We start from the raw sequence: 288,358 nt of genomic DNA, 5'->3' as shown, positions 1-288,358 counted from the left end.
TCTGTTGCAGTACTACACAACAGAGCCAATTTCTTACAAGCCATTTCCAGTTCCGTGTTGCAGGAGATTTTTATGCTGTCAACTTAATAATGCAATAAAAGGCAGAGGAGAGCTTTAGTTATAAGTATCAAAATATAAAATTCTACCACAGATAGTGCTGGGAAGATAAAGTCTCTTCTCACAGACTAGAAGTGACAGCTTTGCATTAGAAAGCAGCAGTAGATATTCAAAAGCTCCAGGAAAACCTGTAGTAAAGGCACCAAAAATCAAAGTGCAGCTGCTCTTTTTACTGTTTAAATCATTATATATTAGCAACAAATCTTGTTGTTGGCCAACACTCAGAAATGGCATATGGCCAATAAAAGGTTCAGTGGAGTTTTCCATCTGTCACTGGAATCAGCTATGGCTCCAGCTCATACATAGTAAGTTTAGTGTCATAATTATTTGTGTACTAGATGTCAACCACTCAGTCTAACATAATCATTTGACTACACAGTTTGCTAAATATACTGCCCAAGCAAAACATGCCATAACCACAGAACTGCAGCCCAAGAGAGGCATTTACAGGGTGTAAGACCAGCACTAACCAGAGATAAACCTGCATGCAGAGGGGGCTGGCTTGCCACAATGGGCTATGCAAATCCAAACCAATGGATGCTCTTGCTGTGCATCAGAGACAGTAAGAGGCACCATTCTCTTGCTAAAATCAAAAAGATACCAAATCATTGAGTGGATGAGTGAAAGTGGACACAACATGGTTTTTTGTAGCTCTGCTTGCTCCTTACAGATTCTAAGCATATGGATTTACTTTGCTCTTTTCACAGTCCTGCCAGCACAAGAAGGCTGACAGACTAAGCTTTAAACTATTTTGTTTCAGTGTAGGTTCAGGAAATACCTTAGTAAGAGTATTGTCTGAGGTTTCTTAAATTCCTTCTACAGCATTTTCCATTCGTTTTTAACAGAAATGGAATGACATTTTTGCTCCCTCCCCTCATAGCACTCCAATGCTATGGATCCTGCACTGATAGGTCTTTAGGGCTGTATTTAGATCTGGATTTTCCAGACACTGGGATTTGTATTTCCAGCAGCCAAGAGTCACAGTCTGCTTGGTCCCAGATCTGGGTGCAGGCACAGGCAGATTTGGTTTTTTAGTTCAGACAGAAAAATCTGTAGTACTCCCAAATGCAGACTTTAACAAAGTGGGGGACGTGGGAGCAGGGAGAGAGGGGGAAGTGTTCTAAGTTGTGCTGGAAGACAAATGCAAGAACATTTTTGTTTGTGCAAGTTTGCAACTGTACTCTCTTCCCTAAGCTCTACATCTGCTGCAAGAGGACTGCCAAAGTACTTTAGAGCTACTGGATCTGACCTGTGGCTGGCTTTTAACATTTAGAACCTAGGAAGCAGGGAGCATGGTAAAGAGGGATGTAGGAATTCACTGAAACCTTTTAGAATATTTAATAATCCCTTTGTGGTTTGGTCAGAACTGGCACAGCTTCACAGCAGTAAGCTGATTTGCACAGAAATGGCCTCATGGCTCTAACAGATGCTAACAGCTCACAAGAACAATTTTCTGCTGCAAACAAAGTCCTATCCATAGTGTTGTTTTGCTCCAAACAGGGTTAAGAGTAGAAACAGATTATTAAATAAATATCAAAACACCTCAAATAATGAGAATAACTTAAATGTTCAACTCAGTTGCTGAAACATTGGTTATCTTCATCAGAATTGGAACCTTAGAGTAACCAAGACATTCTGTGAGGCTAGCAGCCATAGCAGGACCTATTTCAGAGCAGCAGGGGGAAAGCTGAGGATACTCTTGAGCATCCAAAGGTCAAATATGCACAATTATGGAACCAGACTGGGGTTTATAACATTTTAAAATTCTTGGACAGCAGAAAATCCCATTAGGCAGATTCAGTATTCAATATCTCAGGGATTAATAAATTGAATATTTTTAAAGTCTGTTCATGTTTGTATCATTTACTTTATTGCTTCAACATTGAAAGAATATTTAAATTAGAAAGCACTTGGAAAAAACCTGTTTTCAGTAAGAGATTTTAAAAGCCTTAAGCCCTCTATTGCCAATTGCTTGTCCTGTCTTAAAGTTTATAGATTGTGCTAGGTATCTTACCAAGAGCATCAGCTGATTAGACAGGACATAAATACACCTCTCTGCCAGAGAATCATACAGAATTTGGAAGAAAAAAAAAAAATCAGTTTCCTCTAACTAGAAAATGACCAGTTCTGGTTCCAAAACCAGTTCACAGGAAAATCCAAGAACCCCTCTAGAGCCATTCCTTGTCCCAAGTGATTTTGACTTGGCTTCAGTGCGCATAAACACCAGAAAAGTACAATGAGAGGCTTCACACAGTCTTAACCCAGCCCAAGTTCATCAACACTAAAAAACTCAAGATGTATTTCCAGTCAAAAGTGACGAGGCAGTTCACAAAGCTGAAGCTCTCATGACTGCTCCTCTTCAAAGAAATGGAAAAAAAATGGGGAAAAAGGGTGAAGAACAAACAGTCCATTTAACTACATATTTATCCATTTAACTACATATTTCTCAGCATGACAGGTGACATCCAGTAGCAACAGACTTAAGAAAGCAAAATCATAGCTCAACATTAACAAAAACCTCTGAGCCAGCTGTTCTCATTGAAATTGAGGGTGAAGAGGGTCAAAGGTGGGCATAATGGATAAGAGCCAAAGCATCTGAAAGTTGGTCCACTGGATTCACCATTCTGCAGTTGTTACTAACAGAGTAACCACAGAGTATTCAATTTCTGGGTGATTTGCTTATATCCCCACTATTTTTTAATCCCAGCTGGTGGCTTCCAGCCTGTTATGCTGAATCAGCTATTCATTCAGGTAAACTCTAGCTGAGAAATCTTTGGCAATGGATGGCAACATCCAAAAGTGATCCAGGAAAAGGTAAGTCATAGTTGTTTGTAAGAATTTACTATGAGTAAACTAGTCAGGACTGAAACAGCTTTCTTGGATAGCAGAAAGAGAACACCAGCAGGAGACCTGGCTGCCATTTCCATCCCCTGCTTACAAGAAAAATGGCCCATGAAAGAAGTTATATAAACTTGCATATACTGTGCACATTGTTTCCATGGCCATTGATTATGCTTATCAGTGACAAATTACTACAATGAAATGATGTTTCTAGTGGCCAGGGAACAGATGCATAAGCTAGAAGCTTTTAGATTTCATGATATGTGAGAATATGAGATTTCTGCTTTAGCAACAGAAGGATATAATAATTTTTGTATCCTGAGGGAAAAAGTTTCAGCTCTATCACATCAGTTCTTCTGTCAGCAGAACATGATTCTTGAGAAAGATACAGTATTATCTATATATTCTGTGCTAGCAGTTAAGGCATCAATATGTTCATTTTTTAAGTCTGATAGAAACTTAAAAGTTGCCTTACAATATTGAAAACATTATGTTCCAGCATATACAGCAATGACAGAATTACTATTAAATGCATGAAGTTTTAAATATTCTCCATTTCACAGTGGAGCTTTTTAAAGCTAGCATTGTGAAGGAATCAGTAGTAACTCCACAGAAGTTTATGTCAGCTTTGGAGACGCTCAGTCCTTTGACAAAACACAAACTGCATTTCTGGTGATATCTCATGAGGAAGCAGAGGGGGGCTGCACCAAAGCTCTCTAAAGAGACACACTCTCAAAGATTGCAGTAATTCTATCTTTTAGTTGTCTGCACTGCTCAGTTTGAGCAGTAATAGCTCTGTCATCTCCTCTGCAGAAGCACAGAATTGATTTTGTTCCTTTGTCCTCATGTAAAGATTACAGGAATTCCAAAGGAAAGGCAGGCATCTGCACATATGCAGAACTTGTATATTAGTTGGGATATAATTTGCATGAACTCTACCCAAAATATAAACTGAGAGAACTGATTTACCAAGAAGTTCCAGCTGAATTTCAGCCAGTTTTCCTAAACTCCAGGTTCACAGAGCTATCTATCTAGACCACCTTTTTGGCATACAGCTGCTCATTTATGCTTTACCAGAAGGTTCTCTTCAGTTTGGTGCCCCAAACACCCCCCCCTTCACTGCAGAACAGGCTCCACTGTCCAGCCAGGTTGCAACAAAGGCCTCTGCCCTGAGAAAACTCTGCACTCTTATTTTCTGCTCCTCAGCAAAAGCACATCCAAAAATCAACCAAGCTGGTTTTTTTTGCCTGTCAGCCTCACCCCTAAGGCTACACAGGAGTGAAGGGAGGAAGAAAGAATTTACATGAACATCTCACAACACGCACAAAGTAACAAAGGTTTAGCACCACAGTAACTGCACCAAAAACTGAAGGTGCTTTAAAATCAAAGTCTCCTCTAGACTGATGCACAGTAATATAACCCAACACATGCAAGTAGAATTTCACAACACACTGCATTGTAGCAATCCATTTCTGAAACAGAGAAACATCCTCAAATCAACATCTATTACATTGTAAATAATGTTAGTACATGCTGATGTTACCTGGTGAAATAACTTGGTAGCCTATAAGATAGAATTGAATGTATCCCTTTCCTAGTATGTCAATAATAATTATTTTTCTAATGCTTGTTCAGTTATAGGAATACATGAAAAGATGCAATTGCATTGCAGAAAACATGATTTGATGTTGTTTACACAGACACTTATGTACTGAGAGTTTATTTTATCTCCTGAGATATCACTGAGATTACAGAACTTGCAGGCAATAACCATAAGAATAATATTTTTAATCATAAGAATAATAATTTCAATTTTATATATGTAGAATATAAATTCCTAAGTACTTGCAAATTCAAGGTCAGCTGAAAGTTGCCAGAGCAGCTGGATTGTTTCATTAGAAATGCAATGAAACCATCAAAACTTCAACAAACCCAGCAGATGCACTGAGACCACAGAGGCTGTGAGACACAGCCTTCAACACACATCTTGCTCTCCAAAATGCTTCAAGAGATTTGCACTGGAAGGACTGCAGGTAGCCAAGCTAGATGAAGCCACAGGTAGCCAAGCAAGATGAAGCCAAGCCAGAGCAAGAACTGAAGTAAAACGTTTCAGAGCAAACATAGGCTTCAAAGAGAAAAAAACAGACTTATGCTCCAGTGTATGTACAAGCACAACAATTGAAGCATTTGTGTCAACAGAAAGCAAGTAAAAGCAAAAGTCACTGAGAAACCAGAACTCCTTGGTGCACAAAACTGGCAGAAAACAGGAGCTTAGAGTTTGCAGGCAAGGAAGGAGTTTTCTGCTCTGTTTCTCTTTAGTCCACAAAAAAAGACTTTGAATAGTTGAGGGAGAGGAGGAAAGCACAACACCACTCAAGAAAACGGCACCCAAAGTGTTGGCAAAGTCCATGACTCACTCATTGCCAGTACCTACTCCCATTTGTGTGTTGTGGTGTATTTACCTGAGCCCCTGGCATAACAGTGTACAAATAGAAGTGAATGTGTATTTGGGCTATTCAGAAACCCCTGAAGGATGGAACAGAGCAACCTGAAGTGATCATGGTGCAATATTACTGTTATCCATAGGATGGCCCTCACAAGCCTCATCATTTTGCTCTGTTCTTTGGCCATCCTGCATTCAAACACCTGACTTAGGTGCTTGAAGCAGGCTGACTCTATTGAAATCTTTCTAAACTGTGTACAATCTTCTGAGCTTCACAGCCTTAAGATGTTCTAAAGGCACCATTGAGACACAAAACAAGAGCTATATAAAGAAGCTTCTCTACAGCATTATTACTGGCTAGCAATAGTCCTACTCTCTTGGTATACGTAGGTATTTATATGTAAGTGTAGCAAGCCTTTGTGGCAAGATTTTCTGTTGTGATCAATCTAGTTAACCATCATCAATCATGATGAAACCATCCCGTTTCATGATACCACAAACACTGACATTCACAAGATTTCAATTGTCTTAATGAGAACTTGTAACCAAAGGAAAGCAGTTAACATGGAGGAGCACTCAACACTGGAGATGTTCTAACTTAAATCTCAAAAACATTTAATCTGAGACATGTTTCATTTTCAGTTTGAGAGATTCCTTCCATGTCCTAAATGGATGAACCAACCACCTGGTAAGCAAGTTAAGACCATGAGAACTGCTGTAGAACTTCACCACATAGGCAGCAGATGAAGTGATGGAGGTCTTTGGGCCTCAAGATGGAAGGTGCAATTTTGTACACTTGAATTGCTGGGAAAACAGAAATCCCCAGGCACCAAAATGAACAGATTCAATTTTCTTCAACTAAAAATAGTACACCCTCCTTTAAGCAGGCATTCCCTTGAACTTGAATTCACTTGAGAACCACAAAGAAAAACATTCTGCTAAGGAGTTTTTAGCTTTTTTGACATTGTGGGTACCCATAAGATACACCTTAATCTGGCTGTGAGCCACACTGTCACAGGTGATGCCTCTACTCCACAGCATACACAAAAAATATTCCACAACTGCAATCCCCACAGAAGAGCAGTCTCAACAGCTCCCCACCCTCACCTAGCTCCCCTTGATTATGTCATCTGAATGCTTCCATGGGCCACATGCCAAAAATATCCATGTTGCTCACATTCTTCTGAAAGCAGGCAGACAGCACTGCTGAAAAGCTGGAAGCTCCCTGCATTTAGCTCACATTTAATTAACACAGTAGTCTAATTATGGACCACCTAAAAACATACAGTGTTCACAACTTCACAGCTTCGAGTCAACAAAAACTATCTGTCACATGTGTAAGGTCAGAACACAAAGGCAAGGAGGCCTAGAATAATTTTGACTCACATCAGCCTGCACCAGCTACCACAAAACATTCCTTAGCTCAGCAGCTTTCCTGGCTGTCACCAGGGATTGCAGCTGAGTTGTACCTTCCAGTGCTCTTCAGAGATTTTCCCAGCAAGAGCATTTGGATCTTGGAGCTAAGGGTCAGAAATCAAATCCTTCCCTTTGACATTGTTCTAAAACCATGAATGAACCTATCACCCCTTTCTTAAGTCATGAGATTAGCTTGAAAATAGGATTGTCATGTGCTTATTTGCCTCCAGCATTAGATGCTCAGATTCCCCTTTTCAAGCTTTCCTTACAACTATGTATTTGAAAAGAAGAGAAAGCAAGCTCTGATTCTTGTGTGGCTAATGTACATCAAGCTGATGCTTCAAGAAAAACAGCAGCCATCATGAGAGTTGGCAACTCTCAAATTGGTGGTTATGAAGGAAAGAATATTAAACAGCTATCATCAATCTATCTAGAGCCAGGAAGTGAGCCATGAAATGCTGACAAAGGGGAATATCTGATCTGACAATGACGGTATATTTATCTTTTAAATGAAGAATAATGGAGTTACACTGGAGAGACTCATTTTAACTTTGCAACAGTATTTATCTCATCACCTTAGGGTGGTCTCTGAGCACCTCAGGGTAAGAGAATTTGTTCTATCAGCTCTTTTAAAGGCTACCATTTTACACTCCAGAGATGCCACAGGAGCTACACAAGCAGAAGAAAGGAGTGTGGAAACTGACCTTGTGAACAGCCCTCGTGCAGCCTCCCACGGCAGCAGTAGGCCAGGAAGTCAGTGCCCTGCTCAGCCTCAACTTTTTTTCTGCCAAACAGGGATACCACCAGGTTCTCACAACAATACTGGGGTTTGGGGTATGTTTCACTTATTTTGTTTCCCAGCACATTAGGCCTTGTGACTGGGAGCATAAGTGGTGTGTACATGCACAGGCTGTCACACAAGAAAAGCACAGCTGTGTACAGGCTCTACATCCAGAACACTGAGGGACAGCTAACACCAAGCCACACTCATATCAGCCCTGAGGCTGTCTAAACACCCTCATCTAAACTCAGACCAAAATATTTTTTTACAGACCTCTACCAAAAACAAAACCTCAAACAAATCCCCAAAACCAAAACCACAAGGCAAGGATGATGCAGACACTGATCTGTTTTAATCACTGTGATTAAAACAGCTTGAGTTAAAAGAAAGATTGGAAGTGTGTTTATAAATAAGGAAGGTAGAGAAACTCAGGATTCCTACACAGGTGTGATCACCTATACCTAAGTTAACCACAGATTCCTTACAAGGATCTATACCACTCTTTCCTTCCCCCAAAAAGACTGGACCCCACACCACACAATAATATTCTTTGTTGTTATTTTAAGCTAGTCATGAATTCATCATGCCATCCCCATATCTCTTTTATCTAAGGACTGATCCTACCAACAAGGACTAATGCTTCAGTTAAGTTCTGATAAATACACCTCTTTTTTCCCCTCACTATCCATGATCTGTCTGCTCAAATGGTGAAAAAAGTAGAAGAAAAAAACTTTCAAACAATCCTAAGCAAACGCCCTGCTTATAGAAAACCTCCTTGGTCTTGTACTGAAGTCCCACTCTCCTCACAAGAAAATGAGTACTTGTTCTGTGAAGATCCAACAGCTGATCCCAATTATCATTTTCTCTCCCACCTGTGCCCTAAATTGCACCATAAGAATAACATTTGTGACTCAGCTGGAGTCCCACCTCTAGACAGCCCAACCTCCTTTTGCTTTGTTGGGCAGCAAACCAACTCCCTGTCCTGAGCTGTGAGGGACATTCAGATGCATTTTAGCCAGTTCACACCAGATTATGATCACTGCAAAGGAGCTGCAGCTGCTGTAGTTTGATGCTCCCTTACCCTTTCTGAGGCCTGTGCTCAGGCAGCCATAGCAGCCTTCAGCACATCCCTGGTGGAGCATTTGTGTTAGCAATCTGACTAACAGCCGCCCATCTCTCTCCTTCAGGAGCTCAGAAAAATTTATTTATTCATTATTTTTACTAGCAGAGAGTAGAAATTTACTTTAACACAGCCAAAAAATGCAGAAGCACACATCAAATGTGCACTGATGTTTGCCTGACCTCAGCTTCACAGAATGCTCTCCACACTGCAGCAGCCCAGACCTGGCAGGCAGCAATGCTGAGGCCAACGCCTGCCCTGGCTGCCCGTGTTTCTGTGCTGGGTCAAGCACACAGAACAGGCTCACATGGTTCCTCATGCTGGCACACTGAGGGGGGGTTGTTCTGTTTGTTGCTCTCTCCAGGGGTGTTCTTGGCAAGGAGGGTGCAAGTGCAGCACCCTCACTCAATAACTTCTCAGCAAACTAAGTGGACATAAGCCTTCAGTAAAATCAAAGCTCTGGCTTGGCTTCAGCTATGCATGGAGAGGGGGTGCCTATAGAAAGGAATTAGAGCTTGAACACAGAGTAAAAGCAGAGCAGAGCAAAACCTTCAAATCCTGAAATCACATGACTGAGCTTTCCTAACCATGCAGCGAACATGTTGCTGTACCAGAGAGCTCGTTCCCATCAGAAAGGCAGGCTTGTGAGTACTTTAAAGCAATTAAAGAAAAAACACACCAGCAAAAAACAACTACTTTGAAATGAAGCAGCTGATATTTAAAAACTGTACTGGAGTTTTAAGAGTAAGCCAATGATATGTTTCAAGGAAGAGAAGCGGTGGCAAGGAAGCCACTTACCTTGATAGCAAGGCTTGTGTAAGGAAAGAGCCACCAGTAATTTAGACAGGGAATTTTGTACTGGTTTCTCTGGTGGAAAGTAGGATTCAGAAGAAAATCCTTAAATCTTTCCAGACCAAAATTATCTATTTTTTTCTGTAAAGCGGTACAAGCAGCATCTTCTCTGCAGCAGTCTGATTTTCAGAAAGCACACAGAATCATTTGTGAAAGTTTGTTGACACCCCTAAAAATCTTGACTATTAAAATCATTCTTGCTCTAGTAAAAAGCATTCTGGAACACAGAGGGATCAGAAATGGGCAACAGCAATTGCTGCAGAATTTGTTGTTCCAGGCAATTTTTTTCATTCTTCATTCTGTAATAGTGGCTGTATGTATGTTTGATTCAATATAAAAGGAAAATACCCACTTTGTCACCTTATTTCCTGTATTGTAGAGTGGGGTTGATCCCATATTAGCCCAACACCATGGATGCAAGGAACCTGAGGAGTTTAGAGGGATTAGATGAAATGAAGCAAAACAATCTGTTCCTGCTTGCACTTCTTGCTCACAAATGTAATAAACAAGTAATAAAACAGACACCCCAAAACTCCATTTGGCATCACGGGGTTGCAAATATTTCTGGAGACATGCCTGCAAGTGATGCAAGGGAAACAACTCCCTTCCTGAGAAACCAGTGACTGCAGAAGGGGCAGGGATGATGACTTTACAAAGCTTAAAGACTGCATTTTACTCTTTAATCTTCGGTTATACACATGACTTCATTGTGAGAAGGTCACCAGACAAAGGAATTCAGTGAACTGGGTCTGAAGGGAGGAACTGTGAGTGGGTCTCAGCTCTGCTCTAGCAAACCATTCACGTAACTGGCATGGCCGTCTGCCCAGTGAGGGGCGAGCCCGGTGCTCACACAGCCCGGCACAGAAATCCTGGGAATCGGTGGGAATAAACAGGAATTGCAGAAAAAAAGGTATTGAGGAATAAGCTTAAATTCACCTTCTGCATCCCGAGACATTACACAGCACCTGGGTATCGCGGTCAGCACCTTGCACCAAGGCCGAACACGCCATGGCCAAAATCTTCGCTCTCCCCCAAACACGAGGCAGGACGGGACGAGGACCGGAGCGCGGCTCCCTGTGGGCCGCGGCTCGGGCCCCTCGCTGCCGGCGGCGAGCGGCGGAGCGCTGAGAGGGGCGGTGGGACCGCTGCGGGACGGGGCGAGCCGCTGAGGGGCGGTGGAATCTGGGGAGGCGGCGGTGGGACCGCTGCGGGACGGGGCGAGCCGCTGAGGGGCGGTGGAATCTGGGGAGGCGGCGGTGGGACCGCTGCGGGACGGGGCGAGCCGCTGAGGGGCGGTGGAATCTGGGGAGGCGGCGGTGGGACCCCTGCGGGACGGGGCGAGCCGCTGAAGGGCGGTGGAATCTGGGGAGGCGGCGGTGGGACCCCTGCGGGACGGGGCGAGCCGCTGAGGGGCGGTGGAATCGGGGGAGGCGGCGGTGGGACCGCTGCGGGACGGGGCGAGCCGCTGAGGGGCGGGGGGGGGGGGGGGGGGGGGGGGGGGGCGGCCCCACGTGACGCTCGCGCCCGGGCCGCAGCTCGCGCTGTTGCCGCTCGCGCCCTCGCCGCGCGCGCAGTCCGGGCGATGCGGGCGGGCGCGCGGCGGCGCGCGGCGCTGGTGCTGCTGGCGGCGCTCGCGGCCTGGGGCGCGCGGGCCCAGCGCCCCGGGGACCCCGCGGGTACGGCGGGACCGGGAGGGCACCGGGAGGGCACCGGGAGGGCACCGGGGCCGCTCGAGCGCTGCACAGCCCGTCCCGCGGCGCCTCTGCCCCGCCGCAGGTGTGCGGAGCTCGGGCGGCATCGCTGCGGCGGTCCTTGCTGCGCTCGAATCCCCAGACGTCCCGGGGCCTGAGGAATGGGAAGGTTCCATGCAGGGTGTGTAACACTTCTGCGCTCAATTTTCAGAAAACGGGACGCGTTGCATCCTCTCGTCTTCATCGGAGTTTCCTGAAGGATTTTTCACCCCGCAGGAGAGGAAGGATGGAGGAATCGTTATCTACTTCATAATTATACTGTACATGTTTTTGGCCGTGTCCATTGTGTGCGATGATTACTTCCTACCTTCCCTAGAGATCATCAGTGAATGTAAGTGACATCCTGACTGTTTTCCTGTAAAACTGAGAAGCTTGGCATTAAACTTTCTTTTTTAAAAAGCGTCAAAGTTAGAGTGCTCTGAAAGAAAACTGAACAAGTTTCACTTTCCATGCACAGATGTGTCCATACAATATATAATTTGATACGCAGGATCAATATTTTATTGAAAAAAACCTAGTGATTACACTGAACATGTATTCATTTAATATTTGCTTTCTTTCTGTCTGGAGGAAAATCTTAAGATTCCTCAGTATTAACTAAACTGACAATTTCACTTTGAGTTGCACAGTACTATGTCCAGGTAACTACTTGTAAAAGAAAAAAATTAGGAGGGATGGTGATTGGTGAAACCAAAACTCTTTCTAGGGTTTGTTTTTCTTTAAAAGTAGTGATGAGCTACTGCTAACATATTAAAGGTATGACACAGGAGGGACAGGAATTCTATGGTTACCACGGTTCTAAGAAATCTAATCAACCTGCAACAATTCCCCTGGCTCCAGCAGACCACTGAAGAGATGGTCTTGGCAGGGAGTTCAGATTTTCGCTGCCAAGAATTAACAAAATTCCCTAGGGAAACTCATCCCTGAACTGGAAAACCCCCTCCAAATCAGAACACTTACAGCAAATGTAAGCTTATACACTGCCATAAGAGCTGGTGTTTTGTTTATTGATAATAAATAAGCATTTGTCAGACTTTTGCCATGGTCAGCCATACGTCCCTGTACTTGGTGTGCAGGACTTGATCCACAGAGTGAGTTACATTCCAGAAAGTCAATTTGCCAGAACAAAAATCTCATTTCTCTTAAGTAACACACAGGCTCTTACACTGTCCATACAAAATGAAAATTTGATTTTAAGATTACAGCACTGGTTTGAATTTAACTAATGCTTCTGGTATGTGAAGACACAGTAGTACAGATTTCCCTGGAAGATGGATAGAATTGATATGGATCATACAGCAGTATCACACTACAGTCCATGGAATTTCCCCATAATTATTACCAATAGGAAACACAGTTTAATCCTGCATACAAATGCTGATTTTACAAGATTTAAACTAATTTCTGTAATGAAGTTAGGAATAAACTAGCCCAACAGATCAGGCTAATTTTCAATATATTGCTTTATGACTCTCATATAAATGCATCGACTGTATGAAAATAAACTTTAATCTACTAAACTGTTTCAGTAGCAGCTAACATTATGTACTAGTGAGAGTAAAGGGTACAGGCTACTGCAATATCATTTTTTTTTAAGCAATTCTTTTTGTTCTGTCCTCAGGCCTTGGCCTCTCACAGGATGTAGCTGGAGCCACTTTCATGGCTGCTGGAAGCTCTGCTCCAGAGCTTGTCACTGCTTTTCTGGGTAAGAGATGTGTTTTATAATTCCTTATAAGTTAGAGCTCTTTTCCTTGCACGCCAAACTGAACCAAACCAGAGAGTCATTTTCCTTACAGGAGCTTTTGTGACAAAGGGAGATATCGGTGTCAGCACCATCCTTGGATCAGCAATATATAATCTTCTCGGTATTTCTGCAGCTTGCGGGCTGTTTTCCAGTGTGGTATGTATAACTTTGATAGTTCTGCTCCTAAGGACCAAATAGTTATCCTTTCTCATTTGCCAACAAAAGCCAAGAGAGACTTACTATGACAACTGCCAAGTTTATTATTTAGTAGCAAAACCAGCATGTAATCAGTTTTAAGATAACTTGCTATGAAAGTTTTTAAAAACACTAACTTGTTAAATATCATACTTAAGTCATTCCTAAGAATCTTTAATTTTTACATAATATAGAAACATATTGATGCAGCATTTACAGCACTTAGTGAAAGTATTACAGAGAGGTTTAAGAAAAGTACATGACTGATCTGCAGGTTTCGAGGCTGTCCTGTTGGCCGCTGTTCAGAGACTGCCTGGCATATACCATCAGTGCAGCGGCGGTGCTTGCGATGATATCTGACAGCAGAATTTACTGGTAAGAGCACAAGTAGTGTTGAATTCCTGTTGACTGGAGATTTGTGAGACAGCATTTTGAAAAACAAATGAAAATCCCCAAGCCCCAAACTTCAAGTAGCCTGAACTGCTGTTCACTAACAGAAATAAACATCCTGTTGGCTTTAAAAAAAAGTCACAATGCTTGTAAAGATTATTACCTAAACATTCAAACTCTGCATATTTGAAGTTTGACCTGCATAGGCTTGTCTGTACAGACTTCACAATTTCTATCACAACTGTTCTGACATGGCAATTAGTGTTCAGCATTTACTCGTTTTAAGCCTTTCCTTTCATACCAGCATTGTTCAGAAAAACATTTGTCTGCCAGAAGGAGATCATGAGTTTCTGATGTTTTAACTCCTCCATCAACACTGAAACTCCTGTTAACTCAACAAGACAGTCAGGTCCAGCAATAAGTCTCTTGAAGTTTATAATTTAAGCATCACATGAAGACTCATTTTTGCAAATATCAGGAAAATGTTCAATCAGTAAGATCCCCTGAAAAAACATGCAGCTATACAATACACAAACAAGATTCTGCAGAGGAGGGGAGTTAATCAAACTGCTGAAAGACATGGGGATACTCACAAACTTATGTATGACATTAGCCATACAATTGCAAATAGATGCTTTTGTGTGTTCTCCTGCTATTCATGCAAATCTTCTTTCTCTTCTTATGCCAACAATTGAGTTCTTTTATACTACACGTTATATAAAACTTGTTTTTCATTCTAGGTATGAAAGTGCATCCCTATTATTGATATATGGGTGTTATATTCTGGTACTATGTTTTGACATTAAAATCAACCAATACCTCATGAAGAAGTTCAGTCCCTGCTGCACGTGTTTTACCAAAGCCATGGAAGAGAGCGCGGAGCAGCAGCCACTGGTTGGATGGAGGGACGAGAGTGGACCTCTAATTCGTCAACAGTCAAGAACAGACAGTGGAATTTTTCAAGATGAGCTGGACTACTCTCAACTTTCAACAAGCTTACACGGGCTCGATGAAATCTCTGAAGGTACAGGTTTGTTACAGCTGTCTCTAAGCACTCTGCATGCCTGTCTGCATCAATTCTTATCAACAGCTGATTCTCAGACAGTATTAAGATTTTGTTCACAAAAGAACTCCAGCCTAGTATTTCAGTAAATCATTATTCTAACTTGGAATATAACATTGAGCAAAATCAGAGTGATGGTTTTCATACGAAGTCAATTGCTAGAGGAATGCAAGGATAGTTGCTCATTTGTGTAGTAGTAGAACTTCTGCCTTTGTTGTGTGTACTTGAAATTTCCCAGCAACATTGCTTGTAAAATGCACTATCAGCTGAAAGCCACACAGGTACTGTAGTAATATACACTCTTTCCATATGACAGTGGCAGGTTGGTAGCCCAAAATATGCATAATATCAAAAGTAAAGGGATAGCTGTGATGTGGCCACAGGTCATGTTTCCACTCAGGCAAAAAAGAGCAGTTGGTACTTACTCTTGGTAAATGCTATGGGCAAACCCTTATAAAGAAATTAATTTCTCATCCACCTTAGTTCACCCCTGGTGATGTAATAAAAAACATTTTAATCATAGAATATTAGGCTGGAAAGAGATCTCAAGGATCATCTGGTCCAACCTTTCCTGGCAAAAGCATGGTCCCAGATGGGCCAGCACCTGTTCAGCTGAATCTCAGAATTGTCCAACACTGGGGAATCACCACTTCATGGGGAGATTATTTTACTGGTGATTATTCTCATTGTGAAAAAATGTTTTTCTTGTGTGCAAACAGAATCTCCCCAGAAATAACTTGATTTCAGAATTTTGTCCAGATAGACGTAAGTACTGGCTAATACTACAGCTGAAACTTGAGGAAGAAGTATGTTTCACCTTTTTTCAGTATTCTCACAAGTAGAGGACAGTAACATACTGTATGCTATGGATTCAAACCTAATGTCACAATTTAAAAGTTGCTTTTTCCTCAACAGATCATCCAAATGTCTTTACCATGCCTGAAGCAGATATGAAGAGAATTTTGTGGGTGTTATCCCTTCCTATTATCACACTACTCTATTTAACTATACCAGATTGCAGAAGACAGTTTTGGAGGAACTGGTTCATGGTGACATTTTTAATTTCAGCAGCATGGATTTCTGCAATAACTTATGTTCTTGTATGGATGGTAACAATAGCAGGTAGGTACCTAAAGTGGTGTTGCTATACCAGTCAAGAATCACTGAAAAAGTTGTGTGGTTTCCCTGTGAGGTTTCCCTTTAAAAGTCAGTTTAGCAACTCAGACTGTGCTGTAAAAAAAATACAACAAAAAAAAAACCAACAGAAACTTATGTTTGACTGCTTAGTTTGCCACCCTCTTCTATCCAATGATGGAACATTTTATAGAGTTTAGCTGCTTCACACTGCTTACCATCATATGAAGGAGAACTTGATGTAGCTACAAAAAACCCAATCTATTTTTAAAAACAGTTTCACTAAACTGCTTCATTAAGCAAAGCAATTAGACACACAGCAATAAACTTGTCATGCTGAAGGCTGACAAACATGAAATCTCCCAAGACTGGAATTAGAGGTCAAAGTTTTCTGAAAAAACCCATAATTTCTATACCTGTGTTTTTCACAAATGTTACAGTAAGAGATTTGGCATTAAATTCACTGCCAAAAAATTTCTCAAATGTTTATAAACATTCTTGGAGTGTGTATATGTGGACCTCTTACAAATCTGCATCATAAAGTGGGGCAGTAAAAGGATTGCACTTAAGTGAGAGAAGGGGTATGGACTTATATGTAAAAACCATCTCCTAAAAGGACTTTGAGGTATTAAAGGTCTCCTCATTTCATTGTTTCTCCAGTCAGCTTGAAAGACATCCAGTTTTTATATTTAAGAACAAGCAGAAAATGAAACTGAAACTCTACAGAAATGTTTCAAAGCTTGCCATTTTCACATTATAACTCACTAATCCTACTCAAGCTTTCTACTAGTTCAGATATGAATAACTCCTTGTTCAGTGCAGAAGCAGACCTACACATTCAGTAAACCTTTGAGAAATTACTAGTAGATCACTGGATATTATACCCACCATGTTAACTCCTTGGTTAAATAATTTTCCACTTGTACCCAAAGAGCAAGGGTTCACTGTCTGGATGCTAGAAGCCTTTGAAACACGATTCAAGTCAACATTATTGCTGTTCTACAAGACAAAGCATTAATTCAAATGAAAGTAGGTATGGTGGAGATTCAGAGAGTGTATTAGTTCACTTTCCAGAGTCATCACAGGTAGTACTGGGGTCTTTGGCCCACTACTTCTAGGTAAATTATATTCTATGTACATGTTAAAACACTTCAAGTTAAACACACAATATATTCAAGTCCAGGCTCTCATGAAGGTTGAGAACTCAAAGGTTCTACCATTGCATAATCAGTCTATCAGAATGTCACAAAAGTATCATAGCTGGGCACTAAACTGATGGTCAAGAACAAACCTAATTTAGTACATCTTTCTGTTGCTGGCAAAGAAAATTCGACTACTTATAGCAACACATTGCTACTAATACACAAAATTAACAAAAGCCTAGAAAAATAAGACTTTTCTGTCTTAATGGTCAGTTGCTAGAAAATAAACATTACACATTAAATAGAAGATAAATCTATCTAATAAAATAAAAAATTAACTTCTCCTGAGTTTATATTCTGTCTTATAACCTTCAGAGGGCTAGAAACTAATGTTGGGTACATAAGGCTGGTTCATTCATATTTCACCTTGGTTTGAACCATTATTTTCCAGCCTGGATGATTTATAAAAGCTGATTTGTTGGTCCCTCACCCTACAAATCTATTAGAAGTGATGGAAGGACAAAAAGAGTACAAATTCTGCAACAGGATCATGTTAGTACCTCTGAAATCAACAGTTTCAAATATAAATTTACTGGGCTGCTCTAGACTAAGCTGGTAAGTAATAGACAAGCATTGCTGACCTAGCTTAGTGTACTGCCTCTTATTTAAATAAAACTGCTCTTATTAAATATGTCAAAATATTTCATGTAAGAACTCAGATTTCAACACTAAAAAATACTAAGATACTTTTTAGTGAACAAAAATGTTTAAGAAAAATTAATTACTTTGTAGCTTGACTAGAGATATCAAATACTTCAGCATATTGATGCATCTGAATGGTACAACTGCTGAAACAGTTTTGAAGAATCCCTGTATTTTAAGTTAGAAATTAATATGTTTACAGGACATTTGGGGCTAAGAAAAATAGGGATTAGGGAAAAATAAGCCGCCCTTCTAATAACAGTTTAAAACTTTTCTTTAAATTTAAACGAGTATTTCCCTAAAGGAACTCACACTTCTAAGGGGTTACTTGTACTTACAAGTCATATAAAAATTCTGCACTCTGATTCTTCCAAATCACTTTCTAATTGGAATGAAATGGTAAAGGCATGTAGTTGAGACAGTATTCTCCTAATATCTTAATGCCTGTCCTCCCCAAGATAATGCATGTGCTTATTCCCCTCCCCCTGAGGGGATTAAAAAGAATTATTATAAGAGTTATTGCTTCATGAGACTTTTGAACACTAACAAGGCGGTGCCCAAAACTGTAAGAGACTATAGTATTTTCTAGAAGTTGAGGGAGAAAAAAAAGGAATAGTAATTTGTTAGATACTTAAACTTTTACTTTATCTGCAAGAAAAAAAAATCATAATTGCTACTGTCTTGACCACTGCAGACTTGAAGAACAAGGAAAGGATATCTGTTGTTACTCTTTGTTTTAACTGCTTTGTGGTTCAGTCACCTCACATGTAGTTAAGTTAGCTGATACATTCCATATGAAATTACTGTATGATTGATTCTTTCTCCAGCAAACAAAGTCCAAAGCACTTTCAGTGGATGAGCCCTAACTAAAACCACACTTGCATTTTCTACCCTTATTTCTCAACTGCAGGTGAAACGCTGGGAATCCCAGAGTCAGTCATGGGTCTCACATTACTGGCAGCAGGAACAAGTGTACCAGATACAGTTGCAAGTGTGCTGGTGGCTCGAAAAGGTAAAGATTTTAGTATTTAGGCTCATGCCAATAGATGTGTTTAAAAAGGTACTACAAAAAGAAAGAATTCTAGTCAACATTTTGATAAATTCAAGGAGTAACCTCAAAATCCAAGCTTCAAATTCTAGAGTTTAAGTTTACTAAAAATAAATAAATAGCTTACCTGAAAAAGCTGTGGCTCAGACATTTAAAAACTTCTCAGAGTATCTCAGAGAAGTATTCTAGATTGGTTTATTTGTTGTTGATTACGTATTACAGTTTTACTGCAGAACACAACTGTAGGTCTCGGTATTTTAAGCATAAATGGATTTTATAATAGGCTGTCTAGCTTAATTTTAAGTGCAGCTGTGCAGATGCTGGTGATTTAGGGAGACTTTTTGTGGTTGTGGTAACCATGTTCTGTAGAATCATGACTATAGTTCTTCCAATGCAAAATCTGAAAAGGGTGCTCTGTGAGAAACTGAGGGCTGGCAGTCTGTTCCTCCAAAACAGTTTGGCAATTTCATGCAATACAATTAAGCCAACTTATTTGTATTTCTTCTTTTACAGGAAATGGAGATATGGCTATGTCTAACATCGTAGGATCCAATGTATTTGATATGCTCTGTTTGGGAATACCCTGGTTTATAAAAACTGCCTTCGTAAATACATCAGGACCCATAGAAGTGAACAGCAGTGGTCTGACATACACAGCCATTTCTCTTATCTGTTCTGTTGGTTTCATTTTTCTGGCAGTTCACCTGAATGGCTGGAAAATAGATAAAAAATTGGGGACAATTTGTCTTGTCCTATACTTAGTATTTACTGTATTATCAATTTTATATGAACTTGGCATCATAGGAAACAATCCTACAAGGGTCTGTGGTAACTAGTTTTAATCAGTGATTATGCTGATGAAAAAAATAAAAGCAGGAGAAAAAGATCAGTTTCTTCATTTAGTCAAAATAAAATTTAAAAAAACAACTCCAAACTCCCATTGGGCTCTAAATCTTATATACAGAACTAAGTCATGTCATTAAAGTAATATTAAGTAGAACATAAACATCACAGCCTAATTGGAGCCCTTTCTTTTAGAGTCAAGAATTACAGTATGACTACAACACACATATAAAACCAAAATTCTGAAAAAGACATCTACTTCTTACATTACAATGTTGATACACACATTTGGCGGGGAAAAAAAAGATCAGAAAACACTAAATAAATCCCACTATGCATTCTGGAGATTAACAGAGAAAATGGCTTATTTTATTAAAAACAGTATAACCATTCATTTAAACTGAATGACTAGAGACACTTGGCCTAATTTTCCAAAGGCACTGAGCATCCAAAGCATCCCCGGTCTATAGGGACCAGCAGGTGCTCAGTGCCTCTAAAAAAACAACAAAAATCAGGCGAATTGTCTTTAAAAACCAAACATAGTAAGATTCAGTTAACAAGTATCACAGTATATTAAACACTATACTGTTAAAGGCTGGTGGGATTTAAAAGTTCCTTTTTACAGCTTTTGTAAGCATACAATGTTACTAAAAATGACTTACTAAGACAGAGAAGCTAAACAGACATAGGAATGTTCCTGAACACACAGTTTTAAATTATGCATTGCGATCCAAGCGGACATCAATTTCTCTGCCACTGATTTTTATGCCGTTCATTATCCTACAGGCCTTTTCAGCAGATTCTGGTGAGTCAAATCTGACTGTTCCACAGCCCTTTGATTTTCCATTCTCCATTTTTATTTCTGCAAACATTACATGACCTGAATAAATAAGTTAAACAGCAGTTATTTCAAGTCCTCAGTGTACTAACAACTTAACTCAGAGGTAATAAAAAAAATTTTTAAGTATTATCTAGGGGAACATATGAAATTGGCACTTTCAGACTGATGGTACATAGACTCATTCAGGCAAGGTGACATGAGACAAAACAGCAGGAAAGAATCCAAATCCAGATCCAGATCTGCTATCTCAAATCTTTCCTGAAGTGTGCCTGTATTTGACCTCAAGTTTGAAACCAAGTGCCCTGTAAGACTCAGGGAAAGATTTGTGTTTCATACTGACAAAAGTGTGAGTATTGATAGGCATTAACTGAACTGTAGCTTAATCCAGTCCACCCTGTTCATGACAAAAACATACCAAGCAATAGTCACAACCAAGCATTTTTGGTAAGAAGCTGCAGAGCACAATTAAAGCCTTTAAAACAATAAAGTTACCAGGCTGGGAGTGGTGGAAAAGTAGCATGCACTATCCAATTCCTGCTGAGCTTCCTTGAGGTTGGACACTCAACTTACAAGGAAATATTTTTATGAAGATGTACCTCTGAGAACGTTCAGTTCCCTGGAGCTAATGAGTTTTTGGTTATGGTATGTTGTAGCACACCCCTCATGAGCCCCTGAACGTCACTAGGAAGAAAAAACTTTTCCCTGAAATACAAAGCCTTTTATTTTTAAATATCATGTAAGACTGTCTTTTCACTGAAAGAAATGGTACACTGGGAAAACAGTCTTTGTATTTTTTATGATACTGACATGAACACAATCTGTTGCTTATAATTCTTAAAAGCAACTGAACATAATTACTACATCTATTAGCTGACAGAGATACTGAAAAAAACATTCTGAACTATCTGAAAGTTGCTCAGGAGGTTAAGACTTAAAAAAAAAAGAACCTGTTGTGCTATATCCTCCATCTACAAAGAAAACATCAACACCTTGTAATTTTTCATAATTTAACTGCAAGGTCTAATTTATAGCAAATCTCTAAACAGCTGTATGATGACTGTCCTAGGCATCAGTAGTATGTTTTAGATTATTTATCCTTTCTGTCTATCCAAAATAAGAAGTCATCCTGTAATTCAGTTAAAGCTCTCCATTCTGAAAATGTGTTTTCAAAGCATGTAATGTATTCTGACACTCAAGCTTTATTTTTCACTTATTTCTGTGAAAAGACCAACTTTTCTGAATTAGATAAAACAAATTATTGAATATTTGTAGCAAACCTTTATTTCTCATGATAAAGGGAAACACAGCCTGCAAATATGCTAATCAGGATCATCCATATGTATGAAACCTGTAATGCTACACTGGCAAAATTACTAACTCTGATTTGATGCAGCCCCATTTCTAAAGTAATGCATGACCTGGACAGATCCAGGCTCCTGCACATATTTAACTCAAAGGAAACAGTACATTATATACTTTTACTGGCCAGGGAATACATCAAAAAAAAGAAAAAAAATCAAAGAGTAATTTTATTAAAGGAATAAGTTAAAGTTTATAGCAAGTGAGCACTCAGAGCCAACACAGCACATACTGTACCTTGGTCTTGTGTTCTGTCATGCCTAAAGATTATTTATATAACTATATAACTCAAGCAAGCTGGGTGAAACAAGAAAAATTAAGCTAGCCAGACTCTTCTTCAGAGTCAGACAACAGTCTTCCTGTTGTTATCTAATAAACAGCACATAACACATGAAGTCCATAGAGATGAACAGAGGTAAGGTTCATATACATACCACATTGACTGAATTTCTCCTTTAGCTTCTGCCAGGTCAAGTCAAAAGGAAGCTAAAATAAAAAAGTATTATTGGTAACAAAATATTACAATGAGAATAAGAGCATGTAATCAAACATACCCATAAAATAAGCTTGTGGTTCCTATCTATTTCATTGCTTACATTTCTCACAAATATCTGGTTGCCTTTAGAGCCTAATCTCTCTCTCATGCCACCTCCCATCGGGCCAGGCACAAATCCTCGATCCATGTCCATGTTCCTGTCCAGGCCTCCACCCATGGCAGGTCCCATCCGATCAAAACCGGCGCCCATCCGATCCATTCCCATTCCTCCAGCCATATTGTTCATACCACCCATTCCACCACCTACACAGAGAGAGAAATGCAGGATAAAATGAAATCTCCTTTTAGTAATAAACACACAAGTATTTGGGACAAAAAAAAGTTCTTGTGTCAGGAGAAGAATAACTTTATTAAAAGTGCTGTAATATAAACCATAACTTTTATACATGCACAGTGATTTATCGAGGAGCATGGCTAGTATTTTTAGAAAAGTATTATACAAGATATAGAGTGTCAGTTCTAAAATAGTAAAACCAAACTGCATCAAGCTATTAGTCATACCATCTAATGTAGCAAAATGCTGAACACAAGAATTCAAAGTCTGTCTTGTTTAATTAAAAAAAAAATATGATACCTTTACCAAAAAGATCAAATAAATAATTGTGGCAATACACAGATACAGATAATTGGACCAGATATACAATTGTTTATTTGGCTTCCTTCATTTATATCCAGCTTAACTTAATGTAGCTATGCCCACACTTAATTGCAAAATCTTCTAGAGAAGGTTTTTTTTTTTTGCCAAGAACAGAAGTTACTGCAAGTACTGTAAAGAGCATGAACTTTCCTATGTGTCACAGTTTAAACCCCGATAAAAGTACAACCATGGAATAAAATGTATTAATTCATTTATATAAGTAACTAAGAGCAATAGCATTCAAATACTATAATATTTCTGGATTCATAATTAAAAATTAATGTACAGTAAAACTATCAAGAACATTCATGAGGGACCCTGTCTTTAAGCCTTATGCCTTCTAAGATTGGCACTAGCAAGATTTTAGTTTCTCATCTGCTCTAGACTGAGGAACTCAGAGAGTTGCTGCAATACAAACTCAGTATTGGAGCTTTGCACAAAATTAAACTGGGGGATAATCTGAAATTCAAGGTTGATTTTTTATTTCAATGATGACGTTACTGAGGTTCAGCTTTCATGAACTTTACTCAAGTAACTCTGCCTGTCTTTTTTTCTGAAACACGAGTTTACTTTAATCACTTTTCCCTCCAAACTAGAAGTTGAAACCATTCCAAATCTAAGATTTAGGGAAAGACTGTATTAACTAGTTTTCCTCTGAACTTTTACCTCAACAAAACAGCTTTGAAAACTGTTAGACTTGTCACATGCAACAGAGTTCTACTTCCCTCAACAGCAAGACACTACACTACACCAAGTTCCTCTGATACAAGTGGGTGTACACGGTATTGTTACATTGCCTATGCATTTAGGTTCTATTGAAACAAGTTAACCTACTCATTCCAGATCTTATTGGGCCCATGCTAGGTGCTCCCATTCCTCCCGCAAAAACACCAATCATTGCACCACCTAAACAGAGAAAAATAATGAAGTGACATACACTGAAACCACCAGTTAGTGAAAAAAACAAAGCACACGCTAATGAAGTGCACTGCTCTCAGTGCCACCTGGCAATATCCTTCTATAAGGGCACTTGAGCGTGTGCCTTTACTATACAAACTAAATAGGAACACCTTGTAAGTAAAGTTACTTTCTCTTTTTCTACTACAGGATTTAAGCTACTCTGATTTCCTTCTAGCTTTTCTCCCCTCTGACAGCCTGCCAGCAGCACAAACATGGTAAAACCAAATGGGCCATTTCCCACATTGGGAAAAACAACTCCAAAATTCAAGGCTTCATCTTATATGAACTTGATCGTATAAAAAGTCAACAATTCTGTTGCAAATCAAACATCCTCAATTCCATTCTGATACTACAGCCCAATCAAAGACACCTTCCTTGATTTCAAGGTTACTAAAACCAAGTGCCTTCACAGAATTTCTTTCTAAGATACCAATAACCTAAATACTGTAACAAGAGTACATCAGGGCCTTCCCTGATCAAACACAGTATCTATTAAAAGTCCCTACAATTTCCTTCCATTATTTAAGGTGAAGCTGGGAATCTCTAATCTTGGTTCTCAGGACACTATTCAAATGGGCAGATCACTGACAGTTTGTACACTGAAGCTTGCTGGATCTACTGAATGAAAGACACCCCCATCAGTTTCTCGCAGTGGCCATGTTCATGAATTTTTAAACCAACGTGTCACCTGAAGACTCAGAAGCCTACTGCTTGCAGAAACATTTATAACTTAAGTGACCTTGCATTTTCACACAGGAAACAGATGTTTATGCAAGTAGCCAGAGTGAAAGCATACATTTGATTTCTAAGACATTCATTCCAAGGCATTAAGACTAGCTTAAAGGACAAGCTTATTATGTTCTTACCACTTCTACACAATTATCAGTATTGAAGAGAAGCACACAACAGTTACCCTTTTCTATGACTTGTCTCAACTAATAAAATTAGAAAAAAACCCTCAACTTTTAGACCAGATGAACCTTATGCTCTTAGGAGTTCTTCTCTTTCAAGGTGGTGAATTAAGGGAATGGAAAAGTACAAGAAACAGGGAACAGGAAGAATAGCTGTCTCCTATAATGCATTTTGTGTTCAGTTTCAGGCCCCTTACAAGAAGAAAGACATAGAGGTGCTGGAGTGTGTCCAGAAAAGGGCAACACAGCTGCTCAAGGCTCTGGAGCACAAGCCTTGTGAAGAATGGCTGAGGGAGCTGGGGTGCTCAGCCTGGAGAGAAGGAGACTCAGGGAGGACCTTTCTGCTCTCTGTAACTATCTGAAAGGAAGTTGGGGTCAGTCTCTTCTACCAAGTAACAAGTGGTGGACTTGTCAGTGGTGGGTTAAAGGCTGGACTCGGTGATCTTTTCCAACCTAAGGGATTCTGTGATTCATCCAGGTAACAGCATAGTAACAAAGGGCAAGAAGGCTCTGCTGTTGAGCTCTTCCACGCCTCTGAAGATGGAAGAGTAACTCATTTGAGGGAACCCCACTGCCAACAAGACATCATCTATAAACAAAATAATCCTGGCTCAGATACAGAAGAGGCCAATAAATACCATTCTGAGTTACAGGAGCTCAGAAGGCAGGACAAAAACTGAGGGCACCAAAATCCAACACTCCTGTCCAATGCTACCTGATCTGCAGTAGAACCAGTACTACACCATGCATTTGCAAAATAGGCTCGTGGATGGTACAAAGGCTGTACATGGACACCATGTTCAGCATTATCAGAAGCATATACTTCAACACCCCACAGATTTAATACCCCACAAAATATACAGTATGAAGGTAAATGCTTTCCTCAAAGAGCTATTCCATTTATATTTTACAGAGGGAAAAAAACCCTCCACACCTGAACCCCTGTCTTAAGAAAGAGGTGACTGTAAAGAACATTCAGATTCCATCCTTACAGTAATGACTGGGGGAGAAGAGACAGAAAATGACCAAATGAAACCAGGTCTCCTTCTAGCAAAATTCTTCCAATACTATGTTACAGAAAATTTAACAGTTACCATACCCATCCGTCCAAAAGACTCTCCAAAACCACGGTTCAATGCCATGTCACCACGACCAAATTCTCTTTCCATGTTTGCTCCCATTCCACCACGGAACATTTCTGGAAAGAACAAAGCAAAAAAACAGGAATATTCTGTTATTTACATCTGAGTTGATGCTCCTCCTTGTTTAAATAGAAGAGAGTCTAATGCACAAGTCAGAGGCACCTATTACATGCTCAAATCCACCGCCAGCTCCTAGGCCTCCACTCACGTTCAACTCCTTTGAACTGATCTATATCACCCACCCCTAAATGGAGAGTTTTTAATAAATAAATATTAGCAAACTAGTAGGTGTACAGGAACGGTGTTCAACTACCTCCCATTCGGTTGACTCCAAATCCTCCCATGTTAGGCATTCCTTCCATCCCACGAAATCCAGGAAGTCCTGCAAAATAAGGTAAAGTGTTTTCTATACAGTCTTAAAGAAATATTTAATGCAAAAAACTTCATTGCACGTACCGCCTCCCATTCTACTCATTCCACCAAATCCTGGGCCGTCTATTCCCATACCTTTAAACCAAAAAGATAAACAACACTTAGTACACCCTAATGGATTTTTAAAAAGTCAGACAGTTAAAATATCAAAAGCATACTAGACAAGGCTTGCTTTGTCAAAAGTCTGTCATTTTTGCAACACAGAAATGACAATTTTAAACTTTAAAATCCTTAAACTAGCTCTGTATAACTTAAAAATGAAGAATATGGATTTACCTCCCGGACCCATGCTCCCCATTCCACCACCCATGCTCAGCTGTGTTGCACTGATGGGCTGTCCACCTGGTCCAAGTCCCATACCAATGCCACCAAGACCACCTCAAAAACAAAAAAAATTAAGTATGATCAGAAGAGAGACCTTCCTCTGTATCACAGAGACCACAGTAAGCAAAAGTGTTGCTAACTGTGTGAAAACACAGATCACCATATACTAAGTGCAAGGGGTAGAAAACAGAGCAGGCACTCACGAGGTAATTGTGAGCTTTTGCTGTCCACAACACGGAAGTCTTCATGAGGAACTGATTTGTCATCCTGACAAAAAACAAGCATGTTATGCTATGATCCTTTCAATGTTTTGGCAGAGACATATAAAGTAGAAAGAAATGAAAGCAACTTACCATTTTTACATGCATGGGTCTATCAAACAGGAACTGTCCATTGAACATAGCTGAAGAAATGCAAGTCAAGGAGTCTAAAGAAGGCAATTTAACTGCTTCTGAAGAATCAATGTAATAACTTATTATATTTCTGTACAATTGCTATGAGTCTTATCTTTCCCTACCTTAGTTTTAGAAACCCAATTCAAGGGCCAGAAGATGCAATACAAGCTGTTAGGTACACTGAAGTTAATTTCACAATTGTCACACTGCCAGGTATTTTAATTTTGTTCATCATGAGGAACTTATAGAATTTAGTAGTAAATTCAGGCATTACAAATGCAATCTGCACAGTATTACACTCTAGTCCCTATATCATAGCTACAAGGCAAATAGGCACCATTTGTAAAACTACGCTGCCAGAACCATTAAAGACTAATCAATATATAATCAATTATTTTCCAAAACCAAGGATACATATTGCTTGAACAGCTTCAATTGCTTGCTCAAAGGTAACTGTCCCCATTCCTCGACTCTTGCCATCTTTATCTTCTTTGATGTCTGCACGCTTCACAGTTCCAGCAATGCTGAATACCTCCTTCAGTTTCTTCCAGCCAACTTTGAAGTCAAGCTTAAACACAGAAATACACCAGTGATTTCAGTGCACATCTCTGTTCTGCTATTACATTTGGAAGAGATTTTCTGCATTGCTGTTAACTCTTCATTGACAAAATGGTTGAAAATTGTAAATAGTTGAGATTTAGCAATACACACACGGTGTCAAAGTCCAAAAAATCACCATTTGAACACGTATGTACAATATGTACATGTATTTTACTTTAATTAACATATTACCATTGGGTAGGTTCTGGAGAAGAGCAGCTGTAATTCCACAAAACCTCATCTAAATACAGTAGTCTTTTGTGCTAATAAAGAACTTGAACCATTGCATTTGTTGGAACTTTATTGTGTTAGTCTAGAGTAACTAGCAAGATAAACTTAAGTAAGCTGACATATATATTTAATAAAAAACAAATGCAATTGTAAATAGTGAAAAGATGTATAAAATATTTTTGAATCAACAGATAATTAGAAGTGCATGTCAGTCTCAAGAGTTTAATGTATCTTTCCATGTCCAAAATCTAAAGACACACCCAACATTTTCAATTCAATATACTAACTGTGAACTCTTTTCAACCTCCTCTTTATATTAAATCCGAATTACACAGGTATAAAGTGTCTTACAAAGATCAAACATTGAAGTTATAAAATACAGTTTTAAGCTTACATTGGCAACAAAAATCGTGGATCCAAGCCTGCCTGCTTGCAAATTACTGATAACCTCAGGAGGAATGTTTGGATTATTGAGGATGGAAGGTGGTAAATTCATCATTCCAGGTGCTGCATCAGGTCCATGTCCTCCTGGAAACTGCCCTCCTCCCCGCTGCAGTGCCCTACGAGCATGTTCCCCTTCAGGATCCTGAAACGTGGACACAAACAAAGCCACTTAACCATCAACAACTGGACAGGCAACAAACAAAATGGTACTATTTCAAACTCTGCATAAACCCATCAAAATTATCAACTAATAAATACACTTGTCCATGTCAGAGGGATCATGAACTGAATTAGCATGGAGCCCTAATTCCCTCACCTCTAGAGGTGGGTCCTTTCAGATGAGGGTTGAGGCATATTGGCAAAGCACTTGTTGAGGAAGCGTGCACTGCCACTTCACATGCTGTACCTAGCCTATGGACAAGTAGAAAAGATTTCAAGCTAAAGGACTGTCAGTCTAGCACTTTCTTCCAAGAACTGAATTAATTTAAGTAGGTGGTGGTTTTGTATTATTTATTAATACCATTATTAAAATTGTAACAGGACAGGAAGAACTGCATCAGATACCATCATATTACAGCACTACAATAGAAATGTTGATATTATTTCACTTTCCAGACAACACAACTTCTCTATTTCCAGCCCCATTTTTGCACATATGTAATGGTCTAATAATTAGCTCGTTCTGTGTCATATTTTGAAGCAGGTATGCAATGTAAACATAGATTACCTAAGTTGGAAAAACCCTAAGGTAAGAATATGAAGAAAAGCTATTTTAACAAAAAACAGCATTAATTCTTTTGACTTTAGGACATGCTTTTTGTCAGTTTACTCAGCATAGTATCCAACCTTCTGCAAGCCAACAGGCAGTTCAGCCCATCAATAAAAATTCACAAAAAAAATGAAACTGGAAATTGCACATCTAAGATTCTCAAAACCCTGTATGGTCATCTCAGTAGCTTTAGCATCTTCATTATTTCAAATTCAAAACAGTAGCAATAAACATACCTCTTTAATATTCAGGGGTCTTCCACTAAGATCATATTTGTTCATAGTGTCTAATGCCTTCTTAACAAATTCTTCATCTTTGAATTCAACCACACTTAGAAAGAGATCAAAACATTTAGAGTATTAAAATAAAGTTGACCATGCCAAATCTAATAGAATGTTTGGATAGCAGTGTGCTTCTACACACATAAAAAAAGAAACTTACCCACAACCCTATATCCACGAGATTTGTCATCATACGTAAAGAGAAAACAAGCAAGAAAAAAAAGAAGTCAGTCAGCACATATGGCAGAACAATGAAGCTTCCAGTTAAAGATCCCAGCTCACTGTTAAGTAACTATACAAGTTATTTTCAGCTTCAAAATCCATAATATATGCTCTTTAGTGGTAGCCAATCTGAATTTCTCCTACTTTCTCAGCATACATACCATTCAAATGCAAGAGAATACATTGTCTCTTATGCTCTTTGAGTCAAATCAGAATTGGAAAAATGCCACACAGATCCATGTAAGGACAACTGGGAAGAGGAGGTGGGAGGGAAAGGGTGGAAAGAAAATAATCCCAAAACAACCAAAAACCAATCAAGACACTCATCACGTCATTAAAAGTTGTCCACTAACTACAAAATTAAAATCTACCTACATCAAGTACACCACTACAATGAAAAAGCAGTCTGCATACCTCTTCAGTACTACAACATAATTGAGAAATTACCTTATAAGAAAATAACCTTATTGACAGCACCAGCATCCTTCTAATCAAGCAAAGAGTTGAGGATTTCTTAAAGCATAGCAAAGCTGACAGCATGTTTTAGTTTTAACAAGTATTAAAGAAAGTAATTTACAACAATTGATACAACCTCAGTTAAAACTCAAACCTGCATTTCTCATGTTCTTCACTGCAGGTTTGGAGCTGCTATTGGCCAAACTTTTGACTATTATTAAGAAGACAAAGGAACTTTAACAATCTTCACTATTAGTGCCTCATTGCTGGCACTCTGTTGGCTACCAACAATCTCCATCCATTTAGTTTTAAGAAAGTAAATACATCAAGCCAGTGTTTAAAAGTACCAATCCTGCAAAGCTGTGAAATCAGGCACTTCACCCAGTATATTCTTAGCTAACATTTTATACTTATTGGCCCCAAGAAGAGCATACTACACTAACAGAATTTAATAGAATGATTGGTTTATTGAACATCCTTTATATGAAACAGATTTGTACCAAGACAAAGGTGTTGGCTAAAAAGAAGGATTAAGTAAAAGCCATTTGTTAACATTTACAGAAGTACTTTGTCCCTTACAACCAACTAGTGTGAGTTGCATGAAGGTGTCAGACTACTTCTAATACAGAATCCTCAAGGCTACCTTAATGAAAATCAGTGTAAAAATGAAACTTACTTTCCAATAACTGGTACAGGTATTATACAAAAATAAAACTGCTGAGGAACTTTTAAACCTCTAGCAGATTGTTGCCCACGGCACTTACCCTTGATTTTCCTTCAGCATCCTTAAACAGCTCCACGTATGTAACCTCACCAACTACATAAGACATACAAAGGGAAAATACCAAGAGACAATGCATTTAAACACCAGTATCTTTCTTTACTGTGCCCCTGTGCACAAGTCTACAGAGAATCACCTATTATTCACCAACAATCAAAACCAGACCAACCATACCTCCTGTCAATGGCTATATAATTTAGCTAGTTTTCAGAAATATGCAACAGCCACATTCTCAAAAGCTAAAAACAAACAACTATATTTAACCTAATTCATACTACAGTTCATATTTTGGCCAGTATGATATAGTTGGTGAACAAATTCAGATATACACAGTCCCTTAACCTAACAAATGAAACGTCAACGTTCACTGAAAAGTGTTACATTTTTCATCCTACTCACAAACACCTGTTTTAAGGTGACTTTCTACCTGAATATCTTCAGTCAAAAGTTTTCCTTCAATAATAACCAAATTTACACATCAAATATTTCACAGCAAGCGACTCACTTTCTAAAGTAGGAAGTTTAAGTAAATAAACCAATCAAATAGTCACGTCACCTTACAACAGATAAGCCAGCAGTTACAGAAGGGGGGTCTGGCATTTTTCACAGCCTAAAAGCCAAGTGTGCTTTGCATTACTTTTGAAGAATCAATTTTTCAAGGAAAACACAGAACTAACTTTTTACAAAATCCATGTTATCATTATTTCACCCCAAATTTAAAATAAAATTTTTGGGGTAGTCAGGTTTCTCTATCAGAACTGCAACAATAGGAACAAGCTTTTAATACAAAGCTCCAGACAAACAGTCATGGCAGTAGTGACAATGCAGACAAAGTTAATGCCACAGCCAGATTCCACCAAAGAAATACAAAACAACTTTTGAAAGACATCCCTTATTATTCAGGTTAACACACTTCATGTGTTGCTTAAATACAAAAGCCCTTAGAGAAAAAAAAATCTACAAGAACTACAACTAGACAAAACACAATCTCTTTAAGAACTCATGAGGTCATGCATATACTCTCTACTATCACACCAGAATGGCAGAAGATTGTGAGCACTTCATTTACCCAGCCTACCCTGCAATGCAATTGTCTCGGATGAAAGAGGGGGAAGGGAGATAGATGTACCAAGTACAGCCCAAAACAAAAGAAGTCAAATCAAATCTGTGTGGCTCAAAGGACACATAGGTTGCATTTAAGCCCCACTGGTTTCTGTGTGAAGTGTATTACAAGCAGTAAGTTACCTTTCTCTCTCATCAGGTCTTTAATAGCTTGCCATTTCATGTCATAGGGGATGTTGCTAATAAAAACTCGATTGCGATTAACAGCCTTCTTGTCTCCAGAGCCTGCATTCTTCTCCTTTGCATAGGGGTGGAATTTATTCTTGTTTCCAAGAGAAGGGATTGCCTTTGCTTTTGCAACAAACTTTTCTTTCACAGGTGCTTTCCCTTCTTTTGCTGTCTCATCATTATCCCTACATTAAAAAACAAAAATCCAAACAAAAACACTGTTAGTCTTATGTTGGACCATTAGACTATCCTACTTCCTACTTATATAACTGAGTATTTCCTATGCTATTGGAATTCCCAGGATGTCAAATGCTGCTTTTCAAATTAGGAAAAATAAATTCATGCTATCAGAGTAATTCCCTGCTTTACCAAGAACAAAAAAAATGTTCCAATGCTAAGTAAAGAAAGTACATCTTACTAATTCACTTTCATTCCATTTCACAGAATCATAGAATCCTAGAATGGTTTGAGTTGGAAGGGACCTTAAAGACCATTTAATTCCAAGGCCCCTGCCACGGGCAAGGACACCTTGCACTAGATCACCTTACTCAGGGCTCCAGGCAACTTTTAACACTTCCAGGGTTGGGGCATCCACAATTCTGGGCAACCTGTGCCAGCACATCCTGTCTGTCAAGACTCAGAAAGATTGAACTGTGAAACTACTACAAAGACCAAAACAGAAAGAGTGAAAAATGACCTAAAATACCCATGCCTTGGTGCTTTGGTAATTTTCACACCTCGCTTGGACAAGTTACAGGATACTCACCACAGATGGGTGAGAGTAGAAACAGTCTAAGCTTGAGAGTTGAAACAGCTCAAGATGCTTAATTCAATGGAATAATAATATATCAACTCCAATAGGTTTTATATCAAATTATATATGGGTTTTATCTACCCCATAAAGGATTTTTATTCACAATTTGTGCCAGACTACTGTTAGAAATTAAAATCCAACTAAGAACAACAAATGTTTTTTCAGTTTCACTGCCTAACACTACTAGAATTTGAAAACTTGTTAAATGCATAGGAAACAGCTGCATTAAGCCATGCTATGAAACTAAGACTAATTAAGTAACTAGGTATTATCCACTAAAAACAACAAAGCAGACATCTGGCCCTTGGTCTTTCAAAACTTCACCAGCAGCACCGAAATCCTCCTTTTAAAATATTTTTATTTTTTAGATGAAAATACAAGAAAATTGGCTGCTTTTTTTTACAGCAGTCAACTTCAGTTAGACCATACATTTTCAACAGAATTAGAAGTATCTGTAAGTCTTCAGCATTCCTGATATTGTTATTATCACAAGGTCATTTAGCATGCCAACAGAGGCTCAAGGAGCCTGAATTGTTACTTTTAAAAAGGAGAACTGCTGAACTGAAAGAATCCACTGAATAAAGCCACACAAATGTGATACACTAAACAGATGCTACTTAGCATCTTTAACTACACATCACTGCCTATTTAAAGAGAAACTTTAAAAGTACTTTTACAGAAACATGTATTTTAAAAAGCCAGAATTAGCATCTTGCTTTAGAACAATTAGGAGGAGGTGTCCTACAGGACTGACAGAAGTGAATGATTGTGAACCCTCCTTCTTAAATTACATCACTATCTCTACTATATTTCTCACATCTCACAAGGCTTAGTTTTTATCTCATTGAGACACTTTGGAAGGTTTCAGGCATTTCAGTTTTACAACCACAACATATGGCAAAACCAGTGATTTTGGTTAACTGACAAGTTTTCAGCTCTCTGCATAGTTAACAAAACAGTGAGTAAGTGGCAGTCCTGCACTCAAAAGCACATGCTAGGAGCTTCTACTCAAGCCTGTGCATTTTTCAGGGAGGAGTACATTCAAATACATCCATATTTCTCCCCTGACTTTTTCCCCAATTTTGAAATAGTCACATGGTATTAACTTCACAGTCCTTGTGTTTAGATGTGGATTAAGAGTGGATTAGCAACTGGGAAATGCATGGATACTCCCCTGGGGCAAGTATTTGTAAAATTTAAAACATCTCAAGTCAACAACATGTTATCTGGTTCAAGCTTTCTCCAAGTCCTTCTGCATCATCCCTCCTCCACACCATCCTGTCTGTGACAACACCATTTTTTTGTGGCTGTGTAGTGAAGTGAAATGAAGGGAACAATGCAGGAACTGGAAGGATTGAAGGGAGGAGGCAAAGAGCAGAGTATCAGGTCTTCAGTCAGATCAGTTCCTTCCAATCCAACACCATTTGCAAATGCAAAACTCCTGCCCAACCAGACTCCTAGAAAAAAACTGAGTTCTTCCTTAAGTTTTAGGATTAGAGCAATGGATTCTCTTCAGCCTTTTAAGCTCTATCCTGCTTAAAGGATTATGAAACAGCCCCTTGGTGCTCAATGTAGTGCACAGGATGAGACAGGTCCCCAAACAGGGAATCCAGAGACTCTGCAAGACCTGGCTGTACAAATCAGTAGAGAGCACAGAAGATACAAGCCTGGCATAAACTCCTAAATCTGGGAAACAAAGCCACACTGCACTTGGTCTGGGAATCACAGCCAGGCTGCTGAAAATAGAGGATTAATTAAAGAAACAATCCTTGCAAAACTCATCTGCCAAAACCAACACAGGCCAGGCTGAAGGCAGAAATCCTTTCACAACTCCTACCCTCCTCCTTGAATATTAACAATAATTTCAATCATAAATACATTCAAAGCAACGTCACATTACTCACCTACAGACCACAGAAAAGACAGACTCTGAAATTCTAAACTGACATTTTCATGGGGGGAAAACAATGATAATTTCTAATCTTTACTTTTTGTAGGAGCTACAAATTTCATACATTAAATCAATATTTATATTTGCCTGTGAAATCACAGACCACCACCATTCTTAGGACTGGAAAAAAGATGTCTACAATTAGTTCTCAAAAAAATGTGCATATGCTCATTGATTTGAAAGACCAATTATACCTTTTGAAAAAAAAAAAAAAAAGCTTTTGAACTTTCCATGAAGTTCTGAAGAAAAAAACCAAGCTTTCCACATGCAAAACTAGAAGCCTATAAATAATAAGCACAAGATACATCAACATGAAAGCCCTAAAACTTGATTTAAAAAAAAAAACTTCTACTCCTCCTCACAAGTGTCCATAATAAGATAAGCAGACAGAAATGGAAGAAGTTCACAACATGTGATTTCAAAACACATGGATCACTTCAGCTTTGCTGTGCTGAATGGTTCCATTGCCCAATACAAAAAACTTAGAGAAGTGTGCAAACCGAGTCAGGATTCCTCTCCAGTTTAATGAATGCTAAGCAAACCAGGTTAATAAAATCATTTTTTAAGTAATACATTTCACCCACAGACTAACAGTTTAATCCTTTGTAAACCGGTTTGGGGGAAGACTAGAAACTGTATGTGAAAGAATAAGATTTGAATCTCTGTTACCAAGAGCCTGCCATTACTTTCAAACTTCAAGTTGTGACTTCTACCAGGCAGAATGAGGGATTTTTCATTTGCTTGTGAGGTTTTGGAGGCAAAAGAAGATACTGTTGACAGGAGGGATACAGAGAAAATATCTCATTTCAACAGTAGCAACCTCAAATGGCAATAAAATTAACATGCCTAAAAAGGACAAAAAGGGTGACAATCATCCTGTGAAATTCAATTCTAATCAGTGAAGTTTGGAAGCTGAGGGCCAGACTAGGGAAAAAGAAAACATATCCACAAATTCCATTTTACAATAAAGTGGAATTTATAGCTTGTAAACTAAACTAAATTTTACAGGGAGTCAAGTAAAGGCATGAAGTACATATTTATTCCTCCAGCTTTATATTGAAGACGATCCCATATGCATTTTTTAAAACACAACAGTATCAGAGCAGGGCTGCTTAGAACATGTCAAAACTTCACAGACGTCAGCAGCTTTGATGTACTGTAGCAGTAAGTCTACTGTAAATGTATTTTCCCTCCAAGATCTGAATGAGATTGGAAGAGATATTGAAATTCCAACGATCTGAGGCCAAAATCTAGCTCATGTAAAGAGTGACAACCTTCCAAGCCTGACATCAAGAACAACCACGCACACAAAGTTATTCATGGTATTGTTCCAAAGAGCCGGTATTTCCAGCTCCCTTATTCTAAGTTCCTTTTAGACATACTATACAAGGCACAATTTTACATACTCCGTGTATGAAAATGTTACAGCTTCCAAGAAAACTCCATGTATGCATGTGCGGGGTTTGTTTTTAGAAAGTAAATTACTATAGGGCTGTCTTACCATTCTCACGTAAACAAAGACTGGTTCAACAGCTTTAAATAAAATCGTTTCGGCAAGAAGTGGAAACGTAACCGATTCAGCAGCGATGCGGAACACTCCTGGACGGGTATCCCGTGGGAACCGGCGCGCCAGGTACCATAGCCGGGGCTCGGAGCCCAGCCCAGCCCTGCCCTGCGGGGCGGCCTCGCACGCCCAGCCCTCAGCGGCCGCTGCCCCAGAGCCGCCCCCTGCCCCGTGCCCAGGCCGCGGCCTCCCCGAGGGCCCCCCCAGGCCCCGGCCCCGGCCCCGCGGAGGAGGAGCCATGGGGGCGGGGGGGTCCGGCCACCTCCTCCCGCCGCCCCCCGGCCGCGCTGCCCCCGCCGCCCTCCCGGCCCTGCTCTCACACACATTTTGACGCCATTTGCGCTGCCCGCGCCGCTACCGGCTGCTGCCGCCGCCGCCTCCTCATCCTGCGGCGGCTGTTGCGGCGTCTGTTGTTGCGGTGCCGGCTGCTGCTGCTGCTGCGGGGGCGGCTGTGGCGCCTGGCCGGCCGCCTCCTCGGCTCGGCGCGGCGCGGCCGCCTCCGCCCTGTCGCTCTCCGCCATCTCGTGCCGGGCCGCGGCCCAGCGACCGCCGGTTTGAAACGGGCCCCGAGCGCCTCGGCCTCGCCGCGCCGCTCCAAGTCTCGCGAGAGCGCCGCTCGCGGCCGGGGGAGGGCACGCGCGCCGAGGCTTTGTGCGTTGCCATGGCGACGCGGGGTCGGGCATGGCCGGCCCTGCCCCTCACAGCAGCGCTGAGGCACTGAATCACAAAATCGCAGAAACAACTCGGTGGAGAAAGACCGAGATCTTCAAGTGCACCCTTTAATACAGCACTGCTAAGTACGCCACTAAGCCAAGTCCCCAAGTGGGGGATCCTTCCTGCAATTGTGACTCCACCACTTCCCCGTGCAGCCTGTGCCAGTGATGGACAACCCGTTCCATGAAGAAATTTTTCCTAATATCCAACCTAAACCTCCTCTGCTGCAAGTTCAGGCCATTTCCTATCACCCTATCACTTGTTTCATGGAAGAAGAAACCAAGTCCCACCTGGCTACATCCTCCTTTCAGGCAGTCGGAAGCGATAATGTCTCTCCTGAGGCTCCTTTTCTCCAGGCTGAACACTCCCTCAGATGCTCCTTACAAGACTTAGGCTCCAGATGTGGCTGCAGTTCTCTCCACAGAGAGCAGCAGGCACAATTTTCCCAGGCATTGTTCTGTGGAAGGCTCTGAGAAGATCAGAGAAAAGAATGATAAACAATTCTTATCTTCACTTGCTGTACCTGTTGTTGTGAACATGTGGAATGTGTTATGGAGATTTGTTTACCAAAGGGTGATTTATTAATTGGCCACTGGTGATGGTGTTTGGATTCAATTGACCAATCTGCTCTGTCTGTATCAGACTGTCTGTAGGGGGATGAGTTTCTTAGTATAGTATAATAAAGCAATTGATCAGCCTTCTGGAACCATGGGGTCAATGCTAATTATTACCTGGTGGGGACCCATGCTATGATACTCCAGGCCCTTGATCAGCTGCCCTTCTCTGGATTTACTTCCACACCTCAATGTCCTTCTTGCTGTGAAGGGTCCAAAACTGAACACAGGATTCATTATACAACCTCACCAGCATGAGTAGAGGGGGATGATTGCTCTAGTCTGCTGGCCACACCATTTCTGATTAAAAATATCTTGTATGGTCTTTTTCCAAACATTTCAATACCCTTCTACATTAATAAGATCCCCATATTCATCGTGAGCTGAAGGCTCCCGAATTCTGAAAGATTTGGACACAAAATCAACCCTTAACCTGTGTTGAGACAGCTCAGACCAAATATAGAATCACAGAATATGCTGAGTGGGAAGGGACTTATCAGAATCATCCAGTCCAACTCCTGGCCCTGCACAAAACACCCCAAGAGTCACACCATGTGCCCAAGAGCATTGTCCAAACACCTCTGGAACTCTCTCAGGCTTGGTGCTGTGACCACTTCCCCAGGGAGGCTGTTCCAGTGCTCAACCACCTCGGAGGGAAGAACCTTCTCCTGATCTAACCTAAACCTCTCCTGACTCAGCTTTGTGTTGTTTCCTCAGGTCCTGTCACTGCTCACCAGAGAGAAGAGGATCAGCAGCTGTACTTTTGCTTGCCCTTGTGACAATGTCAAAGATCCCAGTGAGGTCTCCCCTCTGTCTCCTCCAGGCTCACCAAGTGACCTCAGTCACTCCTCATGAGGCCTCCAGACACTCCACCATCTTTGCTGCCTCCTTTGGACACTCTCTAATAAGCAATATTTTTAAAAGAAGAAAAAAAGCATTTATCATTTGGACTAAGTTTAATCATTTTACTAACCACAAGTACAAAAGCATTTCTAAAGGGGTAACCAAACATTATATAAATATCTATTATATAAGGAAAGCCATTCACTCCTCTGCAATGAATTTAGATTGGTGGCTTTTGGAAGTAGACTCCTTATGAGCTGCTGGGACTCTCTTGTCTGTCCTCACGACTGTCATAGCAGCTGTTGGTAACATGTGAGATTTTGGAGAAAGCACTCAAAGCTGCTGCAAAACACCCAGTTACCTCCATTCCAGATGAAGGCAGAAAGGCATGTCCAGAGGTCTGATAAGAGATGTAATTCTGTTCACATATTAACCATAATTAGATAAATATCTTGGTATTTGCGATAATGATCACTGCTGGAATAGTTAATGTTTACTTGATATTGCTGTCATTACATTTTACAGCTCTTGCTTCTTTGGGATGAAGGGGAGTAATTCCCATGTTCAGGTTACCAGACCCTCTGTTTGATTGTGCTTTGCACAGAGCATCTCAAGTGTTGGAATCCTCCACTCCCTAAAGCAGCATTATGGCACCAAGCAGCTGACACTGAATTCCTGTGCTGATGGGCCTGTGGATATAACAGGAGTTCCTCAGTTTCTAACACACAGTTTGCCCACTTGTTCTGAATAATCTACTGCTGTTTCAATTGCTGCCTCCCCATATTTGTATGCCTTTTGGGCCCGTGGGTCTGGCTGAGGTGAAGTCAGGTTTCCCCAGAGCAGCCCTCAGTGCTGTGCTCTGGAAAGGAGTTGATAACACGTTGGTTTGCTGGGACAGTATCACAGCTGTGTCTCCAACATTCCCCTCTCACCAGTGGGCTGAGGGTGGGCAAGATCTTTGGACAGGACATAGCCAGGACAGCTGACCCTAACTATCCAAAGGGATATTCCACACCGTATGACATCTGCACAGCAACAAAAGCCAAGAAAAAGGAGATGAAATGGTGGGGACAGAGGGCATTTGTTATGACATTTGTCCTGCAGAGCAACTGCTGTGTGTACTGCTTCCCAGGAAGTGGCTGGACCTTGCCTGCTAAAGGGAAACAGAGAGTAAATCTCTTTTCCTTGGTTTCCATGGGCAGTCTTTGCTTTATTCAACTGCCTTTATGTTGATCCATGAGTTTTTTCCATCTTGTTTTCTCCCACCCCATCCTGCTGAAGAGTGCTAGAGAAACTTGGTGGGCACCTGTTGGCCAGCCAAGATTGACCCAGCACAGCCCAGTGTGCACGGTTTTGTACCAGGAAACTGCTGTCACACAATGGGTTTTGCAGTAAATACTGAGAACTGCACAATCCATACACATCCCAAGATGAAGAGGTGTTCTGTATTAAGGCTGCACTGGGGCAAAGTGTGGCTAAAAGCCTGGAAGAGTTATGGTGGCTTTGCCCTGTCTCCCTCACACCACAACTCCAATTTAGAGCATTCTGCTCAGCTCAGTTGCCTGTGTCAGGATTTTTATGGGAGTCTTGCCTCCTATTCTACAAGTCTCACACACAATCACTCAGTATTTCTGTGATTTTGTCTTCAAAGAACAATCTTAAAAATGGGAGAGTAATGCCACAAAGAGCTGTTAGGAACCTGACAGGGGTGAACTGGAATTAAAATTTTGTAGACCAGAATTTCTTTGGTCTACAAAACTGTGTTGAAAAATATTTAAGTTTCCCTAGGAAAACTCGAGTATAAAATGATTGAAATAATTATTATTTTTTTAAATCTACTTACCATAGTTAAGTGAAAAAAAGGAAACCATTGTCTTTCCATGCCATTTCCTGTGCTGAGAAAGTCTCCTTTGTTAGACACTACTGGTCCCTCCTGAGAATATTTTTAAATTATCATTTGATATACCGGCTTCTAACATCTCTTCTGCCTCTGTTCATGTTCTTAGAGAAGACAGACAAGATTTCTGAGAGATGTTCCTATTAAAAGGGTATCCTTCATTTAGTATAACACTGTAACAAGTGTTCTTAATCTCCTGTCCTAACAAATTCCTCTTATCATTCCCTAACATAAATAGTGTTTCACAGTTATAGGTAGGGTGTATGGCATAATGGCTGCACAGTCTTGGCAAGCACAGAGTTGACAACACTAATTTACACACAAAGTTGAGGAAAATGGAATATTGTTCATGTTCTTGCATATATATGTAAATATAAGCAACTGTAACTGAACTACTATTGTGTCTTTTACAAGTAGTTACTGAGGTAAAATAATTATGTGTATTTTAAGTATCAGCATTCTTTTCAAAACAGTAACTCTCCACTAAATTCAAGTCTCAAGTCCTCAGTAACAAACAAGGCATAGCATCCAACATGCTAATGAACAAATATGTATAATATGTATCATCATCCTTTTAGAAAGGACCACTTTAATTCATCTTTTGTTTATCTCATTTTTTTTAAATTTTGTTTCTAAATTTTCTGGATTTTGTTTCTGGATAAATCATGATCAAAAGCAGTTCATCAATACTTTTATCAGGTGGAACTTGTGAAAATCTCTATGTTCCTGAAAGTCAGTTTGTACAGAACTTCATAAAATGGGAACTTTGAGCCTCATAGCTTTTAAATCCATTTGACTTTTTTCTTGTAAATTACTGTTTTCAGTTCTCACCTATATGAGAGACAGCAGAGCAACCTGCATGGTGGATATGTCACACATAATTTTTCTTCTTTTGTTTGCCATGGTACCTAAATGCGCCTAGCATTTTTTAGACCCTGTCCCTTCTCCAGGAAGCCCCAAGTACAGCTGGAGAAGGGTTCCTTTAGCAATATATTTGCTTTGTAAATATTTTTTACTTTCATACCTTATCTAAAGATTCCTCTTTGCACAGACACAAGTATTTCCAGACCAGTCTGCACTGCCTAAGGCTGCACCCAACCTACACTGCTTTACTTTGTGCTAAAAAAAATAAAATTAATCCTACTCTGCAACTGGCACCCTCTTTTACATACTTATAGTGGACCTAGAGTAAAGCAAATACTATTTTCCCCAAAGGCTCTCTTTGCATTTAAGCATTAACTTTCTGGGCTGAGAAACAACATCAGTCACACAGGAGACCTGCCCTACTTGATCTGCAGGGACCTAACTTCTTTGTCCCCCATGGCAGGCTTACATCTCCCTAAGTCTCATAAAAAAATTTTTCAGGGTTGTGCAACCCTTGACCACAGCTTGAGTCTGAATCTTAATCACCCATTTTTTATCCCTAAAAGGCTGCATAAGACCAGATTTTGGTAGCACTTTTACTGTTCCTACATGGAAACAATTCACATTACCCCTCTTCCCCCAGACATTACTCTAGCTGCCGAATTATGAAAGAAAAAACGGAGCAACCTGCATTTTTGTTGGTCCTTCTTCCACTGCCAGGCTGAGTGCCCCGAACATACCCACCACCTCTGCCTTTCAAGGGAGGCAGCAAACACCTCCCTGCTGCAGGTCTGAAGGGAACTCACCCTTCCCTTTGCCCTGTCCCAGCTGGCTCGCCCCAGGGCCGGGCTGGAAGAGCTGGAGATGCACCGGGGGCCATTCGCCGCCTCATGGACGAACTCTCCCGTCCCACCCACACAAGGTGGCACTGTTGGTTTGCACTGTATTCGTGCACTCTTCCACCCTCCCCAACACTAGCACTGATTGGACTCAAATGGGGTGATTTTCAACCTTCTTCCGAATCCCTACACTTTTCCTAATTGAAGAGTGGACCTAGTCAGACGTTTAACATGGGGAGACTGCTCTGTAGGACTTGTTTTTCAGCCCCATTCTCAGCAGTCACCAAAGCAGTGCCCTACAGACCCACAGGGCTGCAGACTCTATGCTGCTGGTAAAGTCAGAGTCTAGTAAAAGCACAGCCTTTGAACAAGTAAAGATAGAGATTCAGATGCTTTAAGACTATGTAAAAAACAATGGTAGAATAGATATTTATTCTTTTAAAAATGCTAAATACCTTGAATTAAATTACATTAAATAATTCCAAGTTGCAACTGTGATCAATACATTAATATATAATCCACCTGCTTTTGCTGTGCTTTTGCTGTGCGCCTATTACTGCTTTTATCTCCCCTATATACTATTGCTTCCTGATTATGCATATTCTCAAAAAACTTGCTTAAATTTGCTTGGAAGAGGAGTTTCAGCTTGATCTGTTTCTTCTGTGCACAATATTCTTCCCTGACTCTACCCACTTCAGCCCATTTAAAATTTCTAGCAATTGAAGGGAGAGTTTGCTTGCAAAGGAACATGCAAAGAGCTGTTTAAAGCTAACCTGAAAAGCAAGTTACAAGGGAGTCAGTCATCCCTCAAAACAGTTACATTTTCTTGACACCTACACCACTCAAGTGATCCTTAAACTTTAAAAGTATTGACCACTAATAGCTCTAAGACTTCCACGTTGCCTTTCACTCAGTGGCACCCACTCGGCTTTAAGTGTCTTGCCCAACCTCAAATTAGGCCAGTTGAATTTGCCAAGTCAACATAACAAATTACTAGATCATTATAAAATCTCTATTTGTGATCAAGGGCTCTCCTTTGAGGAAACACAGCACTCCCTAAATAAGGATCAAATCAACAGCAAATATTATTGAAGTCAGATGAAAGTGATAGTAACTGTCAGTTGAACAAAAAAAGATGGAGCCTGATAAAGAAATTGAAAGCAAAGTGTAGGGAACGCTCCCTTTATCCATATATCCAGAATGATTCACATACACTGCTACCATTTGCCTTACCAAAAAATCACTTCTCCCATGCAAAAGAAAAACTTGCGAATTTCAAGTGAAAAAGAAATTAAATGTAGAAAAAGATTGTTATTCCATCACTTTTCCATTTTAAAATATACCATCTTGAACAGAAAAACAGTGCTACTTGTCTGCTGACAACTGGTAGATGAAGGAGACTCATTCCCTATTGCTGGCTGCCAGTTTGTTTTCCAGTTTCAATTCCAGAGTGGATCTTCAGTATATAAAGTCAGAAGTCTTCAGAATAGAACATGAGTGTCAGATTCCTAGAAATAAACACACAATTTCAGCAACTTCTGCCAAGCCAGAGTACAAGAGGGACAATTATTTCAGTGTTTAAAAAAAAAAATTCTTTACGTTCAATCCTCTAAGAATAACAAGACAACAGGATAATGTATCTATAAGGAGTAATATCCCACAAGTAAGCCTTTTCCAGGAAAATGATAGTGAAAGGCCCAGCATCCATGCCTAAATTCTGGCAGAAGAGGCAAGAAGCACCCCCTCAGAATGTGTTTCTATTGTCAATGCTGTCCCTCACTCCCAGCCACAGCAGTCAGAGTGGTCCTGGCTACTCCCCAAGTCATTTCTCCAGTAAGGTTCTCGAAATATAGCAAAGCTCAGCAATTATTAGGAATCCCTGGATTTCTGTCACTCTCCCTAAATTATGCTAGGTTGAGGAGGCACTCTGAAATTCTGAGATCTTCTATTTGCTCCTCCCAAAATTTCAAACTACAGCTTTCAGTATAGTGAGAGACCTTCATGGGGCCCCCAAGCAAATCAGGGACATGGCTAAAAAAGAAAACTAGAGCTCCTTAGGAACAGTAGGGGCTCTATATACATATTCTGAAAGCACAATCTTATACTATTTAAAACTATCTATTTATAAAGTCTTCATGGATCTTTAAATATGAGAGGCACTTCAAAAATTAGCTTGATTTACAGACATTGTTTATCACATGACTAATCATGCAGCATTAGAAAATCAAACCAATAACCATTAGCAAGTACATAGTTAACTATCAGTTTAACCATTAGTTTTAACAGCAGGAGAAAGCTGTATTTTGACTCAGTGCTTGGAAGTTCACTGCAGCCACAGCAGAGGAATTGGGCATTAAAATGGCAGGCAAGGCAAAACCCTTTTTTTCCCCAGATCATTTCAAGAAGAAGGCTTAACCTATCACAGTGTTATTGCATGTAGCAACATGAGGAGTTTTAAAATTATTTTCCATAGAACAAAATCTGTTAGTAGGTCTACAGCAGTCCCATAAGTCTCATGATGCATGACAGTGTGATACAGTCCTGTTCCACTGACCCACGTGCATCCCTGCAGGGGCGTATTCACCCTGGTGATTTACACATATGGCATCACTATCATTTGAAACAGATTTGTGATTTATTAATGCAATATATACCGATCCAGCTTTGGGAAAAATGACTCTTCTTTCCTAATCCAACTTAAACACCTGCTGTTGTGGTAAATAGAAACCTCTCTAATATACAACCATCGTCAGCTAAGCGCGGCTAATGAAAGGATATAAGCGAGCTCTATGCTTTAATCGTTATTACTATTAGAGCTGCTGGGAGGACCCGAGGCCACACTGCGGGCACAGCCGAAGAGGCTTTCGGCTCAGCACGCCGCACTCAGACGAGCGTGTGAAACCCTGCCCACTGTTCCACGGCGAGCAGCGGCCCCGCCGCGCCCAGCGCGGCTCCACAGGTCCCGCTCGGCGCTGGCGGCGGGGCTGCGCCTCTCGGCGGTACCGGGGCCCGGGAGGGATGCAGCCCCTCCTGCGGGTACCGCAGCCCCGTTCTCCATCACTGCACAGACCACCCGGCCTTCGAGGCCCCGGTGCCCGGCCTGGGCAGCGGTAACGGAGCGGCGGAGGGAGGGCTGCTCCCGCCGCGCTCCGCAGCGGCCCCGGCCCGGCCCTTACCGATGCACCGCACGTAGTGTTTTGCAGGAAGTTTCCACGCTCCTGGGTTTAATCCGTGAAAAGCGGGGCTGGAGAGGAGCGCGGCTGAATAGCGATGGAAAGGGGCGGGCGAAGAGGTGGAGGAGGAGGCGGTAGCAGCAGCGGCCGTGTTTAATTTTTTAATTAGGGCGGTTTGAGCATCTCCCGGCGGGGTCGCATCGCCGGGCGGCGAGGGGAGCCCGGGCGAGCTGCCCCCGCCGCCCGGGACTCCAGCCTGGACTTTGCAGGGCCGGCGCGGCGGGCCGGAGGCGCGGACGGCTCCGCGCTCCGCCACCATGGGCAGCGCGGGCGCGCAGGACAAGGGTTCGTAGCGCGGGCGGCGCGGCGGGGCCGGCGGGCGGGGCGCGGGGCTGACCTTGCGGTGCCGCCCGGCCCGGCCGCACTCCGGCGGGGCAGGGAGGGACGGAGGGAGGCGGCGGGGGGAGCAGGGCAGGGTAAGCGCCGAAATCCGCCTTCCTCGGGGCAGCGGGGCCGGTGAAAGCTAAGACTGGGCGCGCCATCCATCGTACAGCAACAATTGCTTTGCAGGTGCTCGGTCTGTCTCAGCCTCCATCCCCTGGGAAGCAGGCAACACTTTTCCACATTCCCAAGTTAAGGATGATGCTAGTAAACGTTTCATTTTCCTGCATCTCTATATTACTCAAATCTAGACCACGTATATGAATTCACAGCACAGAAGCTCTCATCCAATGAAGACTCCAGGCTCATATATTTGCTACAGATAAAATCTTATTTTGGCAATTCATTCCCTGTCAGAAGGCTGGAAGTGTCACAGCTCGGCTGCTGCTTCTTTGCAGGGGAATGCTGTTTATGTGGAAAAGTGTTGCTTGCACCCAGACATGCTGCAAAAACACTGTGTGGGGCTCTCTTTGCAGAGCTGTAAGCCATGCCTTCATTTGCTGAGCATCCATGTCCTGGCCTTCCTACCTTCACCTCCCTGAATGTCTCAGAACCCATACCCTGAAGATACAGTGCTCTCCCCTACAATTTAGAGAATACAGGCATGCAGTGAGCACATGAGTACGACAAGTCAGCTGTGTGGTCACAGTGCTCCTTTTGCAGCATTTCTGGACACGTGTTATTAACTCAGGTAGCTCAGACTCTTCAGAGAATTCTATATTCATGCTGATTTCTATTTCTAGTCTATTTTATAGAACTTCTCCATTGTTAATATTTTCTTCTTACCACCTTCTATGACAAATTTCTGTAAAAGCATTACTGGAACATAGTTTTGTTTCCCTGAATAGATAGTTAAGGGCAAATGAGGTGCTTCCAAAGCTCCCAGAGAATGCCTGTTTATATGTCCCTTTCCAAGTTAGGTTTGCTGTTATTCAAGCACAAGCTCAGGACTGAAGCTATTCAAAGTACTTTCAGAATAACCACATCCATGAACCAGCAGTTGGGCTGTAGACATCCAAGAAGAGAACAGATGGCCACTAATGTGGTCAATTTTGTTCCAAACTGTCATTTAGGAAGTGAGTTTTTAGGCACCTGAGTCATGCCAAGAGGATGAACGCTCCCAGCTTAAGATCCTGTAAAGATACCAGTTTCCTGACTACTGAGCCACTAGAAAAAAATCCTGTAAGGGGTTTTGTGAGAGAAGGACTGAAACCCAGAAACCAGGAAGATTATCCTGGTTATTTTCTGGATCTTCTTAAGTCTCTCTGTAAACCTGAGAGCAAAGGCTAGGTCCAAAAAAAATGACACCCTGTCACCCCAAACCACCAAATAGCTGGGGCTGGGATCTCCCCACCAAACACTGGCAGAGTTGGGCTGGTGATTCTGCTAGAGAATAAGAATTTCATCATCTTCCTTCCAGCTGCCTCACAATACCTAGTGCCCATGGTGTTCCCTTTCATGCCCCCATAGGTGCAGCCAGCAGCCCCAGCTCATACCTCTGTTTTTCTTAGCTCACTATTAAGCTGTTTTCCTTATTCCTATTTTCTTGAGGATTCTGATTGTTTCTTCTGGCCTCAGAAGGACTTCCAGCGGCCTCTTATTTCACAGCAGGATGTTGAGGAGCCTTTCTTTTTGCCAGTGTCTATATGGGTAATGAATCAAAGGAGGAGAAGAATCCTCACCTGTAAAAAAAAGATCAAGCTCTGTCTAGGGCTAGCCCCCACAAAATGGCTCTGCAGATTATAAATGATACAATGCCTGTCCCCATGATGCTGTCCTAAAGGCTATCTTGGAGGATTTTGGGATCCAGGCCAGGTTAGTTAGCATTCAGAGTCTTCTGACTCAGGACTTTGACAGATACACTGCAGCAAATGAAAAGGTATCTGACTAACTGGGAGAGGACATCTAACCTGTGTGCAGCACTGAAATGTGAAAGCAATAAAAGGTACTCAAGGTACCACGGGTTTGGGGATAAATAATTTGAACAAAATTTCCTGTGAACTTTAGGGCTTCAATTACAGTTCTGAAATGCAGGACAAGGAACAGAAGAACACAAAGCTGCACATTAGAGTTTCCCAGAACCAATCCCCCCCAGGCAAAATACACAGTTTTCTCATGCAGCTTTTTCAGGCAAACTATTGTTAAATAAGACTAAGATATCAATTTCTCCCCATTTCAGCATCAATCAAGCTTTGCACAGAGATTTGTCCCATAATGTCTCCTGACAAGCACATAATGTACAAACAAATCTCATCTAATTCCAGTGTGTGAGCTGCAAAATTACTAGGACTGGAAGTCATATTCTTGGAAAATTACTTTGTGGTGAAGAAATGTTATGTCAAACACAAACCTATTTGTCTGGACTCAGCTCAAATTCAGGGTTCTCCATGGCCAGCCTACCCCTGATGTTCTTCTCAACATCTTTCAAGACAGCAACTGGGATTTTTGGGTCTGGCTTTTCCAGCTAGTGACTAGGTATAATTTTCCTGTATAAGCCTTGCTCTTAATTTTTATAACCCAATATCCTAGAACTTCTGGAAAGTAATTTTTTTCCTTGACTGGCTTTTGCTCAAATCAACTGACTTCTAACATAAATTTGTGATATTGAACTTTCTGTAATTTTTTTTTCCTGCTGAAGGTCAAACTTAATAGAAAAATTGGAAGTATGCCCAATGGAAATCCATATAACAGTGGGCTTTACCTATGATGTATTTTCAGAAAATAAATATTGGTTGTTGACATTATTTCTAATTCCTATAGGCTGTATCTGGATCTTTCTTCCAGCTTAACAGGAATTAAAACAGTATAACTCAAAGAACAGAATAAATTCAAAACAAGGAAAGATCGCATACAAAGGGCTTTAGAATAAACAGAACATTGGTTGTTATGCTCTGGTAAATGTGTAAAGACTAACAGGAAACATTTAGTATCTACTATACTGAGCTTTATTGCAAAAAAAAGACACACTTGTGTTTTGCCCTTTTGCTCTTTGTTCTAATTTTTTTTTTTCTTTAGGATAACAGTCAAAAACCCACAAATTTTGAACTGAGAAAGGAGACATCAAACAAGATAAAAGTTCTGTCCATTTCTGTCTGCTCAGGAATACCAAAAGTTATTTTTACTTTTTCTGTTGTTTTCACTTGTAGGCTGACTCAGAGTATGGCTCCTCTCAGCCATGGCTGCAGTACAGAGCACAGATACTGGAACTCCCTTTAACCTGGCTGAGCAGTGCAGGTACCTGAAGCAGTGTAGCCATGGCAGCACAGAGCTCTGAGTGGCCTAATTACTCTGCCAAGAAATAAATGGATACTGGCAATTCCCTGGGGAAAAAGAGGTTGAATTGTTAATAAAAAGAGTTTCCCCTGAGGCACATTCGTTAAATAGGTGTTTGCAAGAGCCAGAAAACCTCAAGTTCTAACCTTAGAATAAAAATGTCTTTGTCCTTTGGCACTTTTGATGTCCCAGCCTTCCAATTCTCCCACTGTCTATAGATACAAAAGAAAGATGTGATTGCAATATCTGATGGAAAACCTGAAATAAAGCAAATGATCCCCACCCCCAACTAAAATCTATAGGTAAAATCACCTTAAAAAGACAAATAGAGGAAGTTTCTCCTTTCTGGAAACTTGCAGAGCTCTCCTGGTAGCAGCAGTGGGGTGGAGTTGCTTGAGCATCCTGCTTCCCGAGGACACATCTCAGGGTCAGCCCCCGAGGAGCACGGGCACACCTCCTGTTTACTGTGCCTGGGAAAATGGCAGGGTATCTATGGGGAAGACCAAGGAGAAGAAACAAATGAGAGCAGGATTTAGGGGAAGGGAATTTAATTCTGTTATCTCTTCTTCCACCAGTCTTTGCTCATACACAAGAATGGACGTGTATAGAGAAAGGTGAAGGGATTTTAGCAATCTGCTCACTTTCTTACAAGCTCAAAATACACCCAGCATTTTTTTTTCTGAAACTGGAGCCCAAGACTTCAGTAAAATTGCACACACAGTCTTTTATTTCACAAGTTGGATCTATTTACATAGACTCTGAGCTAAATCAAATGAGTAAAACCCACATTATTTAGCTGAAATTGCCTTTGAGGTCAATGCAAGTTTAACTAGTTTAAGCACAGAGATGTAAAGCCATTTCAGGAAACATACCAGGTTTCTGCATGTGGAGACCTTAGAGAGTATTGCCAAATCACAATCTGTAGAATTGTGCCCAGTCTGATAAAATGCTGTTTGCAACAACTGAAATTTCTGTTTTGAGGAGACAGAAAGCAGGAAATTGTGAGTCTGCTGTCTCAAAACAGAGGCCAGTAAGTGAATAGTGTGTAGAGGCTAAAAGTTGCAATTTTATCACATTAATTTAAACATAAAAAAAACCAACAGGACACTTCTAAAATCCAAGCTGGTTTTCATTTTCAAATGTTCATATGTTACAGCTCAGATATATGCACCCCATTTAGAGCTAACCACACTGATTTGATGTTTCTATGCAGGCAAAGAAGCAATAGAGGTGAAAATCCCACAGAGCCACCAGGATGTGATGGCCAAGGATGAGCAGTAATTACTGCAGCAACACTTCAGCCAGTATGAGTGCCAACGAAATGTCTGCCTTCCCTCTGACTTTAGAACAAAAAACTGGCTTTGCCTTTGTGGGGATTTTGTGTGTTTTCTTGGGACTTCTAATTATCAGATGCTTCAAAATCTTGCTAGACCCCTACAGCAGTATGCCTTCTTCCACATGGGAAGATGAAGTTGAGGGGTTGGAAAAAGGAACATTTGAATATGCTCTTGCATGAAAACTCACAGAATATCCTGCCTTAAATTTGATGTTGATTTCATTTTGGAAACCAACTGCTGTTACATTTGTTATACATACCTGCATTTTGGAGATAGGTTGGTGGCATCCATTTTGTTAAATAAATATTTGTTGCAAACTCAAAAGGTACTTCATGTTGCTTTTATTTGATGAACAGTGGAATCGTAGATAAAAAATGTCTAACAGCAAACAAATAGACAAAAAATCACTAGAAAGTTACCATGGGCAGTATTTTAAGTATCAGATGATATCTGGCTCTTCAGAGGAGGATCTCATGTCTACTGTGTCTCATGACAGCTGAAGAAAAAGACAGGCTCATGAATGGTGAATGTTTAAGTGGTAGCACCCTGCCCTCCTCATCCAACACAACTTCTGAAACTCAGTGTCTGTACTTGTAAACACTGAGGATATAAAAGTGAAGGACAACAAATGGTTGTGGCTTAGATGAGGTGTGTGTCCATATTTTTATTCCACTTGGTTACAGAAGACGATTCACTTTAAAGTGGAACTTAAACTGTCTGGTTAACAGCCCCCAGCAGTAATTACAGCAGCCTGGCAAGGCCAAAGCAGACACAAATATGCTGCTTACCCATTTTTACCCAGCCCTCAAGGAAGGATGGGTTCCAGAGCTCTGTACAGTCCAGCACTCTCCACAGCTGGTCGTTCTGTTTGTGCTCCAGCAGTTGTGCCCAGTGTATGATCTGGACTGTCACTGATGAACTGGTCGTGGGAGATCCTATCAAAGCAGAAGTGGAAGAGCAAAAGCAGAGATTCAAATCTGGATATTCAAGGTCACCCTCATACACACAGCTGTTTAGCAAGTGTGACAGTACTTGACAGAAATTCAATTCCGTTTTTAAGAAGGCTGGCATTAGAATTTTAGGCACTGTCACTTTTGCTAAACAGATCTGTTTGCAATGAGGAGCTAAGACAAGGAGATCAGTTACAGCAGTTGTTTTCTTTTTCCAGTATTCTGAAAAATACATGTTATTCCTTTTGCCCTATATACTAGGCAGAGGCAGACAGTGGAACAGCAGAACTCAAGTGCCATTTGGAACATAAAATACTCGATTGTACAGAGAAGGACATTAATATCCTGTCTAAAAAATACAGGAGATGAACAGCCAATATTAATCTACACTGGTCCATTTAAATTACAAAACATAAACAATTTTTTGAATGTAAGGGCTTTCAACTGCTTCAGATTATACACAAGAAAAAATTCCAGACCATCAGAGATTCAGTATATTGCATTTATCCTAGTTAATTTAGCCATAAAATCCAAGGCAGATATCAGTACAATGATTCATGTGATCTGTTATTGCTGGATAGGATCATCCACTGCAGAGACCTGACACTGCCATTCTTTTTATGTACATCTAATCAGCACAGCTGAGCTCTGGGCTGTCAGGTTAGAATGCTGAAGGTACTTAAGCTATCTGGGTTAAATATAGTTCAGTTATCTCTAAACTACACAGCAAACACTGCAAACATATCCAAAGAACCCCAATATTGTCTTATTATTTTTGTTCTTGACCCAATCTATTGCTGGAAGCAACTTATCTAATTCCCTTCTAATCACAAAGCCTCATAATTTCCTGCCTGCTCTTTTCTTCATTCCAAAAAGACTAGGAAGTTAGCCTTCCCATAAACAATACAGAGAACAGAATTTTTCAAAGGCTTATTAAACATACAGAGTGAAACTTTAAATAGGGTCAGGAGTAAATGGTTTAAAACCGCATGTAGGACAAGAGGACCCCCTCAAAGAATGATCCCACTGACTTCACTGAATCTTCTGCATAAGCACTGAGCAGATCCTGTCCTGAACTCCTGTTATCTGTATGACTATATATGCAGAACTGAAAGATAGACAGAGTATGATCTGTGCAGAATCAGGCAGAGCGGGGAGGGAAATGGAGATAACAAAAGTATTTTCAGGCCCCCTCAGAAATTTCGCAATGCCATAAACCCAGTAATTGTAATGGATAGGTACATTTGCTGGTTAAAAGTTAACAAGCTAGAATGCCTTTCTAAATCACCATCTAGAAATGTTTTGAAAGAGAGGGATTGGATGCCCTACTCAGTATATTAAACAGGAGAAAAATCTGGCCAATAAGGCAGAGTCTGTAATGCCTCAAAGAGAGGGTCACACTATATGCATGAATAAAAGAGGCAGATTGTCCTTCCCTAAAAACACAGGACTGAATGGTAAGTTAAATTACCCTGAATAAGGTAGACTTGATTATATATGCATAATGCTGGAAAACTAAACACAAAGTTAATGGCAAATAACAATTCAGAGATCTCTGGAAATACATTGTGAAAAGCTAAGTATTATTTTCAAGAACAGCAGAAAGGTAAGAGATTTTACTTTTCCTAGCAAAACAATAATATGGAAATAAGACAATGAAATGACAGAATCATTTTACTTTGTAGCAAACGTTTCATTGTCATCAGAGAATCAGGATTTCATTCAGTCTCAGAGATGGAAACAAACATAGTTTCACTGACCTCAATGACAGAAGATTTGTCTTTGTTCCTTCATGCCTGAAGATGAAACACTTCCTTGCAACTTTAAAAGGCTGAAGGAAGCAGAATACTATGATCATAAATGTGTAATAATAATAATAACAATAATAATACAAAACCAGTAGAAGTAAAATAAACTAAATAAATGTAATAGGTTGCTGTGAGGCTTATACACCATTAAGCAGGAAAACTAACATAAATATGAGTAGTGACAAAGTAGTGTCTTAGCAAAAAGGTGACAGCAGAATTATATTATTGATGGAAGAAATAAGAAAATATGCTTTAGCTGTAACTCATACTGAAGATAGAAGATATCTGATTATCAGCTCTTCAAATTATAATTTGGATATGTGATTTTAGAGAAAATGTATGGTGCTAAGCTATAAATATTGATTTGTATTTTATCTTTCTGTGCCAAAGGGCCAAGTCATTGAGAAATTTAAATTGAAAAATTCTTAGGGGTTCATCTAGTCCAGCCTCTTGCAAAAATATGGAACTTTAAAAAAAATGTCCATAATGGGCTTATTTATCCAGATTTTCAGGTCATATATTTGTTTATAAGATACATTTTTTTTTCTGAAACTTTCTGCTTTTACAAATGCTTTCAAAGTTTCAATGTCCAAGTATGCTCTGGTTTTGTACAAGCTGGGTTCCTCCTGAATTATACAGGTCTATACAACCACACTCCCTAATCTTCTTAGACATATGTTTCAAGACAAATGATTGCCATCATTTCAATAGCTCATTTCAGGGCTTTCTAAGCCATACTTTAAATTGTTGCAAAGGTACTTAACCCACTAAAGGCCTTAAATATACATACCCCTTCTTCTCTTGGAGTTTTTGTTTGCTTGTGTGTTTTCTTTGAGGAGAACTGTGTGGGAAAGGGGAGGTAAGAAGCAGATTATACAGCTGTGTGTTCAACTCTCCATGGGCTGCCACTCAGGGGGACCTAGACAGGCCAGAGGAATGGGCCAGCAGGAATCTCATGACATTCAACAAGGACAAATGCAAATCCTGTACCTCAAAAAGATTTTAACATCTGCACCATACAGGGAGCAACCCCCCCAGAAGGGACTGGGGGAGCAGGCTACAGAGGAGTGAGCCCCATGCTATTCCATGTGTTAATAGCATGATCATGTTCCAAGCTTGTGTACATGGATGCTCACCATGTCACCCTGCTCTTTCATGGGTTTTCATAAAACAAATTGAAACTAGAGGTGTTCTTGGCCCATTTACAGCTCAGGCCTTTACCTCCTCTGGAGCTTGTACCAAAATACTGCTGGTTTGGTAAGAGGGTCAAGTGCATCCATCACAGATGGAGCATCTCCACAAGCTCTGTCTTGGCTTCAGTGTTTTCACTCAACAAGTGATAGGGTGACAGTCTCATGGATACATAGTGAGGCAGGGGAGAGGGGAGAGCTTGTGGTGGAAAACTTATCTAACCACACAAGATAATAGAAACAGTTTATTTGTATCTTTTATAGCAGTAAACCTGCAGCCAACATCAGGAAGACTGCTTAGAGATTCAAGAGAAAATTCTCAGCCCTTCATTATTTGAGAAGCAAAGGTCTGATATGCAACAGCACTAAACCTTTGCTGTATCTGCAACTGTGTGGCTGCAGCCACAGAAGAGTGCAAGGATCAGTGACCTAAGTCTGTGGCACCCCTGAAGATGTCAATGAACAATGCACCAAACGTATTCTTGGATCCAAACGCAAATCGCTTTCAAGTTAACATCATTAATGAAGACCATGACAACAATGAAACGACCCAAGAGGATGTGGGCTCTGACCCACCTCATTATGAAGAAACATCTTTTACTGATGAAACACACAACAGACTAAGAATCAGTTACAGACCAGGAAAAAGAGAATTATATGACAATTTCCGTCAAAATGGGGAGAAAACAGAAGCTAGCTTACACCCCTATGATACTCACAGTAAAATGTATTATCTACAAACTTTTGGCCATAACACAATGGACCCAGTTCCCAAAATTGATTACTATAGAAACACTGGCAGCGTCAGTGGGAATAAGCTCAACAGACCAAGCTTATTAGAGATTCATGAACAACTGGCAAAGGTAAGCGAAAAGGAAAGATATAATTTTTCTTTATTCCATTTCCAGACTGTTAATTCTGTTTATTAATAAGAGAAAGTCCTTAAATTCATGGACCTTGCTGAAGAGAAGTGCAAGTAACTACTTACCATATTTCCTTTGCTAGCTGCAATTTGTTCTCTGCTCTGCATCCTGCTCAAAGAAAAGATTTTTATTAAAAGGTATTTGTAATGTACTTGATAAGCAGAAACACATAGCTTAATCTTGTCTAAAAGTATGGATCTACCAAATCTCTTCTGTTTCACATAAGAGTTAGGATGGCAGATGGTGAATGTCAATTCATACTTTAACCAAGCTACACAATTCACACTTATTCTAAACTTGAATTTTACATCAATGCATACTAATTTTGACAGATTACTCCATTTTACTGATTAACCAATATAAGCATTTTAAAAAAAATTGTGTGAAACAAATGCAATTTCAGTGAATCAGATATCCAGAGCACTACCTGCTTGTTGCTGTGACAAATCCAAACAGCAAGAAGGAATAAAGAACAAGAGTGTTGAGGGATAGCAGACACTTCTCAGGTGCTGATTCAGTGAAAAAAAATTGAGGTTAATATGCACTTAACAGGGCAGGGCTGGAAAGAGAAACATCATTGCTATAGTTAAACTGAGACTAAAAGTGTCAATATACAGCAAAACCTCCTGCTCTTTTTTTGAGTTAGACAATTGTGAAATGAGAAAACTTGAGCAAAAACAAGCTCTCATCCCCATTCTGCTCAGTTCTTCATACTTCTGAGGTCTGAATAATTTGGACAAGCTTCTGTTTTTTGAATGCTTGTCCAGATCTTGTTCAGATTTCTGTTCACTGGCAATTCCTCTTTCCTATGGAGGTTAATATAAAGTAATGAAATCAAGAAAAAATACAGCCATTTTAGGACCTGATTCTTTAGGATCTTATTAGGGCAGTTTACTAGTTATGGCCTGACTTACTCAAATTAAGCTGTCCATAGACCTATGTAAAATGGCTAAAACGACAAACATTTCCAAAGATGAAAACAAAGCAGATACAAAAAGGAAAACATACCAATTTAGTATCCCTACTCATTTGCAGATGTACAAACTGCTACTGAAAGGACTAAACATGCTCAAGAAGAAATATTCTCTTATAGAAATAATTTACTTCAGTAGTGGTCAGATAAGAGTAAAACTTTATATTTGCTTTGAAAATAAGGCTGAATGAACACATACTGAACATCAGCACATTAAAGGATTTTCAGTTTTGATGGTAACCAGAAAATTCTGGGGTTTTTACTGTTGTATCTCGCAATGGTTTGTCTATTTTAAACAAAAGATAATTTTTTTAGTTTTTTTTTTTTTAAGGCTTTCACTTAAAAATTATTAAAAAGAAGGCAGATTACATCACAGAGTAAAATGAAGAGAAAATTGTTTCATGTGTTGGGACTGTTAGAAAAAAGAGAAAGAAGCATAATCTAACTAAGAGATTTCCAGACTTTTTCCTGTATCCAGTATCCATCTTACAGAAAGAGAATCTTATGCCTTTCAAAACAGGAAGGTGAATGTCATAGGTAATGGGATTTTTGTTACACTGGCAACCTGCTGTGCCCTTTTGTGGGTTGTGGCCCAGGTCTGGGAGCACAAGCACAGCTCTGGAACAAACGATGCCCCATTAGCATGGCTGGAGCCCATTTCTGCCTGTCCCATGATCTCACTTGGTGACCTTGGACAAATCACTTCTGTCTGCTGAGCTTTTGCTGAGGAATAAACAAGCACGAGGTCACCAAATAGGATCTTAATAGGGAGGGGAATGGAGATGTCTGAGAAGGCAGAGCTCTCTCAGGAGGCACAGGCTGTGAGTGCTCTGGATGGGGCTCCAGCCCCCGGCAGGGAGGGAGGAGGTGCCACACTGAGTGTGCACAGGAGTTACAGTAATAGCCCAAGGTGCTCTCCTGAAGCAGTGCACTTTTATTCCTTTTTTACTTAACCACTAAAGTCTGGATTTACCACACCATACCCCAAGGCAATCCCACCCCCCTTGCCCCCGATTTGAAACTCAAGTTTTTGAAGACAACTGTTCTGTCAGAGCCTGTTGCAAGATTCTGATAAGAAGTGGCATATGTTTGACTTCAGATTGCTAAACATCACATAAGCATTCCCATTGTGCTTTGATGCTGGGCTTAACATCATTATTAATATTTAATACATTTTTAATATGTAATTTTTCAAATGTCAGAATGTAAGGCAGGCTGAAAGGAACTTCAAATATCTAGTTTCCACACTGCTGGAGTCAAATGTGTGTCATCTTTTAGCAAGATGTGTCAGTTTTTGCACACATTAAGCCAATTAAATTCCTAAAAAATAGTCTAAGTGCTATTTCACAGCTGATGGCTGGTGATAATTACTTGGGCTTAATATTTACCCTACATAAAAAATAATCTAACCTTTCTTCCTCTTGGCTATTCTCCACACTTCTTATGGAGATTTGATGAGCTCATCATCTTTAGCCCCAGGAGAGATGAAGATTAAGCCATTCTGAAATAAGGAAAGGAAAATGTTTGGGTTAGGTTTTTTTGGGTTTTTTAAAGCAGTAAACTTTTTATTTTAGTTGCTTTTCAAAATGTTCTGTCACTTTTATTCCACATCCTTAATGCATGAGTAGCACAGGTACAGCTGCTTGGTAAATAACCAATCATTCACTAAAGCACACCAATTTAAAATGCATTTATGGAAGGTTTAAGGCCATAATTTATGATAATGGCATAGAGAGCACAAATTAATTCAAACTACAGAGGAAACAACTTGTTTCAAGAACAAAGACCAAGCCCTTTTAATTTTTTTGTCTTTGAAATTCTAACCACTGTAGCAAAAGCCTGTCATATCATTCTGTTAATCTTCCTTCATTGACTTCAATCATTTACTGTATTTTGAGCAAACACAGACATTATTATTTCAGGGTAAGAATTGTCAAAAATATCTAAGTATCTCAAAGGAGCTCAAAGTCACAGGCTTTCAACAGATCTTGTATTCCCACTTTTCTTTGGGCCAGCAGGGCACTAGGCACCAAGCTTAGCCCACATCAAAACATATTATCCAGTCACTTATTTTTAATTTGTGAGCACAGTCTGGGATTTACTGTGTCAAAGGCATTCTAAAACCTTATATCATTTTGGCTAGAGCTCCCCTCCTTGAGAGGCAACTCCAGACATCAGTATAAGAGGCATATACAGCTAGTCTTTATGTCTGTTTTGGGTTTGTGTGTCAGCTATTTTTAAATTTATGGACAAAATATTGAAACAACCTTAAAGTTAACCAAGATTTAAAATCTCATGTTTCACAGAATCACAGATATCTTTCCTCCCTGACCTGCTAAGTTAATCTGAAAATCTCTTCATCATCTACCAAAGCCTAAAAGCATCTTGATTCCTCTCTAGGAGTGGTACCCACTCCTGACTCTCTGCCAGACTATGGCAATGTGCAGGGTCCTTCCTGAAGGCCTTTGAGGAGGACCCACAAAAATCAGGCAATTGCTAACCTAATGCCAATTCCTCACAGAAACAGTGGAAGCTCTGAATAAAAAAAATCAAATTTAATCAAAAGACAATTACAATGAGTACAAATCTCAGCACCATGACTAATTCCTATTCAAGCCACAAGAAACATATCATATATCAAAGATTCTGAGGCAAGAGAGCTGAAGAGATAAAATACACATTTATATCTGTAACTGATGTGAACAATCTAAAATTCTGGGCTCCTCACTCTGGTTGCACCATAAATATGGCAATTCCCAATCCTATCTACTATGATAACACCAGTTGTGGCTAAGAATAGTTTGCAATAAAAACAGGTTAGTAGCAGATCAGGTAATCATGTATTTACTCTGCTTAAGTAGAGTAAATTCTAAAAGTGATTCTTTCATTTCCTCCCCTTGTCAGCAAGCCCACCTGCTGATGCCTGGTGTGAACAGAATATTGCTCTCTACTCCAGTGGCTGGAAAACGTATCTTTGGAATTGTTTTCTATCATGTCTCCCTTATGCAGCCAGGTGTCCTCTGCCTGGCCCAAAAGATGTATTTGTTTTCTGTGTGATCCTCCAGAACATTGCTGTGAGCACCGGCTCTGTGGAGAGAGTGGCGAATGGAGAAAGCAGCGCTGGAGATGAGACAGCAGCCAGCAAGGAAGAAGAAAACAAAACAGGATTTGTCAAGTTCGGCTGGGTGAAGGGTGTGCTGGTGAGAAACTTACCTGCATTTCTGAAAAAACAATTTACAGAAAATTAAATCAGTTCTGTTACACTTAAGTCTCTGAAGAATTAAGAGAGGGAGGCAGACTTCAGGGATGTTTGGGGTGAAATGCAGTTTATCACCCTTCTGGTTTTAAACATTACTTTCAACCTTGAACTAATGCAGTAATTTTTCTTTAAAACCTAGGTAAGATGCATGCTTAATATTTGGGGTGTGATGCTCTTTATTCGACTTTCCTGGATTGTAGGTCAAGCAGGAATTGGTATGTATCTTATTTAATATCATTTTCAACAGTGAAAGGGATAAAGAGGATAAACTATACATGATCATGATTAATATATAATCTGAGATGTGCATTTGCATGTTGAACTAAATAATGTTTTCAAATGCTTGCCAGGGTAAAAGACATTAATCCTCCAAACTATTGGAATTTTCCAGACTCACAGCCAAATTACTGCTTAGAGGCATAGATCTGTTAACTATGCATATGATCATCACATTTGAATATTTCTGAGCTTTAGTGAAATTTGTATTTAGATCCTGTAACAGATGTAAACTTTATGACTCGGGCCAATTTCTAATATGTGCGTACAGAGTTAACCTTTAAGAGTTCACACTTTGCTTATCTGTGAAACCCAAACCTTGTCATCTACATATTATAAACAACACTTCTTCACACTTCTCTGCCAAGATGAAAACAGAAGTGGAAGGAGGTCTCATCTCATCAGGATTTTGTTATTTTTAGCTACAGAACAGCACTTGATACTAGTGTACTATGAAAGACTAAGTTTTAAAAACTCTGCTACAGCTTTCATATAAATGAAATAAGCACATTCCATTGTGTGCTGTATCTTTGCTTCTTCATTGTGCAATTTAATTAATCCAAATACCAGATTCCTGGGAGACTGGGCCCCAAGGCCACCATCCAGTATCTTGCAGAGTGTTCAGTGAAACCAGTGGGAGGGGGAAGAGCTCCCAGCAGTGCAAGAGGAGCTCAGCGAGGTGCAATGTCCCACAGCTGGGTGCTACCACTCCCTTTTCAGAGCTACTGCTCTGGGGAAGCACAGAAGCCTGAGCTGCCATGGAGTGTCCCTCTGTGAGCCTGATCATACAATTAGAGCAAGGGGACTCTGATCTTTAACTGGCACCCAGATGTTTTAAAAAACAGCAAAGGCAGGACCGCAAATAGTCCAGTTTGGATAATCACAGAATGGAAATATTCAGTTATATTAAGGGGTGTCAGCTCTGCTGGACTTGGATAAAAGTCAGTGCTCAAAATCAGATTGACTATAACTATCATTTATGTCCTTGTCAATGGAAGTGAAATGAAACCCCTCCAAAATTTTGCACGGTTGAAGTCTCATTTCCAATAAAAAGAAGTAACTTCATAGGAAGTTTCACTTGAGCAAGACTGAGCTTTTAATAGAAAAATAGACTGAGTTTTTAATAGAAAAATAACAATGAAACACTTGCTAAGAAAAAAATCACAAACTTACAGAGACACAAATAGGAAAAGAAAAAAGAGCCCAGCAATAAAAGATCCAGAACTAAGCGGAAGAACTTTACTACTTCTGCCGTGCTCCATGCATGGCTCCAGCACTGTGCCTGACAAAAGGGTGCTTTCTGATTTTATGATGCATACCAAATGAGCACATACAGCCCAGGGCACTCATAACTATATGCCTTGCCATGAAAATTCTGCATCTTAATATTGCCAAGACTTTGCTCTAGGGTTTCATGCAAAATTAGTTTTTAAGGGCAGTTTAGTAACTTATTGCGATCATCAAGAAGTATTACTTTGTTTTGAGGTGTGAGAATAGCCATGGGCAAGAGTAATTCATTTTGGAACAACTTACTTAGGAGCCATATGCCTGGTTTTCAATCTAAACTTTAATCAGATTTTAACATTAATTTGCACCAACATCAGTTACAACTTTCCTGCTTTCATTTTTAATTTTACCACTTTAACTCATTGATAAGCAGGCTCTTCTTTCTTACAGTTTATTGCTCTGCTGTTGCTTTTTAAAATTGCATGTGTTATGCAAGGGGGTTACTTTTACTTTTGAAAATGAGATGTCAAATTCCATTTGAATAATTTCTCAGTGCATTTTTGGAATGCCTTAAAAGCAATAAGCTTTAAGTCCCCAGCCAAGCTGCTTAAGGAGAACAGTGATGGAAGCTCATCATCACCAAGGCTCAGGGATTTCACCGGATACTGCTACTAACATGGAAATTAAATGAGACAGTTAAACCACCATCTGGGCACCATTTACATCCCCATCATTAGAGGGCCAAAGAGAGACAACCCAATTATTTTCATACCCTGATAGGCTGTCTTGGGTAAAAGCTCTTACAGGGGAAAAAAATAGCATTCTGCAAGGTTCTCTGGCTATCATCAGCTAGGAAAAAAAAAAAAAGGGACAGAATAGTTCTGACAAGATTCCAGGTCCAAAACTAGTCTGCTATTTCCACCTAATATCTGAGGACACTCTGAAATCTGTGTTTGTACCTGTACATGGAATGGTTAGACAAAGGCAGGGAAAACCAAGTTTATGCTACCTGCAAATCTGGCACCAAATATTAGAATTATGTTACATTACATTATATTACAATGATGTTTTGGTTGAGTCACTTCATTTTATGCACTTTTCTTTTTAAATGCTAAAATATTTTTTTTAAAAATTATCATTAAAGCCTTCCCAAGAAGATGTTACTATCAGATTAGCAAAATATCTGACCCTACAATATCACATACATGTTAAAAATATGAATTGTGAAATGCAATAGAACATCCTTGAAAAGTATCCTTAGGGTGCACACAGCAAATAATTTTAAAACTGCTTTGAGAATTATGTATCCTACTTACTCAATTTAAGAGTTAATAGCTCTTAAAGTCAGTCCCCTTCTCAGACACAAAATTTGCATGGTTGAACAATATCCTTCATAGCAGATCCTGCTCAATGGTAGCTGATCAAAAGGAATGACCATTTGGAATTTTTTATCTAGACCTGCACATTAAAACACTTTCATGACTAGGTGTAGTAAGAGTTCAGAAATCAGTAAGATAAACATGATTTATTAGAGGCTCAAATCACTTTAAATATGCTACACTATGCTATATATCACTTATAGCTCACACATTACATTGCTTTATCTTAAAGGATTGTGATAACATGGCTGTAATTTAAGCAGCAAAGAACATTTATTCAGGGACTAGATGTCTATAACCATCCAGTATGAACAGAACCCAGGAATCTGATCTGTAAGTCAGATGGTAGAAATACAGCAGATAAATCAATAAGTTTGTAGCACTCCTAGCTCAATGTCAATTGTAGGATCAAAGTTTCGATTTGGATGAGCCCTGGCAAATAAATACATTTACAAGCAATGTATATTCTCCAGTTCCACACTGAATGCCTATGTACCCTATGGAAACAAGACAGATATTGCATAAGCCTTAGTTCAGATAAAACTAAGAACTGTTTCCATGCTTGGCACCAAACTGTAATTATTTACTTTTTTCTCCCAGTTTTCTCCCTCCCTTCTCATAGGCAGAAGTGAGAATAAAAGCAATAAAGTTGAGAGAAAAACATTATATTATTTCTTCACCTGACTTGAAACAAAAAGGAGATCTGGAACTACAGAGACAAATTCCTTTAGGTAGTGCCAGAAATGTAACAGCAATGGCTGCAATTGTACCTTGGGAGGTGCAGTTTGTACATGTTTTATTGGGCAGGTAGTCTAGCCCCAAAACATGTACTTCAAAGAGGATCTTTTGTGGGATCTTTATCCATGAGGTTTTCAAGAGGCAGCTAAGCCAAGGTCATCACTGATTTCATCCTGTGTTGGCAGTTGTTCTGCTATGACTGGGAGGCTGAGCTACAGACCTTCTGAAATCACTTCAAACTAAAGCTTCTAGGATTCTAAATCACACAAAGCACATCCTGCTCATATGGTTTCTAGCAGTTTTACAAAGCTTAAAGAAAACCAGCCATATAGCCAAAGAGTGGAAACATTATCAGATTTCAGTCTTACACTGAAATCCAGTTACCTATAACTAATCACCTATCACTGATATTTTGATATTTGATTATCATTGTGTTATCAGCTAAAAAAAAATATAAGTTCTCTATGATTATACATTACGGGTCACCTGTTAAGTAAATGCATATAGAAAGCAGTATTTCCATTTTCAAGTGTTTGTTTTGTGTTAGAGTAAAACTACTTTTTGCAGGGAAAGAGGCAGAGAGCAGGAAAGCCCTGCATTTGATAACTTAGCAAGTGAGGATGTAGAAGGCTCCCACTCAGGTCTTGTCCCTCTGCCTGACAGACTCTTTGTTCTCATGCACTGTGAATCTATACAGTCAGTCTCCCTCTGATTCAACATTTCATTAACTGATGAAAGACAACAGTGTTGTCACAAGAGCTCTAGTTCATGTGCCTCTCTTAATTTAAACAGCCAGGACGTATGTTAAAGGCAGATATAAGCATCCATGTCAAAGGATGCCTGTTTGTTTGTTTCCTCCATCCTTTGGAAATCATAAGAATTCCTGGACCGGGTACTCCTATCAGAAAGAATCACTGCTTGAAGACTGATGGGAATAATTTACTATGGTGACACAGACTTCATGAAAATGTTCTGCAAGCGGTCCACAAACCATCTTTTCAGTTTACTGCTGTGATTCTGACTTGAAAATTCAATTTAAAGAAAGAATGATTTGTAGGAAACATGGAACATGAGTAAAATATTTTATCTTCTTATTACTGACAGGTCTTGGAGTAATCATAATTCTTCTCGCCACGATGGTAACCTCAATTACTGGGTTGTCAACTTCTGCAATAGCAACTAATGGGTTTGTCCGTGGAGGTAAAAATCTTAGGGTTACTAATGCTTTCAAGCCCCAGAAGGTATTTCTGTATTATTTTCGTGTGAGACAAACCAGAGGGACCATAAACCAAAGGGCACAGCTAGTGGAACTGGAAGGTAACAATTCTAGCCACCTCTCATCACAATTTCAGGCGTGTTTCAGCTGTCACTTCTAATAAAGCACGGCTTTCAGTTCAGTCTGAAAAGTACATTTCAGATGTTCCTGCCAACTGCTGAGCAAGGGATGGTTCCGGCTTTTCATGGAGTTCTTTCACCTTTCAGCCGGTCTTTCCTATTCAGAGCATTCCAGGTTGGACATTCTTCAACAAACGGAGCATGAGACATCTCTTCCTGTCATTTTGAAGACTGATGCAGATCCGTGGATATCTTCAGTTTAATGCCTTCTTTATAACACTCTTTACATTTCAGCCCCTCCTTGGAAGACGGGTAAATAATTCGGCTGTAAAAGTCCATGTCAGGTATTTTGTGAAACAAAGTTTTGGTGCATTTCAGAGCCTTTAAGTTTTAACTGGTCTGATCTAAGCCCTGTGGAAAATGGAAAGTTCTTACTACATCCCTAAAGGAGAACAGGTACTGGAATACACTTGCATATACTTTCTTTTTCGGATCTTTCAGGTCTTGGAATCATAGTTATTGCTCTGAGTGTAGTAGTAACAACATTGACAGGTATCTCCATGTCTGCCATTTGCACTAATGGAGTAGTGAGAGGAGGTAAGTGAATATGATCTCATGAATATGATATTCTCTGCAGATTTGAATTAGAAGAATAAATGGAATTGAGATAATTGTGTTATAAGCAAATAAAGAAATATGTATATTTGCAGTGATTTCTCCCAGTGGATCAACAGCAAATGGAAATGTGTATAGACTTAATGCAAAAAACATTAAAGATTCACTGCATCACTATGATGCAGGAACTTAAACAATGTACCACAGAGTGTGACCTTTCACATTAACATTGGGACAGAACCATGTAAGTTAGAACTTACTTAAAAGTTAGTTACCTTCACTTTTTGGAAGTGAAGTTCTCTCTCCTTTATGTTACTATGTCATGAATCATGAAAAATTTTAACAAGGTTCAGTTTTGCATGCTAATATGCACTAAAAAGATTTCTGGAATGGAAAGGCATACTGAAAAGTCTGAAGGCAGAACCAGTATAAAGCACGTTGCTTTTCTGCAGTGTCCCCTATTAACATAGGGCAAAGATTGATTATATTTGTGAGATAAAAAGCACAGATTTCTCCAGTAACAGTTATGTGGGGGGGAAAAAAGCACAAAATCCGAGTGTTTAGTTGTGCTGAAATAACAATTATTTCTGTCTGCAGGTGGAGCATACTATCTTATCTCAAGAAGTCTGGGCCCAGAGTTTGGTGGATCTATCGGCCTTATCTTTGCGTTTGCAAATGCAGTGGCAGTCGCCATGTATGTAGTTGGGTTTGCTGAAACAGTTGTAGAACTTCTTAAGGTAAATACACGTTTCATGTATATGATGAAATTGGCTCAGTTTTGTTTTGTGTTTTTCTTTTTTTTTTTTTTGGGAGGGTGGTGATGGTGGTGTTTGTTTTACATAATGTATTTGTGTAAGTGGTGATATGTTTTAGTTAAGGCTTGAAGGGCATCTTTAGCAGGGAAGAAGCTGGTCTGTCTAAATATGCCACAGAGTGCTTCTTCATTATTTCTACCTTTTGAATATATTTCATACATTTCTTGACAAGAATCTCAAAATCAGAATAGGAACAGACATCCCATTAGCCAAATAACCCCAACTGCAAAAAGCCAGCTGGAACATGACATAGCAACACTTGGTCTCACAAAGCCCTGAAACTTTGACAGCTCACTGCTTTCTATTTCACCTTGCTACTTGATCCCACCAGCTGGGCAGAGGAAGACTGCTTCTCATAATATTTCTTACCACTTTCAGGAGAGTGATACACTGATGGTAGATGAGTCCAACGACATCAGAATCATAGGGACCATCACTGTGGTGTGTCTTCTTGGCATCTCTGTTGCTGGCATGGAATGGGAAGCAAAGGTAAACTTTTAAAAGAATATAAAAGCAAGCAGTATATTAACCTGCTGTACAGCATTAGTGTGTGAGGAATGCTATTCAACAGATGGAATTTTCAAAAGCACTCAGTTTCAGTTTATGCTTAATCTTTCTAAAAGCAATAGCAGTTTAATCATTACATTCAATGAAAGCACAATTACTCTAAACTCTTCCTTGAACATACATTTAAAAGCAAAGAGGAAGTTTGGGTTTTGCAGACAACTTTGTTATACTCATTTTTATAATTCATGGCATCATTTAGAGTCTTGTCTACATGCCCCTTTTGTCCTTATTTTTGATGTAGCTTGATACAATAAACAGTAGCAAAAACAATATATGGTTTTATCACTGTACTCTCTCAAGCCCTACTCAGCAGAAGAGCTCTATTTGCTACCCATTCTTTAATCTCTAATGATTTCTGCTATTCCTTCACCTGTGAAAAAGGTCAGAATGCAAATTCAAATGGAAATACTTGAGAGTGGAATACAGCTATTGAAATCAGGTCCAGAAACCAGGTTCAACAGTACCCTTGTTTTTGCTGTGATGGAGACTAGAACAACTTGTAAAAGAGATCAGAAAACAATTTGATATTATAAGCTTTGAAGTGACAACCCCCTGCAACTAAGAAAAAAATTATAACAATATAAAAATGTCTTATACTTGATACTAATGCATTAGCTGTTCCATTTTGCCTTTTCTTGTAAGGAAGCTAATCTAAAATTAAATTATAACTCTGTATTTCATTACCCCCTTAGTAAGGGGCATCTGCTGTTGTCATTAGCTGATTCAGCTATCTTGACTCCTGGTATTTTCAAAAACTATAGAAATTAATAACCTGTTATAGGGAACAGATACAGATAACTTACTATATAGTCATCTCCACAGCAACAAAGTTAAAAACTACAGGAGAATCTCTTTGTTTCTATTAATAGGCTCAAGTTATTCTTCTAATTGTTCTCCTTGTTGCCATTGTAAATTTCTTTATTGGCACAGTCATTCCTACCAACACTGAAAAGAAGGCAAGAGGCTTTTTTAATTACCAAGGTAAGCAACCTTGCTATCTGTCATTAAATTATGTTTGCATTCTTTTGACTTAAGTAAGCTAAGGATTCCACTGAAAAATGTCACAAGATCAGAATCTTCTGCCCAAGTTTAAGCGAGCTTGCAAACAAAGAGAATGGATTTCATCTCTAATTTTGAGTCTGTCTCTGCTGCTGCAGCTGACAGCACAGTAAGATGCAGCTTGAGTCATTTATACAGCAGTAGAGCACAGACAAACTTTAACAGAGCTAAGAGCAAGTGCTGCAGTGACACTTGGGTCACTTCAGCATGGATCTGTAGCTCTGAGATGCAGACAAGCACATCCTTCTGAGGAGCAGACTAAGGAAATCAAATTCACTTTGCTTGTGATGTGATGTGAGACAGATTCAAACCCAGTTGTCCAGATGTGAAAGTCTGACTTACCTCCTTCATTAAGTAACTTTGGAATCAAATCCTGTTGTTATATTTCATTCTCACTATATTTGCAGCATCAATATTTGCAGAAAACTTTGGACCAGATTTCAGAAGTGGAGAAGGATTTTTTTCAGTGTTTGCCATATTTTTCCCAGCTGCCACTGGCATTCTTGCAGGAGCCAATATCTCAGGAGATCTGAAAGTATGTATTTCATGAACTTCATCATACTAGCCATAGGTTGGAAAAATAACAGGAAAACCAATCATGAATCAACACTCTATTCAGTTTTAAATCATGTCTTTGCTTTCCAAATTGAGCTCTCTCTTTTACATACCTGCTTTATTATTTAAAAACATCAATTCACAAATTCTCTTGTAATGCATTATGGGTATTTAAAGAAATTACTGTAGCTAGATTTGGGTTGCTATATAATTTAAAAACATGTTTCAATAACCTGTAATAATATATCATTAATGGTCCATTAGCAGCACGTGCTATAAGAGAAATTACACGTGTATCTCTTGGAGCTCATCTTCTGTAAACATCAGTCCAAACATCATCCCAAAAAGCATCCCTGGAAAGCTCATGTTTGTACTCACAAGAATCAGTGGAGACCAGCTTTTCATATTCAGGGTCATAGCAAGGGCAGAGCAAACAGAACATTTAAAGAAAACAAGAATGACCAGCAATACTGGTAAATTTGGGATTGGGACAAAGAAAAAGCTGCAAGATGCAGCTGTGACCAAAAACAGAGTCTGAAGAGAAAGGTAAAGGAGGTCCAAGGGTGCCCAGTTGTCTTGCTGTGGCCAGTCTGTCAGTTCCCCATTCTCCTCTTGTAGTTTACCAATTATAGGAGATGGAATTTCTAGTATCTAAACACACAGATAAATTAGAGACAGGAATTTAGTTTTGAGTGCTCTCTAGTTTTCATGACAAAAACACTCAAAAAACAACCAAAATAAATAAAGGAAAAAAAGTCACCAACAAGACTCACAGCTTGATAACCCCAGCATGTCAAATGAAGTTATTTGGCCTTATCCTATAAATCCATTGCCTTGCAAACCTTAAAGAATTCAACCAAAGGTCTTCTATTTCTGTACTGGTACAGCAGTCACAAGTTCACCAGATCCTACCACCCCTGAGAGCCAATTCTCTTTCCTTTCCTCACCCTGAGCTGCATGCCTCAGCTCCTTTGTTTTCAGAGGACTGCTTTTCAAGCCAAGCACAGAAAAAATACATAGAACCTGAGCCACTGATAACGTCAATGAGATGCCATTTTTAATTAAAAAACCAAAAACCGTTGTACTTCTGCCCAGTGAGACTGCACCAGCCTCACACAATCTCCATTCTTTTATCAAACAAAAATAATTCTTTTGCCATATATGGTGCTCTGTCTGCATGGCAGACTCCCAGAGCAGCAGCACTTCTTTCATCAGCTGTTTGAAACAGTCTGAGCAGACCTAGGGAAGCAGTGCTCCCACTGGATCTCTGCAGTCGTTTCAGTCTCACAATAAGTTGACTTCTGTAACCAAGTCCTCCAGGCAGCAGATTCTCCACTGATTATGTTTAGATGCATTAGACAAGTCTAATTAAATTAACCAGCCTCTCCAGAATCTAAAATACAAGCTAAGGAGTGTTTAAAAAGTGTAAAATTTACCAATCAAATTTTCTTTAGAATTTGTTGCAAACCCCTTTGTCCATGCTCCTGCAGCCACTACACACTCAAGTGTGCCCTACTCCAGAGCCTCCTCATAGGGACAGCTTCCTAGTGACTTCCTGCTGACTTCAGTGGGGCTTAGCCCCTAAAGTGCTAAGAGCATAATAAATATGGGTTTAAATTTTGAAAGCATAAAACATAAGAGTTGTTAAGTTGCAAGAACCTTTAACCTTAAGATGTAATGTAACAGAGTTTAGGACAACCACAAGATTCCACAAAAACAATTACCTAGAACATGCACATCAGAACTGCATAAAGTCACCATGCTCTGAGTGCAAAGGCTCTTATGCAGCAGAAATGACTCCACAATTATTTTCCAGCTCAATAAATCCTTACCTTATTTAAAAACTATATAAATTACTAATCCACTTAGGCAATTCATGTATGCCTCACAATAAACTCCAAATTTGTATTTTGGTTTTTCACCCTGCAACAAGCATAGTTAAAAAGAGCCTGTGACTTCAAATGCACTCAACAAATCTTTGATTTGAAAACACCATGCTAAACCAACTTAAGGAGAAAATTCATAAAAAATTCTTCCTAGCATAAACAAACACCCTAAACTGTGATGTTATCTAGCATTAAAAAAATCTCTTTAAAATGTATAGTGCAGATCTTTGGACTCTTACTTACAGTTGCATTATCAAAGCTGATGCTGTTGTGAGCCAGTCTGTAAGCATTATAACCCAGCCTCATTAAATTATCTAAATTAAGTCAATACAGTGAAAGAAAGTAGCTGTTTTGAAGACCCAACTAACAATTACTGGTTACAAAGCACAGAAGTACTGTATTCTGTACAGGGTGACTCCATCTATCTCACCAATTAACTAAAAATGGTGCCATCTTGTCATCCCCAAGGGTCTGATGGTTCAGTAACTATTTACTCACAACATCATCAAACATTAAGATAAAGCCAATTGCAATGTAAAGAGTTTGGAGTTCAAGAAATGCAGACCTCAGGACACTTCTCTTGCTATAATGTGAGCTCTGCTCCTGCAGAATATCCTTCCTGCGTGCAGGGTAGGAGTGTTGCACCACAGGAGCTCTGCTGTGCTGGGACCAGAAATGTGGCTCAGGTCAGAGTGATAAAAATCTGCTCTCTGGGGTATCTTCACACCACACTGTGGCAGAACTCCCAGCATGCAAATGCAATCAGGCTGCAGCACACAACTCACAGTGTTTCTTGTGTCACTGCTTTGTTTAAGGACCCACAAAGTGCCATACCCCAGGGAACAATGCTGGCCATTCTGATCACCACAATTGCTTACATTGCTGTTGCAATATGTGCAGGTAAGTACAGAACCTCTGCTTCACTTGTATAGTTAAGATTGAGAGCTTGGCATGCAAGTGAATGATTAGCCTCACTGCTTTTTCATGCCATGGATTTATTTTTTAGAGAGACAGTAGTTTTGATTTTACTGTATGTCAAAATAATGGTTTAAAAAAAGGCAGCAATCAGTGGAAACAAAAGTCCCCATTTGGCAGCTGGACCTTCAGGTAACTCGTCTGGTTATTTTTGAATAATTGACAAAGCCCACCAGCATATAGTATCCATGAGCATAATAAAGATCAAAGGAACCTCTGATCAATCTGCTGATCTTTTGTTCCTGGTTCACACTGAAATTTCACATGGCTTCTGCTTGTCTTCTTACTGAACACTCATGAGAATCACAGGAACAGGGTAATACACACATTTTCTGTACTATATGTCAAAGATAGAAATCAGTTGCCAGTGTCAAAGGAACTACACAACCCCATGTTCTACAGCAGTGGCTGTGAGGTAACAAAATGGGCATGAGTGAAAAGGAGGCCTGTACTGAAAGCTATGAAATGTGTTGGAGGATTATGCAGGTAAATTCTCATTACAAGCATACAAAAAATCCCTGCCCAACACAAAATGTTGCTCTTTAGGATGAATCTAAGGCAGCAGCTGTACAAGTGTGCAGTTTAGGAGTCAAAGTGTGACAAAAACATTCTTTCAATATCACAGTGAAGCAAAATAACAATATATCATTTTTTCCACAGCCTCCTGTGTTGTAAGAGATGCTACTGGGAATGTCAATGATACAATTGTACCTGGAATGAGCTGCAATGGATCATCTGCCTGTGGCCTAGGCTATGATTTTTCCAGATGTGCAAGTCAGCCATGTGATTATGGGCTGATGAATAATTTTCAGGTTTTAGTGATAATACGTATTAGCATATAAGCATATATTAGCATAATAAGCAATGCATTAATACATAAGTACCAACATGCAAAACTGTTGTCTGCAGACAACTACAACAGGACAACCACTTTTATCTAAAAAAGTAAACTATAGGAATGATGAAAGACAAAAATCCCCTGCATTGCATGTTTACCTTCACACTGCCCATCACTAGCCTTCCTAACTCTCTGGTAAGGCCTTTATCTCCTCTTTTAACTAGTACCATGCAGCAGTATATGTTATAACATCTTCAAACTGAAAGGCCAGACTTAACAGAGATCTCAGGAACTCCTGTTAGACAAGGAATTCACCTCACTGCTCTTGATACATGGATGTGATTTTACCTCAGGGGTGCTGTGGTCACAGTTAAAGGGTCGGGTCGAGACACAGTACAAAAACCAGAGTTCTGACTTCTTTAAAAAAAGTATCCAAAAATAGAGCAAAAAATCAAGTGAGAAGTAATGGAGTCTTTCTCCTAGGCCAGAGACGGTCTGCCATTTTTATTCTTCAAAATAAAACTTAGGCTAAGCATCAAAGTAAAGCAGTTCTGCAGCCTGACAACCACAGGTCCCAGATCTCTGTTCAGCCCCTGTGCTTCATGGGCAGTGAGAGGAATTCACCACCAACCTGCACAGGCTTTTCAACGAGTCATTTGTAGCTTTTAAAGTCACTCACTTTTTTCCCAGCTGGCTCTCCTAAATGACAGGGCTGGGGAACCACCTTGAAAGGGATATGCTGTCCCTTTCATAGACTACTTTCCCTTCCTTCCTTGATCATTTACCATCCTTACTCCCACCTCAGTTCAGCTGCCCACACTCAGGGCACCCCTTAAAATCAGTAACCTCCCTACAGCCAGACAGATTTTCACTTCTCACATTTACCCCTGCCAGACTAGAGCCATAAAATGGTATGACTGCATCTGACAAATCTTCAGGATGCACAGGTTTCGTTCCTGAAGTACTGCCCACACACCACCAATCACATCCATCCATCTTTTGCTTTCCTTGTCTGGTGCCTCTCAACAGCCCTTTCACTGCAGTAGTCACCGAGGCCAGCCCAGCACTCCTGGGTGGGCTGAGGGAGGCCTGACCCTGACAGTGACCATCACTACTGTTGGCAGCACTGTAGCTCCAGCAGGCATTTTCTCTCATTTTTAGCCATATTAAATAAACAAGGAAAAAAAAAAAAAAAACAAATAAAATAAAGTACCTCCAACCACATTTCATACATTGGAGCTTTTTTCTGCCATTTCCACTTTCTCGTCTGCTACAAGCTATTTACTCATCAAGTAGAGGCTGTTACTTACAGCAATCAGCTAGTAAAGGCAGTGAGGAAATCTCAGAGTACTCATCTGCCCCAGCAGACAGCTGCATATTTGAATAAGAATTTGGCTTTGCCTCCATTGCTTTTAACTAAACCCAAAATAATAGTACAGTTTGTAGCAGATTAAATTTAGAACCATGAAAAGCAGAGACACATAGAGCACTTGAATGGGTTTGTCATTAAAAAGTGCATCCAAATGCAAGCCTATTCTTTTTTACCTTCATTTTTTTTCCTAAAGGTGATGAGCATGGTGTCTGGCTTTGGTCCTCTCATAACAGCTGGCATCTTCTCAGCTACTCTGTCATCAGCTCTAGCATCTCTTGTCAGCGCACCCAAAGTTTTCCAGGTAAAATTAAACCATCCATTTCCCTATACTTGGTTTTACTTCAGAGACAAAGTTGAACTCTGTGTGCCAAATGTAATGTATATTTAAGCAACATTGACACATGTGGCAGGAAGAGGCAGGGAAAACAATATGTAGAGTGTTTTTCAGCAGAAAACGACAGGTCTTATAATCATACAAGGGAGATAATGTTGCTTTGGTCAGAGCTCAGCTTTGCTGCAGGAGCAGGGATACTCATGTGCCTGACATAAATAGCTTCAAGGGTACTTTCAGGACCACTTCTGTTTCCTTACAAAAAGCTACCCTGTGAGCACAGGAGCCCTCAGATCCCTAAGACTCAGGTGCTGTCAGGTGTGCTCTTAACAGACTGTCCAGAAGCTGTCTGGGCAGCAGCAACGAGGACAGACTGGAGGCAGAGAGCATGGGAGAGATAAGCTGTACAAATCAAATCAAGCCACTGATTTATGCTTCAAGTTCTCCCAATTTAGACTATATTTAGCTATTTAATTACCTTTTCATTTAAAGCACTGAATAAGCATTAAATGCCTGTGATTCTATAATAACCTAGCAGCACATTGTCTTATCACCTTATTTAAACGTTCATATGCCACAGCAGTTGATGTACTTGAAGCACTGAGATTTAACTTTTGTTTAGCAAAAGCCTGGAAAGCTGCCACTCACAGACAGTGACTGCTGGTGCAAGAAAGTGCTGCTTAATAGAGTTATGTGCTGATTTTCTTACCAGGCTCTTTGCAAGGACAACGTCTACAAAGGGCTAGAATTCTTTGCCAAAGGATACGGAAAGAACAACGAGCCTATCAGGGGATATGTCCTCACCTTTGCAATCGCCATGGCCTTCATTCTGATTGGTTTGTATAATGTCACACAGCTGCTGTAGTGTCATGCTCTGAAACGACACAAACTCACACTATAATACAATCAGTAGCTGCGGTTTGGAAAATTTCCAGTCGGGTGAGCTCTGATATAAACATAATCCAAGTCCCAGTAGCAGTTCCACTATTCCTAATGAAGGCAAAAAGAAAGCAGCAGGGATTCCAGTGACTTACCACCACCACCACAGCCTCATTCTCCAAGTGTGGAGTAGCTGCAATTCCTGTTCACTCTGCTGGAAGAGGGCAGTGCTCAGAAGTCTATCAGAAATGGCAAAGTCACAATCTTTGAAAATGGTTTTCCAGTTTATATTGCACATAGCTCTGAGGTAATACTTAGGAAGCCTATTCTGCCCAAGCCTTTCCCACAGTCAGCTCCAAAGCAAATTCCAGTTTACCATGACTGGTAAAAGAAAATCCCAGCTACCACATTTAGGGGTGCAGGGATTGTTATCAGTTTTTCTAAGATTTGAAATTCAAACTCTTACACTAAGTAAATAGGATGTCTAGTAGAGAATTCAGAATCCCACTAAAGTCGTAACTACAAGTATTGTTTTAAATGCATCCATCCTGTCAATTATGTATTTAAAATTCTGAACTTTTACATCAGATCTACATCATTAAGAGACAGTATGCTGAATCACAGTATCAAGGATAACACTGCATAGCACATGATGTTATTAAAATCAGGATAAGCAGACGTAATTCATATGAATGAAGGTAGATCAAGGTGGCCTTAAATTAGTAACACATGAAAATACCCAAGCTCTTCCTGGATGATAAATGCAGACAATGTTCAGATTTAATGCATCATTAGGAAACAGCTAGCCAACAGCCCAGGAAACTGGTCCTCTGTCTGACTTGTGTATGTGTCTTGCAGCTGAACTGAATACCATTGCTCCCATCATCTCCAATTTCTTCCTGGCTTCATACGCTTTGATTAATTTCTCCTGCTTTCATGCCTCATATGCAAAATCTCCAGGTGAGTCTGTGTTCAGCAGTGATTTAAATATGGGCTTTATAGTCTCATCTCTGGAAGGTTTAGACTGTATGTCAGAGAAAATTGCAGTATGCATAAAGTATCTAAGTTATGTGATCTGATGTCTTATTGAACATGATATTTTATTTATCTCCAAAATATAATGGCTCTAAGTCCTTACAATGCCTACAGTCATACAGGATGAGAAAGGTGCATCCCACTGGAGAAAAAATTTCTCCTCAGAGGGATTTTTTTTCCCCTTACTATTAAAAAATGCATGGGTAAAAGCTTCTTGGTAAAAGCTTATTCATTGGCAACTCTGGCCAATGAAGCTGCAAGGTACAGTGGGGAATCATCACTCCCTTCTCCAAACCTACAGCAAAACGTTCAGGGAGATTCCTGAGCACAGTAACAGTGCTACAAGTGATGCTGCCTGGAGGGGAACATGCAGAGCAAGAGCAGGTCCATCAAACAGCACCAGCACAGCTCTGCAGTGCCTAGAAGCAGAATTGTAAAGAACAATTGTGAAGCACAATGAGGTCCTGTTCAGGGGTAACTTGAGATCCTCCCACTACATTTGCAGCAAAGGAACATTCTGGCTGTCAGATTTGTGCATTGCCACAGCAGAATGATTCTCACCATCTCATGAAGGAAGGGGTGACACCTTCAGGAATAAAGTCAATCAGCTGAGCAACACTGGTTTTGCACACAGGAAAGACAATTTCCTGCTTTATGAATTAGTTATTCAACTCAAGAAGCAAGGAATACATTTTTGATTTCCAGTGTGAAGAAACTGTAGTAGAGACATAAATGCCTGCATCAACTTCCTTCCTATAGATCTGCAAAGTGCCATTTGTTTAGAGGGCAGAAAAGATGAGCACTTCTGCTAATTACCTGCACAGCTGAACAAATGCAGATCTGCTCCATGCAGCCTTGGTGCTGAGTGCCAATTACCTCTACAGATTTCATCTGCCTACATCTGACTCTGCTCTGCCACTGCTTAACATTTCAGACAGAACTGCAGCCATTTTCCTTTTCTCATTTCCTCCAGTTAATTTCTGCCAATTCACAATGATAGATTACAATAATTGCAAGGCTGCAGGACAGAAAATTTCTTCCCAGCAGGTCCTTCCTATCCCCTCATTACAAAGAGGATCCAAGATGGGGTTGCTCAGCCTCTTGTATCTTCTGTGTTTTTTCCCTCTCCAAAGTCTGCTCTGTGGAACACCTGGCAGAGACCTGCAAACCATGAAGGCTCAGTGCTTGCCTCATCATTTTAATTGGTAGCAGGGGATGGAATCAGTACTGCAGCTGAAAAGCAGCAGGAATAATATCTTTTTAAAGTCAGTTGCAGATGATTTTATTTTTCTGCCACAAGGCCAGGCAATCTCCAAGTTTAAGACAGGTGAATTTACAGTATTGGGATAAATACTCCTCTCAGCAAGTGTTTAGCTACTGATAATAAGTTCTGTGTATATGCATCAAAAGTATACAATCATCAATTACCTGGAGTTACAGGTAATCTCCTTCTGATGTCCTAAAATATTCTGAATAAGCTTTAATTTTGCAAATACATATAAACAGAAGAGCTACTTCTGACAGAGCCTGAAACAAACTGCACATGGGATTTTATCCACAAAAATCATGGATCACCATTTTATCAATATATTTTATGCTCTTCCAATTTCCTCAATTCTCTCTAAACAGGTTGGAGACCTGCATTCAGATATTATAACATGTGGGTGTCACTTTTTGGAGCCCTGCTGTGCTGTGGGGTGATGTTTGTCATCAACTGGTGGGCAGCTCTCATCACTTATGCCATTGAGCTCTTCCTATATATTTATGTAACATATAAGAAGCCAGGTAAGGCCAAACCCCACTATTATTACTATTAGTACATGTTGTGCTGCTAGACTGGATTTTAAAGGAATTAATTCTGCTAACAGAACTAGAAATTATTTTCCCGTGCTATCTTTATTTAGAGGGAAGTCCAAAGCCTCCTGTTAAACTCCATGTAATACAGATTAAGTTGATAGTCTGGTGACTGCCTGTTTAACAGGCAGCTCAAGCATGGTTCAGGGTTTTCTGTAAACATTCCAGCAGACTGGTTTATTCCCATCACATCTTTATGACATTTGGGCTTTTACTTGAGTAGCACTCATAATTTTTTTCCACCCACACACAAAACCTTACCTGAATTTTGCAGTGCTCTTAAGCTGACTCATGCTGGGTCCTCACTCAAAATGTAAACCTGCTGCCCATTATACAATAAAAATGCAAGCTGAATTACTTATGAACTGATCATCCTCCAGCACCTCCCTACAATTCCCCCATAAATCAAGACAGATGGGCCCACTTTACTGCTGGAAAAAAAACACTTAGTAGCTCAGCAAATCACAGGAGCTGTCCTCAAAAACCTGTGTCCTGCTCCAGCCAGACAGTCTGGCTATTCTTATCGAGGACAAAACTAACCCAGGTCCAGATTTAGGTGCTAACCACCTGAATTACTTCTGCAGCAGAAAACATGAAACAAAACCAACAAATAAAAGAAGCACAGTTCCCAGCAACAGATGTACTTTTATTGGAGTTATCTTGGGACAGCAACACCCGGTCTGAGACTGTGTTATTGTTTCTCTTGCTGTTGCCTGTCCTTCCTATCTGTGCTCTCTCACACCCACTGGGATGGTCTGTGCTTCTCTCCCTGTAAATGTATCATCAGCTGCAGGAAAGCACACCCATCTCCAGTCAGTTGTCAAAAACGTTCCAGGATTTCTACCCTTTTCTTGGATATTGCCAGGGTCCCTAATGCAAAGCAGCACATTAAAGCTTGGTTAAATTAGCTGAAGCTGCTGTACAAAAGCCCTCTGTCTCTTGCTAAGAGAGTGACTTTTGTTCAGCAGTAATTTACCAGCAACTGGAGGGTTCAGAAAAAACTAATATTCCTCAGAAAAGGTGACTTTACACAAACCTCCACTTAGTTGCACTTAATATTGCTTTGTATCTTGGCATAACAGGACTTTATCTGCATTCATGTAGATCTCAAAGCATAGAAAGACATTTCTTATATGTCTGCACTGACCAAACAGCTGCACAATAATGAGAAAATGTGAATATGCCAAAATGGGCTTTGGAGACCAATTTTTGGCCTATACAGTAGAACAGAGCAAACTGGCACCAGCAATGTTCCTTCCTACTGGTTTCATTTGCACGTCCTGGAATTCCCCACCACATACACGACTCGGGGCTGTCCATTTTCTAATGGGAGAAGGACACAAAGTTAACGTAGCAAATAAGAAAACAGCTTTCAAGCAGGGGAAGAACATTCCCTACAACATTTAAATAAAGAATGAAACTATTTACTTGCATGGGGTTTTCTGCATCACACAAGCAAAACCAATCCCTTCTATTATGAAGCACAAAGAACAGATCTGTATCTATGAAGTACAAGAGAATATACTCTTCTCTTCATAGAGAACACCATTGCTCATTTTTGCAACAGAATGTAAGGAGAAGCCTGTGGTTTAATGTGCATTATTTATCTTTATCATATGCAGAAGTAAACTGGGGCTCCTCTACCCAAGCTCTGTACTTTGTTAATGCCTTAGACAGCGCTCTGGCTTTAACAACAGTGGAGGACCACGTTAAAAACTTCAGGTAAGATTTCTAGTGAACAGTAGAATGGCTTGTCCTGAATCTGCACATCAGCCAATTATACACAACTTCTTTTTTCCCCACCAGACCCCAGTGCTTAGCATTAACAGGAGCTCCTATGGTCAGGCCTGCTCTGCTGGACATCACCCACGCCTTCACGAAGAACAACGGGCTGTGTATCTGCTGTGAGGTGTACACGGTAAGGGAACTCAGCCCACAGCCTGCACACCCAGCACCAGTGGGGCTGCAGGGCTCTGTTCCACATCCCACTCTCACCCAGCACACAGTGCTTCCAGCTGGGGCTGACTGGCAGCTGTGCACACCACCAAAGAGATTTGCACTGAGAATCAATTTCGTATTAATTCGTGACACGAAAGTTATCGGCTGATACAAAGCCTGCTGGTAAATGCCTCACTGAGATGCATTTCAAAGTTCACAGTAGGTGAACCAAAAATTGGTTTAAAGGGGAAAAAAAAAAACAACATTACAAGGAAAGATTTTAGGCTTAGAAAACAGAAAACCCCCAAACCACAAAATCTGAAGGGTTATTGTGTGAGAGTCAAATTACCCAGGTTCTATTTTCAGCTTTGTCACTGATTTGCAGAGGTGGGGATTGGCAAGTAATTCAGTTCTCTTTGCAGTGGTTCCTCCAAAACTTTTACAATGCTAATTATGAGGATAAACATGCTCTTCTGAGATCTAAAGAGAGGAGCAAAGTGTATTTCTAGATATAAATACACAGCAAATGATGTATCTTAGAGGATGGAGATCTAGTCTCTCATTAGGACAAAACAAAAATAGATAGATTTGTAGTGTAGGGAGAAAATGTATTTTAAATATTACAGTGCCCTTTTAATTTTGAGAGAGAGGAAAAAAAACACAACAGTTTATGGCACTAAATGTGGCTGCAGAATTTAGATAATAGAATCAGTCCAGCCAAGATAATGTATTCCTCTATAGCAGTAAAGGAATAATTCATTTGATGCTGCCACACTGCAGAAACAGAGTAAGGAAGAGCCACATGGGATTCTTCCCAAATCAAACAGATCTATAAAGAATGAATGGTCCTAATTCTTCCCTACTATAATTATTGTTCGATTTCCCAGTGAACTCACTAAGCATAGAACCAATCCCAACAAGATCCTGAGACTATGCAGCTTCCTAAAGTTAAGTTTCAGCAAGTTTTCTGAATTTTTAGGCATGTTTCTCTAAATATTAGTACTTTCTATGGAGAACTGAGATTTCATTCCTGTCGATACAAAAAACCCCAAACACCATTTTGTTAGTATAAGCTTTGTAATTGTTTAGGGGGGCTTTCTAATTATTTCTTCAGCAACTTAAGTGAAATTTAATTTCCTTGGTAATAAAAGTGTGACAAAATGAACCTTTATGAATTGCAAAATTGTGGCAAAAACCAGATGATAAATTTCACAATCACATTGAAGAGCAGCCTGCAATAAATATCACAACAAATGCAGCAAGACTACTCAGCCATAAATGTAACACCCAGCACATTCTGCCTCAAAAGCTGACATGCTGTTAGCAATGCATAAAGTTTTGAAACACCATGCCAGGGAGAACATCTTCCATTCTTTTCTTCCAAAAGGCAGTAAGAAACTTTCCAGAAACATGGTGATACCTAGCTCAGAAATGGACAAAATAAAGATCACAACAGAACCTAAAGATGATTTCAAGATTACTTGTCTCCGAGGCTATGGCTGCATGTTGGCTTGAACAGTCTGAGCTTTAGTGAAAGGGACTCTTTCTGCTTTTACTCCCTGCCTACATGTACAATACTTCTTCAGGGTTAGTCCTCAGTCTGCAAATTCACTGGACTCCTTGTACAATTGCACAAACATTCCACAGGAGCAAAGGAGGAGCAGGGGAGGACACAGACAGGCACCTGGGAGAGGGGTGGGTCTGGCCCCTGGGCCAGCAGAAACACATTGTGCAAGCCAGTTATAAAACCACCTTCAGGTGCTTTCCTTTGAGAGACAGGGAAGAAGGGCAAAACTTGTTTGTTTCCCCTCCTCACTCACAATGAAACATCAGGCTTATTGTTCAAGTTATTATTCCCAGCTCTTCATACATCCAGGATCAAATCCTTCTTAAGTTATATCGATGTTCTGTGGCTTGGATATACACATGGATTTTTTCCCATTAAACTACCAGATGACCACAGAAAGAAAACTAGCAACAAAGGCATTTGCATCTTTAATTGCATTGCATCAACTCTTTTCTCTTATGTCAGTAGACAGGAACTTAACCATGTATATTTAGATCTGCTGAGACTCTTTTACATAGTCAAGCCAGGGAGGGACTTTATTCACTCTGAGCTGCTTTATCATACCTTAGATGTTTTTTTAAGATGTTACAATCCATAGTACTTCTTCCTTCTGTCAGAATCACTGCATTTAAGTAGCATTAACAGCCTCAGCCCTCTCAAACAGAATATGAATAATGTTTGCAGCACAGATATTTTCAAAGGGCTGAATCTCTGTGGACCCTTTTTGGAAAGGTATTTTTCTGACTCTCCATTTGCTCCCACAGCAGACTAGGTAACTCCTTCAAAATGTGTGATGTACAATACAAAGCCTTCATAATAATATTTTACTGTATCATGCAGGGCCCACGCAAGCTGTGTGTTAAGGAGATGAACAGTGGCATGGAAAAAAAGCAGGCCTGGCTCACAAAGAACAAAAGAAAAGCCTTTTATGCAGCAGTGGCAGCTGACAGCTTCAGAGATGGAGTCAAAAGTCTACTTCAAGTAAGCTTTTTGTTTACAGAACACACAGGAGAGTGTACATCAAAGCATCCCTTTATGTGAGACATTATTATTTGCTTGTGAAGAAGCTCTACATATATATGGGTAATGTTATAGACAGAAAGGGGGTACATGTATATTACATTACAGATTATTTCATAAAGATCTAGTTCTGGGCTATGGAATTATGAGACAAGGCATACTGATACTAATTCTCTCCTAAATGAATGAGACACTATTATGAAAAAGGAGAAGCATCTACAGGGCAACATATCAATGTCTATGCAGCTGACACTTGATACACTTCAAATCAATTCTATTGTTTGGTATTACACAGCATGTTAAATATCTGAGAATGTTTGGCACATTTTCTGCAAATATACATTCTCTGCAAATAGCGAGAAGGTCATTTAAATAAAAGTCTGCAATATTTTTCTATTACTCTAAGAATGCAGGAGATCATTTCCAACAGTCCATTTAAAATGGCCGTAATAAATGAAAACAGTGTCTCTGTGCCTTCTTCCCATCTCCTTTCCTCTCTCATATACATGAGTATTTAAACATATAGGTACTGACACAAAATATAGAGAAAATTCATATCATTTTCACAAAATACACTGCTGAAAAAACAACAGTGCCAAGTGAGACAGTAGGGAGCCAACTAAGATACTCTGGATAAATCACCCACTGGTGTCCTACCAGGGCTCTTTGTACACTTGCTGAATGGACAGGACAATTGAGCGAGATGAAATGCTCTTAATAAAGATCCCTTTGTTCTGTAAAAGCCTCACAAAGACACTTCATCTTGAGCTTATACATTGTCTCAGTAGGAGACCTTTGTGATGTTTTTGAGAAGTGCTACAGTCTGATGATCTCTTCCTTTCCATTACTACATAAGCATTATTGACAAAGTCAACTGCTGGACCCCAAATAATTCCCTTCCAGCAAACAGAAGGATAACCATATCATCATTATTGCAACCTAAAGACATCAGCAACAATTGCTAATTTCAACATAGAAGTGCTACTCAAAAACCCCACCAAGGTTCCAAGAGTTTTCACCTATTTTCTGTTTGCTAGTAGTAAAAAGTTGGCAAGTGTAACAACTTTACAAGCTGTGTTTTGTGCGTCTCCACCTAAAGGTTCCCAATACACTGAATATTTAGATTTCTATGAACACTAGGTTAGCTGAATCTAGATCTGACTTCCCTTACTTGTCCAGGTTTTAGCATTCAGAACCAGCTTTGAAGGCAAACGAGTATCTTGCCAAACCATTTATTTTTCCTGTTTATGAACCATAATTTAATCTACAAAGCATGCTCAGCTGATTTTGGATCATCTTTTGAAAAGAACACAGCAAATGAAACAGCAACAGTTTCCAAATTCAAGGCAGAAAAATATTCTTAGGAGCCGATCCCTTCTCTGTGTATCTGAGATGTTTTAAGAGACTACAGACCCACTTCATCTACTGAGTATTCCAAAGCTGATTAAAGCTTTGTGACATTATATCAGAATGAACATACAAACAGTTCTTGAACTCCCTCTTGATTCCAAGTTATTGAACCATTTTAATGAGAGCATGTCAGAAGAAATGCAAATGAATGCTAATTTAGCAAAACTACACTTCTGTCATCTAAAATAATTTATAGTTGGAATGATTTAAAGCTAATCTCTCTGCTTTCTGCATGGGTATGAGCACGAAGGGCATTTATGAAATGCAATCTAGTTGTGTCTCCAGAACATTACTTCAGTTATCTTTTGCCATTACTTTTCATTTACAGCAAAGGCATAAATGTGTATCTCCCTCAAGCAGTGTTTTAATATTGGCAGGCCTCAGGCTTGGGCAGAATGAAACCCAACACCCTGGTGATTGGATTTAAGAAGGACTGGAGAAGTGCACCTGCCACTCAAGTTGAGAACTATGTGGGCATTATACAGTAAGTCAGCTCAGTACCTCCTTTTTCACTCCTCTCAGACAAGATTAATGTAGCATTTCCATAGAGAATTTCATGTGTAGAAACAATGCAAGGACATAGGTACAACAAACCTGGGCTCACACATCCTAGCTCTGTGGCTGAAGTTATTGTCCATCAAAAAATGTTCATGGGCTTCCCACACCTCACAGGATCTGCTTTGCAAACACCTGGCACCATCAGAGCTGATCTGGCTTGACAATGCTGAAGAAGCTGCACTGCTGTCAACAGTGCTTTTACAGAACTATATTTTCCCATTTTTAGTGGCCAGGAGCTCAGAGAAAAACAATGCTAATGTACATACTAAGGGAATAAGAGAACATCATGGAATTCTTCTTTTAAGCCTAAGAGACAGAGGAAGAGCTTTGCTTTAAATCTCATGTGTGCCTAAGGCTCAGCAGCTCTGTGGGTTGGGATTTAGCTAGGAAACAAGTCATTTTAGAACAGGCTTCTCATAGATGCTTGCTCAAAATTCACTTGTAAAGCTGAAGCAAGCTACAGAGCAACAAAACCCACCTTGGCTTTATTATTTCCTCAGAGAAGGCAGAAAAAAATTACCTTATAGCAACCTAGTTCCTAAAAAAGTGCTGTCTGAAAGACCCATTTCAGGAATAGCTGATGAGTTCCCATGCCCAGTCAAACCTTTTTTTTAAATGAGGGAACATAAGTACTACAACTTTATCTGGGACAATTCCTTCTGCAATTTTACCGAGTCTGTCCTCTCTGTGAACACTTTCACTGATCTTTTCAAAATAGCTTTCCTCATCAACATGCACAAAGTAAAACCACGTTTACTCTTCCTTTTCTTTCTTTCCAGTGATGCCTTTGATTTTGAGCTCGGTGTAATTATCATCAGAATTAGCCAAGGGTTTGATATATCTCAGGTCCTTCAGGTTCAAGGTATGTAGTGACTCGACAGCTGAATATCTCTGCTGGTTAGATGCACAGCATAAGGACTCTGACACTCACAAGAGTCACCATCTGCTTCCTAGAATAGTTCCTACCCTCACAACTTCCACAGTTCGACCTTGCTTGTGCAGTTTAAATCCTGCCTGAAATCCTTGCTGATCACTGGCAATGACAGGAGTCCAAGCCTCACACATTAAGGGGCTCTGCACCCCAGAGAACTCAACTCCCAAAGCAGTTGCAGCACAGGCACAGACTAAGGCAATAAAATCATATTGTGCCACAGCAACCAGTTACCCTGCTGCAGATTTCCTTCCTGTTCATGGCACAACTCCTCTCTCTGCCTACCTGTCACCTCTGGGACAGACAGGAAATGGGAAGCTGCACTTTTGGTACCATCTCTGTGCAACTGAGTCCCACAGAGTTCCCACCCCTACAAAAATCTGAAATCCGCAGGGAACATCAGCTCTCTCCCCCCTTTCTGTTCATTCTTCCTTAGGCTAGCAGCGCATATCCCAGGGGGGAAAGGGCAACCCTCCCGCCATTTCGGGAGACATGCCTTTGTGTGGCAAAGGCGGAACGGTTCCCCAGGGCGGCTCTGCCCCTGCTCCTGCTTGCCCGGAGCAGCCGGGCCGGGCCGGGCCGGGCGCTCCCGCTGCGGCGGAGCCGGGCCCGCGGCTCTCTGCTGCCTCCTGCTGCCCGCCCGCCGCCATCGCGGGATCGGGAAGGAGCGAACCGCCCGGAGCAAATCACCCCAGAGGGAACAGCGCCAGAGACCCTCTAAGGAACAAGGGGAGATGAACGCTCCCTCACACCGGCAGCTCGATGTGCTTGGAGACCCTCGGGGCAGAACTACAGGGACTCCAAAATAATCAACCTTTTCTTCACCCCCGCTGATTTCTGAGAGGGATCTCGCTATCTCTGCCTGATGCGAGTCAGAAACTGAGTGCTCAAAATGTACAGTCATTGGAACACCTGTAAAAATACAGTGAAAACAACTCTGCAATCTTACAAATGAGCAAATGTTCTCCAAGTGTTGTGACACAAGGAGTAAGAAAGAATTAAGGGGGGAGCCTCAAATACAAAGAAATGTTTTGAAGAAGATGCAGAGTCATTGCAGTGGAAAAGAATGGTCATTGTGTTCTCTTATACTTGGTACAGCATTCTGTTCAATAGAAAAACTGAAATTTTAGCTTTGAATAACCATTAAGTTTGTAGCTATCACCATGTCTAATAATCAGAAGTAGGAGACTGTCATTAGTTAAAAACTAAAAGAAAGTATAATGTTTCTGTTGGCAACTGAGTGCTAACAGAGCTAATAATGTCTGGCTAGCAAGGGGTTATTCTACTTTTTTAACACAATGTCTTAAATGAACTTACCTCATATTTAGTTAATTTATTACTCAAATAGAAGATTTCCTTATGAAAAAAGTTTTCTGCAGGCAAATGCCTGAATCATATTAATTAGTGCCTTACCATAATATATTCCACAATAACACATGGTATTTTTTTCTCAGCAAAAGCATAATAATGCTAAGATTGAATTGTTCTTTTATATTATTAAGTTTACAAAATTAATTGGCTAAATCTTATATCTTTGCAACTTAATGCTTAAAAAAAAACAATGAAAAATATTTCTGCATGGAGAATAATTGCATATTCAGGATCCTTATGTATTTCTAAGAATCTCAAAGTACAAACCATGAGACTTTGTTCTAAGAAAAGAGACCCACAGGCTAGAACTAAATACCTCAGCTTCCTCAGTGTAGGAAAACAGCTTTCCTTATGTCTTTTCAAATTCTTGGCTAAAGAAACCAACTAAACATCCACAAAAATAACTCAATAAATAATATCTCATGCAACTGTAAAATGTCATAATACTGAATTGAATTTGGAAGAGACAACCTGAGAGCAGCTGGCACACCACAGTGTTGTAGGCACAGGCATCCCAAACTAGGGCTTCCAGAGGTGAATTTTGCTTACTTCTCCCTACTTGTTTGGAAAGAAAAAGCATTTTAAGAGAAATTTTCATACCAGGAGCTTTACATTGTCTACAAAGTACCACAACAGCAATTACATCATCACCATTAGCTCAGTAAGGGATTTAATTTAAAAGACAGCAATTTCTTACCAGTTCTCTTACTTTTTCTAATATACAGAGGAATTAGAGAAGCTGGAGCAGGAGAGATTGGCACTTGAAGCCACCATTAAAGAAAATGATTTTGAAGAAGGAAAAAGAGGTATCTGTGGATTCTTCAAAAAAGCCAGCACATTGAATATCTCAAAACACGAAACAAAGGGTAAGTTCCAAAATGACAACTCCTCCCCAACCATTCAATGCATCACACTTTCACCAATATGCAAACTGGAATTTACTCCAAGCCAAAAACTCCTGAGCCACACAGAAGCCCCTGGAACAGAACCTCCCTTGTGCAAACTGTGGTGGCCAAACCCTGTAACACAGCACAGGGACATCCTCTGCTCACAGGACACGCTGTCTGCAGCACAACCATTCCCCCCCATTTGACAGATAAACTTCTCAGCTCAGCTAATCTTCACTGCTACTTGACAAAAACAGAACATGGTTATTAAAGTTTGAGGAATTCAGAACAAGTTGGTTGAGGGGGTTTTGGGGTTGTTTTTGTCTTTTTAATAGTGTGTTTTAAGCTTTTAAACAGAAAAAAAAGCTTTTAAGCTTTTTTCCCTCCTCTCTAAAGAAAATAGGAACATATGCACAATAGGCAGGGAAGAAGCATTCTTACTTTACTTAATATACACACACAACCTTAGTACACAGCTTAGAAACAGGTAAAAATAGCACTGCTCTATAGTCTAAGCATAATTTCATAAGAATGCACAAGTGAAGGTGGTAAAAAGTACTGAAAGTACATACACAGCATACTGTCAAATAACTAACACATTGATGTGTAGGTGATGAAGTCAATATTACATTTCAGATATAGTGAAATGATACAGACCCAGTTTAAGGTCTCATTTCACAACTGCTAGGCTGTAATGATAATGACCCACCTGAAGCCATGCTTGTACACAGACATGTATTTTGAGAGTTTGCACCTGCAGAGACAATTACATCTGGCTGTGCATGCAATTCCCACAGGTGCCAGGAAGAGCTACAAACTGGGAACATAAAATGCCATTATTCTTCAGCTGGCAGGCTTCAGTTGATTTTGTTTCAGTAGAAAATATTTTTATGACAATTCCAAGAGTGCCTACCCCTGTTTCAACTTCCCTTTTTGATTTAGTTGAGAAATGCAGAAAGTAAATACATATTACACATTTTGGCCCTCTGTATTAGATAGATTATGTTAATAAATAGCCCCACCTCTCTGTTTTGTTTTGATGTTCATACTCTCCAGAGTTGTTCCATCTCCCAGCAGAGATGCTAGAACTGTAGAGGAAAGCCAAAAACTGCTTTGGAACTATCCTATATACACTCCAGAAACACAGGAAAACCAAACAAAGCATTTTCAGAACCTTGCAGACCAGAGTAAAACCTCTAAAGAAACCTGTTTGTTCCACTTAGAATACTGCTCTGACACCATCTCTTTGAAATCATTGAAAGAGAAGCAGTAATAAAGCCAGAGGCCTCAAAAGGTGGAATGAGAGAAGGTACTGTTAGTACAGAGTCAGGACTGCATCTTTTAAAGCCAGCCAAGCAAACAGCAAGAACCAAAATTTATTTCCAATTGTCAGTGACCATGTCAGCATAGGGAAACAGCCATGTGGGCTCGTGTTCTCCAACTTCCAGCTTCACCCATGCTAGCCCTGCACCCCATCAGCTCATTGCATCCACTCTGACTGAATCTTTCAGGAAGCTCCGTATTTGACAACACAGCTGAGCTTGTAAATGATGCAAAATGACACATTTACTTCTAAAATCTATCAGATATCCCCCAGTTACTTTTTAAGGCCCCAGTGAATTTTACATTAACTAAAAAGAGACAGAGAACAAATAATCAGGTAACTCTTTTCAAAATGTTATAGTCTAGGGACAATGTGTTACACAAGCTTTGGTTTCTGTGTGTATGAGAAAATTAAAAGTCCAAAGCATCTACTCTGTACCTTTTTTTTCAGATTTAAAGGCCAGAAATTATGTCAGAAACAGTTCATTTTCTTGAAGTTTTCCTTCCACTGGCTCCCTAAAGCTACTTATTGCCTCACTTATCAGACATCCTTCCACATTTTTTTCTTTCTCATTACAGAGAGCACCATTAACACCATACAGTCAATGCACGTGGGTGAATTCAATCAGAGGCTGCTAGAAGCCAGCACTCAATTTAAAAAGAAGCAAGGAAAAGGTACAATTGACATTTGGTGGCTGTTCGATGATGGAGGTAAGGAATTTGAGTAAGAATCACAGGGGGAGAGATTCCTGTGTTACCAAATATAAAAACAGACTTGGGAAGTTGAATAAAACTGCTTTTTATTAAGCTTACATAATCAATTTTCTGTCAGGATTAAATGTTTTAAAATTAAATTACATCCAACATTGCTTAAGTGAAAGATGTAATTTTTACCATACAATGCACTAACTTGACATTCCTCCAATTTTCTGTGTTCTTCCAGGTCTAACAATCCTAATTCCTTACATTCTAACTATCAGGAAGAAGTGGAAGAATTGTAAATTAAGGATCTTCACTGGAGGAAAAGTCAATAGGATTGAAGAGGAAAAACTAGTGTAAATATAACTTTATTTGTCTCACTTGTTTAAAGAATTAGAATTAATGCTGAATATAATGCATATACAGCAGGAAGGTGAGAAATTTTCAGCACAACTGGTTTGTTGTACTGTGGGCAGCATGAAAAAAAATGTACTTGATTGAAAGGTGTTAAGCTTATGGCATAGCCCTTAAGGCTCTGCAAATGGTGATTACCAAAGGAAACTCACATCCAGCACTTTTTCCCATTAATAGCTCATATTCCCTTCTCTGAGAAGAGCAGTCTACACTCTGTAATGAGAATATAATTACTTTTATGGGATTTACATGAGACTGTCCAGGTAACAGGAAGTGAAATGGCACATGAAGTTCTCACGTGCAAATAGCATAGACAGATAACTCACATAAATGTGATTTACTGTGGTAAAATATAAAGAAGTTAAACAGCAAGTTAATCAACTTTAAGGCCAAGTTGATTTTACTCAGTGTTTTAAAGAAAGTCTAGATTTCATAATCATCATTTCATAATCATTTGCCTTTGAGCAAATGAAAGGTACTAATACAAATTTATTTTCATCACCACTGCATGTAGGACCTTTCCTTCCTAAGCACTTCACACATTACAGCACAGCCATTTCAGCACCAGTGGAAGCAGCTCAGGTTGGGATGAAAGTCAGTGACTGGGTAACAAAGAGCAGAAGCATCATGTAGAAAGTTAAAAACAACATCTCCAGCCAAAACTCCAGTGGCAAACAAGTGAGAGGGGTGCAAGGACAGGTGTTAGAATCACCAGCTTCACTAGGATTACAACACAGTGCTTTGGAAAGGCAGCTGCCACAGATGTTCCCTTAAAGCAAAAGGGAACACATAGAACAAATTTTACTCCACTGTGGTTCCCTCAGTTTTAAACAGTACCCTAATGTACCTCTGCAGAAGACATTCACAAGTGTTTGTACAAACTATCCTTATAATTAGGTCAAACAGCCCTAGAGCTGTTCAAGGACCTGCTGGGAAGTGTTCTCTGCCCCTGGTCCAGAGTCTGCCCACTCCTGGCTGCTCAGGACTGCAAGCAGGCTCCTGAACCCCCATGCCACCTGATTTTGCTGGAAGTAGGAAGTTTTGCCACCAAATGGGATTTGTCAAAACATGACAGTTCTCACAGAGGCAGCTCTGAAACACCCTGCATACCCTGCTTGTCCCACAAAGGCCAGAGTAACCAGCATGATCAGGACACCTGACAAAGACCAGCTTGTCCCCAAGAAAATGTGATGTGTCTGTATTGCTACCTAAACACCAGCATTCCTCAGAACATGGCCTACCTGCCATATGCAAAAGCCTTCAGAGACAAATCTGGGCTGGGTGATTCCTCCCTTCCCTAGGTAGATCTAATACTAAATCATCCAAGTACAATTTCAGCCAGGTATTTTGAATTCAGAAGTCAAATTTAATTGGACTCTTACTAGCATGTAATCCCCCAAATATTAAAACCTTTTCACAGAAGTTGAGATTTCGCTCTTTATTGTGTTTAAAACAAGGATTGCCATCAGGGACATCAAGACTTATACAAGCTTTTTATATAAAAAAAGGTTGTATATGTTCTTTTTATATAAATACATGAGAAGAAAGAGTAAACTCTCAGGTCATAAACAAATATGTATTTCTACCATGGTTTGCTCCTAGGAACTCTCTGACCTTTTCAAAATCCAAAGCTAGCTATTCTACCAAAAATAGAAACAAAAAAGGAGGTGGGAGAAGGAAGTGTGGGGAAGAACCACGAGATCCCAATCATGGTTCAAACAAGGGCAAAAGACCTAATTAAACCTCTCTATCCTCAACACAAACACACAAAAACCTATAAACTATTCCTTCTGCCAAGGAAAGGCAAAAAAGCAAATTATTTTTTTATGAACATGTGTAAAGACAACATGCAAGTAGATCAATATAAATTCATAAATGAAAAAAGATGAAGATTCATTAAGTATTGGACCTTCAGGTCCAATATCTTGACCAACACATGCACTACCAGTACTGTAAAACTCCATCCACAGCATTCTGCCAGTAACAGAGTAACAGAAGCCTTCTGTAAGTATTGGAGAATTCTGACCTACTGTATATTGAATATTCTTCCTTCATAACTCAAAGTACCAGTGTTTTCCCAAAATATAAACACCCTGCCCTCTGTCTGCTATTAATTTCTTTTTATTTTTGTGATTTTCATCAATCATCAGTTAAATGAATTATGGTACAGCAATCATATTAATCCAGTTCTGCAATTAGAAATTGAAACACTAAAGCATTTAAAGTAATTTGTCATATAGTCAAAGATATAAAATGCAGTTGTCTAACTCATTTACAAGTGTTCTTTGATATAAGGCACTCCAAAGTACAGTGATAAAACATTCTCTCTTTTGTTTTCAGGATGGCTTCACTCCTAAGCAAATTCAGAATAAAATTTGCTGATATTAATATCATTTGTGATATCAATATAAAGCCCAACAAAGAGAGGTAAGAAGCATTACCAAATCCACTATTTAGCAGCCAGCCTTTATCTAGAGCTTATTTCTTTTATGTTGAAAACTAAAAGAAAAAAAAACAACAAAGCACAACACAAAATAACACTGTCACTTTATTGTAATCATTTTCTAAGTATCAAGAGCAGGAAAAAGAAAAGGGTTTCTATGGACCATTGGAGACTTGACTGGAGAAATGCAACTAAAGAACATAAAGGTTTTATAACTAGATACCTAAAGTCCCCTTTCAGTGCTCTCTTGATCTCTCAAGTAAAATCTTTTAATCATATAAAGAACTGTGCAATACAAATCTTGTTTTTCCTCCAGTACAATGCAGTGTTTTTACATAAATAAAAGCTACCAAAAAGAATTAATATCTGGCATGAACATAAAAAGCCACACGCATTTGCTGCATCAGCACTATCTGAACTGAAAAAGTGAGTTCTATGCCAGACACTTGCTAGACAGACCATTGGATCTCTCTTCCAGCTGGAGCCCCATCTATTGAATGAATAATAAGAGGATTATCACTATTTTACATACTGAAACAGACAGTGAGGATGTTGACAAACAATGACAGCTTAGCAACAGCAACACTAAATGTTGCATATCACAGCCTTTAACCCATCTCTTGGCTTCCTGGCCAAACAGCCAAAGCCAGCCTGTGCCCAGTCTGCCACTTCACAACAAGGCCTGTCAGCACCAAGTGCTCAGAGAAATACTCAGACTCACACCCATACAAAAGAAACTCCCTGAAGTCTCTGTGAATTTTCAACAATGGGCAAGCAAGGAAGTACTGAAGGACAATAAGGTTCTCCAGATGAAGACATTCAAAAGTTCAAGAAAGAACTTGAAATTTAGAGAGAAAATCTGAACACAGTTCCAAGTCCACATATAGCAAAAAAACCTACAGTGTTTCCTTCAGCCCCATGTAACAGGCAATTTGTATCACCTGTTTATCCATTGCATTAAAACCATATCAGTGAGGTGATTGGTCCAGCTAGTGCTGAAACAATAATAAAATGTTCAGTGTTCGTGAGGAGACCCATATTGTTAATATTAGCAACCAACATACTGCAGTTTGCAGTTACTGTAAAATTCATTTCAGTATTTTTGCTAGAACCAGGACAATGCAGAAAATTTTCTGCTAAATGCAGTGTTTAATTATCCTCAAATAACCTTTTAATTATTCTCAAATAACCCAAACATACAGAAGTGGCACAGCTGTAACTTGGGGCACAATGTAACAAAGAATAGTTAAAGATTTTGCATGTTTTTCAGCTATAATTATTATCAGTGAGGCCCGTCATCCACAGTGACTGTGAAATAAGTTAGGGAGTTCATACCCTGCAGCAAGGCCTCCTTTGTAATTCCTGTTTCAGCTGGAAATTCTTTGAAGAGATGATTGAACCATATCGCCTCCATGAGAGCTGCAAAGATATGACAACTGCTGAGAAATTAAAGCGAGAGACTCCATGGAAAATTACAGATGCAGAGCTGGAAGCATTCAAGGAGAAGGTAAAGCCTCACCTACTTTTTTACATATCTACCTTTTCTTACCCTCCAGACGTCTGAGGCGATTAGTAAGAAAAAGTGAAACAGCAGATATGGCATTAAAAACACGACATGTACAAACCTGTATTTGATATTTACAGATTGAATTTCTATTGTAAACGCCGCAGAGGTGTGTTATGATTGCATTATTGAGCTCTCTCAGACCTTGGCATGTTTACACAGTATTTTCCAGGCTGATGAGAAGCCCTGCCCACATCAAAGCCAGCCAGATGAAAACCACCTCTGAACCAGAAGCCACACAGTTACTGCACTGAGCCTCAGCTAATTGGGTCTGCTGAGGTTTATTAAATGGCTCCACTGTTTTGGAGCTTGAATCTCTTAAAGGGTGCAGTTCCAAACATTTACCACTTTGGGCCATTTAGAACTGAACCCAGACACTTCAACTAAGCTAGAAATTTCTCCAAAGGCAGGGTTGAGCATGAATTCTTACCTCAATGGCAGTGAAGACTAAACCAGTCTACCACGCAGAAGCTCTCCTGCAGCTCAGAGGAACTTCAAGGCAGATGCTGCTGATCCACTGAGTGAATTACAGCCCAGTCCGCTCTTTACATTTGTTGGGAAAATACCTTTTTACCAGTGAACCACCAGGATTCATCAGGGCAGTGACAAAAAGATGCAAACTCCTTCACCCTTAAGAGACAAGTTCTCCTTTAACTCACAGAGAATTGATCTAGCAATTTTAGTTATGGCTCCTGTGGAATTAACATGAGTACATTGGGAGTTTCGTTATCTCCACTTTATGATGCTGGTAACTTCCTCAACAGAGCAAGGATTGGGACTCTGAGCTCAAAGCTGCCAAAAGTCACAGCCTGGTATATGAACATAAGCAGAAATCAATGATGATTTAAGATAACACACTACACTACCCACTGCAGCAGCTGGGAAGCAGACTGACTGCTCATGGAGCTGATAATCAGCATAAGGTTATATAGTCAGCTATGGGCAGAAAACCTTAGAATTATTCTCACCTTAAATTATCAAAAAGTGAGAGTCAGAGCCCTTAAAACACCTCAGTATAAAAGATAACAGGAATATAATCACAGACACTCATATGCAGAACTAGTGAGGATACAACAGAAAAAAAAAATACGTGATCAGGCATGATCTTGTCTAGGTCACTAATTTAGGAACCAGAAAAATTCCTCAAAAGTTGAAGAGAGTCAGCAATATTAAAATACCAAATTACTCTGTAAAACAAGAACAGCAACAAAAAGTTTAGCTTACACATCTCAAAAGACATGCCCCTTATCTTCAGAAGTAGGGCAATTCTGGGAATTTTACAGAGGACATTAGAACATTTACAATTCAACAGATAAAAACCCAGCAGCATAGATAAAAGGTGATGTTATAGGATGATTCTCATGAGGTAACAGCTGGCTACATTATGAGGGTTCTTACCTATATAGTATGTACAAGAACAGTGACATTTCTGTAGAGAAGGAAAACTTAAGATCTGAATGGAGAAAAATTTGCTTTTTACTTTCTCTAGGGAAAGAGAAAATAATTTAAAAAATCAGTCAAGATACATATATCTTACATAAACCTGTCCTGGTCTCTTGTTCCCTGTGACTTGTGGTTAACCCATAAAAACATGGAGGGCTTGAGTTCAATCATAAAGTAAGTTCAGTACAAAAATAATCCCCCAGGAAACCTTACACAGGAGTGAACCATTAAAGTGGCCCTAATATAACTACACCAATCAAAAAAGTGTGGCTTAGCCTCATATTTTGCCATGGCTGAGACTCTGGACCCCAGAGCAGACCTGGCTTCCAGTGCTGCCAAAGCAGCAGCAGAAAATCTTGCAGGCAAGGGGGAGTGTAGAAGTCCCTAAGCCACCAGAGCTGAGGATCACTGACCTGACTGATATTTTTCTTTTCCTGGTGTGTTTAATCAGAGCTACCGCCAAGTGCGTCTGAATGAACTCTTACAGGAGCACTCCAGAGCAGCCAACCTCATTGTCCTGTGAGTTGCAACATTTTTGTTTCTAAGAATAATGTGGAGTGGGATTCTGGACTGGAGCTACAGAAACCCTTGTGTTAATTCACTGAGCACAAAAGTAATCTTTTAAGTACCTTCTGGAGGACTTGCATCTGGACTGATGCTTCTCTGGGACTGCACTGAATACGAATCTTTCCTGGTGATGAAGCAATTGTATAAAGGAAAGGAGGCCACCAATAAAATTGCCCAAAAAGGCCCTTTCCAGAATTTGAATTTTTATTTACAGACACTTTTTTTTTTTTGTACACAGCTTCAATAAATTGGCTTGCACTTGTGATGCACAGATAAACCTCTACAGTTCTATTAATTCAGTCTCAAAAAAAGGGGTGGTCACATAGTGCTTACCACAAATTGACCATATTTTAAAACTCCCATCTCACAGTAACTGCAGATCAGAAAATTGACTGATGGACTCCAAAACTGTGCATGTGTTGCATTTTTATCCTTTTTTAAAAAAATCATACTATCTGTGAGTTTTATAACCCCAAAAATAGTCTTTACCAGTTTAAGGTTACAAAAAGCAGCTAATATCTAGTACCATCAGGTGAGCAAAGGTTTGCAAATTAAGGCCTTATGATATGAAAACAATCTTTGAGAGTAATTATATCAGAGTTGTATATGAACAGTGATGTTTTCTGCTTAGTATTTAATGAGAAGCCTGGGCTACCCCTGCCTTCATAGTGATAATTTTATTTTTCCCTCTGCCCAAACAGGAGCCTCCCTGTGGCAAGAAAAGGAGCAGTGTCTGACTACCTGTACATGGCTTGGCTAGAAATTCTCTCCAAGAACCTTCCTCCAGTCTTAATGGTTAGAGGCAACCACAAAAATGTACTGACCTTCTATTCTTAGAAAAACATCAGTGCCTGGAATATGCCTTGCTTGATTCCAACAGCTACATTTTTAATGGCAATGGTTCCTCAAAGACACACTCATTTAACAGAAGTCCAAAATTTTCATAATTGACAGGGTTTTTTTCATAAATCCAAAGCAAAGAATTAGAAAAAAAATCTAAATGGTCCCTGCTGGTGCTACACTCCAGTACAGGCAAAAGAAGGAAAATCTGCCTATATATATGTCATATGAGACAGCAAATCTTTTGAGCACACAAAGAAGAAATTCTTCTGATTTTATAAAGTATTGAAAAAATCTTGGATATTTATCATAGAGAGCAAAAACTAACTGTGATAAAATAGAAAGGATTAAATCTCTAAATAATTTTTTCAAACTGCACTATCATAGTTGCTAATAGGATTCAAATGAAATGCACAAACTTGTGAGACAAAACCTGTACGGCATCCATCAGGTATAAGTCCTGAACTGATGGAATACAAGTAGAACACATGCAATGATTTTTGATTGTAATATTGCCAAATTAGGACCTATGCCTACAGCAGATGCTTTTACCTAAAATGTTGTGCTAATTTAAATGAATTCAAATACTTCTAATTTAGTCACAAAAAATTATATGTATAAAAATATGGACTTTATTACAAGACTTGATAATGCATTTTCAAGCTCTGACATGCAATAGAATGTGTGATTGAAATAATTAAATATTTTAAGTAAATTTCACAAAAAAATTGGTAAAACATCAGATATTCTGATAATTTTTGCTATGAATGTTAGGGTTAATATAATCTGACATTATACATTGGGATAATATGTACAATGATTTATGTGATTAGAAAACAAAAACTCATTAGCTCAGTTGAATGCCTTACTTTTGATTTATATAAAAGATTTCTCTCTTTTTTGACTTTCTAAATAATATTAATTATACACTAACTTCAAATAAAGGCAATTCATTAAGTTGTGTAATTTTTCTATTTTCTACGCTGCAATGTTATGGTACTTCATAATTTCAGCTGTCAAGAAAAGCAGCTTCTCTTTTTAATGGGTAAAGCTATATCCTATGTGTAAGCACTATTTAAATCAAGGACCATCAAGGAACATTTATTTATTTTCTGTAGTCCTGCAACTCCTTTGCAGAGATCAACCAACATGAATACCTCATGAAAGCCAGGGAACCCTGGATTTCACTAATTGTATCGTTTAAAGCAGGCCTCAGCTTCCATCTTGCTTGAATTATTAGAATTTAACTTGTAGTGGATTCAGAACTCCATCTCCAAAAATTACAAATATTTAATATTTATATTTTTTCTGAGTTCAACAGCAGCAATTCAGCAGAACATGGTAATGTAGCCCAGTAATCCATGCTTTATTTTCTCTATCTATTAAAGGCAGGATATTAAATATTGATATTTTCTCATAATGTTCTTCCTTTGCCTCTCACACATTTACAATCTGGCTGAAGGCTCATTTTACAACCTAACTGCATTACATAGAAGTTTCCTCCATATACCAGACTTCCTGCACAACTCTGAGCAAACCAAAGCTCACATTCTGCACCTGCAAAACAAGGAGATCATTCTCATCCTTCACAGAGATATCAGCAGTGATACTGGAGCTTGCTGCATGCTGCCAGGTCCTTGCAGCTCCTTGTGGAATTGCAATGGTCACCATCCTCTCCACCTCACACAGACACAATCTGAATGGCACCCAGCCAAAGCCAAGCTTCTAGGGAGGCTCCACTTAGGCTTTGTGGGTTTCTTACCACAACCTACACAAGGACCTGGAGGAATTCTACACCTCTGTTAAGCCTTTTAATGATGCATATGAATGGGGATTGTGTCTTCAATATTCCCAAGTACTATAATTCTCAACCTGTAGGGAACATTGACCTAAACTGTTCTGGGGGATCCTAAGCAGGTCCAAAAAAGAGAATGAAAACAAAATAAACCAGCAATGGCACTTTTAATACTACTCACACCTCCCTCTCACAAACACACTGCTGTGGGCATTGCAAAAATAAACCCCAAGAGATACCTTTCTAAATAAATAGTCATCAAAAACTAAGTACTGACATACACATTTCCATAAAATTTCTTGCTTGCACTACAGTGACTAATTAGAACATGTACCTACACAGCAATATAATGGGATAAACTCAAGATGCAGCAGCACTTAACTACCTGAAGGTTATTTCCACAAATTCACAAGTAATTCAAACAAAGTATTTTCCTAGCAGCTTCTACTCTTTGTTCCTCACCACGATTTCTGAATGTTTGTAGACCAATTTGGAGAGTATAATAATTATGAACTATCTTAAATTGCAACTTACATGGCAAAATTTTGTTAGTCCACCTCCCTCATTCCCAAGTCTGTAAGAGACAGTTCTGTTGCAGTTGAGACAGCCACAACACACAGAGTAACACCATTCCACTTCAGAGGGCTCCAAGCTCTGCCCTTCTTGCTCTTCAGCCCAGCCTTTTATCCCCTCATGCTGATGCCCTGCACCTGTGTGCCCTCTGTTCCCTGTGTGGCTGCTCAGTGCCCCTGGGCACTCCATGGCTCATTGTTGGCAGTGCTGCTCACCTGCTGCTCACAGCTGCGCCCACTGGGGATGAGGCTGGGCCAGCCCCACTCCCCATCACCACACACTGGGGACCTGAATTTTAATCATCAAGTTAGTAACTAAACTAATTACATGTTTGACATCTCTAGGAAAAAATACAGCTCTAATGCTGTCTAGCACATGTTTAGCTTATATCACGCTACCAATTCCACAAGTTTATATAATTTAGGCTGGATTTGGTCAGTCACAACAAAAGCAAGCAAGGTAAAGTGACCAGGGACATTTAAGTCTGAAAATACCATTGCTATGAAGCAAGGACAAAGAATATTTTGAATTTTGTTCAAAAGCCTAGGCATCCTGCACAGCTAAGCTTGTGCCTAAGGGCCTGTTAAAATGATCCACTATTGCTCCTCTCATCAGTGAATCTTACCTTTCCCTCCTAGTGTTAGTGGAGCTCCAACAGGTATCACAGACAGCATTTCATCATAGTTCAGAGACTACACTTTCCTTAGATCTTTCTACAACCACAGGCAAGCTGCCCATCTTGATCACACACCCCTAAAGCACAGTCCAGATTATGCTGTCCAGAACAGTATTCTTCCAATGTTTTTTCACTAGATCACAACAGAGATTCTTTTTGAAGGGATTGTTTCCTTATTTTATTTTTAAATCAGCTACCCTACAGTGCAAGTAGAAAAGCTACCTAACCAAAAAGGCACTGAATTGTGAGGATTAACAACTGTAACAACACTGCAAAAAGCATGTTGTTATCCTACTTCACACTTGAAGGAGTTTCCACTCAATCTTCATCATCACAAACTACAAAGCTCCAGCCACCAGCTAGGAAATTTCATCAGTCTTAAAGCTCAGCAATTTTCATTACATCTTTGAAAAGTCCTACCAAAAGCTTTCCTGACTGAGCAATACTAATCCTCAGAAAACATAGACATTTCTCATTTTTTCTCTCTTTCTCTAATCCCATGTGGGATTTCAAGATCTTTTTGGCAAAAGCAGTTTCAGCACCTGATCAGTAGTTTACAAGCCAGAGACATGAACAGGTAACAGGAATCTGCACTGCAGTTGCACATATGGGGCAAACAGCTACAAACAGTCTTAGCTACTAGTGACTCCTCTAACTCCCCTTAGCTGTTTGTCACCTCCCTCAGGCAGAGGTCCCTGACCCGTCAGCAAAGCTGTAGGGACAGATTGTGAGTAACCCTCAGGATTTTCAGGGTCTTGAATTTCAGGGGTCTCCCTCAAACTTTTTCCTCTGGTGGTTTGGTGTCATTGGACTTCAAGGAAGTGAGTGTGGATCACTCCAAGATCCTGCTCTGTCTCCCTTGTAACCTCTCCAACTCTTGGCAGCAGAACAAAAACCTTCAGTGCTGCAGCTCTTTGCTAAACGAGTGACTCATCACTCGAGTTAGAGATGAGGAAAGTCAAGGTTTGCAAGTGTTGTCCTTCAGCAGAGGTCAGGCCACTGCTCAAACATCTCTTCATGCTGGCACCCAGGGCACAGCCCCCTGGCAGCTCTGTAGGCCAGCACTGCTGAGGGAACACCTCACACTGGCCTTGACTCTGCAAGGAAAAATGGCAACAAACAAATACAGCGAGCTGCAGCTCACATTCTCCACAAACAAGTGCCATAACCCACAAGCATGTCATTGGCTGGAATTTCATCAGAGGAAATTAAGTTTCAAACAAAATCAAACACACTAAGGTTGTCTGGAACAGAGTAAAAAGCAATGGCAAAATTCCACAACCCCCATGCTGTGCTGCAAACATGCAATCAAACTTAGAGTTTCATTATAAACAGACAACATCATAACAGCCTTTTTAAATTATAAACCTTCATCATCGTGAAAGAGACAGCTGTGCTAAGTAAGAATGGGGTGGGAAGTCACTGTTTTAAAGCCAGGGTTTTCTTCTAATAAAAATCCTCATTTTAACACCAAAACTTCAGTAGGAAGAATTTTGTGGCTATTACCCCGAAAGAGGCTGTTTCTTTCTGTGTACAACAAAGCAGCCTCCACTCCTACTCTCAGTCCAGCCAAAAAGGCAAATTATTTCAGTTTATCTCAGGATTGTTTTCCAAAGGCAGGAGGAAATGCCCGATGGAGAGCAGCACTAATCAGCCATCAGGAATGCAGGAAGGTTTACTGACTCTACAGAGCAAGCAACACATTCTCAGAACCAAGGTAAACTTGGTTTTAGACCTCCAGCATAAGGCTGGGGGGTTCCCCTTATAAAGATCTGGGAAAAAACAAGTGTCACTCAGCTGAGTCCTTTCCTCTCTATTATTCATGGGCTTCCAGGCTACCTCAAGCAGAGTTTAGAACCCAGCCTGCTTCCCCAAGTCTGGGCACTCATAAAATTGGTCCTTTTCTACACTATAATGCAGGATGCAGTCCTAAACTCCATAAAGTCCTGCTTGTATAAATAAACATTTACAAGTAGATACTAATCTGATACTAAGCCTATAAACTTCAATTTTTGGATAGCTTACATCAGAAGCCATAAAATATTTTAAGTAGCTTTTTCACGTGGGTCTTTGTTACATATATATTCTCCTTAAAACAGTGCATACTATTTAGACTGAAAATACTGAACAGGAATAAAACAAAGCCCAGATTGGGACATTTTTAAAAATACCTTTCACAACTGAACTGCCATGTGTAGTAAAGGTTTCACTGCCATCTGGCTGCATTTAGAAAACATAACATAGACGAAAGAGACGATTACATACACTTAAGAGTTTAAAACAAAAATCATAGAGACTAGCTTATAGTCTATAGATAAACCAGCAATATCTAGACCAGCAAAAAGAATCCAAAAGTCTGTAGCTATTATGCAGAGCCAAATATCTCTATTAGCCTCACCAGGGACAATTTTGAAACTATGAATCCAATGGCCAGTCTTTTCAGCCCATAGCAGAGAGTGATGGGGGAATTCAGGAAATTCCCTATTTCTAGGGATATACATATGTCCTGTAGAATATATTTATTTGTAGATAGAAAGCCATAGATATAGGAAAAACAGGGGGAAAATTTCATCATAAATCGAATGGCAAGACGGCAGAGTGTATTAAAGACAATGAGTCTTCTGCTCCAAGACAGAAGAACAGGGCAGGCCTAGCATTGACAGGTTTTCCCATCCACCTCATCGTCAAGAATTGTTCTCTCGTAAGGCAAACGCTTCTGTGATGGCCTGACCATTTCTGAAGGAGTTTCTTTCTGCCTCTACTCGGTGCAACGCGCTCTAGGATCTGCTTTAACAGCAGGATTACACTGGATGCTCTCCAGAGGTCCCTCTCAGCCCCAAGCACCCCGTGACGGTGGAGGACAGCGGCTGTTTGCCGGCCGAGGGGCAACCCGCTCTGCTCAGCGTCCCCGGCTGTACGGCGCGGGAACGAGAACGGCCCCGGGGCTCCTCTGAGGGCCCCGCCCCGCCCGTGCAGCCGCAATCGCGTCCCCCGGCAACGCTGCGCGGCCCGCGGGGTCCGCCTGCCAGCCTGCGGCAGCGCCGCCGCCGCGTTCCGAGGGGCGCCGCGGGCCGGGCTGGTGCCCGAGGGGCTGCGCCGGCAGGTAGAGCCCGGACAACAGGGGGAGAACGGGGCGCCGGCACCTCCGCCCGCGCCCCATGAGCCGTGCGGACCGCGGCGGGGAGCGCCTGGCGAGCGGTCCATGGCGCGCTTCCCACACGGCGGCGGCAGCGTTATGTTAGCCCGGTGCCTCCGGTGGCTCCGGCACCCCTGCGGGCGCTGTAAGGACGGGTGGGGGAGTTGCGGAGCAGCATACGCTGCCCTGCCCGCAGCCCTCGGGGGCTTTTGGGGGATACACCCTCCCCAGCCGCACCGCGGGCCCGCTCGCCGCGCCTCGGGGGCCGCCCGGCTGTGAGGCGGTGGCCGCGGTTTGGGGCTATGGGCGAGTCCCGCCTGACACACGGGGCGGGACCCTCAGTGCGGGCGCGGGGTGCCCGGGAGGAGCTGGGAGAGGCCATTCTCACCGAGGGGGGAAGGGGGCTGCGCCGCGCGCGGAGAGGCCCCGGACGGGCCGGTTTCCCCCCCTGCTCCCGCCCCCATGGGCCGCGCCGGGTTTTGGCGGGCTTTTGGCGAGCGGGTTGCCATCCCTCACAGCGTCTCTGCCGTTCCCTCAGCCATGCCCGCCTCCGAAGCCGTGCCGCAGCCGTCCCCCAGCAAGAGGCAGAAGGGCTCGGGGCCTGGAGAAGCCTCCGCACGGCTGCGCTTCACCAAGCTGTCCGAGAACGCCTTCACCCCGTCCAGGGGCTCCGCGCGGGCTGCGGGCTACGATCTGTACAGGTGAGGGAGGGTGAGGGTACAGCACCCGCGGCGGGAGCTCCGCCCCCCTCGGCGAGGCCTGGGCTCCGGCGGCTGGGAGGCCCTCGTGGCTTCTTGCCGAGCTGAGTCCCCGGACAGTCTCGCTGGCCGTGCAGGAGAGGAGGCCAGAGCTGATCTAGTCGTAGCTCCCCTCCTCCCCCATCCCTCACCATTTTCGGTTATCTGTGGTCCAGCCATGTTACAGCATAGATTTCATCAGGCATAGATGCAGTCGTTGGCTAAAAGTCAGGCTTGACAGAGTATCCAGAATTGCTGCTGGTGCTCACATCGGCCAGGTTGCGTTCCTCTTGAAAGGAAAATATGGTAGCGCACGTGGCCCCTCCTTGCCAGCACTTGAGCTTTTCTGCTTTCCTCTTGGCTCCGGGGCTGCTGCCTGCCAGAGGGCCTTGTAGCAGTTTGATAGTGCCCCTGGCTGGAAACCATGTGGGTTCATGTACAGACTCAGGTTTTGGTTTGAATTAATAACGGCCCTTATTCATTGTCTTTCACTATGTTCAGGAATACCTGTAGACTTGTGGTTGTTTGCATAGTGCTTCTGCGATCAACTCACTAGTTTTGAACGAGTGAACTTTGCTGCTGCCACTTCTAACTTACCTTTTTTAGTCTTACGTAGAATACCCCGCCTTTTTCTTCCTTCACCTCTTTGGCTTCTCTCCTGAAGATTTACTGCACTACACCTTACCCTTTTTTCTTTTTATCCCTTTCATCTCACCAGGTTTGTTTTTGTTCTTGTTCCAATGTTGCACTGTAGACCTGGAAAAAGTCTGTTTTATAGAAAATCTTTCAATGCTTCCCATCATTTGAAAAACAGCTCTTTGTCAAGGTCAACACATGACAAGTATTGTCACCACTGCTTTTCATTAGGCCTCCAGTTGAGTAGCTTCAGCCAGTTCTTAAAATCTCTGTAGTTCAGAGTTTCCACGAGAATCATGTGAATCATGAACTGTCAGGCTGCTCAGAAAAGAAACATTGTTGCCTAAAAGTTAACTTACTAGGCTATTAATTTTGATTACAACTAGTTCATCTGCTGTAGAAAGCTTAATCAGACTGTATCATTCATAAAGTTTCTGCTATTGCACAAAAAATGCACAAGCACATTTACCTAATGGTTACTTTAAACTTGTATTTTTTTGTATCTTACTAATTAAAAAAACATTTGAAACTGGCAATTGCTGGAGTATGCTGTTCAAATGACACTTCTGGAATCTTAAACTAGCACCATCAGAATGGCAACATCTTGTGTTTTAGGATCTGCATTTAATTTTGCAAATCTGTAAATATTTGTTGTTCAAATTTCGTGGTATAAATTCCCTGGCAGATAATTCTGGGTAATTTTGTACCTTAAGTTACAGTAAAGAAACTTTAAAAGATATTCTATATAAACCAGTGTTTCTTTCTTCAACATAGTGCCTATGACTGCGTGATCCCACCCATGGAAAAGGCTGTGGTGAAAACAGACATTCAAATAGCACTTCCTTCTGGCTGCTATGGCCGAGTCGGTGAGTACACAGCTGTCTAAAGGCTGCAGAGTCAGTCTAGAACAGGTTTGACAGCATCTTCACATTTAGATTCTGCCTAAAGCTTTCAGAATTAGTCAGCACAAAGAAGGGATGCCACGTGGCTGTGTGATTTACTAAATCTTGTAGTATTTTCCTGTTACCTACTGTCAGACACATTTAAGGTTTGGTGTGTGTCAGGTGGACCAAGGATGATCAGCAAAAATGCCTGTACTCTACATAGAACTTTAACTTTATAGGCCCCACAATAGTTCATTATTTGTATGCAGTTTCAGAATTCAAATCACAAAGACTAATAGGTGGTGGACATACAGAAAATGCATCTCTGGTTGTTTAAAAATTAACCTCAGAGTACCAGTGTAGTAGAATTTGATGACATATTGTGATAGAATAAGAAAGATATCTGTACAAGATACTCTGTTTATTTTGTGCATTCTTTATCTGAATTATGTATAAATTCTTTATGTAAAAAAGCAATAGCCACTCCAGTGGAAGAACATGATCAGAGTTTGCCATGTCCTTTTATGTAAAAGAACACATGCATTTCTCTTATCCCAAAGAAAATTTTAAAGATCATATCATTTTCAGTTCCACGTCACAGTAGGCTAAGGTAAGTAAAAACCCAAATCCCCACACATAATTTATCTGTGTATAACACTGCTTAGGAAATTCCTTGCCAGGTATTGTTTTCCTTCATTACTTAAATGGATTGACCTAATATTCTTCTGAGATGATGCTGGACCAGTGGTAGTCACCAAAAATAAACCAAGATTAGACAGTCTGTTTGCTCCAGTTGCCTTCCTTGGAGAAACCTACTCTGCAATTTCAGGTCAAATAAAGATACATTTCCATTACTTAAAAATTGCAATATTATTGTTGCCTGTTGCAGCTGTTATTCTGCTTAATATATATGTAAATACTCTTAACAGTAATTCCTGTCATATGTTTATTTTAAAAAGACTGGAAACAATTGTCGTTCCCAAGACTCTGAGCAAACACACTATATAACCTATAAATACTGTCTTTTTAAAGAAATAAATTGCAATACTTAAAAAAATTGTTTTCTAGCACCACGTTCTGGTTTAGCTGCAAAGCACTTCATCGATGTTGGAGGTAAGCTTTTTGTTCTTTTTATTAAGACTTAGTAAGTATTGCTCACAGAAGTGCCTTAGTTTCACACTGTAATGTGCAAATAAATGATGGCTTCCTGGGGACTCTGGCAAAAGGAGACAACTGGGTAACACCTGAGAGAGACAGGTCAGCATAATTATGTTAACACTTTCTTAATAATCAAAAAGATTACTGATTGTTTTTTAATAATAACTGTATCATACTTCTGTAGGCAGTGCCTGCCATAGAAGTTACTTTTTGGCTTATGCATTAAAGATGACTTCTTACATGCTGGTTTCTCCATTTTTTTAACCAGCAAATTAACTTGAGAATTGCTTGTTTTTCTGAATTTTCAAAACTCAGGGGATACTCCCAGTGTTACTAGCACCTTAATTAGGAAGCTGTTTAGAAATGTCATTGGATTAACCCAAAACATTAGATAGGGGAGCTGTGTAAATACCTTTTCCACACTGGAACTAGTGCAGAGATTGCATGGGAACTATGGATCATATGCGCTACAGTTTTTTCAAAAGCTGAAGGAACTACTTTAAAAAGTAGGATTTTCTTCTTAAATGGCCATTTTGTGGTTCAACATCAAAACTTCAAGGTACACTCATACTACAGTTTCCTCTGGTGTTAGTAATCACTAATGGTAGTACTTTGTATAAGCTGGGCAATGTCTTGGACTGGCATTTAATTTTAGTATTTAAATTATTTCTGCAAAATACATAGGACCACAGGGAGGCCCAAACTCATATTTTCTACTGGAAATGCATTTCCTCTATCTGAGAGAAAAACTCTAAAGAAGCAGAATATCATTATTTTAATGTGCACTGGTAGCTAGTCTTCTGAACTATGTAGTTAATACAGCCATACAAAATACAAGAGTAAGCCACTTTTATAGTTTTGGTACTTGGTACTAGAATGTAGCTGTATGACAGTCACTTCCTTACAGCTCTGCTTCTGTTACCTTGCCAGAGGTACAGGGTTTGGATCTGTGCAGATCCATAGCTCTCAAATGAAATGTTAGAGTTAAGAACAGATTTCTGCTTGACACTGAAAGAGCTGAAGTTAGCAGAACAAATGGGGCCTGAATTTAGTCCAGCTGTCTTGATTTCAGATAGGGTATTACTACTAAAATTAGTAGTACAGTGGTAAAGCACTTCTTGACATGTGATGGTGTTTCTCAGTTCCTTTTGCAAGACTGATTAGCGTTTTTCGATCTCAGTATTTGCATATATATTGTTAGTTTTGCATCAGAACTACAAAGGATGTCATTACTGTAATCATTTATTAATCTAAACCTTAATCTAATCTAGTTATCTCATACACTGGCATTTACTAATTGGGTACCTCTCAAAATTTCTCCTGACAGCTGGTGTTATTGATGAGGATTACAGGGGAAATGTTGGTGTGGTACTGTTCAACTTTGGCAAGGAGACCTTTGAAGGTAAGTGTAAGGCCTGGCAGAGCTTATTTTCTTCAGCCATCTGACTGGGAATGAGAAACTAATTTTTTCTTTAGAAGCTTATGCAGAGGTAGAACTAGCTGGGAACATTTTTCTTCTCTCAGTTAACAAAAGCATAGATACTTAATAATGTCCTGTCATGGGAACATGTAAAGATTGTACTCATATTTAATTAAGCAGCATGCAAAAAAACTGCCCCCAAAACCAGCACACCACCACAAAAGCAAACTAAAACATCCCAACTTAGCTAAGCTTTAGATTCACAAGCTGTACTGAAATGCAACTTTGTATCAAGTTACTACCTTTCTCTGAAAAGCAAAATTACCTAAGCAGTATTTGAGAAAAATCTTCTCCAGAGTTCTGGGAAACATGAGTAACATAGAGGATTTTCCCTTTATTACACCATCTTTCTGCAAAAAGTCAGTTTTAAGTTTCAGTGCCCAGTTGCAAGAGACATGCTTTTGTGGCCTCTCCTGCATCTCCACATCACAAGCTGCTTAGGGAGGTTCTGTGAACCAGATTGGTTTTTAGTGACAAACTTTTATCAGTTTGCCTTTTTCTCCCCAAATTCCTGGGTCTAGTTCATAAAAAGAGCTACATTATCCATCCAGCTGTCTCTCCATCTCTGCAGTACTTGTACACAATGAACTTAAGATGCCAGAGTATGGCAGCAGGAATGAATGGAAAGGCCTTGGGCTGGTACAGCTGCTGACATTCACCATAGAAGGACCAAACAAAAGTTTATCTTGACCTATATTTTTCTGGGTCTGTTAACATCTGTTTAGATAAGTTTTAAAGAAGTGTTTTCACTTCTAGTATATTCTGATATTCTTGAAAGGAGATTGTCTAAAGTCTATATTCATTGTTCACTTTTTTGAAGGAACTAATAATATTTTAACTTCTTTGCAGTTAAAAAAGGGGATAGAATTGCCCAGCTCATCTGTGAACGCATTTATTATCCTGAGCTAGAAGAAGTTGAAGTAAGTTGACAAAAGAAAATACTTCTGCTCTTTCAATGATTATTAGTTTAAGATACTTGTTTACAAGAGGAAATTTATTATATAGATAAATACTTGGCTAAAATTACTTTCAGTGGTAAAACTGCATAGCAGCAGTACTACCTGAATGAAAGTCTTGATTCCTTGTCCATACTTGCACAGATTTTTTTTCTTTTTTTTTTTGGTAAATTTTCAGAGTTTTTGAGGAACAGTTCAGAAATGGTTGTCTTACAAGCATTTGTTTAAGCTTGTACAAAAGATATTCTAAAGTCTCTTGCATACATTTTTTTGTTTCTTAATGATAGTTCTTGTTACAAGTAAATGATAGATGATATCTCTTGTATAGAAACAAAATAAAAAGTTAAGGCACTAAACCAGCTTATCATAATTGATGTCTTTCAGACTCTGGATGATACAGAACGTGGTGAAGGTGGCTTTGGCTCTACTGGAAAGAACTGAAAATGACTTGAATACGCTTTCTATTTTTGTTTTTTGTTATACTATTTCTAAATTTTCATCTGAATTAGAAGTAGGATTTCTGGAGTACATAAGAATATTTCAAGTTTTATTGAGATTTCTCTGTATCTATCCTCCAGTGAATTTGTCTGCATAATGAGGAAATATGCATGACTGGCTTGACTTAGTGGTTAATGTATTATTTTCTCTTACAAGAAGTTTGGTCCTCAGCAATAAGAACATATTGTTTATGTGGCAATTATGCTGTAATAAATGAAAAAAATAACTTAATGATATATTTTATTTTACTCACTTAAACTACAACAGCCAATTGTTCCCTTGCCAGTTTTTGTTAGACTTCTGAAAGCTATCTTGCACATGGCTCAGGATTTCCTACTGAGACCCTGTTTCATACAGCATCAGTGACAGTACCAATAGGACTTTCCACTGTGACACCAAAATCAGAATAAGACAAAGATATTCAATATTGCATCCTCTACAACCTGTCCAAATACTTGTGTTTCTGTTCAAAGCTAAAGTTCTGACTTTGATCCTTAGCTGATCTTCAAGTGGCCAATTTTTCAGCTCTCTTATATTCAAAGTAACACAGTTTGAGTTAAATAACAGAACTCACCTGGAAATAACTTCTATGTATGAATAGTGAATAAGAGCTATGAATTACTCTTCTGGAATATTTGTTACAAATTTATCAATATGTTTCTGTATGGAAGAAAAATTCTGAATTATTGAAGCAGTGCACAGTTTGGTTTTTTAAGGTCACTTTTGTCCAGTTAGCAGAGAATGTTTTTTTAATCTGTCTTAAACTTGATTCAATAAGTGTGTGGAATTTCTTAAATGACTCTCTGGCTTTTAGGTGAAAGAACATGCAGAGAAGAGAAAAAACAAAAAAAGGAAAGAAAAGTGACTATGTTCCCACTTTATGTAAAAGAATTAGAAAAGGCTCTGAAGCTCTCAAACACTTTTTTCCTGCAGTTGTCTGTACTTTAAGATTTTCTTATCTGGAAGATCACAGGTAGGAAATTCTGTGCTTTAAGTTTTAGCAGTGGAAAGGGCACCTTTGTAGGCTGATGTTCACACTGCTCCTTTGCTGGGTAGTTTCAGCTCAAGATAATCCTGTTGGTATTAGTTTCATGTTCTTGTTTAGGACTACTTTTAGTGAAGTAGGCCAAAAATACATGGTAGTCCATTTAATACATTTTATCCTGCCTGCCCCTGCAAGGAGCTGGAAAATAAAGAGCAGTGTGACAGCATTCAGATCCCTTCAGCCATGGGACAGGCATTACACTGCTTGGCAGTGCTGAAACAAGAAGTAGATTCTCTTTGTCTAGGGTAGAGGCCTTTCCCTCTAGGTGCTATGATATGCTGATCAGTGGTTTTGCTGTTGGTCCTTGCCTGCTGTTGGTGCTTGGATCTGTACACCCAGACAGACCATCAGGAGCAGGCACACCCTGCAAAAGGCCACTGTAAGCAAGAGCTCATCATACCAATGCAGCCTAAATGAACTGGGAAAGCTGAGCTTGACACTAATTTTATTCAGTTCTATACCCTGCCAAAAAGGAACTTAAAGGCTATTTAAAGGTCTTAAAATCTATGATCCTTTTGTGAAAAGCTGTTTCCTCTTCTGGACTGTAAGTCAAGAGAAAGTTTTGCTGCAATTTTTAGTTTCCACCTCCCAAAGCAAACACCCAGCAGGGGTTCCAATGATGCAAGTCCCTTTTTAAAAAAGATGCTACAAGAGGCCTCACTTGGAACAGCAACCTGCAAGGAAGAAGTTGGAGTTCATGTGATACTCATTATTTGTTGTACCTGATGGAAACTGATCTGATTTCTATTTTTGAAAATAATGCTAATACTACAGGTTCTGAGAAAAGTATTTGCTAAAAAAAGCATAATCTCAGGAGATATCTCAGACATAAGAGGAAAAAACAAATTTATATATGCATGCCTGCAGTAACTTGTCAACATTAAAACCATTATCTGTCATTACCAGGAAAGGTTCACTTGTTTTGAAAATTGGTATGGTGGAGTTCCTTTCCATTGTTTCTCAGTACTTCTCTAGAGAAGTGTGTCATTAGTTTTAGACTGCTGCAAGGCCCTTCCCAGTAAGGACCTTGGGAATGTTTATCTGAAATGAGAGATGTTTTCAAGCTTACCTCTACACTGAGCTCTTCCATGTGCACCAAGCCATTGCACGTGGGTAAGGAATTCTGGTAATTCCTGTTAGGGTGTTGGGGTTTGCTTTTTTTTCAATAGAAGTAGCAAATCTATGAAAGACAAATACTTCTACCCAGGCAACAAGAGTTACCAATGTACTGAAAGTTCTAAAGTTGATAATGCTACTGCAGATCAAGGCCTGCATTTGAAACTTGTAGAAACTTTGTACTGGGACTGAGTAGAGGCTTTTTAAAACAGCTTGGTTTGAACCATAGAGTAGCAAATGCTATCTACATCTCTTATCTATATTCCCACATTTTCATTAATATGAAAAATAATGCCCTCCCAATTATTTTCTTGTTCCCTTTTTCCTATAATATCTACATTACAAAAGTGTATTATCTTGGTATCTGGCAAGAGAGAGGGGACTGGGAAACAATCTCTTCCTTTACTTTATCTGAGACCTATCCTACCTCCATTACCTAGTTGTAAATTAGTTTTGTAATTCAGTGACAAACTGCCTAAGTGTGTCACTGAGTGCACATGCTTCAGCTCAGGCAAGGAACTTCAGAAGTTACCCAGCAGTGCACAGGGCTCACTGCTGTGCAGACCAATTCATGTCTCCAGATCCCCCCAGTGGGTGTAATCCCCAGGGCTCACTGCAGGTGTGAAACTGAAGATATGTAAAGCTATTTCCAAAGCAACAAAATGAAAATCACTTTAGGTAAAAATTACATTGGGCTGTTCTCCACTATCACTGACCAGATCCAAGCAAGCTGCTCTTTAATTCAACTACTCACATCTGTGAGAGGAGTTACCTAAAGCTTGAAGAACAATCTTGTGGAACATCCTCTGTGCAAATGAAACGTGAAGCTTTAATAAATTAAAAGTAGTTTGTTGGGAATTCTTACCCACAGCAGAAAAGAACATTTTCCTGCAAGGAAAGGAGAAGGACATTACTGACTAACAATCTACTTCCTTTTTTTTAGAAATGGATTTGACTTGTTACAGGGATAGAGAAAATCTGGCCTTTCACCCCAGGTAAATTTGGAAGAACGTTGAGATGCTTAGCCCCAGATTCACCTCCATGGTTTCAGTTCTATTATGAGACCTGAGAGGGTTTTATTTTTTTATTTCAGCTGCAATATTTACAATAACCTCTATGTCCTTAGAAAGACAGAGGATCATAAGCTGATGAGGGTTTTGAAGGAACATGGGATTCCTATACAATTCCTACCATTTGAACTCCACTTTTGGACAAAAATCTTAAAACAAAAATTATGGCAGTAATACCACTGCTACCATTGATCTTTAGTTCTTTCTTTCCCCCAGAGTGTTAACCTGGTGTTTAATAGTTGAGAATTTAGGCACAGCTTCCTCAGCTCAGCTGTTATATTGCTCTATGGCATGGTAGGAGTTTTTTTTAATCCATTTAATGTTTTCTACATCAGCCACTAGATGGCACTTAAAGTTTGCTTTCTTTTCCACTTCTTTTTCAGAGGTATTTTTCAAAGATTTGTTCATCTATAATTAAGAGTTGATGACTCCCACTGGGACTATGTTGGTGGAAAGAAAGATGCAGCAATATTTGAGTGAAAGCAGGCAAAAGTATGACCATTAAAGGGGGAACAATGACAATAATTTAAATAAGATTTGGGTGGTTGCAGTGTTTGCATAATCCCTCCTGGCATGCAAGAGCACTAGAGAAGCCTGTGGCTTTCCTCTCCTGCTGTGTTTCAACAAAAATGGAAAATTGTAATGAACAGCAACATTTTTCCTATCTTTCGTATTCACTGTGCTCTTACACTCTCTTCCTCCATTCCTTTAAGTGGAATGCAGACTACTTAAGGATTGCATTGTAATGAAAGTAATGTATAGCCTGGTCAGCTCTGCATTGGATTTTCCAAATCAAATACCTCTGGCTGCAAGTTCAGGATATAAATTAAAACTTACTTAATACATGTTAACTCACTAAGGGTGGGTGATATATAGTAACCTGAATTATTTAAATTAAGGTTCCCTAGTTTCTGTATTGCTTGCTGCTCCTGTAATAACACAGTTTGGAGCTCTTGTATTTGTCTTCCTCCTAACCTCCTAATTTTTCTTTTTTTTTTTTTTTTCTTTTTTTTTTTTGGTTAAATAACTATCATTGTATTTTGGCTTAAAGATGGTTAAGTAAGTTTTGGTATTAAGTAAACTTCTATGACCCTGCCTATTTCCTGTCCTGTCAAACCTTTCCTTGTAAGAATAACAGTGTCCTTTTATTTGGTGGAGTGTAGCATGATGTTTTTGGCAGGCACGACATTTTTGACTTGCATAAATTTGTGACCTCAAGTGCAAGAAAAGTGAATGCTTGCTTCAGTACCTCATGGTTTTTGCCTAAAAAGAAAAGTGTCCACATGGCTAACCATTACAATTTCTGAAGGAAAATTATCAGCACACTTATTCCACCTGATTGCACATGACTGCACTTCCAAAGAAAAGAACCAGAAATAAGTATTTTGCACCTAGTTATGTAAGTTACTGAAAGCCTGAAAATATAGGGCAGACTGTACTGCTTACTGGTTTCTGGAATTGGCACACATGGCACTTCCCTCACTAACAGCTATTTGGCAGTCCCTACCTCAGTAAGGATGTGATTCTGCAAAGTGTAAATTCGGGTCTGCTGCTGGGCAAAGAATGTCATTACATGGTTACAGGTTGCAGGATCAGGTCTGAAGTGAATTTACGTAATAATTTTCCTAAACTTTCCCTCCATTAACTGTGTGCTTATTTAGCTCTTTACCACTGAAGTGATGCTTTTCCCCTACTCAGAACACAGCAAGAAAGCCTTTTACCCTGCCAAGTCTGAAAACCTGACAGATTAATTTTATAATTTGAGAGCTCTCATCCAGAAAGTAACTACTGTATTTTAACATGTAAAGTATGTTTAAACAAACACTTGTGAGCTGTGTATACCTACTTGTTTCCCCTTAGAATTTGATGGGGTTTTTTTCATTGTCACAAAAAATTTATATTAACATTCTGCATTTTAAAGAATATTTGTACAGTATAATTCATAACAAGAGTTTTGTATCAATCAGTACTGCTCATAGCCTTGAACTGAAGAAAGTTATCTTTTGTCTACTATTGATTGTAGCAAAGGAATTAATTTGCTTTCATTTTGTAAAAGGAAAAACAAACAGACACGAATGTAGCATCCTCGGCCAGATTCTTTTAACATGAGTATTTTTGTTTATGGATTCCTACTGTGAAAGGTTGTCTCCAGGTGTCCAAGACAAAATAATTATGTGTCCTCGTTGGAAGGAAACATCTTTCCTTTGCAGCTGAACTGATTGTGCCATGTCTGGCAAGCACAGGAGTTATCCAGTGCTGTCTGCTAATACACCTCAATCCTCATGACAACCTTCCCACCTGCTTATCTTACACTACTCTGTTCACTGCCAAATTTCAGGGTCCCTTCCTTAGGGTGCAGGAGAGCATGAAGGAATCCCACTTGTCAGGTTTTCACAGCAGCAAACACAAAAACACCAGTCTAACTATCCCACATAGGAGTTACTGCTGGCAGCAAGCCAAGCTGATCAGCATTACAGGTAATTCAAGCCATTTAAATTCTGCAAGAATATTTTTCTTCATCCTATATATGATGCTGTATCTTAGCAACATGTATAGTCTGGAGCAGTCAAAGAGAAGGAGGTGTTTTGTTAGGGGAGAAAGTATATTTCAGTCCTGTTCTTACCTTTCTTCTCAACTTGCATTTAAGTCATTAGTAACGTGAGAAAACTGAAAAAGGAGCTGTGACAACAACAGGAAATCATGGATTCAGCAACAGAGAACTCATTGCTCTCCCTGGACATGAAGAGGAGGTGACTGAGAGCTCCACTCATCTTGGTGAGGATTATTTTGTTTGGGATGGGATTTTTTGTCTGGTTAGTTGGGTTTTAGTATTAATCATATCAATTAAGCTACTAAAAGTTCTCCAGGAAAAACTGGATAGAGCTCACTGCCTGGAAGACTGCCACCAGATGTAAAGCCAAACTGCTGCACCAGGGAGGCAGCAAGGTACTGGGTTTTTCGTCAAAAATAATTTCTTATTGTACACTTTGTTATCAGTTTCTAGCCAAGAAAGGCTTTAAGAGTGGCTTTAAAGAGGGCCTCATATTTCTGGAAGCCTGACAGATGTTGTGTCCCACCCTAGGTCACCTGCAAAGAGCCCCCAGACTGCTGATCATAACTTTCCCAAATGGCAATTGAATAAGACTGACTAATAGTCAAAACAGGCAAGCTTTCACTATTGTATCTTGAGCAGGCTGGAGGTCTGCTGTGTGGGAGAAAGAAGCCTCTGTTTGCATTTACTTTTTATTTGGATGACCTTTGAGATGCTTAGCATTTATGGGACAGCCTGGACTGAGCAGAAAAACACTCAGGCACTTCCAGGTAGTTTGGATCCTACAACAGGATTTTTAATTTTTTCTGCCTGCTCCTGGCCACCTGCTTGCCAACAGAACCTGCCTATTTATTTTTACATCATTATTTTCTGCTAATACAGTTGATTTTAAAACTATAAGAACCTAAACTAATAACAATAATAACAAATGGGACTCTACCTCTGTCCCCCTCCTCCTGAAGTTTGCTATTCAAATGTACAGAACTAATGTCCAAAGCATGGCTGGATATTTATTACAGCATGCAAATGATCACTGATTCCAGAGCTGCATACAAGCTAAATGAGAAATTATTACTCATTTGCAATTATTCCAGGAAATCTTGAGTAGCTGCCAAAATAATATAACAGCTGGATGAGAAGAGGGATGGGATCAGTTTAAGCTGGCACTCAGGCTAAAGAAACTCATGCACAGTCACAGCCATGGGTGTCTGGAAGACTCAGCTTTATCCCACTGTGGAGCTGGTGCACAACATCGTGCATTGTTCCATGCTAACAACATCTGCCCAGAAAATGAGTTACTCCTCCAGTCTCCACTGGAGAACACCAAGTGCCTCTAGAGCCACAGATCAGCAAAAACACTGCATCAAAATCAGAACTGTGACAGGTTTGTTAATCAAGGCAGTGTTGTTGATACTAACCCAGGTTAGACATTATATGAGTGGAGTTTGTTACAAATACTGTGACTGCACAAATAGAGCAGATGTGGAGAAAGCTAAGGCTAAAGTCATATTTTATGATGTCTTAGAATCTCCCTGCATAAATCCTTTTCTCCTCATGCCATTGCTCATCGATCTCTACCATCTGGACCACCAAACTTTCATCTCCAGGTGTGCTATCAGCTAGCAGGCAATGGTAGGAGTGATTAAATAGGAGGTTGAAAAATTCATGTGAAACTTACTCATTTCTCATGAACAATAGAAAAATAATTTGAGCTGTATTTAACTTGTACAAAAGAAAAGTGCTTATAAGGAGGCATTAGAACCAAAAATTACACCTAAGAGCAAAGCTCCTGGCTTAGCACTATAAAGTACATGCCAATAGTCCAGAGAAAACTCTTTTCCTAAATTCCATCATAGGTCCATTAAAAGTTGCCTCTTCTGCTGATAAAAGTGCATTCTATGGTCTCACTGGTCTGTGCATATTCCCAAAGTCTGGTGCTGTTGCTGGCAAAGCTTTATTATATTCCTACATTACATAGAGCACTGTGCAAATACTAAACAAAAGAAAATGACATCCAACTGCTAACAAAGACTTACCCTTTCCCACAGCCAAAGTAGCCGTCAGACAAAGGCTTCCTCTGAACCCTTGCTCATTGTGTGAAGCACAATTCAAACAATCATCAAATGGTATTAATCATGGCCTTCCATAGCTCTATAACTAATATCTTTAAAGTTATCCTGCATGGTAAATGTAATTTTCAGCAGCTGAGAACTGTGAAACTGATACAGCCCTCATCAGAATGCTGAGGATATTGGCATTGCTTTAAAACTACCTCCATACTCAAACAGTTTCTATGCACAGATGTCTTCAAGAAAAATCAGAGGATTTAATGTTTTAATAGCTATGGAGGTATTCTATTCCCTCTGAAAAAAATATTTGGATTCATGTTTACTAATGCCCAATACTCAAGGTCAAAAAGAACATTCATATATTTGGCCAAAAGCATTGCTTTGCATGAGATCAGGATGCCAGAAGGTTATACTTGATCAACAGTAGGTGCCCAAGGGATTTGATTGAAAACATTTGGAAGTATTAAATCAATAGCTGACAAAATTCCTCTATCTATAAATGCAGTTGGTTTTAGTAAACATGTGTTGAGTGGTTTTAATTTACCTAAGGAAAATATGTTGGAATTATGGGTTTTTATGTGTTTCTGGGACATGAGCTCACAAATTGCCAAAGAACTTTGGCACAATTAAAAGGAGTGAGAGTCAGACAGACACTTCAAACACTAGTAAGGGCAAATTTTGAATGTTTGCTAAGTGAAATGCAATTAATCAGGGTCTCTGCACTATTTACTACTGAGAGATGACAAAAATCTGTCTAAGGAATAATTACTAAAAGAGACAACTGTGGGGTGGGACACAGCATTGGCCTCATATGATCTGCATACAAGAAGTCATTAATATAGAATTACATCTGAGATACAGTATAGTCATACGACTGAGGGACCTTCTCTCAGAGTTCCTTTTCTCCATCAAAATGAAACATAGAATGCTTCTATTATTCCAGAGGCTCAGAGTTATTCCTAAAGGCAATAACTAGTCAGCTATGTCATACTCTCCCTAGGGATGCTGTGGAAACCCCTCTGGCTTGATGCAGACAAAGAAAGGAAAAAGCATAGCACTGAGAACAGCCCAGCATTGGCTGGTAGGTTGAGTAGATGACCTGACAGATCTTTTCCATCTATAATTTTCTTCTGTGGCTTTGATACTGAAGGCCCTGTGGACATCCACAGTGCTCTTGCTTTCCTGGAAGCCTTAATGAGGATCTGGTTTGGAACTCAGAAATACAACTAATACCACTGAGCATATTATTCTAGTGTGGTGTGAGAGGCAAAAAGAATGGCAGTGGGAACATACCCCATCATGCTAGTTGGGTTTATTCTGGCTTTTAACACCAGGATCCCCTGAAACACTTGCATCAATGCTTTCTAATTGTAATGGTTGTCAGCATGCTGCTTACTTCAGTGCAGAAAAACCCTGGTGCATACCCAGTTATTGTACTGTTTACTCAAGATAGCGTTTGGATTTATAAGCTCACATGTTTGACCTGGTCCCAAGACTTTGGTCCATTAGGAGATGCAGAAACTAATCTAGATATCCTCATTCAGCAACAAATGTGTCAGTATTTCTACTCTACTCTTCACCTAGTCTGTGCCTACCAGAAGCCTCTTCTCTATAGCATATCCACTTGTAAAGTTGGTACAAGCTCACAAAAGCCTTTATCAGGTTTATCCATCAGTCTGAAGACCAGACTTTCTACTTTACCCTGTTGCCACTGGAATTACTTAAGGGGCAAACACAGAGTACAGCAGGAAGATTGACAATCTCTCTTGTCACCCAAGACTTGGTCACTTGCTTCTCCACAGCAGATACATCAGAAGCCCCAAAGGCAGAACCAGTTTGTGAGCAGTTTCCGTTGGTCCCTGGGGCCGAGGTCCTCAGCCAGCAATCAGATTTCCAACAGTTTGCAAAGCTGCAAGATATTTTGCCAATACCTTAACTAGATGAAATATGGTAGCATGTAGCCTACAGCAACCCAGATCTGAATCTAGAAATCTGGCCTTTGGAGGACTGGTGGAACCAGAGGAATATTCTGACTCAGCTGGAGCAACTTCTCAGATCTGAAGGAAACTTTGCCCAGTGGGAACTCACAGCAGGTCACAGCTCAGTTTCTCAGGAGATTGGCCACATCTGTTCTCTTTTATGCAAGAGAAACACTTCATTAGAGCCCTATGTAACCTTCTGTTGGGCAATACTGGGCACTCCTGGTTTCATCAAAAGATGAATCAGTGGGTTCCATTATTGCTTCATACCTCAACAGTAAAGTTTTGGGTGGGTTCTTGGACAAGAATCTTGGCCTTGAGAGACATGTTTGATATGGTAGCCTTGGACACAACTATACAATAATTCAAGCACTTCTTACAAAGCACATGTGTTTACTTACATCAATAAGCACAAAATGAAAGCCAACATTTGTGCTGTTGTATAAAATAGAACACCTCAACACTATTATATCTCTTGGAGTTCAGGGGGACCTACATAGACAGACGTACCCCTGCTGTGTGACTTAGGAGAATATCTTAAAATTCAGACCTTTCCATGTGCTGCAGAATGGCCCTGTGGAAAAACCTCTTCCAGAACTGAAAGCTGATTGTAAGCTCCACCACAGGCCAGTATCCCTGATATTCAGTGAATCATGCTGCACACATATGGAAGGCAGAACAGAGTCTGGCACTTAGTAACATTTAAATTGCTCTTTTTAAAGGCCATGTTGGTATCTTTTTGAATGTTTCTTATGAATTTAGCAGTTTATTTCTTGGATCTATCACAATCCATTTTACTCTCCAGAGTAAATTTGAAGTCTGAATGCAGCAGCATTCTATTACCAATCAGTCACCCACTACAGAGAAAAGTTCTTAGTGCTGAAATAGTTTTGTTTGTTCCCATTCTTACCCTAATGCAATATTGCTGCTATATGTTGTGCTCCAGAAAGCACCAGAGACTGTGGCTTCGCAGCTCTCCCTTTCCGCTAAATGTCTCACACAGATGACACACCCTAGCTGGGCCTGAGCTTGGGAACATCTGTCTCTTCCAAAACCCAGAGTTCCCACATAACTACATAATTCACTGCTATCGAGTTACTGGGCTAGCCACAGATTGACTAATGCAATAGTCATCAAGGATCAGGAGGTTGGAGCACGAGTGCTTAAATTTCAGGGCAGGGTGATTTGTCCTTTAGTATCACAAACACTTTATCAACACACAAAGAGGAAAATTCTCCATCTGCCAGCCATGAACAGTACAAAAAGAAAAGGGAATCTACATACAGCCTTTATTTGCAGTGATGTACCCCAGGCAGGGCCTTTCAAATTCTCCAGCTGTGGCAAGAGCACCTGGGCTTTGGCACTGGAGAGCTTTACTTGCCTTACTGTGACTGAGGAGTATCATTCTCACAATGGATATCACTCCCTCTCCCTTAGTGTTCTCAGCATACAAACTAAACAGCACCAGCAGTCAAGAGCAATTCCTTTCCCCCCACATACCTCACTGATAAAATAAAACTTTCCTGAAAAATCCTTTCTTAACAAACTGAATTAGTCTTTTTCTAAGCTAGAAGGATCTTCTGAGTTGCTCCTTAAACTTAAGCTTCACATGACTCTTTGGTTATTTCTTGTAGTCTTTTAGCAACCAAACCAGCCCATAACCCACAAAGAGAGACTGTGCTCCATCTATAACAACAGCTTAGATTAGAGGAAAACAGAACTTACTACTTCAGTAGTTTAAAATCCTGAACACACTGATCATGTTCTCTTCACCAACCCAGCAATGCTACAAACACTCAGGAAGCAAGGCAATGAGAAGAGTTTGTAATTATTGGCTGCAGCTGTTTGCATCAGCCAGTCTCCTGCCTTTAATTGCCAGTGTCACAGAATCTCAGAATGCTTTGGGTTAGAACCTAAATATTACCTAGTTCAAACCCCCTACCGTGGGCAAAGACACCTTCCACTAGACCAGACTGTCCAGTGGCCCATCCAAAACTCTTCTGGGCAGTGGTACATGAGTATCTGGTGATGATCTGCAAATGACTGCAGCATAAGACAGGCTGAATTCATTGACAAGGAACTAGTAGGGAGAGTTCATTCAAAGTCTGCCTGTGAGCTGCTAATCTACTCTGTAGTAATCTGTTTTCTGAAGAGTTTTCTAAATGTTAAACCACAATATCTAAGCTAGAAAGTTATTTTACAATAGATCATCCTTCTCTGGATATCCCAATACCAGCAATCGTTCATATTATTTGATTTACATAGTAATCAGTGAGGAATGTAGTCCTAGAACTTTTTTTTCTCCAGCTAGCTGTTGCATTCACTACATCATTTTATCTTTTTCATATGAAAATGCTTATGATTTCATCTAGAATTAATTTATTGAGTCTGCAACCAAAACTCATCTTAGTGACATATATAAAAAAATTAATTTTGGAAGAGGCAATTATTTATCACCATTGGACTGCCACCCTCTGGGACAGAGAGGTTTTTATTGCTTGAGGTGAGCAAATAAACACATTAAGCTTCCCAAACCAGGCAGAGACAACAGGACTACAAAGGTTTCATGCACTTACTGTGGACTTCATCAAATATGTTTCTTTCTTTTTAATCCTTCACTGTATTACAGTGTGCCATTACCTCTTCTGAGCTACCACCAAGACACATTTCATATGCATGTTTATAAACCATTTAGTTGAGCTCCTCAAACTCCCATAAGCACAGCTCACCTTTTCCCACCCATGTTCACTGGGTTAACCATGTTATCCACCGATGTTAACTGTTCTGTCTTAATGTCCTGAAGATAAGTGGAGACAAAAAAGTGAAACCAAGTCCTAGAATAGATTGTAGACACAGTCTTCTTCTGCCAGCTCTGCAAAAGAGAATAAGCAAGTGCTGTTTGTTTTGTGCTTATACCTGAATATGCAGTACAGAATTAATAGATCAGTTTACATTCTTATAATTCCTGAAAAGAAATTTGTCTTCATGCCACTTGCTTCTTCTGACCTGAAGGGACCAGGTCCTGGGGAAAAGTGTGAAGGAATTCACATGATAAGCATAGTTTTGGGCACTGTTTCATTATTTAGAGCACTGATTCTTATGCTGTGTACTGCCAGCAATCACTGAAATGACTGTAAAAATCAGAAGGAAACTGTGCAGTCAAAGGAGCAAAAGGGGAAATAAAAATAATGGACTGATTTTCAGAATACAACTTGATATGTATTTGGCTCTAAGTAAAAACCTTTATGGTATCATACCACAAAGTGGTTGAAAGATGTTTTGTTTTAAGGGACATTTACAGCACTTTAGAGGGGGAAAATAAGTAAGAAACAATTTTTCTAATTGGCTTCCATAATGAAAAAGAGGAATGGAAAGGATCCTCTTGTATAGTATTAAGAGTGAAATTATGTCAAGTCCTCTTCAGTGGAATTTTTTCCACAGTGAGTATAGGCCATGAGCTAACCTTAATACTCACTGTTGCTTTCTCTCTATATGTACTTAAACATTTTCTAGAAAAAGTGCAAAGCCCAAAGCCACTGGTCAGTCTCAGCCAGACTCAAGCAAGAGCTAAATGTCAACCAGCTGCTGAGCTCATAAACACCTTTCAGGAAAGAAGGCGGAGAAGGACAGGCTGGATTAGTTGCCAAATGAAAACAAGCAGGATGAGCTTCACCTGTACTAGACTGCAGCAAATAGGAAGGGGCTGCTACTGAATGTCCTTGTGGGGACTAGACCTGACTGAATCTTGGCTCTTCCTACACATAAAGTCTTGTTTTTAGGGTGCCAGATGCTCTTATTTCAGATTTGAACTGCCACTCCAGTATTCATGTTGAAAGAACTCCATATATCAGAAATTGCACAGCACAGTTTAGAGATGAGCTCACCTGTGATCAGTGGGAGGGCAACTCTAAAGTAGCTGTCAAAGAAAAGAATTTTGTTTAAATAAAAAAATGGGAAAACCTTTCAGTCAGCTTAGCAAAAAATAAGGTATGGAAGAGTTGGCAAAACCAGAAACCAGTGGAATAGTTCTCGCATAACAGCAATTAACTTCTTTAGTTGATCTTGTTAATTTACTCAGGAAGATGGTAAAATATTGTCACTAGAGGTTGTGTGCAGGGGTGATAGGAAAGTGTAAGAGCACAAAGCAGTTAAATGGTTGTAAAAGGGGTGGGCAAAATATGACACAGTGCCAAGTCCAGCTAAGGAAACTGCCTGAATTCATAGCTGCATAAAATATATTAAGTTATGGGTCATTTGAGTTTTCAAGTGACAGGTCAGATCTGTGGAGTGACAAGAACAGCATAATTATTGAAATAAGCATCAGCAAATTTTTCTGCCCTTATGTTTAATAATATTCAATTTTATAAGCAGTTCTGGATGATAGCAAGTGGCTGTTTAGTCAATTAAATGCACACAAAGAAGTGACTCTGGAGGCTGGATTACTGGCACCAGGTCAAGGCATTACTGGGTGGGTGGGACATCTCTCCATCTCCATACATAAAAATTTTTGTGTGTTACTTATGCTCTGGCCCTCTGGGAGCTCAGAGCAAAATTCCAGTGACCTATGAAATTCTGCTTCTGAGCCAAAGTATCTGCACAGCACCTATCTCACACCCAGGCCTGTCAGTACTGCCAAAGTGATATTCTCATATCTATCAGAGCTCAGCCATCTGAGCAGGACACAGGCTCAGCTAAGGAAGCACCAGGGCTCTTCTCTGCTCTTTGTTTTCCTTTCCTCTGCTGGAGCTGAGGATGGCTGTATTGAACATGGGTGAGATCCCAGGGGCACTTGGAGGATTCAGGGTAAAATCTTGTTCCAGAGAAATCAATGTGAGTTTTGCCATTGACTTTGGTGGGGCTGGACTTCATTCATAAAGTGTTGACTGTTTTAATAGATTCACCAGCCCTGCAGGCAGCCCATGCAGAAGTGTAATAGATCTTGCACTCTTGCTTCTAGAAATGAATCCCCTGGCTCAGGCCAAGGTCTGCAGAGAGCAGATTCCCTGTGCCAAGCCCTTCATCTGGGAAACCTACCAAGCCAGTATTGCACTGTGAGCTTGCAGCTTAGTGGGACTGACTTGTGCCTCCACCACAGGAGTAGAACCACATGTGCTGCCCAGCCTTGGGAAAAGCCAAAAGTCCCATGGAGGTGTAGCCCAGGTGGTTCTGCCTCACAGTGGGCTGGGCCCTCAAGCAATAGCAGCAAGGGTGGACTTTGCCAGTTTGCACCATGGCCAAGCTGGCCTCAGCAGCCTCAGACAAAGCTGGCTGAAGCCACCATCCAAGCCAGCAGCTGCACAGGCAAAGGGATGGAGCCTGGCTTGTTATAGGGCCAGGCCCCTGCTGCAGTAGCCAGCAGAGGCCCTGTGCTAAAGCTGCAGAGAGGACTGTGGTCTGAGTGCTGCCTGCCATTTGTACTGCCCTGGCACGATGGTCACTGTTGTAAAAAAGAAAAAGAGAGAGGGAATCCTGCTCCATTGTCCTACTACAAGTGGAAAAGGGCTGAACTAATTCAAACCAAACTCCGAACAGAAACTCCTCCCAGGCAGAGACATTTTTCTGTCAAGTTTCAGCCCTGGGAGAATTTTTACAGCTGAGCAATAAACTCTTGAAACAGAGGTTAAGGCCCTCACTATCTCCAGGCTTTTAATACAAGAACCAGCACAGAGCAATGGGTACTCAGTGTGTAGGGATGTGGCAGACTGAAGGGAGGCTGGATGTAATACTGGGGAAAGGAGGGGGTTAATTACCATAATTGCCCAACAAACATTTCCTAATATTGTCACTTTTTACCCAGAAGTTACAATTTCTGTTACTATAGAAGCAAGATGTTGATACTGGATTCATTTTCTGGGTTTTATTCCTTTTTGTCATTTTTCCCATGAACTAATAAGCCACAGTGGATTTGAAAGTATGAGCAAATGTGAACACTATACAAAGCACTTTTATGTTCTATTGACATTTTCTTCCCACCCTAATAATTTAGAGATGTTAACATAAAAAAAAAATTAAGATGATCATACTTCCCATCACTTTCATTTCCCATGTTTATGAAGGAAGAATTGTGAGTAATTTCCCATAGTTATTGTTTGCAGCACAACACATGGTCTCAATTACTGGGATAAGAAACATAGAGAGGGTATTGGTGAGGATAAATGATTTATCTGTGCATTTCATTCAAAATTCATTTTCCATGCCTTAGTTTATATTACTTTGATCAACATCATCTTTCTTGTTTGACTTTACAAATATGATTCAACTATTCTGAGCAGGACCCTGGGTCATGAGAGATCACTTTGCTGACATATTTCTGGAGCAGTGAAGCATAAGCAGAGTTATCCTGCACTAAACCTACTTTCTGATAAAGGTACCTACCCAAGAAGGGCAGATCTGGACAAATCTAGAGTTATGGAACACCTAATAACCCCTGGATTTGACTTTTGTTCTCATTTCTAAGTAAATAAAAAGGGACAACAGCTAGTGTCAGGATGCATCCCCACACAGAACATAATTCCATGCATTAATTGTACTTTCTTTCTGGCACTTGGAGGTCCTTCACTCACCTTTGCACTACTGCCATGAAAATGCCTTTTCTGCATTAATGACCTGAGTGGTTGCAGGCCCATGGCTGATGTCTCTGTGTGGGAGCTGTCTCCAGGCAGCTCTGGGACAGCCTTGGGGCACTTGGCTCCTGCTGCTCAAGGAGAGACAGGGACCACCAGCCCATGCTATAAAGAGGCAGCTTTAGCACAGATCACAGCAGCTCAGATGTGGCAGAGTAAATGGATTTGTCATTCAGGGCTGGATTATTGCTGTAGATTTGAAGAGTGTGTCTGGTGGGGACAGGCTGGTGGCACTGCTAAGACTGGCAGCAAATGATGTTTGGTTAATTGCAGATTTTGCAAGGTGGGGGTTCAGCTGACACCAAAGACAGCATTATTTTCTTATTTTTTTGCCCCGCCTTCCCAGCTGGTGCTCAAAGACAATGTTCAGCTGCTTCTCTTGTAGGATTGCTCTTTGTTAGACATCGTGCAGGACATGAGATATTTAATGCTTAGAGGGTTGATGGGGAGGTGCTCCTGCATAAATCCTTCACCAATTCTCTATTTTTTAAATAAATTCCAGGCTGGTCTGTGGGGAACTCAAGACTGTGCTGTTTGTTAGCACAAATGAGCCCAACACAAATAGTTGGTCTTTTTGACCAAAGGGTTGTGCAACTCCAGTGGACTTGGCCTTCAACCCATGCCTGGCAGCCACATTGGGACCCACAATTTCCTCCCATGGTTTTATCTGTGCTGCAGAAAACACTTTTGTTCCCAGGATATTTTGGAATATAGTAGTGTGGAGTTTGCCTGTGTATGGGCAACAATATGATCTGTAGTAAATTCAGTCTCCTAAATGACATAATCATATTATAGGGCAAATGTGTAACAGACAAATTCACACAGAGCTGGTTTTATTGAAGAGTGAACTTTCAAATTACAGTTCTGCTTCCTGGTTCCTTACCCTTGCCCTGAGCACATGTTTAGTGGATTTTCTCAGCCTTTTTTTCTCCCTTCCATTTCTGGGTGCTGCTTTCAGTCTTAAGCCATGAAACACACAGATGGTACATGGTTTAAAGATAAAGACCAGGTCTCTTCAGGACCTCCAGCCATCCTTCATTGAAACTTTTCCATGGCATACAGCAGCTCTCATGGCCTGAGACTCCACCTGCAGTGGGGAACAGATCTCGGTGCTGGTGCTCAGTGCAGTGCAGGGCTTTGGGCTTCCATACTGTAAACCAGTTTCTGCATGATTTGTCTTGAGACTTACCTCTTTGCTCTGGTTGTCTTGTTTTTATGGTCTAAAATCAAAACCAAAGTGAAACTCAGCCAAAGTGCCAAGATTTCCTGGTTACAGGTTGAAACCAAGCAAAAAGTCCATCGCTGATATGGTTTCAACCTAAAACCATAAATCATTTTTTATTCACCTGAAGTTCATTCCAAATTTACTCAAAACTTGGCCTAGATTTGCCTGAAACTTGGCCTATTATTGCTTGAAACTGAGCCTAGCTTCAGAGAGGTTCATGAACCTCCACAACCCTGACCCAAGTCTCAACTTTGTAATGAAACCCAAAACCAGGGGAGTTTCACCTGATTTGGGTTGGGTTATAGACATTTCTCAAGTCTCTAGTATTTATTATGATTATAATAACAACACATTTATAAAGAGCTGCAAGCACACACAGAGAAGTCCAGACAGCTTTCCTACCTGTCCAAGCTCACCTGCTCAATCACACGCTGGACTGGAGCTATAGTCAAACTCAGCCCCAGATGAGCTGATTTAAAAAAATAATTTCTCCTGGGTTGTCAAAGACCAAAAAAAAATCACCCTGAAGCACTTCACACAGAAATTACAGGGATAAAGAATCAATCTCCAAAGAAAACTAAGCAGTAGCCCTGTTTTCTGGCTGGTTCATCCAGCAGCCAGAGAGATAAGCCAGGCAGGCTGGCAGAGCCCAGGTCCTGCTCACCAGCAGTGTCAATTTTGATTATCTCCATGCAGCCTTCTGGCCCTACCCAGAATCTTTTTTTTTGCAGTAAATTATCAAGAATTGACACTGGCTTTGCTTAGTTTTTTTTTTAACTGGTGCAGCTGCACCTGCAGTGGCACAATTCTGGGTGGGGCACCTATGGGAAGAGACTCTCCAGGGGCTCTGTGCTAGGGCACAGGGTCATGCTCCTGGCTTTCTGAAGAGTGTGGGGGATGGCCAGAGCTCCAGCAAGCTCCATCTGAGATACATTTTAGTGAAGAAGGGCAGTTCCCATGGCTTTATGCCAGCTGGGGCTGTCATGGCTGATGAGCCCCTGTGGCTTCTTGTCCTCCTCTCCAGGGACACCTCAGTATTTTGGAGTTACTCCTGGCAGAATGGCCATTGCCTGTGAGCTCTCCCAAACCAAAACATCTGGTTCTCAGTTCTTGTCCTGTAAAACAAGGATGACAAACACATCCCAACCTCACAAGGGTGTAGCGAGGAACATCCTACAGCCCTGGGAGCCATAGAGAAGCTCATAAACAAACAAACCTGCAGATGTGAGAGCCAAGCCAGGGAGAGGCTGGGCCAGGACTGCTGCCACGTGCAAGGGAAAGGTCCAGCCCAAGAAAGGGGAAAAGCCCTTCCTTGTACTTAACAAAGATTTATCACAGAATCACTTTGGCCTGTGATACAGTATCTATCCAGACTCTTCAGACAAAACCACCTACATTTCTGTGTGCACATATGGGCACGTGTCTAAGCAGGCTGAGGACTTGGCTGCACACCAACAAGCAGCCGTGTCACACACTGGACAGGCTGGCACCAGCACAGGGCAGCAGCCCAGCTTCGCCAGCACACTCCCACTGATCAGGCAGCCTGGGCCTCCACAGACACTTTCTGTCACATGGCACAGTAGAAATAGAAAGGAGAGCCCAAAATACAAAAATAAACACTTTGTTGACCTCTCTGGCCCCAAGGTTCCTCTCCTGAACTCAATGGGAAGCTCATAACTGAGAAATTGGCTTGGGCGTGATATTCCTCAAAAGCATTTGTTATGAGGGTGTGAAATATTTGGCAGGTTCTAAGGACAACAGAAGCAGATAGTTGGAATTTGTCAGAGCTGAAGTCATCAACATCTTCAACATTTTTGCTGCACAGAAAGAGGGTCTCATCTTCAGGCAAACCAGAGCACACAGCCTGCTCCTGAGGGATCAGATTTCAAAGTCTCCAAGAGCAGCACCAGGCTCGGTGAATGGGGACCCCCTCCACCAGCCTGGCACCAGCAGTGCCTCTGCCTGCTCTGAGAGCAGCCTGGGCACGTCCTGCTCTGTGGGGACAGCTGCTGGTCCCTGCAGCACCTGCCTGGGGACCTGCAAGGGACAACTCAGAAGCACAAAGCACCAGGGCTTGTGCAGGACCAGCACATGTGAGTGAAACAGAACATGCATTGGAGCACTTTGGGCCATTGAATTACTGCAGCATTCTACCCTCTCCCTATTTCTTTCCCTCTTGTTCCTACTGCAACCTCTACAATCATTCACATTTTCATTGGTGTAAATGATGGCATATTTTGCTCCAAATCACACACTGACTGCTTGCCCTGTCCTAAGTTTTCACAGCATCCTGAAATTACATGATCTCACAGGTTAATGTGACATTCCAGACCTGAGGACCAAGGGGGTTTGCACACAGAGCTCTCCAGGCAGCTCTGTGTAATTACAGGAGCTGCACAGATCTCCATAGGCATCCAACATGCTCAGGCCACAGGCAAGAACTAGAAGCTCTGGGATTTTCTGAACACAAGGGTTTTAGCCAAGTGCTAGTCTGCCAAGATTGTGATAACATGAGGGCTTACTCTGGGCAACTACTCTGGTAGGACACTGCCAACCTGGATTTACTGGATTAATCTGGTGTACATCATATCTTGGCCTTAGCTCCCGGCCACTCCTGCAAGCAGAAAAGCTGCAAGATTTGCTCTGGGAGAGACTGAAGTAGACAAGATCCTGGGTCCAGATGTCCCAGTTATTTGAAGCTGGTGTGTCCCATTAGCTCCTGTCCTACCTGGCACAGTGCAGCTGGGGAGCACTGAGAGGGGTGCACAGCTCCTGCAGCTCCAGCCTCATCCAACGTTGAACTCTGGCTTCCCTTCTGTAACTGAAAAGACAAGATTTTCTCATCACAGTGAAGTGAGAAGCTCTCTCCTCTTCATCTGGTGCCTACTCAGAAAGGAGCAGCACAACATAGGCTGTTAACCTTGCTAATTTGGGCAGAGACCATCAGGTCCACAAGAATACTGTGAGGCTTTATTGGCTCAAGTGGCCATTCCTTCACAGCCAACATCAATTTTTAAAAGTGGTGAGAAAGCTTTTGCAATGCCACCACCACCACCTCCAGCTTGGCCTAGAGCAGCAGGTTTGATGCCTTGTGATGCTCTTACCTGTTGTGGTGCTGCTGGCAGGGACCAGCAGTGCCCAGCTTGGGCCCAGGAAGGCACAGGCAGCTGCTGGACATGAACTGTGGCCTCTTGCTCTCCAAACAGCTCAGGCCTGTCTGTGCTGAGGAGTCTTGACCTGATTAGCTCTTCCAAAGCACAAAGCTGAACTTGAATCACAGCATAGAATATTTATCTTAGAGAAAACCTGAGTATGACCCTTCAGGACCTGCCATAAGAAAGCAAATACTTGGGGTTCTTTGAAAGTCAGCTTAAAAGAGAGACTGTGGAAACAGTGGTGTTCTGCCAAAATACACGTGGGCTGTCAAGTTTACAAGATACTGTTACAACACACAATAAGAGAATGATTTGTTGTGTACAGTAACAAGCCATCTTTGTTAAATCCTGTTAACCAAAAATTAGGTTTGTTATCCATGCAATCATCTATGCAGAGTCATATGCACAATCGCAGTGGAGGGCAGCCACACTTATTTCAAGCAATTAAGCATTTTGTTATTTTCTTGAATTTGAAAAATATCCTTTAATTGCAAAAGGATACACATTTAGAAAAACCTCTACTTCAGTCTGTCTAGTGCTTAGAGTCATCCACTATCAAATGAAATACAGGAGATAATTTCAAAATCACACTGCAAGTTACAAATCTCTTTTTAATTGCAGGTTGCATGCAATGTTATTGTGCAACCTTTGTGCTTCACTGAGACACCAAGGGAGCTGCAAATATTCAAACTAACGGAAATGATCATACACATACAGCAAACTAAAACCAAGACACAAAAATTATATATCAGTTAAAGGACATTGCTGCAAAGAGACAGATGAATAATGTACAAAAAAAGTGGATTTTTATGTGCAGATTGGTACAGCACATCTGGGTTTTCCATTTTTAAATGACTAAAAGAGCTACTGACAAGATTTCTTGTTTCTGAAGCATAGCAAAGGCAATTTGCAGAACGGTGTGGGCAACACTGGGGCTGCTGGAACACAGTCAAAGAACCTTTGGCATCATAAGGTGTTACACGGAGCTTAAATGTAAACAAAGTCTACTGGATAGACTCCTGACAGGTCTTTCTGAAATCGTCCTTCTCAGTTCCCCTCAGTGTTTAGGGGCTGAGAAAAAATACTTAAATGGCACACTTACCTATAAACTATACAGTCATGCACACTGGCACTAAAAATCATTCCCAAGCTGCTGATATAGGAGTGCCATTTACAACTGTAAAGTTCTGATTATATCTCGCCAGAGTTATGCAACATATGGAAAAAATACACTGTTCAACATTTTGGCACACTAATAAATAAAATCCAGACACAGTCTATTAAAAATATCAAAGTAATCCTGTGCACAAGCTAACTATTTATATAGTTATATTTGTTATGCAGAAGAAATCACAGAGAGCAATAATACATTTTGGGGTGAATTATAGGAGTACATTTCCCTTCCAAAGCTATTATAGCTCAATATATGTTCCCTCTATCAACTACAGTGCTGTCCCAGCAGCAGTTTCAGTGCTTCTTTCTTCCAGATTTTATAGCATCACACCTCAGTACAATGTTCTGCCACTGCTGCTAAAAGATACACCATGGCATTTGCATATACAAGTACACCCACATCACTGAATAATTCACTTGATATTAAAACCCATCTAAAGCTTGTGGTGGTTTCTGGAATTGGATTATTCCTCTGTTATCAATCTTGGGTTACATGACAGTAACTGTTGAAGTGGGGGTAAAAGAAAGGAACATCTTAAGGCAGTTTTAGCAAACAATAGTGGGTTTTTTCAACCTTAACTGTGTTTTCTGTATAATGATTTAACATCCACTTCTGCATGTTTTGGCTATCAGATTACTTTTTGACCGGACTACTCAGGTCAAGTCATTGGAAATGTTCTCGCTTCCTTTCTGCAACCACACAGTAACTTGAGAGAGGTCCACTGCTGTTTAGATTTGTGAAGGTTTCTGTACTTCTTCTGTTCTTTCTCTGCATGAAGAATGAACAGCAGCAGCTCCCTCAAGGAGAAATCACCTGGACACACAGACAGATACAAAGACAACCCTACTGACAATGCCTGAAGTATAAAGAATGCAGCTTATCACACTTTTAGCAAAAACACAAGGCCACAGAATAAACTAAAAAAAAAAACTGTTTTATTGTGACATTTATGACATTGAACCCTTGTTGATATGAATGGCTATGGGTACTCTTGACATGTTACAATATGTCATGGTGTAGGATGGCACTGATTGTCATCTGACTTTTGAGAATGTTTAATGGTCCCTACTGACCTCAGTGCATTTTGGCAAGTCACAGAAACTTTATCATCAGGTTTGTGTATACAGTTAACAAGTAGTTGGTCTTATAAGCACCATTACAAACCCTCACATTAAGGGTATTATTAATCTAGTTTACAAATGCTTCATTGATAAAAATAGCATGATTACAGTATACACACACTTAATTTACATGTAATGTATTATAGGCATAACTGAGATAAACTACTGAGCTAACTTTGGTTGATTGAAGTATTTAGACTGAATAATGGCAATTTTGGCTTCTAAGTTGTGTAAATATTACAGTGCATTTATAAATCTAGGTTGAAAATTTACTAGCACCAAATGGATATCATAAATGGCTGACCTAGTAAGTTGTAGTTGGAGAAGCAAAGTTTAAGAATTACAAAAATAGAGCTGTCCATCAGTTGAAAGCACATTCTTGTACCTCTGCTGAAATGATGACGTGTCTCAGCATCAGTGGCCAACTTCCAATGATAAAAGTCCCAGTTTTCAAGATTCAACATATCAAGGTAGCTCAGCTACACATAAAAGCCTGAGAAAGTGGTAGTTTTGAGCTCATGTATTCATCCTGTACCTTGTTTATGTAATAATACAATAGTGCTTGTTCATACAAATGTACTCATGTAAGATTGTACCTAAGATATGGAGAATCTGATTGGGAGGAATATTCAGTCCTACCTATCTATCTTTGGTTTAATTATTTGGTCTTTGGTTGATGAATTAATGAAGCAATATCTGAATTTTCATTTTCAGGTTATCTCCCAGCTCACCACTGAGGTAGTCTTTGTCATGTTTCGCTTCAAGCTGGTTAAGTTCCTTCTTTTTATAGAGTGGAATACTACTGATTTGTAATGAATAGTTTCCAGGCACTGGCTTCTTCTTTGTGAAATGAAGGTAACTTATCCCGTCCTTCTTATTGATTCTAAAGAAACCATCTTCATTTCCGGAGTCAATTAAGTATCGGTTGTGGTTTGTCAGTGTTGTGAGGGCAGGGAGCAGCTCCAGGATGCGATCTTTGTTGCTGAGATCCGAGATGTTGATGGAGAAGATCGCTGCTTTCTCAATGTCCCAGCTGGCGAGACTGATCGGTGGCTCCAGCTCTTGCTGATCCTGCACAAGAACAAAGGATGTCAGTCAGCTGGCTTTGTCAGAGAGCATTTCACACGTGCCTGTGTGTATTTCTTGCCCAGGTTATTAATTACTAATTAGACAATTTTTAAAAGGAGGTTCTGTAACATCCTCTGTCAAATCCACTCTTATGGGCCTAGGACTCCTCAGGATGAAGTACAGAGCTTGTCAGCACTGCTGTGTGGGTCAGAGGAGCCCGAGCACGCACTGGAAGTTTCTGTGCACGTGCCTTGCTGCCTGACAGGTGAAGCCCCTGCATGCTGGGAGCCTGTGACCAGCCTCCTGCAAAGAGAGCAAACAAGGCACGCTCCTCCTCTCTGCCAGGGGAGCCACAGGCTGAGAGAACAGCTGTGAAGGAGAGCAGGGTCGGTGAGGGAGCCACAGCATTTCAGTGGGGATTTTCTGCTTTGCAAGAATCATTTGGGTTAAGTGTGGAGCCAGGGCAGCCTGCAGGTGCAGCTGAGTGCTGGAAAAGCAGCCTCACCCCTTCACCTCTGACTGGGTGGTAACACTTCAGACAGCAGCACAAGCTGTAACATTTTCATTTGGAAAGCAAGGGAAGCTCTATATCACTTCTGAGACAAAAACACTACCTGATATCCAAATCCAGCTTTGGTCTACTTTAGGGTGTAGATTTTCCCTGAGGGATTGTCTCTTGGCACACATCCTTCTGAGTCCAGCTCTCACAAGAGAGCCACAAACTCTTTCCCCCCAGAAAGGGTCAATTACCTCTGCTTCACTTGCAGTTTCATTAGTGCTCCTGCGCTTCCTTCCTCTCTTGGGATAGCCATTGATTTTACATTCATAACAAGCTTCTGGAGAGAGGGAGTTGTCATCTACTTCTCCACTGAGTGAAAGCTCTTGTCCTTGACCTCTGCCTAGCCCCACTCCAGAAACACAGTGTCTGAGGAAGGAAGAAATTCAAAATTAACTCCAGCAAGACACAGATCTTATCAAAAGCTGCATTTGGGGGACTGTAAGTACAAATAATTAAGCAATCATGTTGCATTCATTTCCTAGGAAAAATTTCTGCTAAAGTCAACAGACAAAATTCTCACTGAATCACAATGAGGCCACTCTTTATTTCAAGAATCTGCCTTCATGTGTTTTTGCCCAAGGGAGACCTGCCAATATTTAACAGTCTTAAAAACACAGGCTTAAGCTCTGAGTTGTTGTTAGCAATTTCTGTTATCCAGCCTGGAACACATTTAAAGAGACCAATTTTCAACAACTGCTGAAAAGTCTGGAGAGTGAGGTCTTTCATAATGCATCCCAAAGCTTTTAGTCACTTACAAACTTTAAACCACAATCTTTCTGCTTTCCATTGGGTTGCTTGGTCCTATACGATGTACAGCCCTAACACGCCCAGGGAGGGAAAATTTGTTTTATTGATAAAGTAGACATTTATTAAAAAAATATTAATTTGAAACACAGAAGAATATGGAACATACAAGAACCTAAGAGCATGCAGAGCTGTTATTCCAACCAGCAGGTGAAACCTCTTATATAATGTAATTTCTTTTTGCAGCTGGTAGGGGGTGTTATTATTAATGTTTGTTTTGTTCTTCTTTAAGAAGACAAGTGAATCACAACAAGGAGTATGAGCTCCCCAGTGCCAAGCTCAGAGGACTTGGCAGACTGCTGGGGTGTGCAGGAGAGGTGAAAGCAGTAGTTTACAATAGAGGATTGAACCTTGTAGCCCTGACCAAATCTCAAGCATTAAACCCCTCCCTTTCCATGGTTACCTTTCCCCACCCTCCCCTCCCCTCTCCAATCTCCAAAATCAGTAGGTGCATCCAGCTTTTGAGCACCTTCCCAATCCTATCCCTCGTTAATTGCTGACAATCCCCCTGGTTCTGCTGCTCCACACTGCTAAGAAAGGAGTGGACCACGTCCCCTTGGTATCTGTTAGTTTAAAATGAGAATCCCTTACCCTTGTCCTATTCTGAAGTAACCAGGAGGACAGCCACAGACGTAGCCACCTTCAGTGTTTGAACAGCCATAACTGCATGGGGCTTGTGCAGAACCGCATTCATTGATATCTTGGCAACCTCCACTAAACTGCTCATACTGAAATCCAGTAGGGCACATACATTTATAGCTTCCCAAAGTATTGTGGCAGGATGCTCCTCCACAGATGTGTGCACTGAGACATTCGTTTTCATCTGGAAAAGAAGCAGAATATACCATGTTAACTTGTACCCAGGTACAGTCCAGCCTACCCCTTGCACAGGTCGTGCTTGGCTGAATGTGCTGCCACCTCAGGTGGACACAGAAACGGGGCTTGTCCGTCCTCTTGGCTGGGCAGTGCTCCCTGGGAGATGACTACAAGCACACAACAGCAACACTGGGGCTGCTCTACAGAAGATATTTCATGCCATGTCAGGTCATGCTCTGGAGAGCAGCGAAACAAAGACAGCTTTTTTACAGAAATAACTGAGAAGGATAAAACTTTGTACAGCCAAAAATCTGGTCAAGTAATCCCTTGTTCATAGTGCTATTCAACATTAAAGGAAGAGTAAGGAATCAAGCTCTGACACTTTTTCCAGGGATTGAAAATACCTCCCTACACACTTACATTTAAATATTAGACTTAGGTAAGATACGGGAAGTAGTAAAGTAAAAATAAAAGCAGCTATAGATACAAAAGACTCCTATATTCTGAACCAGTCCTTTTCCAAACTTCCTAAGGGTGGCACTGTAGGAGTTTCAGGTCACTTCAGGCTTATTTACTGAAAATGGCTACTTTTTGAAATGAAGCTGGTCTGATTTTTGATGTCTGATGTGGCAAATTGCTCCAAAAAGTTCTGAATATTATTGTTCTCCATTTTCTGTGATAAATGCATATGTACACTGTGGGTGTGTACACATAAGAAACTCCATTTGGGAAGTACAGAGCAGCATCTCTGACTTCAACATCCAGGTTACAGGAGAATAAGTAATAAGTCAGAGCATTATTGTCTTTTTCCAAACAATGTGGCTCTTTGTTCTTTGTTTAAAAGCAATGTCTTTGCTTCTTGCAGCCTGATTCACAATGTGGTGTACTGTGGAAGTGCCTGGGCAGGGGATGCAGTCACAGACAGCACAAGACATGGGAGGAACCAAAGCATTCTTCAGTGATTATCTAAATGTGTTGCAGCAACATAAAAAAATCCCTGAACGATTCATTAAATAGGCTAAAAAAGACACAAACTGTTTGCAGAGTTGGGATTGCCAAGGAATATGAAGGAATTGTCACGGAAAAACCCAGCACATGGATTCTTCCCCTGTGGTACACCCAGGAGATCCAGATAAGTATCTTAAGAATATCCAGTTACAGACAGTACAATGTGAACATGCAGACACCACAAGGTGTTAAAACCTGGGGCTGAATCCTGTGTTCCCAAGGCCTGTAAGGGTTTGCCATTAACTCAGAGAGATGCTTCAGTGTTTCTCACACCTCAGAGCAACCATACCGACATCATAAATGCTTGTTTGGGCCACAGGAAGCTACTGCACCAAGAGCAGAAATGTTCACTTCACCATGCTCCACAGTGGCAAGAAAGGGGACATTAGTGAGATTAATCCCCATATTTGGGTGAGTGTCAGAAGAAAAAAAATATGAAGAAAAAGAAAAAGTTTTGGGACCCTCAGACTGCACAAGCTGTGCTGTCAGGCACCAGCCTTGCTCTCCTGTGCTCTGTAACACACAGCTCTGTCATGCTCAGTTTCAGCAGGAAGGAGAAATGCCACGAGGACACAGGGACCCAAACCTCCTTTCCTGAAGCCTTGGATTTCTGCCTGGACTGCCCCATATCCAAGAAGGTAAAGTACTGGCTGAGGCTTGCCCCAGGTGTGGCCCTCAAGAATTTTCCCTGGTGAATTTTCTGGTGGACCAATATTTTTGGTGCCAAGGCTGGCACCTTTCTTTCAGTGGGGCAAATACCCAGTGGTTGTGCATTTTGAAACTGGTATTCCCTGTATAAATCTAAACAGTAGTCAATGGCCTCAAAAGCTGGAATAGCAGTGTACACCTGGTTTGGAAATGCACTTAGTTAAATGTTTTCACCCAGGAACACCTGGAAACAGCCAAGATGTTTCACAAAACTCAGCACTGCACTTCTTCAGATTCTGCAGCGTCCTCCAGCAGCCAGACATGACAGTGCTGGTTTCCTGGGGGATTTTTATCCTCCTGCAGATTAAATTCTAATTTAACCCTAAACTCTGCTAATTGAATTAACATTCAAAACCCCCACATGTTTGTGTTTCTTGTATGTTACAGGGGATACAAAGCAAATGCCACAGCAAGGTCTGCATATAATGTCAGGAGGTTTGATAAGCACAATTAAAAGCAGAGACCTCCCTGGAGCACCACAGTGATAACAAGGTAAAGCATTTCTATCTTTTTGAGCACAAAGAAAGCTAAACAGAAAGTAATAAAGCTCTTTGTTCTCAAAGAGATCATCAAACACTTCTCTGGGTATCCACACAAGAGTAGCTTGCATGAAGCCCATTAAATGTGATGGAAACTGCACATAACTGTCACTAGAGAAAAAATGATTGCTGTTTCTTTTGTTTGAATATGCTGCATACTACACTGCTGAAACAGAGGCTTTTCCCATCACTGCTGCACAGGCAGCCCCACATATGAGGGTTCAGAGACTTGGTATAGTGACAAAGTTTAGACAGGGAAGAAAGAGGCATTTAATTCACCAGTGTATTTACTTACGAACATAAACTTATGAGCACTAGCATTTGTTAATGATAACCAGAATTGTCCTGTAAGCTCTCACTCTAAACTGTATCCCAAAGCTTCAAGGAAGCACCTCTAGACAGACAGCTGCAGGTGCAGGTTTGCTCAAATATAGCAAATTGTTAGTGCTGTACAGAGGGACTTAAACACAGCAGCCTTCCTGTAAGTGTTGTAAGAAAGACAAAAGCACAGATCAAGTAGGATTTTAATGCAATTTGAGATTCTTGGAGCCAGAAGCTGAATTTTATGATTTAACAGTCCAAAGTTGTAGTTCTGAGAGTTCCAGGCTCAATCCACCATCCACTCTTGGACAGGACCTTTGTCTAAGCAGAAACCATTGCAGAGCTGAGTAAGACTTCCTTTGTTCAGATCACAAAATACATGAGCAACGTGAGTTTCCTCAAAGTCAATACAGCCTCTAGCACCCTCAAGGAGAGCTTTCTGCTTAAACACTTCTTGAACCAGGCCATGAGTTACTGTGTGCTTCATATCCTATCTGCCTTTACAGGAGACCACACTTGTAATGAAACTCTGCTGAACTTAGCAAATTATAATCACAAAAGAAAGTATGGCAAACTGCACCATTGCCCTTCACTTCTTGCTGCCAACTAAAGTAACATGCATTTTAATGTATGAATTAACAAAAGTGACTTACCAACACATTGGTTCCACTGGTAATGCTGGAGATATCCTTGTGGGCAGCTGCATCTGTATCCTCCAATTATATTTTGGCAGCCATGCTGACACCGATGGTTACCGTCACATTCATCAACATCTAAAAGGGTGAAACACACTCTGAGTTTTGGGATAGAAGCTCAAATTATGCTGTATTTGGAAAATATGTTACAAATAATCATATATATTCATTTATCATAGATATATATAATATATTTCATGATCTTCCAAAAACTTGACCACTATGGGCCTTTCAAGATTGGATTTGTGGCTCCACAGCAAGTAATATAGGGCTGAAAACCATGGAAAGCACTCACATTCAGCAAAAATTTTCAGGTTTTGCATTCTGCTGTGGAGCAGACAGGAGAAAGCCATTTGTATATGGGATCCCTAATGCTTAAGGGTCCCAGCTCCACAGCAGACAGACCCTTGCTTTTACCCGGGCATCCAACCCAAAAATCCCAAGATACCTCTTTTCAAACAACCCAAACTCTGTCCCAGGAGAAGGCTCCAAGGACCCAGAAGAATAAGTCTACAGCCCTTGAACTCTCTCTTTAGCAGGTCACCTTGGAGATGCAAGACTTCCTGTCCTTGAATCCCTCAGAAACCCATGCAGGATTCAAAAGAAGTTCACTGAACTTATGACACTTAAACTAAAACATTCCAGGCTACGTCTCCTCAGAAAATATCTGTCCAGCTCTTTAAAATCCCACAGGATATCCATTTTTTTTCTGGCCCATGAAGAGAAATACTGCCTTGTTGCTAAATTTCTGTACTCCCTCCTCACTTCAACCTACACATGCTTGCTCCTGCAGATTTTGGTGCTTACTCCTTGGGTGACATTATGGCTGAAACAAGATTGAGGAAGCAAGAGAAGGCCAAGTTAAATGCACTGTGTTGTACCCACCTTCACAGCTCTGCCCAGTTTGATCAAGTGAGAAGCCACGTTGACACTCACAAACAAAACTTCCTGGAGTATTCTGGCAAATGCCCTTTGCCCCACAAAGATTGATCTCGGTAGCACACTCGTTGTTGTCTGGGGGAAAGCAAAGCTCAGTGTTAGTTTGTAGCTGTCATTTCAAAGCTGATGTTTTGGCCATGCTAATGATGGAGGGGTTGTGGCAGGAGGTAAAGGCACATCAGTAACACAGGTGTCCCACTGCCCTCCCAGGTTTTCACTTTGCATTACAGGACAGTTTACACTGCCTTCTTTTGAATTTGGAAACACAAAAGTAATTGGAAGGGAAAATTTATTTTCTTCACCAAAATACGAAGTTTGATGGTTTGGTCTCCAAACACCTGCAAATTCACACCAATACCATTGGGTCATCAAACTGACACAGAAACAGGATCCAGCTTGCAGAGAAGAAAGTGTGTTTTGCAGGAGGAAGCAGTTTACTTTAACATTTCCATGTACCCAATGGGTATATGATCAGAGGACAACTGCAGAAATGTATTTTTCATAGCTGTTTCAAGAAGCCTTGACATGATCTCAATGAGCTACAAAAAGAAAAACAGAACTAATTTTGCTCAATGCCTAAGAAAGGGCAAGGCAAGAATTAAAAAGTGGTGTTTGTACTGGCTGGTTCTTGCAAGTGCAAAATTCAAAGACAGATTATGAAAGCAAGGGAAGGTAGGAGGAAAGGGCATCTTTGCATCTCTGGTGGGAATAGGATCAGAATCTGGCTTATGCTTCCATTTGATTCCTCAGGAAGATGATTTTACCTCCTTGCTACTTTGCTTCTGGAGTAAGGGTCAATAATAAATCCCAAATCTATGTCTACCTTCCTATACCACCTACCAATGCAGGCTGTATGGTGCTGAGTGAATCCAGGAGGGCATTTGCAAGTGAATCCCCCAATAGTGTTGACACAAAGGAACTGGCAGTTGTGCTGCTTTGTTGCACATTCATCAAGATCTAAAAAAAAAGAAGAAAACATCTTTCAATTACATTCCCTGGACTCATAAATAAGTGATTAAAAATAAATCACACTGGCTTCCAGTTCCTCTTACATGAAGCCCCACATTTAAGGAATGGGACTTTGGAGCTACACAGTGTCCATGCTAACACTGAACTGCAGACACCACTCCCATGTGTCTGAAAGTTTCTGTGATGTAATAAATGTCTGCTCAGCCAATAAATGGAAGTTACCATCTTCATGAGATGTGGCAGACTGGAAAATGGTCTTGCACTGAAGCACACTATTACTCCAAAAGAAATATTGAAATGCTAACAACAAAGTACACTGTCATTCTGCATGCCAAATTTGGAATTGCTGCTCTAATTTGTGTGGTTTTAATCAAATCTTAGTTACCAAGACACATAAATGTATGGAATTCTAAAGAATACTCCAAAATCTCTCCTGCACTGCTGTGCCTTATCCAGCATGCTGCAAAAGCAATGGTAGAAGTTCTGTTGATGCTGGGCAATGTACTGCAAACCACCTTTGCATCCAATAAGATTCACTTATCATTGAATGATATGGCTTAAACCAACAAGCTTACCAATATGAGAACAATCCTATATATTATTCATTACAAAATCTTTTGAAGATCAGCTGCCATCAACCTGCAAAAGTTCCCATCCAGCTGTTGTTCATCCAAATTAAAAAAGAGTTAACTGAAATACCAGCTCCATCCTGTGCAAGCCACTCCCACTGTCTTTAGTGGAAATACTCACATGAATCAAGGAGACAGATTTGCATCATTTAAATGTCCTTGCAATTATTTTTGCCTGAGAAACACAGTTTCTGCAGTAAATTCTTCTCTTGATTTTTACCTTTGCAGCTTCTCCCATCTTCTTGCAGGATGTATCCCTTTGGACATGAACACTGGTAGCTCCCCTCTGTGTTTTTGCAGATGAAATTGCAAGGTTTTGGAGACTCATTGCATTCATTCAGATCTACAAGAAGCAAAACCAGATACCTCAGTGCTGGCAACCAAGATTTGTCATAATGTTTTACAAAATGTTCAGGATAGATCAGAAGGAAATCCAAATCCCCAAAGCATTAACAAGTGACATTTTATTTTCTCATTTTTCAAAAGCTTTCTATTTCTTCTTCAAGTCCTCTCTTAGTAATAAACTTTATATACAAACCCCACAATGTAAAACCTACCAATGCAAAGAGTGCCAGTGACATCTGTAGTATAGCCCAGATTGCAAAGACAATGGTAAGTTCCCCTCTCATTGATGCACTCCCCATTGCGGCAGACGTCGTGAATAACCTTGCACTCATCAATATCTGCAATTAAACAAGGGTTAGCTCTCAGTGGAACAAAACTGATTTTGTGCAGCTTCAATAGGTTCTTGTGACCTGACGCAGAGAAACCCACACCATACATAAAATAACTACATAAAATAGTGAAATATTGCACAGATTTAAGGAGAAATAGTAAGTGGAAAAACACGGAATGGAGCATTAATTTAACTTTCTTACACAGTGAACAAGCTGTAAGTGGAAGGGAACAACTGAAGCTGATCATGTATCAGCCTTCACAAATCAAACATCCCTTTGCCTTCATGTAAACAAACAGCTCTCAACATGTGCCTGCAACACACTCAAATGTGAGATGCAAATTCCCATTTGAGTGCATGCCAGTCAACCAGGACATAAAGCAAGTATCTGCCAAGATGGGGTGGATGCCTCATCATCCAGAGCCTTTGGCTGTGCACCATCCTCCCAAGGGACTATACTCAGTCAACACGAAAAATCTCAGAAAATTTCAGCTCATACTCAAAACATTTAGGACATTACAGTGTTTGAATATGCAAAAAGAGAGTTTATAATTTATCACCTAATTTAGCATTGTCTAAGAGATCATTTAATGAAAAGTACCTGCTCCACTGGATGTGTATCCCCGGCCATGAGGGCAAAGCTTCTTGAAGGCCACGGTGCCTGGGAAGGGACAGACCTCACAGTTCTGCCCCCAGCCTCGGCCACCATCACAGCAGCACTCTGACTTGGTGACAGCGTTCCTGTTGCTCGAGCCGATTTGGCACATACTTTGTAAGACTTCAGTGAAGCAGTAGCCCTCCCTGTTGTCTGGAAAACAAATTGTGCATCACAGAGAATCCTAATGGTGAATCCCAGAGGGTCAAGAGATGTTGGGAATTTAGTCAGAAATGTAAGAGAAAGGGCATACTTCACCCTGAGACTGCAGAACTGAGAGTGAAAGACTACCAGCAGTAAGAACGAGAGAATGACATCTAAGGGAAACAAAGACAAGAAATTCAGCAAAAAGTGGAAGGCAAGAAGTTACAATATGCTTAATAAAATGTATGTTTCTGTTTGAACCTAGAGAAAAAGGACTGGCTGAAAATCAAAGAAATGTCAGAGCAGCTCCTGGCTGACTGAAACCATGGAACACTCAGCTTTCACAGCAAGTCACCCCAGCTGGACTGACTGAGGCAGGGATATGGTGAGCATGGGAAGAAGGAACTTGCAGGAGGACACCTACATATGAGGGCCCCTTCCCAAATTCAAGAGTGTGTTTTCTCACCATACATTTGTAAGTTTAATTTCAGCCCTCATTGCAGCTATTCAAGTGACAGCTCATCCAGGTGGTTGGGACTTACCAAGGCACTCGTCCTGGCTGTCGCTGACCGTGAATCCCTCGTTGCACTCACACCTGTAACTCCCCACTGTGTTCACACAACGGCCGTTCTCACAGAGCCCAGGTTTGGTCTGACACTCATTCTCATCTGCATTTTTGAAAATTTATGACAAAAGTCCATTATTAGATTAATGTAGATAAGAGACTGATATGGAGCTTTCATGCTGTGCATTATGCCTGGTTAAACTTCAATTTTTTTTCTTTTTCTTATATTTTAAAGGTTCTTTTAATTCAATTTTCAGAGGAAAGATGGCCATCTAGCTCACAATTTTTATATATATTATATCTGCATTCCTTACTGGTTTTCAACATTTTTCATAGCTACAGCTGCAGTTCTGAATGCCTTCCAAGGTTTAAAAAAAATTCAGATCTACTCTCATTCCTGCTGGCAGAGATAAACAAGCCTACAGCAACCAACCCAAATCCTCACCTTCTTCCCTCAGAGTAGTCAGCAGCAGCAGTACAAACTGACACCCACACCCAGATTTTCTACTTACTACCCACAGATGCGTACACCTGAACAGCAAAACCAAGTGTGTACAGCACCAATAGATCCATTACAGAAGTAGTTGTGCAATTCTGCCCCTGAGTTTCTTAACACTTCATTAAATCCAAAATTTTTGGATCTGCTGAGGAGCTGTGTATTTCAAGAGCTTCAACACTTCCGTGTCACTTACCTATACAGCCTTCCCCGTCTGGTCTGCGCTGATAACCAGGCCCACAGATACACATATAGGTGCCAATTAGGTTTTTGCATTCCATCTGTTTTGAGTCACAGTCATGAATTCCTTCTTCACACTCATTCTGATCTAAAACACAAGGTTTAGACTTTATTGTATAGAGACATGATCCTGGAAATTCACAATAGTAAATTCTGACTTTGGAATCTCTATCATAATCAAACCCTACACATACATTTATTGTTCTCAACCAACCATAAAATATACTAGCCTTGAGCAAATTGATTTCTCCCAAATGCCCATTTTTAGGGCAAGACAAAACCATATCATCTGATATGACCTCACTTTAGACAGATGTGTAAATTTACTGGCAGGACAGGCCTAGTACAATCAAGTGCATAATGCAAACCATAGAATTTCATCCCAAATTCTTTCTGACTCGGTTACTTCCTGGGATTAAAACTCTGGCCCAATAGTGCAGTGAGTCAGAGCCCTGCCCCTGCAGGAACTGAAATCATTCTCTCACAACTGTGAGAGTCTGGTAGGAGCTTTACCTCTGCACATTCTCCGGTCCTCCCGCAGAACGTACCCCCCGGGGCACTTGCACTCGTAGGATCCAAAAGTGTTCACGCAGCGGAAGGCGCAGAGCAGAGGGTTCTGGATGCACTCATTCACATCTGGGTTTGGGGTGACAAAGACCATGGGGGGAGGGAAACACTTGTGTAAAACACAGCAAACTTGAGTGCCCAGGCTTTAGGTACAGGCAATACCACAGATCCCAGTTTACTGAGGACTAGATTTTAATAGCTGGGGACCCTTGGTTCTACTCCTCATGGATTTCTGTAGAGAAGCAGGCACCAGACACACCAGGATATTTGCACAGCTACCTGAAGTTTCAATAAGTTCAACAGCAGGCAGCCAATGGAAATAACTTCCAGATATATGCTGCCAAAATACTTGCTCAGCTAAAGCTGTATCTTTTCCACACCTAGGTTCAGGGATTTTTTTTTATTGGTTATTTAAATTCTACATGCACTAATTCAGATTCTTCATAAACTGAATTCCATAAAACAATATCCTTACTTGAAACATTATTTTGAAGTACATTTACATACAAAATGCCTGGACTACTTGAGCAATTACTGCTATATAGTGACGTTTATGCACTCAGCTAGCTCCTCCTCTGCAATTTGAGCTTTTACCCAAATTCTACAGAGAAGCAAATGAAGCTCTAACTGTATTCAAAAACACAGTTTGCATTTGCAATCTGATGCAAAAATAGAGGCATTCTTTTGCATGGGCTTGCAAAGAAATAGACTGTGGCAGATAATTTAGGAACAGCTGTGTCAAGCCAGAGGACAGTGTCAGAACGTCCTAGGACATTCTCCTCTCCCTGGTTGTAACAGAAGGAGATGAATATTAGAAACCTCATCCCATGTATGCAGAGATCTTTCCCCTGATACAGCCTCTCAGTTTAAGGACTTCCACAGCCAAAAAGCCAAAACCAAACTATTAAGCCTAATTTCCACTGATGGATTCCCCCACAAATTTGTAAAATCTCTTTCTGGGTCACTTTATACTTGTGGCCTTGCTAATATTCTGCAACAAAGGGTTCCACAACCTAAATAAGTACCATGCATATAAAAATATTTGCTTTGGTTTGTCTAACATGGTCCCTCTATTTTTGGTACCTTTACCACTCATGGCTTTATGAAATCATACATCTCTTCAACCACATTTTCCACACTGAAAAATTCTTATTTTTTTTTTTTTACCTCTAATCTTCCTTACTTCTCTTCATGCATTTTCAAATTTTAATTTTTGAAATGAGACACCAAAGCAGGAAAAATATGCAACCTAGGGGTACCATGGTAATTGTTGAGTGCTGTATTAGTATTTTCCTGTTTGTTCTCTGTTTCTTCCCTAACTCACTCAAGCAGCCCATTTCCTATCTTCATTATGCACAGTGAGTCTCTTCACTCAAGGAGGTAGGCAAAATCCATACATACAATAAGCAGCACTTCTGGGAACTGTTCTGAACAGACTGTGCCCTGATATGCTCCTCTCTGGGCAGTCCCTTAGTAGATACCACCTGAAAGTCTGTCCACCCCAGCTCCAGTCAGAAAAACATACTGCAGTTCAAGGTGGATACAGGAAGGAGGAGCCCACTTTCCCATTTCAGATAAAGAGGTATTGTTCCAAGTGTCCATATTTTATTTAAAAGCTGCTTTACTCGCCTCAGCTGTTTTCAAAATCAGGGAACACAATTACTACAACAGTGCTTAGCACACAGGAGTCTCACCTTCACAGGTCATCATTGGCCCAGGCTCAAATCCTTCTACACAGGTGCATTCAAAGCCTCCTATCACATTCCTGCAAGTTCCATTTCCACATGGGTTTCCAACAGCACATTCATCAGTATCTGCAAGTAGTTAGACCAAGGCAAGAATACATGGTTATACACAACCAAAAGATAAAAAATCCATGTTGTTGATGTACAGCCAGAAAAAGAAAATGCAAGAACTCACTTAAAGTACTGAATTAGAACCAAAGACTTGGTTCTAAAATAACTTGGGATTGCTAGAGGCTATCTGGGTTAAACACTCAGCCAGAGCAGGGGCAACTTGGAGCAGATTGCTCTGGCCCTGCCCTGGCAGGTTTTAAGCACTAGCAGGAATGAAGACCCCCAAATGTTAGAATAAAACTACCCCACTGCTCCTTAATGCCAAACTTAGCAACTCAGGAGAATCTTTCAAATGGAAGCTGGAAGAGCTGTACTTACCCACACATTCTGCTCCTTGTAGGATGTAACCATATGGACATTCACAGCGGAAAGAGCCATCTGTGTTGATACACTGCCCAAATTTACAGTTATCAGGATCAAGGCACTCATCCACATCTTAACCAGAAATACAAACAACACAGTAAGTGCAACTGGCTTCATGTGCTTTTAGACTTCTCTCAAAGAACAAGTGTTCTGGCAAGAAATATTTCTGAGATCACAAAAAATACTAATATTGAAATTCTGACGTATTAGGATTAGGGCACAGAATTTGTTTTGCAGGCCAGCTTTCAGAATGCAGAAAAGAAACTGATTCTAAATATCAGATATAAACCTCTCTGACTGGGGCTACAGGGAAAGCAGCAGATATGAAAAGCAGTAGTCATCCAGTGCTCCTTAAATGCAAACTTTTGCCAATAAGGCTGAAATGCTGTTTGTCTTGGGAGAGAACAGAATGTACTGAAGGGATCTGGGAAACTGTGGTTTGCACTTCTGGAGGATTAAAACCATTTACTGTAAACAGGCTACACATATTGTATAAGAAAAGACAAGTATGCTACGTGACATTAGATCTATCCTCTAGATCCTACATAAGTTTCCTAGCTCTAAAACAAGTTTAATTTCTGATATTTGAAATATTCAAGCTGGAATTTGAAATCAGTATGAAAAATTGGGAAAGATAAAAGGTACAGAAGTTTCTAGAATTCATGGCTTTGGGAAATAGTTGCAGAGGTGTTATTCTCAATTGAAATGGAGAATGACTTATGGGTGGAAAAGGGACACTGATGTAAAAGTGGCATTGTGCAGTTCAGGCCCTTACCCAGCCTTGCATCACCAGGTCCAACAAGGATGCCAATTCCAAATGGACAAATCTGTCTGAATGCCTCTGAAAAAAAAACCCATAAAAATCAAACCATATGTTAAATTCTATCTTAGCAATCAGCATTCTGCACAAACTACCTGGAACCCCTGCTATCAGTTCATCCTCCTCATGTTCAGGTCCAGAAAAAAAGTATGTCAATATATAAACTTATCATCTTATATTCATGCAAAACCTGTATGTTTGCTTTACATTTCATCTGATCTCCTGTATGCATAAGTACAAAATCCTGCGAATAATTAGCAGTATTTAACTTCCTTAAGAAACAAACTAATGCAACATTTCTATTTTAGAAGTATCAGTAGTAGTGACTGCATTTTTTCTGTTGCAAAAGTAAAATTTGCTATATTTTCTGAAGAAGGCATAATTTAATCCAGACTTGGCTACCTTAAAGCTATTTCTTTTTAAAAAGATGATAAAAGGGGATTTGATACCCTTTGGGAGAGTTTGGACTGTGAAAAATACATATGCTGACATTTCAAGGAAATGCTGCAACATAAGCTGTGCTTTTCAACTGACTTTGGTTCACATGGTCTGTGTCAATGGAATGAAACATGCACAGGCAATAGGCCTAGGAGGAATATTGCAACTGGCACTTCTAATTCTCTTTTCTAACCTCAGCTTTTGTGAGGATTTTCTGCAAAAAATCTACATGACTAATGAATGAAATGAGCTGCAATCATGTATTGCTGAAACCAGTGATGCTGTTAACCGCATTTGTCAGCAGGAATTAAAGTCTGTTCAGCAAATTGCACCACCATGCTACAGAGCCCTGTTGAGTTGCTTGATGTTGAGTTACTCAGGCTTAAAAAGGATACTAACAAAGGAAAGTGTTTCTTTAGCAATGGTCCAGGCAGGCTTTCCTTCCTCAAGGCCTGTATTTTGTTATGCCCTGCTATTTTTGCAAGTCATTCACATAGATAAGATTGCAAATTTACATTTTCTTAATAACAAAATTCAGATGAAGATCCAGTTTAAGTGTTTGGGGTTTTATTTTAATTAGATTTCATGTTTATGGCACCTCTTCCTATACCTATTTACAATTAGAAGAATTCCATTTTTGTCTTGCAGGAATTGCTACTCAGAGCCTATCAAAGACCTGCTTGCTGCTTTCCACTTCCTGTATGTGGTATCTCCATAGAAAAATACCCAGCAACTAAACACTGTAACAAATCTATAAGCAAAGAAGAAATATGTTTGATATCTGACTATCCAAGGGACGTGGGTTTTTAGACTGCAATGGCATCGACTTTACAGTGACCTATGACAATTACTGGGGTTAAACTCTTTTAGAAAGCTATTTTTCTAAATTCCTTCTAATAAGAATCCCCATCTCCTTTCTGCTCAGAGAGGCCATTTGGTAAGCTAGTCAATAACCCACCATCTGCTTCCTCTGGGCAGAGCTCACAGGGATCTCCCCATCCCTGCCCCTTCAGGGCACAGCAACACTCTTGTTTGGAGTGGTTTCGGGACTTTGGCACAGAACACTTCCCATCTTCAAACTTGGTAAAGCAGTAGCTCACTCTCAGATCTGCACAGAGAAAAAAATTTGTTATGAGCAGTTAGAGTCACCTTGGCACAATTTTCACTTGAAGGTATTAACTGCAAAATTAAAAGATACACACCACCAAAACACCCAACTTCCATCTAGCTCTGTTAATAGGGACCATCATTGTCTCTGACTGTGGAAGGTTTGAATAAGGAGGGAAGCTCCCTACCTCAGTAAAGAAAAGCTATGGAACAGTTTCCTACTTCAGTATGGAAAAGCAAGGGTTTTTCTCTTTGGTCCAGCAGAAGTGGAAGGGCTGTACTGTCCTCTTATTCTCACTCCTCTTTGCAAAACCGGAATATTGCATCATGAATTTATATTCTATTACTAGTAAGAATCACTCAAGTCAAGAGATTTTCATCAACTTGCAAAGACAATATTGTGTAGTGCTAAAATGAGAGACAATTTTCAACAGCCCTTTCCTTCCTCATTCTTCCGGAGGTACACACAGACAAAGCAAACTCTCCCTGTGGCACCACATTTTATTCCCTGAGGCTGGGTAACCAGGATGCTGGACAGAACGGAGATCACAGACCACAGGCATCCAGCAGGAAGGGAGCTGGCAGCTCTCTGTGCCAGCAGAGGGACAGCAGCAGGGCAGCTCTGGAAGCAGCTGCTCATCCAGTTTTCTGGCTGCAGCATCAATGCTGGGCAATGTCCAGGTTTTAACAAAGTCCTAGGTAATGGGAAGTTTTAAACAAAAGTTTGCTTGGCCTGAGATATTTGAAAAAAAGAACAGTCCTCTTTAGGGCATAGAAAGAAGCCCTTTTGAAATTCATAGACAAGTGTGCACTTTCCTCTGACTTTGTGTGGAACAGTGGCCTATGTTAAAAAGCAGAAGATTGGTGGCAATCTTTTTGAGGATTTTGTTTCTTGGTGGGTTTTTGTGATATTTTTCTTCTTACCTGAAGAAAATAAAACCCTGAGACTAAAAGAAACTTCATTTATACAAGCTACATAAACACAGCTAAAACATGCTTTCTTGATGTTGAGTGAAGTAACTGTGCCAAACTGCATGGTGGTTTGAAGACTTGGATGAATGTTTACTGCAGGTTGGATTCATTTTTACCAAAACCACAATTTCATTTAGCCCACTGTGAAGGGAAGAACTTGCTATGGTGTCAACAAGCATCACTGCTCTGTGCCAAACAAAACTACAGAGGTCCTTATAAAGGTCTTACTCATCAGTGGTTCCCACTGTGCACAGTGTATAAGACATTTAATGCTGCATCTATTTAATAATTTCCAAAGCCTTTAAAGTAACTCACTCCCTAATTTCTTATACTTATTCTTTATACACAAAATCAACTAACCTGTGGCTTTTAATTACTAGATATTCAGCTTTTAGCATCTCATCTCTTAGTGCCCATGTTTAGGCTCTGAACTGTGTATGCAGTAATCTGGAAGCCAAATGACACTTCAGATTTCCCTAAGCAGATGGGTACTTATTGTCCACACAACATTGTTTGCAAATTTTTTCCAATAATCTTTTTTTCCAGCCACGTTTGCAGAGAGGATCACGTATAACAAGTGTTATGGTGAATATGGTGAGTGCCAAGGAGAGTCTTAAAAGTAGAAATGCTGCCTTGAGCCTCCTGCCTGTATTCATGCTCCATCTCTGTGTCTTGTTGGTGTCTACAAAGAGTCCTGGTAGCCCCAACATTTCTTCCAGGGGTGTAAGAAAGGATTTCAGGACAACATAATTTCTTCGCTTAACCTGGTGCATTTAACATTAACTTCATCCCTTTTATTGCAGTGTTCTGTTTAATGAAAAACAGATGTTAGGGCAAGACAGAACCTGGCCCCAGCTACAGAATTATCATGTTTTCCCTATGAAAAACACTGTTTGAGTCCAGAGCTTTCTTGCTGTATTAGAAACAGCTCGCTAAAAAGGCTTTTATGAAACAGCAAACAAATTCTGAAATGCCAGAAAATAGGAATGAACTTACCTTGGCATCGCCTTCCTGTGGAAGACAATACAAAGCCTTCTGGACACAGACATTTGAAACTGCCTGGAGTGTTGCTGCATGTGCCCAGGGCACAAATTTCTGGCTGTTCCACACACTCATCAATGTCTGTAAGAGAAGTAATTAAAGAGATGAGAAACAATAATATTTACACTGGCAGCTGTACTACATAAAGGGCTATCTTACATCATCACTGATATCTATCATATTTGACAAACAAAAAAGCCCAAAAAAAGAAAGAAAGAGGAAGCAGTAACCCAAGTGCAAAATCCACAGTTAGTTTTCAAATCCTCAGGCAGTGGGCAAACTTCAGCAATGTACCACCAAGGAAATAGCCTGGGATTATATTTTTCTAGGGTTCACAGCAAGTAGTTCTGGTTCAAACAAATGTTGGAGAGACCTTTTCTAGGAAGTGAGAGACTTACTAGTGGCTACAGTTCAGAACTATACACTGCCAGAAAAGACTAAACATTACTCCCATTTAAATGCAAAGGGAATAGGTAACAATTGTGAGCAGCTAAGAAATAGAAGAATGATTGTTCTGTACACACCTTCACATTTGTCATTCTGCAGGATGTATCCAGGAGGACAGATACATCTGAATGAGCCATCCAAGTTCTGGCATGTGCCTGGTGAGCATTTTCCAGGCTCCAATGCACACTCATTGATATCTAGAAAAAAAGAAAGACAATTTATTTGAGGTAATTGCTGTTATCTCAATAAATTTCTCAATGAGGCTACTTTAATTTTGATTCCATCAAACTGAAGGGAGAACTTTTCAGGAGTGGGAGGAGTCATCTTCTTGTCCTATTGTCATTGTTCCCTTCTGCTAGGTACAAAGATGGCAGTGTGACAGTTCCCTCTGACCCCACTGTTTCACCAAGTGTATCTGCTCAAAGTTCACCACACTTTTTTTCAACCCTAAAAGAAAGCACTCACCAACACAAGTCCTTCCATCCAGAGCCACCTCATAGCCATCATTGCAGAGACACTGGAAGGACCCAATGGTGTTCACACACTGACCATTTCTGCAGAGCATTCCATTTCCACTTGCACACTCATCCACGTCTAGGACAAATAACATTGAAAGATGTCAGAAACATCAGCAACAATGGAAACTGGGGGAGATTTCTGTTTCCACCATATCAACAAAGTAACTGGTAACACAACTCATTTCAAAAGCAAGTGAGAGGAAATTACTCTATTATAAAACTGTCAGAGCAGGAGTGGAACCCAAATGTTCCTGTATCTTGGGCCAACATTCAAGTGGCTCTAGAAAAGTGAGCAGCACATAATCCAAGAGATCTTTTGAGACTGATACAATAGGGTTACTTAATGGTACTTATGGCACTTTTATTAGAAGGAGAAAGCCCCAAGAACACGTGCCTGTGCTCAGCACTCCTCACCTATGCAGTCATTGTTGTGTGAGAGGATGAAGCCCAGGTTGCAGCGGCAGTTGAAGGAGCCAATGGTGTTCCTGCAGGTTCCGTTGCCGCAGGCGTCTCTCTCGCACTCGTTAATATCTACAAAGGAACGGGACAAAAATAACCCACTGCCACCACACTGAAAGAAGGGAAAAGGATTGTCACAGCTCTCAAAAAGAAGATTTTACATACATTTACACACTTGGTATTAACATATACAAAAATAATGAAGGGTCCAACAATCATTTACTTTACTTTGGCTCCTATATCACCCTTCCCAAACTAAGTGTAAGCTATCTTTAATTGTAAGCATTCTGAAATCTCAATTTGTTCATACAACACACAACTGACAGCTCTAAATGGGTTAAATACAAAATCTCCTTGTTAATGAAGATGACTGTTTCTGAAAAAGGTTTTTTTCTGGCAAGAAATCTACCCTTCATTCACTCTATTAACAAGTAGGCTGTAATATAACTGCTGCATTGCAATATTAATCTATTACATTTCTTGCCTAAAGGAATAAATGAGGTAAGATGCTCCAGAAAATTCTAATATGAATATTTTCTTCAAAAATGAAAACATTAGCAGTTCATTAGACAAGATATGTAATTTTAAAGGTTCACTCTATTTTAATGAGATGGTTTTCATTCAGTATCAGCTTTTTATCATCTCTAATGGCCAGTTTTGCACCTTTGTCTGGTGGTAAATGGCTCACAATCTCAGATATTGTAATGCAACTCCTTACTACAGAGAGGACAGGCTTAGTAACTATTTTAATGGGAGCCTAAGCTCAGTTTAATTTGATATACTTGCCTATACACATTGTCCTGTCATCATTGGTTTTGAATCCATTGTGACAAATGCAGTAGAAGCTTCCAACAGTGTCAATACACTGCCCATGGCTGCAGATATTGGGAATTTCTTGACATTCATTCCGATCTGAAAACAAAGAGGAGCAGTGGAAGTTAAGGCTTCTAAACTAAAAGACTGGAAAAATGCATTAGCAGCAACTGAGACAGTATCCAGTGCATGGCCTAACTTAAAATAGTGTTTTTAATTTATTAATGATAAAAACATTACCAAGTAAATCCCAGAAAAGGGGATTATTTGCATGCAAATTACCTCTTCAGTATTTGTGGACCTGAAAAAAATTTAGCATAGAAATCATATTTAGCAACCTCAAATTCTTTCTGGAGGTAAAGCATATCACCATGGCTTTGAAAAGCAGAATTAATGACACAAGATTGGAAAGGGTCTGAGACTGAGGGCTCTATACTGACTGCAGGAGATATGAGAGAGGCATATGAAATACAGTTTGCATTCTTCTCATGAAAGCAGCTACTTGCATTTAGCCACATTTGATTGTAGCACCAATTGAGTGCTCAACTCATGGAAATCAGCAGAACAGAAAGGGTAATGAGACCACGCTTTTCTCACTAGGCTCAGAGAGAGATAAAAGGCACTGGATTTATCAACTCAGCATGCAGAGAGAAAACAGGTACACATCCACGTGTTGCAGCAGCCATGAAATGTGCTGATCCTATAAACTGGACAGAGCTCAAACAGCAAGAAGAGTTACTGCACTATGGAGTCATGGGATATTTTGTATAATTTTGCAGAGAAGGAGGAGAGCTCTCCTGCCAGCATGTGATTGCTGCCTTACAAAAGCAGGGCATCTCTTATCCTTGTTAACATCCAACTGCTTCCTGCTACTCTCACTAGAAATGCTTTCAGGCAGATCCCAGGATTCTATCAATAGTAAATGAAATAAAATGTTAACAAATAAAATGTTTGCTCTCTGGCATAGTTTTCTCCATGAAAAATCAGAAGCATCAAATGAGGTGTTTCTATTGACCTCATCACCACCAAGAGCTGGTTTGATTCAATATACTTCCTTCCTTTCTATGCTACAGCTCCAAAATATGAGAACTGAGGTGATGCCATGAGCTTGTATTAAAACTGATTAGGCTCTAGTGCTCAGTAATTTTCCTTTCTATGCAATCTAAGCCAAGCAGACACAGTTTCTCAGCAAACCATCCCCAGGTCGTTGCAAAAGTAAGAGTCAAGTTGTTCCTAATTGCAAAGAACTTAATGTATTGAAATTCATTTCCCTGCCTCTTGCTGACTGTTCTCAGCAGAGGGACAATCATGGATGACCCTGACAGCCCCATGCCCAGGACCTCTGCACATCCCATGGGGTTGTGAGTAACTGGATGGGTGTGCACTGAGGACCAAGCTCTCCCAATGCTATTGATGAGGGCACTGCTAATTACAGCTTAAAGGAGGCAGAAGGAAAGCCAATGCTGTCTTAAGAACTCCTGATCTTCAGCTCAGGAGAGCAGAGACAAAGGAAAATCTATGACTCTGGTGCTTTGTGGGCAAATGAATAGTCATGTGAAAAACAAATTTATAAGAAAAACTCTTTAGTTTACCACAATAGAGAGCACCAGAAGAATGCTATCTTGAAGGTAAGATAAATGCAGGACTCCTAGTGCTAGTGGCTGTGATATACTGGGTTTGACTCAATAGCACATAAACTACAGGGCTGTGATAGTTTTCCATGCAGCAGCATGGGCTGATCCAAGGTGCTCACCCCTCTCTGCTCCCAGCAGAGTGGTTGGGAATTTCCTTCCTTTGCTGGATCACGTACTTTGTCAACCACTTGTATTTCTACTCTAATTGTGTAACTTTATTTTCACCACATATAAAATAAGAGCAAAATACAGGGAAGTAGTACTATTTGTGCCAATTCATCTTTGGAATTGTAACCCATATCAGAACCTCCCCTTGCTCTTCCTGTACTCCTGTAATGAACCCTTAACAACAACAATTACATTAGGAACATATTGAATATTTACATGTGCCACTGCATAGCTTAACAAAGCAAAGTTTTAGTTCTCATAGTAGTGTTCTGATTTCCACTACACCCTTTTCCCACAAGGGTCACATGAAACAATGAAAAACTGCACTGCAGGGAAAAGTGCACTTCCTAAAACTCAAGTACTGAGAAGCAAAAACCCAAGGATAATATAACTAGCTTCCGTTGTAATTCTTATTTTGTTCAGAAATGTATATAGTATATAATATTTACAGCAGCTTGTCCCACTGCAGTCTTTAAAATCTCAGCAATTCTTCAAGTAAGTAAGATAACTTGAATGCCTCTCTGGACTAAGATATTGTAAGAAAAAGCAAATAGATTAGAAAAGTTCAGTCCCACTCAATAAGTATTTAAAAATAAAGTTATGGGCCCTGTTTAAATCTGTATCAAAGTTAGGAAATTCAACAACAAGCTTTTCAAGTTAGTTATTGCATACAGGCAAGCAGATAAGTCTACCTTACCAACAGAGGCTCCAGCAGCAAGCAGGGAATTATTTATAAAAATACAAGTGGAAAATAAATTGCTAAAACACATATAGAAAATCATAATGAAAATCAGAAAATACAGAAAGGTAGTGCAACAAATGGTCTTTCCTTCCTAGATGTGACAAGGGCTAAAGAAAATGAAAGACAAACACCTACTTAGGTTTTTAACTCCACTAATACATTCACAGGAGAGGCCTGGAATTACCTCAATGTTTATGGGATGCCCTAAAAGATTTTAAAAGAGCTCTTGAAGCTGAAATACCATCTCTCTGGAGAGATGTTTTCCAAGCCCTCTAGAAGCCCCTGGTGCCTGCAGCCCTGCCAGACTCACCAGTGCAGCGCCCCGTGGATGTGAACCTGTAGCCCGGTTTGCAGTCGCAGCGGTAGCTCCCAGCTGTGTTCACACACTCTGCATTCTGCTGGCAAACTGGTCCGTTCTGGCACTCATCAATATCTGTCCAGGCAAAGAGGAAGTTGAGTTTTATACTAAGTTGGCAGTGGAAGGATGTCAAAAGCATATTTTTTTAGCATGCTGGTATGAGTTAGTAGCTTTCAATGTAAAACACCATCACAAAGCTTTAGGCAAAAAAATTTTGATCCATTTTCTTTACTTCAGGTGCTGCAAAAGGAGGACTTTGTCTCCCTAGAAATGTAATTGGTTTTCACTTAGAAGCAGCACACACAAGAAGCTTTTACTCAAAGCTCTCAATGCCTTGCCTACAGCACCCATTGTTGCCAGCAGTCATAACACACAGCAGAGAATGACAGCAACTCATATGCTATCTTCAGTTTCTTCATTAAACTGACTAATACAATGTTAGGGAATGTTTAAACTAGAAATAAACAACCATCTGCTTCTATTTTTTACAAAAATATTTGTTCCATTAGAAAAAAAGTATTTTGGAATTAAAAAAATTGTGCTCATGATCTGACTCAATACTACTATTTTTTTCTTGGCTTTACTGTCAAATGGGAAAAAAAAGACATTACTTCCCAGTACTGCTGACTCATGTGCCTTCAAGGCCTTAGATGTCTGACAGAAAATATGGTATTTTCTATGCAAAAGAATTCAAAATGTCTGAATTAACACAGACTTATTACACTGATAGCAGTACTTTCCCCTCATTAAGGATGCCTTCCAGGCTCTGATTAGGCAGTGTCTGAGCTGCCACTGGTGAAACACCATTCCTCTGAATGAGAGGAGCACTCTACCTTCACAGATCAGGAGCTTGTCATTGTAGAAGAAGCCCACAGGACACTCGCACCGGAAGCTGCCAACCATGTTTATACAGATCCCATTTTCACACACTCCAGGAATCTCTCTGCATTCATCAATATCTGCAAGAATAATTTTTTTTTTAATACTTGTACTGAGAACTTCATGGAATCTTCTGCTACAGTGTATGTCCTTACGCATTTACCTTTAAGATAATTATCAAACACAATCCAAGCATCAGAATATTCCCAACTGAACAGTTGAGTAAGTCACTCCAAACTGTGGAAATTTAGTCATTTCCTGTTTTCTCAGGTTCTGACTCTTCTCTGTACTGAAGGTATATTCTGCTACAGAGGAATACAGAGGAAGACACATCCTTCCTCGTGTGTCCCACCCACAGCCCTGATGAACCTTCCCAAGTGCACAGTGGAGTTGTTGGGAAGAGCCAAAGAAAGACAATGGAACTGGTTTTGGTTTAACACACGAGAGCATGATTGAATGAAAACACCCATCAGAATTAGTTTTGCACTGTTTTACCCTAGTTAATCTGAAAAGACTTTCAGGGTCTTATGTAACAGTTTGAAAGTGCCAATGACAGGTAACATCTGAAGTGCTGCCAACATGCTATTAATTAGATTGATTAAGCCAGGCAGCCAGGGTTTGCCAATGCTTTATATACACCCCAGTTAAGTAACTGATTTTGGCAGGAAAAAAACCCAGCTGCTATTACAATTATATACCTTGCCTATTGGGTCCTTACACATCTTAATATTCTGACATGAGAGAGTTCAGAGACTCCTCCAAAGCCTCTGCCTTCAGTAAACATTGACATATGCACTGAGGTACATAGTCATAGAATATGGTGGGAAATTGTCAGCTGACAGGAGTTTCCATCAGATAATGTGGTTTTGTTTGTTTTGGGTTTTGGTAGGGGTTTTTGTTTGTTTGTTTTGTTTTTCTGCTGGATACAACCCCTAATTTTCTAAATTCGATTCTGTAATTTTGAGTCCTCTCATATACAGGATGAATAAAAGCAGAACAATTTCTGTTTCTGAAACAAGCACCTGAAGTAACTATATAAAACTTTAATACAAACAGACAGTAATATCATTGGACTGTAAGGAAATACTAGAGGGTAGACAGAGCAGTGCCCCTGCAGAGGGCTCTCCCTTGCTCCTGTGCCTGCAGGTGTATGGGACATGAGTAAGCCCTGTGCAAAGCAGCAGGCTGAGGGCTACAGCCTGGATCCCAAAGCAGAGGGAGAGCTGGGATTTGCACAGCTGTGGGAAGCTGTGTGTGCCCCAGCCTCAGCACAGGCCTGCAGGCACTGCCAGTGCTGGGGGGCTCTGGGACAGCCCTTCTGTTTGCACTGGCTCCTGCAGCACACAGCCCCGTGCTGTGGCAGCCTGCACCAGCCCTGCACACATGGCAAACACTGCAGCTTCTACCTGTGCATGCTAGCAACATCCAAGGGCTCCCTGCTGCTGCTGATCAGGGGCCCAATTAGCTGAGCAGACTCTGCAACAATCTGCACTAATGCTAATAGCTACAAGGGGAAACTTTGCTTCCAAGCAATGACCTCCTAAATAATAAATATTGTGCATTTCTGTAACCTCTTTAAAAATTACATTCCTCACTTTACTAGAAATATTTTCATTGAACTAGTTAAACACTGCACCACAGAACAGCTCCGTGCTAAAGCATCTGATTACTGCCTATGTGCCACTGCTGTTTGTTACAGGGTACATTATCTGCTTTTCATTTGCATTTTAGTGTAAATGAAAACAAAAGGGAGTCCCATTAGGGATTTACTCAATTCCTTGTCCTAAAATTCCTCCTCTCTCTATTTGTTTTGCAATTTGTTACTCACGATTCAAATGTAACACACAATAACATATGTGAGAAATATTCCAGCTGAGCAGAAAAAAGGATTTTTGTGTCAAACCAATACCCAGGGGGACTGATGTGAAATGTCAGACTAAATCTTGCTTTAGTTTGAAGGAAAGACTCCCAGTTCCTCTCAGACCAAATGCTGGTTGGCCTTACTCCCAGACCTCTCATTCCCAGTATCTGTGCCCTGCTCATGTAGCCCTGATTACAGTTTCTTTGGAGCTCTGTGTTGCCTTGATTACAAGCAGCAACTGTCACTGCTGCCAGCGAGGAGTAGCCAGTTTGCACTTAAGTTTGTCTTAAACAGAGGGTTGAACTCCATTACACTGTTTAATTGTTATTCCTCACACGAAAAAAACAAACAAAACTGGGAAAACAAACCTCCCCTCCCTCTTCCCTGGGCAGAGGTAGCATGGAATTTAGTTCAAAACATAAATTACTGCTCACCAACTGGTAATCCTGTATAAATGTCAATGAAGAAGCCAGGCCTTTGACTTCCACAGAGTGTGGAGAATTCATCTGCAACAGGAAAGCAAAGCAGTGATTAAAGCATTTGGAATTAATCAACAGTCAAAAAGTCATCATATGCTCTGGCCAAGAAAGTTCTGCTCTTTCAGAACCTGCAGAGCATGCAGAGGTAGGCAGCCTTTTCCCAAACTCACCATGTCAGCTCCCTTGGGTTCTCATTCAGTTGGGATCACATGCTGATTTTGCTCTGTTTATGCTTATCCCTGTGCATTACAGCGTTTGCACACAATTTCAGATCTGACTCGTTAAAACCTGAACTAAAAGTTGGAAGAATCAAGTGTCTAGGAAGTTGCTCTCAAAGCAAACCATCTCAAACCAGAGTGGGATGTCCTGCAGTCTCACCCAGTGTGGAAGGTCCTCTATGCCTGTGCAATTGGCAGAGACACTCCTACATCTTACATTTGGCTGCTCAACACAGATCACTCTCAGAGCACACCAAGGTATCTCTGCCAGCCCCTGGCCTGCACAAAGGCCTTTGATGGCAAACAGCAATAGAGGCACAGCAGAGCAGACCCTGTATGGGTTGGAGCAACACCAATAAAGTCTTGGTCAGTGCCTCAACACTGGATCAACAAGCACTTGCAAAGAGGTGCATTCATCAATATAGAGCATGAAGTCTCTGAGACAGTGAAACTGGCACAAGGCAGGCACAACCCAGCAGCATGGACACAAACCACCCCACATATGCCTTCATCATGACTAGGGCTGGTCATCTCCAGGACAAAGAGACAACTAATCCCCTCATTTTACACACATAAGAGCAAAAAAGACATAGCATCTCTAATGGTGTTACACTCACTAAGAGTAATTATGATGTTACCAAGGCCTTCAGAGAGCTTTGCAATGCAAAGATGTACCTGTGCTGGGGATAGGACACTGTTCACAAGGCTTATTCCAGGCACGCCCAATGTTGTAGGAACAGCAGCACATTTTCTTGGTCATATTGAAGAGCAGCTCACCATCACAGGTTTGATTGTCAGCATAGTAATTTCTATAACACAGACTTCTTCTCATATCTGTGAAAATTTAAAAAAAACCTCAGGCCAATGCAGCAGGCAATTCTTAGGGGAGGTGATCTCCCTGGCCCAAAGCACTAAGATAAAGCTTTAGAGAAAGCCCAGCACACACCCATGCAGTTGTTTCCTCCATTGACTTGCATGTAATCAGGAGGGCAGATGCAGGTGTAGTTCCCAACAGTATTGTAACAGGTGCCAGGCCCACAGATACCAGGTGTCTCACACTCATTCACATCTAGAAGAGAACAAACAGGCAGTGAGTGAGTGGCCACAGAAGCTTTCCTGATGTGTTTTTGAGAACAAAAATGTCTCAGTAATGCCTGAAGTAGGAAGGTACTGGTGGAGAAAAGCTGAAGGGCTCTAAGGAAGGTTATGGTAGAGTGAAGCCACACAGAAAAGGAAGTGGCAGCACAGGTGGCCATGGAAAGCCCAGCTGTGATGCAAAGATGGGAACTCTGATATGTCTGGAAAGCTCAGAAACAGCAATTTGACTTTTGCATCTTTTGCACAAAAATAGTATTTGGGAATCTCCTCCATTCTGGACTCTAAGATCTAGAAAAGAACCAAAGTGGCTCCTTGTAGAGTTCTGACTGAGCCCTGCCTGAGTGGGGAAAGTGAGCCACATTCTCAACACAAGATGTCACATTTCTTTCATCAAGAGACTAAGTTTTGTTCAAAAAAGTCTAACCAAAACCAAACAGAACACCATCTCCAAAACATCTCAGTTCCCAAAAGTTAAAAAATATTTCCCCAGCCTTAAAACTTTAGAGTATCTTTGACAGACCACCCAGCATCTGTCAGGCCACATAAGCATAATGTGGATGAAGTACTTTGGTTCAGCCTTAATTTAGGGCCTGAATGTTTTGTATTTCTGCAGTGGTTTGCACCTCATAGGCACTACATTAACATTATTAACAATCTGGAAGACCAAAGACAGAATGGACAACAGGAAATTTTAGAACTTGATGGGTTGCTTAAGATTTTATATCCAGTACACCTTGAGTGTGGCACATAATGTGACACATACTTCTGACTGTGCTGTGAAAAGGAAAATGTTTTGCAGTACAACCAATATTTTCAGTTGATGACTGGATCAGCAGGAGTTAAAAAAACAGAGAAAAATACATGGACACCATGTATTCAGTAAATACAGTCCACCGGATTCCTGGGGAAAATTTGTTCTTTTATCTGACTGTTTATTCATTGCCCATTATCAAACAGCTATTTTTATACCCAGTTACCAAATTACATCTTACTTGTAGAAAAAAACTGTTGGGTTTTCAGGTTTTGATCAAAATATGATAATAAAAAAAATCTTGCATCTATTTCAACATGGTCAAGAAGGAATATTTACACTCTTAATGCAATATTTAACTTGTTCAATTTTACCACCCTATAGCTTTACAGTGCTTAGTCTGGTTGTGCTCCTTTTCAAGGAAAGATTCATTCTCTGCATATTGAGCTGTCATTATTTTCAAAAACAAAGCAGAAGGCTAGTTAAGTGAAAGCTCCATACCATCACACACTCGAGTCTCTTCATTCAAGTAGTACCCTGATGGACACTGACACTGGAAGCTCCCAAATGTATTAATACATTTTCCTCCTTGGCAAAGTCCAGGCAGTTCTTGACATTCATCAATATCTGCCCAAACAAACATATAAACATTTTATTAATGTTTGTAATGGAAAAAAAAAAAGATCCTCACTATAGAGTTTTATAATTTCAGACATGTAAATATAGGAAATTGCAAACATTACCTTCTAATATAACTGTAATAGGGTTTGGTCTGAATCCTTCCCCTCCAGGGCAAAGAACCTTATATTCAGCTGAAAACAAAACAGATTTATGAGCATATGATAGTAGAAACATTTTCAGCACAATTGTTTTTGAAAACGTTATCAGATTACTACAGATAATTTAAATGTAAATTTACAAACTAACCAGCTAGAGACACTAGATTTTACTCTGTAACATTATCTGTTATTCTATTTCATAAATAGTTTAGTAGTTTTCAGTGTAATAGCAAACTTTCTCAGGAGAGATAATAATACTCTGACCAAATAATCTTTCGGAAAGAATGCTGAAGTTTTTGGTGAAGACCAGTGGAAGCCAGTCCCTTGCATGTCCACAATAAATACACACCAGTATCTGAGCTACCTGACTAAATTAGGGAAAAACCCCCAAACACATGGCTGTGCTCAAGGCAGGCAATGCAGACTTACTCGTGTTCACCAGTGGGCAGTGCTCACAGGGAACTCCCCAGGCTTTGCCCAGGGAGCAGCAGCAGGAGGCCTTGGAAACACCCACTCCAATCTCATTGCTGCAGAAGGTGCCACCGTTGTCCCCCCGAGTTTTGATGTCCAGGTAACAGTTGCCAGATCGTGTATCTATTCACAATGCACACAATGACAAACACATTTAGGAGAGAGCAAAACACAGGACATCCTCCCATGGGGAGGGACACCTACAGATGGCTGCCACTTCTTGCAGGACACAAAAGCAAGTAAGTTGTGTTGTTCAGGGGACCCCAGCATTTCCACTTAGGTAGGCTGCTGGTGCCCCACTTCTTGGCTTTTTTGGACTTTTCACAAAGTAAGAAATTTACTTGTTGAGTCCAAGGGCATGTCAGCCAGGCTTTTTCTCATTTTCACTCACATTTTCCCTCACATTTGTACATCTTTCCAGTTCCAGCTATCCACTACTCTCTCCTCTACTCAAGGTTTACAAGCAGGAAAGCATCTACTAAATGTTAGGAATTTCAAACACATTAAAATTTGAGAAGCATCCTACACCCTCTTAAACAAACAAAACCAAGGAAATATTAGGATTACTAAGCAGTTGGAGCCTAATACAAGAGCATTTCCATTGGTTATGAAGCTGCACCCAGCCAAGTGCACTAAGTGCTCCAAGAGCATGGGTGGCTTCATGCCACAGCTTCATTTGCCTGCCATCTTGGGGCCAGCTGGACGTGGACTTAAGTTTGTTGAATTTTAAAATTGTCTCCTGCTTGCTGTAAATTGTGGACAGCTCTAACAAGCCCCAAGGGGTTGTTTCTGGCAGCGGGGCACTGCTGGCATGGTGCATCAACTCTGGACATGCTCCTGCTGCCCTATTCCAGCTTCTAAGCCAGGGGCAGTGAGATGGGGATTGAAGAGCCTGATCAAGCCCTTTCCCATGACCCAGGACTTTATTCCTAAGCAGTCAGCTTGGAGCCCCTCTGTGGAACTTCCCTTATGAACAGCACAGGCAGTGGTCCCTTACCAACGCATCCAACGCGGGTGGGATTCAGCTCGAAATCAGGAGGGCACTCACAGGTGTAGCTCCCAGCAGTGTTGATACACGTGCCACTAATGCAGGTTGTGGGGTCTGCACATTCATTAACATCTGCAAGAAAAACACAGCATGTCCTAAGCAAATATTCAAGGACACTAAAACCTGTTGATACATCAGGTACCATCTGCTGACCATCACAAATCCATTAGTTACGAGATCCTGGTCTCCAGAAAGCTCTAAAAAATAAACAGGCATCTTAGAAGAACAGTAGTCTGAGATGAATTCATCATTTCATGGGAAAAAGAAAAAAAGCATTTTTCCTGAAAAAAATCAATCTATGAACAAGATCCACATGAAGTACTAAAAAAGAACTTAAGGGAAAAATACAAGACAAGGCCATAGCTCACCATCCAGTACTGCACAAAGCACAATACATCTCTGCCAGAGGGATGATCTGTTTTTCCCCTCCTTAAGGGGATATCAGAGGTGGACAAAGAACAGTAAAGAGGAGCATAAAAAAGATATGGTGAATCCTGTGTTATACAGTAGAGAAGTCTGTATTTTCCTATATCCAGTTTGATTTATACAGCTTCTTAAAAGAGTTTCCTAAGGAGCTGACCATGGCACTGGCAGCAGATGAAGAGGGATGCTGTTCAGAGTTTTACCTGTGCAGTTACCACCACTTCTGTCCAACTCGTAGCCCACTTCACACTCGCATCGGAAGAGTCCAGGCAGGTTATGGCAAGTACCATAGACACAGATGTTAGGAAGTGAGCACTCATCAATATCTGATTAAGGAACAAGAAGAGAAAAATATGAGGTTTCCTGATCTTTCTGAGACATAAAGAACTCCAAACATTTTCAGCAGCATGGATCTGGAAGACAATAGCTTCTGCACATTGAGTAAGACAAGAAAAAGGAACATGGAAGATTTATGTTGGAGCCTAAGGAATCTAATCCATAATGATTTTTTAGAGAAAAAGGCTCCTTCCAATATCTCTGGAAGCTATGCCAGAAACTATCCAAGCTTAATAGTGGGCTAATCTGACAAGTAGCAATATTAAACATAGCAGAAGACATGCCTTAATAAAATGAAGTTTATTATAAATCAGCAGTCATCTGCAGAAAGCTGGACATCAGCAAGAGAAAAGCCTGTGCCTAAATGTGAACTTCAAAGTTTGGGAAGCAGACACTTTTGTGTCTTTTCTCCAAATCACTGAGTCTGAACCAGTATTTACTTGAATGCCACATGCACTGCACAAAGAACAACTAATTTGATACAATAAAAAAGTGTGTGTTTACAAAGGACCTTAAAATACTGCACTTAGAGTACACAACTAAAACATGAAGGCAAGTCTGTTTTAGCAACAGGAGCTAGCCTCTAAAAAAGCTATTTAAACTTAGCTAAAAGGTTTGAAAGTAAATTGTTTCATGAAACATTATGAAACCTAATATTGGTTTTGTTTAAAGAAAAATTCACTCTCAAATTATTTGACTCAGTAGATTTCTACAAAATACACAGAAAACTTTTCAAGGAGAAAAATCCTTTTTAAAGTGATGTACTTATGAACTCCATTAAATACCAGTTGTCATGAGTTATTACTATTTCAGATGATAGGGCTGCATCTCCTTGACTGACTTAACTCATTAGCTTTACAACAAATGAGGATTTCAAATGTTCAAATTGAATATTTGACCTTAATCACATTGGTAACATGTTTATTATTTGATTTTTTTGAATATGCAAAGCTCTTATGAATGAGCTGTAAACTGTTAACAGCTCATTTTGAAATTGAACAAATAGTCATAGAGGATTTTTTTTTTGGTGTAGCCATACAGACTTTCTGCAAGGCTTCACACTCTGATTCTGCACCTCACAGAAGCCCTCAAAGCATATGCATTGCATTGTTACCAAATCACTGCTTTTCAGCTTCAGACATACCAATGAGAACTAACAACTTTTTCTGTTTAATTGTTTTGAATAAAATGAAGATCTGGGCATCAATGATCAAGAAGAAATGGCAGCTATCAATGCCATTTGGATCACCAATCAGACCCCAAAATAATGTATCATAAGATAGGCTTTGAAAAGCTGTTATCTTTATATACAGCAGGTAGATGAACATCTACAGGTCCATAATAAATGTATGAAGTGCAAAAAAGCAAATACTATTAAAAAAATTCATGCAGTTCTCAATACAACCACAACAGCAAACAACTGTAAAAAATTGGAACATAAAACAGTATTAAGGCAGAATCTGTTGAGTGTTGTTCAAAGCTTACAAAGAATTACCTTCACATGCTTTCCCATCTACACTTGGCAAAAATCCCATATCACATTCACAGCGATACCCTCCAGGGGCATTGAGGCACTGCCCATTTTCACAGAGATTCAGGTTTTCTGAGCATTCATCGAGGTCTGTAAAAGGAAGGGATATTGCAAGTTAGCAGTAAAGATGCTTTTCTCACCAACATTTGAGCTGAAGCATTCAGTGCTCCAAGCATTTTATTTATTTTATCTGAACACATGCAGAAGAAACTGCAATCTAGCAATGTGTACATGTAACAGCTCTGTATATTCCTGACCTGCTGCAAATACAGCTTCTAATCAAAAGGAAAATCTTTGGGAGACTCTTATAGTAGCTCCAGTTAATAACAATTGGAGGCAGTCACAGGGTCAAATTTAGACTCAGAATGAGCACATGAAATTTATTATAGCTATTGTTTCTCTTACAGCAAAGCCTAGAGGCAGTAATTGGTAAAAAAAAGAGGTTTACTATGCAGTGAGCAAACATAGGGTAATAGGCAGTTCTCCATGCCAAACATCAAAACACTGACAAAAAGAACTTCATCAAAACTAAACTGCAGGTTACCAGCTGATGAGAGAAACAGCCTTCCTACTGGACCCCACTCACCTTTGGATAGATCATGGCCCTTACTCTGGAGCTGAAATGTTACACATCACCAAAACACCTCCTTATTGCAACAGAGTCTGGCTGGCAGCATGAGTTTTGAAAAGTCTGTGGCTAGTAAATCAAAAATCACCTACCAGGGAGAATGCTGCACCCTGCACACTTTGGCAGAGGCCTTACAGAGCATTCGAGCGCTCTAGCTTGAGCCCCAGACACCTCTTGAATTCACAAACAATAAAGTGTCCAAATAGAAGAAAAGTTCTACTGAATGCAGAGTTCTGTAAGCACTCCATCTGAAGGGTGTAGCTTACAGACTCCTGGAAATCATCATACAGGAAATTAACAAAGAGCACTGGGTTAGGAGGGCCACTGAGGAAGCTGAATCAGATTCAAGATGAAATAACATTGAGAGAATTAAACAGAATTCCAAGGTCTGCTTAGAATTTGGAATTATTCAAACCCAGCCTTAAACCTGATAATCCAGATTCTCAGATGCTCTAAAAACCTGCTGCAGCTGATAGAGTGCTGCTGATTTGCACCAGCTGAAAAGCTGGCCCACCAGCTCTGTCACATGGCTCTGCTCCAAGCAGCAACATCCCCAGCCACACTGCAATCCTCAGTGCAAGAGCAGGGCTCCTCATGACTAAGCACACATGAGCTAATCTGCTCTTCAAAGCAGAAGACTGAAGTGTGGGTGGGAAACATCTCTCTAGCAAAATTTTATAATCTCATTTACAGTTTATAAAATGAGGTTTCAGAAGCAGCTACTTCCTTCATTCTACATGCCAGCACTGCATCCTGACAGCAGCTCTCAGGATGATGGAGCAAAGCAGACAGACATCACACACTCACTTGTGGAAAGGAAAAACATTTTTAGGCAATTTTGTGAAGTAATTTTGATGCATATGCCTTATTATTTAAGTATTAAGGTGAGTAGCCAATGGACTAGTTTACTAACTAGCCAAATTACATAATCAAGCATTGTTTTAATAATTTTGACACTCATTTAAACTAACAAGAAAAGCTCAATAAAAATTGCATTTTATCAAGGGAAAAAAAGTGACTGAGTTAGACTATGTATGATATATAATATTTCTTTTAAGCTATGGCAACCTAGGTGAAGGAGAAGACAATTAATGATGACATTAATGAAAATTTCAAATTATTAAAAGCTGGTTTTGTGTATTGGATCACAGACTAACTTAAGTTGCATGGAGCTCATCCTCTGCTCTCCTGAGCTCACCTGTACAAGTGAAACCATCCCCAGTGTAACCCTCTTTACACAGGCAGCGGTAAGAGCCCATCGTGTTCTTGCAGTCAGCATGTGGGCTGCACATGTGGGTTCCATTGGAGCACTCATCCAGATCTTTAAAGTAATAAAAAAGGGGAAAAAATTAGTAAAAAACCCATACATGAATACAAAGTTTAAATAGGCACACAGAAGCTCTACTTTAAATAATCTTCCATAATAAAACCCATACATATGTCTGGCCATCTGACTGAAGAGTGGGGAACAGCTTATTTGCAGCCCATCAAAGAAGTTTGACAAGGTAACTGTGACTGAGGAAGCTCCAGGGAACTCAGCACTAAGGCCTGTACCTTGTTTTAAGGGGAGCACCAGGAGACCCCTCACTGCCTCCCATCAGCTGCCCTCAAGCACAAAGCATCTGTCTCCATGGTTCAGTCTGCTCTCATCATTTCATAAACCAAACAGGAGATAAGGCTGATTTCACAGATACCATGGTGGAGGACTTGTCCTCCAACAGATCATGTCAAATCCACCTAACACGTTCAATAACCATTTGCCTTCTCATTTTATAGGTGTAGTATTACTTTTTTCAGAATTGCTAGAGCCCCATTGTGGTCTGGCCTTACAAATAAATACAAATACTAAGACTCTCACCTGTGCACTTGATACCATCTCCAATCCAGCCAGGGCTGCAGCTACATTTGAAGCTTCCTGCTGTGTTTGTACATATGGCGTGTCTGTCACAGTTATGGGCTCCAATTTCACACTCATTGATGTCTGTAAACAGAGATGTTTGAGCAGCTCGTGGAACACATTTTCTCATATCCAGATAACTAGAATTTCTCAAGAAAGGCAATGTGAACATGAAAGCAAGCCTGCATTTTTTACAACATGGCATTTAAAAAGGAAGCTGAAGGTGAAATCACAACAAAGGAAAGGAAAGGAAAAAGGAGCACGTAGCACATTTAAACATGCTGCCCCACTACCTGTTCTTCTGGTAGGCACATAAAGCAGTGCTGCTGCAGCTCCTTCCAAAGTATATTTGAGAAGGAAGGCAGTACCTCAGGAAACAGCCTTCCCAGAGTGCCCATCCTGCAGAGATGGGCAGAGTCTGCAGAGAGGGACTACATTGGTGGCTCCACATTGCAGAGTTTGCTAAAAAGTGTCAAAGGAAACTCTGCTGCCCAGGGACTCCTGGAATGCAGCACTCCCACAGCCCCCAGGTATCTGCACAGATGCTGATGAACTCCAGCCAGGCACCACCAGCTAGCTGCCCCTAGGATTGCCCCAGGCAGGGAAGGAAGCAGGTTCTGCTTGGCCAGAGGCTGTGTGCAAGGTTGGGGACAGCTGTACCAGTGTATTTACCCAGACAGCTGAGGAGCTCATCAGGCAGGCAGTTTTTAGGAGCTCAGTGGGAAGAAGTCAGCATCCTTGGAGACACCAGGCAGCAAGTCATCCAATCTTCAACATACATGGTCATGCCAACACATTCTATTTCAGTACTTGCTATTTACACCTTATTTTCATTTTTGGGCATTCTCTCGTAATGTCAAAATGTATAGACTGCAAAACCCAAACTGAACTCCATTCTTCCTTCTCTTCTCACTAAGCATTATTAATGCTCCATATAAGTAGTTGAAGAATGTATAAACTAAAAGGTGAAGTTTTCAGAAATTACTGCTGGTAACTGAAACAAAACTGGCAGGAATTTTCTTGCCTATCTGAGCTTTGGATTTTACAGTATTTTCTGTAACTGCCCTATTGAACTGCACTTTACCTCCATGAAGGATGTAATCTACCTAGGGTCTACATCAAACCACTTAAAACCATTTTTCAGCCCTCCCAGGTGTCTTTGATGTTGCTGTAAGCCAAATCATCTCCCTCTGTAAAACAGCTGATGGAAAGGGAAAACAAGCTCACAACTCTATATTATTCCACAGACAGAAACCCAGCTCAGACCCTTCTCAAGAAAGGCATCAGCCATCAAATAAGTAACAACCTTTGGGATTTCCAGCCCCAAAATCACAGACTTGAATTTCCCTATGATTTTACCTGCAAACAATTAGCTCTTTAAAGATGGTGAAATTGTGGAGCTAAGGCAGAAAGTGACCAGGTATCACCTTAACTATTTCCTTTACAACACTTTCTTAGGTTTTTCTGTTTACACTTCACAAAAGGCTGTGTCATTTCACTATGCCCTGTACACATATTTTGCCTTTTCACAAAGGCAATACATGACTTCAAAAAGCAGACAACATCTGCCTATTATCCTAAAATTAAATACTCAAGGCCAGAAAACACCCAAAATGACTGCTGGCTGGGAGGGACAGGGTGTTTGTTTGGTGAGTTTTGTTCTTGATGGGGTTTTTTGTTGTTGAGATTTTGGGGTTTTTTTTGTGATTTGGTTTTTGGGCTTTTTGTTTTGCTTTGTTTGTTTGGGGTTGGTTTTGTTTTGTATTGGTTTTTTTTTTGGTGGGTTGGTTTTTAATGTTTTGGAGTTTTTTTAGTCTGTTGAAGTGGAATTTAGTCCAATCTTGCTTTTCTGAGTCTCTTTCTAAGAGAGGCATTGCTTTGACTCAAAACCCCAGACATGAGCATTCCCATAATCTGAATGCTGACATCTAGATATGAATCTAAATCTGGCAGCTGGAATCTACCATTAATGAATGCTAACTCCAGGCCTGAAAACATGCAAATGGACACTTACTTCTTAAAACTTAAAAAAAGGGTCAGGAGCAAATAATCTCAGAGCAGTTTTGCCTTTAGCATGTGCAGAAACTCATGAAGATAACATCACACTAAACAGGAAACTTGCGTCTGTCAAAAAATCTTAAGGGTGGCCTGAAAAAAATGCAACTCATTTTGGCTTAGGGAAAGACTGGAAGGAATTTAGAGAGGTCAGCTACAGTATACACTGACATAAAAAAGCTGAGGCAAACACTCTATATTTTAACCTTTACATGATTTTAAACTCCAAACTGTTAAACCACTGCTCACATTAAGACTCCACTGTATTTAATTATTTGGTGCTTTGAAACATACAATCACAAGCTTCCTTATACCCTGCAGAGCACAACAAAACACAAAAAAACCCCATCACCCGTAGAGAGGTTTCTGCCAAGAATTTTTTTAAACCACCAGCAAACACAAACAGAAACTTGCATGCAACAGCTACACCACAATGAAGTCATGCTCAGGCTCAGATTTAAGAAAAGTCAAGCCAAATTTTCCACTCTCCATGAAGTGACTGTGGGCTCCATCCCACCACGCACTGACCCACTGACCCACTGTACCTGAGAACCCCCCCAGTACCTCCCAGCAGAACAGCAGCACCACAACACTGGGGCCCCTGCAGTGGACACTTGTTCCCCATCAGCTGTTTGACACACACTCTAAAAAGCTTAGAATCTTCCTTGGAATGAAAGCTGCAAGTATAAATCTATACCTAAATACAGGTATTTATAATGGGATCAACTTTCTCAGGCATCAGCCACTGAAATGTCATTCCACTTGCTTTGAATAGAAAAAAGCTTTTCTCCAGTAAAAATTTTCAAGAGATTTCCATGCTTTTTTGCCTGGGTAAAGATCAAATAAGGAATGCAAATTGTATTCTCTAATACCATCTACCTTTAAAGGCACATTGCATGGCTTATTTCCATGATGTGGAAAGTTTTTTCAGATACTTAAATGAAAGCTGATTGAGGCATATAAAATACAATCACTGGCTTCATCCCAGATTTTACTTCTTTTCCCCTGTGTTTTACTCAGATGCTGTTTTGCTATAATCTCAATTCTTTCCTTTCATTGCACAGCTAAGTTGTAAGTCCACATTTATTACATTGCCATTATTTTCAAGGCAAAAGAGATCTCAGACCAAACATGGTTCTGTGTAAAGAGTGCACTGAAATCAGTGGAATTTATGCCTTCTTATACTGGAGCTTAATATGGATTTATGTTGCCATAAGTATTGAATTATGGCTTCACAGAATGAAACAGAAAGGAGAAGTTGATCTCTGTAAGGGAAAAATTAACTCAATATCTTTAATAAAAGCCCGAGTCCAGCCTGTTCTGTCTGCATGGCAGTACAAACAGTACTATACTCTTCAAATACTCCAGCTATTCCATTTAATTGTCTGAAGACAAAGGCATTACTCGGTCTGAGTAAAGGTATCATGACCCAAAGAGCACCCACGAGGACACTACTGAAGTCAGGGTTTCACACAATGATGGCCTATTCCCACTGACTTCATGGGGATTTTCACTACAGAGTAAAGGAGTGAGTCACTGATTTATATCAACCTTCTCCTTCTGCCTCCAGCACGAGTCCGTGACAAGCCAAGGCAAATAAAGACATTCCAGCCGGAGACTGACACTGCATCCTCAGCCAGTCCCACTGTGCCCCAGTGCTGCTGCACACATGTTCTCAGCTTTGCAATTGCACAACTCCCATTTCTACTAAGAGAGTTGTCTGCCTACAACAGATGAGAATACGCACAATAAATAATATGCAGGTCTGACATCATAACAATCCTAAGCACTCTGGGGAAAAAAACCTGTCAGTCACCCTGTTTTGTTGGCTCCTTCAGTTCTCTTCTTTGGACAAATATTTTTTCTCTTGAGCCTTTGGCAATTAATGAAGTGTCTCTCCCATTAATCACAGTGGCACAAATTTTTAGGGCTCTCAACATGTGTGCAGCAAAACTACACATCATATATACCTGTCACTCTTTGCACTATGCTTGCAAAATGTGGCAACCAAAGGAAAGAAACTGCTGGCCAATATCTGCACAACACACCCTTACCCACTCTGGAAGTGGATCACTGAAGTTGGCCAGAGAGGAGCATGGGAATAAGTCACTGTTTCCTCACCTATACTCTAGAAACATTCCTTTGTATTTGAACAGAATAAGAGTGTACATTAACTGAAGAAAATTCACATGTTCATCACTGGGCATGAAATCCTCTAGGTACCCTGGGTACTGTTTTCTATTAGGTTTCATTGGGCTTCAGTGGTCTATAAGAATCCTTAGCAAACTGCAAATTTAATTCAGACTCCACCTATAAATCAGTACTGTTTGTCAGGAATTATGCAAATCCCTTAAGCATTTTCTGACTTTTACATTTTTTTGGCAGTCTCTGCATATCTGTGCATTTTACTGCACTGACATTTCACTGGCATGTCGAGCCTGGGCCCAGCTCCCCAAGGGCCAGCGTCTGGTGGAAGTCACAAGGCATTTCCTCCTCCTGGGTTGCTGCCCATGTAATCAGGTAGGAAAAAGAAGGCTTTTTAGTGGGAAAGATTGTGAATTTCAACTTCTGAATTTCAATAGCACTCATACTAGTTGAAAAATATATGGAAATATTTCCCTATTCTGATCTTCCTATATGTAAAATTGTTTTCTCTTTTGGAATGGCTCTCAGATTTCATTCAGCATACTGTACTCTTGGAGTTTCATAGGGGACAGTTCAGTTCCTGCCTGCTATCCATCCTTACATCATCAGCACACTGAGGCACAGCGTGTTATTGCTGGACAGATGCCTGCTGCCAGTACACTCCTCCTGTAATACCCTCCTTTGGTGGGCAGGATTTCATTATCATCCTCTGGTATTTGGCCTGACACAGCCAGCTCCCAGATTCATGATGGCAAACACATGCTTCTCTGGTACCAGAACTCTCTTGTGCCATCAAGCCTGAAACACAATGTGTTAGTAATGGCCAGAAGCCACTAATAATTGAGAGGAGAGTACATTATACAAGTCACAAAATACTACGGCTCTATTTCTGAGGGCAAATGACAAGCTCACCTCTTCCTTTCCCTGTCTCAGATGTCTGACCTCTCTAGATGCAAGTTCCTGTCAGCCATGCAGGTATGCAGGGTGCACTCACTCTTCCTGTACCCACTAATGCCATCATCACTGGAAGATGCTCCACACCAAACTCTCCACGCTCACAGCCCACACCAAGGCTGCAGCTGAGCAACTTCCACTAGCCTTCCTCACATGGCAACAGCATTGCAATCAGAGCCTGGTCTCAGCCTTCCAACTCCCTGAGCCTGCTCTGGAGAAATCCAGCTGACTTGTAACATATTTATTTTTGATCTGTTGGCTATGTTGGGAAATTACTGCCAAGTTCACCTCTTTCAGTTTGACTCTGTGAAGAGCACCCCAAGCATGTGCAAGCGCCCCTCCACCAGGAACAACCAGGGGGGCTGTGCACACAGCCATAACTGCAAGGATGGATGGGACAGAGTCAGAGAAGAATTTGTTTCTCTATTTGAAAATACCAGAGCAAGTTTAAGTCTCTACATCAACAGTGAAATACTGCAGATTTACAAGCAGTAATTCAGAGTGGTGATGAATCACAAAAACCCAAATTCCAAAGCAGGACTTCACTTCTGCACAAGCACGTGTATACTTTATAGACAGAAAAAGCAGAGACAAGATATTTGCCATAAAGCTGGGTGATCTGGAACTGAGATAGGGGAAAACACAGCAATCTCCTCTAGTGCCTGCATACCACTGCCGGCCTAGGAAATTCTAAATTAAACTGTTCTTAGCCTGCATTATCACAGTTTGCCTTGTGAATGGAAATTAAACTATTCACAGCACTTGATGTTGGAAACCTGCATCTACAACCTGTATTTTTGCATAGCATTTTAAAAATCGTATTTTTGTTACTAAACTCTGTTCACATTCTTACTGAGAACCAAGGAGAAGGGAGAACTGGGCAACTAACATCTGTGTGGGATGGGAATGTAAGTCAGTGGGTGGATTCTGAATACTGTTAATACTGATTGGGGGGGGAAAAACAAGTTTATTTGTTAAAACGAAATCACTCAGTAATGACAAGGAGCTGAAATATTTAGACAAAACTGGAATGGAACCCAAAGGACTTGATTTAGTTGTTCTCAGAAACAGAGGATCTCCCATTCAAAGTGCTGTACGTGTTTTTGTAACTTTTTTTTTCCATGGGAATTCCTAAAAACTGTGGATGCTTTTGATCTGTCTGTAAGACAAGAACTGAATTCTGGAGTCAAAATGCTGTTGGCAAGGTCCTTCCCAAGGAGATACTGAAGAAGGCTCTCATGGTCTGAAGTACCTGAGCCTGGGAACTTCAACTCTGCTCTAATACTGTGCAAACAAGAAATGGGGAATTCAAAGTTCTCCAGCAGCAAATCAGACATTTTAAAAAACAGAATGTGAGAACCTGCACAATGTAATCACTATGGGATCTGTATCCACAGTTTTTTCATTATTAAATCAATCTAGAAATTTCCTACTCTGCTTCCTGCTTTCTTATTTAAATAATTTTTAAAAATTCATTATTTGAGTATGATCCCATTTCAGCTGTATCAGCATAACTGATACTTCACCTTTTCATCTTAGACCATGGGGCTCTTTCAAATTACTGAGCCCTTCCATAGTATCTGTTGGAATTAAGGTGTTCTGCTGTTTTTCCTTGTGAGTGCCAAACTTTCTGAAATACTGGCATGCAGACAAAAGCAGCAGGAAAGGTTAAAAATGTGTAAGGAGGTGGCAAGAGCCTTCATGACCATGTCCATCCACAGGTCAGGGCTTAGCTGGGACCAGGGCAGAGGGATTTCCTGGTGTCTCCTTTAACAAAAAAATATTGCTTGGGACATTTGCCACTACCTTGAATCACATGATGCCAGAATGGTGGCTATTTCCAGGCACTTCTCCAGAAGCCATACCTCAGATTCCTCCCCTGCCTCCATGGCCTTTCTCTGTCTTTTGCCTTCAACTCACTGCTTCATCTTCCCAGCCTGCTCCTTAGGCTGGGACTGACAGCTGCACCATGTGTGACTGATCAGTGTGAGGGTGTTCAGGTCCAGAGTTCTGAAAATCTTCATATCATTTAGCACAGAAACAAAGAACACTGAAATGTTGGTCTAAAGAGTACAATTAGGGATTTCTTGGATTTAGATCAGTTCATATGTAAGTCAAAGGCAGCTGTTACTAATGCACAATTATTCATCCATAGCCCAATATGCAAAATAGAACTCCAGCTCAGACTTTTCTGTGAGAGCTGTAAAAAACCAGCTTCATATATTTGGGGCACTTAAAAAAATGTATTATTAAATCTGTACAATAAGTGCAGACTAAGAATAAAAGTGTGTCTCAAAGACATTGCCAGAAATGTGTTTACCCTAAGTCTACATTAAAAATTATATTAAACATATGTTTGCATTCATATTTGGGCAAAGTCTAAGACTCTCAACACCTTGGCTTGAGACACCAGCACTTGGATTATTAATATCATGCCCTCAGAGCCTGTATATTTGAATCTCATTTCTGTTTGCTGGCAATACATGAAATAAAGCAAATTCTGATTCAGCTGATAGAATGTAGTTGTGTAACTGTATTGTCGACACTTTGCAAAAACTGAAAATATATTTTAGCATATATTTCAAACCATCTGTGTTTGCCAAATAATACTTTGAACAGATACGTGTTATTTGCTTGCATAGTATACAATTAACTAATCCAAATGCACTGAGGTCCTCAGGAGTTTGTCAAGTTACAGAGAATGGCATTTTCTGTTCTCAGATGAACAACTGTGCAGTAACACGCTCACTTTTGATCCCAATCCTCACTCCACTCATTTCAGCAGGAGCAGCATCAGGCTGAATGCTGTACCAATGAAGTTTAGCAGAACACAAGCTCAGCAAATTCAGATGAGAGGTAAAATAAGTGAAAAGAAGCACAGTGAGAGGAGGTTCTAAACACCAGAAAAGCAGACTCATGAGTTTAAGTAAAAATTAATAATTAAGCTTTACAACTTACCTGTGCAACCAGTTGTGCCTTTCTTGCCTGAATATCCCATATCACAGTGACAGATAAATGAGCCTTTTGTATTCTCACAGGTTCCACTCAGACAGATGTTTGGATGCAGATCACACTCATTAACATCTAAAAAACCCCAAGAATTAAGATTTATTAAATACAAGTCTTAGAAAGTAACTGGAAAAATCTCTTTAGATATTAATTCTGATACAAACACAGGTCTAGATATGCAAAGAAAAAGCTGTTTATAGTAGTTATTCCTTACCTAGCATACAAGCATACATTTTGAGATCTGGGGTAACTCTTAATTACCATATCTGCATTAACATACCTTTAATGCCAGCTTTTTGTAAAAACAGACACTAAGTTGCAGTACAATATCCAAAGAATGACTGTGATTATTGATAATTCTTACATATATGTGTCTGTACATATTTATATGTATGCATGCATGCATTGTCTAGTTTTGTCAGACATTTCTCTCGAAATACACTCAAGATTTTAAATTAAAATGTGAAAATATGGTTTTGGAGATACACTGTTTCACAACTCTGTTGTACCAAGGTACAGCACTTCCACAAAGTTTTGTCTGAGACAAGTTTAAATCAGCACTGGTGATTTATCTTGCTAGAAATTTTCCACAGGATCACCTACTTCCTTTCTGCAGGCACTCTTTTATCTAAGTTGCATAAAATCTTCACTGGAAGAGGACCCAAAGCTGCAATGCTCCAGATCATCTTTGCACCCCAATCTCCAGGGATACCCAGATTACATTTGCACTTGTGCAATAGGGCTGGTTCTGTGGTCAGGTGACCAAAACTAGGAAATAAGAGCAATACTCTTCAAATATCATTGTCAGTCTATTTGGAAAGAGTGCCTTAATAAATATTTTTTCAGTGTTTAATGCAAATTGGAATATATGTACTTGCACTTACCTATGCAAGTCTTCATGTCTTCAGATGCCATGAATCCATCATAGCAAAGACACCTGTACTCTCCTGGGATGTTTGTACACTGGCCTCCATCACAGATGTTAGGATTGTCTTCACACTCATCAATATCTACAGGGGAAAATCAAATTAAAATATGTTACCTTTAGCCAGTGTAATGAGCCATCATCATGGCAAGTAAGCATTTTAATGCTCTGATAAACATGGTGAAGATTGAATCCTTGTAAATAACTGAGCAGTACATTGCAAAATTGTCCTGATGAGTAAGTTCCTTGTCTTCACCTAAAGTCAGTGGCAAAACATTCCCTTCTGACTCAAGTGGGAGGAACAGGAACCAACTTTTCCTTCAGAGAAAAGAGCTCCAACAGAACCTTTGTCACACCACAAGGCCACATATAATTGGGCATTCTTGGATGCAAGCCATCATTGTTGAAATCAATGGAAGCTCTGAAGTCAAATTCAGCAACAAAAATATCAAACTATACAGATCTTAAAAAAGCTATCATACATGCAAGTACCTCTACAGATCTCAAAGGTGGTGACAAACTGGAAACAGTTCAACTCATGATGGGAATAATTACAGTACAAACATTTATTTCTAAGAGATTTTTATGGTCTTATTTAGTATTTCAGCTGACTGCCCAGGCAAGCCATATAGTTACATTCTCTAGGATGAAAAGTTGTTTTCTCAATTGATAACTGATAAAATTGCCATCACTGATTGGAGCCAAGCTGCAGAAGCAGATCCTTTATTATATTAAGGCAATCATGCTAAGTTCTGGTATCTTTCAGAGCCCTTGGTGTTATACTAGTGTTTGTTGCAAAAATCCCTAGAATCTTCCTGTGTCAGCACCAACACAGACCAGCAAGAGCAAAAATCAGAATCTCTGCCTAGTGATACCATGGGAAAAAAATCAGCACAAAAAGGACAAGATTCAGGAATCTTCTCCAAGAGAAAGGGTGTAACTCATTATCAGAGCAGTCTATTGTGGATTGCAGTAATTATGCAGCTGCAGAAAATGAACTCACATTAATTTAAAATATAATGTTCATTATTGTGCTGTATTTCTAGCAGCTAGTGCTTGTGTGGAGACACAACTTCCGCAAGGAAGAAGGCTGAGCAGTCCCTGTTTATCTTAACAAGCAAATAATGTTGACATGGACATTAGCCTGAAAATGTTCATTTGGAATGGAATTTGAATTAACATGCAAATTTAAGCTCTAGAAATGGGAATAATAATGACAGAAATAAAGAACTTTATTTACCAACCTGCCACTGTACCGATTTCACAGTTGGGGGAAAATCAGCTGACAAAGAACCTGTTGTTTCTCCTAATTGAGCTGATTATTTATGCATAACCTCACCAATTCAAACATGACCTACTACTGAACTGCAGAGCATTCTTACCAGGTCAATTATCAGCAAATATATTCTGTGATGGCTTCCAGCTTTGTGTGATGTTAAAGATAAAAGACATGTTCACACACAGAGAAAACTGAAAACTGAAAATAGGTGTTTCACAATTGAAGGTCACAGTCCTATTTTATCTTGTAATCTAACAGTGTAAAACCAGGTATTTAGTGCCATGAAAGCAAAGTAACAAATTATTTTTCTTCTTCTTAGTTTGGGCAGAGGCAAAACTTTAGTATGTGGATTTTGAATACTCACCAGATGTTTACATATGTAAATAACACCTTTTCAAGAGAAGGAAGCAGTGTTTTCAATACTAATAGGGTAGTGAAGGTGACCCCTCACATCTCTGGATATTTTCTTAGATTTGACTTGACATCCAAAGTTCTTTGGTGTTTCTGCTATTTAAACCTTTTTATATGTGGCTATTGCACTCAAGTCCTTATTAGAAGATAGTATGAAAATGAACAGCTAATAGTTATTACAGCTGGTCTGTGAAGGAAATTCTGTTTTTCAGAGTCAATTTCTACATGTAGAAATAGATATGTAGAAATTCACAACTGAAGTAAGATCTGACTACCAACTTCAATGGACGTGTTCAGGGTCAGGTTAACATGTGGACAAACCACAGAGAATCCATCCCCTCCCCACAGCAAAGGGAGCTGCTTGCATTTTGACTTTGAGAACAGAAAGATGATAGTTTCCTATTCCAAGGTTTTTAGTTTAATATGCAGGAAGGTGCTGTAAATGATCTGTTCTGGTTTTGGGTTTAGAGCTGTGTTTGTGTGGCAAAGGTAAGGGGGAGTAAAGACAGAACTGTTTCTAGCCATCAGATTTGAGATCCCAAAGACTGTTCAAGTGACATTTGGGTCATTTGGTCCAAGTCAAATGAAGAAGATGAACACAGAAAAGTGGCTCAGAGACTCTGCTCCCCTCCCTCCTCCCTTCACTCTCATGTCACTCTAATTCTCTCACTGGGTTTAGATTCTGGCTGAGGCACAGTTTTGATCAACTGGTTTTATTTTTGCATTAAAGTGCCCCAAACACCAATGTTTGGGCAAGTTTTTGTAAAAGCTTGCCTTTTCTAGACACTTGAGCTAAAGCAAACTACTTCTAATCTAAATATTTTAGGTTTTCAGGGTCAATCAAATCCGCACTTCTTCTAGTTGAATTCTTTCTTTGAATGAGGGTCTGATACTTGCTGAAGTCTGGCTACTTTACATCTTTCTGACAGAGCAAGCCCCAGTGTGGGGGAAAACCACATTTTGCTGTGCTTTAGGGCTCTTTTATCTTCTGGAATGGTAGTGAGTGGCCTCAGGGTAATTGAGACCCTGGTTCAAGGTCCATAAATATTTACAAATTCTAAATGTGAGCACTCTAATAATCCAGTATCGAAAACTCTCCATTTGTTCAACTATAAAGGCAATTCTATTCCAAGGGATTAATCCTGTTATAATTCACATGCTCTTCAAGGAGCTCTTGGATGGAATTGGCAAACAGCTGGCAAATATTCACATGCCTCATCAGGCCAGTGCCTGTGAGGCAAGAAGTAAGAGAAAATTATCTTTCCAGTAACCTATGTGGAAATCACCAAGTACAATTCACTTCCTGGGATTATGACTTCCAGACTCCCAAAGGAGAACAGCCGGCCGTAACAGAGCTCTGAACATTTTCTCACAAACTCTTCTAAGAGTGCAACAGACCTGTTTCCTAAGAAAGATTCCTACTATTCAGACTTCAATTTCCCTGCAAGTCATTTAGCTCTGAATTAATGCAGCATACTTGCACTTGACTAAACAAAGAATTAAAAATAGGAATTTGCTTGTTTGCTTAACAGCAGATACCACAAAACAACAGAACAGAGCAATCAGCTTCTTTTCTAGCATCTCTGTCTATCCTCTCCCCAACATAACCATACAATACACATGCACAGCATCTTGGCTTCTGTTCATGATAATTTTGTTAATGGTCTTCAACCTGTTTTAGATTTGGATCTACTACAATACCTTAAGGGGGAAAATTTATCTCCTACTGAAAAAACTAGAGATTTTTGTTATTAAAATCAGAATCAACTTGTACACTTTCTGAAATTATCAGCAACCAATTCTCTTCAAAGCACTTCTTTTTGCAGTTGCCCAATTCTGATACTTTTGAAATATTTACTTCAGAAAAAGAGCTTCACTTTCCATTTATTTTATATTTTTAATAGTGTATTTGTTACAATAGCTTTAACCTTAAAAGAAGGTTCATTTTTGAGCTATTGAAATAAGCCCTTTAAGCAGAAAAGTTCCCAAAATCTCCCTTACCAGTGCATGTCCTGTGGTCCGGCATGAGGGCAAAGCCTTGTTTACAGCTGCATTCATAGCTGCCCTCTGAGTTTGTACAGAAGTCCTCACAGCCACCATTCATTATTTGGCACTCATCAATATCTAAAAAGGAGAAAATAACAGTTAAAACCCACAATTACTTTTGCTTTAAAGCACATTTCAAGGACATAATTAGAGTCAGCTTTCCAGTACATCATCAATCCAGAATCTACATTTGGTGTTTGCACACTGACATTCAAGTGCAAAGGTAGGCACTGGGAAGGATTCAGGCAAATCAGGGATGGAAAGACTTCATATACAAACACTTCTGTGCTTCTCCTTCCACATATAGAAATAGCACTGAGTTACCACAGGATCATGAGGGCAACATAGTTTTTGTAAGATTCAAGGTAAAAAATTACTTGGCAAAATTGAAGCCAGTGGATTTTTCCATGGCACAGTAGAAGGAATGTATGCAACTGAACCTCATGATTTTATTTCATGGTCCAGTAGGAATGATGACTTTTAATTAAATATATAACTAATCTAACAAGTTACTCCCTCTTAATCATCAAAGTCTGAAGTCTTGGGACATTAAAATTAGTATGTGATTTTATGCATCATGATTGATTTACTAGAGAAAATAATCTGTTACTCAGCTAAGCACAGCACTGCCATAACTTCATTCAATTCTCTCAAAAACAGATGTTTTGGAGATTTTGCATACTATTTCAACAAACTGTAATAGATTTTTTCATTCATGGTTAAAAATGACTTAATATATCTACTAAACTGAAACAACTCTGTGTGTTTTATCTTCCCTATTTGCTAGAGCTCCTAGCAAATAGGGAAGATAATCTGCTCCTGTGCAGATTTTGTCCTTACCAATGCAGTATAGCTTGTCTTGTGTGGACTGATAGCCAGGGTTGCAGGCACACTGATACTTTCCAATCAGGTTGACACAACGGCCATTGCGGCACAGGTTGCTGCTCAGCTCACATTCATTAATATCTGGTGCAAAAGAAAAAGAGGAACTCGTTTTCATCCTGAAAATGGTACTAAAGTAAACACTGCAAATGCACAGCACAAGAGAGGTACAAAATGCTGTGCACAATCTTGATTTTGCCTGCGTGTCTCACCTACACATGCAGAGATATTTGGTGATATCTGATGGCCTGGAGGGCAATCACACCGAAAACTTCCCTCTGTGTTGATGCAGGTGCCACCTCGGCAGAGGAGGGGATTGCGCTGACACTCGTCGATGTCTGTGGGGACAAAGGAGGCACATCTGTGCAGGGCCAGCACATCCCTCCCCACAGCCCCTCACCCATCACAGCCTGATCCACCCTGCAGCCTGTCCTAGAGCCAGTCATCCCTTGCACCATAATGCACTTAGAAAAAGAAAATAAATTCAAAAGACTTCTTCTAAATTTTAATTTACCTTAACTTCAAAGTTCAGGATGGTGTCCCACTCAGCAAGATGGGGATTGTGGGGATAAATTTAATGTCCTAAAATCCTGTCCCTTGCTTATATATGCTTTGGCAACTTGTAGAAGCAGCAATATCACATTCAAAGTTAGCTTTAATAAGGCTCACAAAATGAGACAGACTTAAACCCAAGCACAATCAAACCTTAAAAAAAAACCCAAAGAAACCATGCATAGCATACTATTGTATATCTAAGGTCTGTAAAAACATACCCATGCAGTTTTTCATCATCATAAATCCACTTTCATAGCCTTCAAAACATTCACACTCGAAGTCTCCAGGAGTATTGACACAGATGCCTTGGCCACAAAGATCAGGAGAGATGCGGCATTCATCGATATCTGTAAGACAAAACACACTCACAGGGTTCCCAAAGGAGTTCAGTTTTCCCTTTTCAATTCACAGCTATGACAGACACATCCATGCAGTTTACCTGTGCAGTTCCTCTCTTCAGAATCAAGGGCAAATCCACTGTCACATCTACACTTAAAACTGCCAATGGTATTTCTGCATTTTCCATGGGTACAAAGGCTGGGGAACATTTTGCATTCATTGATGTCTGAAAAGGAGATAGTGTGGACATATATTACCATTGCATACAAAAACAGTGCACACAAGAGCAATGCTGACATCAGAGCTCATCCTTTTTCATGGCAGTGACCCTTCCTTGTGGGAAAATTAGACCACAGTACATAAACTGATACTGACTTCCCCTTAACCAATAGTGTAGACAGATACTCTGTGCTGGAATTTCCAAGAACACTTTCTGCTACAGAATAATATCAGTCTCCCCTTTGTCCTGCAGGATCTGATCTGCAGCTCAGGAAGATGTCAGCGGACAAAGGATGAAGGCAAAGACAGCTTTCAAAAGAAGCATTCTGTCTTCTAATTTCTGAGAAAAAAATGTGACTTCCATGAGTCACAGAAAACATAATGAACATAAGTAAAAGCACATGTCACTTTCTTTATGGCTAATTAATGGCTTAGTAACTGTTTATAAAACAAGGCTGAAACAAACAACAGCAATTGTCATTCATATATATATATATTCCCCTCATTTCAGACTTCATAATGTTTAGTTTTTGGCTAGCCTCTGACATTGTCCAGCTTAACTTCAGTGTTAATCCTGGAAAGACAGCTTTCAGCACATGATGCTGGGGTGTCACTGTGTGATTCTCATTTAATGCTGGAAGTTTACCAACAAGAGTCATAACACAGCTAGGTTTACTGTAAATAAAATTTTCTGATTTGAGCCATCATCGTGGAAGCCATTTCCTCTACTTCTCCAAGTAGTTTCACAAGAAATTCCCAAAATTATTCACCATTTCTTTGTTGTTTCACATTAGAATTAAAGTTATTGCACCCTTCACAAGTACGGATTGCTCCTTCAATACATTCAAAGCTGACTGCCCAGTTTGTTCTGGTTCTCGTACTATGAGATGCCAGGAGGCAAAGTCAGGCATCATTTAACCTCTCTAGTGACACAAATTCTGTGTTTTGAGCCTGCAGTATTATATGGTATTTAACGCTCTCTATCACAAACTAAATTCTCTTGTATTTTATTTGGACTTCAGTTGCCATGAAATCTAACTGGATCTCAAACGTGCCTTAGGGGAGTGGAGTGCCTATTACCAGAATTTTCAAACCCAGAGGAGTTGTCTGATAGAAGAGTAAAAGCAGAAGCCATCAGGATTTGCCAGCATCGACCCCAAATGGATGACATACCTTTAGAGAAAGGCTTCCCACTTATTTCTATCTTGGTAGAGAAGCCAGGACCCCTTGGGCAAAGAGCGTCAAACTCGGGCGTTCCCCTGAGCGGACACTCCTCGCACTCGTAGCCCCAGGCTGCCCCCACGGAGCAGCAGCAGGCGTCCATGCGGTGCCGCCCGGGGATCTGCGCCGTGCACTGCTCGTCCTCGTGCCGCTGGTAGCAGCTCTCCAAGCGGATGTCTGTTGGGCAATTTAACAACATGTTGAGAAAGAAAGAGAAAATTTACTTCACTGCAGAGGAATTTTTTTTTTTTCAAAAGCCCTTCACAGGACGGCTCGCTCTGTGTTTTTGTGGACTCGGAGGAACATACCAGGCTCACTGCATAATTCCTAACAGCAAAATATTAATGCTAAACTCAGAAATTAAGAGTTGAAGGAAGTTTAAAGCACCACTCTGAAAAATGGTGTTCAACACTTGACATAATTTTGGATCAGAAAAGGGTTTTAAACATTCCGGCTCGCCATTCTTATATAAGGCCTTTTAGTTACTACAAGCTATGTCTTGTTCAGAGGCAAACCTTGGGCATTATTGTCATAATGGACAACGGTGCCTTGGGTGGACAGCATACAAAACTTGGATATTCTGTTGCACACTGCATCAAGGTGCATGGTGTGGCCAAGCCCCAGCTCACAATGGTGCAGTCTCCACTATTCCAGCCTTTGTGGAAAGGGGGGCTGCAAATGAAGAGTGCTAAGAACATGCATGATCTGTAGGGATTTGTCAGATGAACAATCTGGAACTAAATCACAGCTATTCATCAGCTAGCAGATGGTGATGGGCTTTAGCTACTACCATTGGGACCTGTTCCTAATTCCAGGTGAACTAAGTTCATGTCCCTGACGAATTCGATTTGAAAAATGGGCAAAAATAATTGTCCTTTCTTGTTAGAAAACACACAGTGCAACCAATGGTCACTGCATAGATCTGCTCTTCACCTGTACATGGAATTAACACCTACCAAGACAAGTCCGTCCAGAAGCATCTAAAGTCATTCCATTAGGGCACTGGCAAACAAATGATCCCAAGGTATTGACACACTGCCCATTTGTACAGACTCCAGGAAACACCTCACATTCATTAACATCTATTAAAGAAAAAAAGGAAGTGAGTAAGAGTAATCACTAGCATGCTAAACATGAACAAATTAGCAAAAATATAAAAAAATATAACATTGCAAAGTTTTCAGGATAAAATAAAAAATGACAGCAGTCTACATGGCCTGAAAAAATTAAAAACATTTACAACTCCCAAAATAAGTCAGCCAGATCCAATTAATTACAGAAAACTGCTGATGATCAGAAATAATACATGTTGCTATTAGCTATTCCTACATATACTAAAATTAAATTCAAAAGTAACAGAAAAGAGAGGGGTGTTTAAAAACTATATCCATTTTCATACTCACTGTGGGCCAGATATTTGAAGCAAATGGACAAAGAAAGATCAAAATAAGTGCAAAATGACATTATGCATTATTCCAACTAGATTCAGTATTTTTTAAAGATTATTTTCTCTAGCTGCACATCTGGAAACTCCAAGAACATTTACAATCTGGGTCTATGGCCTTGTCAGCAATTAGCAACATTATATATATTAAAATAACCTACTTACAACTACACATAGAGTTTAACTTTCTTAAATAAAAGCTGTATTTCTATATTTAAAAGGCAAATTTAGCACTTTTTGGTAAGGAAAAATTGATTATATGCATTAGCTTGGCTTGAGCTTAAATAAATGTTTAGTAATCTAAGTGTGAGGTCCTCCCACCCATGTCCTTTGTGAAAGCATATGCTTCACAACTGCCTTTGGGAAAAAGCTTCCAGCATTAAACATGCTCCAAGATGAAGCGTGACAACTTTTAGGACAGGAGAGGATAGGAACAAGAAATGGAAGAAGAATGACTGGCAATCTGTAGATGAATACTCATGTATAGAGTAACCAAAAAGTGGGAAGGTTGGGCTGGTTAGGCCTCCAGACAAAAGTCCTGTTGCACAGACTGCATCTCTCAAACCTCGTGGAGCACGATGGAGGATAAACGCTGGGGGGCAAATCAGTGGCCTCTGCCCTTGAACAGATATTGTAAATTGACTGGAAGGTATGAGGTAAAGCCAGTGGATTATTAGAAACCACTGAAACACTGTTCACAGCCTGTGAGCAATAGTGCAGATGACAACTCCAGGGCTCACCCGTAAATGAGAGCAACGCTGCCAATTTAGTTTGCTTATTTCCCTGCACAAGATCTATTACTCATTTTACATAGGCTGTGTATGGGAGAACTGACTATCACCTTTTGGGAACTAAACTTACTCCTGTCTCTAACTTGCCAGTAAATTTCCTAGAGACCTTTCCCTGTCTTGAAAAATGCTTACATGGGTTGAAAACCAAGTAAGGCTTCACTAAGGTTACAAGGAAGGAAAACTACTCTGAAAAACCTGGGGCTATCCAGGTCCCATAGACACGAGAAAGATTAAAGCATGCAATAGATGCAATCCGATGTGCTGGTAAAGGAAATGCTGAAAACAGTTATGTCTGTATCTTGGAAGGATAAACTTTCCATCCCAGCAGTGTTGAAAATGTTCTAAGACTTTCCTTGTGAAGAGAGATAGGTGGGCCCACTTTTTTTTTTCTTTTTCTTTCACTTACACACTCTGCAAAGTGTTGCTGAGGTCAGATAAGTTATGTACAGTGGGTCTGCAGCACAGACGTGCCAAGGTATTCAGTCATCATTTGGAAAGCAAAGAGTATGTGTGAGGGTGTTCCTCTCTTTTTTTTTTTTAAGGGAAAAAACAATGTTTCTTTATGGAAGCTACATATGGGAGTAATTTTTAAAAAATATTTTAACTGCAGTGTCATGTCAGATGTTGTCAGTCAGGATGACCCACAGCAGTTTGAGACTCTCTCAGCTTCTGCATATTATGTAAATATGCAGTACTTTTCCAAGGGTTCAAATCAATTCAAATAGAGATGAAATAGGGTGGGACCTTCAATTCTTACAGAATAGTATAGAGTCATCCCATACCAAGCAAAAAACTACACATTGAAAATATTAACTTTTTCTTTAACCAAAGTATAACTGTATCCTGATGTTTTTTGTTTGTTTGTTTTTATAGGACAGTGAAAAATATGTTTCGGAATGTTTAAGATTTCATATAATGTCATATGGGAGAAAGCCAAGATTAGGGAAAAAAGAAAAAGAAAACTAAAGTGAATTACAGTCCTTGAATGTTCTTTTTCTAAAGCATAGTAATGGCTTATCATACCACTGTATTGCTTATGCCATGTTTTGTAGTATATATAAAACACATGATTTTTAAAAACAGGTTACTCAGTTAACAGTGTTTGAAGAGAGAGAGCCACCTCCTTATACTGGTTGACATTGTATTTTGCAAGTCTGTACTTTGAGATAAAGTGTGAGTATGCAGGAATGTTAAACAAACTGAAACCAAATTCATCCCTGACATAACTCTAACGAAGTCAATGGAACAACACAAGGTAAGAACTTGGCATAGTGTTCCTCTATGATAAATTAACCACTTAAATCAAAACACTGGCATTTTTTTATTCAAGCTCTGATTTATGTTAAGGCAACAATAAATACCTTCACACAATGTTCCTCTTATTCTTGAATATCCCTTTTGACATATTGGGTCTGTAAAACAAACAGAAGTGAAGTTTCAGAATACTACAGTCCAAAACTCACCATTAATTTATTGTGCAAAACTGATCATGTGAAACATTATCTGGTTTATTGCTATGAGAAGTCTGAGTGCTTAGACAGTATCCCAGTATTTTCTGAAATAATAAAGAGATAAGATGGGGCAACTACATAAACTGTATAGAGTGTCAGCCTTTATCCTCTTTTGCTTCCCATGTGTCTCAGCTAGCTAGCCAAAAAGTGGTTATGATTTCTGTTTCATTTGAACCAATTAATTCATTTCACTCGATCACAGCACATTACAACCCTATTTACCATGGATGAATGAGGATGAATTCTGTTAAAATACACAGAATGAAATTAACCAAAGATTTGAGCAAACTAGCAGCTTTCAGGATATAGAAATAACAACCCACACACATTTCTGCATTCATCAGCTCATCCCTGGGTTCCCAGCTCATCCCACAGTTCAGTAAAGTTAGCAAATGAATATGCAGCAACCTCAACCCATTTTTTCACCAACTGTATGATTCTCCAGGTCATCAGTTAATCTACAGAGTATAATAAGAAGGGCTACTCCCTCTCCTCCCTTCATTACCACACCAAAGATCCATTTGTTGCAAACATTTCCTTGGGATCTCTGGGGAGCATGCATTTATTGCTACATCATTAGGAACTCCAGATCACTAATTATGACAAACCATGCTAAAGTAATGCTGCCAGTTACAGACTGTAGGTGTGGTCCCTTCCCTTCAGCACTTGAACTTGTAAAATATGTACTGTAAAATCCAGTTAGAACCTTCTATAGCTACATGCTACCTCTCAAACATTAAGATTCTCTTTTCTGGGACTGAATAAGGAATGACTGCTTGACAACAGAACAAGTAAAGTTATTTGTCTAGCCTGTGCCCAACTTCTACAATAATAATCTCAACCAAGCTCAAAGAGGAAAAGTCCTAGGTTCCTGAGGAAAATTAATGGCATTACCTCGTTCACATGGTGTACATGGGCTTCCCCAAGCAGCACCTAGTGAGGAACAGCACTGGGACTTCAGAGTTGCTCCATTGATATTTATTTCACACCTTCCATTGACTATGTTCTGCCAACAGGTACCCTTGACAGTTTCTGTTTGGAAAAAAACAGTATATTTTCATGCAGATTCTCTAGCATTATGCATTACTGTATTTACAAACACATGTGCTTTAACCATGAAAAAGAATCATCCTTTCATTAGAATTTACCACATCAGAGCTAAATTTATTTTAAAATCTCTTAATTTAACCTTCTCTATACTGGATTATAGCCTGAAATCATCCCAGCACAAAGTTCTTGCAAATCCTTGTTTATGCTTACTGTGCTAAACAGGGAGTATGTCAATATCACTCAAGACCTGAGTCCTTGTACTGATTATGAGTCAGATTAGGAGCCCATGCAGAAGACCCCTTGCTACATATCTTCCATTATTTTACTAGATCCCCCAGTCTGGATATCTTCCCATACAGGAGAGTAGCAGGAGTTAGCTAAGGATCAGACAGCTGTAGTCCTACAGTTTTCCTCACTGACTAGAAGAGAGCTATAAATTACTGTCCCAACAAAACAGGCAAGAAAGGAAATTATGAGCCCACAGAGCATCTGAGTCACAGCATTGTCCATGGATGCTCTTGAGCTGGTTTGGACTGTGCAAAATACAAAATTTTTTCCAGAGAGCAGATCCTAACTAGAACATGTTCACCTTGTTACAGGAGAAATTAAGGGCGTGAGCACAGACCTGAAGTACTGGTCATAGGATTTCTGTGCTGGTTAAAAAAATTTTCACCTGTCTTTCAAATTTGACATGGAAGCACACCAAGCCCCCAAGTGCACTTTATGCCCCCAGAGTAATGGTGAAATAAAGCATTTTTAAACATTGTTTCTGTTATGTTTCCCATTAAATTAATCTGCACAAGTTTAATTTAAAAGTATTTTCTTAACCTGGTGTACAATGTTCACATGTCACCAGCTATTTTTAACCAGCAAACATAAAATCTTCAGAGCAATAAATACCTATGCAGATGGTCTTGGTTGGATCCAAAGTACTTTCAGGAGAACATTCACAAACAAAAGAACCTGGTGTGTTTTTGCACACTCCATTAACACAGGGGCTGGATTCACATTCATCAATATCTAGAAAAGAAACACACTGCTATTAGTGCCAGAAAACATTAACAAAAATACATATGGCTCTTTTCAGTTTAGGACAAAGAGGACACAGCTTTCCTCATACCCAACCTTGCCAATATTCCCCTTTTCTGTTATGAACCCCTCACAACAGACCAGCAATGCATGTGTCCCAAAGACACACTGATGCATTAGAACTGTCTGTGGCTCAAAAAGGGTTCAAACTAGGGGCCCTTTGGCTCTGCTCCTCACAGAAGAGATTTGTAAAGCTTGGTTCTTCTCACCCTTGGCACAGTGTGTGCTCACTGCTAGTAGTAAATAGGGAGAGTAAATACAGGCTATTCCATGAGGTTATCTAACAATTTCAATTTGGCCTTGTCCCTCCCTCCTCATTCTCCTACTTTCCCACTGAATTTATTTATTGTGATTTTTTTTTAATTTTTTTTATTTTAGTTTTACACATTATACCTTCATGAAGGTTCAAGGTATTTCTGGCACAATCTGAGAACAATCCATATGAATAAAACTAGGATGAAATGCTGCATTACCACTTACCTTCACATGTTTTTAGATCAGGAGTGTATACAAATCCTTTTGGACAGGTGCACGTGAAACTTCCAGGGGTATTTCTGCACTGTCCATTGTCACAAAGCAGCATGTTCAGTGCACATTCATCAATATCTACAATGAAAATAAAGAACTTTTTAATAAATAAAACATTTCTGGAATAGAAATCAGGACAGAATTTCACTCCCAACAGCCACTTTTCAGAGGGGACAGGGCAGGGGGATGTGGAATATGAATACTGGATTCTTTTTGTAGACAACAGGTTTGCACAAGGGCTTGTACTTTCTTTCCTCTCATATTCACAGTATGTGACAGCCATACTACAGTTCAAAATAAAGCAGGGATTCACACACTTTCTTCCTGCCTTTATTATGGATTAGGTCTATGCAGTTTCTGAGTCACTACACAGCAGCACCCACAGTCATGACAGAAACAAGGAGAGGATTGGTTTGAAAAGGTTTGCTGATCATCTTGGTCTTTAAATCACCATTTTTTCCAAGCTGGCTCTGAACTTAGATGTTATAGTTAACAAGGCTAATGTAAGTCTACACTTGCTTCAGAGATGAAAAATTTAAATAGAATTGCTAGTGCTAAATTTAAGAACCCTGAGGAAATCTTTGGAAGAACTGTGGTCATCAGGGAGAAGTTGCAAGAAGGTGGCAATGGGCCATGAATAGCAGGTGAAGACCAGGAGAGACCCAGAGAGCAGACAGGAACAATTGGCTAAGTCAGAGAGGCTAGAAAGTGTTGAGAGAAGTTGGGAAGACTCAGAGGGTCAGTGCAGCAGCTGGGAACAGCCAAAGTGCTAGGAAAAGAAGGGAGACTTGCAGAATAAAACAGACCATGTGGGAAGCTTCACAGGAGTTCAGAAAAATTGAGAGAGGGCCAGGTGGAACATTACGGGAGAATGGGAAACAGCTGTGATGGAGCATGGATGTGGGCTACAGCAGGGTGGGCTGGGGAGCATCTGGAAAACTCACAGATGGATTGGGAGAAGAGAAGAGATGCCATCAGCTACAAGCAAACACTGGAATAGGACATGGATAATTAAAGCCAAAGAAGCAAAAGGGAAAATGGGATGAATTACAGTGTGATTTTTATCTAAGAAAGAGTAACTCTTTTTTTTTTTTTTTAAAGATAATGGATAGTTTAGACTGGGATAACACCCATGACTCAAGCTATTTAGGTTTAAGTAGAGAATACAGAACCCAAATAAAATTATTACGTAAGCTGGAGATAATAGAAAGGAATTTAAGAATTTTAAGGTGGTTCCAGAGCTGGACAAAGGAGAGATTACGGTAGGATATATTAAAAAGGAGAATAATCATGATGAAGCAAGGATATCATAAATGCTTTCAAGGATCAGACTTGGGATTGATCCTATAAAATATTCATTTTAAGGCAGAAGTAAAAAACTAATTGAATCAAAAATTGTGGACAACACTAAGCTGGAAGTTATTGCCAATACAGAGATTCAGGCAAGGCTAAATTAATCTTGACAACATGAACAAGAAAAATAAGATGAAATATAATCACCAACATTCAAAACTTTGCAATTAGGGACCAGTAACAATAACATGCTAGAAACCAGAACTCATCAGCTGAAGGCTAGTGAGCAAAATCTGGATGTAAGTCTCAATTAGAGGTTGACTTTGATCCCACAGTATAACATGTATTTGAGAAAAGACTAATGCACACTAGAATCAGTTTAGGCAGGATATTCCATGGGGAAATGGAGAATTTCTGGCACAACTATACAGGGCACCAGTCAGACTTCATCAGAACACTGTACACTGGTCAGATCAGTCATGTTCAAGAGAGGGCTGCAGCCTCTATTTCTACGAAAAGAATGGAAGCACAGATTTGGATAGTTTAGCTGACAGAGTTTGAGAAAGGATATGATGATTCTTTATAAATACTTTGAGGATAAGACATTTCATACCAATGCAGTTTTTCCCAGTCGAGTCTACTTCATATCCAGGGTCACAATAACATTTGTATGTTCCATGCAGGTTCTCACACCTTCCATTTGGACAGAGATCAGGATCCAATAAGCACTCATTAATATCTACATAAAGGTAAAAAAACACAAACATCAGAGCAGCAGTTGTTGAGGGCCTGTAGGATTTAACTCTTCAAACTAGAAAAAGACCATTTCGATATAATTTAACGTTGGCAACTCCATATTTATAATTATGTAGTTCTGATTGGGAAATTCACACCTAGATATTCACACTCAAGGGAAAAAAGCTTCTCTTAATCATTGATTTATCGTTAGCCCATAGTAATTTAGGAAACCTTCAACTAAAGGGAAGAACTGGGATATTAAACTGGGGATCAGAGATTAGATTTAGAGAGGCCCATGTATTAATACTCCCCATATCTCCTGATTCATAGCATTTCCAGATGGCATCACTTGCCAAAGCATTAATATCCCTCCTTTCTGAGTGCTTTTCCCTATCTACTGCCAGCAAATCTACTAGTGAGCACTGGCTGATTTAAGAGTTTGCAGTTTCACAGTTCTATGACTACAAAGCTTTCATTGTAATAATTTCCTTCTTGTCTACATTTAAACAAACCCTGGCCTATTTTGACAGATGAAAACATGAGTAAGCTCGATGTTCAATATGGCTTTATTCTTCAGGATGATTTCACCTGAAATATCCAAATATGACTTACATATAAAGTCACATAGGTAATGACACTTCTCATAAATTTGTCATTATTTTATAATGACAGTTACATACACTCCATGATGTAAAGCAGAGAGGCCCCACTGGTGAAATGGCATGATCCTGAAACTCCATGCTCCATTTCACCCTAAGCCTGTCTCCCATTCTCTTCTGTCACCATCCCCACCAGCACAGCTAACAAATTAAGGATATCGAGGTAACACTTTCAGACAAAAGTGCTATATATAAATTTAAATAACATTAGGTGATCTTACCATTTCCTCCTGCAGTCATGCCAGTTCCACTGCTACACAGAGCCTGATATTCAGCTGGAAAAATTATTAAAAAACTTATTGGAATATTCTTTCTTAGCTCATTGCTTTCAGCATCACCATTGACAGTACAGCGATTAATTATTCTAAAGAAGTAACATGCCTTCCAATTCTTCTGAAAACATTAATAACCTCACAGTATTCTGAACCTGTGAAGCATTTTAGCAGATTCAGGATCTGAATCTGCTTATGAAGATGGATGAGTAAAAACTTCACATGATGAACTGTGGCATTTAAGAATAGACATAAACTTCATGCTGGTCCTCCTACACAAACGAACCATAACACATTCACAGCAAGATTCTCCAGAACTTTATGCCCAAGTCCTTGCACAAGGTGCATGTTCAAAGAGACCAGGAAACAGAACATTTTTTCCTATAAATCTGTCCCATATTTAACTCCATTTAGCAGGAGTGTCTTCATGAGTTCACAGTAGATCAAGAATATCTTATCAAATGGTATAGTTTGTTTATGTGCAACAACAAATTTGCTGAATAACAAGAAACACATAATAAATTGAAGTTTCAAACCAGCTCCCTGCAGTCAGCCACCTCCACAAAAGCAAAGTCTCTTTAATTTACTGGCTTCACAGCAAGGACTGTGTCAGCAGAGTCTTGTTGGAAGAATTTTCCTAAAACACTTCTGCCCATTGAAATCATTAGGATTGCTTTCTTGCCAGAGAGAAGTTATGTCCCAGACAGCTTCACTTGGTGGGGATTTCAGTGACAGACTCAAGTATTTGCAAGAAACTGAACTGGACATTTGTCTGTGCATTGACTACCCAAAGGCAAGGTACTGAATAAGCTACTTCAGATAACTTGAAGGATATAGGAGTCATGCAGCAAACATGTGACTGGCAGGTATACCTTATGGATTTGAAGCTATGAATTAACCAAATTTTTTCCATTAATAACTTGGGTTAAAATTTATATTCTTTGTTATCTACATCTACCAAAATACAGTTTGTTATCTGAAAATGTCCTCTTTGTTTTTAATGTGCATATCAAATCTGGAGCCACATATTGTAATTTACTGTTGCTTAAAAAAATTATCATCTGTAGTCTTAAAACATATAAAAATAAAAGATTGCTCAATATATGTAACGTATTATACAACAATGTAATCTCCTGATTTAAGTTGCAATGTTAATATAAAGCTTTCTTCTACCTTTCTAGAAATAGTGTATGAACAGAATTTGTAAATGAGAAGATTTACAAGTGAACATGGCATACCTGAGTTTTGTGCTGGGCAGGGCTGGCAAGGCTCTCCAAAGGCATAGTCAGTGCTGGCACAGCAGCATTCTGACTTTGTAACTGCACCCGTCAATGGTCTCACACATTGTCCTCTCTTGTAGCCGCCATAGCACGTGCTCCGCATATGTGTATCTGGGGGAAGAAATCTCTCTTAATCCTGCCATAAACTATAGCAAGCATTAAATGTAGCTCAGGTGTCATAAACACCATAAAATAGCTGTCAAAACAAAGTCTCTTTCACTATTTCCCTCTGCTTTCCAGCCACCTGTATGCACTCCTCTACTAGGGAAAAGAAATTTTTCTTCCTCACGCTCCCAAGAATTAAGGCATACAAATGGTGACTGTATTTAATGACTTAACATGCATTGGTGAACGACTAAGCAAACAATCAATTCTTAACCTTGAACTAGTGAGAAGCTGTGGGGAAAATGGAGAAAGTCTTTGCTCTTTCTTTGCTCATAAAAAACCCAAGGAAAAGTCATTAATGCTATTCTGGTACGTAAGACCTGATATGTTTATGTTTTCAGGTCCAGGGGTGATTTTTCTCTTTCTTTACGAACTGCCCATAAATAGCTTTCATGCATATTAGTATTTTATAATCAACACTGAGCTTGTATAGAAATGGGCAGAAAATTGGGTACATCCCATGTTAAGAAGATGTGACAGAGTAATTACATCTTTAAGCTTAGTGACAAATGAAGAATTTTACATTGAGAGAAACAGGGCAAATTCTCACCTACTCACAACTGATAGAGCAATAATCACCTCTACTCTGTATAGTCTACCTGACCTTGTGATTTGACCCACACTTTCTTTCTCTTTAAATAAAAAATTTAAACAGAGCAAAATGGCCTATTACAGTAAACACTACAGAGTTATTATTAGCCACTAGAACTACTACCCATCATTCCATTAAAAAATGGTAAATTCTACATTCAAACTTGATCTGTTCATCAGACTAGCATTAATATCTTAACTTTGGTTCACTGTGACTCCATTAAGTTTGTCTTACCAACACAGACACGTCCATCCAGTCCCACTGCAAGGCCAGGGAAGCATTCACATCTGAAAGAGCCTTCAGTGTTCACACAGCGCCCGTTCATGCATATTCCATCTGTCTCACACTCATTGATGTCTGTTGGAGAAGAGAATGAGCTTTATTAGAAGTTAAACTACATAGTGTTCAATGCCTGGCTGAAACTTGCATTTGTGCAGCTTATTTTCAATATATCCTATAGAAAAATATCAACGGTAAATGGAAAGCAGTTCAAGCAAAGATTTTGTTAGGAATAATGATGAATTTGTTCTTTGAAAGAGCATAGGAAAATGCCAAATTCAGGAGAAATAAACAGAACAAAATTATTTTGCTCTCCTTGGAGAATAAAAGGGACTACATTTTCCTGACTTGTTCCCAAGAGGTATATGTTCCAATTTAAGGGTCATTCAGGCCAAATCATAATTGGAGGAAGGAGGAAACTGTGGCTGCTGAGACAAAGGACTTGTGTAGTATATAACAGGACATTCCCTTCCCATACTAACAGTTCATGCTGCAAGAAATCAGTCCAAATAGCAAATTGAGTCTTTCACCCTCCAACAAGGTGCCTTCACAGGGCCACCAAAGCATTTCCTTTCCTCCTGCTGCACATCTGAATCTCCCCAGTCAGCCCCTGCGTGCAGGCCCTGTCTCTCTGGTGATCTGCATCACAATTGGGTTTTCCTATCGGATGCTCATTACAGCCCATTTTAAAAACTTTCAATGAACAGAGTGCACTCCAGCCTTGAAAGGAATTCATTCATGATTTGAGTCCTGCACAAGCCACCATCTTTGCTCAACAATGGCACATTGGACAATAAGGCCCATAGCAACGAAATACAGGAATTAAAATTTGTAATATCAAACTATCACACAGAGATGTTATATTATATATAGGCTGTGTATCCTGATAATAGTAAGATCATTCTCTAGATGCAGAAAGCATACTATCCTTTTAGAAATGATAAAGAAAAGGAGTGTTATAAATATTGTTTGGAAGTATGTATAACCTTTATAAAATAATCACTTCATAAGAATTCTCCACACTATATACAAGAAACAGTGTGTGTGACAATTTCCTTTTTTCTGACCTTAAAAGGGCAAATTGAGAGTGAAACACCTCTGTGTTTTACTTAGTTTGTGTTGTTTGGCATAAAAAACAGCTTGTATGATCCAAGATTCCTTCTTCAAACTGCATTTTAAAATAAAAGCTATATTTAAGTACATGGGCTCAAATAATTTTTACTTCATCCTACAATCTTTTGTTCTGTTAAGACAAATCTTAGATGTTTTTCCCACTTTAAATTTAGTCCCTACTCAGTGCAGGTAAAAACGGAGTTGGGATTCAAAATAAGCCCGTGCTATTTAATGGTGTAGACAGCTATTTTGGTGAACAACACTGAACTCCTATAACAGATTCTCCTACAAGCAAAAAAAAAAAAAAAGAAAAAAAGCTTTCCTTTTTAAAGGTTATTTCTAGAAACAGAAAGGCAAAATTACTTCTTTCCCATTTCCTGTAGTTCATTTTTTAAAAAAGATTTTGTAACCTAGTAAAGGGAGAAATGTGTCATCTATTTTCTTTTGTACTGATTTACGAATGTGTTGGAAATACCTCTACAGAATTTTTTAAAGGTAAAGTGGGTCACTTAAAATGGTGCAAGTCAGCTGAAAACCTGGTTCCTGTAAAGATGGGTAAAAAGTCTCTGCTTTTACCAGGCCTGAGATTCCACAGAGTAAATCAACTTCACTCACAGGAATAAAGTCCAAATTTGTAACCTTGAGAATGCTCCACTGTTTTCTGTGGTAAAAGTCACCATTTGGATGACTTAAAATATATTCAACCTGGTTCTGGAAATCCAGCTAATGGATTAATTCTCCATGTTCAATAAGTTTTGCCTTTTCTGCTTAGCTTGCTTAGTAGTGTTAGCTGGGTACACAAAGTCCTCTAATTTTAAGCAGGAAAAATTTACTCAGACTACTAAACTACCATTTTCAATTGTCTTGCAATGACTTTTAATTTGGGGAATTCCTGCTGATCTAAAGATTAAACAATGCATGGAATAGAAATAATGCTTCAAATTTCTGCATGCATGATATGCGTTTCTGAAAAATCAAGCAAATCATCATTGAAAGAAGCTACTGGTGAATAAATTTAGCATGTCTTGTATTTCAGGGGATATACAAGACTATGGTGTAACATTATTTTTTGGCATGTTATTTCAGAAAGTCTAAGTGGAATTTTTTACCAGACAGCCAAGCATATGCCCTGTACTTATACTTAAATTCCAGCTTTATGGAACTAAGTGTTAATTGCACTATCCCCATCTTTGGGTTAGAAGACCTTCCTAACAGCTGAAAACTCAGCTTGGAGAACATCAAACGAGACAGTTACAGAAGCAATGAGCTGCACTCTTCCATTCCTTTGTTGATCCCCTGGTTCTGCAAAAACACACATACAATTCCCTACCAAAACTGCTCAGGCAGGAAACGAATTTGCTGCAGAAATGTCCATTTGTGCAAACACTCCCTGCACATCCAAGCATGACCTTAGAGTTTTGTAGCAATGAGGAACAAAGACACACGGATCTCCTTCTTGCTTGCTCCAGAGAAGATCACTTATTGCAACAAATCAAGCCTTGTTATGCTCTAAACCTCACCCAAACAGGCACACACAGGCTGCCTGCCACTGCAGTGTGGCTGTTCATGGGTCCTTTTACCCAATGAGCTCCCTGGTGTCCATGTGTCTCCCCAACCAACCACTGCCTCATGCACAGGGCAACCACAGGCCAGCCAGGCAACCCCATCTCTGGTTACATGACCTGTTCTTTACCTCAAACCTAGCTGAGCCTTTCCCAGAGTGCTTTCTGTTGCTCACCAGAAGGGAAGAGGATTTCTTATCTCCTGCATCTTCCCCTTCTTTATTCAATCAATAAAAATACAGCAAAAGCAACTATGCCACTGACAAAGAGACCCATAGCATAGGAAAACAAAAATGTCCAATGTCCCCCCCAGGAAGAGAGTTGCTTTTTCTGCATTTGGAAATAAATGGCTACTGTTCCAAAGTTCTGATGGCCTGGGCTCAGGGGCTGTGCTGTTGAGGCAGGAGGGAGTCCATTGGCTGGAAATGCTGACTTTGACATTACTGAATGTCCTTCTGGAAGCATGGAGCAGGGAATAACTGAAGAAAGTCAGTAGGAACATAACAATATGATGGTGAGTGCAGTGAGACACAAGCCTCTCTTGGCAAGCTGCCTCTGCAAGCTTTCAGGCACAGCCATGTTCCTGGCAGCCCTACCCTGCTCCTGCTTTGGCCACAAGGGCTGGATGGTGATTAGGTCATTTTTCCTCTCACTGGGCTTTGTCCCAGAGGTGATCAATGTTTCTCCAGATGAGCAGGTGACCACTTTGGACCTGCTGGTGATAGAAGACATGTGTACCTCATCCCCTAGCTGGGGGATGGTGCAGAAAGGTGCAGAAGCACCTGGGTCTGTTGGAATACTTCCCAACCAGCCAGGACCAGGGCTTGGCCTTGACAGGGAGGGTTTCCCTAAAATATCCTTCAAGCAAACCTCTATCTATATCTATAGTTGGGAAAGTTCCTTAAAATTAGACATTTATTGCAGACAAGTAACTAAATAATCAATGGTAACATGAACAACCTGTGAACAACCAAAAGAATGCATATACATAAACATCTAATAATTATTTTACAGCTAAATCCCTTTATAAAACTCTATGTATTAACATTATGATATAAACAACATATTCAGAATCACTAATCATATTAACTGCTGAAGACCTGGGAATTGTTTCATGATACTTTGGGCAAATGGAAGAAAAGACACAAATATGAAGAAGGTAAAAAGTGTAATTTGGGTGTCCAGGTTTCAAAATCTGGTTTGATTTTCACCAATAACAACTTTAACATGTAATAAATGTTTGCATGCTCATTCATAAAGAACAAGGCTTAGCATAAGTGCAAAAAACAGTGGGAGAAATCCTTCTTTTTACTATAAGATTTGTTCCAACTTTCAGTAGGAATCAGTTGAGTTCTCTATAATTTTGGATAATTGTCAAATATTCCTCCTTTGATGCAGAGAAGTAACATTTCTCTAGGGCCAGAAACCCATTTTGACTGTGTCCATACTCCTAGTCAGGAGGCACATAACAGAGGCTGAACATCATTGTGTTTTAAGTAATCAGGTAGAGTTACCATCCTTTTGGGTGGCATTTCAGGGCACAGACTGACGTAATTTTTAAAAAAAAATTTAAAAAACACCAAAAGATACTCAAGGCAAAAATCAAGCGCAGTATTTGGGCTTGGCTGAGCTTCCATCCATGAGTCAAATCCCTGTTAATGACACAGAGAGCAGCCAGTGATCTCTGGGAACACAACTGGCTGATGTGCCATGGCCTGATGGGCATTGAAGTCTCACTGACATCCCACACATAGACCAGCTGGAAAACAAGCTTTGGCAAAGCACACACATCCCACATGGAAATCAGGTAAGAATTTAAATAAATGCCATTGCTATAAGTGTGTGAAGGCTGCAGCCAACACAGCCAGCAGCTGTTAAGCTAAGGAGACACTTGTGTGGTAATGCACAATAGTTCATTTGCACCCATGTGTGGGATCTCAGCACATCGTTCCCGATGTCCAGAGATGCCAGGAGAACCCTTGGGGGTCTCGAAAACCCTGGAATGTTGCCAAGAGTGTTTGGTGGCTTGATTTTGATCCATCCACAGAAGTAACAAGAGTCTGAGGACAAGAGAATCACTTTAGAGTAAAAGGTGTAAAAGAGACACATTTAGAGGGTGAGATATAGATTTTAAGGTTTTTGGTACAGGGGGGTTATGGAGACAAGATGGAGGGATCAGGGCGTGTCTTGTCCTTCTTCTTTCTTCTTCTTGTCCTCCATCTCCTGTGATGATGTTGGCACTTAGAGATTGGTTTCTAGTGAAGGTGCACTTGCCAACATGGGCGAAAAGCATTGGGAAATAAAGGTAAATATTGTATACGTAGGTTTTAGTATAAAAAGACATGACCGCCCCGTGGGTGGTCAGAGAGTGCCTGTGACTGCCTGCAGATCAGACCTCTGTTGGGCAGACAGAAAATTTTTGTAGATAAGAAATAATAAACAACCTGAAGACCGAAAGCTGAAGAGTCCAGACTCGTCCTTTGCATCGCGCCCACCAAAGAGCCACTCTACCCGTGTCGGGGCAGAGACAGACAGCCGGACCCGACATTTGGCGTCCCTGGGTGGGCACCCCGTGGGCACCGGCACCGGTGGGCACCCGGCAGCAACCCGGGGAGCAGCTCGGCAGCGACCGGCGATCCAGCAGCATCCAGCAGCCTTCGCTGAGCCACGGTGAGCTCTACTGTGCACCACTTGCACAGGGGCAGCCTTGAAGCACCGAGTGGGCAGCTCCCGAGTTGGACTCATTCCCAGGAGAGCCTGATAACTCCTTGGGAAAACAGCCAGAAAGCAGCCAGGAGACGCTGAAGACGCAGCAGCCGCAGAAAACATCGCACTCCACCTCAGCCGAAGAAAGTTCGTAGCAGAACAGCCCGGATCGGAATCGGAAAGGCGCCTCCGGATCCATCTCCTGTGACCTGCAGGCCAGAGACCAGGAGCCTCCGGACTGCTCTGACGACAGGAATTCGGTGAGAAGGTCAAGAATTAAGAACATGGGGGGTACACTTTCCCAGGAACAAATAGAAATTCTGTCCGACCTACAAGGCGTGGCAGACACACACACTAAGGGGATCCCAAAGAAAAAGCTTAGAGAATTATTGCTATGGGTGCGGTGTAATTACCCGTACTCCGAAACAAGGCTGTTATTTGAAGTAGGCTTTTGGCAAGAAGTTAACAGACACCTATATTTTCTAGCCATCAATGAGGATAAAACAGCCTTAAAGTTGCTGTCCTCAGCAAGAATTATGTTAGAGGCGACCTCAACTCAATTTAGGGGGTCAGCCAGGCAACAAGTTGTTGCAGGTCCCAGAGGGGCGGAGGGAGCAGAGCAAGGTTCCAAGCAGAAATTGGCTCTGATCTCAATTAGCCCGGGGGAAAAGGTGCCCGAGAAAAGGGTACAAGGGGAAATGTCATTGCCCTCAGTCCCACCATCCCGAAAACCCAAGGGAACCCTAAAGCACCCTGAAACTACAGAGAATACAGGGATTTCAGACTCCGACTCAGACACTGATGATACCATTCCTCTTCCTGATGAAATAAAGTTTTCTCCCAGCGACATCGAGGAGACAGGCCACCCTTCCGGAGTGTACTGTCCCGATTCGCAGGAATCAGGGGGGGAGGAGGTGGAAAACGTGGCAGAGTCGGGGAGGGGGGTTCAAAGGGAACAAGCGGGGAGGGGGGATGCGCTCTCTCGCGGCAGGCGCGGCGGCGCGGAAGCGGCGGCGGCCGGCGGGGGGGGCGGGGAGGCAATGGGAGACACGGGTTTCCATGCGACTCTTGTGAGCGCAACGCCGAAAGCGACAATCGCCTTTGGAGCGGTGCCAAAGACGCGCGGGTCGAGCAAGGCTCAGGGAGTGGCCGGGGAGACCTCTCAAACCAGCGCGGGAGCGTCAGACACGGGCAGCAAGGACGGAGCAGCTGCAGAGCTCCGGAGAGCTGCTGTGAAGGGACGCAGGAGACGCGCGGTGGTGACGTCAGACCCGGAAGTCTGGACCCGGAGATCGGCTCGAATCGCTGCGAGAAAGGGGGCACCCGCGGGGAGGGGGCTGCGCGCTTCAGCGGGGGGTGTGGATACAGCGTCAGAGGAGGAGGAGAGAGGGGCAGGAACAGACGATAGGGAGGAGACTTCGGAGGTGGAGCGGGACGGAGACAGTGACGTCAGTACAGGGGAGGCAGAGGGCGTCCCCGAAGGCACGCATGCGCGGGAAGTGCCGGCGGAGCGAGGTCGGGGGCGGGTCCGATCCTCTGTGACGTCCGGGGCGAAAAGGAGGGGCCACGCTCGGGGTTCGGCATCCCGTGGCCCCACCCCCTCTCCGGTCCCAATGCTAGCTTCAATCCCTATGGTTCAAACCCCTTCCACTCAAAAGAAACGCTCAAATATTCAGCCCTCAATGCCAGCTCAGTTAACAGCCATGCAAACTCGGTCTCAAACAAAGTTGCGAACGTTGCAGTCTGCTGAGCAGGGACCGATGGAGTTCGTGTCGTCATCAAGGTTGCCCAGGCAGGCGACAGCGCCACCACATGGAGGGACGACCACATTGCAGGACACGGCGGACCTGCTCGACAGCGCCACCACATCACCTACTGGCCAAACTGCAACAATGCAGCAATTTTTTCCAACAATTTATAAAAAGAAAGCCACATTAAAGAAGATAAAAACAACAACAGCAACGCAACAAAAGGATAATATTCCGTCAACTTCGGGATCATATGAAGTTGAAGACAGTTCAGATGAAGCACAGCCTCAAGAAGAAGAAATGATACACATTACAGCAAGAGAGGGAATTCCAGCATGGATGCTTTCAGCAGCGGAAGCAGCAAAGAATCTTCTGCATTCTTTTGATGCAGCAAAAAGAACACGTTCAAGAGAGCCTCAAGTTTCTTTTCCGGATTCAGGAGCAAGACTGAGGACCTCAAGTCAAAGAACATGGAGTGAAGGATCACCAAGAGCCTCCACGATTCCATTGTGCAGGCAATGGCCAATGGAGTCTCCAGAAGAGGATGAAGAAGAACAACCAATAGAACCGATAGATTGGAAGGAAATTAGAAATGAATTGTCAAAGGAAAAGGGTTTGATCAGAGGATCAGGAGACATAATAATGCCAGTGACTTATGATGCACAAGGCCAAAATCCAAGGTGGGAAAGGCTGGGTCACGAAGTGATCAAGGACTTATCAAAGGCCATTCAGAACAATGGTCTGAATTCACAGTACTTCAAACAGCTCCTGAAGGGGACATTCAATACATATGATTTCACGCCATTCGACATTCGATGTCTTGTGTCAATGATTCTCACTGACACACAGAGTCTTATCTGGGACAGAAGATGGAGAAGATATCTCGCAGAGTTGAGAGCCAGCTATCAAGGTGGGCCAAACGCAAACCTCACGGAAGCACAGTTAGCAGGAGACCCTCCAGATGACAATCCAGTGGAGCAAGCAGCACGGCTTCCACGACGGGTGCTGAATGACATCAAAGAAGCAGCACGCAAAGCGATCTTGCAGATTGCTCCGGCGGGAGTTCCGGACGTCCCATTCTCATGCGTCAGGCAAGGTCCCACAGAACCATTCTCATCTTTCATAGATCGACTCTCGCAAGCTGTGGATCGACAGGTGACGATTGACGAGGCGAAGCGACCTCTCATGGAAAGTTTAGCTTTCGGCAATGCCAACCCGGATTGTCAACGGGTCATCAGCGCAATGCCAGGACGGCCATCCTTGGCAGAGATGGTGGAGGCATGCGGCAGAGTGGGAACACCTCAGCACGTCGCGTCAATCGTGAGGGATGAGCTGAGAGGAGAATGGGGAGAGCAGATAAGAAGAAACCCGGAGAGGCAGCCAGAAGATCAGGACAAGGTTGAAAAGATGCTGGAAAAGGTGCTCCAACAACAGAATGAAAACATCAATAAAGTTCTTGCAACCATCCAGAAGAAAAGTAATCCATCAGGAGGACAATGCTACAAATGTGGGGCGTTTGGACACTTGAAAAGGAATTGTCCACATGCACACGCACAAGTGCAGACACAAAAGCCTGCAAAGCCGCTTTGTGCGCGGTGTGGAAGAGGAAGACACTCTGTGAAAGAATGTTTTTCCCAGACAGACGTGGAAGGGAATCCTTTACCACTTCCGGGAAACGGGAGAAGGAGCGCGCCCACAAACCGTCAGCGCGCGTCGACACAAGTGATGGCGGTGACTCAACAACCAACAGGACAATCATCGGGGATCGTCAAGCAGACGCCCTCAGCAAACTCCTCAGCCGATTCTCAAGCGACCCAGAACTCCTTCCACCAGGGGCACAGTGCACACTGGCAACTTCCAAATTAATTTGCTTTCTGGATGAAAGTCATGCGGAGGTTCCAACAGGGATCCGTGGAGACTCACACAAAAAACAAGATTTCTTAATAATAGGACAGGATAGGAGCAGAATCCTAGGACTTATTGTTTATCCATCAGTTGTTTCCGCAGATAAAAATACGGAACTGACAGTTCTGGCAAAGGCACTTCGTCCACCATTGACTGTGGCGGAAAACACTCAGATCGCGAGAGCTTTCGCTTTGCCACCACACGCCATTGAAGTCATGTCAATCTTCGATGAAGAAGGGCTTCCTTTGAGGGAACATGTCGAGATACATACCACATGGGTAAAGCACATAGGTCGAGATCGACCCACGCTCACATGCCAATTGACTTGTGGAGACAGAACAATAGAAGTCAGAGGCATGCTCGACACAGGGGCAGATGTCACGGTAATTTCCTACATCTTTTGGCCTCGCAACTGGAGCTTGATTGCGCCCTTGGGGTCTCTCTCAGGCATAGGGGGAGTTTCTCTGTGTCTGCAGAGTGAGAATGCCATCGTTGTCACGGGACCAGGAAACAAGACGGCGATCATTCGTCCTTTCGTTGTGCAGAAGCCAATTACAGTTTGGGGACGAGATCTTTTGGCACAATGGGGTACGAAGATCGAGGTGGATTTTTAGTAGGGGTCACTGCGGCACTCTCCACATTGAAGCTGACTTGGAAAACAGATGATCCAGTCTGGGTGGATCAGTGGCCCCTGGAGCGAAAAAAGTTGAGTGCATTGAAAACCCTGGTCCAAGAACAGTTGCAGAAGGGACACATCAAGCCAACAAACAGCCCTTGGAATTCTCCAGTGTTTGTCATCAAGAAGAAGCTGTCAGGCAAATGGAGGTTGTTGCATGATCTTAGGAAGATCAATGAAGTCCTCGAAGACATGGGACCGCTTCAGCTGGGTCTTCCATCTGTTTCGATGATTCCCAGAGATTGGCCGCTTGTGGTCATTGACCTCAAGGACTGTTTTTTCAGTATTCCACTTCATCCGGATGATGCTCCAAGGCTTGCCTTTTCAGTTCCAAGCATCAACAAGGAAACGCCTCTGCAGCGGTACCATTGGGTCGTTCTTCCTCAGGGCCTAAAAAACTCGCCGACAATCTGCCAATGGTACGTGGCACGAGCTTTGTCACCAGTGCGGAAGAAATTCCCGAAGGTGAGAATCATTCATTATATGGATGATTTGCTCATTGCGGCCTCAACGCAACAAGAGCTGCAAAAGGCTCGTGACTGTGTGATTGCAGAAGTGCAAAAGGCAGGTCTGGAAATCAGTGTTTCAAAGATTCAGGAGGTCGCACCTTGGAAATATCTAGGGTGGAAAATCTCAGAGAGAACAATAAGGCCTCAAAAGATGGAAATCAGTACAAGAGTCAACAATCTACATGATTTACAACAACTTCTAGGGGAAATCAACTGGATGAGGTCGATTTTGGGAATCACAAACAGTGACATTCCAGCGTTGCTTGATCTCTTGAGAGGAGATGCAGACATTCGATCTCCCAGGACGCTCACAAAAGAAGCAAAGAAGGAGTTGGAAAAAGTTACAGATGCCATTCAGAAGAGGCAGGCACATCGATTCGTTGAATCGTTGCCTTTCCAGTTGGCAGTGTTGGGAAAGAAAGCGCAATTCCATGGTTTAATCTTTCAATGGGACGCATCTCAGAGAGATCCTTTAATAATCATAGAGTGGATTTTCCTACCATACAGGCCTTCAAAGACAATTCTGACAGATTTGGAGATGGCAGCACAAATCATCATAAAGGGGAGAACAAGATTGCTGACAATGGCGGGACGAGAATTTTCAAAGATATATCTGCCTTTGAAAAAAGATTATTTTGATTGGGCGATGCAGAAGTCAAAAGATTTGTTAATTGCATTGTTAGCTTTTCCAGGAGCTTGCACAATTAATTTCCCACAACATAGAATGTTGCAGTCACAAATATGCTACAGAGCAAAGCCGAGAATAAGTGAAGAACCTCTGGACGGGATCACAGTGTTCACTGATGGCTCAGGAAAGACACACAAGTCAGTGATCACGTGGATGAACTCAACGACAGGGGAATGGGAGTCAAACGTGAAGACGGTTCAAGGCTCTCCACAAATTGTGGAGTTGGCAGCTGTTGTCCGAGCATTTCAGTTGTTCCAACAACCGCTCAATTTGGTCACGGACTCTGCATATGTTGCAGGTGTGGTCAAACGATTGGAAGGTTCGCTCTTGAAAGAAGTCAGCAACGAAGTTTTATATTCCTATCTAGTGAGCATGAAAGCAGTGCTAGAAAGCAGGGAAGAAGAATACTTCATCACTCACATCAGAGCGCACACAACACTTCCAGGATTTCTAGCGGAAGGAAATGCTCAGGCAGACAGATTGACAATGCCCATTTCACAAACACTTCCGGACATTTTTGAGCAAGCACGACTGAGTCACGCATTTTTTCATCAGAATGCACAAGCGCTGATGGAATCCTTTCGTCTCACAAAAACTCAGGCGAGGGAAATCATTAGTGCTTGTCCAGATTGTCAGCTCGTGCAACCACCTGCTTCGACAGGAGCAGTCAACCCACGAGGACTGCAAAGTCTTCAGCTGTGGCAAACAGATGTCACAAAATATCCATCATTTGGGAGACTCAAAAATGTTCATGTATCCGTAGATACATTTTCAGGGGCAGTCTTTGCTTCAGCACATGCAGGGGAAACAGCAGAACATGCTTGTCGACATTTCTTACAAGCATTTGCATCATTAGGTGTGCCTCAAGAAATAAAAACTGATAATGGTCCAACATATACAGGCAGGGTGCTTGACAGATTCCTGAAAAGATGGGGTGTCAGACACACATTTGGCATTCCACATTCACCCACAGGTCAAGCAATCATTGAAAGAACACATCACACCCTGAAATCCCTTTTGGATAGGCAGAAAAGGGGGGAGCCAGAGGCGACACCACATATGAAGTTAAACAAAGCATTGTATGTGTTGAATTTTCTTAACAGTTCGTCTTCTGAACCCAATCCACCAATCGTGAGGCATTTTTCAAACAGCTCTCAGGCAAAACTAAAGGAGAATCCTTTGGTTTTGATCAGAAACCCAGAGACAGGACAAATAGAGGGTCCTTTCAAACTAATCACTTGGGGCAAGGGTTTCGCTTGTGTTTCCACAGGGCGAGGGCTGAAGTGGGTGTCAGCGCGGCACGTGAAGCCATTTCGAACGAGAGAGCAGGAGAACGCAGATCCCGGAAGCAGAGAAACAAGCACACAGACGGAGGAAGAAACTCAAGCTGTGAACAACAACTCAGAAGGAGAACAAAAAGAATAAAAACTTTGGGGGGTTTTTTCCTTTGTGGCTTTGAGTGGGAGCATGAAAATGGTTTTTTATAAGGGTGAAATCATAAGTTTCATAATGCTCATGCTTGCATCTGTTGCTTTAAGCAATGGAGCAAATTTACCTGTCAGCCAGCCGAAACAAAATGTTTGGGAAACGTTAGCCCAGGCAGCAAATTTAGAAAGTATCTGCCTGACACATTCGAAACCAGGGAAACCATTCACGGCATGCATGGTTGGGTTGCCAGTGGGCGAATGGCCAATTCCAGGGCATCCTCCAATGGAGATTTCACAGGTCATCAAAGATCCTGTGAATGAATGGTGTGCGTGGACACATCTTTTACCTGTGGCTTCTACTGAACCGCAGGAATTGGAAATTTTTGGGTCCACAACAATGGAGCTATGCATGAAATTTGAAAATTCGAATGTGTCAAGGACAAACAATAGCATTGATGTCACACCAAATCATGAATATTATAGAAATGCATCAGCTTGGTGCAATCACACTGTGACGACAGCCAAAGGATCAATCCAGGTCCCAGTGCAATTGCCACGTGGGTTGTTTTTAATTTGTGGGGACAGAATTTGGCACGGCATTCCTGCAAATGCCAAAGGAGGTCCATGCAGCATTGGGAGGATTTCAATGTTGTCACCAGATTTAAAAGTGTTGAGAGAACAAAAACACAAAGAGAAAAGGTCCTTGCAACATTACAGTGCAGACTGTGATGATGAAGTGTACACCTGGGACAAGGCAAGGAGAATTGCGACAGCAATTTTCTCACCTCAGACAGCATCGGGGGTGGCCTTGACTCAACTGGACCACATGGGTTGTTGGTTGAGCAAGCATGCTCAATCAGTTTCTCTCGCTTTGAGTGACATGTTGAAAGATGTAAGCAGTGTGAGAGAGGCAACTCTTCAAAATAGAGCAGCAATCGATTATCTATTGCTCGCTCATGGACATGGATGTGAAGAGTTTGAGGGGATGTGCTGCATGAATCTCTCAGATCATTCGAGATCAATTCATGAAAGCATTCAAAATATAAAAGACAGTATAAAGAAATTGGGCGAAATCACTGGGTCATGGATTGATGATGTGGCGGGATTTTTTGATCTTTCTCCCTTATGGAGAGGGTTTTTAAAAATGGGATTTTATATTTTAATGATACTCTTAGTCCTCATGCTCATCGTCCCATGCATCTTTATGTGTGTGAGACGTGTCATGAGTCAAGTTGCCAAAGAAGTCTTCTTGGTGCAAACAGAAGGGGGAGATGTGGGATCTCAGCACATCGTTCCCGATGTCCAGAGATGCCAGGAGAACCCTTGGGGGTCTCGAAAACCCTGGAATGTTGCCAAGAGTGTTTGGTGGCTTGATTTTGATCCATCCACAGAAGTAACAAGAGTCTGAGGACAAGAGAATCACTTTAGAGTAAAAGGTGTAAAAGAGACACATTTAGAGGGTGAGATATAGATTTTAAGGTTTTTGGTACAGGGGGGTTATGGAGACAAGATGGAGGGATCAGGGCGTGTCTTGTCCTTCTTCTTTCTTCTTCTTGTCCTCCATCTCCTGTGATGATGTTGGCACTTAGAGATTGGTTTCTAGTGAAGGTGCACTTGCCAACATGGGCGAAAAGCATTGGGAAATAAAGGTAAATATTGTATACGTAGGTTTTAGTATAAAAAGACATGACCGCCCCGTGGGTGGTCAGAGAGTGCCTGTGACTGCCTGCAGATCAGACCTCTGTTGGGCAGACAGAAAATTTTTGTAGATAAGAAATAATAAACAACCTGAAGACCGAAAGCTGAAGAGTCCAGACTCGTCCTTTGCATCGCGCCCACCAAAGAGCCACTCTACCCGTGTCGGGGCAGAGACAGACAGCCGGACCCGACACCCATGCACCAAATGGAAAAGACAATCTTGCTGTGGTGCTCATGTCTGCAGCTTGGTCGGATCAAGTGCTGGGCACTCCTCAGAGATGCTGTATTGCCTAGGAGCACCCAGACAGGAATGGGAGAAAAGCCCAAAAAATGCAACAAGTCAGGATGTTTGGGTGGCCAAAGGCAGAATACTTTCAAAGGCCAAACACAAAATGTAAGATACACTGGAACCAATCTGCAGAAGACACCATAGGCAAAAAAACCCCAGAGTTTAACTAGGTCAGATCATGCAATCCTTGTAAAAGAATATTTCCCACTGGCTGGTTGGGCCAGTTGTTCAACAATGTGGAGAAGACTGAGTACTGTCTTGCACAATTACAAATAATTCCAGCTGATTAAAAAAGCATACCTGCTGAGAACTCTGCCCCATACCTCTTGTTCCCAAGAATCACAAAAAAGGCTATTCTTGAAGCTACCCAGAGAAACAAGACTCACAAGTTTTGGGAATCCATAATTTCTTGTGCTTACCTGTGCAATAGCGTCCATCAGATGCTAACTGGAACCCTGGTTTACAAATGCATTTAAAACTGCCATCTTCATTGATGCACATCCCATTGAGGCAAATGTTCCTGATGCTGCATTCATCCATATCTGAAAATGCAGACAACAGATATAATGCTCATAATGTTTAAGCATAAGAACTGTTACTGGTTATATCCAAAAGATACACCTTAATTTTTTTCTTAGTTGTCAGAGCTATAATGATAATCAGAAACATATGATGGGACAGACTGCACTATTCTAGAGGATGTGTCAAAGCAATGATTCCATTTCTCATAATGAATCATTAACATAAAAAGGAATTAATCCAAAAAAGCAAAGAGAACAAAAAACGGATGAGAAACTGGACAGCTTAAGAACTTCCACTTGGTAGAAGTCATCAAAAAGTGAGAAGGGATGTAATTAAAGAGGGTTTGACATCTTAATCTAAATAGAAGCTAGGTTAGAAGCAGCCTCCTGTTTGGAATGTAAATACAATTTTATGTTACTAAAAAGACCTGAAGGGAGAGGAGAGAACATTTGGGTTTGGAGTGAAAACTTTTATAACCTCCACTGGACAAGTCTAAGATTTATGGTATGGGAGAATTCCCAGCACTGTGCTCAAGCATTAATTCTATGGGCACTGCCGTCCTCAACTTCCATTTAAAATACAACCTGCCCCCTTCCTGCATTCAGCATGACAGGCCATACAGAAGGGTACTCACTAATTACAGCTTCATGAAAGCATTATTCATCCTCTCACCTAATGGGATATCATGAGGATTCAAATAGGAAAAGGTGGAGGTTCTCAGACCCTGTTATTCTGAACCCTGCACAGTTACTCACAAAATGGGAAAGGAAAAAAAAAAAGGCAAGTACAGAGAATTCTGTTCTTGATTTGAGTAAGCTTTTATATCCTCTCAGTCTTTACTTTGTCCTGGCGCAGATGAAATCAGTTTCGGATGTTACATCCAAGAAAAATCAGTAGTATTTACCAGTTTCATCTAAAGAACTACACACAGTTACATTAAGGTATGGCACAATGCCATGGTCTTTACTGATTAGTGTGTGTGCATACAACTCAATGCATTACAATGCCAGAGATGAAACTGTTTCATAAGTGGATGCAACAGACATTCTGGCAGCACATGCAATGGAATTAAAAATGTTTTACCAGACTGCCGGTGTCCTGGTTTTTATTACTATTAGCACATGGTATTTGGTGGGAAAGGAAGAAAATCAGAATAGAGAGTTTTTTTCCTGAATAGTTAGTCTAATTTACAAATATATTTAGTCAATGTACTTCCATAATAAGATATTTTAAAAGCAGCATATGGTGCTAAACTGTATCTAAAAAAGAGTCAGGAAAAATAGAGTCTTAAAGTGTCTGTCTCTACCAAGGATTAACAGAATCACTACTAGCACATAAAATCACTGGATCATAATGACATTACAATATATTCAGAATCGTGCTATTTTCCTTAATATTGCAGCTGTCTTGGACAGAAATTAAACTTCTAGACATAGTGTGTTTTCTTTTTACTTACAGGCTAAGTCAGACAAAAATAATTTATGATTTAAAAAAAAAAAATCGTGTATCTATCCCAACCAGGAATTTTGGCATTAAGTCTTTGAGCTGAATCACTGAGATAATATTCTGCCAAAAATGTTTCTAAGAACAGTGCTTGAAATTCTTTTAACGTATGAATAGATCATTGGGAACCCTCCCAAAGACCTTGGGAAGCATGATAAAGAACATTCTTCTTTTCTTCCCCTTTACTAAAGGTCTGGGAGGTAGGAACACATCAATTATGTTTACAAATTTTTGTTAAAACAATTTTTATAGGTCAGACCAGTCTGCATCTACACAAACCACATTGCTAGTCACCCAGTAAGATCCCATAAAGCATGCTGTTAAGCACACAGTAAAATCAGGCAGCATGTGACTTGCACTATGTTTTAAAATGTACCACTCCCATCAAAGAAACTGCATTTTGTGATAGTGGTATGTGCTATTTCTCCTTCTGGACAGACATCCCGTTGAGGATTGCCAAGCCAAGGCTCCAGAACTGGCTGCAAAAGACATTTTACTTGCCCTCCCAGATACAGCAAAAGGTATTTGGATATATGACTCCTTGTTCCTTCCCTTCCCCCCACCAGGGGTCCTTTTCTTTTTCATTGATGTGAATAACCTCTTGCAACTGTAATTACTGATATGGAATAACTTCAGAAAAGTCTTACCTTCACAGTTTTTCCCATCAACTGCCACTTGAAAGCCAGCATTACACACACAGTGAAAACTGCCATCTGTGTTTATGCATCGTCCATTATTACAGATACGACCATTCTGTAAGCATTCATCGATGTCTGAAAGTCAACCAGAAAGAAAAATAACATTTTGGGAGACTCTTTTTTATACTCAAGAGGAATTTTTCCCATTTGCCCTTCCCCCAGGTTTTTAAACCTCCATGGAAATTGTACTACCTGAAAAATTATTTATTTTGATTTCCATAACTGAATGTTATGGGGGTGGAAAATGTTTGTCAGCTTGAAATTTCAAGTTGCTGTGAAAGAATTTCAGTGAACACTACCCTGCAGCTTTCTCAAACAAGAATCACAATTTTTGTGGGTTTTTTAAAATTTTTGCCCATCATTAAAATATTTTTACTGAACTTTTTAATTTAATTTAACAGTACCTAACTACTTAAGGAAATATATGGGAAAGCTTGTCTTTTGCTGCTCCTTTGTAAGATAACAGGAAAGTTCAAGACTTTCCCACCTCAGAAGAATTTCTCCTGCTTACTTTGTATTTGAAACATCAGATCCTCTTTCCCCTCTCTCTGCAGGAGGTGCTTGGCAAGTGCTTTGGAGGACCTGAAGAGTGATATCACACGAGGCTGGCAGCTCTCCCTCTCCTCCAAAGGAGGGGAGAGGAGATGCTGAGACAGACTGTCTAGACATTTTTCAGATTGCTCAGTATTCTCCATCAAGGCCTGGACTGTCTCCCAGAGATTCCTACACACAGGGGACTCAGCTCAGAGCTCACAACCAGCCCATGCAGACCTGTCTATTTTGCACCCACACTTCCCAAATACCCTGGGGGTGCCCTTCCCAAGCCCTCTCTGTGGAAATGCATTGCTGCAATTCAGGAAGAAGTGGAGCGCAGGGTGTCCTCCCAAATGCCCCTGGCTCTCTTGACACTTAGGCTCTAAAACTGTGAACCTTTATTTGCCTTCTTAGCAGCATGGTAGCTCTGTGAAGAGTCTAAGAAATCCCTGAAAATCACTGTTTTGCAAGCAAGTAACCATGGCAGCAGGGGCATGAGCTGCTCGGTGACCACTCACTGCAGCAGCAGCTTGCAGCCCTCCACCAAAAGTGTACAGGCTTGATAAACTCATCTGATAAACCAGCATCATCAAGCAGCAATGCATAAAGGTGAGTTTGCTCTCTGCTCAGTCCCTTTTCACCCCACTTTTTCAGCCCTTGATTGCACCCATGTCTGGCTTCAGCTACTCCACCAGCTTTCTTCCTTAGGACAGGCAGAAATGCTGCACGATCTCAAGGCCTTTTAATTTTTAGATTTAATTTTTTGTGTTTTTATGCATCTGATGCTATTTAAATGTGTTGAAAATTAATACCAAATCTCATTGTTCTTTACTTACACACAGCTGATCAGAGTCCCACCCCTAGTCCAACATAACATCACCATTTTTTTTCTCCTCAGAGAAACTTGCAAAACAAAGTATCCTTCTCAATGAAATATCCAAAATTGCTGTTATCTCCCTGTAAGACCTGACCTCCACTCGTCAGAAATGTTGAGCAGATTATAGCAAGCACTTAGCTGTTAAAGCACACATTGATAGCTAATCATAATAAAATTTCACCTTATTTTGAGGTCCATTTCATATCCTCTCTGCTGCAACTGAGAAGCATTTTTTTCAGATTATTAATCACAATGTGACTTTATTCCCCTATGTCTCCAATTAAGATATTAATTCAGCCAAGCTCATATTAGAATTATAAGGGATCCTAAGAAGGAATGAATCAGTAGCTTGCAATAAAGACTGCAATGTTTAGTCACCAATCAGAGTGATCATGCAGAAAAAATCCTGCCCTGGAACCTCAGAGTAAGGAACAGATAAACATCTGGTCATTATGGAGACTTCATTTTTCAAGAGCTTGAGAGACTTCATAAGGAACACATTTCCAAAAGCACATCAGCACAGACACATTTGTGCATGCAAAAAATAAAATCTCTACATCCAAAGTAGTCATGCAAAGTAATTCTTCAGCAAATGTTGATTTGGCAGGCACCAGTGCTATATGTACACTTTGCCAAATGCACCCCACCAGCCTTTTTCTTTTCCCTACACTGGTCCTAAAAATTCCTTTAGAAAAACAAGATTCTGCACATCGCAGCATTTTCTGCTCTGGCTGTCAAGCAGGCACAGCTCCCATACACTGCAAAGGAACTGCTAAGTGACCACACTTAAATGCCATTAAGCTACTGGGCTTCTGACAACCATGTGTTTGTGTAATGAATCAGTCAAATTAAAAGTGTGTGACAAAAATGACTCATGAGTAAATTCATCACAGCTGAGACTCCCCTTCAGCACTCCCTCACCACCAGTCAGCTGAACTATGAAGATGCTTCCGCAACACGGCTGCTTGGCAGCAATTAGGTCAAACACTCCCCAGCATCAGGCAGCAGTGCTGCTGGCTCTGCATGTCTTCCTGGACCAGAGAGCAACTTCTCTATCACAAACACCTTTCTGATTCCCAAAAGGAAGGAAAAAATGCACACTAGTACAGGTAACTTTCTTCTGGCTTTTTCGAAACTTTCTGCTTCAGACTGAGGGCATGCTCTGCACCCTGCACCCAGTGCAGGAAGCAAATATGAAGACAAGCTGTGACTCTGAGCATTCAAACATCCTGTTTCATTTAGATGCTTCATTTCTTATGGAATATCAAAGCAATCATTTATTCTTCTGCCAGAAATCTCTCATCGTGCCTTAATTATAAAGGACTGCCTCTATCTACCTTTACAGCTGAATGCCTACCCCAATTTGGGAGTCACAAAACCCTGACAGAGGGTTGGCTGACCGCTGAGGAGTTATGTGGTCACTCCCATAGGAAGACAGGATGAAGACCATCAGGACTACAGTCAAGTCAGATCTTCAGAATAACTATAATGAGGATTCTGAGGCTTCCCCATCTAGACCTTCCCACTACTTTTCCATATCTAAGTTTTCATTGCTGTAATTTATGTTTAGTTGTTTCTCTGGCAGTAAGCAGAGACAACACAAAGGCAGTGTAACCTTATATTTACTCATTGGAAGTTTTATCCTTCTCCCCAACTTCCTTAGTCGTTTATACATAAAGTGTTTCTCCAGTGAAGGGATGCTTAATTGTCCTTGTGATCTTCAAGCAGCAAAAGAAAATAATGTCTTAATATTAAAAAAAAAAATCCCAAAAAGCCAAGAAAATATGTCTATTCTATTTCAAAGCCATAAATAGTGCCAAGATCCTTTTAGCACAATACAATATGCCTCTTCTCATAACCCAGTCAGTGAACAGCCAGCTCCAGCAGGTCAGTCATTTTTACTGCCATACCTGAATTTCATTTTTTTTAAAACTCCCATATTTGACCCATCTGTTAAATTTTGCTTGCAAACTATTTTCCCTCCTGATAAGCAGGCAGTAGCAGATGTGGCTGTATGCCCATTACCTCTGCACTCCGTTCTGGTGGCCGTGCTCTGATACCCAACACGACACTGGCAGATGTAGGATCCTTGTGTGTTCACACAGTCTCCACCAACACATGGATTCCTTTCACATTCATCAATATCTGTGGGACACAGACAATACAATTTTATTACCACACTGGCTGCCAGTTATTTTTGCCTGCAGGGGTATTTTATTACTTTGTACTTGGAGAAATAGTGCCCTTCAATCCCTAAGAAAAGGGGACATCACTGAGATCCCAAAAAAAATTCCCACATTTTAAGATAAACAGGATCTGGGAAAAATAAATTTTCAGTAAAATATTTCATGTGTGAGAGATTGAGGACTTAATCCCACATCTCCACATTACTGGCTCCACTGAAGATTTTGACAGAACCAAAATCTTGCCTATAAGATACAGTTAATCCATGCTTCTGTTGTTGAGCTCTTGCTGAGTTCCAAGCCTAAAGGTCTCAAGAGCCCAACAAGATACTACTCATGAACTTAAAAAAAAGGACTTGTAAATCCTACTAAGCCTAAATTTATGATTTTTTTAACAATAGGTCATTGCATACTCAAAAAGCTGGTAGCATTTTAAAGAGACCATTTTCAATAACTAATAAACACATTATAGTAATGGGTTAGTAAAATAAGATATCCTTGCCTCTGTGTAATTTTGTTACAAGATTTGTTAAATACTGTTTTAAAGGCAAAATTGTTGTAAAAATAAGTTTGCCACTGAAATCAATCAGTTTGTCAAAGTGTCTTCACTGGGTTCTTTTTTTTTGGAGGTGGGGCTCTTCTATTTAAGAACTCAGTTATTACATTGTGTGGAGAAGAATGTTTTTTCCTCTAAAATGAAATTCCCCTCTGTGATTTACAGCAGAAAACCACATACCAAGGCATTCCTCTCTACCATGCAGTTGGAATCCTTTGTTGCACTCGCAGCGGTAGCTCCCAGGAGTGGGAATACAACGCCCATTTCGGCAGAGATGTCGGAATGTTTGGCAATAGTCAGTTAAGTTCACCGGCAAGATTGCTGAAATAACAACAGTTGGAAAAATATTTTAATAGTTCATCATAATAGCTTCTGATAATCTACAACTTATGCAGGATTTTCCATTAAAAATCAACATTTACCTTCCATTGTAATGTGAATTACATAATGAAATGGGAGAGACAAAATGGCACTTTGACTCTAATAGATTTCTTTGAAAACAGCTAACAACCACAGAAATTTTCATTAAGGCAAGTCTGGTTGTGTTTTCATCTTTTGTCCTATCAAAGAGGACTATGTCTGCTCATACCTAGAGGTAAAGTGGATGTGTGAGACTGCAGGTACTCTACTAAAAGCCTGGAGTAGCAAAGAGGAGCCAGACTGGTTGATGATTTTCACTTTCCCAGATAGCAGTGAGGAGGGCAGGGATAACCCTGGGAATACGCCTATACTGTCTTTGGCAGGCAGGCATGAGCTGGCTCTGTCCCTGCTACCAGCTGACCAGAAGCTGTGCAACTACGTCAGCGCAGTGTCAGCCTAAGCTACAATACTTTGCCTCTTAGGCTTATTAGCTCAGCTTGGTGCTGAACCAAGACTAAATAGTTTCAGCTGGTGCCAGTGCAAGCAGAGACTGCTTGCATCTGCACAGAGCATGGGCAAAATCAGCTTGTTTACTTGCAAAAGAGTATGTGGTTATGCCAAATGATTTCAGGTGGCACATGCCTACTCCAGACCACATGGGCATGTAGTAAATTCTCTGAGCAAAGACAAAAAAGGACTCCATTATATTGGTATGTTGCTCTATATTGGTAGTCTGCTCTGGCTTCCTTCTTACTTTGGGGAAAACTAATCCATCCATGTGTATCACTAAAAAAATAGCTCTTTCTGTGCACTGGGTCAGTCTCAGTGTCCAGCAGAGTACAGCAGAGTTTTGATCAGTACATTTCCTACCTGGCCAAGTGCAAGTGAGGAAAACAACCTGAAAGAAGTTGCTTTCTCTCAGACAAGCTTTTTAATGTAAATATCTTTCACAACCTAGTCAAAGAGCTATTTATATTCTGCAGTGCTGACATGCAGCAAAGCTCACAACAGCCTTAAAATAACAGTAATCTAACTACTACAATACATGAGCCACAGTACAGACAGTGAGAATGTAATTTTTGAAACCTATCTTATCAGGGAAAACACTACTCATGAGATAGGTATCTTGCCACAAGGCACATGGTAGGCAGGCTCTGATTAAAAGGACATCCAGAGCCTCCATGTCCACATAAAGTAAGTAAAAGACACCAACAGCTGAAGGGAGCACACTGCTCCTGAGAAATGCATATTTTGAAAGAAGCTAAATGCACATGGTGCTAGGAGAGGTTGTTTCAGAGAGGTTATTCCAGTCTCTCTTACGATGCACTGGTGGAGCCCGAGATGGATAGATGATCTCTGGATGTGGAGGAGGGTAAATGTCAGGAATGAGCGGTGGGGGGATGACATCGGGCCGGGCTGGAGGAAGGTCGGGTCTTGCTGGCAGAATAGCAGCTACTGTGCACAATTTACGGTACTCATCTGAAACACAAAAACATCAATGCTGTTTTAGACTCTTGCAGCCTGTTCCATTTAATCCAACACTCCCCCTCTTTTTGCAGTGTTTCAGATTAGCAATAACAAACCTTAAATAATCTGGAAAATGTGAGCTTATATGTTTTCTTCATAGCAACAAGCTTTGCTCTCTGAATTGAGTCATTAATCCACAGAATCTCAACACTACTTGTCAGAAGACTGCCAGTAAAAAGGTAACAGAACTGATATTCTGGACATGAAATTGAACAGTGAGGCAGAGACCTGATCCTAATCTACTTTGTCATCTTTCAAGCAAAAATCTTTGGTGAACTCAGTGTGAAGTTTACCTAGAGAAGGACTTCTGGATTTGATCCCAAGTTAATTTAACAGAAAGCTTGCCACAGAGTTAGAAAAAATACTGAACAGGGAAAAAAGCCCAGTTTCAATCAGGTTTCTTAAAAGTTAACCTCCTAAAACAAAGAAATACAAATATAAGCAATGAGGCTAAACCAATTAGAGAATGAATACACTAACACTATTTCCCTGGGAAAATTAAGTTTGCCAATAAAAGCAGAAACCAAATAAGGTGTAGTGTAAGCAGTGTAGCCAAAGAGAAACCAAGTCAGATCTACTAAATTCATCCTTTTCCAGGTGATGGAAATGATCTATGACAAATGATCTATTTTGCTGTAAGAGCAGTCTATGGTGTATGTGTTGCATTCTCCTATTCTTTATCTCTATCAGTGGCATCTGCCCTACTGCCCCACATTTCCTCTTGCCCATGACTCTTTTGTCTTCAGGAAGTGTGGGTTTGGAATTTGCAATCCAAAAAATGCACACAGAGTATCACAATTAAAGACCACATTCCAGCTGACCTAATTAATGTTAACAATTTGTGTGCACACAAGTAATTATTTGTGCAGTCAACATCTTTGAACTTCAAAATTTAAAGTTTGTGGAACAACAAGGAAGAGGAATTATATAAGGGGGAAAAAGTCTAGAGATTAATGAATTCTTGAAACAATATGAAAAACGAGAACAGAAAAATAAAGTAAATGTTGGGAGAAGTAAACTGGGTATTTCAGCCTTCAACACTTTCATTGTATCTGCTTCCACCTGTAAAACACATTAGAAGCTCTTCCTGAATCACAGAGGATTTGTTAAACAAACATCAGAACCTAAAGTTCTGCTTTTCCTGATTATGATGTTTGCATTTATTTGATGCTGTTGGGTGATCAGTTTGCTTCATGTGTCACTGCATTTCACTTTGTTGTTCCTTTTATTCTTTAAATAGCGTCAATGGTAAACCCTGTTATTCCACATAAACAATTACCATCATATTATAAAAAATTACAGTGCGAGCCTTTTTATTGCAACTTCCATTTCCATGTGTAATTCCTAGCAATTTTGTAGTTACCATTTTGTAGTAGCAACTGGGTCTGATGTCCACATTTAAAATGCAGCTACTCAGTTACATTATGCAGCTAGTGCTCCCCTTTATATTGCAGTAAATTTCCATTTCAGAGTTAAAGATGCTTTGGGCCACTGACAGCTCTAAATTCCTTGTCTTGCCTTCTCAGGATATACTATGTAAGGAATATCTGACCTTAATTACATAATGACAGCAATACCTTAAATGCATGTAAAGCTTTTCAAAGAATTTCAAAGCACTTTTAAAAAGAGTAATTTATAGTCTCAATTTATGTCTCAGGTCGGAAGCAAAACCAAAAAAGAAGTGGCATGTAACCATGATCTGGAAGACCTTGCATGGATTTATGAGTCAGGAAGTCCTGGGTTCTAGCTCCTTCTCCATGACGTCTCAGTCTGCAGCTTTAGCCAAATTACCTTACTTTTCCACCCAGTTTACTCACCAGTTAGATATGAACAATTAGAAAGTATTTGAAGAAAGCAAGAACTGTGTTAAGACTGAAAGATTTCTTGTTGTCTTCCTATTTCAGAGGGTTGTCAATAGAGTGCACTATGTTTTAGCATTGTTCTAGCCAGTTTTGAACTTTTAACACGCTTAAATATTATTAATAAGACAGTAACAGAAAGTCTTCCAACAGTTCTGATTGCAGATTTCTGCTCCAGTATTATGCAGTTTCATTCAAAGGATTAAAAGCAAGAATAATAAAAACTCCCGTATATGAACTCTGACAATTTCTTCAGTTACACTGCTATAGTGTTACAATCTCATTCCTCCATAAACTCTGCACCTCCCTTAACCTCCTCCTATAAATTCTTAAATTTCTTGTATTCTCCTCTTCTAAAGGATTTTATTAGGTCTCCAGTCCTAAACAATCTCAAAATCGGCTTCCCTCCAGTCCCTCATACTTAGTTTAACAATCTCCTCCCTCACCATCTTCTCTCAATTCAATGATACATTATCTGAGGATCTCAATACCCAAGGAGACAATAAAGAATTTTGGTAGCAGAGAGAAATCATCTTCTGCATCAAATTTCAGGAAACATATGGCACCTCAGAAAGCTTGTCATGAGGAAGGAAATCCCTGTTTCCCAACGAGAATGAAAATACAGAGGAATTGGGGATGCATTAAAAGGGTCTTGAGGAAGTAACTTGATCTTGAAGAGGATTTTGAAAACAGATCTGAAGCAGGTAAGGTCAGAATAACTTGACTAAAAAACAAGCAACAAATAATTCTTTCTGTCTGCTTGCCCTCCTGGGGGTCCTGAGCACTCTTCTATACAGGAGGCTTTGCTTGAGCAGGGGAGTTGGACTAAACAATCTGCCAAGGTGCCCTTCAGCCTCAACCATTCCGTGTAGCTCTTTAATGAAAGCATTACAGCTAAAAATCCAACCAAAAGGAAATGACTGCCAATTCAGCTGAGGCACGCTGAGCGGAGCCCGGGCGGGTTCCTACCGGTGGATCTGATGGGGCACATCTCCGGAGCGGCGGCGGGCGCAGGTGACCAGCAGCGGCCGCTGTCACAGCAGCACTGCATCTTGGACAGGGGCTGCGGCAGCTGGCTGCCACAGCGCCCGTTGCTCAGCGTGGAGTAGCAGAATCCAGGGCGCACGTCTGCAGAGAGAGGGAAATGGATGGGGGACCGTCAGTTCGACCAGAAACGAGGCTTTCAGGAAAGGGAAGGGATCCATTTTTCTGGAGTATTTGTATTATCAATGGCATAGCCCTTGCAACATGACAGGAATCAGAAAAACAAAAAATCTTGACAATATTTGGGCTGCTTTGGACTCAAGCGTAACCTGTGAGAAAGCAGCAGTGAAATATGGAGCTGCAATGCATTAAAGGATGCAAAAATGCAGTAAAAACATATATTCAGTATGTAACAACCAATGCTTCCATGGCCCTAAAGAAAAATTGCAGTGTCATCTTTATTAAAGATAGGACCAGATCAATTAAGTCTTGATTTGAAAGCACTGACACACAGCAATAAATTCACAGCATTACAATTCACAAAGCATTAGTTCATTTTTCATTAGTCATGGCTTCCCCAGCTGAAGTATGTAGTGATTTGACAAGATATAGGCTTGCAGGCAAGAAAGTGCAACACAGTTTTAACTGGTGCAATCACACTGTTTATGGAGATCTGTTTCCTGTCTGAAAGGGTAAGCATGTGCTGTACAAAGAATGTCCTGTACCCAGATTTTATATACTCAGCTCTGTGCAATGTCGTTAGAGATAGCTCAGCTTAGAGAAGGACAAGAAAATGTGGATGGGATTAAAAAAAAAATCATAAAAAATAATCTTGTGATACCATCTGAAGCTTTGAGGAATTGTTTCACAATATGTCACATCATGTCAAACTCAATATAAGCTGTAATGTGATTTGACACTGCATGATAAACCAGACCAAGTTTGTTTCTAAAATATACAAATAGTTGCTGTCAAAATGTAGTGGAAAAAGTTGCAGATCTAGTCTTACAACAGCAGACATCATTCCCTAAAGAAACAGTACCTCAATTACCCAGGGCCTAGTGGATTCATCTGTCTAGTACCAGTGCTTTCCAGAATTCACTAGTGGCATGGTTTGACACTGGCACAATGCCAGTGCCCCCATGAGAATACCCTCTCCCTGGTTTCTGCTGTGAGATGTGACCAGGAATAAGCAAAGCAGGCTCTCACTAAGGGAAAAAAAATATTAACTAAGCTACAAGGGAAAGGAAAAAAAAGAAACACACAAGGAAAATGAAAACATCACAAATACATCTCCTCCTCTTCCCTACTAAATTCCCAATACAATACATCCCCTAAATCATTGACTCTCGGTCTGGCACCACTTTTCAGAATACTCAATCCTCAGTGCATCAAGAGGAGAAGGAGTCCTTCTTGTGCCAATGGTGACCTCTTCCTTTCATGCCCAGTGCTTTCACTACTAAACACAGACCAGAGCTGCTTCTAGGGTCGACTTTTAAGGATGCTTCGTCCCACTCCAAAAAGGCACAGTCCCAACTTTGGGACATCTGTCCCCCCCATATTTTTCACCCCCTGGGGCCGAGGGGTACCCACACCGAACCCTCTTGGTCCTGAGGCATTGCCTCCCCCTAGAATGCAGTCTCTGACAATACAGCTAGAAGAGTCAGTTGGCCTTTATTTCCAAGCTTTATTTAGATCACTCACACTATCCTATGATGGAAACCTGAAACAGAGAACAAAAAAATCAGGTTTCTGTTTTGCTGCTGGTTCTCTATTTTCTCCCGGTGCCCAGCTAAACTGCCACACATATTTACTCCTTCATCTACCCTCTTAAAAATCAAACAGAACTCCTTGGAGTTGAAACTGTTCTCCACTACCTCTGGAGAGATATTCAGTGGTTTGGAGTGATGGTGGGGTGGATGGGAAGAAGGAAAGAATCTAACAGATCTGATCATCATCTTTTGTAATTGCTCCTTCTCCATTTTAGTCAGTACCAAGTTTTGAAACATTTAAGAGTAGTTATGGAAAGTGGAAAAGGAATCTACATGGGATCTGTGCAAGTACACAATGTGCCATGAAGAGATAAGCACACAGCAAACACCTTTATCTACCTACAATTATAAGAGTGTGTCCAAAACCCACAACATTTTCAGAAAAAAAATTCAGCAATTTTATGAGAAAAATACCAAATCCATATTCCTAATCAGAAGGCATTATTCTTATTTTTCCCTCTTCTGCTCCAAATGGTAAAAACACACAAACCAGGACAAGAACAGCAGGAAATTACCTTTATCTGTTTCAGTTATCAGTATTTATTGTTTTTACAAAAAAATTATAGTCTTCTGAAAAGGCAAAAAAATCACGACGAGAATAAATGTCAATAAAAATGTGTCTCTCAAAAAGAAAAAATGTAAAAAGAGGCCATCAAAAAGTAACACAGACCAAACAAATTTATGCCAGTTGGAAGTATGGGCTAGCAACTTTCTTCACTGCACTTTTCATGCACTTGGGATGAGATGCCCTGCTCTTGTTTCTGCTCTTCAGCTCTAAGAGATAATATCTTTGCTTTTTCTATTCTTAAGATTTGTAATAATGGAGCTCCTGGTGCATCCTTTGGATATCTGGCCCCAGTGCTGCTGAGCTGGAGTCCCCTAAGGGATACATTTCTCAGAAGCATTTCCTCCTCTCTAACAGAACAGACACGTCCAGCTAACACTTTTCACTTAAGACAGGCATGTTGTAATTAAATCAAGATTACATGTTTTGCCCAGCACTAACATAGATCTGGGCTCTGTCCCTGTGAATATGGCAAGAATGTGTCTGCAAATTAGACAAGAATCCAAAATATCTGCAGACAATTGATAGTGCTTCCCATTTAGCACATTTTGCCTTGAACACAAACCCAAAATTTCAATGATGGCTCATAGTCTGACATATTATTTATCATACCTTGTCACCATTTAAAATTCCAATTCTTCAGCTGAATTACTTCAGCCTACAAGTGCAGGGGGTAAAAATGCTGAGAAATGCAAGAATATTACATGGGTCTGAATGTTGAGCTGCCTTGACAGAGTGGTGACTACAAAAAGTAAAAAGCAAATGCAAATTGTGCATCTCTAGAAAATTTTTGTTATGGAAAGGTAAATCTTGCTCACAAATATTAAGTACAGGTAGCAATCAATGATTTAATGATCCATAGCAATTTAGAAGCTATTAATCTGAAGCAATAAAAGCAACTCCCACTGGCATTTTAAATGTACAGTATGGATCAAATCTACAGGAAAGCTATTCTTGATGATGGCAGGAAAGCAGTTTGTTTCTTATAGCCTGCAGAAATCGAATGGCACCATTCAAAATTAATCATAACCCCAACAACTCACAGACCTCTTGGAAAGTTAGTACTATTTGGTATTGATCTCTGAACTTTGGGATTCTTTCCAAAATTATTTCCTACCAAAGGTACTAAACAGGATGTTGTATTGGTTCCTAGCGCTGGCACTGTGTAAGAACCATTAAATAAATATGCTAAAACTGAGGAAATAAACCTTTCATTTGATTTTTGCTCAAAATTCAGCACTGGCACTGAAAAAATAAATTACTGCACAAAAATGAGAAAAAAACCAATTAATTAACTACTCGACCTGCCTCAGAGCAGGCTGTAATGCTTCTGGGAAGCATTAACTGCTAACACTGTTCTTTCAGGGCTTTGGCACTGCAGTGGTAATCATTTCATTCACAAAGCTCTCTGGTTCCCAGTCCAGCCTTTGGAAGATGGGCTCTGCTCTACCACAGTGGAAGCCAGAGAGAACAGCTCTGCCAAATCATCAACGTCATAAAAGCACATAAAAATATCCCATACTCAGTTTATCACATTACTTCCTTTAATGACAAAGGCCTGCAATAGGGTTATAACAGTTGGAATGCAAATTTGCTTTTCTAAATGAGTGCTGAATATAAAACAGACTAAATTAAAGACAAACATGAGAGCAACAATACCAAAGAGACCTTTAAACAAGTTCTAAGGCAACAAATATGACATGACAGAAAAGCTGCAGTAGAAAAATAAGAGGTCTCAAAGAAGATCAAAAAAACAACTATCCTGCAAATGGAAAACTCATTTCAGAATACATATACAGGCATGTGATGTACTTCTACATAAAAGAAGGATTTCAAGTTCCCAAGTTGAAATATGTTTCTGACACATTGTTGCCCATTCCTGATATTAATGAATTGTTATAACACCTACTGTCCTATTGTTCACAGGATTCTACTCACCTATGCATTTTAAGCCATCAGGAGCTGTATAAAACCCTGGAGGACACTTGCAGAAGTAACTGCTAACTGTGTTTGAACACTCTCCTCCATCACAAATTCCAGGAATGGTGCTACATTCATCGATATCTTTAAGACAAAAAGAGATGCAGAGGCAGGTTAGCTAAATTAGTTTTGGCATAAGAAAAGGTTTTATCATTTTATAATTAATAGTAATAATCAAATTCAGGGCATAATCAGTAGTTTTCAGGGCATAATCAGTAGTTTTGAATTAGCAACTTTCATTAGGCATCTTATAAACAGAAATGAAACAGAATCTAAAAAATATTGCATCTGCAAATTTAAAATACAGTACCTGTAAACTGGAAAAGTTTTACTGCTTAATATGGATGGATGAACATCTTAAAACTGCAGAAATTTCCTAATTCTAACAAAACTGTAACTCATCTAGTCTGAATTCTGCATACTAGAATGAAGAAAACTGCACTGGGACCAGAGTGCGAGCTGTGTAATGACCACAGTGATCAGGAGCTGAACCATTCTCTCCTGGTACACACTGAGGCACAGCCTCTCCTGGTACACACTGAGGCACTGCCTCTCCTGGTACACACTGAGGCACAGCCTCTCCTGGTACACACTGAGGCACAGCCTCTCCTGGTACACACTGAGGCACAGCCTCTCCTGGTACACACTGAGGCACAGCCTCTCCTGGTACACACTGAGGCACAGCCTCTCCTGGTACACACTGAGGCACTGCCTCTCCTGGTACACACTGAGGCACTGCTTCAGGGCAGACTCACAGGGACATGAACCACCCACTGAACTGCCTGTCCTTACTGCACTCGGGTTTCTCTTGGAAATACCCCACACTAAAGCACTGACAACTAGGTATTGTTCAGCTAATGCAATCTGACAGGATTACAGCTCAGACCAAGATGACTGCAGGCAACAAAAATCATCTTCTCTTTCTCCACTAAATCAATGTTCAGAAATTTCAACAGGTTTCTAGAGTGTAACCAAAATATCCACTGCAGAAGCCAGGCAGTGTCCGTAATTCTCCCTACATTTTGTCAGTGATTTTAAAATAAAGTTTCCATATCATGATTGTCCCCACTAACGAATCTCAATCCATATATTAAATCATCATTATAGATACAATGTAAAAAATTTTTCAAATCTGCAGGAAAAAACCTAACAAATTTTTACAACTCATCATAGCTGCACAGAGGGAACTTGAAGGGTTTTTTCCACAGCTAGTTTATATAAGCTACAGTTATGTGAATAACGACCTATGTCAGCCCCAAGTGCTCCTTAATTACCAGCAGTAGCCTGCCTGGGATGTGTAGTTACTTTCCCCTTGGTTTCCAGTGACTGTCCCAACAATGCAGCTGTATCTAATTAGCACTGCCCTCATCTCCTAGGAACCTGGAGTTCTGCTGAGCTTAAAAACAGCTCACTTTTTTCCATGGTACCTACAAGAGGAATTGGCCAAAGAGAGCAGAAAAGGAGATTATTCTCTAGACTGATCAATGACATCTGCTTTTCACAGCCATCTACAATCACCCAGCTGCTCTCCTGACAGGGAGCATCCAGCTAGAAATAATGGCATCAGAGGACTCTACCCAACCTCTCCTCCAGAGATCTACGAAAATAGACACATGACTGTAATAATGATTTCACCAACCACAAAAATTTCTGAGAAGAAACACTTCAACACCACCCAACAGACCAAGGCAAGGAGTGAATAATACTGTAGTCATTAAAAAGGACTGGAAGAGTTTAATGTAACGCATAAATTGGAATTTGGCCCCAACAGATGGGGGAACACCCAAAGTCCCACAGGACCATTAATGAGCATTTTAGCAAGTAGAAAGGATCTCAGCTCTACTTCTTCTGTGAAGACAGTAATATAAAAACTAACAACTCCTGGTCTCCTAGGTAAAGAAAGGGATGCTGTAATATTTTTATGGCCCCTTGCCTTTGCAGGAAAGAAGTGGAGGGACTGGGATGGCACACAGATAACCCAAGTTTGCAGACTCAGCCATCCTAAGTGGAGCAGGGCCCTGGGTCCCCTGTGCACATATTCTTCCCCAGCATCTTGCTGGTTGTCCTGATGTGGGTCACATTCCTCACTTGGGTGTGTGAGAGGGGTGTGACCTTTTTTTCACTGCTACTTCAAGGATGTTGCCAAAGACTCGAGTCCGAGTGCCCTGGGAGCACTGCTAAGAGACTTCTGGCTTCTGCTCCAAGATTATACACCACAGGAGTCCCACAGGTCTCAGTGACAAAAAATGTGGAAATTGAATTTTGGTCTGAATAAAGCCCTTAATTAACAGAGAAAAATGCAATCGCAACTGGATCAGATTCAAGCATTTTCTGACTCAAATTCACCAATGTTTATCTTAAAGTCAGTGTTGCCACTGTTTATATAGAGTCCGACCTTTTTAAAAGCCAAATCATCACTCTTTATTCTAGGGTTGAGCCTAACTCAAACAGTATTTCACTATTTATCTTAGTGTTGACATCCATATAAGCAACATTGTTGTTGTTAAGTATGTGAGTTTTACAAAGGTAAGTATATTTGATTTACTTGCAGACTTAAATGTCACTCCAGGAAAAGCTACTCCCCAAGTCACCACAAAAAATAGAATTTACCTCAGCGGTAATGCAAATTGAAAAGAAATGGTTATATCAAAGTGTGAAATAATGTAGCAGTTAAAATACAGATTTCCACCAGCTATGCTAACAAAGAGAACCTTGGCCAACCCCTCCCCTTTTCCATCTTGTTGATTCTCTACCTGTCCTTGACAATTGCTTTTATGATCTTACTTTAATGGAGACCCCCTAAAAAACCAGTACTGAAATTCAGCAGGTAGATCCCAGTTGAACTAAATCAGTGACCAAGGACATGTTACAACTGCTAGAAGTCCTACTTGCTAAATATGAAGCTAAACCAAGCAAACAATCAGATGTTATTCATTGTGTATCAGAATTAATTAAAGCTAATTACTGTGAACAAAAAGACTTGTCTTATATTAACTTATAGAATTCAAAAGATAATTTAGAAAGAACAAGACAGATGGGCTGCTGTTGCATGATCATGCTTTTAAATGTTGTGTTTCTATCTTATTTCATGCCACTGGTATAAAGGTGGTGCTTTTAATTCTTTGAATTGTATTAATACCTACACAGTTTCAACTAAAATTGCTTGGTACATACAATATGAAGATGTACTGCAAGTAACTCTCTGTCTGCAGAGATTCAAAAATCAACGGGTATGAATTTGAAGAAGGAAAAATTCACCTGATCTTTGCAGCCTGGAGATCACTGCAAAGGGATTTCACAAAATGGGGAGGAAATTTGTGGCAGGATTTGGGAACACCGCAACCTACACCAGGTTCTTGAGTCAACTTCCTTTAATGTTAGCAAGTGCAGGCTCTTAGGTGGTTGTTGTTTGGGGTTTTTTGTTACTTGGTTGTTGGTTGGGGTTTGTTTTTAAAATGATTCAGCAATTGAAAAATACCATCAAAATGTTTATGAGATGCAGCCTACAGCTCTCAGCTTTTCATGTACTAATACTTAACAAGGCATATGTTCAGTCTCTCCTATTCACCACATTCCTGGTACTTCATCCACAGAATGAAACACTTGCAATGTTGCTCTATTCTAAATGTAGGTTACATTCTGCCAAAATCATTGGCAGGCAATATGTAAACCATGCTGTGTACAAGCTCTTCTGAAATTGCTCTCCCTAACCTGCAAATAAATTATAAAGTTTTGCCTAAAATAGCTATTTTTCTTTTGAAAGAGTAATTCATAATTCTTCTAAAATGACTAAAAAGTTTTGAGTGCTTTTTAAAGGGAACTTGATGCAAGAAAGGATGGTGAATGCACACCTTCCTCTCACAAATACTTTTACTGTACTGAAAGTTGGCTTTCCAAAATGACTAGCCACTTATGAAACTTGTCTACTCAAGCTAATTTTAGTCTAATGACTGAAAGTAGAATCAGTTGCAAGAGTTTAAACATTATCTGGACTTCACTGTAAATACAAATCGATAATGTGCAACTAACACATTTTAGTACTATGTTCCTTATCTACTCAAAATTCTCTTAAAGCAAAGGAGACATCTATACTTGATTATTACATTAGAAAGAAAAAAATCCTATCAAATCACAGTAAAAAAATAGCATGATTCCATAATCACACAATGCAAATTTCCACACTAATATCTAGCACCTGATGTACACCCAAGTTAGGATGACTAGTGAGTGAAGATAAAATGTTTGTCCTTCTGTAAGATATGCAACTGTAAGGCTGAATTTAAAGCACAATCCAGCAGCCTTCACACAGCAGCATCCAACTCTCTCTTATGTTAAATAGATTCACCTGAGTAGGTAGGAATGTGTTGAATCTTTCACTCATATACACTTTTTGGTCAAAAGATCCACAAAGAAACATGTGCCTCAAGCATTTCTAAAGCAACATATCAAGTCTGAAATGTTACATGAATAAAAAGGCTATAAAAGTTGCAGGGCCAATATTTAACGTTCTCTGGTTTGGGAGAGAGCACCCCTATTTGTATTTGTTGTGAATAATGCTACCTGCAGGCTCAAGGCAGAAGAGACAATAAGTTTGTAACAAACTGTTAAACAAAGTTGGTCCTCCAAAAGAAGACACTCCCCCTTCTACTTTCAGAAGAAAGTTCTAGAAGTTCTTACCGTCACATTTTTGTGTTACTTCATTAAACTTGTGTCCAGCTGGGCATTTGCACTCAAAAGATCCAACAGTATTAATGCAATTTCCCCCTTGACAGATCCCAGGGATGGCTTGGCATTCATCCACATCTGTGATATAAAAAAGGAAAAAACACCCACTTTTATTTCATTTCTCAAGAACAGCCATAATAATTTGTCTACACAGAAATGAAATATGCCTAAATCCGTTCTTCACCCATCATAATATTATGATACTTGCTTGGGAAGACAGACACTAATTTTGTAATTACTCTATGCAAAGTATGATTAAGTACAGTAAATATTTTCTGCAAGAAATCACATGGTTATTATTGTTACAGACATTAAATATCTAACTGCTATTGCTTTGTTTTTCCAAAACATCTGGGGAATGGTGTGCAGAAAACACAGCCTGCCAGAACTAAAGTTTCTTTGAAGTGTCTAAAGCTGGTCACCCAAAATCACTTGCCCCCTTGAAAATCTTGGCAACTCCATACAGTGCTGAGGCCACCAGCATAGAAGAGCAGTTGCAGTGTGCATGGAAGGGGCCTCAGGGAGAGGCACAGCAACTGCAGAGTCATTTCTGATGGAAATTATTAACTTGACACTCCAGCGAGATCAGCACCAATGACATTAGACTGTGGTTAGGATTTGACTCAAAAAGTTTCATGGCCATAATTAATGTTTCAGGAGGAATTATTAATGACCTGCTTAGACATACATAGATTTGAGGGGGATTTTCCCTATTATTTTTCTTTCTTTGTTTTTCATTTTTTCAACGAGGAAAATGAAACAACAAAGATGATATCACAGGCTAGGTAGTAAGCTCAAGACAAACATTTTTCAAGAGGCCCCAGTTTGTGGCCTCACAATTATTTTAGCACAACAACATGTGTGTCGTCACTTAGCTGCAGAAGTGTTGCCATGGCTTAATAACAGCTACAGAAAGGAGGCTGATGGAGGTGGAGGAGTGGCATTGCAATAGGACACTGGGGAAGTCTGGCTCACTGTCCCCAGGGGCTGCCCTGTCTCTGCTGCTCAGGAATTCCTTCAGGAGCACAGAGCACTCCACTCAGATTCCCCCATCTCCTCGGGAGAACCAGCTGCTGCTGCTAAAAACTGGTTCCTTGAGTTCCTGGGCTTCACACTGACATAAGTTTCCATGCAGGGACACAAGCTGAAGGAGATGATGCCTTCAAATCTCTCTTTATAAAATCCCAGAGACACTGCTGTAATGTGTCTTGAAGTCTGAAAAGCCAAGTATTATGTCTGTACAAAAGGCTGAGAGGCAAAGTTCCCAGGAGCCACAAGGAGGAAGTCTCAGGAAGGCCAAGGAGCGTATCTGCACCACATGGCAGGGTGCTCTGTAAAGACCCCTGCCTGAAGGGACCCAGGGCAGGGGCAGCAGCAGCAGAGCTGTCCCCGGGGAACCGCTGTGCTGGGAGGTCACAGAATGAGCACAGCCTCAGCAGCCTCACAGTTGCTGGGACTCGAGCTACAGCAATGGGCTGGGCTTTAGCAACAGCAATCAGCCAGACTTCATGGCACTGCACTGAATTAAAAAACCTCAAAAACTAAAGAAACAGAAGTCATGCCTCTGAGTCATGATGTCTGTTTCAAAATCCCACCTTTTGGTTTTATTTTTCTTCTTTGTATCTTTAACAATCTCAGCTGTGATATTAATTTAACTTTCAGCCAAAGTCAAAATTTGGGCAGTGATATTCTATTTACTTTTGAAAATAACCTTGCCCGCCCTCACTATTTCTTTACTTTTTTTTTAACTTCCCCACACAATAATAATGATTTCTTTTTCTCTTCAGAGAACCTGGATTTTATTTAACCTGTTTTCGTTTATTTAGATTGAATATGGATGTGAAATCTCTGAAACGCCTTCAGTCTGAATGGATGCTATCTGATTTCAAAAGGATTTCATACAAGTGCATGAAAAATAAAGCTAGTATGTGATTCCAAAAAAGATGTGTTGAAATTAAAAATGCAATACTTAAGAAGGGAAAACTGGAAAATGCAAGTCAAACATATTGGGCCAAAACTCTGTTGGCACCACATACAGATCAGCATCAATGTAGCTGCTTGCTAAGAAATGTGCAGTAAGCAGAAGTATCCTTATTCCAAACTGCACAAACCCATTGGAGAGTTCACTGCAGCTTTCCCATGACACAAACAAGAGGGATATAACTAGGTGTGGCATAACTTCAGGGGTGTGGGCCACATATTTATGTACATAAGCTTTCAAAAGTGTCCAGAATCTCAGTTCACAGATTCCTGCACAATTTAGTCCTGACCTTTACAGTGAGAGGGAGAACATAATCACTGAGGTCAAAATATGGGCACTTCATGCAGTGCACACAGCCATGTTGTCTATCTTGAAGTTCATCAAGTCTGTCTGCAGGCACCAGCCATGACTTGGCATGTGACAGAGGGTATCTACATCTTTAATGCAATGGAATGCCTTGAAGTCCCTTCATAGGAATTTCATGATTATATAAAATTACTCATAGATTTATAATCTTTATCTTCTCTATTTTCAAAAATATTGTAACTTATTAGAAAACATTAGACAGATTGAAATAAACTGGCCCCAAAGATATGGTGCTGGGAATGTATAATCCACATCAGTTTAATACATAGTTGCCCCTGTTAACTTTCTCCTGTTTCCTGTCAGACATCCAGACAATAAAAGAATTTATACAGCTGGAAGTATTAGAATAAAAGCCAAAAGCAGTGTAAGGACTTTCTACAGTAAGGCATGCTCTGAAAGAAGTAAGCAACATCTGGGTGGATTTTATGATTTGAAACAAATGCAAATGCATTTCCAAAATTGTATAAAATATATAATAAGGCATTACAAATGGCACGACAGGCACTTTTTTCCAGGTCAAAGCAGTGGAGCTCAAGAGATAAGACATCCAAGCTGAATCCAAGTTACACAACTTTTAGCTAAAAAATCTCACACCAGGTAACTGGGGCATTATTGCCACAAATTGACGTTTGCATGTTCTGAGTGCTCTCTGAAAGAATAAATTCCTCCACAGAATGACCAGGTGGTACACTCAGAAAAACACCATTACAGAATCAAGGGAAAGCACTGCTGGCAGTGAGAAATTCATTAAGATGCTGGCTGCTCTCACATGGCCTGAGTTACTAATGTACTCACTTGAACATCAGGCACTCACTGAATCATGAAGTAATGCATCTGACAGTGTTTTTCCATTCTTCACACATATAGCTGAGAATGGCTTAGGACAGGTTATTCACAGCAGCGTAACTCAATTAAGATTAATCCAGTAACAATTTCAGCAGCTTTTGGGGAAGCTGTGCTGGTAACTTACCTTGACAGGCCCCCGTTCGAATGTTTGGAATGAAGCCTCGGCGGCAGGGATGCGGCTGGGCAGGGCACATCTCACAGGGGTGGCCCCAGGCTCTCCCAACAGTTGCACAGCACAGAGTTTTTGTGCAGACAATTCCACTGAGCTGGCCCTGGCACATCTGGTTGGTCACCAAAGTGAAGCAAGGGCCGGTCCTGTAATCTGTGCCAAAAACAGGAAACCTGATCAGCTTCACAACAGAAATACACAACAAAACTCTTAATAAAGCAAAACAACCACATTTAGGCAGTTCTTTTTCACACAAATTGTCCACCAACCCAACAATTTATGTTTGAAGTGTTCTACAGAGGATTTTTTTCTCTCTCTTTAATTCAAGTCCACTGAAAACAAACTGTGACTATTTTACCAGCTATGTTATATCTGTAGGTCCCCTCTGCTGCTTCATTTAATCACTCATAATATTCCAAGGGTCTTTCCATCAGTTTCTTTTAGATATTCAGTGCATTAAAAAGAATACTGATAAAAGAGTTAGGGTATGTTTATTTCCACAAGTTGGATGGCTGGTCTCAAATGAGGCTCAAGGGAAGCAAATACAGACTACAGGAAGGTTTCTGAGGACAGTTTTCACTGCTATTCAGGCATATGCTGCACCAGATATGTGGGCAAGCTTTGCCTACAGCTGAATGGAGGGCATGTGAAACACATCTGCTTTGATTTGTCTATGGTAGGACAGGCCACAGCCAACAGACAGAATCGAACTAAGATGTTAACAAAACACCAGTAGGCTTCATTTTGTTCCACCCTCCAAGGGCAAATACCAAACAGTGGTAGTGCCACTCCTGCTGTCTCCTGGACATCCAGGGTGCACACTCCAGTTAATTCTTAGCAAGCAACTCTAAAATGCTTTTTTTGTTATGCTGCACCAGGACAGAGTCCAGCATCCTGTAAGCACAGACACCAAATTATGAACCTGTTGTTTCTTTGTACTGAAGTAGTTACACACCCTGAAGCAGTTATGCACCCTGAAGCCTGTCCTTTAATAAATCTTCGTGCCAAGCAGAGCTGGTGTGTCCATATGCTGTAATTCTGATAACTCATCAAGCCATTCTGATACAATTAATAAAATAGCTTACAGAGATATAGCAAACAATAATGCTATACTGCTACTGTTATCTTCATCAATTAGCATGATGGTATCAGAAAGGATATTGAGTTAGATCAAAGGACCTTTCTCTGATGAGCTCATACTAAGAGACACCAAATACCATTTATCCTTCATTAACTATGTATCACTCCAATAACTGCCATTCTATCTTTTGTCTGTTTAACCCACCTATAATCATGCAGATAATCTCTCTTCCTTTTAAAATACTGGATCAACAAAAATTTTCTTTCAGCCTCTGGAAATTTCTCTTGTATTTCCAATTCTATGGTGAATTAACCTGTGAGAACCCACTAACTATTTTCAGGCTCCCTGGTTAGCTAGACTAAGTGTATAAAAAGACCTAAATCCAATTCCTACTACTTAATTTCAGCTTTAAAGGTTAGCACATTTCAAGTATAAAATTCCTGTCCTATCCCCTCCAAACAGTACAGGTACATTTACTGAACACTTCTCCCATCCTCCTCTAGCAATTCCATCAGTCTCATCATGAAACAAGTCAGAATCTCTGATATCTCTCTTGCCCTTGAATAGTTAATTCCTTATCATCATCTTAACTTTCTTTGGCTTGGTTTTTCTTATTGTGTCCCTTCATTTCCCATATGAATTTTCCACACTACAGCTTCTGTTAAGTTTTTCCCTAAATTAATACAAATTAATCATGATCAATTATACCTATCAAATAAAAAAATAATTTCCCAGATCAATTTTTCATCCTTGATCAAAATAAGAATATGTGCTTTACTCTATGCAAAACTCCCAATGCTGTAACTCCAAATATTAAAACAAGAGACAACAATTTCTTTAGAAATGCTAGAGTTTTGTGTTGGCAGCAGGAAATCTTCCGGGTACCTCCCAGAATGAAATCCCCCATTGTAGATTGTCCCTCTGCTGTTTATATATAGATGGGTTAGAAAGGAGTCGTTTTGTTCTCCGGCGCAGTGGGAGCACGCGTCAGACAGTAGTGAATAACTCATCTTGTGTTTTATGGTAGGATGTGAATGGATCAGCATTTACAATTGTTTGCTTTCAAGCTATAAATGACTTAGCAGTGGCTAATATGGCTTAGAAATATGGTGAACCCAATGAAGTTAACTTCATAATCATGCAAGTCTTTCCAGCAGGTCTCAGTAACAAGACGTGGGTCGACTATGCACTCAAAACCAAGCTAGTCCAGTTTGTTATTAATCAAGTTCATAACACTTCAGTATGGAGAATTACAGACTCAATTTTCACCAAATACTTTGCCCGGATAAATTTTACTCCTAATACTCAGTTTTCTTCTAAATACAGCTTCCCTTCTATTTTTTCAAATACAGTCTCCCACATTTTCACAATTAAGATTTTTTTTTCTCTACTCTTAATGAAAAATTCTAAAGGTCAAAAAACCCATATGAAAAAGATCATTTGAATGTACACACCAGCCTGAGGCCTCAGAGGAATCCACACATCAATTCATTTTTTCATACAGAGGCCAAAGAGAAAAAACTTTAAAATTAAAGTGTTTTAAATAACGCGTTTAAGATTTTTTACTTATTACAAGAAGAAGGCCTACAAGAAGAAAATGAGATTCTACTAACACAGTAGCAAAATGAAAAGAGGATATGAGCTTAAAACACCAATCTTTATTTTGTAGCATCAAAGTTTCCTTATACATTCATGTCATTTATGATTATTCAAACTACTTCAATAAGTAAAGCTCAAACACAAGGTACCAGTGACCAGTCAGGAGCTGGAAAGAGCTGAAAATATATCCAGAAAAGCGATTACACAATTTGTATGGGCTGCTTTTTTTTTTACTCAAGGATAACTTCAACTTAACTGAAGAATGTTGAGGCTTGAAATGATTTTAGTAAAATGATTTAAGATGTGTGACTGGTAATTCAAATCTTTTGAGTCACTTGTAATGCAAACTTCGGCACGTGCAAGCAGCCCTCAGTCAGGCAGTAGCCACCATTATCTAACAATTTTATCTGCTTCTTTAGATACTACTTAGCTATTTTGATAAGAATAATTCCACAGGGAGCTTCAGACAACACAGAAGATGGTAGAAACTGTAAAACCACATTACATTCATACACTGTCAGAAGAGCAAGAGGGCAATAGAATGACACTGGTTTATACCACACAACAATTCGGCTTATTAATTCCACCACAAAGAATCAAGATGCATTTTGATCTAGAGCTCATTCCTATTTCAATCAGAACCATCAAATAATTTTAGTTATCTTTTCAAAAGATACTTCATATTCTTAAAAGCAGCAGAGAGGCTGCTGAAATATGTAGTCCGGGCAGGCTTTGATCAAAACCAAGCACAGCAATAAGTAACAATTATTCCAAGTAATTCTGGACAGCACCAAAGAGACTACAAGCACCAGGACAGTGCAAGACTTCTGGCACCAGACACACATCTTAAGCTCCTAGTTCACAATAACTTCTGCTTCGTTTCAAGCACAATATAGTTTTTAATGTAAAAATAAAGTTCAAAACTGTTGCTAACTAATGGAACCTAATGCTAGTGCAAGGAGGCTGGTTAAAATGTGGTCCCTCTATCCTCTAGGATTCACTATAAATATCCTAAAAAGAGTTCTTGATGTTTCAAGTTAACAGCCTGATTTTGCAAACTGGTAACCACCTGTTAAGGGAGGTTGACAGACTCCTTCATCTCTCTTAAAAATAAATGAAAATTGAATGAGTGCAAAGGTCAAAGTATGAGACTGTAGCAAGCCAGCATTTATCTGATCATGATCAAGATCTCATTACAGAAAACAGGAAAATGCCACCTCCTCTTGCCATCACAGAAAAATGGCTAATGCTAAAAAGAGTGGTGTTTTTCCAGCCCTCCACACACAGCATGCCCCAGTCACACAGTACCCTGGGCTGCAGCACTGCCTGAGCAGCAAACCCAGCTCCTCCCAGCTGCCAGCACTTCACAGGGGAGAATTCAGCATGAACCCCCAAACACAGCCAAGACTGCTGTACAACTGAAACTCCCCACGGCAACACAAAGCAGCAACTTCCCTTTCTCGAGTACAGGGAGAAAGGGAGAGGGAAAGAAAGGAATATTCCATTATCATAAAATAATGAAAGAAAGGTCAGAAAGGGCTCTAAGGCAAGTGAAGTACCTTAAAGCTGATCATTAGTACAACTTATTTTCCTGCCTAGCAGCACTTCTGTTTCTGCTGTTTGAAGGCTTGTTTGGGTTTTTTCACCAGCTGGGGATAAAAGAGGGACATTGGAAGAGAGTCTGCACAGGGCAGAAATACCATCTCATCTCTGCCCAGGTGTGACCCACTGCACTTGGCAGCCTGTTCCACTGCTCAGCCACATGTCAGGAAAGGGAGTCACAGCCACTTGTACCTGAGAATGCTCCTTTGGAACCTGATCTCACACAGCCAAAGAATACACAAACAACTATACTGTCCATGGGGAAAAAACAGTGTCCATCACTGCAAGTTTCACCGTACTTCAGTCACTTCGCTCTCTTCAGAGAAGGTAGCAAAACACTTGAAGGTGATGGAGGAAACTATAATGGGCCTCATTTCTGAAGGCAGGATGTGCTGTGTCTGAAATGAGAACTTTTACAGTAAAATTCAAAGAATTGCAGAGAGTCTTGCCACTGACAGAAGAAAACAGTATGACCAAGCTGACTGTAGCAGTGAGCATCACCATAGCAGAGGTACAGAACACAAAGGCTTAGCACTTCAGGCTTAATTTCAAAATCAAAGTGATTCTAGGTATTTTCAAACATACTAAAATCTCCTGATTTTAGAGGACAGAGAGAACAAACAAAAGGCTCTACATACATGAACCTCATCAAAAGTTAATGCAAACCTCTGTTTGTCACTGTACAAAGAAAACGGGGAAGAGCAACAAGCTTGTAACTCCATCTTCACTTGCAAAATTTTTTGTCAGTTGCTTGTAGACTTGAAATTATATTGATCATGAAATTATATTTTGCATACAAGGTCTTACAACTTTTAACTTCTGATCAGAAAAGTGAATGACCATGCTCAGGGATGACCATGGGATAACTATCATTTACTTCCATCTTTTCTAATAGGGGACAGCCTCACATCTCAATTCACAGACCAAATCAAGACCAGACCCCAACACATTCCCAAGGTTAGTTCAATAAACTGAATTCCAACTATTTAAAAACTCAGACACAATAATGCTCTGTCCACAGGTGACACTGAAAGGCCAGTTGATAAATGCATCCAATCACAACACACTTTTCTTTCCACACAGACCATTTCCTTAAATAATTACTCACTGTTAAGCACTCCCTGTCCTCTCTTCCCCCCAGCCAGACACCATTACTCACCCCAGTCAAATCCCAATGTGTCATCATTGGAAAGTACATGGCAAAGATATCAGAGGGTGTTCAGAAGGAAAGAAAACAAAACTCTGTAAATATTTAAAAACTTATTTCCTATGATGTCTGACACTTCTTACCAACGAGGTTTGGTAGGTTTGGACGTGGTATGTGAAGAAATTATCACCATGCCACTTCTGTCTGCTCCCTTCCAGTGCCAGAGATGGTTTCACATATAAGCAAGACCATTTCCCAGCTGCTCCAGTGCACAGCACAGCACTGAGCTCAAATAGCTGAGATTTAACACTGGCTAGTGCTAAGATGTCACTGGAACTAGGGACTCAGAGTGCAACCATTCAAGCACTGCTTCTGGCAGGGATCTAAACCTGGCAGCAGAAATGTCTCAAACTACTACAGCTGTGCTGTGGACAGATCACAGCTCCAACTTGCTTCTCATTATTTTCACAAGAGTAAAAAATATCCAAGGAAGCATATCTAACACTGGTACCATAACTCTTTATTCTGTATTAGGCAGCCAAAAAGTTAGTTACTGCCTCATATAACCCAACTCCAGGAATATTACCCTTTAATTCATTAATGTGATGACCCCATTTCTTCATGTCTTCCTCACCTTTGCTTGCTGCAAATTGTTCTCATATATTGACTTGCTGGCACACTTCAGCTTAAATTTATTTTCCATTCTGTAAGCTGCTTCACAAATCCATTTCTGCACAGACGATCTGTTTAACACTTCTATCTAGCAAATATTATCTAGTCTTCCTAGGATACTGGTTAAAGAACTTTGAATTAATAGCTTACTAATAATATGAGACTAACATTATCAGTTACATTTGATGCACAGAAAAATTCAGGCTGACTATTTTATAAAGTATGTTGGCAATCTATTTTCCAGAACAAATATACAACTATTTTTATGCCAATTTTGTTCTTGCAACTGACCCAGTTCTCAAAGTCTGTAGCTGAAAAGTAAAAACATTACAGTAATAAAATAAAAAAATACTGTTCAAAAATTATTATTACAGAATTGGAGTGATTTGTTGCACACATTTTAATCCAACATGCAGACTAAGCATTTCACCAAAATCAAAGCCTTAGCTCTGTTGTTCCCAATTATGTGCAGCAGCAATCCAAATACAGAAAATTGTTACCACATTTTATTCTTTTCCGTGATGAAGAAAACAGTAAGCAATGCAGCTAAATGTAGAATAACTTCTCATTTCTGAAGTCAGTTACCTGACAAACTCTAGCCTACCCTACTTTGCTATATAAGCTGCAAAGGACCATGTCTTTGCAGATTTTAATTTGTCCAATATCTTTCACAGGCTAGCAACAATTAAATAAAATTCTGACTTTATTTTCATCTCCCTTTCTGGTAAAAAGTAACTAGCTTTGGTGACATATTTATTGTCAAGACCAGATGATTATTAAGGAGAATGGATTCTACTACAGAACTTTGCACGTTTCACTTAAAAAGAATGAGTTGACTGAAGTTCATCACTATTTTTTCAAAAGTGTTCTTAGGAGTGCCATGTTATAGAAACTCTCTTTACATACCACTAAATATTAACCATTAACTGGCATGGTAAAGACAAAGCTAGTAGATAAGCTCTGGGTATTTTTTTTTCTCTTTGGCTTCAAAAGACACTGACTAAAGTAACTAAGACTATCCAAACAGTGCAAACTATTTAAGAAAAATAGAGCCTAATGACTTACAGAATATTACATAGAGAGGCATCCAAAGAGAGGGAAAATGCTTTCAGACAATGCAATGTACAATTTAAAGAGAGACTGCTCACATTTACAAAGGAGATAAAGTGGTACAATACACTAGAAGTAACCTTTTCTAAAATGTAAATAGTCCTCTGCCGTGCCATGAAACAAAATGTAATTACAGAGCACCAGAACGGAACTCAGTCCAGAACAGAAAGATGGTTATAAATAAAAAGGGGAGATGGGAGGGAGAGAGGGAACTGATTTGCAGTGCTCAAGCTCAGTGAAACACAGCAGGAGCAAACATACAGCAGGAATGGAGAGAAGTCGACTTGCTTTCAGTGTAGGAAGGCATTAAGTGTAATAATGCTGGTTTGAGTGTTGCCATGAAATGTTAATGATACATGCACAAATAGCTTTTTTGGTCCTAACAGAACCCTGAACTTCTGGCAGCTCTTTAACAAGGTGATTAGAACATTCAGTATCTTTTACTCCTTTATAACAGGAATCATCAAACTTGTCTGAAGCAAGCTCCCTCTTTCCCATAATCCAAAAAGACCAGCACTGCTGAGAAATTATAATGGTGGAAACCTTCCACTGGATGAAAGGAAGGGGCAAACAGATTGTATCCCTGTAAAGACTCTTCTCCACATGGCAGACAGCTCCCTGGCCAAATTTCTTCAACCAGACACTCACTCAGGTTTTTGTATTCTCATATATATGCATTTTTGTGATATGATCTTAGTGATGACAGACTTGATATGATGTAAATAATTTATTTTTTTTTACTAGTCTAAAGACTTTGGAAAAACTAATACTATTCTTCTTGTGTAAGGCTGTAACATAGAGTTTTATATTTTATACAGCCAGCTAAAAAGACATGAAAAATACTTGGAAAACAGTGACAACACAGACTATTTGATTTTTACAGAAATATTTTAACAATTATTTCACTTCATGGTTGCACAATAACCCACCAAAAATCTCAGGAAGCATTAAAAATGTAAGTCATAACATACAAGAATTGCTTCAGACACTAATACCTCACCTCTAACTCCATGGTGAAACACATCAACTACCTAATTGAAATACCATTCAACCCTCTGTGTTACAGGATCAGATTCCTTCCTCAATGAAACTGTGGCATCACTCTGTGTGTACACCAGTGTAATCATGACCAGAATCTGGATCATTTTGCATAACCACATATATGGGATTTGCATTAAGACTGTGGTCCAAAAATAAACACAGCAATAACATGCACTATTTAACTCTGAATAAGCCTGAGATGTCTCTGTTGAAATGTTACAGAATACATACCATAACTCTAGCATTATCACATGTATTCAATTTCTATTACTAGAAGTAATAGTAATTGAATACATGTATATAGTAATACAAGAAGGCAAATGATCCAATCTTGATTCCCCAGTTTTCAACCAAGCAAGTGTAATTTTATTAACTACATATTATACCCACCAATACAAAGTACATGAGATGCTAATACATGTGCTTCATTACTCATTATTGTTTAGTGCCTTCTGTCATTCCTGTCTTCATTGACCACTTGGTTGAAGGAGCCCTTTCTTTGCTTAGCACTAATGGGTGGATGTCCCCCAGCATCAGTAAAGGACAGGCCTCAAGTGACTGAGGACCCTCACATCCTTAATCTAAGATTACAGAAAATATTTATAACAATTGTCAATTAAACTCTTTGTAAAACCACATCAAAAGTCTGATTTTCCCAAGCAGTGAGGAAGTACAGAATAATAATATCTTAAAATGGGAAGGATGGTGATGGGGAGGGATAGTAATCTACAGACAATTCTCAAACTGAGGGCTGAGCTCTCTTCTTACGTGCAAGCAGCCAGAGAGAAAAGCAAAAGGTCTCTACTGACTCCCATTAATGATGTAATGAAGAGCACTTTTTGGTTCTTTAACTTAAGTTAGTAATTAGTCATGAAGAAATGCAAGTTTTACTAAAAGGCTTTGAATTACCATGAATACTCCAGATAAATATTGGAAAGGTTTCACACATTTACTGAAAGGGTAAGCAACTCCACGTTCTTAGCATATTGTTTAACACTTTTTAAGATATTAATAGCAGCTGTGCTGATGCCTTTGGCCTTTTCTCACTCATCACACTTGCTCTGTATACACTATTTTAGTCTAACAGATATTGCAAATCTATTTTTACCTCAGCACTGGAAACTGGCATCTCTTCTACTTGTTGAAGGGAATGTTAGGTCCTAAGTTTTCATTTGCCTCCACTGTGGGACAAATCATTAAAACTTGTAAACAGTCACCAGCCTGAGTGTCTTCAACAGGAACATTCAAGATCTAGGACTACAATCCTAGCACTTTTTTCTTTCCTGTCTGTTAGATAGAACTGCTTGGTTTTGTGGGTGCCCAGCCATGACATGCAGCATGCAGCCCAGGTTCCAGTTACACAGGAAAGACTCACTGACTTTGATGAGAGAACAATCATTCAGTGGGGGAATCCCATTGTCTCTGACTGCATGAACACTCCCTCACACAGAAAGCAGCCAGTGTTTGGGGGGGCATTGGGGAAGAGAGACCCAGCCAGCTTCAGAGGCCTCTTATCAATAGCTGGGCCACAGTGGTTCAGCCAAAAGTGACACATTCCAGTGGCATTTTACTAATTATGTACTTACAAGGAATAGCATCAGAATCCTGGAAACTGCCATGTGTACTGAATGGTCCATTCCACTGATCACCATTTTGAATAATTTCTCATTTATTTTGGAAAACAATGTTTCTCTCACCTTCATGGTGCATAAATCCCATCAAAGCTGATGGGCTTTTTCCCATGACAATCACTGAAACTTATCTGTGTAAATGCACACAACATCTGGGATTAATGGTTTCAAATAATGGAGGTCCTGAAGTGGCCCAGAAGGGTTCAGCAAACAAGCCAGGTGTCTGTGAATAACCAATCAGTGTACTGAGGGGAACAAACAAGCTCTGGCCTGTTCTTAGTAGACTACCACACACTAATGCTGATTTCAAGCCCAAAATGGGAGATCCCACTTGAAGAAGGGGGATGGTTCCATATGTACACATATTCACTCACACTTGCACTTCTTTTATCCTTCTCCATTCAGGGTACAGATTCAAGCTGAAGTTTTGTTACACTCTGGCTACACAGAGATGCTCCAAAAGATAAGCAAATACTCAACATAATAGGAATCACTCAGATTTAGGTCAGCAAACTGCAAGCCTCACTAACTCCCAACACAGGAATACTTAACCTTTGCATAACACTGGAGCGTTAGCCTGTCATGCGAGCCCAGCCTCCCTCTCTGAGCTTACAGCACACGGTGCAGTGCCCTGCACAGCCTGGCCGAGCCACACATCACTGCTAATGCATCCTGATGGATGAGCAGCACCAGAACCTAAAACACATGAAAATCAGAGAGCCACAGACAACAGAAGCCCTTTAAACACATTTTCCATTCTTAAAAAAATCCCTAAAATGCATTGAACTTAAGTATAGTCCTTATAAATTTAACTATGTTATTTATTGATAAAATAGTAATTTATGTAAATTTTACAAAGCCCTTACAGGCTTTGCTTCTGTTTACAGATAAAAGTATCCGCAGAAACTGCTGCTGATCCAGATGCCTGTCTAATACATAATACTTCACAGCCTTGCAAAATGCTGTGTATTAAAGGTTGGAAACTGCTTTTTGGCCTACTTTCTACACTGACATACTGAAAAGGAGGGAGAGTCTTGTGGTTGAGACACTTGGCTGGGACTGGGATGACCTGAGTTCAGTTTCAGACTCTGCTGCAGACTCCCAGTACATCCTTACACAAGTGACTTAATCTCCCTGCAAATTAGCTCCCCACATGGAACATGGGGCTGCCAATATTTCTGGATGCTGGTGGGGCTTTTTCCTATTTAGACTACACAGGCTTTGGGATGCAGACTTGTGTGTTTTCTGAATGATAAAGGGAGCCTCAAGCTGAGTTCAGGCCTCTTGGAATTACTCTAATAAAATGAGAAAAGATCTTTCCTGTAAAGTTTTTTGTGTTTTGATTCTTTAAGGTTTTATGGTGGTTGGGTTTGGGGTTTTTTCTTTTTTGGAGGAGGGATGGTTGTGGTGTTTTATGGGGGTTTTTAATGTTCAATTAATTGTCAGTTTCTAGTAAAAGATGAGGAATTTGCTCCTGAGATTTTCTGTACTGGGTGAGTGCAACAGCAGCAGAACACATTCCACAGAGGAACTCATGCACAATCAATTAGGTCGTCTAATTAATTTTCCAACTCAATAGATGCTATGAACTTTTTTTCTTCAGAAATATATCTACACACATGTGTAAAAGCAACCCAAAAACTTTTAAAAGGAGAGGAGAAGGACTGATAATATTCACTTGAAAGGAATAGGCTGCTACATGGGAGCAATGTTCTCTCACATGGAATTCATATTTCCGTCATGAAGGGAGAAAACACATATGGGGGGCATAAGACTATTTTCCCATTGACAAGGTTATGTAGTTACCATTAGGGACTGACTTGTTAATCAGTATTTAGAGTAATTTATGATATTAGGTTACCCCATAACTAGGGAGAATAAAAACATGTGGAGAGAAAAAGACACATTTTAAAAATAGGTTTGAATCAAATAGGGACAAAAAATGTCGATATTTACAGGGGGTTTGACCACATATTACATCAGATGTGCTACAGCATCTAACAACAGGTATCTGTTTCTCTAGCCCTAACTCAGCTAAAACTTCAATCAGCATCACTGTGCCTGAATAAGGACTCTGGATCAAAGATTGAAAGAAGCAGAAGAAAAACGGCCAGGCCAATTTTTTGCCTTCTCTCACAGAGTTTTACAGCAGCAAATTTTCAACTGCCATGAATTTTCTCTGCACTTCCTTTCCCATCATTGTGATCACCCTCAAGTCCTTATTCCACAATAACATAATGAAGTGTTTGTGGGACCAGAGTTATAATTGTGATGTCTGGATTAAAACAGTGAGTTGTGACATTTCTAAGAGTCCTAAGGGAGATGACAGTGAATTATAGAGAATACACAGACACTTGATAGTCCACAATCATGGGAAAAAAGGCACAGAATCACAATAAAGAGCTTCAGTTGGGGTTTTACTATGGGTGTTTCTATGGAAGCATAGACTAGATTTATAAAGAACTTATAAAAATATCCAAAGCAAATAAAAAGTGATAAACATTACAGTTTCTCCAACCTGTAAGACAAATCAGTGTTCTATTAGTAAGTGTTTCAAACAATGCAGCTGCTAGATCAGATGAACAGACAGGGGAGAGAGCAAGCTCTGGAAAAGATACATACTGCTTGTAGGTAGGGAAAGCCAGAGCAAAAAGCCTTCAGGGAACAAGTGTGAAGGAAACAAGGATACAAAGAAGCAAAACAGCAAAAGAGCAGAGGGACGAAAAACAGGAAGGCAGCAAAGACGGGATGGATCAAAGCAAATCTAAGAATGAGTGGGAGGCACAGAGACAAGGAGAGATAAACAGTGGGAGCCAGCAGACACCATGTGTGAGAAGGGGAGAAAAGGGAAGGGGAGGGAAGGAAAAGGCTGGCCAGCCCCAGAGCTTCACCAGATCACCAGGAGAGGGAAGTTTGCCAGGACAGGCCGGCCAACTACCTGGGTAAAATGAAGGCCAGAGAGTCAACTAGCAAAGAGCAGCCAGGCAGCCACAGCCATCCAGGAGAGGAATCTGTGAATGGAGCAGCGTGGGCACAACCCCAGCTGCACCCAGGAGCTGGGTGAGCCCAGCAAGCACCACACAGGGGAATGGGCAGGAGCAGCTCCAAGAACAGCAGTGAGCAAGAAGCAAAAAGACACCTGAGAACATCCCAGCAATAGAGTGAGCATCTCACTGACACATCTGGCTATGCACTCTGAAATACTATCCACTAGGATCGTTGGGTGGCCAAATATGAATAAACAATGACTACACAAATTGCAGCTATTAACCATCCCTTTTCCCAAAAGGCATTTTCCTCCCATTTGTAGGGCTAATATCCATATTTGTTTTCTGTTTTGATACTTTCAAGATGACAAAGTACAAATTATGTACCCCAATATTATTTATATAGTTAAATGTCATAATCCTTAATCAAGAAAAAAAAACCACCAGGCCAGTGATAAATAAGAATATGAGATAAAAAAGGTGTTACAAACCACATGAAGAATGGCCTAATCTTGCAGTGACAACATACTGCTTATCTCATCAGTTAGGCAGCTCCTATCCATCCATCTCAAAGAAATAAAATTAACTATACTGAATAAGAAAAACATTGAAAGGTGTTACTAAACGATTTCTACTAGATAGTAAAAACTTGTGCTGTCTTCTGAAAGATTTTTGCACTAAAAGAACAATAATTGAACAATTGAGTGGATTAGAACAAACCATGACAAGGTCTAACTGTTCCTATCTTCAGAGCTAAAATTTATTCTTTAAAAAAAGCAGTAAGGTGTGTGTACGTATGTATATGTATATATATATATATATATATTATTTCTGACAAGAACAAGTTTCATTTCACAGACTGTTAAGTGCATCCTGTTCATTTTTTTTCTCCCCAACATTTTCCTGGTGTAAATCAGCATCATAAAAAGCAGGTACTTAAATTAATGGGTGATCCTGTCAAGGAATCAGGACTCAGAGAAAGAACAGAAGTGAAGTAATCACTTCAGGTGTGGGTGTGGGTAGTGTCTCAACGTTTACCTTACCTTTCTGGTTATAGGACCTTCTGCACACCACCAAAACTCCTGAAGATGTTTTTCCTTTTAACTTCACTGGGCTTTGAATGAAGTATCAAGCCATCAGGAAGCCAGTGATCCATTAAACTCCCTTACCCTCAAACCAAAAGAGATTCACAGCTGAGACAGATGATATTCTAGGTAGTAAAAGTCAAATTCTGCCTGGGACCAAGTGCAAGAGAGCAGCACATGCCAGGCAGCACCCTGGGGTTCCCACAGCTGTAAGAGGAGGCAGGGGTAGGGAAGCAGGAGGAAGAGGGAGCTTCCTTCTACGGCTGGGGAACAGCGAGGAGCTATGAGGGGGACACACACAGAGTGCAGCATAATGCAGCTTAAAGTTCCTCTGGTACCTGCCTAAGCTGCAAGGTTTAGCAATTCCAGTGCCAATATAAATTTGTACCTAAAAATATAGGAAATATTTTCTTTTAATTTTTACTGGAATGGGTACATTTAACAATCCAGGTGGTCATCAATACATATGTGATTCACTTCCAGCAACGTTAGTGGAACAACAGACTGTTCTGTGGGGTGTCTAAAGTTTCAGCTCTTGTAAACCAGCACTGTGGGAAAACTTTTAGGTGGCTTTAAAAAAATTCTTGTAAAACAGTAGAAAGCTCATAATTTAAGACAGTTCAGTGGAAGAGAAAACTTCCTCCTGATAATCAGAAACATTTTGCACTACATCCAAAAGGCAAGTAGGACTTCCTCCAGGAATAATGTCTTTTATCCACATCATTCTTTGTCAGGAAAGTGTCTGAATATCTGTTTTAATAATTAAGTTTCAGGTTTCAACTACACTTGTGATAAATAATATTCACAGGAGAAAAATGTTTTTAGAGCATCAAATAGTTTAGTCTTATAAAATAAAATAAGCTTGTGGTGGTTAAACTACCCTACATAAGAACATTTTATTAGTGTGTGAATATACTATAAGCTGAAGTTATAAAGAAATTTAGCCCACATGTTTGAAATGAGATAACCACTGGATTGGAACTCTTGCCTGGCAGCATGCTGATCTCTTTCTTCCTCCCATTTCATTTAATTAGTGACTTGAAATTGGATAAGCAACTTTTAAACAGCTGATTAAAATCCCTGTTCACAGAAATTATCTTGGTTATTTTTCACATGAGCATCAGGCTGCTCCTCTGCAGGGCAGTAATTCTGCTGTGACCTCATTCCACTTTGGCAAAGGTGTGGAGAATCACTGGCACCTTGGGTACTGCATCTGCATCAACATCCCCCACTTCAAACCACACAGAATACTGATCACTTGAATAAAAACAACAAACATAAAAAAGACACAAGGACATCACCTCAGCAAAAAAAGAAAGTCCAAAACTCTTCTACATCTGCTCAAATTTGAACATAACCTAAATCCTCCTAAAACACAAACATCTCCTTTAGATTTAAAAGAGCTACTTAGGCTTCATCAGAGACTATTGGAAGACACATATACAAACTTGTCTAGGTGTTAATCAATGTTCATTAACATACTTGATTCTAAAAGTGCTTTAGAAATGAAAATATAATATGAAAGACTCTGTATGTGGCACATAAGCCCAAAAGGAAAAGAACAGTTTATTATAAAACTGAAAGAGGCTGTACTGATTTTCTTTGCTATTTACTCTACTAGAGTATTTCTCACTCATCATCTTGAAATCCCTAGTTGCAGTTAAATAAACACCATTCCATATAATGGTATTTTCTATCCACTATAACCACAATCTTCACTAAACATATTAATATTTGTGGCTTATGCATTTAAGCACTTTTAACTTTTATCCAAAATTACCTATTGATATTATTGTGTGGTAGCACAGCATAGATCTAATTGCTTTCTCAATAGCATTATTGAAATCTGATTTGATCAGGTCTCTCTGACTCCTGATTCAAAGGCCACTTAGGTCTTTGGGCATCCTTTGATTTTTCAAGAGCGACTGTGAATTTTCATCCAGGCTTCACCTCTCTGAACAATATCAAGACTTTTACCTTTAGGTTTAAAGTACTGCCTGAATGTCTGAATATAAAACTAATATATAGGCACAAGTAAGTGAGTGTGTGTGTGTGTGTGTGAGAAATGCAGGTATAACCAACCCTCTGGACATAGCAAAACAGGCTGTAGAATAAACACAAGCCATTCCCTGCAGGGTTCTGGCAATAGTTTACACTAAGTGGCAAATCATTACTGCTTTAGATATTTCTTGAAATGCCAGTCATCTTGAACTCTTCTGGTATTTCCTGGGGTGCAATGGGCAGTTGCCTAGAAATTTTGTATGTGGTATTTGATGCCAAATCACTGTGTAACATCTTATAAGATTACGTAAGTATTTATTAACAAAGAATAAAAGTTATATATGCATATGCACAAACCCCATTGAATTTGTTTAAATAACTTCAGACACTAAAAAACTCAATTCTCATATCAAGAATTCCTTCAGCAGACAAACACGAAGCAGTCTCTCAGTAGTGAGAGATGGTAAAAGGAGCTCCTGTAAGCTGCGCTCCAGACAACTCCCACTGAAGTGTCAAAACTACCTTAAATCTTCTCAGTAAGGCTCTCCTCCCTCATGCTGAATTCAAAGGAAGAGTATTTATTCATTCATTTATTTCAAAGAGGACCAGGATAGCAGTCCTAATATGTCTGGGGGATAGTCGAATCATGGATGCAAAGGCCTGCTGCTGCTGCAGAGTAACAAAGAGAAATTCCTCCCAGCTTGAACTGAAACGAGCATCAACAAGGCAGGCTGCAGGAAGTTGTTATTTCTGCTCAAAATTCTAAACAGCTGTTTTCAAGGCAGATTAAAAGATTTTTCAATGTTTGGATTCAACTCAAGAGCTTTATCTAATGCATACTTTGTATTTGAGTATTTGTTGAATTAGAAATTTAATAGAGCAGCTGAGTATTTTAAAATCTTTTGGAAGATGTGAAAAAGGGATGTGAACTCTAGCACACCCTGTAAAACATAAATTTCTTACCAAAAGAATATGTTATTCATGTGCTCTGTACATTAGGTCAATTATTACTCACTTTCTTTGGAGAACCACCAAGTGCCTCCACCCTTTATAACAGAGCACTGTAATCAACTGTAGTAAGAATAGCAGAATTATTTTAATACACACCGGTGGCTCAGGCCTGAGCTCAAGAAGGCTTGAACAGTAAGAGACTAAGAAGGATTTGCCATCATCTTTCCTTTATAAGAGGGAAAGAAATTCATGTTTCCTTGTCCACCTCTGTAAATAATTTCAATTGCACATAAATAGGGAACAATTTATAAAAAGGAATGCTTTAAATTTGGCTTCCAATTTAAACACTTCTGTTATTTATTGACAAATTCCATAAACAATCTGATACCAAAACTTCTTCCACAGCACGTCTTTCATTTCCGCTAACCCAGTTTAACCTCTCATCTTCCTTGCACTCAGCAGCTGTACAAAGCACTTTTTTTGTACTGACATCAGCAAGTGACTGAAGGGTTAGTGCTAGATTTAAAATGCCTTCTAAAACCACGACATTTTGTATTGAATTTGGAACCAAGTTTGATATAACTTGTACTGTTATTTTAATATAGTATCACCTTTCATTAAACCATATCTTGTTGGGTTCCTGCTGGGACCTGAGAACTGAAATAGCACAAGGTTTAATGCATGGCACTTCATTTTGTCCAGCCTGGCTCAGGCCAAGAGAAGCAGTTCAAATTATTTAGATAACCACACAGATTAAATACCCAGCAAGATAACTTGCTAAGTCATTCATCATTTGCCATTCCTGGCCTGTGCTTGTGTCTAGCAATGTTTTCACTAGAAGAGCCATTCAGATGAATGGAATGCACATCTCCACTCAGTCTCCCCTGCCCAAGCAGCAGTCTAAAAACGTCTCGACCTGCCTCCAATGCTCTTTTCCCCAGATATGTGAAAACTGCCTAGATCCTCTCTGCCATCATCTTCTTGCCTATCTTCCCTTCTCACCTGTATCTCTTGCCTTTGCTTTATGAGCCCTATAACTTGACCAAATTTTAGTGTACTAAAACATTATTGTCTCCTTACTTCAATCCCTCAAAAAGTTCACAAATCATCCTCTTACTACTCTTTAACCCCTCAGTTCAAGAACCAAGTAGCTGGAATTAGTTCACACCACAGGGTGTAATTCAATTTCAGACATAATATCTGCATCATTAAGCTGTATCTTACCTGAAAGGTTATTGGAACCTAAGTAACTTAACATCAACTCTCCTTTCACAGATTCCTTTCACAGAGGTGGATCACTCACCTCTTTTCTCACTGCAGATCTTTTGGCCTTTGAAGCCTGTGGCTTGGAAGTAATTTTTGACCCTGTGGCTTCTTCTGGAGTCTGTATTAATCCAACTGTAAAGCTGCCATACTTGCATTTTACAAACCTCTCCAAGTTACCACCCATACTGTCCCACCAGGACATGGAGATTCTCATAAAGGCTTTCATCATATCCCAGCAGGACAATTAGACTTCACTGCTTGCTGGTTTTACTATTACTTCTTTTAAACATTTCAAGTCCAAGTAGTGTTCTGTCACTGTACTGCTCAACTGAGCTAAGACATCTGGACAATGCAGACAAGAGACCAGTCCAATGGCCCTTGAAGAAACAGTTCAAGGTGTGTCTCACTTTAAGAGTCACCTTAATTGCACTTTAAAGAAAGTGCACAGCATGCTTTTTCCACTGCATGTTTATCACTTTCTTCTTGCTGTAGTTCTCAGAAACATAAGCAAACAGGAGCTGTTGAGGTCCTAAAACCCTCCATCACTGAGGTACCCAGCTGCTTCCTAAATCAGGTGAAATTAGCAAGCACCTAATAGGTCTCCCCATCTTTTTGCATTAAGTGACAAGCAAGTAACTACAATTAGTGTCAAGTGCCAACAGGAAAACTCTCCTGACAGTGTGTCTGTAGTTATTAGTATTACTTGGATTTAAAACTATTCCCTATTCCACACCCCATGAACCACTGTAGTTTTGTCAGCTTATTCTTCATTTTTAAACTAACTGTTCCATTTTTAAAATTTTATTAGGCAAGTACATTAGATGTCATCAGCATAATATGTGCTTTCATTTCACAGCACTCAATCAATCACTGCCACAGGAAAAACACTCTCTGGATAACAGAACACAAAAACAAGGAAAAAAAACACAAAAGATCCAGAATTATGAGCACTTAGACAATGTTAGCACTGGACCTTCATTAAATAGCTAATAGGTCTGAATGATACAGCTGGAGGTGTACAAATCACAGACAAAAACATATTTTAGCACATTTTCCACAGTCCTGGGCAATCTGCTCCAACTGATCCTGTTTGAGCAGGGGAGTTGGACTAGGTGATCTAAAGAGGTCCCTTCCACCCTGAGCAATTCTGTAAGCTAAAATACAATTAGAAATTACCTTCTCTCCCTTTAAATCTTACAGTTCTATTTTTAAAAGAATGTAAATGCATTGTTTGATAGGCAGGAGTTACCCCAGTAACCAGCAGATATGCATTTTGTTGTGCTGCCTGTTTTTGCCAGAGATAAACTGCTTTTCCAAACCTTGCTGAAAATTCAGATATCAATAGATTCAATGGAGCAATTGTAAGTAATGGGACCGAGATAAAAGGACCTAGAGCAAAAGCTGAGGGTTTAATCTTGAGACCAAAGAGAACTATGAGGTCTCTGTGCATACAGAAATAAGGAAAATGGTAAATCTTGTAAAATATCACTGAAATTATGACCACTGCTGCAATGCCAGCAAGGACACTTCTGGCTTGGTCCCATGCTGTGTGCAGTGGTGCAGGATGAAGGCATCAGCCACCACCTCCCCAAGGAGGCAACAACTGTGAGCATACAGGTTTCTCCTCAGCTCCTGCTTCCCTATGACTGTCAGCACTTCTGTGTCAGAAGAAAAAGCTCTAGAGGGTCACAGAAGACCATTCATTCCAAGGAGTAAGGAGCAAATGGGGACAGCACTGAACACCTGGCAATCACTGGGTAAACTTTGCAAAAAACATAAACATTGAGGACAGGATCATTATAAAACATAACTGAGATCACTTGGTAAGCCAGGCTTACTCGAGGAAATGCTTTTTAGAAATTGAGGCACACACTAAGTTAAACATTCAGGGACAAGTAAAACAGTGCAGAGACCACTCTTTCAGAATGGGAGACCTATAATCTGAATTACACCACCATGGAAAGAAATGAAGGCTAAAGCACAGCAGACTCAGTTCCATTAACCTACCTGTGCTAGTTTAGTTTGGGTAATGCCTGCAACACATACAAAGTAAATATAAAAGACCACAGTCAAAACTCAGGTGCTTGAAAAGGTTCACATTTCTTAAAATATAAACCCACATGTATATATGTGTAAATACATATGCACTTTTAATAACTTTCATGCTTTTTAAAATTACATATCCATAGCCTTTGCACGCTTAGCTACAGCAAAGGGAAATACTGAATCTTGGTTTCTTTACGTAGCAAAATTCCACCTTTTTTTCCAAAAGAAGTTTCTTCTGGATACAGAGTGCAAAGCCAAGCTCTGTTTTACAGCAGAGCAGAATTTGGAGAGTGGTATTTCTCTCAGGGCTCCTTTCTTTTCAGACCTTATTTAGGCCTCTTTTCTTTTCCTACAGCATTTCTCTCAAGTGCCAAACTGTACAAGCTATCATAAAAAAAAATATATAAAAACTACTCAGTCATTATTCATGAACCTCTCAAGGGCAACTGGAAGTGAGAATGTGCCTGTCCTTAGGTAGTTGTTTCCCACAATTTTTTGCAGCTTTTATGCTGATACAGGGGAGATCTCTTTCTAAATCTAACAGTTTACTTTAGCAAAGTCTTGTTTTTACAGAGATTTCAACAGCTCTGTTACGAATACGTAGCAAAAAATCTTACATGTGTCAAAACAGTTACACTGACCACTTTGAGCACCTTGTTTAAGATGCATTTTCATTAGCATTTTGCAGCTGACCTACATAAAAGAATTGTTTTACTTGGAAATGCCTTCATCAGTTTATCCTTTCATTAGGTTAGATCTATGTTTTAAAAGAGGTTTCTTTTCTTTTTTAGGGCTGGCCATCTAAAAAGTTTTAGATCTCTTGTAAAAACAAAGAAAAAAAAGTAAATCACAAACTCAACTGAGGCATCATGCATACTGATACTTGCTTCTGTGGCAACTCTAACAAAAATTCTCAGCTTACCAGCCCAAGAAGAAAAAAAGCTACGAATGGGTGATTTAGAAGGAAAACATTTGTTTTCACTGTAACAAATGAGAGGATTTCAGGTAGCGGTGCTTTCTTCTATCAAAGTATGTTGCAGCCCAGAGAAGGAGTAATTTTCTCCATAAACAGCTAACTAGGCACTGTTAGGTAAGTTCTCAGCTGCATTTACTCATTCCCTATATTATGTCCGACTCTGGGAGTCACCATTTCAAAGGCACTTTTTCTTTGGAAAGTTCCATGAGAAATCAATTGTGGCCAGCTATTTTATTTTTTACAAGTTTTGGCTGAAATTAGAAAAATGGGCCTGGTAAAATGGTTCTAAGAGGGGAACATGAGCCCTAAGATACACATTCTGAATTTCTCAAATGTAACACCATGCTGCAATGACAACCAATATCAATAAAAGCTGATTCAATCTTTCAACACACATATACACAAAAAAAAAATTACTCTTGTGATACAACACATGAGAGGGATTCTTTCCAATTCTCCCTGGAACACTGCAGAGCACAGCTCTGGCAGTGAAGGCCAGTCAGGGAAGCTACAGCCTTCCACTGTCTGCACTGTGTATATAGAAGTTATAGCTGTACGATCTGCATGCAACATCCCATAATCTCTCCGTGTAGGTAACTTCTACAAAGCCTCTCCTGCACTGGCCTCCACTCTCCATTTCTCAAGGCACTACAAGGCAGACAGCAAGAATCACATGCAGGCAAAGCCAGCACAAGGTCCAGCCTGGCTGCAGCGAGAGCTGAACCCAATTTTTTGCACAGCAAACAGGAGCCAGAAGCTGCCAGCAAAGCTGGAGGCAGGAGTCAGGTTCAACAACAAAGCTGTTTGCAGTACCAGAAGAATGATCTAGTGACTCTCCTGTGAGTCCTTTCAATGTCCTACATACAAGAACCAAATCTTACAGATTAGAACAATGCAGCTATTTCATTCAAATGTTTCGATGATAATTTATACCAAATATAGGCTCCACATTTTTGATTAAGTTTGTATGCATCTCCACTGCTACAACTAAAATCAAAACAAAGTCAGTCCAAACAATACTTTACTGCACATCTAAAGGTCAGTGTCCTTAGCAGCCAATCAAGAAAGCATGGAAATATAAAAAGGTCTGCCAAATAGCTGAATGAAAACTTTAGATTTGCTTGACTGAAACCAAAACTCAATTTGGAACAAAATGTAAATGTTCAGCTTCGTGTACAAAAGTTGGAGCCCTCACATGTCACAAGAGACCTAAGCCATATGTACTTAATCATTTATGGATCTTGATTAAGCTTATAAGCATATATCTGAAGAAACATTTTAAAACTGGCTATATGATATTTTAAGACACACAAAGCATAGAGCAAGCAACACAAGACCAGTTATGGGGTGAATATGCAAGGACCAGAACAATGTATAAAAGCCTTCCCATACATAAGATCCCTAAAAATGCTTTTTGGCATCAAATAACAGACTGATCTGAGTCCTGAGTTCTGATCCAGAGATCTATTGATTATATTGCTAAGTATTACAAACCACCTAAATCACACACAATCATTCTGTAGAGGCTGACTTCTCGACCATAAAGCTGCAGCTTCAATTTTAAAAATTAAAAAACTCATCCAGTTATCTCAACCTCTTTTTTAGAAAAGATAACCCAATGGAATTTTTATTCTAAAACTGAAAGACATCAAGGGTAACAACATATACTGAAATTATTTTAAAGTCAGTAGAACATCACTGTGTGACTAAATAGATTGATCTTCAGTCTGAAGCCATTTTTCATAACTTTTCAGGGGGGAAAATGTGTGCAAGAGTCCTTATTGCAGGCCATCAAGTTTAGCCATCCTTCAGTTTGCTGCTATAACACTGTACATGCATGCATTCATGTTACAGGGCTGCAGAAACTACATGTCTATGTCAACAGATGTGTTTCTTGGAAGAAAACAACAGAAATCAAGTTTATTCAAATGTTTGCCAGCTACCATATGCTGCAATACTACTTTAAATGCAACATAAGGCTTTGGGAACATACTTTTACTGCTATCTACACTTTGTTATTTACTTTCCATTTCGACTAAATACCAGAGACGGGGCACACTAAGGGGTGCAGTGTCCTCTTTGTAAAAACATTCTACCCGTTGTAGTATTTAGAAAGAAAAAAAATATACAGGGCCCTACATTACTCTTGACCACTTTCAGCGGCTGCACTTTCATAGGGAGGCTCCGGGAAAGATATTTTTACATATGGCATTAATTCTGGGAACTTTTAATAATGGCCAAATATAATTAAAAATTATGCAAAAATTCCTGCCATGAAGAGAGCAGTACAGAAACGACTCTGTTTGAAGAAAAAGCAATCGTTTGCTCATATTCTGAGTCCATAAAAAAACAAAACACACGTGGTACGTTTTTAATATTTGAACTACATCAGGCCCAATTCTGCTCCTATGTGAAGCGAGTGGCAAAAGTCCAGAATGCAGCAGGATTGAGCCCCTGATGTTGTCACAAGCATTCAAATAAACAAACAGGTCTGTAACACATTCTAAGCTTCCACTGTGTTCCTCTAAATGAATCCAGACAGAAAAAGAAAAGCACATTTCATTGCATTTCTGCAATACAAGGATAACAACAATGTACAACCTTCTATTATATAGAACTCACCCTCTTAAAGTATTATCACCCAAATGTCTAAAGAGAAACAGTTTCAAAGAGTCAAGAAAACCTTTGTGCACAAATTTGTAGACAGCTCTACCGAATCTGGTTTTTGATCTTCCTGAGCTCCTAACATCAATTTTTCTCTGGACTTTCATAAAGAGCAAGATACAGGGATGTTTTCACACAACCCAAACGTGGGCATCTCCCACAGCCAGCTAAATCCTCTAGGCTCTTTTACAGACAATAGCAACAGCTGTCAATGTTCTGAATCATCCTCAGGGGAACATAAGCAAAGTCTCTGCTCTCAGTCTCTTCAGCAACTCTAAAAGAAACTGCAGAGTCTGTAACTCACTCAAGTTATTCAGCACTAACAGTAAAATGGCATAAGGATGGCATCCAGTTTTTAACCAGTGGGAGAAATTTTGCTTCGTCCACATCTTCATTTTCTGCTATCTCTGATTTCATAAATAATATGATTACTGATAAACTAAAAGTTGAGTGCATCTCTGAGATCTTAACTAACTCTGAAAGCTTGGGCCAAAATCCAGCAAGGCCCTTAAGCACTTGCATAATTCTAAGCATATTGACATCTTGGGTTTGAACTTAAAGGCATGTCAAAGCTCATCACTGGACCACCGCCAAGGAACTCAGCACCTTCCTAAAAGCAGTCCCTGAAGATCAATTTTTAACTGAGGCCATATCTGTGAAATATTTTCCTTCTTGGGCTATGTATTTTAAATGTGTCTTAAACGGCTGTAGGAAGCATTCCCAACTCCACTACACTTTTACTGTTGAGTTTATGTTAAGTCCACCTTTTTGAACACTATTGCACAGAAAAGCCAGGTCTGTTGTTTGATGACACAGCTGCATATACCTGACAGTATGTCCAAGCAGCTTCTGCTGCTCTGGAAAGGAGCCAAACACCCCACACAACAGCTCAGGAGTTAATGATACATGTGCACCACGATAAAGTTATTGATCCAGCTCTGGTGAAGCCTGTCTCACCAGTGACATGGCATACACTCCCAGGACATGGAGAGGAACTCCACTGATAAAAGTGAATCTCAGAATTCCTTATGCTCATGTTTATAGTGTTTTACACTAAGATTAACACTTCCAAGACACACAAAAAGGCGATTTGTGTGCCAAAACGGTCCAAGGCCAGCTGCTACCCTCTCAAAGAATGACTGAACAAATACATAGAAATACTCATGCCACAAATTTGATGCTGTTTGTTACACTTTGAAAGCAGTGGGTCTTTCACCAGATAAAGCCCTTGACCTACACAGAAGTATTGTCTTCGTTAACAATCCCATGGTCGACATTTACTGAGGTAATGTATGGAAAAACTACTTAAAACAGTAGACACTGTTATAGAACAGAACTACACAACTTGTCTCTGTAGCTAAGAAACTGGATTTAATTTTGTTCCAAGCACCTGCAACATTTTAAATGCTTTCCCTATCGGATTATTAGAATAACCCCACGTGTTTGGTTGCCTCGACATCGTTTTATTCAAGTCAGTTCTAAGTTATGACATATGCAGCACAGGCTGGAATATTCTTTGGTGTGTGACATATGTGCCACAAACACTCTTTGACTGTTACTGTTAGTTGATGCTTGTAGAGAAAAGCACTGGGTGATACAGAGCAGTAAATTACTTCCATAACTGTTAGTTTGTGGGATGGCATAACCTAGAAGTCAAATCACAGCCAAACAGATGGAGAATGTGTATGCCACAAAACTCTATCACTGCACATTACGTTTATATCCAGAAATGGTGTTTGCAAAACAATCTGCTTCTCCTGCTTCTGCCAGAAATGGCATAGCTTAAGACACCATTTCTCTTGAGTATTTTCCTTCCCCCCCTCACCCCTGACTCCATGCACAGAGATGCTTTGGTTTTGTTTTGTTTCCTCCCCTCTTTCTTTTCTTTCTAATAAACACACCATTTTACTCTACAAGGCATGAATCTTGTCAATTTTCTGGCTAACATCCATTCACATGTACATCAGAAGCCCACCAGGGAGTGTCAAAGCCACAGAACTTTCCAAAGCTAGATTCAAAATATGGACCTCTTACTTAGCTGACAGCTGTGTAAAATCATATGCAGCCAGACAACTCCCCAGTGACCACACAGGTGCATGTGCTGAACAAGGCAAGTTATTCTAAGACCAAGATTAGTTTATACTTGAAAAGTTATCTTCAGAAAAAGTTTTTCTCATGGCATAATGTGATTCTGAGACCAAAAACCACCACACCCTTTTTAGAGGAGGGGAACATATTAGCTCAGCTAGGTAGAGAGACTGCAGAAAATCTGTGAAAGCAGCCAAATTTCAGAGGTTTTCTGGGAAGATATGACAACCATTTGGCCTCAACACAGCAAGCAAGCATTAACCAGGAATACTACAGCTCATTAATGTCTATTTTCTCTTTTATTGATAACTATAAAATCAAACACATGTTTTAAGTAAAAAACTGCCTGTGGACAAGGCATGTAAGTTACAAATTTCCACCTCAATTGTGCTCAATAGCATGCATGTAATTTCAGGACAGCTTGACTTGGCTCAAATGGCTCTGTGCCACCAGTTTCTCACTCCACCCACCACCAGGAAGGAGCCCTGAGGGACAGGACTGAAGCTGTTACCAGGATTCAGCCTAGAAACTTGCCCTAATGATGTGGAGTCAAACTGGTCTCAGATCAGGCAACACAGAAATAGCACTGAACAATCTTCTGAACTTTCACTTGACACTCCTCACCAGACTGAAGGCTCAAAAACTTCACCCATGAAGAACAAGGAGTAACTGCTTGCAATTCCAAGTCTTTGCAGTAATATTCCGTGAATTCTCACCTATAAGCATTTATTCTCTCCAAAATTAGGAACTTTTCAACCTAATTGCCCATTCCTCTTACTCCTCTCTCCAGCAGTGAGATCCCATGATTCAGAACTGAGCTACTTTTCAGTCCTTGGAAAAATCTCACCATTGGTTTCTACTACTTTTATAACATCTGAGTGGACAACTGGCATGACTTTACCCAGTGCCAACACAGCAATTTTATCTGCTGTAGGGAGTGTTGGAAATACCTGATTCATCAGTTAAAGCACAGGAAAAAAAAACTTTTGGTCCCCTCAGAGCTGTTGTTTTGTATCACCCACCTATGCTGCCACATAAAAAAAGCCAACTGCTACTCCTCCAGGTGCAGCGCTGACAGCAGAGATCATCTGACACACTCATTGACAGAAATTTCATGTGCCAAGCACATCCTCTACATGGAAGCCCAAAATCAGATTATTAATGTCTATTCTGCTCCAGGTTCATAGAGATGTAACACAACCTATTCTATGAATAGAATGTATGAGTTTCCAACTACACAGACCAATTGCTCTGACAAGTGAAAATATTTTATTTGCATTTTTATAAAACTCAACAGGATTATACCTAAACATTGTCCACTGCTCACAAATGAAATGTTAAGTTGGTTTAATAACCCTGAAAAAAATCCACATACCATATAAGGTAGTTGGTATCATTGTGTTTTCATTTGAAAATTATCAATATGGATATGCAACTAAAAAGCTAAATTAAAAACAATAAATCTGTACAAAATGGAAAAAAGAATTGAAGAAACTCTGCAAAAGAAAACATAACAAAGACAGAGGCAAGATGCTACTTATATATATTAAATCCAAAGACCTTTTCTGATGACTTAGAAACCGAAATTTGAACAAAAGCACACAAACACTTTCATTTGCCACTTCTTCCACTGGAGTGTTTTCATCACAAACAAAGTAAACAGCTACGTCTGTGTTTTATCCTGGCCTCTACCCTTATGAAGTTCACATATTTCTAAAAATGCTACTTATAATTTATTTTCTGTCTTGAGACCAACAAAAACAAACACAACTAATTCAGCCACAGAATACAATAGGTAATGGCCCAACAGCCCTGCTGCTGGAAGTGCTGGAACATAATTCCTGCCACTGGTTTAGGGCACGTACCTCTCTCACACTGGGGTCCAGTAAAGCCATAGGTGCAGGCACAGCGGTTCGGAGCCACGCATCTCCCTCCGTTGAGACATCCATTTTCACAGACAGCTGCATCAAAGGGAAGGCAAGAGTAATCTTTATTGAGCTGTTTGCAGAAAGACATGAAGCTATGCACTTGGCCAACTTAGGTAAACTGGTAAAAATTCTTTTCCTAGAATCTACTCCATGACCTTTTACTACTTCCTGGCCTCATTAGTACTGTGAGCTCATCTTTTCAGTGGAGCATAACACACATACAGGAACAACCACAGCTCTTCTGACCTCTCAGAGCCTTTCCCTTTGGGATAGCTGGACAATCCCATAACTTCAAAATAATATCTTTCAAACTTGTAACAAACAAACACTGATAGAGATTGCAGATAGAAGATGGAGAGGAATATTTCATCTCTAAATCCCCAAATGTGTTTGTTCCTTCTGTAATAATCCAGTATTAAAAGGATGTTTGCTGGTGTTAAATAAATAAGGCTATTAACTAGGATAGCAAAATTTAATCAATATCTATTCCATGTTAATTCAAGATACTCTTCCTCTGTATCATGTTGTCACTAGCTTCAGAAGTCAATTTTTTATTAATAAACTCCAAAAGAAATTCTTCTCAGATATAATTAGAAAATACAACATGCACATGAAAAAGAAGATTTTAAATACAATTTCATGTTCATTGAGTAATGTTATTCTTTGTTCCATTTCACATTCACTTCAGTAGAAAGAAGATTTCCATTTATCCTCTTTTATCCACTTGATATTTCACAGTGAAGGCAGAAATACAATTCTTAATCCTTTCACCATGTGATCCTCCTCCAGATTATTAGGGTAAATTCCTGGTCCCACTGAAGTTCATGTAAAGTGTGCCATTGATTTTGACAGAGCACAAAAGGTTTTCATTAAAGGAGCTAAACACATTTTCTGTGTCAGACCAATATTTCACTAGATAGCAACGTGACAGCCTTGGTTAAAAGCAGTGTCTACGTCCTTATTTGAGTTACTTCACAGCATTCCAGCCAAGAACAAGAGAGCACCAGAGTCAGTTTGGGAGAGATTTCAAGCAGCACATCCAGGATTGCTTTTGACTAAGGACTGATTGAGGAAATAAAAAAATCTGTCAATCAACTCTAATAAGACAACATCAAAATTTCTAAAGCATATTAGCTAAGTCTGATGCAAACACTGTAATGAAAATAAGACTTTTTATTAAAAATACTAATTTTATCTATAAAATGAAAACTGAATTCCATGTAAAATTTAGATGTATGACCCACTGCTCTAGTGGGGAAGAAATCCTGGAGGTCAGTGGGAATTATGGCAGTTATAGGCTCAAGTTATATCCAATTATTATGAGGTCACATGGTGTTTTTAATAGTCTTGATCAGTAAGAATTCACTCAGCATTCATTACAAAGACATGTATTTTTCTGTAAAATTTCACTATACCTGATCAAAACCAAGCTCAACAGCAGCTGAAGTTTAGTGCAAAAGAGTGTCCAATCCCCACCCCCAGAACCACATAAGAGTATCTCCATTGCTGGGAGTGTACTTACGCTGCCCACAGTGAGTTCCTGTGTATCCCTTCTGACAGAGGCAATGGTCATCACTGCAGCTACCTCCGTTCATGCACCGGATGTTACAGTGTTGGACTTGAAAAGAAAAAGATTTTCCTCAGTTAAATCAAACCAAACTTTACATTAAAAACCCTAATTTTAGCTATAAAATGAAAACTGAATCTGAGTCAGAAACACTTGACTGTTTGCTAAAGGTAAACATTTCCTTTTACTTTTTTTTTTAGGGATTGATTCTGTGAACCAGAAAGTTTTAGAAGTCAAGAATGGACATTTTATAACAGATATGGAAAATGGCACTACAGAACACAATACAGATTCACAGTTCCTAAGGATTATAGGATATGGTGCAAGAATTTGATGAACCCTCTCATTCAAATGAAGTCAAAGGCATTTCATAAGAGCATAAATCCTCAACATTTCTTTCCTAGTTTGCAATTATGAGAAAAAGCCTTCAATAAGGGAAAAGTACTAAACTTCTGGCAGACAGCATCATTAGAAAGGGAGCCTTATCATCTGGGAAGTGGGGGAGGGAAGTATTGAAGGGAAGCATGTAAGGAAGCTCCTGCAGACAGCCCTGTTCTGCTAACACATGCAACACCAGAAGCTGACCTGGCCAAGCAGGATTTCTGGCATAAAAAGGAGAAATAACAGAGTGATTTCTTTCTGTATGCCAACTGTGGGCTCACCCCACCAGTAGAGCTGCTGTGCTTGGGAGCTGCAGAGCTCACAGACAGCCCTTCCCCAGAGCCAACAACTTTCCCCTCCCAAGGGCAGAGGCAGGAGCAGCAGCTCTCTCTCCTCAGCTGCAACCCCATCCCTTATAATGGTTAACAGGCAGCTTAAGCCTCATGCCAGTAAAACATCATGTCTCTGAGTAATTCTTTTAGTAATAAGGGCAAACATATTTCTTAACTAGATGTTGGGAGCAACTGAAAGTATGTCAGGCTCCTCATAAGACAGAGAGAAGTGGGCAGATCTTCCAACAAAGTGAAGCCCTTACAGGTCCTGCTGTCCAACACAGCTGGGAACTGGGGCCTGCCCTCCAGTAAGCAGCTGGGAAATGGTTTTCCTCCTAACAGGAGCCACATGAAAGGCTCCTCCCCAGATAGGATTACAGTCTGATCAGCCTTTCAGTAGATTTTGATGGAGCACTGGATACCTACACCATGCTGTCTGAAATGCTCAGGACTGAAAATGGAAATTGCATGTCCCGACAGAGCCTGGCAACTGTTAGCTGCAAACATCAAATTTTTCATCTCACACAAAACTCTTAGGCATCATTTGGCTTTTAACAGTTCAGAAGTATGTGAACAGATTTTTTTTTTTTATTTTCAAGCAGAAATAATAATTTTAACTGTACTGCCTTCTATAACAATATGATTCCACAAAACAGAAGTAAAAAAAAAATGGAGAAAGAATTGAAAGCAATCTAGCATTTAAAACACTAGTAACCTTAATTCTTCAATTATAAAAGCAAAAACTGTGTATTACATTTCTTATGTGTCTAATAGTTATTATACATCTTTGTTCTGCTTTGGATGTACTTCAGTACTTCAAGCAACAAAAATGTACTAACATTCCTCAATAAAAAGTAAAATTGTCTGCAAATACAGAGTGAATATCTGGTGAAAATTTTTGGATAATGTCCTAAGTAGGTCAGAGAAAGGTGTACAGTTACTTTAAAATGTGTAGTTCAACTAGTTTTATACAATCTTAGAAAAACAGAGGGGATTACAAAAAGCATAGGAAATGATATCATCTGTCAAGCAGGGAAGGAACTTAAAAACCACAAACTGATTTCAATTAGAGCAAGCTATGCCAAGAGCTAATTTCCATTCCCACATGAAGACCAAAGCCATTTAAGTAGTTTGAACTACATTTGAGATTAAAAGGTTAACAGTAGCTTAAATGATGATTTTCATATTATCTGTTCATGTATAAATGAAGTATATTTCCTCATTTTGGGGATATACACACAAAGTTTCCATAACTTGTCTTACTGCTTCTTAAAATAACTTTTTCAAGGTAAAATACTTCTTCCTCCTTTAAAAACTAAAATCATTATGGGAGACTGCTGGGACACCCAGTCATCCTCACTAAAATGAGCCATTTAAAGCAGTGAGCTTTCTTGCCTATTACCAGGCAAGAGGACCACTGACATAGTCAGTAAACTAATTACTTATTTTCTGCCCTCTTTTGTGGGAATGTTGGAAAGAGTACTTCCAAAATCATACAAACTATTCTGTAATATTATCTTTCCAAAAGTTTACAGACACACATTCAAAGACTGTCTGGAGCTCAGATGATGATTTTAAAAATGCATTTTTGAAAACTAGCATATTAATGTGGGTCCAGGTTCTCTTTTCTCAGCTATATCAACAACTCCATTAATGTCAGTGGAGATATTCCGGTAAATGAAATAACCTGTTCCAAGATACCACACTGACACAGACTCAAAGAAAAAGCACAGGAATTACCATAAGGCTGGTAAATCAGTGCATATAGCTTTGCCTTATCTTGGCACGCACAGGAAATGTTAACATCGATAAATGGTTGCTTTTAATCAATTATTGTTCTTTTTCAAATCCAATTTGTAAACAGTCTGCACTGGAAATGTCTGAAGTCAAAACAGGAATAACTCCAGGAACACAACTTTATAAACCTGCAAAAGGCCAGAAGACCATACATATCCACACAGGCTTTGCGTGTGGGAGGAAGTTGTGTTTTTTATCAAAGTGCTGCCCTCTTAAGCATAACAATTCCTGAGTTTTTAAATAAATACCCAGCAAAACTGAGTAAAGACTTCATCACACTCAGAGCACTGCCACAAGCACAACCGCTCATGAAACGTGCAGGAGCTCACCAAGCAGACCAGAGGTAGCACACAGGCTGTCTACTCTGCCCTCCCAAACTCAGAAACGTGAGGCGGGAGGCTCCGCACTCCTCAGGTGGGAACCGGCGGCGCCGCTGGCCCGGCCCCTCAGGCTGAGGGCGGCAGCGCGGCCAGCGGGCACGGCAGGAGAGGCCGGCTCTGCCTCTGTGCCACTGCCGAGGAAACGCTCCCAGCCCCGGCCGTGCATGACGCAGGGCTTTGCCTGCCAGGAGCTGTAAACAAGGAATGACGGCCGCATCGCATCCCAGATGCTCAGCGTGCTTTCTCTGTCAAGTGACTGACTCAGGAGAGAGATGGCAGCTAGCGCCAAGGCGGGACACGAGCCTGCTGCCCCACGGCCCTGCACAAGGCATAGACAAAATCCGCAGTACCCTCTGTCACAGCTCCCTTCCTTCAGGATCAGCAAATTCCTTCCCTGTTTCAGTCAGGCAAAACCATTCTGATTACAGAAGCAAAACCAGGGGCTCAGCTCAGAGACAGACCTGACCCATAACCCTGGGGGCAGCCTGACACCCTCCTCCTCGTTTGCCCTATGCTCGCACAGGGGCAGAGCAGCAGCTCTAACACGCGTCAGGATAACAGAGCATGAATGGAGCACTGAGGGGCCGGGCGGCAGCAGCAACAGACACAGACACAGCAGCCCCAGCTGTGACAGCACCCTGCAGCAGTGACAGACACGGACACCACCCTGCAGCAGTGACAGACACGGACACCACCCTGCAGCAGTGACAGACACGGACACCACCCTGCAGCAGCGACAGACACGGACACTGCAGCCCCAGCTGTGACAGCACCCTGCAGCAGTGACAGACACGGACACTGCACCCTCAGCCAGGGATCTCTGGGGGTGGCAGTGAAGCCGCTGCCACGGCAGAGCAGGGAGCCCAGGACACCTCCCACAGCATGGAGCGCTGCACATTCACACACAGCTGCACCTGCAGCGTCAGAGCACACACACATCACAGCCAGCAGCAGGGAGGCCTCCTCACTTGGCACTCTTATCTCCAAGCCTGCTGTAAGCACACCCAAAAATTCACTAATTACACAGAAATAACCACTACTCAGCCAGTAAGTTTACTGATGTCACTAAAATCCCTGCTGAGAAAACCACCGGCTGATCTTTTCTACCACAAATCAGATTCCTAAAGCTGACTCTTAACCAGAAAAGTCCCAGAAACTGACCTGCATGAGAATCAAACTTGGAGGCTTTGTTTTACTCTCAAATCCACATGCTTTCCAATCCACATTAAATATTTTATTTCAACAGACAACCAGAGTATGAGTCACTGCCAATTCAGTTTCTATCTATGGATGTACCTGCTAGAAAATCTATGCCCACTAGTGACTGTTTAAGTACTAAAGACACACACAGCTTAAAATATCCAAAGAATATCTCAGACACATCTCATGTACAAGAAGCTATACACTTAATTCTGAGAAATCATGGATTTTTCAGACATATTTGCTATTTTTATTTTGCATGTGACAAACATGTATCATTTACATTTGATTTTTAATTATTTAATTAGATTTTTTCTTATTTTAAAAACATATAATTAAAATAAGGTTTAATGAATGCATATTCTGACAAAATATTAACTGTTACCAAAGGTAGTTGACAGTAACCATGTGGTGTCAAACAGTACTTTTTATGTTTACTTTGTTTTCTAATTGCAGATCTAAGTCATTGTGGTCGATTGTCTAAATACATATTCATGGCTTTTGTCTACAGTGCCAACAGCACAAATGAGTTACATAAAGTATGTTCTCTAAGTCCTAATGATGTGCTAAATCATAAAAATATTAAACATGAGTGCACAGAAGCAGTGGAGTCTCTTTTCTCTACAACTTACCAGACACTTTTGCTTTTAGAATTGGTATGTTTTAATAAATAAGGGGGATGTAATGTAACCACATACACAAAATGTATCTTACATTACTGCAGAAATTGAACAACTCCAATGAAAGCTAAAACTGTGGAGAACAATGGTAGAGTATTTCAGAAGAAGAGCTACAAGAAGAACCAAAAACTTTACCCTATTTTTCTTTTGAGTCTTGACTCATAAAAGACTTCAGTGGGGCCAAAGAAAAACATGAGGTAAGGCCCACTTGTTCCTGCCAAAGGTGCCAAAACACGTAACAGATACAGGGATGCATCTCTCCCTCTGTGCCCCGAAGGGTATGGGGAGAAGGTCATTCCTTCCTTTACTGCCTTACAGGACTAAGGCATAAGCACCTGGTAAAACAGTAGCTGCAAACCCAGGCAGGAGCACACCACCACACACATTTGTGCAGCATTTTGCACCCTTCCCTCCCTCCAGTACTCTCTGGGAACTCCATAGCTCCACATCTTCCTCATGCTGTCCTCTCCCTAACATATATCACAGGAGCATGAGATGGGGTGAACTACAAAGAACAATATTTACCATTTTAGTACATGCCATTCCATTACATTCTGCAGTTGTTAATGTTTTTCCACTGTTATTCCATAAAAAGGATGCTAAAACCACAAACTGAAATGGTCAGTTATGTGGGAAAACTCTTATCAACCAGGAAAGCAAAAAAATGGCAAAGCAAAAGATACAGAAGCAAAGCAGACCACACACTGAGTTTCAAAAGATATTCAGAACTAAAAGGATAACCACTTTGCATAATATTAGAGACCTCAGCTGAGTGCATCCCCCACTGACTTCTGTTAATATGTTGTTCAGATAGTTACAGGCATTTGTGGGAACAAGTCTCCCCCAAAATTCTTTCCAGAAACTTCATATGTCATAAAAAAATCTAAATCTTCTACATTCTAAGAGACAAGAACCACGTTCAAACGAGAATACAGAGTACTTTACAGTTGGCATCTCAGATATGAATCCTACTCAATATCAAACACTCAACTCATGTTTAGCCATTGAGTTCTCTGTTCATTGAATGAATTTAATTTTACTTATTTTTCCCCAGCTCTGGGGAACCTTCCTTGAAAATTTGAAATACAAACATTTCTAGGAAAATTCATCTCTCTGAAAAGCTTCATTTTCAAAGAACCTTTGTTTTTCTGATGAAAAGCTGTTCCACTTAAAACCTTGAGCAACTCTGTACCTCTAGTACCTGCAGAAGTGTCACCTGAAGGAAGTCAGCAGTATTAGATTCAGAAGACATGTACTGAGCCTGGCAAGGAAATGCTCTAAAGCTTGTAGGCCTAGGTATTAGCATACAGCATACATAGTGGCTGGTTTATAATCCTTGAAATCTGAAGGAAATTCCAAAGCATGTCAAAATCAGCCAATTGTGAAGAACTGTCTCTCTATCATTACAACTCTTGTTGTATACATGCTCATGCCTACCAGTGAACAGAAATAAGGTATTTTCCAGAAAACAAGGAGGACTGGAATTAGTGTTACAAAGTGGCAAATGAAAATAGCTTCCAATAAGACTGATTTGGGTTTGATTTGGCAAAAAAAAGAAGCGTTTCCAAAAGCCCATCTCTGAGTCATTCTTCAGTTTCATCATAGAAAGCTACACTTCCCTTCCTGTGGTAAAAGTATGTCTGGTGACTCAGAGGTTATTTGTCTTAAATACTGACCACTGAACTATTTTACATACCTTAGTAGCTTCACAGACTCAAAAGAGCAATATCAGAGACACAGAAGAAATACTTACTTGATTTTGAACCACAGGAGGGGGCTATCTGACCATTTGGGCATGTGCACATGTTTGGTCTAGAGCAAAATCCATCCCCACAGGAATGTCTGCAGATTGCTATTAAGAAAACATAAATGCCTTTAAAATATGTCTCAAAAACCTCAAACACATAAAAAAACACCTGACAGAAAATTCAGTACCATAACATAAATACCCACAAACTCATCAAACCGCATACAACAGATCCCAAAACAGCTCCTCCTGTTCATCTGCATCTTTATAGGGGGCAGCTAAGACCTAGACCTTCAACATCTGCTATGAAAAGGTCTGGGAACATGCCACAGGCCACACTAGATATGGGGAGATTTCCTTGGAAAAGTGAAACGGTTTTCCATTTTACCAGACCTTCCTGGAGGAAGGATGGCACTGAGGCAGCAACATAATGCTTCCTTTATTTCTGCACCACACACAGACAAGAGCAGTCATTCCCATCTGACAGCACACTGCTGCAGGATCTCTGGAGAGAGTCTTATCAGCCTTGGGCAAAGTGCCTTTAGGAATTATTTCTGGTACACTGTTCTACTACACATGAATATGCATATAGCACTATGATGTATGCATACATTTATAACCCTACATATATATTTCAGGGATATGGTCCAAAGAAGTGGAGAAAATGCATTTGCTGGCCTGATGCTGTTGCCTCCTTCCATTAACCTAAATAGATTAACATATTCCACTCATTCCCAAGAGTTCACACACCCCTAGGAACCCTTTACTAGAGACTTAAACAGAACATGTGGACGACATTAATCTTTTGTTAAATATTGGTATCACATCACTGTGTTGTAGCCCACCAAACTTTGTATATTAGCTTAATATATTTTAAATGGTAAAGCAATCATGCATAGCTGCTATTGAAAACATACAGAAACACATTTCAGTTCTGGTATACAATAAAACCACCCTGAGACATAGAAGGACAAAGATAAACATCAGTCATAGCACATAAGGAGATTGACTTACGGACTATGCACTGGTTTCCACCAGGTAACGTTTTCCATCCAGGGCAGCAGTAGGCATTGTAACGTGATCCACACACATTTGGTCTGGGAAAAAATAAAAAGGATAAGGATGACTTCTTATTTTTACTCAGAAATATGTTTTTGAAGTAGAGACATAAAATGGAAAAGGTAAATCACTGCAATATAGATTTCAATAATTAAATTTAGAAGTGTTGTATGTTTTTGGCCTGTAGTTTTTGGGGTTTTTAAGTAACATACACTTCTACAAATTAAAGATTACATTACAAGTACAAAATCAAATCAGTAACATCTGAACAACAGGAATAGAATGAGGAAACTTTGTCTCACAACATTCCATATCTGAAGAAGTAACCATCCATGTTTTTTGAGCAAAACTCACAATTAAGTAAAAAATGAGCATCCAGCATCATTAATAACCACAAATTAAATCTAGTGCTCTTTGAGTGGGAATTTTTAATCTTCTTGTTGCTTTCTTTTCTTTACTCTAAAGCACTATTACTGTTCCCTGTTTTGTCCATGAACAAAACTATGTGTGTGTGAGTGAAACATGCCAACAAGAACATTAGCCAAATAAATGAGTCAAAATAAATGAGTTAATTACTTACTACCAAAAATAATCAAAGATATGGGTGTATGTAGTGATAGGGTGCTATGAAATTAGTATGAGGGGCATACTGCCCTCCTTAAATGATGTATCTACAGGAATTTTTCTTTCCAACCCATTCCTCCCATCCACATTTACCATGTTAAATAAATTTAGTAGTAAAGTTTATGACAGCTGAAAGCTGACAGGACATGACACTATTCCTATCATGATTTTATTGATAAAAAGAGAAAAGTTGAAATTATTCTATGTCCCTCATACATAGAGGGACAATAGATTTTTTTTTATTCTATCTTGTCCTATTTATTTGATGCATGTATCCGTGCAAATAAAACTAGTAAGAATAATTTTAAAAATGGGAATATGTGCCTTTTTTTGTTTTATGCTTAATAATCTTAGCAGAGGGAAATTTTACAACCTCTGTTAATGTTGTGAGCAATTACTCAATAGATCAATGCAGCTAGAACCAGCCAGAAACTTCCTAGGAAATGCTATATTAAAATATTGTATACAGATTAGAGACAGATTGAAATGTTTACTGTTTTAAGAAGGGTTCTCTATTATTATTTTGTCCTTGGTCTTTCAGAAAGTTCTTCATTGCTAGTATTGCAATGTTTAAGTAAACAATAGTTACTTCATATGGTGAGGCCACTTAAGACAAACAATCTCAATATATACAAACATTTCTTTATGCATATTTTCCAACTAACAAAAGTTATATACTCTGTTTATTTAGGGATATGCAGTACTAATGCAATTTCAAGTATTCTGACTACACCAATTTCAGTGACACCTATTTTTTCCAACCATGGCCAGAAACTACTTAAGTTAAAGCAAGCACTACCATTACTTTCCACTGGTTCTGGATAATTACAAAGTAGTAACAGAGGTGAATGTGAGCAACACAATTGGACTTCTTGCAGGGTCCTTTTCCCTTCCTGCAACTGGTGTTACAGAGTCAAAGTCTTATTCATTTAATTCCAATGTATTCAGCTTTAGTAATGTCAGCCACTTCCCTGCAGGGCTATAACCATGTAACTTTCCTAGAGTTCCCTGTTCATCAATGCCAAATGTTGCTCCACAATCATCTGCCAAGTAAGACTGGCAAGCAGACAAGTGAGATTGCTTTTCACCTTCTCCAGTCAGAAGAAATAATGGAACTTATTAAGACAGATAGAATGGGTTTGTTGCTACCTGTTACAACCTATGGCATAAACCACCCATTTCCACTTCCAGCTGGTGAGGATCTATAGAAGGCTGGCCATAAAGTGATGTTTATGTACTCTGACAAATTTCAGTCTCAGCAAGTATGTGGCTTTGGGGACCATCTGGTCCATGTTAAGAGTCAAAAGCAGATTTCTGTGTCACAGAGAAACCTGTTTTTTTCCAAATGGGACTCTGGAAAACCTAGATGTGCCAGCAACTATGAAGTCAGAGACCCTGAGAGCCTTGAGGCTGTCCACAGGGTAGGCTAAGCCATACAACCAGGAGCCTCCAACTCCAGTGCAGTGAGCTTAGCTTTGAAAGAAAAAAAAAAAAGAAAAGTCATCAAACTGTACTTCCATGGAACAGTTTGAGCCTGACAAGTGCATTTTCCAGTGGAACACTTTTTCGTCAGAAAGCTGCTGTCTAGCTTATAAAAGAAACCTATATTAAAGTCTGAATATTGCTTCTTTGAGACAGAGAGAGTGTTATTAAATCGTGCATATTTGTAAAATGACTTTGAAAATAATTAATTTTGAAGGTTAAATTAATTGATATTTATGAGGTGATCAGACACTACAGCAATAAATCCCCATAAATAAAGTATTCAAGGCAATAATAAATCGTTTACCTCATGTAAAATCATGGAATCCATCGATCAAATTGTAAAGGCTCTATCATGGCACTTACTTTGAACAGTTACCCACTGTGTTTTGAATAGAGCATATTTTCCTGCTGATATTATTAGCTATGAATACTAAGAAAGTGTTTTATATTCTTATAAAACTGTTTTCTTGAACAGCACTAGAAACAGAATGCAGTTATAAAATCTGATTTGTAATGATAAAATAAGCAAAAACATTATCTGTATACCCTGAAAATACCTACAGCACTTTCACTCCAAAGCCCAGATAAGGAACAGATAATCTCAGAACAAATCTCACAACAAAGCTATTACCATTGAAATTTTAAAAGTCTTATGTTTTATTTTAGAGACACTTAATGGACTTGTAAAGTATAAAAGGATTTCTGTAATGGTATGGTGCTGAGAGACAGGATGGCTAATGCCCAGAGTTTCATCAAAGATGTCCAAATTAAACAAGATATATTGTCTTTGATTAATGATACGCAAGTAGAAATTCAGTAGCAAAGTGAGCTGAATTATCAAAAGACATTAGACATGAGTCATCAACTAGAAAAATCATGGAACAGCAGAGAGGAAAAGGTTCATCTGGAAATCCTGATAACTAACACCTGAGAGTGGTAGGTTTGCATAGATATTGACAGCACCTGCATGCACCAAACTAGAAGATATTCTTTGCAGAAGCAGCCACAGGGGCCCTACAGCCATTACCAAGTAAAGCCGTGTGGGTCCCTCCCCAGCATGAGCAGAATGAGCCGGGCAGAGCTGCAGCATCGGCTCCTGGAGATGCACGACCGCCTCTGGCTGCCACAGCCTCTCAAATAAAGGTCTCCTTTCTCCACGGGGCAATACTGATGTCACCCACGGAAAGGACAGTCTGGGGCTGTCCCTCCCGTGCTTCCAGAGCCTGCCTCAGCAGGGATGTGAGGCTGCCTGGCTCCTCTGACCTGCAGCTGGTATCCAGGCTGGATTGGCGGAGTGGGCACACAGAGGTAAAATAATGAGAAACAAACCATGCTAAGCTTGGCAGAGTCTTCTTATCAGCTATAAGCAGGCAGCAAGGGTACATGACAGCCAGAGAAGTGAGGGAGACTCTCAAAAGCCCTGTGTGAAGCCGGCAGCAGCAACACCCAGCCCAGGAATGGCAGGGACACCTCTGGCATTGGGATTGTCTTCGTCAGAGCCCGTGCTGCAGCCTGCCAGGGGGGAGGGCTAATTCTCTACATCCCCACTCTGCCCTGCCTGTGACCCCTCGAGGAAATTACAGCCCTCTCCGGAAGAAAGCATTGCCCATCTGCAACTCCCATGGGAGGAAGAGTTTCTGGCACTGCTGTGAGCAAGGCTTCAGGCAGAAATTGTGTCAGCAGCACTGCCATGCACCGGCCAACGCTGGCGTAATCCACACTGAATCAAACCCAAAGCACGGGTCTCAAATAAATTACACAAAAACCAGACAGAGTGGGCAGAGAGCAGCTGAGAGAGCAAGAGAAACAGCTGACCACCAGTTAGAGAGCTGGGATGCAGGGATACTGGGAGGGGTTTCCCATAGCTCCCTCAACTCGTTTTTTCTCCCCCTAGGAAAACACACGGGGACTCTTCCTTGCAAGAGAACGTTTCATGAACAACTTCTATTAACTATTTGGCCGCAGTGGTTAGCATATGATCCAGTTTTCTGGCAGAAAAATACTATTTAAAGCAATATCATCAGCCAGGGGTTCTTTTTAGAGAAAGCTTTTCCTATTTTCCTTCTTATGTGGGTAACTCTGGTAGCTGCTAAAACTGTACCCAGAACTATTTGCTGATCATGTCATAAACATAAAATTGGAGTGATGTTTCCATGCTTGCACTGGGCAGTTAAAAGAATGACAAACTGCACCTGAAAAAATGGGAGGCTGGTCTTAAAAATGTGCTTGTTAAGGCTCCAGAATGTGATGATTAATAGCTTTTACTAGTGGGTTTCAAGAGACACAAAATCAGATCTATACTTTTTGCTGTAAACCAGCTTTATGTACCAACCTAAACTTCTCAGTGTCTCAGAATAAATACTAAATGCACAGACTGGAGCAGCTCAGCTGACTCCACTGGAGTTTTACTCAGCTTTCCCACCACAGAATCAAGAACTTCCATCACCAGATACAGTCCAAACTTTAGTGGACACAGCAATGAGCAACCTGATTTAAGTTCACCCTGCTCTGAGTGGGGGTTGGACCACATGGCTTTCCAAGATCCCTCCTCACTTAAATGACACAGGCCAAGTATGCATAAATTAGAGGTCGGTATCTAAAGCACCTCCTTTAGCTGTGCTGGCACCCACCCCCTCCTCCAAGGAGCAGCAAGCAAAGCAGAACTGGGAAGGGAAGATCTGATTCTTGAAGCTATTTATTTCAATCACATAAAAGGAAATCCTATGAAACTATGCCATACTCTGGAACAAACACAAAATTTAGTTTCTATTATACTGTAAAGAATAAGCATGTGCTTTTAAGCAAAATACGTATTTTTACATAGAAAGGATTGCATCTGATGTACTCATTTTTACACTGCAATAAGCAAGACTGTGCCATGCAGAGAGCCTAATATGATAACTGTTTCTCACTCTGACAGTGAGGATACCGCTGTCCCAGAATCCTGGCTCAGTTCAACTAAAAAAATAACATGCTGAGCAGCTCTATGGGTATCTTTGGCTCTGGCCAAAAGTTCAAAATGACATGCAAGTTTCCTGCAGCAACACTGAACACTTTTCTAACCCTAACCTCCATCACACTGTGACAGCTAAATACAGCAATCCAGCAACAGCATTGACATTAAGAGAATTCTTCCGCAATCGCTCTGAAAATCCAACCCTGTCTTTTGCAGGGACACTCTTTTGCAGGGACACGCTCATCTAACCTGACAGCCAGGCATTGTTCTCATTCATAGCCAGGGACAGACGCATTTCTGGCATGTATTCCTTCATTGTTCCACTTGAGAATGTCAACGGGTCCAGTTCAAAACCCATCTACATGGCTGTGTAAGACACATAAAGTACAAGTACAACACCACAAGAAACCATCTGCCAGTGGACAAGTGAGGGGATAAACAGGAAGGAGCCCTCAGGTACTTTCTTAAAACACACACCAAAAAAAAACCAAACTAAAAAGATATGTTCAGAGGACAAGTCTTTTCTATCTGGTAGCACTAAAAGCATCCCATGGGAAATGGATGTAACTGTGGGCTAAGGCACTGCTTAGCTGTCCAGATGTAACCTCCAAGAGGGGCACAGGGAGAGATCATTTCCAACCTCCAGGTCTACTCCCCACACTCACCATGTACCCACCAATGGCTGCTGAGGGGGCAAACCTCTAACAGTTTCCCAAGGGAAAGGACCCAGGGAGCTCAGGACTTCCACCAGCCCATGCCCAAGCTGAGCAGCAGCACAAGGGCTGGTGTGGGGCACACTGGCCAGACAAACCCAAGGCCAGCCAGCCCCTTGCTGAGGCTTCCCTGGAGGCTGCAGGTTGTGCTGGTACCACCCACCATCCCCCTCAGGGAGGACACCCAATCCTTGAGGGAGTCTCCTATACCTGACACTTGCATCAATACTGGCAGAGAATGCACTTAGGTGTTAATACACAAATTAATAGTATTGCTCAAGTGCTCTCCCTTAGGCTACTGAAGATTTATTTTAGGTAAGTTATCAGTATTTCTCCTCCCTTTGCTACACAATATTCTACTCTTTGTCTCTCTCCTTGCAGGGACAGTGACTCCACATTTTCAAAAGGTTAATTACCTGAACATCTGCCATAAGGAAATAGGAAAACCCTGTTTTAGTTCATCTTGTCCCTAGCAGACACTGGTGATTTACTCTGTACACAGGGAAGAGAAAAAGATGGAATATTAAAGGGAAAAACAAAGAAAAGAAACAGGAAAATAACGTTCCTGAAAGGAAACAAATTTTAGTTTGAAACCCAGCTGAACATCACTGGATATTCTGATGTCCTCCAGCAAAATGTGAGAGAGAGGGAAGCTTGAAAAAGAGGATGAAAATGATTAAGCCTGTAGACAAAAGAACTGTGGCTTTCATTTGGTATTTCTGAGGCTATAATGGTCATGAATCATTTCATAAAATGAGAAGTAGAAAGGAAAACAACAGATTCTCCAGCAAGTCAACATTGAAAATATTTTTCCAGATAAAAGCTAGACCTCCTTCATACTTCAGTCAAGATCTATAAGCAAAACCAGAAGGCAGAGGTTTTAATTTAACAGGCTATATTTTACATCCCAATGTACCTTCCAAAGAAGAGCCCAACTTTACTGAACTGTCACAAAAGACCAAATGATTGTCCTCATGCCTCTATCTGCACACCAGCCTTGCATGAATGAGTAGATCTGAAATCCTTTTAAAAAGATTAAACAAATAAAACTAGGTGGGATGGTCAGAATGGATGAGAAAACAATCAAAGGAGAAATGTAAGATTGAAAAGCTAGAAATATATTTCCCAGCACAGTGCAATGGTTAATCAGAAACACTCCAGGCCACAATTGCTCCATTCTACAAAAGTATTCACTGAGTCTGGGGAGCAAGACCAAAGTGACAGACATGCCTCTATATCCTCTTCATCTCTAGGGTTCAGCAGGGAGATGAAGAAGAAGAATGAGATGGGATTCACTCTCATTGCAAAACAAAAAAGTTAATGATTAATTTCTTACTATTTTCATATGTGCACATTCAAAGATCTCAAGGTCCTAAAATCTTATTTAAGTAGAGATGGCCTCCTATTACCTAGTGTCTATCACATTTCTACCAAGAGGAAATCTTCCTAGTGATCCATACAGCTAAATATTTGGGGTCCTTCTTTTGGGTTATACTATTCTAACAATCACAGGTTGCTCAGTCCATGAACATATTTAAAGTGACCCTTGTCAAAAACTGTATTGAAGTTCATACACTAAACATTCAAGCTTGCAGGATGGAAGAGGAATGACAAAGACTGTCCTAAGTGAGCAGCAATGCTGAGCAACACACCACAGGAAAGGAAAATAAACATACAGGGAAACAGAAGCTGTAATCTTATTTGATAAGGACGACTGTAAGTGAAGCTGACAGATGGACTGTTCCTGCCAAGATCTGACCCACAGATCCTCCCTTTGCTCCCATATCAACTGAGAGCAGCCCTATGCTTACTTCAAGTCTGCATCCTCGAGCCCAGCACAGCCCCAAAGGTTCTGACATCAGTGTAAAGCTGCACATAGAGCAAAACTGACCCAGGAGATACAGAATCTGATGAACAACCTGTGGAACCACCACTGAACACAAAATGTATCCTGTGCTGGCTCACAACAGGGGAGAAGTCTACTTTCATAATACTTAAGAAGGCCCTTGACTGAGGAAAGTGCAGCTATGCCAAGCCAGAGTTTCTTCTGTCTCCTCGAAGCAATTCTCTCAGGAAATCTGCACTGCAAACTGCAGATTACTGCACCCTGCTCCAACAAGACACACTTCCTGCAGGTGCTGTTCTTCCCCCAACTCTTCATGCCTCCAGTTTCTAAACACAGTACACCCCTCTCAATAAAAGTTCAATTCAACAGTAACAAACTGAGATGAGAAAGTCTCCAGAAAGTCACCACCACACATAAGATGAGATAACTGCACACCAAATCCACAGAAGAAAATTATTATCTGGAACACAAAGAAAGAAAGAAAGTACATGACATCTCTTGTGTCTGAGTAAGGGCTATGGGATTAATCTGTTTCTAACCTGCCAAGCAATTATGTCATAGCAACAATCAGCCTTAAAGGACCCCTCAGGATGCACCTTCCTGCAACGGGACACAAAGTGACAACGCTGATGTGAAATACACAAAGCCCACCACAGGCCAGCTGTGACTGGTCCTGCAGCATCTGGGGCAGTGTGTCAGGCCAGCCTGATACAGCCAAGAGCTAAGCAAACAAAAATGAATAAATAGATAAATGAGGGGAAGAAAGGAAAATAATTACATCCAGTCTTGCCTTCCTGATGTTCAACATGCCAACTTGGCACAGTGGTGCTAGGTCCTAGGAAACCTGCTTCAGCTTAGTCTCCCAGGCTGATTTTACAACATTTCCAAAACAATCTTGTTTCATAAAGTACATCTAGAATGCTGCTACACTGTTGATTGTAGCCTTTTTCCTCTGCTCTATTAATGACCCACTACCATCAAATGGCAAGAAAGTAATTATCTAATGTATTTTAGAAGAGGCACATGGCTCTTCAAAACCATTTGTGTCCTGCTAGAATATGAGAAAGATCACAAAGAGGAAGACTGGCTAAGCTGTCAGAAACAGAATCATGTGCCTCAGAGCCTCCCACTGAAAGGGAGACTACAACAGTATTCACCAAGAGCTTTAACCACAGGTTGCACTGGCATGCCCAAAATGAATAAAGTCCTAATTCTGCCCTACAAACAAACTACACAGGCCTAGAAGACTCCCCTCAAAACTGATAAACCAGAATTTGAATTAAGGCTGTGCCTCCCAAAGAGATGGTGTCCAAATGACACAATTTGGACTATAAGGACCACAAAGCCCTGAAGATGATTTACTTTTTACTGTTTTTCTCCTGCTCCACAAAGTCACAACTACCCCAAATCACATCATACCAAAAGAGAGGAAACACATATATGAGGCACAGTGCCAATATCTATGAACTCATTTCACTCCAGAACTAGATTTCCAAGGATCATGTAATTACCAAAGAACAGTACCAGAACCATTGGCAAATATATTCAGAGAGGTGCAGAATATTAACACTATGTGTAATTGCCAAAGACTTCAGTTTTCACACTAGGATATGCTGGAATAAAAGTTCTTCATCCTCTATATAAGCCTTCATCCTCTATATAAGCTTTACCCCACAGGCACAGAGGACTGGAAGGAGGCCAGCCATGCCACCTGGAAGCCAAGTGAGTGCTCCAGCACATGGGGTATTACAACAACCTGCACGTATTTTTAATTAAGTTTTTTATTTCCAAGTATTCAGGCTGCCCCCACTTGCATAGTGGCACTGACAAGGTGTGGCACCAGCAGCTGCCCAGAGGTGTGCAGGCCACAAGTGACAAGAAAAATCTTTGAGGTTTTTCAGTATAAACAAATATTTACCAGTACAGAAAGTCTGCTTTTCTTCAGCAGGCTTTTAGTGGTAAAGATTGGTTTAAAACAAAAACCAGAAGCCATAATTATATAGCTGAACACTAGAATTAAGTTATAGATTAATAAGATTATTCTATTTCAGGGAGCACTGATGTGTAAAAATGGTCAAATCCAACCAAGTTTACTCAGGGAAGTGTATCAGTAAACCTGTGGTCTTCATTTGACATACCCAAAAGAAACTGGTCCAAAAAAGCTCAATCCCCTGTTGAATACCTTTAATGCAAGACTTTTATGAATCCTTTTGGAGCCAACTATTCTGTTCTCCAATATTCACTATCATTTTGACTTAATAAAAATAAAGAAATTAAATAATTTTTGCACAAGTACATTTAATTAGTCTCCTAATTAGAAACATGTCAGAATTCAGCTATCTTGAAGAAATTTCAGTTCTTTCAAAATTTCTGTTATTTGTTAAACAAATCATTGCTTTCTTTGGTCATTATACTGAGAAGAGACTGATAAACAAGACAAACATTGCTTAAAATGTTATTAAGAACTGACTGGTACTCATTAGTGTTGGAAGTCTTCTAGCATCATCAGAAAATGAGAAATCCTAATTAATTCTAAGACTTTGGATACAATACTTCTTGTATTCAGACAAATACTAATCAAATCACCAGTAAATTATTTTTTGCTTTATATTCAAATGATTGAAACACATAGGAATGGTTGTCTTCAAATATATATTATTTAAAAAGAACTTCCTGTTCATGGCCAGTTTTGTAGAGTTTAATTCTTACAGAATTTGACACTGCATTCTTGGGTGCTTAGGGGTAGCAGGATAATGGCTTGATGCCTTACAACTCAACACAATAAGTATAAATCACAATAACTGTGATAAGTTCTGGGGATCTGGAGGAGAAGTGTCTCACTAGCAGCTTATTATTTTAACTTGCTGATTCACAATGGATTCCAGCACCATTTCCATGACCAGAGAGTCTAGTTATATTTTTTATAAATTACTGCCTTTATTCTGAATGCTTTCTGATCACTTAGAGGCATCAGGCACCAGCACATAAATATACATTTAGTTAGACCAAACACAGATGGCATTAAAAGGACTTCACCTTTAATGCCTCCAAAGCAGGATTGATTTAAACTATATGAGCAGCAAGTGTAACGTCTTAAAATGAGAACTTAAGAGGCACTTCCAAGTAATTTATAATTATTAAAATTAAAATATGTTTCTAGAATCACATTATACGTTTGGACAGCTCATTGCCATAAACAATGAGGCAAAGGTCACACAGATGAAAGCAAACATCTACAGTCAACAGCTTGCAGTAAAAAAATGTTTAGTAGGAAAAATCATGAGAAACTGAAACAGATCTTCAGCTTCTTCATTTTAACATACAAGACCAGTATTCACACACAGAATAACCTCAATACTTTCAAATGCTTTAAGACTTCCAATAGTCATTATAATCAAACACAGAAAATGACTGAAGTGTAAAAGGGTTTTCTTTAAAAATGTATCCCCATGTGCCTTACAATCAGAGCAGGAGTTCATTTCAAAATGAAAAGAAAGTCTTAGTAAACTGTAATAACATGGAAATAAAGTTTCCCAGCATCTGTTATGACTTGTATTACAATTAACAGATTCCCAAATGCATTTGTACTGATGAACAAGTTAAAAAAATACTATGTCTTCTTGTAAAATCATATTTTTAGTACTTTAGTCCTCCAATTACAATGAATAATGTATATACACTTTCTATATGTTCAAAATATGTTTTCCATCTGTCCTTCCAAATTTGTTCCAACCTTGTCTGTTAGAATGACAATTCTTTTTATTCACATTGTACAGTACAGTACCACACCTAAGAAAGTGCTCACAACTTCTAAACTGGAAATAACCAGCAGCACTCACCCAGCAATGATCAAAATTACTGTCCTCCAAGCAATTAGGAAACTCTATATTCAGCCTCAAATCAGGCTTACAAAAGAAGGTCAAACAAGAAACCAAACTAATAATTTGTTTTGTCTTTTCCTCAGTTCATCTGGCAAATTATTACATCCTTGTTAAGAATCTGCTTCCCAGGGGCACTCATTCATGTTGGTATTATTCCAAAAAACTGACCAAGATACAGAAAAACTAACATTTATGTTGACACTATCCCTAGATTTGCAGATTACTAAGCAGATATATCAACTCATAGATAACATATGATAAAAGGAAGAATTATTGCAAAGGACATAAAAGATGGCAGGCTTCTGTTAAGTATAAGAATCAACTCATAAGATTAAATACTTACCCTAACCCATTTTAGATTCCAAAAATAATTAACACATGAAATATCATCCCTGGATGCACTATGTCTAAACAGCACAGTTCAGAGTGACAGTTACACACACCAAAGAAATTTTATCCTCAGCCAACATGCCTCTAACTTCCACCGAGTCAGCACAATGTGCTAGATGGCATATTCTGTGCCACTGAGCAAAAAATTCTGTTTATCAGTTTGATATTATCTCACAATCCTACAACAACAAAGGCTATTAAAACACCCTAAAGAATGCAGGCACTTTCTAATAAATGTTTTTTATTATCATCTTTTATTGCTTGCAATTAGTCCCTCAAACTTTACTGTACATCCTTCTCACCTCCTAGATTTTGTCACATCTACTTTGGATCTGCTTTGTCCAACTATTTCTTTTGTGACAAGTTATAAGGAAATGAAATAAGAGAGTCTGATCCTACAAAATCAGATCCATGAAAAATAATGCTGACAGCTTGCATCCATTTTTGCAGCATGCAGATCTAAAAAACCCTTTTCAATCAGGCAAGCATTAAAAAAGCCATGACTGTAAATTCAAATGTAGGTAAAAAGTACTATAGAACTACAAGGAAGTTAGTAAGAAATTAAAGCACATTCATCAAGGCCTCCAACAATAAAGCTGTAATAGCTCCTTTTTGAGAAAATGGGGGCAAAATAAGCAATAGCTTGTACATCTTACAGAAGCCTAACTATTATAATACATTTTTTGTTACACTTCTCCTCTGTCTGACAACAGAAAAAATTTGGCTACGTGCTGAAAAGGCACACTGAATCACCTGAGAAAGGAAACTTCTTTTTTATTACTTTGTTACAAACTTTTCACCTTCAGCGAACTAGATTTTCAACTGCACATGCACGCAATACCTTTCAGCTGACTTCACAACTATTTCTGCATTGGAAAGGTGTTCCATTAGAATGGGAAAAAGTTTGCCTGATGGAGATTTAGCCTTTAAAAAAAACTTTCTTCTAGGCATGTACCACAATGTTTCTTAAGAAATTAAACTCTTGTATGCTTGGGCTCACTCACACTAGTACTAGATAGTTAGTCCATATGAGAGCAAGATGGACATCACAGAAGGCTCAAGGTGGAGATGAGAGAGGACAGCTGATGGAAAGGGCATGCTGTGGGCTCCAGGCATCACCGTTATTCTGTTTTTATGCAAAGCAGAAGCGCGGGATGCGTGAGGAATGCACAAGCCCGCAGCGTGCCTTTATCTAAGGCCTTTTAGAAGATAAATCAGCAACCTCCTCGCTGCTGCGGCTCATCCCCACGAAGCATCGCCCACCCAGAGATGAAGTAGGGCCGCAGGTCGCAGAGGACCCCGCTCCCTGTCCGGGGGGAGGGCCGGGAGGGTGGCGGGGCTCCGCGCCCCGAGCCCTGGCGCTGCCCTGCCGGGCTGCAGGCGGCGTCCGGCGCCCCCCAGCCCAAACCGCTCCTCCGTAAGGGCAGCCCCAAGGGGGCTCGGGGAGCTCTCGCACCCCCAGAGCCCCCACCGCCAAGGGGTTCTGGCTATGGATACACACACAGACACGGAGGCAGATGTGCGCCGGCTGCCCGGCCCGCGCCGCGGCACCCCGGGAGGGGCCGGGGCCGGCCCCGCACCCCGCACCCCGCACCTACCCTTTGAGCGCGTCGTGCCCGCCGCCGTGCCCTCGCCTCTTGGCCCGGCTGGACCGGCTCTCCTTGGCGCTCACCCCCTCGGTGTGCCCGGCGGCGGCGGCACCAGCCTGGGACGCCCACAGCACGGCAACTCCCAGGGCGATCCCCAGCAGCCGCCCCCGCCACATCGCGTCCCCCGAGCCCCCGGGCTGCGAGCGGCCGCTGCCTCCTCTCCGCCGCCGAAGACTGCCGGTCCCCGCCGCCCTGTCTCCGACCAGCCTCTCCAATGCGAGCTGCGAGGGGAGAAATGAGGAGGAAGGGGAGTTAGAGACCGAGGAAAAGCGGCCGCGGCCACCCCGCGCCCCCCGCCGCCTGCCCCCGCGCCCCGGCGCCGTCGGCCCCCGGCCAGCCCGGCGCTATCGCGCCCGCGAGAGGCGGCGGCCGCGGGGGACGGCGAGGGGCTGCCCGGGGCCGCGCGGGCTCTGCCTCCCCTTCAGCAGCATCCGCGGGGGCTCCCGCACCCGCCGCGGACAGACCGCGGCCGCCGCCACCGCTTCCGAAGCCGCTGCGGGGCTGGAAGCGTCCCCTGGGCACGAACCCTCCCGGCTCCCGAGCCGGGCACCGCTAGAGCCGCAGCGGCCGGAGCGCCGCGGGCAGGAGCCCCGCGCCCAGCCCGCCCGCCCCGGGAGAAGCCGCTGCGAGGGGCGCGCACCCGCTGGAGCCGCCGCCGCCGGCTGCCGTTCCCGCTGCTGTTCCAGCTGCGGCCGCTGCACCCGCCGCTAATCCAGCTGCGGTTCCAGCTGCCCCCTCCCTCCTCCTCCTCCTTTTTCCCCTCCTCTCCCCCCCCTCCCTCCTCTTCAAGTATCGCCCGCCCAACCCTTTCTCGCGAGAGAGAGGGGAATAAAAATGTTCCCCCCACCCCCGAGCCGCCAAGCCGGGGGCTCCCGGCGGTGCCCGGCCGGCTCCTGGCCAGCCCCGCCGTGGGTCACCTGCGGCCAGCCCGGGGCTGCCGGGATGCTCGGCCCGGAGAGGCTCCCCGGGAGCCGCGGGAAGCGTGCGGTGCTGCCCGGGAGGACGCGGCGCTGCCGCTCCCTCCGCTCCGGAGGCAGCTGCGGCCGGGCAGCGCTACCAGCTCGGGTTACCCCGCGGGTCCCTGGCTCACACGGCGGCAGAGGCATCAGCGCCTGCGGTAGTCTCAGCGCTGAGCCAAGTGTGTCAGACGGGAGTTGGGGAACCGAAGGTAGTGCACGCCTCTGCCTCCGTCTAAATGCCTATAGATATGTATATGTAGAGGTATCTACTTCCTAGAGGTGCAGCATTTTGCATCTATACCTTTATGTTATTTTTCATAAGCTGTTTCCCTTATAAGGAAAAATAGCATCGATGGTGGCTTTACCGGAGAGGCTGCTGCAGAATGAAGAATGCACTTTCTAGCACCTAACATGGCACAGACAACCTAGGCACCAAACTCTTCTGTGCCTGTCTCATCCTTCTCAAGGAAAGAAAGCCCTGCAGTTTTTATTTATGGTTTAAATGAAAAAGAGCAAACCACTACCAACACCTGAAAGGTATTTAGGCTTTATACTGAAATAATTGAGCAGGGAACACAACACAGTTAACAGAGTTCAAGCCCAGATTCTATACGCTCCTATCAAGTAACTCTCTGTACCAGGATTATCCCATTTCAACATAGACAGGAAATACAAAAAAAACCAAAACAAACAAAAAAATTAAACTGAAAGTAAGTTATGCAGTCTGCTGCTGCCCACATATAAATACTTTGGCAGAAATGTTGGATTTCCTAATTTTCAGGTATTTTCCCTTTTTGTTAGTTTCAGGTAGGTACTGATGGTTAGTGGTTCTGTATTATTGCATTGATGTTGCAAATGCTCAGCTGCACAATTTCATAAGCCAGCAGCAGACCAGGCACAGCAGCTGCCAAACCACCCTGCCCAAAGATAAATGCATGGTGTATTCTGCCACTAAAACAGTATCAAGAAAAGAGGAAATAGTGTGTGAGATTTCCTAGTACCAATCTGTTTGCAGCTGAATTGTAATGGTGACACGAGATATGACAGATGCTAGTTTCAAATATACATATTATATATGTAATATATAAACTACTGGAAACTGATCCAAATACACAGTTTGAATCAGTTTCCAGTAGTTTATATATTACATATATAAATATGCATTGTCCTTCTAAACATACATAGAAGTATTTAAACTATGTACTAGCCACAACAGCAGCTTTCTAATCATTTTGGCTGATTTTTATCATCAAGAAAAGTGTTCAATTCTTCAAATTACAAAACAGTCGTTTGATACTGACCATTTCAATGTCACTGTTTAACAGTGTAGTGTTAAGACTTTCAGATAGAGAGAATAAGGTAAAATGTACATGTGAAATACTATGAGATACTGGCCCAAAAAAGAAGTAATGGACTACAGAGTATGCCACCTCAGTATGTCTGAACAAGGCTCAAGAGAGTAGCACACTTTATACTGTTATTTTCTAACTTGTACAAAATGAATTAACTTCAGTTCTGCAAGCCAAGTATTACTGATTTGCAGTTTGCACCACAGAAGTAGAAGTTAGGGCTTGTGAGAAACATTGATTTTTCTGTTACAATCTAGTTGGATAAATAGGAATTTGATTTTTCAAAGTTTTTGTTTGTCTAACACATAAGCATGCAAAGATTAAAACTTTTTATGGCTATGCTTGTTGAAGAGACAATACAGCACTGCCTAAAGTATTTTGTATTTCTTTTGTAGTGTCAAATTAAATTTTGCTCAAAACCAAAAAGAGGTAAGGATAAAGGTGGTAGTAATTATCCCTTGTATTAAGAAATTCAGGACAAGCTTTACATTGATATACAGTTCTCTTCCATCACTATCATCTATGCATACAGCAAAATCTAAGCATTTACTTAGTTAATATAGAAGTTAAACTGAACCTGCAAAAATGTCACTAGAGATTTACAAATTATGTTCACAATGTGAAAACAGAATTTACCAGTAAACAAAAGTGAGTTATGAAAGGAATTCTTGGTTGCTATTTACTCCAACATTCTTTTGGTTTCAACATTTTCTGTTTCAACCACTTTAATTTTGTGGATGAGCTACTAGAAAAATATCTAGTCTGTGTCACAGGCTAATGGGGTGACTCTCTCATATCTTCTAGCACATTTTATGATGTATTTTTTGGTATCTTGCATGGTTGCAGAAATGTGGATTACACTATATGAAGTAATGCTACATGATATGT

General features: G+C 40.4%; 7 protein-coding genes across 16 annotated transcripts; 4 read left to right on the top strand and 3 right to left on the bottom strand.

Moving 5' to 3' along the window:
- The first annotated feature begins 11,105 nt into the window (after nt 1–11,105).
- SLC24A5 (solute carrier family 24 member 5) lies at nt 11,106–19,745 on the top strand. Its single transcript, XM_054641945.2, has 9 exons — nt 11,106–11,246; nt 11,473–11,652; nt 12,943–13,026; nt 13,118–13,221; nt 13,535–13,635; nt 14,391–14,674; nt 15,629–15,835; nt 18,602–18,703; nt 19,253–19,745. Exons 1-9 carry the CDS (start codon nt 11,153–11,155, stop codon nt 19,573–19,575), a joined length of 1,479 nt encoding a protein of 492 aa, XP_054497920.2. The 5' UTR covers nt 11,106–11,152; the 3' UTR covers nt 19,576–19,745.
- MYEF2 (myelin expression factor 2) lies at nt 13,302–37,161 on the bottom strand. 2 transcript variants are annotated; one of them, XM_054641944.2, is made up of 17 exons: nt 36,867–37,161; nt 32,169–32,398; nt 30,907–30,959; nt 29,625–29,632; nt 29,420–29,513; nt 28,365–28,556; nt 27,554–27,707; nt 27,098–27,147; nt 26,948–27,011; nt 26,697–26,798; nt 26,445–26,495; nt 26,302–26,370; nt 25,946–26,044; nt 23,810–23,881; nt 22,379–22,581; nt 22,217–22,268; nt 13,302–20,462 (listed from the first exon to the last, which is right to left on the bottom strand). In XM_054641944.2, the coding sequence occupies exons 1-17, from the start codon at nt 37,061–37,063 to the stop codon at nt 20,299–20,301; spliced, it is 1,854 nt and encodes a 617-aa protein (XP_054497919.1). In that variant the 5' UTR covers nt 37,064–37,161; the 3' UTR covers nt 13,302–20,298. The 2 variants fall into 2 exon arrangements, with proteins under 2 accessions (XP_054497919.1, XP_077041636.1); XM_077185521.1 differs by lacking the exon at nt 23,810–23,881 and having other exon boundaries at nt 36,867–37,160.
- A 390-nt stretch (nt 37,162–37,551) lies between these two features.
- Nucleotides 37,552–68,673, bottom strand: LOC129126097 (uncharacterized). Of its 3 annotated transcripts, XM_077185516.1 has the most exons (9): nt 67,994–68,673; nt 66,395–66,491; nt 59,295–59,501; nt 57,792–57,882; nt 55,474–55,516; nt 54,086–54,136; nt 53,248–53,318; nt 51,326–51,472; nt 50,799–50,915 (listed from the first exon to the last, which is right to left on the bottom strand). In XM_077185516.1, exons 5-8 carry the CDS (start codon nt 55,513–55,515, stop codon nt 51,343–51,345), a joined length of 294 nt encoding a protein of 97 aa, XP_077041631.1. In that variant the 5' UTR covers nt 55,516; nt 57,792–57,882; nt 59,295–59,501; nt 66,395–66,491; nt 67,994–68,673; the 3' UTR covers nt 50,799–50,915; nt 51,326–51,342. The 3 variants fall into 3 exon arrangements, 2 of the variants coding, with proteins under 2 accessions (XP_077041630.1, XP_077041631.1); XR_013184141.1 differs by lacking the exons at nt 50,799–50,915; nt 51,326–51,472; nt 53,248–53,318; ... (4 more) ...; nt 66,395–66,491; nt 67,994–68,673 and adding exons at nt 37,552–37,725; nt 38,605–38,771; nt 45,490–45,805; XM_077185515.1 differs by lacking the exons at nt 50,799–50,915; nt 51,326–51,472; nt 53,248–53,318; ... (4 more) ...; nt 66,395–66,491; nt 67,994–68,673 and adding exons at nt 42,719–43,821; nt 45,490–45,805.
- Nucleotides 50,471–50,861, top strand: CTXN2 (cortexin 2). The gene has a single exon (XM_054641835.2). The coding sequence runs from the start codon at nt 50,471–50,473 to the stop codon at nt 50,714–50,716; it is 246 nt and encodes an 81-aa protein (XP_054497810.2). The 3' UTR covers nt 50,717–50,861.
- SLC12A1 (solute carrier family 12 member 1) lies at nt 54,782–97,308 on the top strand. The gene is made up of 27 exons (XM_077185520.1): nt 54,782–55,348; nt 59,447–59,581; nt 59,780–59,855; nt 64,365–64,460; nt 65,097–65,192; nt 65,808–65,947; nt 66,404–66,514; nt 67,462–67,573; nt 68,059–68,186; nt 70,908–70,992; nt 71,728–71,879; nt 73,471–73,578; nt 74,321–74,444; nt 75,346–75,447; nt 77,152–77,307; nt 78,999–79,098; nt 79,183–79,294; nt 81,722–81,862; nt 83,689–83,795; nt 84,649–84,731; nt 86,897–87,037; nt 88,961–89,092; nt 89,325–89,436; nt 91,835–91,921; nt 93,309–93,444; nt 95,396–95,463; nt 96,213–97,308. Exons 1-27 carry the CDS (start codon nt 54,938–54,940, stop codon nt 96,346–96,348), a joined length of 3,387 nt encoding a protein of 1,128 aa, XP_077041635.1. The 5' UTR covers nt 54,782–54,937; the 3' UTR covers nt 96,349–97,308.
- Nucleotides 97,309–102,541: 5,233 nt separating this feature from the next.
- DUT (deoxyuridine triphosphatase) lies at nt 102,542–109,111 on the top strand. Of its 2 annotated transcripts, none has more exons than XM_054642169.2 (7): nt 102,542–102,676; nt 103,070–103,232; nt 104,679–104,770; nt 105,857–105,901; nt 107,274–107,348; nt 108,276–108,346; nt 108,767–109,111. In XM_054642169.2, exons 1-7 carry the CDS (start codon nt 102,598–102,600, stop codon nt 108,821–108,823), a joined length of 582 nt encoding a protein of 193 aa, XP_054498144.1. In that variant the 5' UTR covers nt 102,542–102,597; the 3' UTR covers nt 108,824–109,111. The 2 variants fall into 2 exon arrangements, with proteins under 2 accessions (XP_054498144.1, XP_077041633.1); XM_077185518.1 differs by lacking the exon at nt 102,542–102,676 and adding an exon at nt 102,767–102,823.
- Nucleotides 109,112–131,800: 22,689 nt separating this feature from the next.
- Nucleotides 131,801–285,915, bottom strand: FBN1 (fibrillin 1). Of its 6 annotated transcripts, XM_054641812.2 has the most exons (66): nt 285,803–285,915; nt 285,112–285,383; nt 271,574–271,656; nt 270,566–270,664; nt 263,998–264,093; nt 262,413–262,508; nt 234,556–234,753; nt 231,191–231,316; nt 226,472–226,597; nt 222,182–222,340; nt 219,147–219,305; nt 217,647–217,787; nt 216,753–216,872; nt 213,266–213,391; nt 211,013–211,135; nt 196,228–196,350; nt 195,195–195,347; nt 193,906–193,959; nt 192,901–193,026; nt 190,947–191,072; nt 190,278–190,397; nt 189,222–189,359; nt 188,178–188,228; nt 185,538–185,663; nt 184,534–184,758; nt 183,242–183,367; nt 183,021–183,149; nt 182,460–182,585; nt 182,206–182,331; nt 181,321–181,443; nt 177,589–177,714; nt 176,654–176,779; nt 168,503–168,625; nt 167,843–167,965; nt 165,981–166,106; nt 164,353–164,475; nt 163,676–163,798; nt 162,637–162,801; nt 162,172–162,240; nt 161,930–162,055; nt 160,526–160,648; nt 160,255–160,413; nt 159,317–159,388; nt 156,976–157,101; nt 156,095–156,217; nt 153,214–153,339; nt 152,383–152,499; nt 151,916–152,044; nt 151,528–151,647; nt 150,959–151,084; nt 148,842–148,991; nt 147,401–147,466; nt 146,581–146,697; nt 146,101–146,220; nt 144,353–144,475; nt 143,796–143,927; nt 143,081–143,206; nt 142,341–142,547; nt 141,621–141,746; nt 141,284–141,406; nt 140,306–140,422; nt 139,412–139,540; nt 138,485–138,604; nt 135,031–135,262; nt 133,827–134,001; nt 131,801–133,079 (listed from the first exon to the last, which is right to left on the bottom strand). In XM_054641812.2, the coding sequence occupies exons 2-66, from the start codon at nt 285,276–285,278 to the stop codon at nt 132,690–132,692; spliced, it is 8,595 nt and encodes a 2,864-aa protein (XP_054497787.1). In that variant the 5' UTR covers nt 285,279–285,383; nt 285,803–285,915; the 3' UTR covers nt 131,801–132,689. The 6 variants fall into 6 exon arrangements, 4 of the variants coding, with proteins under 4 accessions (XP_054497787.1, XP_077041362.1, XP_077041364.1 ...); XR_013184082.1 differs by lacking the exons at nt 131,801–133,079; nt 133,827–134,001; nt 135,031–135,262; nt 138,485–138,604; nt 139,412–139,540 and adding an exon at nt 142,653–142,711 and having other exon boundaries at nt 140,408–140,422; XR_013184081.1 differs by lacking the exons at nt 131,801–133,079; nt 133,827–134,001; nt 135,031–135,262; nt 138,485–138,604; nt 139,412–139,540 and having other exon boundaries at nt 140,408–140,422; nt 142,341–142,711.
- Between the last annotated feature and the right edge of the window lie 2,443 nt (nt 285,916–288,358).

This window comes from Agelaius phoeniceus, chromosome 13 (genome assembly GCF_051311805.1).
Source record: "Agelaius phoeniceus isolate bAgePho1 chromosome 13, bAgePho1.hap1, whole genome shotgun sequence".
NCBI classification, from domain to species: Eukaryota; Metazoa; Chordata; class Aves; order Passeriformes; family Icteridae; genus Agelaius; species Agelaius phoeniceus.
Note: the sequence above shows the minus strand (reverse complement) of the source record. Positions and strands in the feature narration are given on the sequence as shown.

Coding starts and splice junctions, on each gene's coding strand:
- SLC24A5 (XM_054641945.2), top strand. CDS start 11,153: ATGCGGGCGGGCGCGCGGCGGCGCGCGGCGCTGGTGCTGCTGGCGGCG. Junction 13,027..13,117: donor GCTTGTCACTGCTTTTCTGG/GTAAGAGATGTG, acceptor TTTTCCTTACAG/GAGCTTTTGTGACAAAGGGA. Junction 13,222..13,534: donor GCGGGCTGTTTTCCAGTGTG/GTATGTATAACT, acceptor ACTGATCTGCAG/GTTTCGAGGCTGTCCTGTTG.
- MYEF2 (XM_054641944.2), bottom strand. CDS start 37,063: ATGGCGGAGAGCGACAGGGCGGAGGCGGCCGCGCCGCGCCGAGCCGAG. Junction 26,371..26,444: donor AATGAGTAGAATGGGAGGCG/GTACGTGCAATG, acceptor CTTATTTTGCAG/GACTTCCTGGATTTCGTGGG. Junction 22,269..22,378: donor ACCAGATATTTGTGAGAAAT/GTAAGCAATGAA, acceptor TTTTTATTTTAG/CTTCCTTTTGACTTGACCTG.
- LOC129126097 (XM_077185515.1), bottom strand. CDS start 45,805: ATGGTGGCGGAGCGCGGAGCCGTCCGCGCCTCCGGCCCGCCGCGCCGG.
- CTXN2 (XM_054641835.2), top strand. CDS start 50,471: ATGAGCAGTAATTACTGCAGCAACACTTCAGCCAGTATGAGTGCCAAC.
- SLC12A1 (XM_077185520.1), top strand. CDS start 54,938: ATGTCAATGAACAATGCACCAAACGTATTCTTGGATCCAAACGCAAAT. Junction 64,461..65,096: donor TAATGGGTTTGTCCGTGGAG/GTAAAAATCTTA, acceptor CGGATCTTTCAG/GTCTTGGAATCATAGTTATT. Junction 65,948..66,403: donor CAGTTGTAGAACTTCTTAAG/GTAAATACACGT, acceptor TACCACTTTCAG/GAGAGTGATACACTGATGGT.
- DUT (XM_054642169.2), top strand. CDS start 102,598: ATGGCGCGCTTCCCACACGGCGGCGGCAGCGTTATGTTAGCCCGGTGC. Junction 102,677..103,069: donor CCGGCACCCCTGCGGGCGCT/GTAAGGACGGGT, acceptor CCGTTCCCTCAG/CCATGCCCGCCTCCGAAGCC. Junction 105,902..107,273: donor GCACTTCATCGATGTTGGAG/GTAAGCTTTTTG, acceptor TTCTCCTGACAG/CTGGTGTTATTGATGAGGAT.
- FBN1 (XM_054641812.2), bottom strand. CDS start 285,278: ATGTGGCGGGGGCGGCTGCTGGGGATCGCCCTGGGAGTTGCCGTGCTG. Junction 262,509..263,997: donor AGGAACTCACTGTGGGCAGC/GTAAGTACACTC, acceptor CCTTTGATGCAG/CTGTCTGTGAAAATGGATGT. Junction 143,207..143,795: donor AGACGGGGAAGGCTGTATAG/GTAAGTGACACG, acceptor TCAAAAATGCAG/ATGAGAATGAGTGTCAGACC.